Source organism: Chiloscyllium punctatum, chromosome 41 (assembly GCF_047496795.1).
Source record: "Chiloscyllium punctatum isolate Juve2018m chromosome 41, sChiPun1.3, whole genome shotgun sequence".
Classification (NCBI taxonomy): Eukaryota; Metazoa; Chordata; class Chondrichthyes; order Orectolobiformes; family Hemiscylliidae; genus Chiloscyllium; species Chiloscyllium punctatum.
Window position 1 is genome coordinate 17,443,683 of NC_092779.1, and position 247,217 is coordinate 17,690,899.

At 44.2% G+C, this 247,217-nt stretch overlaps 5 protein-coding genes across 16 annotated transcripts; 2 read left to right on the plus strand and 3 right to left on the minus strand.

Moving 5' to 3' along the window:
- Window positions 1-12,416: 12,416 nt before the first annotated feature.
- On the minus strand, window positions 12,417-24,398 carry psmg4 (proteasome (prosome, macropain) assembly chaperone 4). Of its 2 annotated transcripts, none has more exons than XM_072560456.1 (3): window positions 24,174-24,398; window positions 15,108-15,183; window positions 12,417-12,605 (listed from the first exon to the last, which is right to left on the minus strand). In XM_072560456.1, the coding sequence occupies exons 1-3, from the start codon at window positions 24,300-24,302 to the stop codon at window positions 12,484-12,486; spliced, it is 327 nt and encodes a 108-aa protein (XP_072416557.1). In that variant the 5' UTR covers window positions 24,303-24,398; the 3' UTR covers window positions 12,417-12,483. The 2 variants fall into 2 exon arrangements, with proteins under 2 accessions (XP_072416557.1, XP_072416556.1); XM_072560455.1 differs by having other exon boundaries at window positions 24,120-24,393.
- Window positions 24,399-47,369: 22,971 nt separating this feature from the next.
- Window positions 47,370-72,324, plus strand: LOC140464887 (tubulin beta-2A chain). 2 transcript variants are annotated; one of them, XM_072560464.1, is made up of 4 exons: window positions 47,370-47,520; window positions 48,175-48,283; window positions 67,549-67,659; window positions 70,084-72,324. In XM_072560464.1, the coding sequence occupies exons 1-4, from the start codon at window positions 47,464-47,466 to the stop codon at window positions 71,151-71,153; spliced, it is 1,347 nt and encodes a 448-aa protein (XP_072416565.1). In that variant the 5' UTR covers window positions 47,370-47,463; the 3' UTR covers window positions 71,154-72,324. The 2 variants fall into 2 exon arrangements, with proteins under 2 accessions (XP_072416565.1, XP_072416566.1); XM_072560465.1 differs by lacking the exons at window positions 47,370-47,520; window positions 48,175-48,283 and adding an exon at window positions 50,825-50,957.
- Window positions 72,325-75,441: 3,117 nt separating this feature from the next.
- Window positions 75,442-94,082, minus strand: bphl (biphenyl hydrolase like). Its single transcript, XM_072560474.1, has 7 exons — window positions 93,937-94,082; window positions 89,687-89,787; window positions 86,933-87,099; window positions 82,903-83,056; window positions 81,221-81,352; window positions 77,323-77,446; window positions 75,442-75,706 (listed from the first exon to the last, which is right to left on the minus strand). Exons 1-7 carry the CDS (start codon window positions 94,017-94,019, stop codon window positions 75,616-75,618), a joined length of 852 nt encoding a protein of 283 aa, XP_072416575.1. The 5' UTR covers window positions 94,020-94,082; the 3' UTR covers window positions 75,442-75,615.
- LOC140464888 (serpin B6-like) lies at window positions 93,535-150,488 on the plus strand. Of its 8 annotated transcripts, XM_072560470.1 has the most exons (8): window positions 93,855-93,911; window positions 99,729-99,776; window positions 126,878-127,047; window positions 138,820-138,957; window positions 142,481-142,598; window positions 144,729-144,871; window positions 144,972-145,127; window positions 148,986-150,487. In XM_072560470.1, exons 3-8 carry the CDS (start codon window positions 126,880-126,882, stop codon window positions 149,388-149,390), a joined length of 1,128 nt encoding a protein of 375 aa, XP_072416571.1. In that variant the 5' UTR covers window positions 93,855-93,911; window positions 99,729-99,776; window positions 126,878-126,879; the 3' UTR covers window positions 149,391-150,487. The 8 variants fall into 8 exon arrangements, with proteins under 8 accessions (XP_072416572.1, XP_072416571.1, XP_072416570.1 ...); XM_072560471.1 differs by lacking the exons at window positions 93,855-93,911; window positions 99,729-99,776 and adding an exon at window positions 93,535-93,635; XM_072560469.1 differs by lacking the exons at window positions 93,855-93,911; window positions 99,729-99,776 and adding an exon at window positions 103,403-103,555.
- On the minus strand, window positions 150,426-213,803 carry ripk1l (receptor (TNFRSF)-interacting serine-threonine kinase 1, like). Of its 3 annotated transcripts, none has more exons than XM_072560461.1 (13): window positions 213,692-213,802; window positions 189,634-189,856; window positions 185,085-185,238; window positions 182,022-182,159; window positions 180,503-180,731; window positions 178,365-178,514; window positions 176,184-176,260; window positions 173,772-173,874; window positions 168,828-169,433; window positions 163,866-163,967; window positions 158,676-158,831; window positions 156,138-156,432; window positions 150,426-153,064 (listed from the first exon to the last, which is right to left on the minus strand). In XM_072560461.1, exons 2-12 carry the CDS (start codon window positions 189,834-189,836, stop codon window positions 156,155-156,157), a joined length of 2,196 nt encoding a protein of 731 aa, XP_072416562.1. In that variant the 5' UTR covers window positions 189,837-189,856; window positions 213,692-213,802; the 3' UTR covers window positions 150,426-153,064; window positions 156,138-156,154. The 3 variants fall into 3 exon arrangements, with proteins under 3 accessions (XP_072416562.1, XP_072416561.1, XP_072416563.1); XM_072560460.1 differs by lacking the exon at window positions 150,426-153,064 and adding an exon at window positions 154,566-155,536; XM_072560462.1 differs by lacking the exon at window positions 150,426-153,064 and having other exon boundaries at window positions 156,287-156,432; window positions 158,676-158,751; window positions 213,692-213,803.
- Between the last annotated feature and the right edge of the window lie 33,414 nt (window positions 213,804-247,217).

Genomic DNA, 247,217 nt, shown 5'->3' on the forward strand with positions numbered 1-247,217 from the left:
TTTACTGCAGAGGGCTGTTTCAGCAGGGTTGTTAGATATATTCATGGCAGAGATGGATTTCTGGTCAGTAAGGGAATCTGGGGTAATGAGGGAAAAAGTAGGAAAGCAGAGTTGTGAATGATCAGATCAGCCATGATCTCACTGAATGGTGGAACAGATTTGATGGACTGAGTGGCCTGATTCTGTGCCTACACCTTATGGTCTAATGGAGAGACCAGCACCACAACATGAGAATGTCTAAAGATTAGAGGTGAGGCCTTCCTATTCAACATCTAAACAGTCTGCCCCATGGTTAGTTTCACCTCCATCTTTCAGTAATCCTGACTTTCGGAGACGTCCACATGAATGCAATTTGATTCATCTCAATTGCTGACCTTCAGAGGCAATGATGTGTTGTGGTTTCAGAGAACTGCACTCTCCCAACTGGATGACGAGTTTGTGGATTGTAGTCTCGGGCCAGGACGTGCAGGTATGGGCTAATACACCAGCGCTGGACTGACAGCCCTTTTTGGATGGATACGAACCCAAGGCATTATTTGGAAGGACAGTGGCGTGATACCTGGTACTATTGGCTAAGGTGAAGTGTCACAAGAAAGCACCATGGTTGTGTTGCTGTTTGTGAAAGCTTGCTATGTGCTAGCTGCCACCTTTCCTACCATAGCAGTGACTCTATCTATTTTTAATTGGACCTGTTCAGGAAGGGTACAGCACACATCTGGGGCAGGTTGGATTTGAGCCTGGGCCTCTTGGTCCAGAGCTAGGGACATTACTACCGTGCCACGAGTCCCCACCAGTGGCTCTATTTAAAGAAAGTACTTCACTGATTATAAAGTGCTTGGGAATGTCTTAATTACCTGATCACCTGACTACAGGCAGTGGGTGGGTTGTTGATAACGTCTGCTTTGAAGAAGTGTGATCTGTGTTAATCTGCCAACTGATCGGTGAGGATTTCATACACCTTTTTTCTCCCCATTTAGTTTGTGAAATAAAAGAAACTTTGGTCACTTGATGCGAATCTTAAAAGAAATCTAATCCCAGAATTGTCATTGCATGTAAAATTGACCAAAAATTCCAAAATGGGACAAATTATAAGAATAGTGTGCTCACTTAGTTAAGAGTAGTGGAATTCAATCTGTAAAGTTGTGGTAAAACCCAATCCCAAATACCATCCAATTAACTTTATTTCTATCACTGACCTTGTATTACATATGTGAAGAAGTCTGGGCTTTTCACTATTTTGTATTTTTGAGGTGACACCTTAATGAAAAGGGAAACTAAAGAAGGAAACTGACTCCCGGTTTCAGTTTCTATGGAACCTAAAACTGAAACTGAGATTGGAAACAGAAATGTCTGGGCAGATGGAAACTGGTTGAAGTGATGCAGAGGCTCAGTGGTACAGTCCAGGCTGAAATAGATAGAGCCAAGTGCTGAAACTGTAACTTACTGTTTACTCCATTTACTTGAAGATAACATTGACAGACCAAGGCCATTGAGACCCAGTAGAGGAAGTTCTGCCACTTTTCGTGTAGACTGTGCTGTGGAAATTGGGTTGGTTATGCCTTGCTGTTGGCTTGGGATCAGGCTAGCTGTTAGGAAGAGAGGAGCTGAAATCCTTTGAAGAAAATAAAATTTTGGAGGTTTTAGTAATCGAATTTGATGACCAATATACTGGGTGGATTGTCAAAGCAATTGGAAAGCTCTGACTTAAATTGTACCTGCGACTTAACGCATTACGTGAGGGCTGCAATTTGTTGTTGCTTCAAGTTTAACTTGTGTCGATTCTAAATATTTGAATATAAATTATTAAAGACTGTACTTACAGTTTACTTTAATGTTGGGGCAGTGGCCCAGTGGTTAGCACTGCTGCCTCACAGCACCAGGGACCTACGTTCAATTCCAGCCTCGGGCGACTATCTGTGTGGAGTTTGCACATTCTCCCTGTGTCTGCGTGGATTTCCTCCTATAGTCCACAGATGTGCAAGTTAGGTGCAATGCCTCTGCTAAATTGCCCATAGTTTCCAGAGATGTGTTGGTTCGGTGGATTAGCCATGGGATAGGCAGGGTTACAGGGATAGCGTAGGGGTTTGGGCATGGGTCTGGGTGGGATGCTCTTTGGAGGGTTGTTGTGGACTGGATGGGGCTGAATGACCTTCTTTCACACTGTAGGGATTCTATGATATTACGTATTAAAAATCATTCTGTTTTTAAACTGTGGAACCTTGTGGCTTCATTCTTTTAATAAGTAACTGGAATTGCAATTACTAGAGCAGTAACTGTATAAACAATCAGCAAACAGCTCCTAACCATGATTAACCACACCGTTTAAGGATCCATTTGTAACACTTTAAATATTTGCAAAACATAATTCTGTCACGTCACTTTGCTGCTGTAGTATCTTTATGTAACTCAGAGAGCAGTGGGAAATGGCTGAAGAGGAGGCAAATTAAAAGGAGGGAAGTAGGTAAATAAACGATCGCAAGCATGAGAAAGTATCGATGTGTAACCAGGTGGTGTAAACATTAGTAAGAGAAATGGGAAGCTTACCCAATTCAGTCACACTTCTGACAATCCTTGATCCTTTAGTTAGTTGGTTTCTCAGGAAAATAACGTGCTAAGCAGCTTTCCAATCGAAATTTGTGGAAAATTGCATACATGCCAACAACACACACAACTGCCTTCTTCCATTTTCACATAAGTGTGGCCATGAAAACATTCTCGATAAACAGACAATAGTTGCTTAGTATAGCTTCTTATTCTGTCAAGGTGCGCAAGAGATTCAGGCTGTTTCAGTCACAGAAACCACATCCAATTTAACTTTGCGTTTGTGGCAATATTTCACTTTATCAATGAGCAATTTGCTTAAGGCAGAAGTAACACACTTGGCACACATATGTTCCAATCTGTGCCTTATGGTTAAATTTAACTGATAGGTATCCAAAAGCACAATGGGTTGGTATTTCATGCTCCTCCCCTTCTCTGTTTGGAGGGGACAGCACTTAGGCTTTTGTGATGGGGGCAAGTGGGAACCCCACCACATTTCACTGCCACTTCTTGTCACTGACTTGACTGGAATGAAAATGGAGAATGCCCCTTGGATGGCCTTCCCATCCCTTTGCCAACTGCCACTCTTAAGTAGACAACCAAAGGGCATTCATATTAACCCAGCAGTAGGAGCTCTTGTCGGTGCAGTGGTAATGTCCCTACCTCTGAGACAAAAGTCCCAGAAGTGTGTCACAAGATGTTGCCTCCATGATATTCCCCTCAATGCTTTGAGATCACAGTTTTGAGTTGCTAACAGCATAGCACCCTCTTCTTCAAATCATGGGATTGTTAATCTAAAGCCTTAAAGGCGAGCTCATTTAATAAAGTCATAGAGATGTACTGCACGGAAACAGACCCTTCAATCCAACTCGTCCATGCTGACCAGATATCCCAACCTGATTTAGTCCCACCTGCCAGCACCCAGCCCATATCCCTCTAAACCCTTCCTATTCATATACCCATCCAGATGCCTTTTAAATGTTGCAATTGTACCAGCCTCCACCACGTCCTCTGGCAGCACATTCCATACACGTACCACCCTCTGTGTGAAAAAGTTGCCCCTTAGGTCTCTCTCATATCTTTCCCCTCTCACCCTAAACCTATGCCCTCTAGTTCTGACCTCCCTCACCCTAGGAGAGAGATTTTGTCTATTTACCCTATCCATGCCCCTCATGAATTTATAAACCTCTATAAGGTCACCCCTCAGCCTCTGATGCTCCAGGGAAAACTGCCCCAGCCTATTCAACCTCTCCCTGCAGCTCAAACCCTCTAACTTTGGCAACATCCTTGTAACTCTTGTGGCAAATACAGAAAGGACAACAACTTCCGTTGCTAAAACATAAACAAAATGCTCGAAATCTAAATTTTAAAAATTGAAAACGCCGTAAACACTGAGCAAGACCCAGTGGAGACAGAAACAGTTCAGGCCAGTGTCTTTTCATCAGAATGGGGAAAGATCTGAAGATGTGACAAATTTTAAACAAGTATAAAGAATTGGAAAAGGGAGATGGGGAAAGCAGGGGTGATTACACATCAACTTTAATGAAAGTGAAAGATAAAGAAATAAGAGATGTGTCGAGAGACAGTGTGAATAGCAACAGCATAATTATCACCAGCAGCTGATGTGCAAAACCAATAACAAATGATTACAGAAGCAGAGGTACTGATAGTATTGAACTCAATGACAAGTGTTGAAGGCTGTGAAAGGTGAGGTGCTTGTTGTGTGAGAAATCCTCAACACAATGCACTTTGTTTGAGACTATCTGTACTATTGCTCACAATGGGCTGGGTTTCCTGTCACCAGCCTCTTTCAGGTTAGAGATCGATTTGGCCTGGAGTGGTAAATGAAAAGCACTCTCTAATCTAACGTGAAGAGGACCTTGTCTTAAACAAAGTGTAGTTTATTGCAGTGATGAATAAGTCCCACCCATGTAATGGATATTGTCTCACAGACTTTACAGAGGGTCTGAATGATGGTCTTATTTCTTCAACATCCTAAACTGTCTCTGCATGAACAGGACTCTCAAAGCTGTGCCTGAACAAATACTCAGACCTCCAACCACTGCCAGTCTAAGCTACTGCAATAGAATCTGGAAAGATCCTCATGTTTCTTTTATGAGCAGTCAAATGAAATCTGCATCCACTGCTCACTGTGTTCTATCCAACATCCTTACGACACATCACCCTCTTGTATGAGGCTGTCAGCACTATTACTGACCATGGGGTAAATCTACAGTCACCATTCTCTTTCAAGACAGGGATCTACAGGGTCTACTTGATCTGTGTGGTCAAGGGAAAGCATTCGCTAGATTAATGAGAAAGCGCGCTTAAACCAGACATAGTTGATTGCAAGTTAATAACTGGTTGTTCTAGACATTGTTATGGAGTCTATCAAGAGGACCTGGATGCTAAGTCTTATTCCTTAGAGATCCTCCTCCCACAAATACACATGACATCATCACAGTGGGTGGTCCTTAAGGCACTCCTCGTCATTAACCCTTCCTGACCCTTACATCCTTGTTGCTCAAGTACATTGAACACCAGTGGAAATGTGTCAGATACCAAGGATTGCTTGGTCATATTGAAGTCTGAGCAGAAAATTAGAATAGGTAGTGTCAGACGTTTTGGGTCACACTTGCAGACGGGATGGAAATGTTTTGCAAAGCAATCTGTGTTTGGGACTGGGATATCATAGCAATTACAGAAACATGGCTAAGGGATGGACAGGACTGGCAGTTTAATGTTCCAGGATACAAATGCTATACGAAGGATAGAAAGGGGAGGGCAAGAGACAAGGGGGAGTGGCATTTTTGATTAGGGATAGCATTATGGCTGTATTTAAGGACGATATTCCTGGGAATACGTCCAGGAAAGTTGTTTGGGTGGAACTGAGAAACAGGAAAGGAATGATCAACTTATTGGGATTATATTATAAATCCCCTAATAGTCAGCGGGAAATTGAGAAACAAATTTTAAGGAGATTATAGTTATCTGTAAGAATAATAGGGTGGTTATGGTAGGGGATTTTAACTTTCCAAACATAGACAGGGACTGTCATAGTGTTAAGGGTTTAGATGGAGAGGAATTTGTTAAGTGTGTACAAGAAAATTTTCTGATTCAGTATGTGGATGTACCTACTAGAAAAGGTGCAAAACTTGACCTACTCTTGGGAAATAAGGCAGGGCAGGTGACTGAGGTGTCAGTGGGGGAGCACTTTGGGGCCAGCGACCATAATTCCATTAGTTTCAAAATAGTGCTGGAAACTGATAGACTGGATCTAAAAGTTGAAGTTCTAAATTGGGGGAAGGCCAATTTTGACAGTATGAGGCAAGAACTTTCAAAAGTTGATTGGGGGAAGATGTTCACAACTAAAGGGACAGCTGGAAAATGGGAAGCCTTCAGAAAGGAGATGAGAGTCCAGAGAGAGTATGTGAGGGTGAATGGAAAGGCTGGTAGGTGTAGAGAATGTTGTAGACTAAAAAAATTAAGGGTTTGGTTAAGAAAAAGAAGGAAGCATATGTAAGGTATAGACAGTAGACATCGAGTGAATCCTTAGAAGAGTATAAAGGCAGTAGGTGTATACTTAAGAGAGAAATCAGGAGAGCAAAAAGGGGACATGAGATAGCATTAGTAAGTAGGGTTAAGGAGAATCCAAAGGAATTTTATAAATACATTAAGGATAAAAGGGTAACGAGGGAGAGAATAGGACCCCTCAAAGATCAGCAAGGCAGTCTATGTGTGGAACCACAGGAGATGGGGGAGATACCAAATGAGTATTTTGCATCAGTATTTACTGTGAAGAAGGGCATGGAAGATGTAGAATATGAGGAAATAGATGGTGACATCTTAAAAAATGACTATATTACAGAGGAGAAAGTGCTGGGTGTCTTAAAACGCATAAAAGTGGATAAATCCCCAGGATCTGATCAGGTGTACCCTAGAGCTCTATAGGAAGCTAGGGAAGTGATTGCTGGGCCTCTTACTGAGATATTTGTATCGTCGATAGTCACAGGTGAGGTGCCGGACGACTGGAGGTTGGCTAACGTGGTGCCATTATTTAAGAAAGGTGGTAAGGAAAAGCTAGGGAACTATAGACCAGTGAACCTGACACTGGTGGTGGGCAAGTTGTTGTATGACTCTATATGTTGAAAGAAGTACAAGGGAATCACAGGGTTTTTGAGATTTCTGTGAGAAGAAAGGAGATATAAGGAATGTGTTGCATTTCCTTTGCTTGTCGAGGAACATGTCATAGGAAAGGGCGGGATTGATCACAAAGGGACTGGAAGGGTCCCTTTGGATTCAGATAGGAGATGGGAAGGTTTAATGGAGGCCTCACGCTGGAGATGTTAGTAATAACAGAGGATAATCTGTTGAATTGGAGGTCGGTGGGTTGGAAGTTGAGAACAAGGGAAAATGCATGTGGTTCTAGCAGAACTGCAAGTGGAAATGGATCAGGCTCAATAAAGGGACCTGTGAAGGAAGCAGGAAGAGTTAGAAGGTGGTTCTGTCAGATCAGCTGTGACTGAAAAGGCAATACTGGACGGATGGACAAGGAATACTTTCAGGACACAAGGTTTGATGAAGTGTGGTTGTGGATTCTGATTGACAACCGAATCCCAAAGATGGAGACAGAGGAGACAAGGAGGGAGGGAAAGGTCAGTATTAGGGCATGGGAAGGCAAAGGACGAATAGAAAGTGGAAGTGAATTTTTGGATTTGCTGCTAGAGCAGTAAATGGCCACAACACAGTCATAACTGTACCAGAGGAAAAGGCTGACAGACGGGAACTTGAGTAGGACTAGGATGAGGAATAACCACAAATTCCACACTGAGGCAGACGGAACCATATTGGTTCCCATAGAAACACCTCTTATTTGGAGGAAGTCAACAGGGTTAAAGAAGAAAGTTGTTCAATGTGTTTGAAGATTCAAATTTGATATGCCTTGTGTGAAAGATTTTGAAAATTAAAAAAAAAATCATTTTTGGAAAAGAATTACAAATGCCTATTTTCTGGTACAAAGTTAAAAAAGTCACACAACACCAGGCTATAGTCCAACAGGTTTACTTGGAAGCACTCGCTTTTGGAGCACTGCTCCTTTGTCAGGTGGTTGTGGAGTGTTGAAGGAGCAGCGCTCCGAAAGCTAGTGCTTCCAAATAAACATGTTGGACTATAACCTAGCATTATGTGATATTTACCTTTGTACACACCACTCCAACACTGGCAATTCCAAACCATAGTTTCTGGTATTATGTGAGTGTAACTGTCTCATTTATTGAGAGTCTAACGTACCCAGGTGCAGGATAAGATCTAGTTTTATTGTGAGATACTTACACTCCAATTTATGAGCTTGCAATTTATTGTGATGAAGTCTGAATTGGTGTATTTTGGACACTGAAAGAATGGAACAGTGTAAACAAAAGGGTGCTAATTTGAACATAATGCCAGAATTGAGAGACCTGGTGGCTCTAATGCACAAATCTTTCTTCAAAGGCTATATGGTTGAAAGAGAAGGATTTTTAAAAAAAACACTTTTGAAAAATTATCAGAGGCATGTGAGAGAAAGGCAAGGACATTAAGTTAAACAGGAATGTGTATTTACTCTCAAGTCTAGCCTGAGCTCTCACAAGACAATATTGTGCATCTGAGATGTAACATTCCTAGCTATTAGGTACAACGTAATAAATCTTTACTGTTTATCAGGACCAAGCCAATATTCTGCCTTCGGGATTCATGCCCCACTTCGGATCAGTCCCATGGATGAACACCAATATGAACAATGGGTGGCTGGGAATCTACCCAAAGCATCCCAGTTCGTTCAGATGAACATGACCCCGATACGAGGAACCTCATTTATGTGGAGTGATTGGAACAGTTGAGATTGTTTTCGAGAGCAGAACAAAGCAGGTTTAGGGGAAATTTAATAGAGAGGTTCAAATTCAAAGGAATTTTTGACACTGCTCAGTGAGTATAACCAAAGGACATACATAAGACGATTGGCCAAATAAACAGTGGGAAGCTGAGGAACGGTTATCTAAAGTGTTCTGTTGAAAAGTTGGTGGAAACAGATTCAATAAAAACTTTCAGAAGGAGACTGGATTTATTTTATTCAATCGTGGGATGTGAGCATCACTGGCTGGGCCAACATTTATTGCCCATCCCTAGTTGCACTTAAGGTGGTGGTGAGCTGCCTTCTTGAACTGCTGCAGTCCACATGCTACAGGTTGACTTACTTATACCCTTAGGGAGCGAATTCCAGGATTTTGACCCAGCAACACTGAAGAAACAATGGTATATTCCCAACTCAGGATGGTGCATGGCTTGGAGGTGGTAATGTTACCATGTACTTGCTCACCTTGTCTTTCCAGATGGGCGTAGTCATGGGTTTGGAAAGTGCTGTCTAATGATCTTTGGTGAATTTCTGCTGTGCAATTTGTAGATTGTACACACTGCTGCTACTCAGTGTCAGAGGTGGAGGGAGTGGATGTGGTGCCAAGCAGGCTGCTTTGTCCTGGATGGCATCAAGCTTCTTGAGTGGTGTTGGAGCTGCACCCATCCAGGCAAGTGGGGAGTATTCCATCACACTCCTGACTTGTAACTTGGGGATGGTGGTCAGGCTCCGCGGAATCAGGAGGAGAGTTACTCATTGCAGGATGCTTAGCCTCTCACCTGCTCTTGTAGCCTCAGTATTTACATGACTGGTCCGATTCAGTTTTTGTTCAACATTAACCCCTCCAGGATGTTGACAGCATGCAATTCAGTGATGGTAACCTTACTGGATAGCAAGGGGTGATAATTAGATTGTCTCTTATTGGAGATGGTCATTGTCTGGCGTTTATGTAGAATGAATGTTACTTGCCACTTTTCAGCTCAAGCCTGGGTATTGTACAGGTCGTGTTGCATCTGAACAGGGACTGCTTCAGTATCTGAGGAGTCACGGATGGTGCTGAACATCGTACAATCATTGGCAGATTGCTGACTTTATGATGAAAGGAAGGTTGTTGATGAAGCAACTGAAGATCATCGGACCAAAGACCCTGAGGAACTCGAGTTCTTGTAATGCAGCGGTAGTGTCCTCACCTTTGACACAGAAGACCCAGATTCAAGTCCCACCTGCTCCAGCAATGTGTCTTTACATCGCTGAACAATTGGAAATTATCTACCCTGAGGAAATCCTGGAGCTGAGATGACTGACATCACCAAAAGAACTATCTTCCCTTGTTCCTGGTAGACTCCTTGAAAAGGGAAGGGCTGCAGAGTACTATGAGAATTAGCATGAAACTGACTGGATACATTTTTCAAAGGGCCAGCACAAACACAATGGGAAGAATGGTTTCTTTATGAAATGAAGGCTCCATGGTTGCTGTGTTTTCTACCTAGCTCTGTATGTATCGCCCAACCTACAGCATCACCGTCCTCTCCACAATGTACCACGGTATGGGGCTGAAGATTACAGACATGGAGAGGGACGATACAATGGAGAAAGTGTGTAAGCAAGGACGATAATTTATAAAACAAGACATTGCTTGACCAAAGGCCCTGTTGTGGACAACAAGCACTGGGCAACTATATGTTCAGAATATCAACAAAATCACATTGCTCCCACTGCATTTCCCCAAGGGAAATATTTCTTTTTTAAAATCAACTAGGTTACACATAATCCATTCAAAGGTAAAAATCATCTTTGCATCTTGAGTGTGAAGGATTCATTAGCTGATAAAAGAAAGTCAAGGTGGCCTGTTATAATAGGGGTGGAGGCCACATTCCACAGAGATCCAAATGCACATTATTGAAGCACATACAAGTCACAGTCACCCTCCAGCTGCTCATACACTAACTCCACATCTTGTCCAAACCTGGTGGAAGTGGCCAGTCAGTGCAAAGGGGAAGTGAGGACAGCAAGTGTGTTGTTCAGAACAGAGAATAGAAACTGCATGGATTTCCACTTTCCATCCAGACAGATATCATCCCAACCTCAGCTCTCAAACTATTTGCTTTCCGCACGGGTCAAAAGGACAGTTCAAACCTCGGGGAGCTCTGGAGCACACCCAATCTGGTTTTAAACTAATTCCTGTTCAAAGTGACATGTATCAGCCAGCCACCATGGAGAAGAGAAACCACCAGGTGGTCAGTCTGTGAATTTAGATATCACCTAATTGTTATACCACAGGCTGTGCTCAGTTGTACTTGGCTCTGGATTTCACATGGATACAGGGCCACCCCGTGTCCTCAAGTCTGGTTCCCATGGTTTTAATTACCCATGGTTTACCACAGCCCGAACATATTATAGGGAACATTCCAGAACCAGGGATCAGGAGGCTGCCGGGAAGGTACGTTTCCCATTGAAATGAACGGGTTCACACCTATCCATGGTTTCGGGATTCCCGGGTAGGTCTTGGAATATATCCCCTGCGGGTACAGGGAGAGACTACTGTAATTAGTTACTTGGCACAAAACTGTATGGTCTCTAATTACTGTAAGTGATCAATATACTGATCTATTCATTAACATTTGCTATTTTAAATAAAAAAACCTTAATCTCTATTTCAAACAAGTCAGCACTTCCTTTCAAAGCTAAAACGTGTTGTTGTAAACAGGAGCCTCAGTGTTGCTTTGAGGAATTGTACATTTGCACAGTTTGAAAATAATATCTGCATTATCCTTTCCATCTGCCGCCATTTAGCAACTCTCCTTTTTGAAAAAACATTCAAGAATCTCCACCTACACTGGGCCCACAAATTTGAAGCCCCTTTGCACAATTTGGGCCTCACATATATCAGGGCACTCAGTGGATCGATCATTATTTCCTGTCCATTACTATCAAAAAAGGTAAGAAAATGACAAGCCACCAGCCTTGAAATCATGCACTTCGTGCCTACCTTAAGCCAACAGTGCAACTGTCGGAACAAAAGTGCTGGAAGCTATTTGACCAACGCTAGCTCTTCAGCTGGAATTATTTATTCTTATCCAACAGTTCATTCCAGTTTCTGTACACATTGTGAAAACTTCAGTGTAGATCATGGAGCACACCTGTGACCCCCCAGCCAAGTATTTCTCCTTTCTCCCCCCCCACCCCTCAACACCATCCCCCTCCCACCCCCAATAAGCGCATACGCTATTAACCTAGTGGCCCCTCCATCTACACGGTTTTCACGTCAGAGTCATAAAGATGTATAGCACGGAAACCGACCCTTCGTTCCAACTCATCAATGCTGACCAGATAGCCTAACCTAATCTCTTCCCATTTGCCAGCACATATCCCTCTAAACCATTCCTGTTTCACTGCTGTGTCAGTTGATAGGTTTCTTTCTCTCTCTCCCTCACTGACCATGTGCTCACTGCCTTTTGTCTGCCTTTCTCCCTTTTAAAAATGCCGTTATTTTGGCTATCTTTCCCCCAAAGTTCCAAAACAATGCAACACAGTGTATAAAACAGTAATTGCTGCTCCTGGAATTCAAGGAAATCACCTCCAACACCTAAAACACCTCAAAAAAGGAACAGCTCTTACAGCCACAATTTTTCCAGCCCTCCATCTTGGATTACCCAGAATCCCAAGTCTTGATTCTTGGTTCAGAAAAAGTCAAAAACGCGCGGAAATCAGCAGCATAGCAACTGGCGTTGGACCCTCTGAAACCCGGGGTCCATACAGACTGGGAAAGTCGCTGCTTTGTTCTTCAGCACATGCACCGTTGGCTCATTTTAGCTGGCATGGCAGCACGATGCCATCTGAATGCCGACCAGCTCACACATAAACCCTTCACTGGAGACACAAACATAAAGGCAGAGTCCAGCATTAAGCTGGCTAAGGTCACCAAACCTACACACAACCCTCACTTCAGCATCCGACCCTCAATTTAAAGAACAAGCGACAAGAAAAATGGCATTTATAACATTTTATTAAACAATTCAACCCAAAATTCCTTTAAAAAAAAATTAAATGGACAACTAAAACTTGTCTGGATGAGCTTTCATTTCTTCTTTGATTCGGTTTTCCACCTGCAGTGAGAGACTGGCGTTGGTGCTGGGCAGATTGTAGCTGATGAAAACCTGTTTTCCTGTCTTCTTCGCTGCATGGCACATTCAAAAGGAACAAATGGGAGTCCAGTTAAAACCTGATGTGCAACACGGATTTTCAGTACATTTCAACGGCACATGACCTAAGAAGTTCTTACGAGGAAAGGCTGAGGGAACTGAGTCTGTTTTCGTTGGAGAGAAGAAGGTTGAGAGGTGACTTAATTAAGATGTATAAGATAATCAGAGGATTAGATAGGATGGACAGTGAGAGCCTTTTTCCTCAGATGAAGGCTAACATGAGAGGACATAGATTTAGGGCAGATATCGGGTTAGTTGCTTTATGCAGAGATTAGTAGGGGTGTAGAACAGCCTGCCTGCAACAATCGTAGATTTGCCAACGTTAAGGGCATTTAAATGGGTATTAGACATACATGTGGATAATAGTGGAACGGTGTAGATTAGATGGGCATCAGATTAATTTCACATGTCGGCGCAACATCGAGGGCCGGAGCTGTAACGTTCTATGTTCTATATGTAACTGGGATGCTTGTTCCTCATCCAGAAACAATCTTGATGTACAAACCATCAGTAAAACACCGCACTGCACATTTATTGCGAATTGGAAGCCAACTGACAGCATCTCTACTTATCGCAAATCTAATCAAGGGGTGCTTTCTGCTCTTCCCCTAATATTACTGCTCTGGAAAAGCAACCCCTTATTGCAGATTTACTGCTTAATTAGTACCTCCATCACCCACAAAGCCTCTTCAGTCTGTATACAGCCCTCACTAATAAAGCCTACCTTCTCAATGCAACACATGCTGTGAAGGCAGGATCTTGGTCTGTCTTTTACAGTCTATGAAGATCATCTACAGGATCAGCTAAGTAAGTGGGCACTCTCATAATGGTTTTTAAAATGGAATTCACTCCTTTAAAATAAGTGACACATTAACATTGAAAAGGAAACGAAGTGGCTGTAAAACATTAAGGCAACTTTAATAATCCACCAAAGTATTAAAGTGATATAAATGACATATTTTAACCTGACTTTTAAAAACAATATATATGAAATTAAAGGATTAGGAGCATCCCACAAATTAATCGGTTGCCGTCATTCTCTCTTCTTCACATGACCCCAGTTCCAACAGTTCCCTGGATTTTAAAAAAAAAATGAGCAGAGCATTGGGGAAATTCACTCTCTAATTTCCCCAAATTCCTAACCAAAATGGTCTCATCTCTATCTCAGTCACCATGGGATTACTCTTCAACTGGTTCAAGGAGGATAAAGAGAAAGACGGGCTCTTTACAAATTGAGAAATCTAGATAAAGAACCAGGGCTTATCGAGATCTCAAGCTTGGCTCGAACAGCTTGAAGAGGGAATCAAACATCGAGTGTGATAGAGAGTCACACTTGGCTGGAGTGCTGCTCCAACAACACACAAACTCCAGCAATTGCTTGGCTGGAACCACACCTACCACTTTTAACATTCAATCCCTCCACCAATGACATTCAGTAGCAGCAGTGTGTACCATCTACAAGCTGGCAGTACAGCAACTCACCAAGGCTCCTTCAAGAGCACATTCCAAATCCAGAAGCTCTTCATCTAGAAGGACAAGGGTAGATTACTTACATTACGGAAACAGGCCCTTTGGCCCACCGAAGCACAACCCACCCAGACCCATTCCCCTACATTTACCCCTGCCCCTAATACTACAGGCAATTTAACATGGCTAATTCACCTAACCTGCACATTTTTGGAATGTGGGAGAAAACCGGAGCACCCGGAGGAAACCCACGCAGACACAGGGAGAGTGTGCAAACTCCACACAGTCAGTCGCCTGAGGCAGGAATTGAACCCGGGTCTCTGGCGCTGTGAGGCAGCAATGCTAACCACTGTGCCATATAAGGGAACACCACCACCTGTAAGTTGCTCTCCAAATTGTGCTCTCCAAATCCTGATTCCTGATGAAGGGCTTATGCCTGAAACATTGACTCTCCTGCTCCTCAGATGCTGCCTGACCTGCTGTGCTTTTCCAGCACCATACTCTTGACTCTGTTCTCCAGCATCTGCAATCCTCACTTTCTCCTACTGTCCTGACTCGGAAATATATCCCAGTTCCTTCAGTGTTGGTAGGTCAAAATCTTGGAACTCCCTTTCTAACAACATTATGGGGTCTGCTAAAGCACATGGACTGAGGATTGACTTTGATGGTATTGTCAAAATGGAGAAGGACAAGAAACAGTAGGAGAGAAAAGAGTGGGTGGTTGGGAGCTAATGGCATGAACTGATTATCTTTTGGATGTCAAGCTATAATCCTATCCTGGACAAGGAGGCGCAAGAAAATGTCTGATAAAACTCTAAAATGTATAGTCTTACAACACAGACTGAAGCTTTAAATCACACAAACTGGCATCTAGGCATTGGACCAAGACGTTTTACTTTAATGGGATTGGGTGGGTGTGGCAGAACAGGAATGATGACTGCATAAAGGGAATAAGAAAAACAAAATGAAAACAAGTCACAATATTTTTGTCGATTAAGAAACATTCTTACCTAGTCTTTGTGCCACAGAGTTTGGAGTGGTATCAGAGGAATCTCCAAGGATTAATGTGGACACTGGCATTGGGTCCTGCAAATCAACATTTCCATATTTAGATACTGCATTTTAAGACTTTTAATGTTTAAAATAGCCACATGTGTGTTGTTGCTTCTTCAGCATTTGTTTGTGGGCATCGCTGGCTAGGCCAGTATTTATTATCCATCCCTAACTGCCCTCAATAAGGTGGTAGTGAACCAACAACCTGGACCACTGTGGGCCACGTGGACTAGTGACACACAGAGTCATAGAGTCATGGAGATGTACAGCATGGAAACATTTAGCCCAACCCGTCCACGCCGACCAGATATCCCAACCCAATCTAGTCCCACCTGCCAGCACCCGGCCCAGATTTCTTTACCTGGAGTGTGCAAGCACAAGATGGAGCTGAAGTACTATCCTCACGGAACATTCTGCAATCTAGATTAGATTGGATTAGATTACTTACAGTGTGGAAACAGGCCCTTCGGCCCAACAAGTCCACACCGCACCCGCCGAAGTGCAACCCACCCATACCCCTACATCTACCCCTTACCTAACACTACGGGCAATTTAGCACGGCCAATTCACCTGACCTGCACATCTTTGGACTGTGGGAGGAAACCGGAGCACCCGGAGGAAACCCACGCAGACATGGGGAGAATGTGCAAACTCCACACAGAGAGTCGCCTGAGGCGGGAATTGAACCCGGGTCTCTGGCGCTGTGAGGCAGCAGTGCTAACCACTATTTGCACATTCTCCAGTAACACAGACAGCAAATAACTTGTGTGATAGTAATCAAATCCAACTTGCCCCAAAATCAGAACCATTTTCTCATCAAGGGACAGATTTATCTGGGATCTGGGATTGATGGAGAGCTGTTCACTTTTTACCCACTGAAAACTACCTCAGCTGTAGAAAGCTGGGCAGATCAACACAGAGATGCGAACTATCAGTGTCAATCAGGATTCTAACACACATAATGTATGGTGGATATCCATAAGCCAGCGATTGTTTTAAAAAAAATCAGTAAGACTTTCAATTATCCCCCTCCCTTATTGTGGTTTAATCCCTTCAGAAGTTATGTTTTCTTCAACCATACAATTTAACTGCGCTGTGATTAATAAGTTTTGATGTAGGTCAGGAAAAACTAACTTTATAATTGCTGAGTGCCATTTATGTGATCAAATGGTCACATTTTCAGTTAATCTTTAAAATAATCTTCTTCCAAAATTCCAAATACTTCAGCTTCTACTTTCACCTCATGTGCACGTCCACATCAGGAGTTTGCTCAGTGTGAAAACATCGTTAAAAAATGACTTTTTCGTTTGTGGTTTTTTTGCAGCAGTGGCTGGGTATTTGGTAAAAATCCTTTCATGTGATTGAGCAGCTAGCAAACCCAGTTCATAACAGCACAGTGATCAGAAATAGTATCATTGCATCACAAGAGGTGAAGTTCCCACCTAAGAGATCACTCGATGTTTTCAGCAACATTTAACCCTGTGGGTCAGTGACAAGTGTTGGCAGCTCATTCCATACACGTACCACCATCTGCGTGAAAAAGTTGCCCCTTAGTTCCCATTTAAATTTCCTCCCTCTCATCCTAAACCTATGCCCGCTAGTTCTGGACTCCCCCACCCTAGGGAAAAGACTTTGTCTATTTATCCTATCCATGCCCCTCCCTGATTTTGTAAACCTCTATAAGGTCATCCCTCAGCCTCTGATGCTCCAGGTAAAAACAACCCCAGCCTATTCAGCCTCTCCCTATAGCTCAAACCCTCCAACTCTGGCACCATCTTTGTAAATCTTTTCTGAACCCTTTCAAGTTTCACAACATCCTTCCGATAGGATTGAGACCAGAATTGCAAACAATATTCCAAAAGTGGCCAAACCAATGCTCTGTACAGCTGTAATATGACCTCCCAACTCCTGTACTCAATGCTCTGAGCAATAAAGGAAAGGGTGCCAAATGCCTACTTCACTATCCTATATACCTCCAACCCGACTTCCAAGGAACTCTGACCCTGCACTCCAAGATCTCTTTGTTCAGCAACACTCCTCAGAGGAAGTGTTGGAGGGTGGTACAATTACAACATTTAAAATACACCTGGATAGGTATATGAATAGGAAGGGTTTAGATGGATATAGGCCAAGTGCTGGCAAATTGGACTAGATTAGATTAGGATATCTGGTTGGCATGGACGAGTTGGACTGAAGGGTTTGTTTCCATGTTGTACATCTCTGTGACTAAGTGCTCTTTGCTTTACTGCTGACTGCGAAGTCCAGTGGAGGGAATTTTAATTCCCGTACAGACTCACGTAAAAGTAGAACATTTGACGCTCATTTTAGGCAAAAAGTTAAGGACTCACTGAAATAGTTCCACTGAGGCCAGTATCCCATTCACCAAGTCACTCTGTATTTACACTTGTATAGTACATGACACTGACCCAGCTCGCTCAGAGTCGGGTCTGAGCAGAATCTCTGACCCCCCCTGTTCATTTTTTTTTCTATTCTGACCCAGCTCCCTCAGAGGCAGCTCTCAGAGTGAAGACTCTCCTGTTCATATCTGTCAGCCAGGGCTCCCTGATTGAGGCTGTTAATCTGGTCCAATCGGGGAGCTCATATTCTATGAGATCCATCTGGCTGGCCTTGTTGCCATTGTCTTTTACACATACAATGTTTGCAAGGGGTAATTTTCAATTAAAAGACATCATGGGCCTCCTGGCCCACAGACAGGGACAGACAATCAGTGTGCCACAAAAATCCCATGTCCTTCCGCACCCAATATTTCCAGCAACATCCCTTTGAAAAACAAAAACAGGTTTGAGTCTGGTTAGTTTCCAAGTCCAGGTGAGTTTATATTTTCAGACTGATATGGGTGTGGGCAAGTACTGAAGTACCCAATTAATTATTCGTCAATGTAAGTGAGAAGTGAAGGATTCTGTTTCGTCAAATGTCAGCCAAAAGCTGGTGTTTAAGTCTTACTCTTGTCCATCCAGTGGATCAGTGTGGAGTGTGTGTGAGTGGAGAGAGAGCGAGAGCGAGAGATGTGAAAAAGTTCAGAAAAGATTTATAAGGATGTTGCCAGGGTTGGAGGGTTTGAGTTACAGGGAGAGGCTGAATAAGCTGGGACTGTTTTTCCTGGAACATCAGAGGTGGAGAGGTGACTTTATAAGGTCATGAGGGGCATGGATAGGGTAAATAGACAAGGTCTTTTCCCTGGGCTGGGGCAGTCCAGAACTAGAGGGCATAGGTTTAGGGTGAGAGGGGAAAGATTTAAGAGAGACCTAAGAGGCAACTTTTTCATGCAGAAGGTGGTACGTGCATGGAATGAGCTGCCAGAGGAAGTGGTGGAGGCTGGTACAATGACAACACTTAAAAGGCATCTGGATGGGTATATGAATAGAAAGGATTTAGAGGGATATGGGCCAAGTGCTGGCAAATGGGACAAGATTAATTTAGGATATCTGGTTGGCATGGACTAGTTGGACCGAACAGTCTATTTCTGTGCTGTGCGTCTCTGTGACTCTAGTGATCGTGGAAATGAAGAAGATCGATATGAGAGGGAAAAGAACTTCATTGGCCAAGAAATCTTGTTTTTAAAAGTAGGAGAAAAGATGTGAAGTTTCTGGTTTTGCTGTACTTCCCCTGGAAGCCATGTCTGACACTGTCATTGGATGCTGGGAATGGAAGGTGTTGTACTCCATAACAAAATATCCATTACCTGAATTAACATGTACTTAATGCATTTCCACTGATTTGTGGATCAGTAAAGGAACACCTTATGGAATATTAGTTAAACACTATTTTAACCAGTCTTGCAAACCTCTGGGAGTTCTTTTAAAATAAAATGAAGCAACTTGACAATGTTATATCCATTGTTGGTATATTTTTAGTTACAGAATAAACAGGTTGAAAAATAAGAAATGTCATTAGAATTTAGAAGAATGAAGGGGATCTTATAGAAACATATAAAATTATGAACAGACGACAAAAGCAGGGAGGCTGTTTCCACTGGCAGGTGAAACTAGAACAAGGGAGCAGAGTCTCCAAATAAGAGGGAGCAGATTTAGGACTGAGCTGAGGAGGAACTTCTTCACCCAAAGGGTTATGAACCTGTGGAATTCCCTGCCCAGTGAAGTAGTTGTGACTACCTCGTTGAATGTTATTAAGGTAAAAGATAGATAGATGTTTGAGCAGTAAAGGAATTAAGGATTATGGTGAGCGGGCGGGTAAGTGGAGTCAAGCCCGTGAAAAGATCAGCCATGATCTTACTGAATGACAGAGAAGGCTCAACAGGGTCAGATGTTCTAGTCCTTACGTTCTTATGTCACACAATACAAGCAGCTCAGGAACAGTTTATGGAATTGTTTCCTTCCTTGACAGAGGAGTGAATACATTATTCCTTCACACTAGGCAGAGTGTCTGCAAGTTAACGTATTATTTGTTCCATTTCTTTGTCTCTGGAGTAGGTCTTCGCCTGCCTGTCCCCACACCAGATAAAACAATCAGTTTGTTAGCTTCAGGCTAAATGCCATTGTCATGGAGCCCAAAAGCAGTCCCTGATTAACAATCTTGGAATTTTTTCTTCTCTCCATCAGAAAATTACTGTGTGGGGAAATCCTAAACAAATGGGGAAAAGTGTATTGTTTGTAGGTGACAGCTCGCTGAGGGATTAGTACCAAAATTGCCAGCTACTATCTATAAAAAGCAACTGCGTCTAATGTACTTGAGAACAACCGTTCTACTGAACCTTTCAAGCCATTGTGCCTTTAGTATCGTATACTTCAGAACACTCTTCATCAAAATGTTTCCCACCCTACCCCCTTAATTCTTCTGGTGTTGAATGCAAAACTGAATGCACATTCTCCGATGCTGTAACCGAAGTGGAGAAACTTGTGATGATACAGTGAAACTTACAACTGAAATGATTCCATTTCCAATTGAGAATCAGGCTCGTGCAGCACTGACTGTGATACATCACTTGCAAAGTAATTCATTTGTGGGATGTGGGCGTCGCTGGCTGGCCAGCATTTATTGCCCATCCTTAGTTGCCCTTGAAGAGACTTGGTAGTAAATGGGACAACTGAATGGCTTACTGGGCCATTTCAGAGAGCAAATGAGAGTCAACCACATTGCGCCTTGAGGAAACCAATGCAGGCAAACTCCACCCGAACAGTCAGCCTGTCACTGAGAGTACCACTTGAGATCAGGAAAATCAGTAAGTATCTTTTCCAAGAGGATACTATTACCAGGGAGATCAAAATTGAAATTTAATGAATGAACCTTTCATTAGTAACTATCAACTTTTTGACAGTTTTTGGAGATGGATGACTTGAATAATGAAAATTAGATGTCAGATTAACTTTCTTCCTATTGTCATAAAAAGCACTATCCTCTCAATCATTAGAGCCCTGCTATTTTGTACCTTCAACTCAGTATGATGGAGGTCAGTAACACCATTTAATATCAAATTATACATTCTTTATAATGTTCACCAGAATCATGGCATTAAATCACTTTTGCAATTAGAACTTTGCTCTCATCATTCATTTCCACCCTAAGACCATAATTTCTAATTTTATTTCTAATGTCTCAAACTTGATTGAGTTTTTTGGGAGAAGTTACAAAGATGATTGATGAGGGCAGAGCAGTAGATGTGATCTATATGGACTTCAGTAAGGCGTTCGACAAGTAAGGCGTTCAGTAAGGCATGGGAGACTGATTAGCAAGGTTAGATCTCATGGAATACAGGGAAAAGTAACTGTGTGGATACAGAACTGGCTCAAAGGTAGAAGACAGAGGGTGGTGGTGGAGGGTTGTTTTTCAGACTGGAGGCCTGTGACCAGTGGAGTGCCACAAGGATCGGTGCTGGGTCTCTACTTTTGTCATTTACATAAATGATTTGGATGCGAGCATAAGAGGTACAGTTAGTAAGTTTGCAGATGACACCAAAATTGGAGGTGTAGTGTAATCAGAGTGTTACCTCAGATTACAACAGAATCTGGACCAGATGGGCCAATGGGCTGAGAAGTGGCAGATGGAGTTTAATTCAGATAAATGTGAGGTGCAGCATTTTGGGAAAGCAAATCTTAGCAGGACTTATACACTTAATGGTAAGGTCCTAGGGAGTGTTGCTGAACAAAGAGACCTTGGAGTGCAGGTTCATAGCTCCTTGAAAGTGGAGTCACAGGTAGATAGGATAGTGAAGAAGGCATTTGGTATGGGTTTGGTCAGAGTATTGAGTACAGGAGTTGGGAGGTCATGTTGCGGCTATACAGGACATTCGTTAGGCCACTGTTGGAATATTGCGTGCAATTCTGATCTCCTTCCTATCGGAAAGACGTTGTGAAACTTGAAAGGGTTCAGAAGAGATTTACAAGGATGTTGCCAAGGTTGGAGGATTTGAGCTATAGGGTGAGGCTGAACAGGCTGGGGCAGTTTTCCCTGGAGCATCAGAGGCTGAGGGATGACCTTATACAGGTTTACAAAATTATGAGGGGCATGGATAGGATAAATAGACAAAGGCTTTTCCCTGGGATCAGGGAGTCCAGAACTAGAGGGCATAGGTTTAGGGTGAGAGGGGAAAGATATAAAAGAGACCTAAGAGGCAACGTTTTCACACAGAGGGTGGTACGTGTACGGAATGAGCTGCCATAGGAAGTGGTGGCGGCTGGAACAATTGCAACATTTAAGAGGCATTTGGATGGGTATAATAATAGGAAGGGTTTAGAGGGATATGGGCCGGGTGCTGGCAGGTGGGACTAGATTGGGTTGCGATATCTGGTCGGCATGGACAGGTTGGACCGAAGGATCTGTTTCCATGCTGTACATCTCTATGACTAATTTCCTCAGAACAATTTTTAAATTCACTAAATTTTGTGTTTTCAAATCCCTACAGGTGTCCAAACCTCCTCCCTTATCTCTAACGGGTTCCAACCCTAGAATCTTTTTAACAAAATGCACTCCCCCAATTCTTGCTTCTTGTACATCCCCTAATTTTCATCATCCCTGCCGTTGTTCCTTCCAAGCTGCTGCAGGCCGAAGGTCCTTAAGATGTCTTTGACTACCCATCTTTGGGGCACTGAGATTTGGTGCCAAACTGTATTTGGTGGATCTCGTGGAATTTACTAGCAAAAGGGTTAGCACTGCTGCCTCACAGCGCCAGAGACCCGGGTTCAATTCCCGCCTCAGGCGACTGACTGTGTGGAGTTTGCACGTTCTCCCCGTGTCTGCGTGGGTTTCCTCCGGGTGCTCCGGTTTCCTCCCACACTCCAAAGATATGCAGGTCAGGTGAATTGGCCATGCTAAATTGCCCGTAGTGTTAGGTAAGGGGTAGATGTAGATGTCGATGTATGGGTGTGTTACGCTTCGGCGGGGCGGTGTGGACTTGATGGGCCGAAGGGCCTGTTTCCACACTGTAAGTAATCTAATCTAATCTAATCTACCCTCTAGTTTTGGACTCCCCTATTGTTCTTCAATCTCATTCTCCAGCAACTTTTTCACTTGTTTACAGGAGATACAGGCAATTGGTACATTGTGAAGTTTCCTAGTCATTGAGTTTCAATCAAGTTGTTTCTCACTCTTCTAAACTCCAGTGGGTACAAGCCTAGTCTGTGGGACATTTCCTCATTGAATGCATTAGTGAAATAAACCTTCTTTAAACAATATTGATGTCCTTTGTTAAATAAGAGACAAATACTGGATGTAGTGCTCCAGATGGAGATTCACCAATGTCCTGTGTAAATGAAGCATTATCTCCATATGTCTGTATTTGAGTAGCTTTCCTAATCATTTGCTAAACCTGCACATTAAGCTTTTGCAATTCATACACTGGGACACATAGATCCCTCTGCATTTCAATATTTGGATTATTTTATTTTCCTTGCCATAATGGACAATTTCACATTTTCTCAATCTTATACCCCATTTGTCAGGTCTGTGCCTATTCAATTAACCGATCTGTATCCCTTTGTAGCGTCCTTAGGCCCTTTTCACAACTATCCTTGTGTTATCAACAAATTAGCAAGCATACCTTTATCCTGTTACCCAGGTTAGCTGTACAAGTTGTGAACAGTTGAGACCCCAGAACTGATCCATGTGGTACACCACTTGGTACATTTTATCAGCCAGAAGAAAAAACCTACTTAAGGCAAGTCTCTGTTTCCTGTTAGCTAGCCAAACTTCTTTGCAAGAAAGAAAAAGTTCTCTGGACTGGAAATATTAACTCTTTTCTCTCCACAGATGCTGCCAGACCTGCTGACTTTCATCAGCAATTTCTGTTTTTGTTTCAGATTTTCAGCATCCTCAGTTCTTTATTTCATTCTATAGATGTCAATAAAGTTATTCCCGACACCAGAACCTTTTTTTTGTAATCACCTTTGATGTGGCATCTTACTAACTGCCCACTGAAAATCTAAGGACAGTATATCCATCAGTTCCCCAATATCCATATTATTTGACTCGTCAAAAAGATGCTATTTAAAAAAAAAACACAAAATGGGTTGAAATGATTTCCTATTCACAAACCATGTTGAGTCTGTCTGATTATCTTTAATATTTCTAAATGTCCTGCATTATCAAAAGTCTTTGACTTAGCCCCATGACAGATGTGAAGTTAACAGCCCTATAATTTCCTGCTTTCTAACGCCTTCTCTTTTTGAATAAAGAGAGTTTTCCACTTTCCAATTTCATGGGAACCTATGAATTTTGAAAAAATTACACCAGCTATCTATTAATTCTTTTGAAGCCCCTATCAGGGTCTGGCGCATGTTTCTGTAAATGAACGTCTCCCCCCCCCCCCCCAAATCCTGCAAAGCACAATCACTGAGAGTTTTCATTCTGACCACTCGGGGGAGTTCCAGAAACAGTCATCCCTGTGGTTGCTCCTGTAATCTCCTCGAACGAAATTCAATATCAGCACCAAACGTTTTGTCGGGGGGGGGGGGGGGGGAGGATTAAGGGAACAATACGGGGACCGTGTTACTTACAAACTTGGTGCACATGGCTACAGCAAGGTTGGAGAGGGTAGGGGTGCTCCCTACCCATAAGAAGAAGCTGTCCTTCATGCGGAGGACGTGAAAATGCACCATCTGCTCCGACAGCTTCTCGCTGAAGTTGTGCACGGACAGAGTCTGCTGGGTAGCAGCCCCAGCCTCTCCCGCAGCCTGCATCCTCTCAGCCGGCCTGGCTTCACAGGCACAAGCGGCTGAGCGCTCCCCGGGACTGACTCTCCTGTCAATCACCCGAACGGGGAGTCCCCCCCCTCTCCCTCTCTCTCTCTCTCTACAGCAGAAGCAGCCCTTCCTGGTCCGCCTCTTGTTGTTGCTGACTCACAGCTCAGAACTTTAATCTCAGCAATCACTGCTGCAGCCAGAGGGCGATGCAAGTTCAGGGTTGGAACTGCAGATAAATCCAGCTATTTTTGCAGCAACCTCTCTCAGGGACACAACTGTTACACAAGTTAAAAAATCACACAACACCAGGTTATAGTCCGCTAGGTTTATTGGAAGCACTAGCTTTTGCAGCGCTGAACTACCTGATGAAGGAGATGTGCTCTGAAAGATAGTGCTTCCAAACAAACCTGGTGAACTATAACCTGGTGTTGTGTGATTTTTAACTTTGTCCACCCCAGTCCAACGCCGGCGTCTCCACATCATTGTTACACAGATACAGTCAATTCAGCACTTCGTCCTACACCAGCACTTCCAGAAACGTGGACTTCTCCACCTCTTGATGCTGCCTGGCTTCCTATGTTCTTCCAGCCTCCTGCTTGTCTACCGCTAAAAAGAAACTGGAGCAGACTATGACCGGAGGCAGAGCCTCAAAGTGAACAGACTCTTTAGAATTGAAAAGGAATTTCTTCAGCCGAGGGCTGTGTATCTGTGGAACTCATTGCCACAGGGTCATTGAGTGTATTTAATACAGAAACAAATAGGTCCTTGATTACTTGGGGGATCACAGCGGTGAAGGTGAGAGAATGGAGGTGAGAAATATCAAGGTAAAAACAAGGACTGCAGGTGCTGGAAACCAGAGTCCAGATTAGAGTGATGCTGGAAAAGCACAACAGGTCAGGCAGCATCCAAGGAGCAGGAGCCATGATTTGATACCCTTACTTCTTTTGCACTTTATTCTCAATCTGTGCCGCTCTTGTTCTTGTCCCGTTTACACTAACAGCTTCTCACTACGTTCAGCTTGTCCATGATTTTGGAAATCTCTGTCAGATCTTCTTTTGGCTTTTTGCTTTGCAGAGAGCACAGATCCAACTTGTACAAACTAGCCTCATGATTAAAGTTTCTCATTTCTGGAACCGTTCTTGTCTATCGATTCAAGACTCCCTCCAAAGTGTTCATGACTATCCCATAATGTGGTATCCACAACTGTTCACAATACTGCGGCAGGGGCCTAATGATACAAGTTCAGCATCACTTCCTTACTCTTGTACTCTCCACCTTTATTAATAAAACTGAGGATACTACAAATGTTTGATTAAACTCCCATTAATTGTGTTCCTTTGCTTTATTTGCCTTCACCAAATGCAAATGTTTTTGCTATGAAGCTGTCTGTGTGAAACAGTCTGTATGAAGGTAGCCTCTTAACCAATTATGTCCTCAATCATATTTGTCCCTTGTATGCCCTCCAGAGGGGTAACAGTAATTAGCTCAGTCTCTGACCATGGCATCATCAACATCTACCTCCACCCTCTGATCCTCTTTCAGGTTCCCCCCCCCCATCAAAACTAGGACATAAGGAATAGCAGTTGAAGGGCATTCAGTCTCTTGACCCTGCTCTGTCAATGTGATCATGATTGATCTGGCTCTACACCACCTCACCGGCACCCACCCAACAATTGCCTTGATTTGCAGCAACAATAGAGAGGCAATGACCGAGTGGTATTGTCACAGAACTGTTAATCCAGAAACCCAGGTGATGTTCTGAGGTCCAGGGTTCAAACCCTGCAATGGCAGATGGTGGAAATTGAATTCAATAAAAATCTATTGGGAAAAGCCTATCTCGTTCACTAATGAAAGAAACTGCCATCTTGGTCTGGCCTCCATGTGAATCCAGACCCACAGTAATATGGTTGACTCTTAATTGCCCTCTGGGTAATTAAGGATGGGCAATAAATGCTGGCCTAGCCAGTGATGTCCTCATTGTGAATAGGTTTTAAAAAAGCAAAGATCTGTCTACCTCAGCCTTAAATATATTCAATAATGGAGTTCTGAGGTGGAGAATTCCAAAGATGAGTGAAGATAGTTTTCCTCAGTTCAGTCCCAAATGATTGGCTGCTTTATCCTAAATAAAACTGTGTCCCTGTATTTGTCCAGCCAGGGCAAACAACCTCCACAAACAGTGTTTACTCTCTCAAGCCCTCTCAGAATCGTGTACGTTTCAATGAGATCACCTCTCACTCTGCTGTACCCCGCAGAGCCACTGAAGATGAAGAAGTCACACTTGCTAGGTCATTGAGAAATGTGTGCACATTTGTAACAGGCAGAAAGAGGTGGGAGGGGTCCTGAAAGTGGTTGCCTTCCGGTATGAAAATGGCAAAACTGGCGAGAAAAGACAATAGAAAACCCAAGGCCTGGAATTTCTGCCCAGATGTCCGTGCCATCTGGATGGAATCAACAGAAATAGTGAGTGATGCCCCCTTGAAGCTTTTAACCAAATGTCTCTCTCTATGGTCTATAGGCATTTCTATGTCTCATTACCTTGAGTGTTGCCCTGTCAAGAAGGGGGTACTTAGTACCTCTTTAACTGATAAACACATGTATTTGGTTGAAGGTAAAGAATTTAGAAAATAAAGTGTGGCCCGCTTGTGGGAGGTCCGTACTCTGAGACCCGGAGGCCCAGGTTCGAGTCCCACCTGCTCCAGTGGTGTATAATAACATCTCCGAGCAGGTTGATTCGGAAAAATAGATTAGAAAATACATTGAAAATAATTTGTAATCAGAAAAATCTTACAGAAGCACACAACAGGTCCTCCACTATTTGAAAAGAGAAGGCAGCCCTTAGTTAGAGGTCAGCACATTATTTCTTTGGGCTTGCTTTAGCTAGTGTCCATTTGCACATTAATAAAGCCCTTAGATCAGTACTGTATAAATACAATAAACCACAAAGTAAAATACATTTAGAAATGTCATCTCAAGGCCAGGAGGTATTATTGCAACACTCCTGAGTACATTACTTATTTTTATTCTGTCCAGTCATCATTCCATCCAAAACTCCTGCGTCAACAATTTCGATGACTTTTTCAATGATAGCTGTTTTGCAGTCCGGTGACTGCTGTAACGCATTTAGTAAGATTTTCCCATTAATTCAGCAAGCTATAACCTCATTGTGAGGAAGAGCCTTAGGCGTAGTGTTGTATCATTCTGTAGTACAATTATTGAGGTTTATTAAGTTTCTTTTCAAGAAAAAAATGCAAACTGCTGTGATTCCTTTCAAGCCTAGTTCTTGTTTAAGTTTTTTTGTGACTTTCTTGTAATTCCCGGAGGTCTTCGGTGCTTCTGTCTGATCAGAACGGAGAAATGGCCAGCAAATAATTGGGCTGAACTAAATTTGAATTAATTTTGTTGGGTAGAAGCTCTCATCCTTCACGAACAAAGTGACACTCAGCACGAAACAGATCCATTTTCACTATTTTTACATTTTAATTAAAATTGTATCCTCTGAAAATTAGTAAAATGGCAAGGAACCAAGGGCACAGTGGAGTTTTTCTATCTCTCCTCTTCCCTCTCCTATTTCTTTTCTTGTAGTTTTTCCATACCTCCTAATCCCTTCCTCCCCCTTTCCTGTACTTGGGTCCCATTAACTCCACTTCTTCCAACAAAGTGCTGCACATGCTGATCCTCTGAGTTATAACTGAAGAATACTCGCAACATGCATCAACCAGAAAGAATCTCTCTCTCTCTGCAGATGCTGACGGACCTGTTGAGTTCCATCAGCATTTTGCCTCTTCATTCTTCTTCTGCTTAGCCCAAAAGAGGAACTTCATTTTGACGTCCTATTTGGCGTGCTGACTAGTCATAGAGTCGTACAGCACGGAAACAGACCCTTCAGTCCAACGTGTCCATGCCAGCCAGATATCTTAAATCAATCTAGTCCCATTTGCCAGCATTTGGCCCATATCCCTCTCAACCCTCCCTATTTGTATACCCATCCAGATGCCTTTTAAATGTTGTAATTGTACCAGTCTCCACCACTTCCTCTGGCAGCTCATTTCATACACCAACCTCTGCATAGAAAAGTTGCCCCTTAAGTCCATTTTAAATCTTTCCTCTCTCACCTTAAACCTATGCCCTCTAGTTTTGGATGCTCCCAGCTTGGAGAAAAGACAGGACTATTCACCCTTTCCATGCTCCTCATGATTTTATAAATCATGGGCGGCATGGTGGCTCAGTGGTTAGCACTGCTGACTCATGGTACCAGGGTCCCGGGTTCAATTCCATCTTTGGGTGACTGACTATGTGGAGTTTACACATTCTCCCTGTGTCTGCATGGGTTTTCTTCAGGTGCTCTGGTTTCCTCCCGCAGGCCAAGTGAATTGGCCATGCTAGATTGTCTATGGTGTTAGGTGCATCAATCAGAGGGAAATGGGTCTGGGTGGGTTACTCTTCGGAGGGTTGGTGTGGATTTGTTGGGCCAAAGGGCCTGTTTCCACACTGAAGAAAATCTAGTCTAAATCTCTATAACACCATGTCTCAGCTTCTGATGCTCCAAGGAAAATTATACTCTGAGGTAACCTTGTTCGCTGTCCACTACACCTCCAATTTTGCTTTCATCTGCAAACCCACTAACCATACCTCCTATGTTCACATCCAAATCATTTATATAAATGACGAAAAGTAGTGGACCCAGGACCAATCCTTGTGACACACCACTGGTCACAGGCCTCCAGTCTGAAAGGAAACCCTCCACCACCACCCTCTGTCTTCTACCTTTGAGCCAGATCTGTTTCCAAATGGCTAGTTCTCCCTCTATTCCATGTGATCTAACCTTGCTAATCAGTCTCCCATGGGGAACCTTGTCAAACGCCTTACTGAAGTCCATATAGGTCACGTCCACTGCTCTGCCTTTATCAATCCTCTTCATGACTTCTTCCAAAAACTCAGTCAAGTTCTTGAGACATGATTTCCCACGCACAAAGCCATGTTGACTATCCCTAATCAATCCTTGCCTTTCCAAATACAAATAAATCCTGTCCCTCAGGATTCCCTCCAACAACTTGCCCATCACCGATGTCAGGCTCACCAGTCTATAGTTCCCTGGCTTGTCCTTACCACCCTTCTTAAACAGTAGTACCACGTTAACCAACCTCCAGTCTTCCGACACCTCACCTCACCAGCATCACTTCTCTAGCTTCCCACAGAGTTATAGGGTACATCTGATCAGTTCCTGGGGATTTATCCACTTTTATGCATTTTAAGACATCCATCACCTCCTCCTCCGTAATATGGACAGTTTTCAAGATGTAGCCATCTTTTCCCCCACATTCTGTATCTTGCATGTCCTTCTCCACAGTAAACACTGATGCAAAATACTCGTTTAGTATCTCCCTCATCTCCTGCGGTTCCACACGTAGGCTGCCTTGCTGAACTTAGATGGGCGATATTCTTTCCCTAGTTACTTTTTGTCTTTAATGCATTTATAGAATCCCTTTGGATTCTCCTTAACCTTGTTTGCCAACGCCATCTCATGTCCTCTTTCTGCCCTCCTGATTTCTCTCTTAAGTATACTCCTACTGCCTTTATACTCTTCTAAGGATTCACTCGAACTCTGCTGTCTATACCTGTCATAAGCTTCCTTCTTTTTCTTAACCAAAGCCTCAATTTCTTTAGTCATCCAGCATTCCTTACACCTACCAGCCTTGCCTTTCATCCTAAAATGCTGTCTCTGGACTCTCGTTATCTCATTTGTGAAGGCTTTCCATTTTCCAACTGCATTGGAGTTTAGAGGAATGAGACAGCACCTTGTAGAAACATTACAAAATATTGGTGGACTTGATTGGGTAGGAGTGGAGAAGTTGTTTCCCCTTGTGAGAGAGTCTAGCATCAGACGGTGTAATCTCAGAGCAAAGGATCACACATTGTAAGGCACAGATGATGATCTTTTCTCTCAAAGTGTAATGAATTTATGAATTCTTTACCACAGAGGGCTGTGGAAGCTAGTTCATAAAGTATGCTCCAACTGAAATAGACAGATATCCAATCATTAGTGGAATCAAGAGTTATGGGGATGGGGGGGATCTAAGATGGCAGTGATCTGAGAAGATCACACTGCAGAGCTTCGCATCGCAGCAGGAGCAAGACAGTCCTTTAACCCACCCAACCCAGGTCATCAGGATTTCTTGGGGCATTGGAAAGATTGTGGAGCCCCAAGAAACATTTAAAAATTAACTTACCTGTATTTTCAGCTGTCCAGAAATGCCTAAAAAGGGAGGAGGAGCATCTGAGGCCGGGCCTGCAGCTCAGCCTCGGAGCCGATTACTCTCCAGGACCTGGTGAGCCAGCTCTCGAAATCTCGCGAGATGTTGGGGAAACAGATTGAAGAGAAGCTGGCTCCAGTCTCTCTCATGCTGCAGAAGCATGAGCAGCAGCTGGGACACCTGGAGAAGAGGACGGATGAGGTGGAGCACAGGGTCAGTGGTGGAAGCTGATGCCAGTTCATTCAAGGAAGAGATCCAAGCCCTGAAGACGCAGGTTCGTAATTTGCATGACCAAGTGGATGATCTTGAAAACAGGGGCAGGAGAAAAAACATTCGGGTCATCGGTCTGCCTGAGGGTAAGGAAGGTGAGCGGCCTGCGGAATTTGTTGAAGATTGGCTTCCAAAATTCCTTGACTTGAAGACTGGCATGAGAGGATTGAAGATAAAGAGGGCTCACCGGGTCGCAGCACGGAGGTCGTGTCTGGGTCAACGCCCTCGTCCTTTCCTGGTGTGGTTCCCATCATTACCGGGATAAGGAGAGAGTCATGGAGGCTTCCAGACTCCAGGGGAAGGATCCAAAGGCCCTAATTTACGAGGGGTCTAAGATAATGTTTCTCAGGACTTTTTAGCAGCGGTGATCCAGAAACGAAAATCGTATGATGGTGTCAAGAGAAGATTGAAGGAGCTTGGGATTCAGTACTCTCTGAGATATCCGGCAGTGCTTCGGATCACCTTAGATGGATCCATGCATCTCTTTGACACATCGGAGAAGGCAAGAGACTTTGTGGACAAACTAACCTAATTTAAACAATTGTAGTATGTATAAATATTGTTGCTTGGGTATGCGTTTATCATTCTGTAAAAGAAATGTAGGAAATCCGGTTGGAGCTTTGTTTTTCCCCTTTTTTTTCCTCTATTGATAATAATTTGGTTCAAACTATGTCTGGCGGTTGTTAAGATGTACATTTTAAATTTCTAAGTTAGGACATACCAAAGGATGGGTGGGGTATTTATTACCCCTTTTTTTAATAAAAGAATGTTTTTTATTCATATTGATATTCTATGGGGTGTTTATTCTTTTTAGCTTGTGCTTGCGATGCGGCTCTAGCTGGGAGAAGTGAAGATGGTTGCGATGGTTAGATGCCTATTAATGGGCAGTTCAGGATGAGTAGTTGCCCCCTTCGGGCAGGGGGTGAGTTCCCCTACTCAGCGCTATTGGCATTTTATATGTTGGTTTGTTTTCTGACTTTTGTTGTTTTTTATTTTTAATAATTTTGTAAGTTTGTTAAATGTAGTGGTTTTAGTTTATGTAGTTTTTATATTTGGTGGATCATGCAACACTAAGGCTCAGCAATTTGTGGTTCAGGTTCCTCCTCTCTGGAATTTAAATGTAATTGCAGAAGATTATGGCTAATGATTTGTTTAAATGGTGTGCCTGGAATATCAAGGGAAGTCACTCACCAATTAAGAGGAAGAAGGTACTCTTGAGTCTTAGAAAGGAGAAGGTGGATATTGCTTTGTTACAGGAGACATATTTGGATGACAAGGAGCATCTGAAATTACAGCAGAATGGCTTTGATCGAGTTTATTTTTCATCATTTAATACCAGAAGTAGGGGAGTGGCTATATTGGTAAGGAAAAATCTCTCATTTAAATTGTTGGAATGTGTTAAAGACACATACGGGAGGTTTGTAATTCTTAAAGCCTTGATAAATGAGGAAGAATATGGCATTTTAAATGTTTATTGTCCCCCAGCTCATCCTCTTAAATTCTTGGTAGATGCTTTTTCTAAACTGATAAGTCTCAAGTCTCAGCACATCATTATAGGGGGAGATTTTAACTGCCTCATGGACCCCACAGTAGACAGGTTGCCTAAAGGTCCCTCGATACCCTCTGCACAAACTAAACAGTTATTGGGTTTGAGTGGGGAATTAGGGTTGGTGGACGTCTGGAGGTGTCTCCACCCTACAGGTAGGGATTTCACGTTTTTCTCCAATCCGTACAGATGCCACACGAGGATTGATTTTTTTCTGACCCCTGCGGTAATCCTGGATCTGGTGGCATCCTGTATGATTGATAATATTGCCATCTCTGATCATGGTCCAGTGTACCTCATGGTTAAAATTAAGGATGTTACAGTGGATTCAAGGTACTGGCGATTGGACCCCTTTATTCTCATGGACAGCAAGTTTGTGGAGTATTTCTCTAGGGAATTACGGGCATTCATAGACATCAACATAGGCTCGGTTGATAGCTCATCTGTTCTCTGGGAAACTGCCAAAGCTTATGCCAGAGGGTTAGTTATTTCATATTCCACAAGTAGGAAGCGGCAGAAGGGTGAGCAGCAACGTCTCCTTGAAGCACAGTTGAAGGCAGCCGAGAAGGCCTATTTTGACAGACCCTCATTGGTCAAATTACAGAGGATTCCGGCACTGCGGTCTGCACTAAATTCCGTGCTCACGCAGATGACAAAGAAGGAGCTGGCTTTTGCAAAGCAAAGGTTATACGAGCATGGTGACAAGCCAGGCAAATACTTAGCATACCTTGCCAGAAAGCGAAGTGCCCCACAAACCATTACAATGATTAGGGAAGGCTCTAGGAACCTAACATGTGATTCTAAAAAGATTAATGTGGCGTTCCAGAGATTCTACTCTAAGTTATATCAGTCTGAGAATTGAGAGGAGGGGCAGGCCAAAATGGAATCCTTTTTTAGAGATCTGAAGCTCCCGGGTGTAACTCCCGAGCAACAGTCCTTTCTCAATGCCTCATTATCAGAGCAAGAACTGCAGGAAGCTGTGAGGCAGCTTCAGAGTGAAAGGCGCCCGGTCCTGATGGACTTCCCAGTGAATTCTACAAGGAATTTATAAGTATTCTGTCAGGCCCGATGCTGAATATGGTTAATGATTCATACAGTCACATTTGTCTCCCACCATCTCTGATCACTTATCCTTAAAAAAGGGAAGGATCCGGAAGACTGTGCTTCATACAGGCCCGTCTCACTCTTAAAATTGTGGACTTTAAGATCCTCTCTAAGGCTCTTCTGTTAAGGCTGGAGACTGTGTTACCCTCTATTATTAAAGAGGATCAGACGGGCTTCATAAAGGGTCGCAGATCCTCCAATAATGTTAGGAGGCTGCTTAACGTAATTCAAGCATGCCAACAGAAGTCAATACAGGGATTGGTGATATCTTTAGATGCAGAGAAGGCATTTGACCGAGTTGAGTGGCCGTACCTTTTCTATACTCTCGACCGGTTTGGTCTGGGTGAAGTTTTCATAAGATGGGTAAAGGTTCTCTACAGTGTCATTACCAATGGGGTACGGTCAAGCGATTTTAATATTTCTAGGGGCAGCCAGCAGGGCTGTCCCCTTTCACCATTACTTTTTACGTTGGTGATTGAACCATTGGCAGAGGCCATTCATGGGGATCTCAATATATCAGCTCCAGAAGTGGGATCAAAATTACATAAGATCTCGCTGTATGCAGATGATGTTCTAATTTCCTTGACAAATCCAGCAGTTTCAGTGCCTTGCCTGATATGATGCATTCACGCATTTGGCACTTTTTCAGGGTATAAGATTAATTTTGCTGCCTATGGGTAGTCTTACGAAAGAGTTGGCTCTTGAGAGTGACTATAGATTCCCATTTAGGTGGTCACAGGGGGGTTTTGTGTATTTGGGCATATTCATTACTCCAGTTCTGGATTGGCTGTTCAAAGCCAATTTTACTCAATTATTTGAAAAAAATTAAACAAGATCTCCAAAGATGGGAGGCACTTCCAGTTTCATGGTTGGGTCGGATAGCGCTTATTAAGATGAATATTCTCCCTCATTTGCTATACCCTATACAGATGCTCCCCCTGATTTTCAATAAACAAACCCTCAGGAGACTGAATGGTTGGTTCAGCTCCTTTATCTGGCACCGTAAACGGCCCCTCATTAAATTAGCCAAACTGCAGTTGCCTCACAGATTGGGGGGAGTAGACCTTCCGGACATTAAAAATGACCAATGAAGCTCGCTTTTGACCTACGTGACTGATTGGGTTTGTGGGGACCCTCTTTCAATATGGCTAGATATCGAAGTCTCCCAGGCAAGGTGCCCCCTTACCAGTTTGCTGTTTTTGGACAAGGTGAGGACAGTTAGGGAATATTGCCGTAACCCAATAGTCATCAATACTGTTAAAGCACGGAGGGCAATTCAGCAGAGGGAAAGTAATATTGGCAAAACATCTTTGTTTACACCTTTAGTGGGTATGCTGAGTTGTCAACCAGGTATGATAGATTCAGGATTTAAACGTTGGGCAGCTAGGGGTATGTCTTGCATGGGTGATTTATTTGAGGGAGATATGACATCCTTCGATCAGTTAGTACAGAAGTACAAGTTACCCAATAGAGACCTCTTTCGTTTTTTTCAAGTTAGGGATTTTATTCAAAAAAGGACCACACTTTTGACTGATCCCTACAAATCTGACATAGAAAGAGGGGTACTAAGGGCTAAGAGTACGCTCTCTGTCAGTATTCTATATCACCAATTAGGGGGTGCTACCTCAGATGAGTCTGATCGACTCTGCAAGATGTGGGAAAGAGAGCTGGATGTTGAAGTTTCTTCAGAGCCATGGGAGGATATTTGGGAGAATGCAAGGAAGGTATCAATTTGCAGTAGGACCCATGCTTTACAGTTGAAGATTCGCCACAGGGTCCACTTAGCCCCAGACTGTTTGTCAAAATTTAAACCAGCGGTATCTTCAGCATGCCCCAAGTGCAAGGTCTGCACGGGTACTCTTACCCATTGTCTTGGTCTTGTGACAGGCTTCAAACATATTGGAGTGCTGTGGTGGGTGCAATGGAGAGGATTTTAGGTGTAGGGGTGGAGAAGGACCCTATTTCGTTCCTTTTGGGCCTACTCATTGTATTTCCTGCAGAGTCGCATAAGGCAAAACTTTTCAATATTCTTACATTCTGTTCAAGGAAGAATATCTTGCTAGGTTGGATATCAGAAAACCCCCCAGGCCTGTCGGGTTGGCGGAAGATTGTTATGGAGCATATTCCTCTGGATTTTCTCACAAATATGGTACACCACAAAACTGAGAATTTTTACAAGACATGGCAACCCTTGTGAAATACCTGGACACAGATTTATCTGCCACACTAACAAGGGCTTCTATATAGCCGTAACGCTTGTGTTTCATGAGTCCAATATCCAGGGAGGAGGAACTGTGAATGTATGAGTGTTTTGTTTTCCTGGGCTGAGTTATTATTTATTTGTTTGTTGTTAGGTATTTATTTAGTTAGTTAAATATCTAGTTTAGGTTTTTTTTTTAACTTTATACTTCTCTATATATGTTTATACGTTCGTGTAGGAGGGTGGGTTGTGGAATTTTTTTTAATTATTTGGGTTTAGTTTTGTACTATTTTTGTACTATTTTGAATTGCATTGTTTTGTATTTGTTGTAATATTTAAAATACTATTTTTCTTAATAAAAATATATTAAAAAAAGACTTATGGGGATGAGGCAGGAAAGTGGAGTCGAGAGTTATCAGATCAGCTATGATCCAATTGAATGACAGTGTTGACCCAATGGGCCAAATGGCCGACTTCTGCAGTTATAGCTTAGGGTCTTATATTATGATATGGTCGTATGTGATTTGTATATTCTTAATCTCATTTTCTTTAAATGTTGCCATTTTGAACTAGTGGCATTGGTCTATGTTTATGAAGGGGTTTAATGATTAACTTATCAATACTTCTGGAGCCAAAGTATCTTGAAACCAGTATGACACAGTTAGCTTTTGAAAGGTCAATAGGTATTTATTTGCACTGGGAGACTTTAATGAGTGAATAGTATAATTATTGAAGAGCATTAGCTTGCTTTCGGTTAGTAGGATCAGGATTTTTGTTTTGCTTCAGCGAAATACCCAGAACTTGAAAAGCTTTTGGTCTCAGGCTACATAAGTCCTGATTGAATTGGATGTAAGAAACAGCTTTTCGTAGAGAAAGGAATTAGTTCAGTAACATTAGCATATATGTTACGACAGTGCAAGAGTTTTAGTTTGAAAGTTCCAGTCCAGAAGTAATTGGTTAGAAGCTTGAAAAGATTATTCAAAGTAGAGAAAATCTCAACTCAATTTTGTGAATACTCAACGAAGAGGCTATCAGATTCTCAAGACAGAATTGAAAGCAACAGTTAAATCAAACGTCTAGATGTGATAGAGAGGGAAATTCTCTTTGGTATTGTACAGGGATGCTGCTTGGGATAGATAGAATATTGTATTTTTATTTCAGTTTTTTTCAATTTGTGTTACAGAATGGTTTATTCTATTTTCTTTTATTTGAGTAATTTATGTCTCATTGCTAAAATCAGATGTGCAGCATTTCGTGAAAGACCAACTTGTTCAATAAAAAATGCAACCAAGTCAGATTTTAGTTTCTGATCTGACTTGTTGAGTGATAATATCATCGGTGATCATAACAATATATACAACAGAGAATTGATTTCTTGTTAAGACAGATGTCTTAATGTTTATTTGCTGTGCTTACATGGCAACAAGAAAAACATTTACACATATTCAGGTTTATGCACTTACTGTTGTGTATGCACATGACTGGCTGACTGAAGACACATCACCAACTCCATGATATAGCCATGCTGCGGGTACCTTTATACCAGAATGTCACATGTTGTAACATCATTGTTTTAAAGATGCAAGACTGTCTGGTCTGCAATTTGTGGCAATGTTCAACATTCCCCCACTTGACTTTTAAAGAATGGGAGCCCTTACTTGAGAGATATACAAGGATGCATAGAGATACCTTGCTTCTATACATCAGATAATACCTAGGTGGATGTATGTGTATATTTATACAGTTATCACAACTTGATAGTGTAGCTTAACTCTGAGGTATGCTATGTGTCATCATGGATGTGTGTGTGTCCTAGATGTGTGATCCTGCACCCACACCTCCCTCCTCACCTCTATCCAAGACCCCAAAGGGAACCTTCCACATCCATCAAAGTTTCACCTGCACATCCACCAATGTCATTTATTGTATCTGTTGCTCCCAATGCGGTCTCCTTTACATTGGGGAGACTGGACACCTTCTCACAGAGCGCTTTAGGGAACATCTCTAGGACACCCGCACCAATCAACCCCACCATCCAATGGCCCAACATTTCAACTCCCCCTCCCACTCTGCTGAGGATATGCAGGTCCTGGGCCTCCTCCACCAATGCTCCCTCACCACCCAACGCCTGGAGGAAGAATGCCTCATCTTCTGCCTCGGAACACTTCAACCCCAGGGCATCAATGTGGACTTTACCAGTCTCCTCATTCCCCTCCCTCCACCTTACCCCAGTTCCAACCTTCTAACTCAGCACCGCCCCCATGACCTGTCCTACCTGCCAATCTCCCTTCCCACCTATCTTCTCCACCCTCCTCTCTCACCTTCATCCCCACCTCCACCCACCTATTGCACTCTTGGCTACCTTCTCCCCCTACCCCCACCCCCCTCGCATTTATCTCTCCACCCTAGAGGCTCCCTGCCTTCATTCCTGATGAAGGGCTTTTGCTTGAAACATCAATTTTCCTGTTCCTCGGATGCTGCCTGACCTGCTGTGCTTTTCCAGCACCACTCTAATCTAGACTCTGATCTCCAGCATCTGCAGTCCTCACTTTTGCCTAGATGTGTGGTTATCTGCCATGATATCTTCAGCATTCAAGTCATCATCCTGTGTGATGTGTGTTTGGTGCAGTTCAGATATCTTGTCTATTTCTTTTCAGGACTTGACCATTACTTATTTCAATGTCATATGACCTAGGCTGGCTACAATGACTCATGTATTTCCATGAACCAATGCATTCACATGAAAATCTTGAACTCTTAAGCAATGATCTGGCTAAGTTCAGGATAAGTACGTCCGTGCTGATTGACCATTTTTCAGGCTCGGTTGATTAGCCACAATAAATGTAGGGTTAGGGTCTGGGTGGGATGTCATTTTAAGGGTTGGTACAGACTCAGTAGGCTGAACAGGCTTTTTCCATAATGAGGGAGTCTATGATATGGCGAGTTCATTCAATTTCTCGTCAGTGGTAACCCCCAGCATGTTGATAGTGGTGCATTCAATGATTTTAGCACCATTGAATATCAAGGGGCAATTGTTAGATTCTTTCTTACTTGAGCTGGTTAATGGTTGGCATTTGCATGGTGGGAGTGTTACTTGCCACTTTTCAGCCCATGCCCAGACATTGACCAGATCTGGTTGCAGTTAGACATGGACTGAGGAGTCACAAAAGGTGCTGAAAATTTGCAACGATCAGTGGACATCCCCAATTCTGACCTTATGATGGAGGGAAGGTCATTGATGAATTGCTGAAGCTGCTTGAGCTGAGTGAGACAGATGTCTTGAAGATATTTTGACAACTCTTAACTGTTTACAATATTAGTCTGGTTCTGTGTTTGCTGATGTTACCATTCATTATATACCCATAACTGACTGAATGAATGAAGACTTCCATATCGACCCCATGACCAAGAGTGACTGAGAGCAAGGTAAATACCATGTGGTGAGATGCAATGTCATGTCACTGTCCTAAAGATACAGGCCTGTTTGGTCGGGAATTTATATAAATTATATAATCTGGAATAATACAGCAGAAGAGGTGGATCTTTTCCAGGTCTCCTTTGGTTATGTATGAAGGGATGCACAAAACATGTACACACACACATACACCATTTTACACTTTCTGCTTTTGCCATATACTGTACTCCTCTCTATTTCCCCAAGGTACTTCTAAAACCTTTTGGCCACCTGACCTAATATCTCTTGATGTGATTCAATGCTTCAATGGGATGTTAAAGGCGCCACACAGGTGTAGGTCAAGTGCAAACCAGAAAATTACGTTTCTGTTTTCGATTTGGATGTGCTCGATCCGTTAATTATTTTGAATAATTCTGCAAGGGTTTGAGGACAATTGAAAAGAGGTTTCTGGGAAACCAGTGCATTTTAATGGGACTGTGGTTTGTCGACTAGTCGATTTGTACTTGATTTTTTTTTGTCCTCATGTTTCTAAATTTGGTGAAATGGCTTTATGGGTGCACTATTGACTTAAATCCCCAGTTTGGGGCTAGTTACAGATTGTCTTTGTTCGGTGTTAGTTGGCGGCAGTAATTTGGATTTCGGGCTGATGGCGCTGTTGTAAATGTGAATGTCAATTTCTGACAGTTCTGTGGCCAAAAACTAACACTCACTAACTCTGGGAAAGCTCAGCCGGAGGGCCGCCCAGAAACCAGTGAATGTGGAACAATTAATTTTGGTTCGTGCGTGTTTCGGTTAGATAAGTGTATATTTGCAGCAAATGTTAATGTAATATGCAATGTCTTCATTAAATGCAGAGGCCATAGTGTACTTTGGCGATGAATGAAACAAGCCACACTGGAAGTGCATTGCAATGGGGAAAACAAATATAAAACAACCCCCTGAGGGGCTTAAATCTTTGTCTACGCTGCCCATTAATTGCTTTCATTTCGATCCATTCTGCTCTTCTTAACACTGTCTCCTTATTCTCATCATGAAGTCAGCCATTTATAATAAGCTTTGTTATAGTGCGTTTATTTTGGGAACAGTATTGACAAATCCTAAAGATTGAAACACACCCACGAGTTGAGGAGATGATGGTATTGTTGCTAGCCTATTGAGACGAGACCCAAAAAATGTTATAGGGAAAATAAAAACTGAAAGAACTGCGGGTGCTGTAAATCAGAAACAAAAACAGAAAATGCAGGAAAAGCTCAGCAGGTCTGGCAGCAACTGTGGAGAGAAATCAGAGTTAATGTTTCAGGTCACAGAGTCATAGGGATGTACAGCACGGAAACAGACCCTTCAGTCCAACTTATCCATGCCAACCAGATATCCTAACCTAATCTAGTCCCACTTGCCAGCACTTGGCCCATATCCCTATAAACCCTTTCTATTCATGTTCTATCCTCTGGCAGCTCATTCCATACACGTACCAACCTCTGTGCGAAAAAGTTGCCCCTTAGGTCAACTTTTCAAATTTAAAAGGGACCTAAGGGGAAATTTTTTTCTTGCAGAGGGTGGTGTGTGTGTGTGTGGAATGAGCTGCCAGAGGAAGTGGTGGAGGCTGGTATAATTATAACATTTAAAAGGCATTTGGATGGGTATATGTATAGGAAGGGTTTGGAGGGATATGGACCAAATGCTGGCAAATGGGACTAGATTAGGTTAGGATATCTGGTTGACATGGATGAGTTGGACTGAAGAGTCTGTTTCCGTGCTGTACATCCCTATGACTGTATGAGTACAGGCCCAATCTTGTCAACCTCTCTTCATAAGAATATTCCTCCACAATTGGGATCAGCTAAGTGAACCTTTTCTTCAAGGCAATTACATTCTTCCTGAAATGGAGAGACCAAAACGGTTCACAGCATTCCAGATTTGGTTCAACTGGTATCCTGTATATGTTTAGTAAGCCATCCATATTTTATGCTTCTTTCCTTTTGAAGTAAGGGCTGACATTCTATTTGCCTTCCCTATTACCCACTGAACTTGGACGATAGCTTTTTGTGTTTTATATCTGAGGACTCCCACTTCTGTACTGCGGTTTTTCAGCGTTTCCCCTTTTAAATAATATTCAGCTCTTCTACTCTTCCTGCCAAAGTGCGTAGCCTCACATTTTCTCATATTATATTGCATCTACCAAGTTTTTGCTTACTTTCTCAATCTGTGTATATCCCTCTGTATATTATTTGTGTCATTCTCACCACTTGTCTTCCTACGTATTTTTGTGTTTCCAAAAACTTACAATAGTACATTCACTTTTGTCACTCATTCATATTCATTGCAAATAATTGTGGACCCAGCACTGAAGCCCAAGGCACTTCAGTAGTTACAGGTTGCTATCCTGAAAATATCCTCTTTACCCCAACTTTCTGAATCCTATTAGTTAGCCAATCCTTTATCCATGCCGATAAACTCCTGCCAACACCATCTGCTCTTATCTTATTAAATAGCCTGATGTGCAATACTTTTATTAAAATCCACATATATTACATTGACCTACCTTAACTATGATTGCTCTCTCACGTTTTATATATTTAAAGTTCTTATGGCCTGTTTTATGCTCCTTGCTAGTTTGCTTTCATAGTTTTTTTTCCACATTTCTTTTGGTCATCTTTGTTGGCTTTGAAAACTTTCCCAAACTTCTGATTTATCACTAATCTTTTCCATATTGTATGTTTTGTTTTTCTTTCTATTAGATACTAACTTCCCTGGTTAATCATGGTCAGTTCATCCCTTTTCTAGAACCCTTCTTAGAGTCATAGAGATGTTCGGCATGGGAACAAACCTTTCGGTCCAACTCATCCATGCCACTAGATATCCTAAGCTAATCTAGTCCCATTTGCCAGCACTTGGCCAATATCTCTCTAAATCCTTCCTATTAATATAGCTTCTATCCATGCTAATATATTACCCGTAACACCATCCTCCTTTATTTTATGCAGCAGTCGTTTGTGTGGTACCTTGTTGAATGCCTTCTGGAAATCCAGATACGCCACATCCACCAATTCCTCATTGTCTAATGTCCTCAAAGAATTTCAGTAAATCAGTTAAACATGATCTGCTTTTCATGAACCCATGCTGCATCTGTCTGATGGGACAATTTCTTTCCAGATGTCTCACTACTTCTTCCTTGAAGCAGTTACCACACTACAAATGTTGCGTTAACATGCCTATAGTCATCCACCTTTTGTCTAACTCCTTTTTTAAACAATGGTGTCACATTTGCTGGTTTTCAATCTGGCAGAACCATCCCAGAGTCCAGTGAATTTTGGTAAATTACCGTGAATGCATTTGTTATTTCCACCGCCAAAGAGTGAACGGAGACAGGTTCAGTTGAGGCATTCAAAACGGAACTGGGTTGTTGTCTGAAAAGGGAGAACATGCAGGAGGACATGGCCACGTGAGTTGATCCTTCATTGCCGTATTATCCTGGCCTCACCCTGCTCAATGGGCAAAAAGCTCCAATGGCTGATGAACATCAGCTCAAACTGGTGCCCGAGCAGATGTTCGCTGTAGTCAGGATTGTTTGGCAAGTGCTGCCCTAATGCAGAATCAAAACTGGCAGAGAGCACAATGAAAGCAAAATGTAGTGGATGCTCGGGGAGGAGGGGTGGTAGAGAGTTGTGTTTCTGTGGGGGGGGGGGATGAGCCTGAGAAAGCTGCTTCCTTCTCCCTGAGAGGGACTAAGGGGGACAGATTGACAACTCAAGCCATTGTCAGTGGGGAAGGTGGACACCTTCTTCTTCACTGGGAATATCTTTACTGTGAGCAATGAATGATTTACTTAAATGTTTGGCATCAACTGTCTTTTCTAGTAGACTCCTTTCCCAGTCCACTCCAACCAACTCTACCCTCATTCTTGTGCAATATATGGACTGCATTATTGAAAACTACAAATGCATTACCTTCCATACATCACAATTAGAATTGGGTAAAAATAGTCACGGATGGGTTGGACCGAAGGGTCTGTTTCCATGCTGTACATCTCTATGACTCTATATGCACAAATTGCCTTTGGACGAAATTGTATAGTATTTGACATAATTCCATAGAGAAACAGTTAACAATTTGAGTCCAGGGTGACTATTGTTTAGGGAGATAAAAATATGATGGGTTTAAGCTGTTGAAAAATGGGATAGGGCACCTGGAGTAAAAAGAGAAGCTCAGAAAAAGACTGGAGAGTGAGAGATTTGATCTCTATTCTCCTTTGTCCTCTAACCTTTCACTGACCTTCCTTTTTGTTCCAAATGCCCTCATTCCCCCCGCCCCTATTTTTAACAGCATAAAACTCAACACTTTTCAACCTTTCTTTTCAGTTCCAAAGAAGAATCAGATTGAACCAAAATGTCAACCTGTTTCTTGCTCCACAGATGTTGCCAAGCTATTGAGTTCCTCCAGCACTTTCTGTTTTTATTTCAGATCACCAGATCTGCAGCGTTTTGTTTATATTAAAAGTAATTTGTGTTCTTGCTCAGTGGTAGCACATCACCTCTGGGTTCTGAGTTCAAGTCTCACTCCAAAGATCTGAACACAAAAATCTAGACTAAATATAGCCATGGTTCTATTAGTAGCACTCTCACTGCTGAATTACAAGGTTCAGGGTTCAAATCCAACACCAAGACGTCAGGGCAAAATCAATGACAACACACCAGTGCATTACTGAGGAGGTGTTGCACTGTTGTAGATGCTGTATTGTGGCTGAGATGTTAGACTGAGAGCCCCCAACCTCCAGACAGGTGAGTATAAAAAATCCCATGTGACTATTTCATAGGGTCATAGAGTCATACAGCATGGAAACAGATCCTTTGGTCCAACCTGTCCATGCTGACCATAATCCCAAACTAGTCCACCCGCCTGTGATTGGACAATATTCATGTACTTATGTAAATGCTTTTTAAATGTCCTAACTGTATCTCCATACACCACTTTCTCTGGAAGTTCATTCTACACATGAACCACTCTCTGTGTAACCAAATTGCCCTTCATGTTTTATTAAAATCTTTATCCTCTCACCTTAAAAATATGTCTCTTATCTTGAAATCCCCCACCCTGGGGAAAAGACTCCTGCCATACACTTTATCTATACCTCTCATGACTTTATAAAACTCCATAAGGTCACCACTAAAAGAAGAGTAGGCAAATTAATCCCTGACATTCTGGTCAATCTTCATCCCTCAATCCTCATGGCAAAAACCGGATTATCTGGTTTTATTTCATGACTGTTTGCTGTGCACAAGTTGGGTTCCTACATTAAAATGGTCACCACATTTCATTGGCTGTATAGCATTTTGAGATCTCCAGAGGTTGTTAGAAGTGCAATGTAAATGAAAGACTTTATTATTTATTAATTATAGTCATGAAATTGTTTTCCTTAGATCAGATGATACTTAAGAAAAATGGAATAGAAATATTGAAAATTACTAAAAAGAAGTACACTTTCCACTGGTGGAATGTCTGAAACCTGACAGGACAGAAAATGGCAGAAGCACCAGAGAGACGCTGGTAGGAATCTTGCTGATGCAGTGCATTACTGTCAGCTGGAACGCACTACAGGCCATTCTGTTATAGAAGCAAAGAGGTTCTTCTGCAGCTGTACAGGGCCCTGGTGAGACCACACCTGGAGTACTGTGTGCAGTTCTGGTCTCCAAATTTGAGGAAAGACATTCTGGCTATTGAGGGAGTGCAGCGTAGGTTCACGAGGTCAATTCCTGGAATGGTGGGACTACTTCACGCTGAAAGACTGGAGCGACTGGGCTTGTATACCCTTGAGTTTAGAAGACTGAGAGGGGATCTGATTGAGACGTATAAGATTATTAAAAGATTGGACACTCTGGAGGCAGGAAACACGTTTCCGCTGATGGGTGAGTGCCGAACCAGAGGACACAGCTTAAAAATACAGGGTAGGCCATTTAGGACAGAGATGAGGAGAAACTTCTTCATCCAGAGAGTGGTGGCTGTGTGGAATGCTCTGCCCCAGAGGGAGTGGAGGCTCAGTCTCTGGATTCATTTAAGAAAGAGTTGGATAGAGTTCTTAAGGAGAGTAGAATCAAGGGTTATGTAGATAAGGCAGGAACAGGATATTGATTAAGGATGATCAGCCATGATCATATTGAATGGTGGTGCAGGCTTGAAGGGCAGAATGGCCTACTCCTGCACCTATTGTCTATTGTCTATTGTAACACCTGCTTAGTTAACATGAATTCACTGTAACACTATTGAAGAACGGGGGGCGCTGTTTCTAAAGTGTGAACGTTTAAAGCATATACAGAGGAAACTCAATTATCTGGCATTCAATTATCCGAATATTGGATTATCCGGCAAGATTGCAAGGTCCTGATGCTTAGCTAAATTATGTCAGCCGGCATTCGCTTATCTAGAATTCCATTAACCAACCGAAATACTCCTCGCCCATGTCCTTCGGATAATTGAGGTTCCCCTATATTGGTTATAACGGGATTCCGGCCCCATTAGTTTTGATGGTGCTGCTATTATGCGATTTTCATAGAACACAGGATTGCACAGGAACAGAACTACTGCGTTATAGCAGAACTGACTGTATCTAAAAAGATGGTGGAAGCATATCTTCTGTGGTGCAGTGGTAGTGTCCCTACCCCTGGACTGGGAAGCCTAGGTTCAAGTCCCACCTGCTCCAGAGGTGTATAATAATGTCTTTAAATAGGCAGAAGTACATGCAATAGCAGAAAGATACCTTGCCAAAAGAAAGCATGAGAGAAGTAGGATTCAATAGCAAACTATTTTAGAAGGCTAAGGAAGACAGCTGAGGTAATGGGCACAAGTGAACAAACTTCCAAAACGCTGCTGATGGAATTTGAATTCAATTAATGAAATTTGGAACATAAGGCTAGTCTTGGTAACATTATCATTAATCATTGTAAAAATCCATCTCGTTCACTAGTGTCCTTCAGAAAACGAAATCTGCTGTCCTTGCCTGGTCTGTCCTAGATTCACTACAATGTGGTTGAGTCTTAACTGTCCTCTGCAATGGCGTAGCAACCCACTCGGTTCCAGGGGAATTAGGGATGGACAATAGTTGCTGATCTTGTCAAGTGCTATGAAATAGTTATAACTGTGAGGTGTTGCATTTTGGTAAGGCACATCAGGGCAGGACTTACACACTTAATGGTAGAATCCTTTGGAGTGTTGCCAAACAAAGAGACCGAGGTATGCAAGTTCAAAGTTCCTTGAAGGTGGGGTCCCAGGTGGACAGGATGGTAATGAAGTTGTTTGGAATGCTTGCCTTTATTGGTCAGTGCATTGAGTAAAGAAGTTGAGATTTCATATTGCAGCTGTACAGGATATTGGTTAGGCCACTTTTGGAATACTGCATTCAATTCTGGTCTCTCTGCTATAGGAAAGATGTTGTTAAACTTGAGAGGGAGCAGAAAAGATCTACAAGGATGTTGCCAGGGTTAGAGGGTTTGAGCTAGAAGGAGAGGCTGAATATGCTGGGGCTATTTTCCCTGGAGCATCGGAGGTTGAGGGGTGACCTTATAGGCAGGATAGGATATGGATAGGATAAATAGTCAACATCTTTTCCCCAGGGCAGGGGAGTCTAAAATTAGAGGGCGTAGGTTTAAAGTGAGAGGGGAAAGATTTAAAATGGCCCCAAGGGGGCAACATTTTCTTGTGGAGGGTGATGCATGTATGGAATGAGCTGCCAAAGGTGGAGACTGGTACAATTACAACATTTAAAAGGCATCTGAATGGGTATATGAATAGGAAGGGTTTAGAGGGATATGGGCCAAATGCTGGCAAAAGCGACGAGATTAGGTTAGGATATCTGGTTGACATGGATGAGTTGGACTAAAGGTCTGTTTCCATGCTGTACATCTCTATGACTCTTTGATTCTTCAAGCCCCGTACTTGGGTGAGTCTGCAGATCAAGCATTAGACTTAACAGCCATCTCAGAACCCACTGAACCACAGAGAAAGTAAGACTTCTTTAAATCTGAGGGAGTTTGCTTAAGATGGAGAGGAAGATTTGAAAGAGCTGGCACAGACACGGTGGGCTGAATGGCCTGGTTCTGTGTTCTCATTCTGGAACATAACAACAGCTGCCAGAGCTGGCGACTGGAGTGAAGAATCTGGGTGCAGTGGTTGGTGTTGGCGAGGGAGCTCAGCGTTAGCATGGGGTTTGCGGCAGTGCCCTGTCACATGGCGGGGTGAGACTCCGCCTTCAGCCCCGGTTCCTCCAATCCCGCTTTCCTGGGGATTTTGGGGAGGGTAAGGAATTGTAGCCTCTTTGTTGCTGACAGGAGAACGGGGTCGAGGGAAGGTCTGGAAGCGGCTGAACACAAGGAAGTGTCAAAATGCGTGAGATTGTGCACATTCAAGCTGGACAATGTGGAAACCAGATCGGGGCCAAGGTAGTCACATCAACAAAGACCAATCTAGATTTATTTTTTAAAAAACATATATTTAGATCCGTTTATCAGTTGTATACCACTGCAGTATAAATGCTGGGGAGTCTGAATGGAAATGACTGCTCAGATGGCAAAACAGTGTCTTCCGATAGAAAATAAATAATGTTAATCGTATTGTGAAATTTAAATATAGTCTTGGTCAGTGGCAGAGAGAAAAAGAAGATCCGGTCCTTTTATTACAAATGAACGCTGGCTTAATGGGGGAAATGCAAAGTGTTTCCTTGCAAACTGCCAGTCGCTGCAGTAATGTTATTGCACAGACCCGCTCCAGGCAATTGCAAAGATTCCAAATTTGTTGAAAAGGGAACCTCCTATATTTGTAGCATGGGGCGTGTGCAATGGAAACAGACCTTCTTTGTGATTTGAATTGTAAGGAAGATTGTTCCTGCCTTGAGAGGGAGGTGGGGGAAATGCAGAATAGCTGCCTGGGGTTTTGATTTTGGATTAGTGGTGCTGGAAGAGCACAGCAGAGAGAGAGAGTTTGCTCAGTGGCTCAATGCAGTCCATGTGCTTAACGCTGCTTGATGCTGTGGCTGTCCGCTCCTGGCCTCACTCTTCTCCCCTCCCAGCACTAACCATTGCTTTTTGTCTTTCAAGTTTTGGGAGGTGATTAGCGACGAACATGGCATCGACCCCACTGGCACCTACCAGGGAAATGACGGCTTGCAACTGGAGAGAATAAATGTCTACTACAATGAAGCGGCAGGTACCTAAACAGCAGCCTGTATCTGCCACCTCTTGCCCTTTTCATTTTCAATCAGTGTTGTTTTGGTTGTGGGGGGAGGGAGGGATGGCGGTTAGACTCGTTTCTGTCCGGCTCTGAGCCTCCCCTCCAGCTCCCATTCATTATTCACAACCTCCTCTTGGGTTCTGTGCCCGACAAATCAATGCATTCCCCCCCCCCCCCCCCCCATCGTGTGTTTTCTGCAAAGTGTGGGCGTCTGTGCCTCTCTCAGCGCGCTTCAGGCTTAAAGTCCTGCATCTGTGATTTTCATTGTGACAGTCATCCCATTGGGTATCAAGCCCTCTCCCAAAGTCATGAGTATTTGCCCCATAAAGGCACACTGATTATATTGCTAAACTTTCAGCACAGTGGTTACTGGGAGCAGTGATTGATTTAAAGAACAGATTTTACAAACTTAAACCAAAATGGAGCTAAGGCATCCCAGTGGGATTGTCAGATTTCTGCCCATCTGTTATCTGGCGGAGATGTTCTAGTTTTATACTAATGAGGTTTACAGCCTTTTTTGGGAGGGGGTGGGGTGAGTGGCTGTGTTGTTTTGAGCAGGTGCAGCAGGCCATGACAATGTATCCTCTGCACAGAAAATGCTAGAGAACCCACTGCAGTAAAAAAGTACAAAATAAATTTCAAAATTGGAAATCCAAAAAGTGCAGTAACATCCCCATCATCTGATCGTGACCTTGACTGCCAATGTATCTGCACATCACCTTGTGCAAACGTATCTGGTCATGGTGTTACACCTTGGACATGAAAATGTGGGTCAACCATTAGTATTTTCATGTGTAACAAATCATATCAGTTAATCCATTTATACTGTAGAATCCTCCCAAGATCTTGCTGCAGAGCCACATTCAACATTGTAGACCTGCGCAGCTCCTCTGTGTCACATACTTGGAGCTAGTTTCACATTTTTTGTTGTGGTTCTGTTCGCCGAGCTGGGAATTTGTGTTGCAGACGTTTTGTCCCCTGTCTAGGTGACATCCTCAGTGCTTGGGAGCCTCCTGTGAAGCGCTTCTGTGATCTTTCCTCTGGCATTTATAGTGATTTGTATCTGCCACTTCCGGTTGTCAGTTCCAGCTGTCCGCTGCAGTGGTCGGTATATTGGGTCCAGGTCGATGTGCTTATTGATTGAATCTGTGGATGAGTGCCATGCCTCTAGGAATTCCCTGGCTGTTCTCTGTTTGGCTTGTCCTATAATAGTAGTGTTGTCCCAGTCGAACTCATGTTGCTTGTCATCTGAGTGTGTGGCTACTAAGGATAACTGGTCATGTCGTTTCGTGGCTAGTTGGTGTTCATGGATGCAGACTGTTAGCTGTCTTCCTGTTTGTCCTATGTAGTGTTTTGTGCAGTCCTTGCATGGGATTTTGTACACTACATTGGTTTTGCTCATGCTGGGTATCGGGTCCTTTGTCCCGATACCCAGCATGAGCAAAATGACGAAGGACCCGATACCCAGCATGAGCAAAACCAACATAGTGTACAAAATCCCATGCAAGGACTGCACAAAACACTACATAGGACAAACAGGAAGACAGCTAACGATCCGCATCCATGAACACCAACTAGCCACAAAACAACACAACCAGCTATCCTTAGTAGCCACACACTCAGATGACAAGCAACATGAATTCGACTGGGACAACACTACTATTATAGGACAAGCCAAACAGAAAACAGCCAGGGAATTCCTGGAGGCATGGCACTCATCCACAGATTCAATCAATAAGCACATCGACCTGGACCCAATATACCGGCCACTGCAGCGGACAGCTGGAACTGACAACCGGAAGCGGCAGATACAAATCACTATAAATGCCGGAGGAAACAACACAGAAGTGCTTCACAGGAGGCTCCCAAGCACTGAGGATGTCACCTAGACAGGGGACAAAACGTCTGCAACACAAATTCCCAGCTCGGCGAACAGAACCACAACAACGAGCACCTGAGCTACACATCTTCTCCCAAACTAGTTTCACATTTGTTAATAGTTTTTCAAAAACATTTCTTGTTGACACATTGGACTTCGAGTGGCAACCTCCAACTTGACCCACCATTAATGTATGAACCTTGGTAGTGGGTCTTGACATTCTGAAGGAACATTTCCCTTTCCTGGGCATTACAGACAATGGGAGCATCACTGTCACCATGTTCTCTCTGACCTGTTTAAGCAACCGTTCATTGGGTGGGGGAAAGGAATGATGACTTGATTTGATATCATGCAGTGAGACTTAAGAAAAGAAGCTGCAATTTTAAAAAAAAGGAAAATAAATCACCCAAAGCAAAGGTTTTCTGACTGGCACATGCACATTGTTGGAAAGAGAAGAGGGAGAGATGAACGTCCATTATCTTTTGGAACTAGCCTGTTTGATGTAACTGCCTAAAAATGCTTTTTCTCAACAATGAAATGAACTGCCTGTATATTGAATAACCGCTGCACCATTATTGTAGAATGCTAACAATATTTTTATGCAGAAAACCTCTGCATTTTCTTTTTGCAAAGAAAAAGAAAGAAAGACTTGCGTCTATACAGCGCTTTCACGCCATCAGAACATCCGAAAGCGCTGTACAACCAATGAAGTAATGCTGATGGTTTGCGGGGGAAAAGCGAAGTAATATGTTCCGGGACTGCCTGTACCCGGTAAATGAGATGATAATTCCAGTATTCTCCGGATATTATAAATGTTATTTCAATATTATTTGATTTCACTGTTCTGTAATTATGATGCTATTACCTTTATTACATTTTCACAATTTTATTCAAGTCTATGAGACATTGGGGAAATCTTTTCACTGTGTAAGTATTTACCTCCATCTCGAACCCATGCTGTATTAATGTAAAAGCAGAATATGCAGATGCTGAATATCTGAAATAAAAGGTGGAGAATGATGGAGAAACTCAGCAAATTTCACAACATCAGTGGCGAGAAAAACAGAATTAATGTTTCAGTCCAATACCAGTCTGCTTCTGAAGAAGAATCATATTGGACTCAGAACATCAACTCAGTTCCTCTCTCCATAGATGCTGTCAGACCTACTGAGTTCTCCAGCCTTTTCTGTTTTTTTAATTACCCGTGCTGTGTTGTCTTGGTAACACACCGGTGATAACTTGCTGTGGGAACAGGAGTAGGCCATTCAATGTTCCGCCATTCAATGAGATCATAGCTGATCTGTGGCCTAACTCCACAAACCTGCCTTTGGCCCATCTCTCTGGAATACCTTTACTCAACAAAATATATATCTATCTCAGATTCAAAATTAGCATCTGATGCTGCATCCTTTGCCACTTGTGAAAGAGAGTTCCAAATGGGAGTCCAAAACTAGCAGGCTGTTTCTGTCTGTATATCTCTGTGACTCTGTGACTTCAAACAGATCACCCACTAACTTGCTAATTCTCGAGAAAACTGGCTTAATTTGTATGAAATTTGTATGAAATTTTCTCATAACTTAACCACCAATTCTTGTAAACCTACGTAGGTACCATTCTCGTAAACCTACGTTGCACTCCCTCCCAGGCCATTGTATCCTTCCTAAGGTGTGGTGCCCAGATCTACACACAGTACTCCACGTGGGGACTAATCAGGGTTTTGTACAACTGCAGCATAACGTTTGCGTCCTTATTCTCCAATCCTCAAAATGTAAAGTCCTGAGCTGCTCAGTTCTACCATGCAAACACCATATATTTCAGCTCATAAGTCAATTTTTGAAGTCTTGGAAAACGCACTGCACCCCCATCCTCCTACAAAAACAACTGTGGGGCGTTGATTGATAAATGTTAACCATGTGTGTGGGTGTAGGTGCTCACCATTTGAAAGTGTCATGAGCATCGCATTTCAAAACACAGCCTTTTTTTATAACTACATAAACAGTTGTGCCCAGTTATAAGGAACCTGTAAGTAAAGCATGCATTTGTGGGGTGAAAAATTGAGGCTGATTACTAATGTGCATTTATTGGAGTGGGGGAGGTTTGACTTCTATGCAAAACATGACTTTAAAAGTTGAAAAAAAACTGGGTCATTTTATATACTAGGTCAACTTAGATGTAAAAAATTATGGTGTTTTTAAAAAAAAACTATTACATAAGCTGCAAATTTATATTAGGTCAAATAAGCCATGAGCAAAGTGGGCTGGACTGAAAGTTTAAAAAGGCTTGTCTGTGAAGAGAGGTTTCAGCAGAGGTTCCTCCTTTGTGTTGTCAACCATTCTGGCACCTGATTTTGGAAAAATAACTAAAACAGATCTTAATCTTTGCTGAGGTCTTACAAAAATACCATGCCCTCCTTAGCTTTGTGAGACTGACAACAGTTAAGGATGAACCTGATTTCATCCTGAACGCTGCTCATTTTCATCCAGGAACATGCACACGCTTTTTGCTTTGTAATCTGCTTTTAGTTGTGGACATGAATACTAATGACTATCATGAGCCATGGAGAGAGATGGCAGTGTGGGTGGATTCTGAGAGGATAACTAATACTTGCTGTGACAAAGTACAAGGTAAGGATACTGGTGTTTTGAATCGACTTGTTGAGGTGAATTGTCCAGTAAACTAGCAATAACTTCAATCTACTGATGAGAAACTGTGGTGAAAATACTTGAGGATGTGAGAGCTGAATTTTAAGTTGGTAGTGGGGGAGGGGGCATGGTTTTCCAAGCATCGTTGAGGTGTGTTTAGAGATGGGATGGTGTATTTAAAGGGTTGGGAATTCCAGATGAAGTAAGATATTCCTAAGTAACTGCACATAGGTTGTTAGGTTATTTAAGCAACAGTTTAGATAGAATTAATTAACAAAACAAAAGAGGAAAAGCATATAACTCATGACAGGTGAGAACTGGTTTACTGCTTCCTGAGGATGTAGAGATGGATGGTGCAGTGTGTTTTAATCTCTGCACCTAGTAATGTTCTGCTGAGTAGCCTGTATTGCTTACATAAGTAGTTAAGCCCAGCAATGAAATGTTAAGAAATTCTTCCTTTCTCCATCCTCCCCATCTGAGAATTGGGCACCTGCCTAACGAGGACTAACCCCTGCCTCTGAACACCCCATGGTATGCTTTATTCCAATGTTTACCCTATGCCAATCATGTGTGGGCACCCTACCAACCAATGAGTTTAAGACGGATACTCAAAATGTCAGGGTGCTCCTCTCATCACCTCAACCCGCTCCCCCACATCACTTTGGGACGACATTGAACTTTTAGCTTACCTTGCATTGCAAGCCAAGTATTGGCCTTTACCAGACTTTTGTGCTGGTAGGACAGTGTCTTGTAGGAGAAAGTGAGGACTGCAGATGCTGGAGATCAGAGCTGAAAATGTGTTGCTGGAAAAGCGCAGCAGGTCAGGCAGCATCCAAGGAACAGGAGATTCGACGTTTCGGGCATCACCCCTTCTTCAGGAGAAGAAGGGCTGATGCCCGAAACGTCGATTCTCCTGTTCCTTGGATGCTGCCTGACCTGCTGCGCTTTTCGAGCAACACATTTTCAGGACAGTGTCTTGTAGCCTTTTATCAAGTTAGGAATGTCAACATGAAAACCTCAATCAGGAAACCTTGACATATCTAATTGTCCAGACAGAGAAAGAAAGCCATTTCCCTCCTGCGGCAGCCTAATGCTATGCTCGCAAGTTCTATAAGAATTCCACATTTAGTCCAAAAGGTGCTATATATTAAAGGTCTCGTTTCTGACATGGAGGATCAGCAAAATCGCTAAAAGTCCTCTCAGGCCACCTCCCTAATGTGTCCCTCTGTCTCCGTACTTTTTTGTATTGGAGGTGGATTCAGAATGCAGAAGCAATCCACCTGTTAGACCTCGGCAGCCAGTTTGGATAATTGTGGTGGTCATTAACGAGTTCCTGCTGCAATGCACGACCCTCAATGTTTGTCTGGAGGAGGGTGGGAGGGAGAGAGCAAGCGAGCTCAGGGCACCATGGCATTCAAGCGTAGCAATCATTTTGAAGGAGAAGATTGGCAATGCTGAGGATGTCAGTGGGTGAAACGCTGCCATAGTTTATTGCCATAAGTGATTTGTGCCAGTCAGCCGTGCAGCACCTCTGACATATGCCTGCCCTCTCCTCCTGCATCCACCTCAACAGCATTCCAGTGGGTGTATCCCTCAACTTGGTCATTCGGCCACATCCTCAGTCAACCCACTGCACCTGACTGGATACAGCATCCAAAGGTGACTCTTAACATCCCTTTTCTGGGAAGGTCATGCTCAATATCCCATTATACAAACATCTGATTAGCAAATCATAAGTTCAGCTATGTCCAGTCCTCCATTTTGTTGGCTTTGATCCAAAGGGAAGTCGGGTGGGGTGTTTAGCAAGTGGTTCCACATCAACCCCAGAATCCCTTGTATACATTGCACTTATAATATTGGAGTATTAATCAACTCATCACTGTACATGATCTTTTTCTATACAGCCAGAGTAGGAATAAAGGATAATGGGCAAGATTTGAAAGTTTGAGGCTGATTTAATAGAGTCATAGAGATGTACAGCATGGAAACAGACCCTTCGGTCCAACCTGTCCATGCTGACCAGATATCCCAACCCAATCTAGTCCCACCTGCTAGCACCCAGCCCATATCCCTCCAAACCCTTCCTATTCATATACCCATCCAAATGCCTTTTAAATGTTGCAATTGTACCAGCCTCCACCACATCCTCTGACAGCTCATTCCATACACGTACCACCCTCTGTGTGAAAAAGTTGCCCCTTAGGTCTCTTTTTGATATCTCTCCCCTCTCACCCTAAACCTATGCCCTCTAGTTCTGGACTCCCTGATCCCAGGGAAAAGCCTTTGTCTATTTATCCTATCCATGCCCCTCATAATTTTGAAAATCTCTATAAGGTCACCCCTTAGCCTCCGACGCTCCAGGGAAAACAGCCCCAGCCATTTCGGCCTCTCCCTGTAGCTCAGATCTTCCAACCCTGGCAACATCCTTGTAAATCTTTTCTAAACCCTTTCAAGTTTCACAACATCTTTCCGATAGGAAGGAGACCAGAATTGCATGCAATATTCCAACAGTGGCCTAATGAATGTCCTGTACAGCCGCAACTAGACCTCCCAACTCCTGTACTCAATACTCTGACCAATAAAGGAAAGCATACCAAACGCCGCCTTCACTATCCTGTCTACCTGCGACTCCACTTTCAAGGAGCAATGAACCTGCACTCCAAGGTCTCTTTGTTCAGCAACACTGCCTAGGACCTTACCATTAAGTATGAAAGTCCTGCTAAGATGTGCTTTCCCAAAATGCAGCACCTCACATTTATCTGAACTAAACTCCATCTGCCACTTCTCAGCCCATTGGCCCATCTGGTCCAGATCCTGTTGTAATCTGAGGTAACCTTCTTCGCTGTTCACTACACCTCCAATTTTGGTGTCATCTGCAAACTTACTAACTGTACCTCTTATCCAAATCATTTATGTAAATGACAAAAAGTAGAGGGCCCAGCACTGATCCTTGTGGCACTCCATTGGTCACAAGCCTCCAGTCTGAAAAACAACCCTCCATCACCACCCTCTGTCTTCTACCTTCGAGCCAGTTCTGTATCCAAATGGCTAGTTTTCCCTGTATTCCATGAGATCTAACCTTGCTAATCAGTCTCCCATGGGGAACCTTGTCGAACACCTTACTGAAGTCCATTTAGATCACATCTACTGCTCTGCCCTCATCAATCTTCTTTGTTACTTCTTCAAAAAACTCAATCAAGTTTGTGAGACATGATTTCCCATGCACAAAGCCATGTTGACTATCCCTAATCAGTCCTTGCCTTCCCAAATACATGTACATCCTGTCCCTCAGGATTCAAACCAACAACTTGCCCACCACTGAGGTCAGGCTCACCAGTCTATAGTTCCCTGGCTTGTCTTTACTGCCCTTCTTAAACAGGAGTACCACGTTTGCCAACCTCCAGTCTTCCGGGACCTCACCTGTGACTATCGATGATACAAATATCTCAGCAAGAGGCCCAGCAATCACTTCTCTAGCTTCCCACAGAGTTCTTGGGTACACCTGAGCAGGTTCTGGGGATTTATCCACCTCTAACCATTTCAACACATCCAGCACTTCCTCCTCTGTAATCTGGACATTTTGCAAGATGTCACCATCTATTTCCCGACAGTCTATATCTTCCATATCCTTTTCCACAGTAAATAATGATGCAAAATATTCATTTAGTATTTCCCCCATTTTTTGTGGCCCCACACAAAGGCCGCCTTGCTGATCTTTGAGGGGCTCTATTCTCTCCCTAGTTACCCTTTTGTTCTTAATATATTTGTAAAAACCTTTTGGATTCTCCTTAATTCTATTTGCCAAAGCTATCTCATGTAGGAGAAAGTGAGGACAGCAGATGTTGGAGACCAGAGTTGAGAAGTGTGGTGCTGGAAAAACACAGCAGGCCAGGCAGCATCCGAGGAGCAGGAGAATCGACGTTTTGGGTATAAGTTTCCTGAAGAACAACTTATGCCCGAAGCGTCGATTCTTCTGCTCCTTGGATGCAGCCTGGCCTGCTGTGTTTTTCCAGCACCACACTTCTCAAAGCTGTCTCATGTCCCCGTTTTGGCCTCCTGATTTCCCTCTTAAGTATACTCCTACGTTCTTTATACTCTTCTAAGGATTCACTCGATCTATCCTGTCTATACCTGACATATGCTTCCTTCTTTTTCTTAACCAAACGCTCAATTTCTTTAGTCATCCAGCATTCCCTATACTACCAGCCTTCCCTTTCACCCTGACAGGAATTTACTTTCTCTGGATTCTTGTTATCTCATTTCTGAAGGATTCCCATTTTCCAGCCGTCCCTTTACCTGCGAACATCTGCCTCCAATCAGCTTTCCAAAGTTCTTGCCTAATACTGGCCTTTCTCCAATTTAGAAATTCAACTTTTAGATCTGGTCTATCCTTTTCCATCACTATTTTAAAACAAGTAGAATTATGGTCACTGGCCCCAAAGTGCTCCCCCACTGCCACCTCAGTCACCTGCCCTGCCTTATTTCCCAAGAGTAGGTCAGGTTTTGCACCTTCTCTAGTCGGTACATCCACATACTGAATCAGAAAATTGTCTTGTACACACTTAAGAAATTCCTCTCCATCTAAACCTTTAACACTATGGCAGTCCCAGTCGATGTTTGGAAAGTTAAAATCCCCTACCATAACTACCCTATTATTCTTACAGATAGCTGAGATCTCCTTATAAGTTTGTTTCTCAATTTCCCTCTGACTATTGGGGGAGGTCTATAATACAATCCCAATAATGTGATCATCCCTTTCTTATTTCTCAGTTCCACCCAAATTAATTCCCTGGATGTATTTCCAGGAATATCCTCCCTCAGCACAGCTGTAATGCTATCCCTTATCAAAAATGCCAGCCTCCCTCCTCTCTTGCCTCCCTTTCTATTCTTCCTGTAGCATTTGTATCCTGGAACATTAAGCTGCCAGTCCTGCCCATCCCTGAGCCATGTTTCTGTAATTGCTATGATATCCCATTCCCATGTTCCTAACCATGCCCTGAGTTCATCTGCCTTCCCTGTTAGGCCCCTTGCATTGAAATAAATGCAGTTTAATTTATTAGTCCTACCATGTCCCTGCCTGCCCTGACTGTTTGACTCACTTCTGTTCTCAGCTGTACCCATCTCAGACCGGTCTCTTTCCTTACTATCTCCCTGGGATCCCCCCGCCCCCTTAATAGTTTAAATCCCCCCAAGCAGCTCTAGCAAATTTCTCTGCCAGTATATTAGTCCCCTTCCAATTTAGGTGCAATCTGTCCTTCTTGTACAGGTCACTTCTACCCCAAAAGAGATTCCAATGATCCAAAAATGTGAATCCTTCTCCCATACACCAGCTCCTCAGCCATGCGTTCACCTGCTCTATCCACCTATTCCTGCCCTCACTAGCTCGTAACACTGGGAGTAATCCAGATATTACTACCCTTGAGGACCTCCTTTTTAAATTTCTGCCTAACTCTCTGTAATCTCCCTTCAGAATCTCAACCTTTTCCCTTCCAATGTCATTGGTTCCAATGTGGACAATGACCTCCTGCTGGCCCCTCTCGCCCGTGAGAACATTCCGCGCCCTGTCTGAGACATCCTTGATCCTGGCACCAGGGAAACAACACACCATTCTGCATTGTTTAGGAATTGGGTGTGATGATCTGTAGGCACCTTCGAGTCTTTATTTACAATTTTGCTCTGGGAGCTAAGAACTTAATAAAAGACCTGATGTGGCTAATTGATTAATCACAGCAGTTCCATCTTCACAAAATGCAACTTATATGGACTGACAACTGCTTATAGCTGATGCAGTCTGCCAGGTCCTGCTGTGACCTTGAGTTTGAGTAGGTTCAGAAATCTTAATTAGAGAGAACCTGACATGCAGACAGAAAGTAAGCCACAGCAATGTTGCAGTGCAAAATGAGGTCATTCAGCCTCTGAGCATTGCCAGTCTCCCACCTTTTCCCTTTTACCATGTACTGAAAATGTGTTGCTGGAAAAGCGCAGCAGGTCAGGCAGCATCCGAGGAACAGGAGAATCGACGTTTCGGGCATAAGCCCTTCTTTGCCCGAAACGTCGATTCTCCTGCTCTTTGGATGCTACCTGACCTGCTGAGCTTTTCCAGCAACACATTTTCAGCTCTGATCTCCAGCATCTGCTGTCCTCCCTTTCTCCTTTTACCATGTACATTGGTTCTACCATCCAATCATGCAATATCCTCTCGAGTGCATCAATTCAAACTGCCTCCACCACATCTCCAGCCTGTCTACTCCCCACCCTATCCACACCTTGTGTGAAAAGATTTTTTTGCCCCTCAAAACATTTTTTAAAAAATTTGCCTTCTGTCTCTCAATCTATTTACAAATGGGAGCAATTACTACCCATTCCGTCCAGACGACTTATGGTTTTGAAAACTTCCATCAAATCTCCTCTCTTTCTTCTCCTGTCTGAGGAAAACAGTGCCGACTTCTCCAGTCGATCATGATAACTGAGGCGACCCATTCCTTCAACCGTTCTAGTAAACCCCTACCCCACACTCTCCAATGTATTCACATCCTTCCAGTGATGTGGCTCCCAAAGCTATGTGCAGTACTCCATCGAGTCATAGAGCTGTACAGCACAGAAACAGACCCTTCAGTCCAACTTGTACATGCTGTCCAAATATCCTAAATTAATCTAGTCCCATTTGCTAGCATTTGGCCTATATCCCTCTAAACCCTTGCTATTCATATACCCATTCAGATGCCTTTTAAATGTTGTAATTGTACCAGCCTCCATCACTTTCTCTGGCATTTTATTCCATGTACCCACCACCTTCTGTGTGAAAAAGCTGCCCCTTAGGTCCCTTTTAAATTGTTCCCCTCTCACCATAAACATACGCCTCCTAATTTTGGACTCCCCTACCCCAGGGAAAAGACCTTGTCTATTTACCTTATCCATGCCTCTCATGATTTTATAAATCTCTATAAACCGCATCCTCCGACGCTCCAGGGAAAACAGCCCCAGCCGATTCAGCCTCTCCCTGTAGCTCAAACCCTCCAACCCTGGCAACAACCTTGTAAATCTTTGGTGAACCCTTTCAAATTTCACATCTGTCGAATAGCAAGGAGACCAGAATTGCACGTAGTATTTGAAAAGTGGCCTGTACAGCACCAACATGATCTCCTAACTCCTATACCCAATGCTCTGTCCAATAAAGGCAAGTATGCTAAACACCTTTTTTTCACTGTCCTGTCTGCCTGAGACTCCACTTTCAAGGAGCTGTGAACCTGCACTCCAAGGGTCTCTTAGTTCAGCAACACTCCCCAGGGCCTTACCATTAAGTGTAAAAGTCCTGTCCTGATTTGCCTCCCCGCCCCAAACTCCATTGTCCTATTCATGAAGCCTGGAATACTGTCCTTGGATGCTGCCTGAACTGCTGTGCTCTTCCAGCACCACTAATCCAGAATCCTTTATTAACAGCTCTCTACCTATTCTGCTATCTTTACTGAAGCCAAACGCCAACTCGAGGACACCTCTTCCTACCGCCCCCTCGACCATTACCCCACCCCCCATCACCAAACCATCATCTCCCAGACCATACAGAACCTCATCACCTCAGGAGATCTCCCACCCACAGCTTCCAACCTCATAGTCCGGGAACCCCGCACTGCCTGGTTCTACCTCCTTCCCAAGATCCACAAGCCTGACCACCCTGGCCGACCCATTGTCTCAGCATGCTCCTGCCCCACTGAACTCATTTCTACCTACCTCGACACTGACCTATCCTCCCTAGTCCAGCAACTCCCCACGTACATTCGAGACACGACTCACACCCTCCACTTCCTCCAAGACTTCCGTTTTCCTGGCCCCCAACGCCTCATCTTCACCATGGATATCCAATCCCTCTATACCTCCATCCGCCATGACCAGGCCTCCACGCCCTCTGTTTCTTCCCCTCCCGGTGTCCCCAACAGTACCCTTCCACTGACACTCTCATTCGTCTGGCCGAACTGGTCCTCACCCTTAACAATTTCTCCTCTGAATCCTCCCACTTCCTCCAGACCAAAGGAGTAGCCATGGGCACACGAATGGGCCCCAGCTATGCCTGTCTCTTTGTTGGCTACGTAGAACAGTCCATCTTCCGTAATTACACCGGCACCACTCCCCACCTCTTCCTCCGCTACATTGATGACTGCTTTGGTGCCACCTCGTGCACCCACGAGGAAGTTGAGCAATTCATCAACGTCACCAACACATTCCACCCTGATCTTAAATTTACCTGGACCATCTCTGACACCACCCTCCCCTTCCTGGACCTCTCCATCTCCATTAATGACAACCAACTTGACACCGACATTTTTTTACAAACCCACCGACTCCCACAGCTACCTGGATGACACCTCTTCCCACCCTACCTCCTGCAAAAATGCCATCCCATATTACCAATTCCTCCGCCTCCGCTGTATCTGCTCCCAGGAGGACCAGTTCCACCACAGAACACACCAGATGGCCTCCTTCTTTAGAGATCGCAATTTCCCTTCCCACGTGATTAAAGATGCCCTCCAACGCATCTTGTCCACGTCCCGCACCTCCGCCCTCAGACCCCACCCCCTCAACCGTAACAAGGACAGAACGCCCCTGGTGCTCACCTTCCACCCTACCAACCTTCGTATAAACCAAATCATCCACCGACATTTCCGCCACCTCCAAAAAGACCCCACCACCAGGGATATATTTCCCTCCCCACCCCTTTCCGCCTTCCGCAAAGACCGTTCCCTCCGTGACTACCTGGTCAGGTTCACGCCCCCCTACAACCCACCTTCCCATCCTGGCACCTTCCCCTGCACTGCAGGAATTGGAAAACCTGTGCCCACACCTCCTCCCTCACCTCCATCCAAAGGCCCCAAAGGGGCCTTCCACATCCATCAAAGTTTTACCTGCACATCCACCAATATAATTTATTGCATCCGTTGCTCCCGATGCGGTCTTCTCTACATTGGGGAGACTGGACGCCTCCTAGCAGAGCGCTTTAGGGAACATATCCGGGACACCCGCACCAATCAACCACACCACCCTGTGGCCCAACAATTCAACTCCCCCTCCCACTCTGCTGAGGACATGGAGGTCCTGGGCCTCCTTCACCGCCGTTCCCTCACCACCAGACGCCTGGAGGAAGAACGCCTCATCTTCCGCCTCGGAACACTTCAACCCCAGGGCATCAATGTAGACTTCAACAGTTTCCTCATTTCCCCTTCCCCCACCTCACCCCAGTTCCAAACTTCCAGCTCAGCACTGTCCCCATGACTTGTCCGACCTGCCTATCTTCTTTTCCACCTATCCACTCCATCCTCTTTCTCCCCCCCCGACCTATCACCTTCATCCCCTCCCCCACTCACCTATTGTACTCTATGCTACTTTCTCCCCACCCCCACCGTCCTCTCATTTATCTCTCCACGCTTCAGGCTCTCTGCCTGTATTCCTGATGAAGGGCTTTTGCCCGAAACGTCGATTTTACTGCTCCTCGGATGCTGCCTGAACTGCTGTGCTTTTCCAGCACCACTCTAACCCTGACTTATACATACTCCCAGATATTCTCCGGTTTCTGTTCCTGCACACCTTTTGTAGTTGTTCTGTCTTTCTTCATATTGTTTGAACCAAAGTGTATCCCTCCACATTTCTTTGCATTGAACATCATCTGCCACCTATCTACCCACGTACATTTCAGTGATTATGATTGAGTGATTGGCATTTTTTTATTGAATGCTTAATCTTTTTACTTATTGCAGTGGAGGAATGAGTTGTTTTTATTTTGGGTAACATGGCTTTGGTGGGTTGACACATCAAATATCACACCTTTGTTTTGGGGCTTTAAAATCCAATTGTTAGTGGAGAAGATGTACATTAAAATAGAGCAATTACAGAATTATAGGAGTAATTTTTAACCCCCAGCGAGAAAAGTTAAAATGACATATCTTTGAAATGGGGGGATTTTATTGGTGAATCATCAACGCCTTTGATAGCTGGAGATGAGATTATTCCAATGCTGCAATAATCTAAGAATACATGGAAGTACATGTACAAGTCATTAAAGATGGCAGCATAGGTAGAGAGAGACAAAAAAACTGCGGATGCTGGAATCCAGCTGGAATCCAAAGTCGAACACAGCAAGCCAGGCAGCATCAAGAGGTGGAGAAAGTGAGGACTGCAGATGCTGGAGATCTGAGCTGAAAAATGTGTTGCTGGAAAAGCGCAGCAGGTCAGGCAGCATCCAAGGAGCAGGAGAATCGACGTTTTGGGCATAAGTCCCGAAACGTCAATCCTCCTGCTCCTTGGATGCTGCCTGACCTGCTGCGCTTTTCCAGCAACACATTTTTCAGCAGCATCAGGAGGTGGAGATGTCAATGCTTTGGGTATGACCCTTCTTCAGGAATGGAGGTGGGGTTTGTTCACCTATCACTGCCTCACCATTCCGCCCTTCTCCTCACCCAAACCCACCCCCCTCTCTTTATATACAAGTCCCCTATCCCCACATCCAGTCCTAAAGAAGGGTTATACCCGAAACGTTGACTTCTGCACCTTCTGATTCTATCTGGCTCGTTGTGTTCTTCCAGCCTCCTGCTTGTCTACTTAGAATAGGTGGAGAGAGCTGTTAATAAAGCATACAACATTCTAGGCTTCATGAATAAGAGCATAGAGTACAAGAGCAGGGAGTTTATGGCAAACTTATATAAAACTCTGGTTAGATTTCAGCTGGAGTACTGTGTATAGCTCTACACCAGGTTATAGTCCAACAGGTTTAATTGGAATCCCACTAGCTTTCGGAGCGACGCTCCTTCATCAGGTGATTGTCATCGCTTCGAAAGCTAGTGTGCTTCCAATTAAACCTGTTGAACTATAACCTGGTGTTGTGTGATTTTTAACTTTGTACACCTCAGTCCAACACCGGCATCTCGAAATCATGTATAGCTCTGGGTGCCACACCATTGGGAGAATTTGAATGACCGTTCTGAAGGAGGGTCACTGCACCCGAGACATTAAGTCTTTCTTTTCACAGATGCTGCCAGACTGGCTCTTCTTTCCAGCAATTTCTGTTTTTGTTTCTGATTTCTGGCATCCGCTGTTTTCTCACATTTTTGTTCCAGTGCTTTCCTGGCCACCATTTAGAAGCTCAAACATGTCCAGCCCTCTGCAGCTCTATTCCATCTTGCAGTAAATCCTGTTTACCTATCACCACCATTCTTGCTGATTTACATTGGCTCCTGGTCCAGTGACATTTAGATTTTAAAAAATTCTCTCCCTTGTTTTCAAATCCCTCCATGACCTCGCACCTCTGTACTTTCCTGCAGCCCTACAACTCTCCGTGATCTCTGCGCTGTCCAAGTCTGGCTCCTTTGGTATCCTCAATTTCCAGTGCTCCATCATTGGTGGCCCTGCCTTCAGCAACAGATTGTATTCTGATGTTCTCTCCCTAAACTTCTCCTCCCTTAAGACACACTTTGGAATCTATGTCTCAAACCAAGTTGGTCACCTGACCTATTACTACCAAGAAACCTCACAAATAGAATGGGAAAGGTTTGGAGGGATATGGGCCAGGAGCAGGCAGGTGGGACTAGTTTAGTTTGGGATTGTGTTTGGCACGGACCATTTCCTTGCTGTATGACATTAAATAAGTTGCAAATGAAGACCATATCGCCTTTTTGGTCTATACTACTAATCCATAAGATCACAGCTGATCTGATTTTAACTTCAATTCCAAATTCCTTCTCCCTCAGAAACCTTTCACCCCTTTGTTTTTCAAGAGTCTATCTACCGCTACCTTAAAGAATATTCAAACATTATGCTTTCATCATTCATTGAGGAATGGAATTCCAAAGATTGTCAACCCTTTGGTAGAGAAAGGTTTCCTTATTTCTGTCTTCATTGGGTGACTCTTTATTGATAAACAGTGACCCCTGGTTCTAGAATCTCCCAGCAGAAAGAATATCCTTTCCACATCTGCCCTGTTAGTTTCAAACAAGTCACCTCTAACTCTTTGAAGCTCCAGCAGATATAAGCCGAGCAAGTCCAGCATTTCCTCATAAGACAACTCACCAAGTCCATCTATTAGCCTAATAGACCTTCTTTGAACCACTCAAATGCACTTAAGTAGGGAGACCAATGTGTACGTACTACAGATGTGGTCTCACCAGTGACCTGGGTAACTGAAGCTAGTGGCTAATTGTCAAACATTGTTTGATGATGCTACTGTGAATGGCTCACCACAACTGGATAGCTGTGTGAATGCACACTGTTGTTATGCGTACAGATTTATCACGGTCTCGTTTGGTCAAACAACATTTTATTTTCACTCCTTTCGTTGTCCGTCACTGGGACATTCTGAGTAGTAGGAAAAGGGGGAGCAAAATTTCGCTCTAATGGAAACATAAAGTAACTAATCAGAAATGAGTGACTCATGACACACCTTATGCTTGGTTTTCTCTCCATCTTTGTCCTGGACAGTCAGCAGGGTAGATACCACAATTTTTTTGACAAGACTATCAACTTGGTGCCTCTGCCAATGTTGTATGATTCCCCTCAGAATCATGAGTGCTGGGGTAGCTCTTCATTGTATTTTGTCAGTAAATGTGGAATTAATTTTGTTAAGATGAGTTTTGATAATTATTATGAAATTTGTCTTTCTGGGGATGCTTTTTCAATTAGAATTGCTCTACTTACACTTTGTTGGACTCTAATTTTCTAATGGCCACCAACCCTGACAAACTAGTTGCTTTGGAAAAATGGCCTTGCCCAAATTGGAATGAGCCTGGCTTATAGTAAGTTGTTGTCAGATGCTCACTGTAGACAAGTCTCCACTGTGTTATAACACTGTGTATTCATCACAGAATACTTCCAAACTGGATGTCATCCTGAAACATCATGCCGATACATAATTAGTTAATCAACTTGTATGTAAGGCAGTGAACGTTTTGTTAATGAAATGGAGGAATAAAACCATTAGATTCAGAAATATGATAATGTGAGGATGTAATTGTTATATTTTGATATTGTACATCTGGCTTTAAAGAGGTGATCAGTATTTCAGAGAATTTTGTTCTTTTTAAGTAAAATACTTTTAACTTTAGTAAGTTGCAGAAGTAGTTTAAGATGCCACAGCATTCTTTTGCAACCTTGATTAAAGCTCTCAACCTTCAAATATTTACGAGTGTAAGAAGAATTTTACAAACAAATGACTAATCGCAAGGCAGGCATTGGTTTCCATCAAAGGGAATAGGAGCAAGGCTAGTCCATTCAGCTCTTCAAGCCTACTCCTCCATTCATGGCTGATCATCTAACTCCGTATCCTGTTCCTTGTTTTCTCCCTGTACCCTGTGATCCCTACTGCCCAAAGAACTATATCTAACTCCTTCTTGAAAACATTCAATGTTTTGGCCTCAAAGACTCTCTGTGGCAGAGGATTCCACAGGCTCACCTTCCTCAGTTGATGAAATGTCTCCTTGTCTCCAGTTGGGGCCCATCTTGTATCCTTAGCCAGTGACCCTTGGTCCTTGTTTCCCAGTCATCAGGAGCATCCTTCCTGCATTTGCCCTGTCCGATCCTGTTGGCATTGTGTGTAGGTTTCTATGAAATCACACCTCATTCTTCCGAACTCTAGTCATAATCAACCTGGTGTCTCTTCATACATCATTCCTGCCATCTTAGGAATCAATGTGGTAAACCTTTGTTGAACTCCCTCCATAGCCAGAACATTCTTCCCTCCCTTAATGCGCAGATTGATCTAGATTATCTCTGATGTTAGCACTAAGAGCTCTGTCCCTTAACCATTACAATCATGGAGCTCTGAAGAAAAACAGGAAGCTGTTTAAATTGATTTCCCTTTGGCGTGACTGAAGAGTTAAAGTGTTACTTTCTGAAAAGTACACATTTGGAGACAAAAACTCTCTAAATAGTTGAATTAGGGGAAGATTCTGTCGTGGTTTCATTATTATGAATGTGTTCATCTTTGGCTTTTCTTTGTGAAGCTGGAAGACACTGCACATGAACTGGTTTGGTCCCAAAGCAGTTCGAACTGATTGAAATCTCAATTGTATCTGTGTGAAAGCTAAGCAAATTCTTTTTCAATTTTAGGGAATTTTCTGAGCTCTGACTTATTCCTGGCAGTTCTTATTGATCTATTTGTTCCTGTTACAGGGAAGTAGGGCCATAGATTTTATTAGTCCACCTCAGGATTACTGCATTTCAGAGGGCTCTACTGAAATAATTCCTTGGTAATACAAAAATTAAACACTGGTAAAAGGAAACATGAAATTGAGGCTTTTTTCTCTCACACTGATTAGTACTGACATGCAAGAAAATGGAAGGAACCAGTAATTTATACAAATGAGAATTGTTGATTGAACTACAGCCAAAGCAATTAGCAGTAACCAATCAGCATACTTTTTACATGGTGTACAAATTGCTTATTCTAAAACTTTGGTTTTCTTATGTTTCAGCTCTGATGAGTACAGGATGAAACGCTTCAATTTCACGTCTCCTCTTTGAAAGTAAAATTGTTAAGAAAAAGAATCCCACAGCTTGTAAAGAGACTTAACAACCGCTGATCTTTGCTTAACAGAGGCAATTTATTTTGTCCTGTTGCTCACCCATTATTTTTACCCGTTGTTGGAAGGTTGAATAGAGTGCAATGACATCCTTTTGTCACAGATGGTTTGTGCGTTGGCCTGTTGGTACGCTGTAACTCTGTCACTTTGTTCCTCCCACAGGTAGCAAGTATGTACCCCGTGCCATTCTGGTGGACCTGGAACCGGGCACCATGGACTCTGTCAGATCGGGGCCCTTTGGTCAGATTTTTCGACCTGACAATTTTGTATTTGGTATGAATTATTTTATAGTTGTAGCTAAAACATTTCTGCAAATATTCTTAAAATATTCTGAACAGCAATTTTAACAAAGAGTTCTTCATTGCTTAAAACAAAATAAAACTGACACAAAGTTAACTTTTAACAATGCTTGAGGTGATACGACTCTCACTGCAGGGTTTGACTGAAACAATTGCTTTCATTGTTCTTTCATCTCTTCCTTGTACCACCACTTCCCCATTTCTTTCTCCTCCCTCCTCCCTCCTCCTCCTCCTCACTCTCGTGCTTCCCCCCTTGTTCATTTTGCTTTGGGGGAGTGGTGACAAAACACTGTTTACTGCAATGAAAGTGAAATTAAATAGTCTCATTGCAAAGTATTGCTGCCTTCATTGAGGGAGCAATTCACTGTGGCTGGTGTAGTGTGCTTTATCATTGAAATCCATTTTCAGTCCAATCCAACTGGGTAAGAATGTCCCTCTCCTCACTCACTGGTCAGTCTGGGTAAGAATGTCCCACTCCTTACTCACTGGTCAGTCTGGGTAAGAATGTCTCTCTCGTCTCTCACTGGTCAGTCTGGGTAAGAATGTCCCTCTCGTCACTCACTCGTCAATCTGGGTAAGAATGTCCCTCTCGTCACTCACTCGTCAATCTGGGTAAATATGTCCCTCTCGTCACTCACTCGTCAGTCTGGGTAAGGATGTCCCTCTCCTCACTCACTCGTCAGTCTGGGTAAGAGTGTCCCTCTCCTCATTCACTCGTCAGTCTGGGTAAGAATGTCCTTCTCCTCGTTCACTGGTCAGTCTGGGTAAGAATGTCCCTCTCCTCACTCACTGGTCAGTCTGGGTAAGAATGTCCCTCTCCTCACTCACTCGTCAGTCTGGGTAAGAGTGTCCCTCTCCTCATTCACTCATCAGTCTGGGTAAGGATGTCCCTCTCCTCACTCACTGGTCAGTCTGGGTAAGAATGTCCCTCTCACTCACTGGTCAGTCTGGGTAAGAATGTTCACTCATTGGTGCCAAGGTTTTTTTTTGAGTAGCTTGAATTTCTTAATCAAATCTAACTGAACAGTGTTAAAGGTGGCTGTTGTAGTGAATGGAAAGTCTAACAATTGCAGTGCGAGAAGGAATTACCCTGATAAACCTCAGGTTAAGGTGTGACTATGGAAAGTCTGTGATACATTTTGGTAATGGCACCAGATACTTTCAGAAGTCTCCAATACATGGAAAGAATTGGAAGTTGTAAACACTAGCTAAAAAAGAGGCTTCCATAATCCAGAAGATTGTCGAAGAATTGGAGGTGGGGGGGGCGGGGTGTAGATCATGATAGATTGTCACGGTCACTCTCTTGCACAATTCCCATATCCCTTGCTTCCTTTTGAATACAAAAGAATTTATTAATCTCAGCCTTATCCACACTCTGACCAAGCAATTCCCAAGATTCCCACCAAGTCACTCACCGACTCGAGTTGGAACTATATTGTTGTTTTGTTCATTGTTGCTGGGCTAGAATCCTGGAGCTTCCTTCCCAGCAGCACTGTGGGCAGTAATGTCACCCATCAAGAGAACATTCCGGCCCCTGGCTACCTTCAGTGGTGTGAAAGATGGAGGAACACTGATTCATCAGCTTTGGGGGTCTGGGTGGGCATTGGGTGATAATCAGCAGTGGGTTTTCTTATTGAACTTTGTCCTGATACTATTTGGCTTCATGTTGCCCCCAGCCCCTCTCTCCAGCTTCCCCATGGTAGATCTGCCTTGTCTTTGCAACAGGGCATACATAGCAATGGTAGTGTAGTGTGGAATATTGCCTGAAATATATAATTCTGTCTGTGTGACTGATCCATGGGAGTATTCTTTGTGAGGTCCTTGACTGCTGTGGGTTCTTGGAACTTGATATAACTATAAACAGAGTGAGATTTGATATTGCACAAGCAAACCAGTTAAATCATTTATTAATTTATTAAATCACGACTCTGTGCTCTCTGGTGCTTTTTCTTACAGCTCAGGGGTTGTTCTGTATAGTTGTTCTGGATGGAAACAGATAAGGACCTCCTCATGTGGTTCCATCATGCTTGGTTTTAAAGTGCTCCCTGGGATGGTTTGTAAATCAGAGGCGCTACACAAATACAGGTGACAGGTGTCCCCCGCTATCCGAAAGTAGAGCGTTCCAATGAAACATTTTGTAAGCTGAAATGGCGTAAGGCAAAGAAGCATTAATTTATGTGGGAAAAATGTTGCCTTCTTTTTCTGAATGTGAAAATCCTCTTTCGGTTAGCGAAAACAGGTATTAATTTAGGTCTTTCATAAAAGCAAAGTGGCATATAGCAAACTTTCGAAAAGCAAGGGATACCTGTATTGCCGTTAAAGGGGTGTGCGCTTAAAAGGCCTTCCTCCGAAATAGTACGGACTTTTCAAAACCATTGCTTTTTGTGTTGTTCTCTAGGCCAGAGTGGTGCAGGGAACAACTGGGCAAAAGGCCACTACACAGAAGGAGCTGAACTGGTTGACTCAGTGCTGGACGTGATCCGTAAGGAAGCTGAGGGCTGTGACTGTCTGCAGGGTTTCCAGCTCACCCACTCATTGGGAGGGGGGACTGGCTCTGGCATGGGTACCCTCCTCATCAGCAAGATCAGAGAGGAGTACCCCGACCGGATCATGAACACCTTCAGTGTCGTGCCGTCGCCCAAGGTGTCTGACACCGTGGTCGAACCATACAACGCCACACTGTCCGTGCACCAGCTGGTCGAGAACACGGACGAGACCTACTCCATTGACAATGAAGCGCTTTATGACATCTGCTTCCGCACCCTGAAGCTCACCACCCCGACCTACGGTGATCTCAACCACTTGGTGTCGGCCACCATGAGTGGGGTGACCACCTGCCTGCGGTTCCCCGGCCAACTCAATGTGGACCTCCGCAAGCTGGCGGTCAACATGGTGCCCTTCCCGCGCCTGCACTTCTTCATGCCGGGCTTCGCCCCCCTGACCAGCCGTGGCTGCCAGCAGTACCGTGCCCTCACCGTACCCGAGCTCACCCAGCAGATGTTCGACGCCAAGAACATGATGGCGGCCTGCGACCCGCGCCACGGCCGCTACCTGACGGTGGCCGCCATCTTCCGCGGCAAGATGTCCATGAAGGAGGTGGACGAGCAGATGCTGAACATCCAGAATAAGAACAGCAGCTACTTCGTGGAGTGGATCCCCAACAACGTGAAGACGGCTGTCTGCGACATCCCGCCCCGGGGACTCAAGATGTCCGCCACCTTCATCGGGAACAGCACCGCCATCCAGGAGCTCTTCAAGCGGATCTCCGAGCAGTTCACCGCCATGTTCCGCCGCAAGGCCTTCCTGCACTGGTACACGGGCGAAGGTATGGATGAAATGGAGTTTACCGAGGCAGAGAGCAATATGAATGATCTGGTCTCAGAGTACCAACAGTATCAGGACGCCACTGCTGATGAACAGGGTGAATTTGAAGAGGAGGAGGAAGAGGAGGGTGCAGTTGATGCTTAACGTCCTTGTCATTCCCCCCCGTCCTCTCCTCCTCGAGAGCTGGCAGTGTTGTAGTTCTGTTCTTCCTTTGACCTCCTTACGAAACAAATTGTGGGTTTTAATTTGTAAATCTCCACCCTCTGTCCCACTTAGCGTTTTAGTGTCAAGTGACGCTGTGGCAACCACGATTGTAAATAGTGTCCCATTCCTGTGATGCAGACGCTTTACCTTTTCCTAATCGCTGAATTGATTTTGAAAGCATTTATGTCGAATAAAGTTCATGTTTATTATTCTTCGTGACCTGAAGCGAATGAAATTTCAAAACTGCCGCCTTTTGTTTTGTGTTGAAGTATCTCAGCTGATACGTTACAGCATTCAGACCGGCAGCATGCCCAGAAGTTTGAAACAAAGAACTGTGGATGCTGGAAATCTGAAACAGAAACTGAAAGTGCTAGAGAAACGCAGCAGGTCTGGTAGCAGCTGGAGAGAGAGAAAAGCAAAGTTAGCGTTTTGAGTCCACTGACAGAACTGAAGATGTTAATTCTGCTTTCTCTTCACAGATGCTGCCAGACCTACTGTGTTTGTCCAGCAATTTCTGTTCTTGCTCCCGTAATTTGAATTTTGTTCATTTCAATGTTGAACATTTGATTTTTTTTGTGACTCTCCCTTAAAATCAGTTTAAGTCACATGTATCAAGATTAAGTGGCTTAAAAGAGCTTCCTGTGATAGGATGTACCAAGATGCTGTTGGACACACTCCTGCCCAATCGTCTGGGGTTTTGTGCTGCGTTTGCACGGACAGACGTGTGTGTCTCTGGCTGGGCCAATGTTTGCTGACCATCCATGATTGCCCTTGAGAAGGTGGTGAGCTGCCAACTTGAACCACTATCATCTGTGTGGCATGGGTACATCAAGGGCACTGTGAGGAAGAGGATTAAGGTAGCATAGGAATAACATTTTAACAGACCGTGGCACAGACCTCCCAAATGTTGGTCAAACCTATTGGTCAAAATGGGTTAAGAAAAGCTTAGGAGAATAGTTTGATATCCGTTAATATATTCAGATTCTGCCTGAAACATACAAGTTGTCTACACTGTTGATTTACATAGTGACCGCATTTTATAAATAATCCATTGGTTGCAAACCACTTTGGGATGCATGGAGAACTAATAAAATGTTATTTAAAATGCAAATTCTTAGTGATGTTTCGTTGGGTTTACTGCTTATCTCATTTCTGGCTCATTTCCTCTCACTCATCAATCACTTCCAATAGCTTCTTTTCCTGTTCCCACACCCTCTGTGTGGCTCACTGGTGGATCATTAGCTGCTTCCTGTTTCTCAGCTACATCGGAGAGTAGACTGTCAGGTTCCACACACACTATGTCACCACCACCACCTCTCTTGACTCCTTCCCCCCCCCCCCCCACACCCACCCAATCTTTAAACTGTTCATCCGACATCCAGTACTGAATACATGGAAACTTCCTTCAGTTAAATACATAGCAAGACTGAAGCCTTGTCTTTGGTGCCCACTCCCTAGCCACTGACATCCCTCGGCTTGGCAATATTTTTGAAATTTAGCTAGTCTGCATCTTAACTTGATGCAAATTTCCTTTCCATGGTCACACTCCCATTTGCTGCCTTTCATTGACTTCTGATCACACAACATCTTGATATTAATATCCTCTTTGGTGTTTGCAAATCTCAATGGTCTTCCTCACTCCTTGTCTCTCTTTCTCCCCATCTTTCTCCCTAACTTCCTCCCGAGACTCTGAGCTATCTGCACTTTTCTAACCCTGGCTTCTTGTGCACCCCATTTCTGGAAAAAAAATTACTTCATTTAGTGGGTATGACTCTAGTTGCTTCAGTGTCAGGAATGGATTAGACTCCCTAAACCTCTGTGTCGCTCTCTATCAGTTGCCTCTGTTCCCGGTTCCCATGAAGCCTCAGCTGCAAGTCTCACAGACCCCTAACAGAAAGCCAAAACCCGTTTGGCCATAACTTACATTCAAGTAGCACCTTTAAACATTGTAAAACGTCCCAAGGTGTTTCATAGCAGCCACTGCTCGGTGTGTGTTTGTGAGGGGGTTGAGTCCTCAAGTCCAGAGCTGTAATATGGACTTTGTCTTAAATTCTCTATTTACATTTTTTTCTCTTTATCATGTTATTGTGGAAGGACTGTTATTTTGAACTTTTTATCTCTTTATTTTTCTAACCTTGATTTTGTACTTTTGAAGATCTGTAATGCTGGACTCTTTATTCCTTTATCTTCTGAACTTTTTCCCAAGAATTTGTCCTCAAGAATATGTACCTGGGTACCTAAGATGGCACCATAAGTGGTGACTTGTAAACTTGTCACTGTACTCCTGTGAGTATGTGACTATCGAGCTAATTCCATCCATGGACTCCATTTACACTCTTGTTGCTGTGGAAAGGCTGCCAACATCATCATAGACACTCCATCTGGCAGTGCTCTCCTACAACACCTTTTGTCAGGCAGAAGATACAGAGGCTTGAACAGCAGATTCAAGAACAGTTTTTTCCCTGCCTCTATTAGACTGATGAATGGATTCTCTAGCTTCATATAATGTTGATCTTGATTTGCGACCCTCCTGTAACCTGGGTGCCTCACTCTGTCTAAGCACCCTATGATCCGTATGTCTGTGCTTGCTATGATCTGTCTGTACTGTTCGCAAACAAAGCTTTTCACTGTACTTCAGTACACATGACTACAATAAGTCAAAGGACACAGAAAACAAAGAGTTCTAACTATTAGATCGTGTTTGCTGCCCAGTCACATGACAGTGATACTGGGGCAGGTGACCGAATGTTTGGTCAAAGAGAGAGGTCTGACGGAGCATCTGGGAGGAGGGGGAGTTAAAAAGGGAGTATCAAAAGCTGGGATGCTGAGCAGCTAAAGACAGTATCACAGAAGTGTTACAGTGGAGAAGAGGCCATTTGTCCCCTCATGAATGCACCAGATCTGCCAATGAGGGTCTGTTTCTGTGCTGTATGAATCTGTTGTTCTAATGATGTGCGTATATGTGTTTTTCCCATAACCCTCTTACGTTGGATGATTATTTAAATAGAATGCCTCAGTACTCGGCTGCAAATAGTGGAGCAAAGAGAACTGGGAAATGCAGGGATCTTGGATGGTTGTGGATCAAGCAGGGGTTACAGAGAGGATGAAAACTAAAATCAAGGTAGTGTCAACTCAGAATAGTACCTATAGTAGAATTTAAATCCATATCCCCAACACGGAGGAGTTAATAATTTTCATTCATACTCAGGATGCTTCCCGTGAATAAAAATCACATTTGGCTGTGTATATTTGCCATTGCTTTGCAGAATTTGTCCACAGTAGCATCGATGCATTAACCAGAGAGACATCCCAGGGAAAGTGGGATACGTCAAGAATAATTGGGGAAGGCAAGTGAGAGCTGGTCTTGAAGGATGCCCTGGAAGGGATCACATCAGGAAGGGAAGGGCTGAGACATTCAAAATTGGAAGGGCTGGGAACTTTTACTACCATGGTCAGAGTCCAAAACGCACAGTACAGGCTGCACTGTACAGCAGAGGTCCATAATAGCTTGTGTTTATATTGCCCCTTTTGCAACCACAGTGCATCGCAAAGTGCCATACACAAATGAAATGTTTCTGTCAGTCTGATCACTTTGTGGGAAACACAGCAACCCCCTGTAGTCAGCAGTGAGCTAAGTGACATGATACCACCTCGGGTGTCAGTGCCAGTTTGCTCAGACAATAGGAATGACTGCAACAGGACAGTGGGGAAAAGCCCTTCCAAAGCAATGGCCTTTTACATCCACCTGTATAACATTTAAAAGACGTTTGGACAGGTGCATGAATAGGAAGGGCTTAGAGAGATATGGCCCCATTGTAGACAAATGGGACGAGAATAATATGGGGAACCATGGACAAGTTGTTATGAAGGGTCTGTTTCTGTGCTGTATGATTCTGTTGTTCTAATGATGTGCATATATGCATAAAACAGGGCTAACCAAATTGAGGGGAGACCCCCCCCAGTAGAGTCGTGAGGTGGTATGTTTGAGTCCCTAGCTCTGAGACAGCAATGGCTGCTCCCCACTGTTACCGTAGATCTTCTACAGCTCCCACCCCTACCCCCGGCCCAATCCCATGCTCCATACTCTCGCATCTGACCAAGGGACTGTGCCTGTATTCAAGCCTGGAAGTGGGGTTACATTTAGGGGGATAATGTTCAGGACACACCAATACTGAAGTTGCACAATTTACACTGGGAAAGTCAATAATTGACCACCTTGAAGACTAAATGGCAAAACTGATTTTTAATGTGTATTTATTTAAATAGTGGTCTGTACAATTGCACAAATTATATCTGCCTTTAGTTCAAGAGCGCTCTGTGTGTTAGACAGACCCCATTTGCTTTTCTTGGCTGTGTATCAGTTTCAGAGGTGTGATGGTGCATAAACGCACAACTGTCATTCTCATGATATTAAAAACTCTTCCACAAGACTGTTAAATTCCTTAGCAAACCGCAAATGCAAGTTGTGTTTGCCTTTTGCCATCAGGTGCAGTCTGTAGACCAAGAAGTAAAGAAACACAAGTTAGAAACGCTGAATGTGAAAGGAGGTCCTGTAAACTTTGGATTATAAAAGGTAATTATATAAAAGTCCCAAATTCCTCATAAATACTCCTTGCAGGTATGTCTCTAACAATGAACAATGAACAATAATTGGCGTAATTGCCCCATATAATCTCTCCTTTTCTCAATTACACGAGTAAAATAAATATTAACACTGTGTAAATGTATGGGACAAGTAGTGACTATATTGCACTATTCGATAAGTAATACTCAAAATCTTATACAGCAAGTTACTATTGAATCTGCTACCACCAGCTTCTCAAGCAATATATTCCATACCTTAGCAACTCAATGCAGAGAAAAGGTATTCTAATCTACCCATTTTCTGTTGCTAATTAACATAAATCTGCATCCACTGGTTAAGACCACACAACCGTAAGATATAGGAGCAGAATTAGGCCATTTGGCTCATCAAGTCTGTTCCACCATTCGATCATGGCTGATACATTTCTCAACCTTATTCTCCTGCCTTTTCTGCATAACCCTTAATCCCTTTGCCAAACCAGAACCTATCTATTTCTGTCTTAAATACACTTAATGACTTGGCTTCCACAGTTTACTGTGGCAATAAGTTTCACAGATTCACCACCCTCTGGCTGAGAAAAATGCCTCTTCATCTCAGTTCTAAAGTGTAGGCCATTCATTCTGAGGCCTAGGGTCCTAGTCACTCCTATAAGTGGAAATATCTTCTCCATATCCACACCAGCCCGGTCTCTCAGCATTCTGTAAGTTCCAATCAGATCCCCCTCATCCTTTTAAACTCCATTGAGTACACCCCTCAACCAAGCCCTTGTCTCCAGGATCATGCTTGTAAATCTCCTCTGGACCCCCTCAAAGGTCAACACAATCTTTCTTAGAGATGGGCCAGAAATTGCTCATAATATTCCAAATACTGCCTGACTTCAGCCTTACACAGTTTCAGCAGAACATCTCTGCTCTTGTGTTGTAGCGCTTTAGAAATGAATACTAACATTGCATTTACCTTCCTAACTGCCAACTGAATGTGCATGTTAACTTTAAGAGAAGCCTGAAAAACTCTCTAGTTAATGGGAGTGCTTTCTCTGTATTTCTTCTATCAAAACCTCGCCATGATCTTGCTCCTCATTGTTCATGGTAACACTGAATGCCAGAAGGGGGTGCTGTTTCAGGTCTGCTTGGGCATTTTCCACTCAATATGATACAAACTGGGAAGGACAGTCAAAGCCTTTGTCTTCCTTCAAACTGTGAGACTAGCTGCCATTTTCTCCCCAGGATTATCATCTGTAATAGAACCCATCGCATTTTCAATTCCTCTGCAAATAGAATGAGTCCTGTTCAGTTTTAATGTACATTTGTGTGCTCTTGATACCGAATAAACAGTAATGATAACCTGTAATTTGTTCCAAGTGCGAAAAGAGAGTAAAGTTAAATACTTCTGAATTACATCCTATGTTTGTCCCATGCAGACTGCAAACAGAGCAAGTTTCCTGTTACTGTACCACTCTTGCCGATTTTCTATGAAGCATTCCCACTTTCTTTTCAATCAACAATACACCAAACATTCCCTCACCTGGAGCCTTTGATGTGCTTGTGCAGGTAGTCTGGATGAGATCGTGGCACCATTGGGTCTTTCTCTCCATGAATGATGAGTGTAGGGCATTTGATTTGTGGAATAAGATCTTTACAAATATTGCCTACAATCGAAACACATAGGAACCAAGGGGACATTTGTCGGATGACAAGTCAGAATTTGTTTAAAAAAAAGTACTCATGCTGTACAGGTTCCAGTGCATTCAAAATGAATCAAAATATCACATCTTTTCATCTTGTTCTACATTTGCTTTATCCTCGACAAAGCTGTAATAATAAAATCAGGGAAATACAGAGCAAGAACACTTAGCAAATGCTGACTCTTTAGGGTGAGATCCTGTTCTTCCCACATAGACCTACAAGCCTATTATGTAACTGCCCATTCATTGCTCTGGATTTCAAACAATCTCTTCCTCTACAAAAGGTGAAAATGTTTCAATGGCTCATCAGGTCACTCAGGACCTGAATGAGAAAGATGTACAAGGCTGAAACTAATTCAAACAGTGATAGACCAGTTAATGGCACATATGGAAAAGCGTGCTGCGAATTGCAAATCTTCACAGCTTGCCAAGGTAATTGGATCATTCCTATATTTGCCTCACACAATCACAGAATTATTAGAGCACAGATGAAGGCCATTCAGCCCATCGTGACTGCAGAGGGCTCTCTGAATCCATTTGCTTCATTCCCTTCCACGTCCAGCAGGAGACATCTTAATCAGGGAAGTCATCTCTTAGAGTCATAAGTAGAGTCAGAGTGATGTACAGCGTGGAAACAGACCCTTCAGTCCAACTCGTTCATGCTGACCACATATCCTAACCTAATCTAGACCCATTTTACAGCATTTGCCCCATATCCTTCTAAACCCTTCCTATTCTTATACCCAAGCCAGATGCCTTTTAAATGTTGTAATTGTACCAGCCTCCACCACTTCCTCTGGCAGCTCATTCCATACACGCACCATCCTCTGTGTTAAAAAGTTGCCCCTTCAGTCCCTTTTAAATTTTTCCCCTCTCACCCTAAACCTATGGCCTCTATTTCTGGACTCCCCCACCCCTGGGAAAATACCCTGTCTATTTATTCTATCCATGCCCCTCATGATTTTATAAACCTCTATAAGGTCACCCCATAGCCTCTATGCTCCAGGGAAAACAGCCCCAGCCTATTCAGCCTCTCCCTATAGCTCAAATCCTCCAAGCCTGGCAACATCCTTGTAAATCTTTTCTGAACACTTTCAAGTTTCACAACATCCTTCCCATAAGAGGGAGACCAGAATTATTCCCTTCTAAACAAATTCTTCCCCAGTTCCTTGTCCTTTTACTATCCCGGTGTCCTTGGGGATTATTGAAAATTCCTTTACCACAAATTGAGTTCTTACACCTTTTTGTAACAATATCTGATCTTCTACCTCACATTTATTTTTATGGTTAATTTGCAAATTTGACAATTAAACTCACCACAGATACTTAATTATGATAATTATCCATTCATTTTAGTAACAATTATTAACGCAAGGCCGATCAATTATCCTGCCCAGAAAATGAACAATTTAAAACTGCAGATTCTCAGTCCTACAGGTGAAAAATTGTTCTTGGACATTTCAAAAATCTTAAATGTCGATTTAGTTTACTTTTCAAAAATCTACTTTTACTCTTGCCTGTCATTTTTCTCCCTTTCTTTCTGTATCCAACTACTTTAGCTCCAGGCAGGATAAGAAAGTGTAGGCCTCCCCAACCAGTCAACTAGAATGAGGGGTCTCTCAATCCACATTAATTTGTGCACCACTGAGGAACTGCACCTGGAGTAAAAATGTGGCCTCTGAGGGTCAATAACTACCTTTTTATCCACTCCCTGCCTTCCCCCCACCAGAGACCTGACTGGAATGACCCATCACTGTCCCAGCGCACACCTCCATGAGGATAGCAACCCCTACTGCTCACACATACACCGCCCCGCCCCGCCCCCATACCCACCCACTTGGTCTCCCCGGCACGCACACACATAAACATTTGTGGGTTGAATTTGTACTTACAGAATTACATTTTATTTTGCTCAAAAACTGCATTAAAACTGCAGAATATAACTTTAAAAAAGTTCTGGGATTTACATATGAAGGAACCAAAACTAACATGATCATTCTGATAGATTCAAATCACACAACACCAGGTTATAGTCCAACAGGTTTATTTGGAAGCATTAACTTTCGGAGCACTGCTCCTTCATCAGGTGGTTGTGGAGGATAAGATCGTAAGACACAGAATTTATAGCAAAAGTTTACAGTGTGATGTAACTGAAATTATATCTTGAAAAAGACCTGGATTGTTTGTTAAGTCTCCCATCTTTTAGAATAACCATGTTGGTTTCAGTTCTTTCATATGTAAATCCCAGAACATTTTAAAAATTACATTCTCAAGTGAACTTTAACAATAGGTTCTGGATTAGTGGTGCTGGAAGAGCACAGCAGTTCAGGCAGCATCCAAGGAGCTTCGAAATCAACGTTTCGGGCAAAAGCCCTTCATCAGGAATAAAGGCAGTGAGCCTGAAGCGTGGAGAGATAAGCTAGAGAAGGGTGGGGAGAAAGTAGCATAGAGTACAATGGGTGAGTGGGGGAGGGGATGAAGGTGATAGGTCCAGGAGGAGAGGGTGGAGTGGATAGGTAGAAAAGGAGATAGGCAGGTAGGACAAGTCCGGACAAGTCATTGGGACAGTTACTGAGCTGGAAGTTTAGAACTAGGGTGAGGTAAGGGAAGGGGAAATGAGGAAACTGTTGAAGTCCACATTGATGCCCTGGGGTTGAAGTGTTCCGAGGCGGAACCATGTCGTGTCTTCCACTTTAACAATAGGTGCCATGTCGGTCCAGATAATGCAATGTAGGTGTGAGGTGTGAGACTGTCTGCCCCAACGTTCAGACTGATTCTAATCTAAAAAAGGGATTTACAGAATCTCACATGGATTCATGCAGTTTTTGAGCAAAATAAAAATGTAATTCTGCATGTAAAATTCACCACAATTTATGTGTGTGAGTGTGCATGCATGTGGTTGTGTGTGTGGCAGTGGGGTATAAGTGTCTGCGAGAGACCGTGTGTGTATGTGTATGAGTGTAAGTGTAATAGGGTGAGAAGGCGTGCATACACGTGTGAGTGTAGGAGTGCACCTGCGAGCATAGAGAGAGCTTGTGTATGAGAGAGGGTCTGTGCGAGTATACAGGTCTGTAGGAGTGTGTGTGTGTGTGTGTGTGTGTGTGTGTAGTGCAGTGGGGTCACCTGTACTGTGACAGGAACCCAAGGTCCTGGTTGAAGCCATCCCCATGAGTACCAAACTTGGCACCTCCAAATCATTCTAGATGATAGAAGACTTAAGCTAAATTTGTTTAATATGACATTCCATGACAGTGCAATCTGTGCCTTATGATTCCGCTCCACACCCACCTGACGAAGAAGCAGCACTTTGAAAGCTAGTGCTTCCAAATAAACCTGTTGGACTATAACCTGGTGTTGTGTGATTTTTAACTTTATCAATCCCTACCGTGGCATGAATAAGTTCTGAAAGTGCCATCTTTGATAGGCCTTTGGCTCCAGGCGGGGGAGTGTCCTGCTTTAGACTCACCATTCTGTCAGAAAGGTAGATGGGGCAGCCGGCCAATCAGTTGCTTGGTAGCCAGAAGATTCCTCAGGCTCTCTTCCCTCCCAGAAACTCTCCTGCGTTCAGACTTAAATCCCTAACTTTCCCTCCACAGGCACCGCCTGGCCTGCTAAGCAGTTCCAGGGCTTTCTGCATTTATTTCAGATTTCCAGCATCTGCAGTCTCCACAACTTTTGCAATTGATATATGAGTGTTTTCTGATCTGACAAATTCCTCATTTCCCACACTGATCTCACCGTTTCTTTCTTTCTCAGTTTGAATCATGCCATCTATCCAGGCAGCCCAGGTCTTGGCAAAATACTCTGCCCCGTACATCTCCACCATGGGCTTCCTCATGTTCTCACTCCACCTCGAGACATCTCGAACAGCTAGAAACAAACAGGGCAGGTGAGAGTTAATGTGCTGACTGCAGAGGTTACAACACGACCACAAAGTAACAGGGAAATCTGAGGCAATTCCGCCAGGTTCCCCGTTAGAAAATCAGGGAAATCCCCAGAGAAAGTTATAGTGGTAACAATATCACAGAATCACATGGCATAGAAAAGTTTGCATCAGCTGTCCAAGTGCACATAGGGCCTCAGTGCCTTTCTCCTGCCTTTACCCCACACTGCTGCATATTATTAAAATGGAAACAATTATCCATTTCCCTCTTGAATGTATGAATTGAACTTACCTCCTCCACACTACCAGACCCCCACCATTGTTCTAAGAATTTGTTTTTCTCACATCACATTAAATCTTGGTCATTTTACAGGCAGGAACAGTTTCTCCCTATCTATTCTATCCAACCTGATGATTTCGAAATGTTCTATCTGATCCCATCTTAGCCATCTTCTCTCCAAGAATTTTTAAACATAACAAAGTACTTAGAGCACTTATAGAGTGAGGCAGCTGGGACCCAGTGGTTGGTTAAGAGGGAAGACCGCTGCATTCTGTAAATGAATCACGAGGGTGGAATCTGGAGGGATATTTCACCATCCGGCTCCTGCTCCAATTATCAAAAAGCTTCTGCCCTTTAATATCATTATGGCTGGAGAACGTTTCTTGGGATAACTCCCATGGAGTTTTATGGTCAAACTACTCAGAGAACAAACCTAATACCCAACATTCCCACACAATGAGGAAAAAAAGTCTTCGCAGTTACTAAGCTGAGGCAATGGTATTTTATACAAGTCTTATAACAGTGGCCTGAATACCACACATTTATGTCTAGATTAGAGTGGTGCTGGAAAAAACAGCAGGTTAGGCAGCATGTGAGGAGCAGGAAAATCGATGCTTCGGGCAAAAGCCCTTCATCAGGAGGGCTGATGAAGAGCTGCCTGACCTGCTGTGCTTTTCCACTCCAATCTAGACTCTGATCTCCAGCATCTGCAGTCCTCACTTTTGCCGACTGCACATTTATGACTGAGGGCTAAGTGTAACTTTATGATGAAAAGCAATGCAATGGTACGTACTCAACATTTATAAATTTATCTGGCTTCATACTGGACAGCCGTGGAAAGTTTGGGGAACAGAGCGAGTGGTTAGGGAAAGCAAGACTTGGATTTTACCCCTTAGTCCACCCAGTTCCTGGTCTCACCTGCATTGAGAACATGCTCAACAAAAAGGAAAAAGGTCAAACACATCAGATCAGCTGAGGTTCAGTGGACAGCAGTCTCACCTCAGAGTCCCAATTCTCACTTCAGGGTTCGCACACAAAATAAATCCAGGCTGACACTCCAGTATAGCACGGAGGGAGTGCTGCACTCATTGAAGACCCCTACTTTAGATGAGATGTTAAACCAAGGCCTGGTCTGTCCCCTTCACTTGGGTGTTGTAAACTGCCCATGAGTGCTACCCGACCTGCTCAGTATTTCTTGCAACTTTTAGTTTTTGTTTCAGTTTTCCAGAACCCACACCAGTTTGCTGTCGCACTTACCGTTGTAAAGTTTTATGTCTTCTTGAGTTACAGAAGCATTTGCACCCCATACGACCAATTTGTGAACGAGGCCTGGATATTTTGAGGCAGCAATTAGAGCGGTTATTCCACCGTCACTCCAACCCAGGAGGGAAAAGTTCTTGAAGTGCAGTGCCTGGAAGAATGACCTGATTTATGATACAGTCTTTATGGTACAGTCAGCCTGTTGAGCATCACTGGATCTCTGTACTGCAACCCAGTCAGTCTCCTCCCCTTGCTCTTTACTCCAGACCTAGGTAGATATATTTCAGTGAGTGCCCCTTCAATTTCCTTTTGAAATCATTGATTGTCTCCAATTTGACTTTTAGACTGTTTTATCCGATGCAGGAGACTTACATTATCTCTTGCAACATGAAAAACTGGGTGTCGATATTGAAGAATCCAACAGACGTCTATTGCAACTGACTATTATATGCAAACATTACATTCACAGGCACATCAGTGTCTGGGCTAATAACAAGTTAATGGGATACATCAGAGAAGCATGTTTACAGTAGCATTCAAGTGATTAGAGTTCAGACAGAGTACGGGATGTGGATATCCCAAACAGGAAAACCGTGCTTGACAAATATACTGGAATGTTTTGAGGATGTAATTAGTAGAGTTGATAAGGGGGAGCCTGGACTTTCACATGGCTTTCGATAAGGACCCACATAAGAGATTAACATGTAACATTAAACCACATGGGATTTGGGGTAGTGTACTGACATGGATAAAGAACTGCTTGGCAGGCAGGAAACAAAGTTTAGGAATAAAGGAGTGCTTTTCAGAGTAGCAGACATTAATGGGATACTGCAGGGATTATCACTTGGACCTCAACTATTCACAATATATATTAATGATTTAGATTAGGGAACTTTGTGGGCGGCAAGGTGGTTCAGTGGTTAGCACTGCTGCCTCATAATGGCAGGGACCCAGGTTCTATTCCCGCCTTGGGCGACTATCTGTGTGGAGTTTGCACATTCTGCCCGTGTCTGCGTGGGTTTCCTCTGGGTGCTCCAGTTTCCTCCCACAATCCAAAGATGTGCAGGTCAGGTGAATTGGCCATGCTAAATTACCCATAGTGTTAGGTGCATTCATCAGAGGGGAAATAGGTCTGGGTGGGTTACTCTTTGGAGGGTCGGTGTGGAGGTATGGGCCAAATGGCCTATTTCCACACTGTAGAGAATCTAATCTAAATATAAAATTTCCAAGTTTGCAGATGACCCAAAGCTGGGCGGGAGGGTGATCTCCAAGTATGTTCCAGATGCTTCATTGTGATTTGGACAAGTTGAGTGAGTGATCAGATGAAATGTAATGTAGATAAATGTGAGGTCATCCACTCTGCTAGCAAAATCAGGAAGGCAGATTATTCTCTGAATGGAAATAGATCGGGCAACGAGACTTGGGCATCCTGACACCCGTCACTGAGAGTGAGCAGGGTGCGTAGATACAGAAGAGGGACTCTTCCTCAAATCCTACACAGAGGCAGACATGGTGCAGGCCCATGCAGGTACCATGCCCATGGTTTGCAGTAAGCATGCAGGTGATGAAAAAAGCAAATGGCCTTCATAGTGAGAGAATTCAAGTAGAGGTTCAAAATGGATGTCTTGCTGCAATTATACAGGGTATTGTTGAGACCAGACCTGGAGTACTGTGAGCAGCTTTGGTCTCCCTTATCTGAGGAAGAATGTTCTGGCTATGGAGGGAGTGCAACAAAGGTTTTCAAGACTGATTCCAGGGATGTCAGGACTGACGTAGGAAGAGAGACTGGATCGCTTAGGATTTTTTTCACTGGAGGTTAGAAGAATTGTCTCATAGGAACCTTACAAAGTTCTAACAGGTCTAGACAGGGTAAACACAGGAAGGCACTCCTAATGACTGGGGATTCCAGAACCAAGGGGCCACAGTCTAATGATGTGGGTTAGATTATTTACTGGCTGCTCACGTAACAGTAGAACGCCTCAGGGTTTTCCTTAATCCTACCTGCTAAAGCTTTTTCATGCCCCTTTCTAATTCTCCTAAATCCATTCTTCAGTTCCTTCCTGGCCACCTTGTAACCCTCTGGAGTCCTGTCTGATCCTTGCCTCCTCTACCTTAAGTAAGCTTTCTTCTTCCTCTTGACTAGATGTTCTACATCCCTTGTCACTGAAGGTTCTTTCACCCAACTATCCCTTCCTCACCTCAGTGGAACAAACCTGTCCAGCACTATCAGCAAGTGCTTCCTTAACAACCTCCACATGTCTGTTGTGCATTTCCCTGAGAACATCTGTCGCCAATTTAGGTGCCCCAGTTCCTGCTTAATAGCATTGTAATTCCCCCTCACCCAACTAAATATTTTTCCATACTGACAGCTCCTATCCTTCGCCATGAGTATGGTAAAGGCCATGGAATTGTCATCACTATCCCCGAAATGCTCTCCAACTGAGAGATCTGACACCTGGCATGGTTTGTTGTCAAGCACCAAATCCAATATGGCCTCCCCTCTAGTCGGCCTACCTACATATTGCATCAGGAACTCTTCCTGGACACGCCTGACAAAAACTGCTCCATTGAAACTATTTGAACTCAGTAGATTCCAATCAATATTAGGGAAGTTAAAGTCACCCATGACAACAACCTTGTTACTTCTGCACTTTTCCACAATCTGCCTCCCAAACTGCTCCTCCATGTCTCTGTTGCTACTGGGGGGTCTGCAGAAAACTCCCAATAAAGTGACTGTTCCTTTCCTATTTCTGACTTCCACCCATGCCATGTCGACAAACCCTTTTCGATGATCTCCCTTTCTGGAGGTGTGCTACTATCCGTGATTAGCATTGCCACTCCTGCACCTCTTTTACCTTCTCCCCCCACCCCACCAATCCTTTTTGAAACATCTAAACTCTCGAACATCCAACAACCATTCCTGCCCCTGTGATATCCAAGTCTCCGTAATGGCCACAACATCATACTTCCGAGTACTGATCCATGTTCTGAGTTTTTCACCCTTATTCCTGATGCTTCTTGCATTAAAATAGACACACTTCAACCCATCACACTGATTGCCTATCCCACCTCACAGACTCTCTGCACACTGCATTTGCCTGTTCACCATCTGCCCCATCATCTGATCCATAGCTCAGGTTTCCACCCCCTTACCAATCTAGTTTAAACTCTCCCGAAGAGCTCGAGCAAACCTCCCGCCAAGGTGCAACCTGACCTCCTTGTACAGGTCCCACCTTCCCCAGAAGGTATCTCAATGGTCCACACATCTGAATCCATCCCTCCTATACCAGCCCTGAAGCCAGGTGTTCATCTGCATCGTTCTCTATTCCTAGCCTCACTACCACTTGGCACTCACAGTAATCCTGAGATTACCACTCTGCTCGTCCTGCTTTCTAGTTTCCAACCTAACTCCCTAAATTCTCTTTTCAAGTCCTCTTCCCTTTCCCTACCGGTGTGTACCACGCTGCCCTCCCTCCCCCTTGAGAATCCTGTAGACTCGATCCAAGACATCCCTGACTCTGGCACCTGGGAGGCAACACACCATCAGACTCACTGTCCGCCCATATCCTGTCGTAAGTCAAAAGATTTTGTTGCTAAGAATACAAAACCATTCTAATACATTCTTTGAAATGAGCCTCAATTTTATAATTTGGAGATGCTGGTGTTGGACTGGGGTGTACAATGTTAAAAAAATCACATATCACCAGCTACCGCTTCCCAACAAACCCGTTGGATTATAACCTATGTTGTGTGATTTTTAACTCAATTTTATAAGCAATTATTTTTCATATTTTTTTTCTGATTTATCTTGTTATTTTAATTTTATGTTGACCCTTTAGATTAAACATGGCTGAGTAGACACAAGGCAAAAGCTGTGGAGAAAGCTGTTTGGTCTCACTTCACGAATGTTAACAGGGTTACTGATTCCACCGAAAATTCAAAGCTAGCTCTTTTCAGGTGAGGCTAACTATGTGGTTGCAGAAACTGCAGCAGTGGAAGTTTTGGGATATATTTTCTCCGTGCTCACCTGCATTAAATCCACAGCATCCCTTGCATCCGTGTGAAAAAAATCCAAAGGGAACTCTCGCTGTGGAGGGATGGAGCGCCCGTAGCCCCGCGGGTCCCAGGCAACAACCGTGAAACGTTCCTTGTTCAGAGACTCAAGCTGAGGCCCAAAGTCAGTCTGACTGCTTCCTGTGAGAGAGACAGAGGGAGAGAACGGGTTGGACCGAAGGGTCTGTTTTCATTCTGTACATCTCTATGACTCTATAAGGTCTGCCCGTTCCTTACTAATTCCACGGAGAGTGGCAGGGTTTTTTCGACGGATGTTTGGGAGATGGAAACCTAGTCAGAAAACAACAAATGCTGGAGATCGCAGTGGGTCAGGCAGCATCCATGGGGAGAGCGCAAGAGTCATCCAGACTCGAAACATTAGCTCACTCTCTCTCCATGGATGCTGCCTGACCTGCCGGGATCACCAGCATTTATTGTTTTCAGATTTCAGCATCTGCAGTAATTTGCTCCGATGTTACGGAAACCTAGTCTGCTGTCCAGCCAGCAGCCAGTAGGTACCCCGTTGTACAAACATTGACACTAAGTATGTAAGGAAGGAGGCTATTCTGCCTATTGCACTTGTACTAGCTCTTTGACAGAGCTATCAAATCATAGGAACAGGGCTGGAGTAGGCCATTCAGCCCCATAAGGCCATGCCACCATTCAGCCAGATGAAGGCTGATCTGATTATAGTTTCCAATCCACATTTCCACCCCCCTCTTGATAATCTTTCACCTCCTTGCTTGACAAAAATCTATTTACCTTTGCCTTAAACACATCCAAGACTGCCAGTGGATGTGGCTGAGGCGGGTACATTAACAACATTTAAATGACATTTGGACAAATACGGATATAGGAAAGGTTCAGAAGGATATGGGCTGAGTGCAGGGAATGGGTTGAGTGTGGACAGACGTTTTGGTCGGCATGGGCCTGTCTCCATGCTGGAGGTCTCTATGACTCTGCCTCCATCACCTACCTCTTCAGGAACAGGATTCCAAAGATGCATGACCCTAAAAGAAAACATTTTGCCTCCTCGCTCTTTTTAGTAGGTGACCTCCACTCCACCTCCCCCCCCCAACTATCCAAGTTCTAAATTCTCCCATAAAGCAGACAACTTCTTAACATCTAGTCTGTCAGGATCTTGCATATTTCAAACAAGTCACCTCTTCCTCTTCTAAGCTCCAGCTAATCCAAGCCTGAATTGCCCAACCTTTTCTCATAGGACAATATGTCCACTCCAGGTATTAGTCTGATAAACATTCCCTCAGCTGCTTTCAACACATTTACTTTGTTCCTCAAATAATGTGGCCAATACTGAGCACTGTTCTCCAGGAGTGTCTCACCAGTCCCCTTTACAACTGAAGCACCACTTCCCTACTTCTGTATTCAATTCCCCTCATGATAAATTCTAATTTCTATTGGCTTTCCCAAGTCTACACAACACTCCCTCTTTCACTGCAGCCTTTCTGCTTATTATCCAACTCTCTTTTGAATATTTCCATTGAATCTGCTTCTATCTTCTTTCAGGCAGGGCCTTCCTGACCACATCAGTCCCCAGGGTAAAAACAAACATTTTCTCAGATCACCTCTGTCTTCTTTACCCAATCCCTTTAAATCTGCGTCCCTTGCTTATTTACCCTTCTGCTGCTGGAAACAGTATATTTTTCTAATTTACTCTACCAAAAGCCATCAAGATTTTGAATGCTTCTGTTAAACTTTCTCCTAATCTTCTCTCCTTTAAGACAAACAAACCCAGTTTCTCCAGGCTTTTCACAAAACTAAAGCCCTTATCCCTTGCACCATTCTCATAAACATCTCACTATCCTCTCCAAGCCCTTCACAGCCTTCTTAAAGTGTACTGCCAGAAAGGAACACCATCTTCCAGGTGAGGTCAAAACACCGTCTTATCTTCCTTCATAAAAACTGAAAGAACTGTGGATGCTAGAAATCAGAAGCAAAAACAGAAATTGCTGGAAAAGCTCGGCAGGTCTGGCAAGCATCTGTGGAGAGAAAGCAGAGATAACATTTCAAGTCCAGTGACCCTTCCTCAGAACTTCAGTTAACTTAATGAAACGTTAACTCTGATTTCTCTCCACAGATGCTGCCAGACCTGCCGAGCTTTTCCAGTCCCAACTTCTGTACTCAGTGCACTGACCAATAAAGGCAAGCGTACCAAATGTCTTCATGAAAGGGCTAATGTATCAGCTAGGCCCTGTGTTTACTGATATCAATACACATTACACACACATAACTAACTACATTTACTCAATTACACGCAGAGAGTGACCACCAAGTTGGGTATCTTTCTGGAATGTCACAATGCTGTGATGTCATGTAACTGCCTTAGAGGGATATGCCTGTGTGATCTGGAATCTGTGTCATAATACAACAGACAGCCAACTCTGAACTGAAAAGTTAAAATGCAAAGTTGAATTATTAATAGGCGCTCTGAATTTCTGAAAACTCCAGACCATAACCCATTCTAACAAGTACTAAAATTGCAAACATTATTCTAAAATAAGACACATGTTAATAATGTTACATAAATGCAAGTGAGTGTTGTTGTTGAAGCATCATTATAGACTTTCTAATAGTGTGCCATAAGTAGAAGAATCATTAGATTTGAAATAGCTTCAACTAACCTGACCAATTTAAGCGTAACTTCTATTAAATTGTAACCCTGCAGTGTGTAAAATCAAATCAATAGGTGATCACTATGTAAACGTACCCAGTGCTCCAGGGAGCAGCAGGAGAGCATGATTCCCCTTCCCTGTTTGTTGATAGTGGAGGTGGACCCCATTAATTTCCTTCTTTGCAGAGATGATTGTGCTGGAATAAAAATAAATTTAAAATCAGTATGTTCCATTTTGCACATTTTAAAAACAACTCATGCATTTTTAAAAATTCATTCATGGGTGTCCTCTGAACTGACTCCAATGCAACTACATCCCTGCTCAAGTAAGAGAATCAAAAGTGTTCATAATACTCCAGGTGTGGTCTCACTAATGCCTTTTAGAGTTGCAAAACTTCCCTGGTCTTGGTCAGGAGTAAATATCGGATAATAGAGTAGGGGAATGGATTTAGTGGGTTACTCTTCGGAGGGTCGGTGTGGACTTGTTGGGCCGAAGGGCCTGTTTCCATACTGTAGGGATTCTAAATAAAAAAGAAATTAAACAATTCTCAATGGACAGATTGAGTTGTAAAAGGCCAGGAGGAGTACAGATGGAGGCTGAGTGTTGGAGGTGGGAGAAGGGGTCTGTGGGACAGGGAGAGGAGTCTTGTCCAAAGAAATGGGCACAGAAGTGAAGGTGACGGATGTAGAGCCGCACCATAAATTCATTGAGGTGAGAGTGCAAAGGGATCAAACTAAGACCTTTGTGGAGTACAGAACATTTAGCATCACTGTGGAAGGTGAGATGGGATAGCAAATACCCATGAAGAGGTGGGATTGTGAGAAGGCACAGTGACAGAGGGAAGGTGAGGGGAGGAAGGTTCCAGAGGGCCTTGGATATCTCTGAGTTGTTGCTACTTGCAGTCCTTAGTGCATGAAAGGGAGAGAAAAAGTTTCTTGTTAGAATGTCGTACGAGCTGGAGGATGAAGCAGAACTGGGGGGCTGGCCAGTTCTGAGCCTGTGTGAAATGCTGCTGATGGAGAGAGAGGTTGAGCGAATGCATACAAGAACATAAGAACGAAGAGCAGGAGTAGGCCATCTGGCCCTTCGAACCTGCTCCACCTTTCAATAAGATCATGGCTGGTCTTTTCGTGGCTTCAGCTCCACTCTCTCTCCCACCCTCTCACCATCACCTGCAATTGCTTTACTGTTCAAAATATTATCGATCTTAGCTTTAAAATTCAATGAGGAAACCGCAACTACTTCTCTGGGCAGGGAATTCCATGAATTAACAACCCTCTGGGTGAAGAAGTTCCTTCTTAATTCAGCCCTAAATCTGTTCCACCCAATTTTGAGGCTATGCCCTTGTGTCCTAGTTTCACCTACCAGTGGAAACATCCTCTCTACTTCTATTCTATCTACTCCCTTCATAATTTTATATATTTCTATAAGAGCGCCCCTCATTCTTGTAAATTCTAATGAATATAATCCCAGTCTATTCAAGTCTTTCCTCATAATCCAAACCCTCAACTCCAGAATCAAGCTAGTGAACCTCCTCTGCACCCCCTCTAGTGCCAGTTCATCCTTTCTCAAGTAAGGAGACCAAAACTGCCCACAGTACTCCAGGTATGGCCTCACCAGCACCTTGTATAGCTGGATCATAATATCTCTGCTTTTAAACTCAATCCCTTTAGCAATGAAAGACAATTTTCCACTTGCCTTCTTAAGTAGCTGTTGTACCTGCAGACCAACTTTCTGTGATTCATGCACAAGGGCACCCAGGTCCCTCTGCACAGCAGCAACTTTGTACCATTCAAGTAACAGCTCTTTTTACTGTTACCCCTACCAAAATGGTGGCACAGAGTGTGGATCCCAGGATGTGATGAGAAGAGCTGTCGGAGGAACGTTGTACATCATGGAGCTACCTGTGACCCTGGGTGGATTCAAAACTCAAAGGATAAAACTCTCAGCTGGAATGTTATGTGGAGTGAGTCTGAGCCAGAGGCAGTCACTGAGGAATGGAATGGACCCAAAAGGTGAACCCTGCTTTCTCTCTCCACAGATGCCGCCAGACCTGCTGAGTTTCTCCAACAATTTCTGTTTTTGTTTCAGATTTCCAGTTTGACGGTTCTTTGTTTTATTTGAAGGAGTCTTGTGGGCTGCAGCGTCATGGAAATAGGGTTAAGGAAGTGGGGGCTCCTCACCACCAGGAGGTGAGTTCGGAGGGGAACTGAGGGGGATTTAGGAAGAAACAAGGGTGGGGGAGTGGTGAGCAATCTTGAGTGGAAAAGATGAAAAGTAATGAATCTAGTATGTTCTTTTTGTCTGCCAATTCTCCTCCAAAACTAAGATGTTGGTATTGTACTGTGTTGGCTTAGGAAGATGAGCAACAAATCAGAACATAAGGAAGAGAGACTGGACAAGTTATGAGGCAGTTAGAAACGTACCAATGATCCTAGAAGCATGAGCCAGGGCTCCAGAATTCAGATTAATCAATTCAGATTACTCACTTCCTGTAAATTAGTGACTCTGCTAATTGTCATTACTAAACGGTGACTCATTGTGGGCATCCCGGTAAGTTTGCTGCTGGGTTCAATAGAAAATTCCAGTTTCAGTTGATTCACACTTCAAAACACTCAAATCATCTTTAACCCCAAGAAATGTTGAAGACTACAAATACTATTAGCGGCAAACACGCACATAATCTCTAACTTCATTTCTCTTGTTGTTTTAATATGTAAAGTCACCAATAGTCCCAGAGGAGCATTGAACTGCTCTCTCATTAGTCAGTGGAGCAGGAGGCTGGAAGAACACAGCAAGCCAGGTAGCATCAGGAGGGGGAGAAGTCAATGTTTCGGGTGTAATCCTTCTCACTTCTGAAGAAAGATTACATCCAAAACATTGAATTTTCTACCTCCTGATGCTGCCTGGCTTTCTGTGTTCTTCCAGCCTCCTGCTTGGTTGCCTTGGATTCCAGCATCTGCAGGGGTTTTGTTTTTGTTTCTCGTTAGACAGAGACAACTGGTGGTGGTTTAACCTGAGGGTGACCCTGCCTCCAGTGAGGGGTGCTGTTGAGAAGGTGGGACCTTCCCGGTAACCTCAGGGGGTGAGGAAATTGAACTCCCACTCCTCACTTATCACTCCTGTAGATACAGGTACACACACTTCCCACTTATCATCTCTCTCTAGACATCCTCCTCACTCATCATCCATATACTCTCCTCACTTATGTATGTGCATATATCTCTCACACGTATTTCCCTTTATACGTGCACCAGTATAACAGGTTCATTCACTTCTCGTCAGCTCCTCATCTGCATCCCCGAGGAATCTGCACTTCTAACATTCCTGACTTCTTGTGACAGGGGGCCCATACAGACGGTTTTTTTTGGGCTCTGCTGATGCCTCAGCCAAATATATGTATATATACAAGATTGAAAAATGCACAGGATTGTAAAGGACAAGGATAAAGTCGAATCTGTGTTTGTAAATATGGACATATGTATGGCATGATCCAATGTACAGACCATCAAATCATTTATGAATAAAGTATATTTTTGAAATTAAAAAAAATCCTGACTTCTTGTGAATCCCAGATATGAATCTCTCCCACCATTGGTGTCTGTGCTTACAAATTCCCCCCCAAATCTCCCCCAGCACCACTCCACCTCAGGTCAAACTTCGACTTTTGGTTGCCTCTTGACCTGAGTTTGTTTCGCGAGGCTGCGCTCGGTGTTGCAATTGCTCTTTGGGCGGCGCTTTTCGAGGTGCCACACAAATAAAGGCAGTTGTTGTTGTTGCAATGGGCTCTCTTTCCGGCATCAAGCAACCCGCCTTTGTCAAACAAACTGTCCCCAACCCCAAGGGCTGGAGCTGCACACCGCTGGGCAGCTTCGAGCTTATTCACCGTTAAAGCATTTATCTAATCTGGCAGAAATCCAGCCACTGATTCACTTCCCGGTCACGGAAAACTCTGCAGGCACTGCACTTTGGGAAAGTCAGGCAAGATTGATCATAATGCTATGTGCTACGTTAAACTGAAAGAGCAATGAATGGTCTTTTAAGGTAAAAACAATGACTGCAGATGCTGGATGCTGCCTGAACTGCTGTGCTCTTCCAGCACCACTAATCTAGAAAATGGTCTTTTAAGGTTAACGCACACATACACACAGGGGGATTCCGCAGGATGTGGTCAGCTCATACTGCGAATGCAGAAAACAAGCCACCAAGCGCTAGATTAACCCCTACAGTCCCCCCCTAAGTATTAAGTGTAGCTCCAGAAAACTGGGTTGGCGTTGACTCGGGGAGCGAAATGACTCAGTTCCTGAAACTGCAGAAATGGTCGGTATTTCGCTTTGATGTTTACCTGCACATGAGGGAACCCCAGCCTTTGCAGAGTGGGGCTGGGACCAGAACTTTGTACAAAGGTCGGCGACAAAACTGCAGCATGTTCCCCACAGGCACAGCCCACCTCCCCGGGTTTCTGGTGAAAGTCTGGCCGGAAATTACAGCGACAGCCTGTGGAGAACAAGTTACAGACGAGAGAAGGCACTTCAATAGAGAATTGAATCCTTTCAGAACAGATGATATAAAACCAGAGGATGCTGACGGTCTGCAACAAAAGCAGACATTGTTGGAGAAACCCAGAAATCAAAATTAATGTGTTAGGTCCAGAAAGAGGAACACTGGATTCTAAACTTCCCCAATCCGCTGAGTTTTGTTGTCCAGCAGTTTCTGTCATTGTACCAGACTTCCAGAATCTACGAAATCAAGAGGGGCATAGAGAGGGTTAATAGACAAGGTATTTTCCCTGGGGTGGGGGAGTCCAGAACTAGAGGGCAAAGGTTTAGGGTGAGAGGGGAAAGATATAAAAGGGACCTAAGGGGCAAAGTTTCCATGCAGAGGGTGGTGCATGTGTGGACTGAGCTGCCAGAGGAAGTGGTGCAGGCTAGTACAAGGTAAAAACAATGACTGCAGATGCTGGAAAAGTACAGCAGTTCAGGCAGCATCCGAGGAGCAGGAGAATCGACATTTCGGGCAAAAGCCCTTCATCAGGAATACAGGCAGAGAGCCTGAAGGGTGGAGAGATAAATGAGAGGAGGGTGGGGGTGGGAAGAAAGTAGCATAGAGTACAATAGGTGAGTGGGGGAGGGGATGAAGGTGATAGGTCAGGGAGGGAGGGCCGAGCGGAGTCTGTTTCAGGGCCTGGTAGAAGAGCTTCAGAGCAGAGGAAATGACCTGGGAGTTGCAGTAGGAGAGGGACTCCCTGAGATTCTTATAGTGAGAGGAGGAAAACTTCTTCAAGGCAGGCATCCACTCACAAAGGTTCCCTTCTCTCTCTACAAGAATCTCAGGGAGTCCCTCTCCCACTGCCACTCCCAGGTCATTTCCTCTGCTTTTCCAGCTATCCACTCCATCCTCCCTCCCTGACCTATCACCTTCATCCCCTCCCCCACTCACCTATTGTACTCTAAGCTACTTTCTCCCCATCCCCACCCTCCTCTCATTTATCTCTCCACCCTTCAGGCTCTCTGCCTGTATTCCTGATGAAGGGCTTTTGCCCGAAATGTCGATTTCCCTGCTCCTTGGATGCTGTCTGAACTGCTGTGCTTTTCCAGCACCACTAATCCAGAATGGAGGCTGGTACAATTATACCATTTAATTGGATGGATATAGGAATGGTTTCGAGGGATATGGGCCAAGTGCTGGTAGGTGGGACTAGATTAGGTTAGGATATCTGGTCAGCATGGACGAGTTGGACCAAAGGGACTGTTTCCATGCTGTATATCTCTCTGGCTCTATTTGCAGTTCTTTATTTTCATTGCTCCCTGTACTAACTCCTTCCAGCAAAGTAATTGAGCAGGCTTGCTGTGTTCCTCTTGCTGGTCTACTTTGGATTCCATAATCTGCACTTTTTTTTCTCTTAACTTCTTAGAGTAAGCCAATTAGTCCCTAACACCTAACACTTTCCCTACTTACAAGAAAAAAAACCCTTGTTGCAACACTTTTTGTTGGTAATTGAAATAAGGGATGAAAGAGATTGCTTGCCTACACACTGGGAAGGATGGGTGTGGTGATGAGCACTCTTGTGACTGCATTTAAATAATAAAGCTCTTCCTACTGATGCCACTGTTGTATTGATTTTAAGACTAGATTAGATCTGTACGTGTAGATCACAGCATGCAGGCAGAGAAGGCAAATGATATATTCATCATTATAGCAATAGGAGCTGAAAGATGTGTTGCTGGAAAAGTGCAGCAGGTCAGGCAGCATCCAAGGAGCAGGAGAATCGACGTTTCGGGCATAAGCCCTTCTTCAGGAATGAGGAGGGTGTGCCAAGCAGGCTAAGATAAAAGGTAGGGAAGAGGGACTTTGGGGAGGGGTGTTGGGAATGCGATAGGTGGAAGGAGGTTAAGGTGAGGGTGATAGGCCGGAGAGGGGGTGGGGCCGGAGAGGTCGGGAAAAAGATTGCAGGTCAAGAAGGCGCTGCTGAGTCCGAGGGTTGGGACTAAGATAAGGTGGGGGGAGGGGAAATGAGAAAGCTGGAGAAATCTGCATTCATCCCGTGTGGTTGGAGGGTTCTGAGGCGGAAGATGAGGCGCTCTTCCTCCAGGCGTCGTGTTGCCATGGTCTGGTCATCATTTACTGTATCCGCTACACCCGAATATGGCCCCCTCTACATTGGGGAATGTTTCAGAGAACACCTCTGGGACACTCGCACCAACCAACCCAACCGCCCCGTGGCTGAACACTTTAACTCCCTCTCCCACTCCGCCAAGGACATGCAGGTCCTTGGCCTCCTCCATTGCCAGACCATGGAAACACGACGCCTGGAGGAAGAGCGCCTCATCTTCCGCCTAGGAACCCTCCAACCACAAGGGATGAATCAAAGTTTGTGAGAAAATTTGTAGCTTGGGTGCTCATTGTTGTGGTTCTGTTCGCCGAGCTGGGAACTTGTGTTGGAGACGTTTTGTCCCCTGTCTAGGTGACATCCTCAGTGCTTGGGAGCCTCCTGTGAAGCGCTTCTGTGATCTTTCCTCCGGCATTTGTAGTGGTTTGTCTCTGCCGCTTCCGGTTGTCAGTTCCAGCTGTCCATTGCAGTGGTCGGTATATTGGGTCCAGGTCGATGTGCTTATTGATTGAATCTGTGGATGAGTGCCATGCCTCTAGGAATTCCCTGGCTGTTCTCTGTTTTGGCTTGTCCTATAATAGGAGTGTTGTCCCAGTTGAATTTATGTTGCTTGTCATCTGCGTGTGTGGCTACTAAGGATAACTGGTCGTGTCGTTTCGTGGCTAGTTGGTGTTCATGGATGCAGATCGTTAGCTGTCTTCCTGTTTGTCCTATGTAGTGTTTTGTGCAGTCCTTGCATGGGATTTTGTACACTACGAAAGCAACCACCCCAACACACACAAAAGAAGTTGCATCAAGACACTGTTCAAAAGGGCCACAACACACTGCAGCACACCAGAACTGCAGAAAGAGGAAGAAGAACTCCTATACAATGTATTCGCCAAAAACGGATACCCCCGCAATTTCATGAACAGATGCCTAAGGGAAAGACAACGTAACGAGGACATGCCACAACCCAAAGGACTAGCCACGTTACCATACATCAAGAGCATTTCCGAACTGACAGCCAGACTACGATGACCACTAGGATTCATAACAGCACACAAACCAACAGCCACTCTCAGACAACAACTCACCAGAACAAAGGACCCGATACCCAGCATGAGCAAAACCAATGTAGTGTACAAAATCCCATGCAAGGACTGCACAAAACACTATATAGGACAAACAGGAAGACAGCTAATGATCCGCATCCATGAACACCAACTAGCCACGAAACGACACGACCAGCTATCCTTAGTAGCCACACACGCAGATGACAAGCAACATGAATTCGACTGGGACAACACTACTATTATAGGACAAGCCAAACAGAGAACAGCCAGGGAATTCCTGGAGGCATGGCACTCATCCACAGACTCAATCAATAAGCACATCGAACTGGACCCAATATACCGGCCACTGCAGCGGACAGCTGGAACTGACAACCGGAAGCAGCAGATTCAAACCACTATAAATGGCGGAGGAAAGATCACAGAAGCGCTTCACAGGAGGCTCCTAAGCACTGAGGATGTCACCTAGACAGGGGACGAAATGTCAGCAACACAAATTCCCAGCTCGGTGAACAGAACCACAACCACAAGGGATGAATGCAGATGTCTCCGGCTTTCTCATTTCATCTCTCCCTACTTTATCTCAGTTCCAACCCTCGGACTCAGCACCGCCTTCTTGATTTCTCCACCCCCACCCCCTCTCCGGCCTATCATCCTCACCTTAACCTCCTTCCATTTATGGCATTCCCAACGCCCCTCCCCCAAGTCCCTCCTCCCTACCTTTTATCTTAGCCTGCTTGGCACACCCTCCTCATTCCTGAAGAAGGGCTTATGCCCTAAAACGTCGATTCTCCTGCTCCTTGGATGCTGCCTGACCTGCTGCGCTTTTCCAGCAACACATTTTTCAGCTCTGATCTCCAGCATCTGCAGTCCTCACTTTCTCCTAGTTATAGCAACAGGAGTTGAGTACAGGAGCAGAGATGTTGCTGCAATTCCACAGGACCCTAGTGAGATTATACCCGAAATATTGTGTGCAGTCCTGATCTCCTTATCTGAGGAAGAACATGCTTGCCGACAAAAACTGATTCCTGGGGTGGCAGGACTGATGTATGAGTGGAGATTGAATCAATAGGGATTATGTTTGCTGGTGTTCAGAAGAATGAAAAGCCCAGTTCTGAGGACAGGTCACTGAACCCGAAACGTTCACTCTGATTTCTCGGCACAGATGCTGCCAGACCTGCTGAGCTTTTCCAACAATTTCTGTACACTTGTTTCGGAAAAATGATGTCGGATCTCATAGAAACGTATACAATTCTAACAGGTCCTTACAGGGTAGATTCAGAAAGGATGTTCCCAGTGATTGAGAAATCCAGAACACAGGGTCACAGTCTAAAGGATATGGGGTAAACCATTTCGGATTGAGACGAGGGGAAATTTCTTCACCCAGAAAGTGGTGAGGTTGTGGAATTCACTATCACAGAAAGCAGTATTTGGTTTTAAAAAGGAAGTGGATGTCGCGCTTGAGACTAAAGGGGAATCAAAGGATGTGGGGGAGAAAGCAGGAACAGTTTGATGAGTCAGATGATCAGCCAGGATCATAATGACTGGTGGTATCAGATCAAGGACCAAATGGCCAATTCCTGTTCCTATTTTCTGTGTTTCCATGAGACATAGGTGCAGAAATTAGGCCATTCTGCCCATCATCTCTGCTCTGCCATTCAATCATGGCGGACAGGTTTTTCAAACCCAATTTCCTGCTTTTTCCCCAATAACCTTTGACCCCTTGGCAATCAAGAACTTATCGATCTCTGTTTTTAAATATACTCAATGACCTTTGTTTCTTTGTGACATTCCAGTAATTATACTGATCTAGTCATGTTGTATATCTACCAAGGTGTTATCTGAATGTATAGAATGTATTGTGGGATTGTGTTCAAATAATGACTGAAATCAGTAACTGGTGAAAATAGTCTCTTTATTCAGTCACCGCAGTAGCACAAATTCAAGGCAGCAATAGAATCCTGAAATACAGTTCTTGCAGTAGCCTCTTTACACACAGTTCTTACATATATTACACTTCCATAACTATGGTATAACAATGTTTTATCTATAGTACACATGAGATGGCCTAAACATTTGCTAAGTATTAGCTGTTACTTTAGGTGGGATTAATTAAGAACTCTCTCCGGACTGCTTGAGTAATTAAGAGTTATTAGTCCTTGTCTTTTAAGTTAGTAAATGTTAGTAAAAATACTAGGCCTATATACTCTAAATAAGTTAGAAATTATACCTGTACTTAATAAAGGAATAAAGGATATTAAACTGATTACCACAGCTGTGGTATTTTATGGTTTCATTCATTAATGCAATTTCACCTAAGCGCTATTTTGTCAGTTAAGGTGATTGTGGCCCTGATAAAAGGTATTCAACAAGTACGTACTAATTGGGGAAAACGTTTGGTGTTCTGCAATCTATTCAGGTCTGAGAGAAGGTGGGTAAGGACTGATTAATGTTATCATCTTTCTGTACTTTCAGGTAGGTCATGGAGACACGATGGTGGGGATGGTGTTCTTCTGAATATAGGTCAGTAATCTTGGATACTTATTCAGAGGTAGCTTTTGATATAAGTAGGTCTGATAAAGGTTGAAGGTATGAAGGAGCAGTAATAGGTTTGGAAGTATTGCTTTAATTTTAGTTTATCTGGTAATAGTAAAATGTACTCAAAACTGCAGTTTTATGAATGAATGAATGAAACCATATTGTACCGGGGAGTTATGAATGAATGAAACGGAACACAGTGTTTGCTTGTGAGTGGGTTAGTACAGGAGTTATGAATAAATAAATGTAAAGTGCTTGTGAGTGGGTTAGTGAAGAGGTTTATAACATAATATCTCACAATATGCATCTTTTTATTAATTTTATTAATTTATCAGAAAATGGGGATGATGTGTTAATGCAAAGATTCTAGACCATACAGATCTGCACCTTTCAGATATCTCGATATGTGGCACTCCATTATAAGGTATCAACCTCTATTCAGTCACTCTCTCTGTGTAATGGAGTCAGTTACCTAAAGATATGTGTAACATACAGTAACCTCAGGAAGCATTGAACCCAGACATTGTATATGTGATATCATGGCCTCGTAAGTAGTGTTGAAATAAACTTTAAGACCTCTAACTAAGGAAGAACCTGAATTTTCTGTGATAAATGTTTTCCCGTGATAACATATACATACAAAATCATAAACATCACCAACCATCATTTGCAGAATTACAGCAACCAATTGCTCTGTTTTGGTGTTTGGTAGTGGGGGAGGAGTTTCAGAATGCAAACAATGGGAACTGAATTTTACTGGATGTTGTTATAACATTATGAGCAGTATAGGTTGTGCTACTATAAGGGCCAGTGTCTGTCTCCAACTATCTCGCCCAGTTCAACAGCCAACTATGGTAACCAGTCACAAGAGAAAATATTGCAGATGTTGAACTGAAAATGCTGATAAGGATGTGGAGATTTTTTCATTTCATTTGAGAAAACAGCAAAACAACTTAAGTGGCCAAAGGGAAACTGGACACTGCCCATTGTAGAGCGCATGAAATTGATGCTTCCGTGTCAGGATTATGAAACTGTATAAAAGGGTTTTCTAGGTAGTTATGAGTTAGTTCCTGAAGCATAAGTTCCAAAGCCTAAGGAAACAGCTTAGGCAAATCTAAAATAAATTTGAAAGGGTAAAATAAGGTAATTTTTTCAGGTGAATACAGGCAAAAGGAGTAAGTAGATCTCAGACACACACACACTCTTTCATACTCACACACCCACGCAGACCCTCCCTCACACACAAGCTCTCTCTAAAATGCACACAGATACACCACCCACACGCACACCAACACACGCACCCTCTTACACATACCCCATTACACTCTTTCACACACACACACACTATCACATGCACACTCAATCTGTCACTCCTACATGCATGCGCATATAGGGGTGAATTTGTTTTTGTAGAATTACATTTTATTTTGCTCAAAACTGCATGAATCCATGTAAAACTCTGTAAAACTATACAGAGGGTTTGTCAGTCTGACATAGCATTGGGTCACAGACAGACTTCACACCTATTGTTTAAAAAGATGAGCTAATTTGAGAATGTAATTTAAAAGAAGTTCTGGGGTTTACATATCAAAGATCAGAAACCAGCATATCCCATTATAATATCCCATTATAAATTTTAATCCAAGATTGTTTACTGTATCACACTCCACAACACTGGACTCCTTTGGCTCTCAATTCTGTGAGCATAATCTTAACCTCCACAACCACCTGACGAAGGAGCGGTGCTCAGAAAGCTAGTGCTTCCAAATAAACCTGTTGGACTATAACCTGGTGTCGTGTGATTTTTAACTTTGTCCACCCCAGTCCAACACCGGCACCTCCAAGTCTCAGAGAGACGGTGGTTAGCACTGTTGCCTCACAGCGCCAGAGACCCGGGTTCAATTCCCGCCTCAGGCAACTATCTGTGTGGAGTTTGCACATTCTCCCCGTGTCTGCGTGGGTTTCCTCCGGGTGCTCCGGTTTCCTCCCACACTCCAAAGATGTGCAGGTCAGGTGAATTGGCCATGCTAAATTGCCCGTAGTGTTAGGTAAGGGGTAGATGCAGGGGTATGGGTGGGTGCGCTTCGGCAGGGCGGTGTGGACTTGTTGGGCCGAAGGGCCTGTTTCCACACTGTAAGTAATCTAATCTAAAAAAAAGATCATTCACTTAGAAGAGTTTAAAAACTGACTACATTTTTAAATTTTAACTCACATTGAAGACAAAAGAGTTGCATGTCTGTATTCTTTTTCCACCTCTGGGTTACTGTGAAACTATTTTCCTTTGTCTGTTTTAATCATGACGTGAGGTGTCGGTATTGGACTGGGGTGGACAAGGTCAGAAGTCACACAACACCAGGTTATAATCCAACAGATTTATTTGAAATCACAAACGTTAGGAGCGCTGCTCCTTCTTCAGTGAAGTGTCACTATTACTTATGAGTCAATGCTAATTACAAGGCTACAATATTACATACACATATTGTCTGGGTTCTGTGGTTACTGTATGTTACACACACCTTTCGACTGACTGAATGAAGGTGGATACCTTTATAATAGAGTGCCACATATCAAAACGTTCTGCAATGGTCTGAGAGGTGCAGACCTGTATCTCTACAGTAACACATATTGTCCCTTCACCTGATGAAGGAGCAGCACTCCAAAAGCATGTGATTTCAAATAAGCCTGTTGGACTATAACCTGGTATTGTGTGGCTTAGATTACTTACAGTGTGGAAACAGGCCCTTCGGCCCAACAAATCCACACCGCCCCGCCGAAGCGCAACCCACCCATACCCCTACATTTACCCCTTACCTAACACTATGGGTAATTTAGCATGGCCAATTCACCTGATCTTTGGACTATGGGAGGAAACCAGAGCACCCGGAGGAAACCCATGCAGACACAGGGAGAATGTGCAAACTCCACACAGACAGTCACCTGAGGCAGGAATTGAACCCTGGTCTCTGGCGCTGTGAGGCAGCAGTGCTAACCACTGTGCCACCTCTGAGACTTTGTCTTAATTATGATTGAGTATGTGCAAATTTGGGATTTTGAACAGTGCAGGTGAAGTTTTGTTTTCACTGTTGCTGTTAAAGTTAAGCTGCCTTATTGAGCCACTGCAAACTACGTGCCATAGGATGACCCACACTGCTACTCCTCTTCCTAACCTGGGGCGGGGTTGTAACTGTGTGAATGAACTACGACTGGATTTTTGGTCAAGAAACTCAATCTGCTTGTCTGAAACCCAGTCAAAAAGTGTGCTGCTGGAAAAGCACAGCCGGTCAGGCAGCATCGGGGGTGCGGGAGAGTCAAAGTTCTTGTGCTCACGTCGACTCTGCTGCTCCTTGGATGCTGCCTGACCGGCTGTGCTTTTCCAGCAGCACATTTTTTTTTTGACTCTGATCTCAAGCATCTGCAGTCCTCACTTTCTTCCCCTTGTTTGAAACCTCGGAAGAGAAGGCCAATTCAACCCGTCAATGCTGTTCCATCATCACCCGCCTTTGAACTGTGCCTTGAATCCATATCCCTCAGTATCACAGTCCAACGAAAATAATACCATAAAGAAAATAACATTAGGGCCACTGCAGAAATATTTATGTTACTTGGACAGTGGTCCCTTGGGCGTGTGAAAAGGGCTTTGGTTCTTCAGTTCCGAGTTGCACTTTCGATTTGCTTATACACTTATTTAGTCATTTTGATTTCGGAGATGCCTCTTTCAACACGCGACCTTCTACTCTGAGATAAATCAGCACCGCCGGATTACGGTATGTCTACTCCTTCTCTGGTTAATGTCAAAAAATCACACACCAGGTTATTGTCCAACAGGGTTAACTGGAAGCACACACTTTGGTGTTGTGTGATTTTTAACTTTGTACACCCCAGTCCCAACACCGGCACCTCCAAATCCTGGTCAATGTCCTCTGTATCGTCAGTGCAGTAGAGCTCTGAGGTTATCTCATTGTCATTTTGAGACAGACATGTTCCGTTGCTTCAGTTTAGTTCACATTGTTTGTCCCGAATTAACTCACCGGAACCATGTTTTACAGGAGACAAAAGGTAGGAGAGGAAGCAGAGTTTAAGTGGTTTTTCAGAAGCTGTGGTTGTTAGTTTGTTTTTTTGGGGGTGTTGTGGAAAGGGCTGCCGCGCTATCTCATCCTGCACTTCACTGTGGATTCCAAAGTGCAGATCGTCGGAGTCTTTTTTTTAAACTTCCCTTCTCCTGTGACTGTCAAAGTCCTGTGCTAATTGCACACCTTTCAATGCTGAGCGTTTCCAAACTGATGTACTTGGCCCCGAGCCAAGCCTCAATACTGAAGTGTTGCTTTCACTGAAACTGTGAAAGGTCAGCTGCCTTTTTTTCAGCCACTGCCAACCATGTGCTCTAGGTTGACCCTCAGTGCTACTCACCTTCCAAAGCAGATGGAAAAGACTCCGCCTCCAAGTTCCCTTCCAAGCCCCACACCATCCTGATGTGGAACTAAACTGTTGGGAAGTCGAAATCCTCTTCCCTCCTCCCTATCAGCACAGATAAGAGAAGAAAAACTGTAAACATTGCATATAACACATCTCTATGCTACTTTCTCCCCACCCCCACCCCCTCCTCTCATTTATCTCTCCACCCTTCAGGCTCTCTGCCTGTATTCCTGATGAAAGGCTTTTGCCCGAAATGTCGATTTTCCTGCTCCTTGGATGCTGCCTGAACTGTTGTGCTTTTCCAGCACCACTCTAATCTAGACTCTGGTTTTCAGCATCTGCAGTCATTGTTTATACCCAAAACACATACTGGTTTGACCCATCTTGTATACTTCAAAAAATGAAGCTTCAATGATTTTTTTTGTACTTTTCTCTCCCCCTCTTGGCAGCTCAACTCCCGGTAAATGTTGCCTTAGCCGGTGATGTCCGTATCCCATAAAAGAATGAGAATTAGCTTCCACCGCCTGCTATGTCCTCACACCATCCTTGCCTCTCTCCTCCCCTCACTCAATCCCATTTTCCTGTAAGATAGTCACTTCCTGGCTGTCAGGAAATGAACAAGGGGTGGGTTTCCTGCTTGGGTGTGGCTCAGCGAGGGCAGGGGTCTCAGAGCAAACAGACAAGCCCACAAAAACTCTGACTGTGTGTCCAGCCTCAGTCGCAGACAATCTCCATCTCCCTTTCAGCAACAACTTAAAAACCCCTGGGGGTTGAGATTGGCAGTGGCAGCTGTTTCTAAATTCACTACTTCCATATCATGGGTGTTTCCCACTGGCTGTATCTGTGCCTGGACAGAGCTTTGCAAGTCGGCTGGTGCATTCGCCGAATCCAAAGCAAACGCTGGAAAGCTACAGGAAAGCTGAACTAAAAATGGGAAATTTTTGAAATGCTGAACAGGTCAGGCACTGACATGTAGATGGAAGAAGAGAGTTAGGGTTCCAGGTTGAGGACCCTTTATCAAAGTTGGAAGTTATTTAAGATGAATCGTTTCTAAGCAAATATAGAGTTTGACGGGAAGGACAGGGTAGATGTAAGAGTGTGGGGCAGGACTGAATTATAGGTAGAAGGGATGAAGGCAAGGGCACAGGAAGTGACAATCAGATACAGACAAAGCCACAGAATCATAGAGATGTACAGCATGGAAACAGACCCTTCGGTCCAACTCATCAATGCTGACCAGATATCCCAACCCAATCTAGTCCCACCTGCCAACACTGGGTCCATATCCCTCTAAACCCTTTCTATTCATATCCCCATCCAAATGTCATTTAAATGTTGCAATTGTACCAGCCTCCACCACTTCCTCTGGCAGCTCATTCCATACACGTACCACCCTCTGCGTGAAAAAGTTGCCCCTTAAGTCTCTTTTATATCTTTCCCCTCTCACCCTAAACCTATGCCCTCTAGTTCTGGACTCCCTGACCCCAGGGAAAAGACTTTGTCTATTTACCCTATCCATGCCCATCATGATTTTATAAACCTCTATAAGGTCACCCCGTAGCCTCTGACGCTCCAAGGAAAACAGCCCCAGCCTGTTTAACCTCTCCTAATAACTCAAACTCTCCAAATCTGGCAACATCCCTGTAAATCTTTTCTGAACTCTTTCAAGACGTTGAAAGTGAGGGCTGCAGATGTCGGAGATCAGAGTCGAAGAGTGTGGTGCTGGAAAAGCACAGCAGATTAGGCAGCATCTGAGGAGCAGGAGAATCGACGTTTCATAAGCCATCATCAGGACAGAGACACACATGCTAAGAAGGTGTTAAATGTCCAACAGAAAATGTGAATGGTTAAGATTTAAGGTTGTTCAAATGAAGCTGGAAGGATTATAGATCTTTGCTTCCTGAACCTTTTCCTGTTGTGACCCTATATTGAAGCTTGTAAATTGTCATGACTTCTTCATCAGAAGCAGCAACACAGTGACCTGTGAGAGGGCTCAGGGAGAGAGAGAGACCTGAGAGATATAGTTTAACCTGGATAAGTGTGAGGTTGCCCATTTTGGTCAAAGGAATAGAAAGACATTTATTATCTAAACGGAGAGAAACTTTAGAGTTGCTTTAGTGCAGAGAGATCTGGGTGACAGTGTGCATGAATCACAGAAACCTGTTATGTAGGTAAAGCTGGTAATAAGGAATGGAAATGGAAGTTGTGAATTTATTGTTAACGGAATTGAGTATAAAAGTAGGGAAATGCTGACATAACTGTATAATGCATCAATGAGATGGCACCTGGAGTATTGTGGACAATTTTAATCCCCTTTCTTGAGGCAGGATGTAGTTGCATTGGAGGCAGTTCAGATCAGATTCACTAGGCCGATTCCAGAGATGAGGGTTCTGTCCTATGAAGAGAGATTGAGCAGCTTAGGCCTATACTCTCTGGAGTTTGGAAGAATGACAGGAGATTTGATTGAGGTTTATAAAGGACCCCTGAAAGGAATTGACAACAGTAATGTGCAGAAAGGATGTTACCTCAGGTGGGACAATCTAGGAAAATGCAAGTTCATGGTTCTTGTGCAAAGGGGCTTCAAAACAGTGATGAGAAGTTACCTCTCGCAAAGGGTCGTGTCTAGGGTGTGGTGGATCCCAGGACATGGAGTATATCTAAGGAGGAGATAGGTTTTTAATTCATAATGGGTTGAAGGTTTATGGAGAGTGGAGGTCGAGATGAGATCAGTCACGGTCATATTGGATGGCAACGTGGGCTGAATGGCCCTCTTCTGGCTCCTAGTTCTTATAGGAGTTGGTGGAGGTGTGGAGGCAGGAATTTTGAGGCCTTTTAGAGAGGGAGTGCAGCTATTATAAGTTGGTCAGACCCCCCCCCCCCCCCCGCCCCCCCATGTTAGCCATTGTGGCCCCAGAGCTTGCTACCCTGAAATTTCAGCTTGTGCCCCCACTTGGGGTTCTGGAGACCCATTTTGGGGAGTCCTGCTGCAGAGGGAGGTCTCAATGCAGTGGGTCACGTTGCTATGTTGGAGCGCTTGTTTCAAGGCCCACTGCGGGTTCTGAAAAACAAGGAAGGCACTTACATAATGCCTACTTCTCCAACCAAGATTCTCGTCCACCCTCTGACGACCCCTTCTCCTGCCTCCAACACACCCCATCCACCTGGACACTCCGTGCTGGCCTCTTACCCGCCCTCGATCTCTTCATAGCCAACTGCTGCCGTGACATTGACCGCCTCAACCTCTCCACCCCTCTCACCCACTCCAACCTCTCACCCTCGAAACGTGCAGCCCTCCACTCCCTCTGTTCCAACCCCAACCTCACTATCAAACCAGCAGACAAGGGAGGCCCGGTAGTGGTTTGGCGCACCACCTTTACACCGCTGAGGCTAAGCGCCAGCTCGCAGACACCTCCTCCTACTGCCCCCTTGACCATGACCCCACCTCCCACCACCAAACCATCATCTCCAAGACCATCCATAACCTCATCACCTCAGGGGATCTCCCATCCACCGCCTCCAACCTCATAGTCCCACGACCCCGCACCGCCCGTTTCTACCTCCTGCCCAAAATCCACAAACCTGACTGCCCCGGCCGACCCATTGTCTCAGCCTGCTCCTGCCCCACCGAACTCATCTCTGCATACCTCGACACGGTCCTGTCCCCTTAATCCAAGAACTCCCTACCTACGTTCGGGACACCACCCACCCCCTCCACCTCCTCCATGATTTTCGCTTCCCCGGTCCCCAATGCCTCATCTTCACCATGGACATCCAGTCCCTGTACACCTCCATCCCCCATCACGAAGGACTTAAAGCCCTCTGCTTCTTCCTTTCCCGCTGTACCAACCAGTACCCTTCCACTGACAGCCTCCTTCGACTGACTGAACTGGTCCTCACTCTGAACAACTTTTCTTTCCAATCCTCCCACTTCCTCCAAACCAAAGGAGTAGCCATGGGCACCCGCATGGGCCCCAGCTATGCCTGCCTCTTCGTAGGATATGTGGAACAGTCCATCTTCCGCAGCTATAGTGGCTACACCCCCCACCTTTTCCTCCGCTACATTGATGACTGTATCGGCGCTGCCCCGTGCTCCCACGAGGAGGTTGAACAGTTCATCCACTTTACTAACACTTTCCACCCCAACCTCAAATTCACCTGGACCGTCTCAGACTCCTCCCTCCCCTTCCTAGACCTTTCCATTTCTATCTTGGGTGACCGAATCGACATGGACATTTACTATAAACCGACCGACTCCCACAGCTACCTAGACTACACCTCCTCCCACCCTGCCCCCTCTAAAAATGCCATCCCATATTCCCAATTCCTTCGTCTCCGCCGCATCTGCTCCCAGGAGGACCAGTTCCAAAACCGTACCACCCAGATGACCTCCTTCTTCAAGGACCGCAATTTCCCCCCAGACGTAGTCGACGATGCCCTCCACTGCATCTCTTACACTTCCCGCTCCTCCGTCCTTGAGTCCTGCCCCTCCAACCGCCACCAGGACAGAGCCCCACTGGTCCTCACCTACCACCCCACCAACCTCCATGTCCAGTGTACCATCCTTCGTCATTTCCACCACCTCCAAACGGACCCCACCACCAGGGACATATTTCCCTCCCCTCCCCTCCCCTATCAGCCTTCCAAAAAGACCTCTCCCTCCGTGACTCCCTCGTCAGGTCCACACCCCTCACCAACCCAACCTCCACTCCCGGCACCTTCCCCTGCAACCGCAAGAAATGCAAAACTTGCGCCCACACCTCCCCCCTTACGTCCCTCCAAGGCCCCAAGGGACACTTCCATATCCGCCACAAATTCACCTGCACCTCCACACACATCATCTATTGCATCCGCTGCACCCGATGTGGCCTCCTCTATATTGGGGAGACAGGCCGCCTACTTGTGGAACGTTTCAGAGAACACCTCTGGGACACCCACACCAACCAACCCAACCACCCCGTGGCTCAACATTTCAACTCCCCCTCCCACTTCACCAAGGACATGCAGGTCCTTGGACTCCTCCATCGCCAGACCATGGCAACACGACGGTTGGAGGAAAAGCGCCTCATCTTCCGCCTGGGAACCCTCCAGCCACAAGGGATGAACTCAGATTTCTCCAGTTTCCTCATTTCCCCTCCCCCCACCTTGTCTCAGTCAAATCCCTCGAACTCAGCACCGCCTTCCTAACCTGCAATCTTCTTCTGACCTCTCCGCCCCCACCCCACTCCGGCCTATCACCCTCACCTTGACCTCCCTCCACCTATCGCATTCCTAACGCCCCTCCCCTAAGTCCCTCCTCCCTACCTTTTATCTTAGCCTGCTGGACACACTTTCCTCATTCCTGAAGAAGGGCTGATGCCCGAAACGTCGATTCCCCTGTTCCTTGGATGCTGCCTGACCTGCTGCGCTTTTCCAGCAACACATTTTCAGCACTTACATAATGTGGCCAACCACGCTAATTATCAAGCCTGTGTTTGTTGGTAGCACATATATACGCACAGAGTATGCACTGCTTCATACGTGAGTGTAGCCCGGTACTAGCACATGCATGTTTAAACAGGGCTTTGGCACCAATTCTAAAAATGTTGGTGATTGTGAGAAACAAATCTCACTCACTTCAATAATTTCAGTCCGAGACAAGATCTGAATCAGTAGTGTCATTTATTTTACCCTTGCAAGAGGGTGCAATGTCCACTGTCCACAAGGCAGGGACACACACACACTGAATTCAACTAGTACATGATATTTATGTAATTTGGTTCCTTTTTTTTATCCCATTGCTCCTCCCCGTTTACATCTTCCACTTCTCTAAGACCGGCACCCATTACTCTTGTTTATCTCTTGCCTTATCCGGCCTTGTCTGTGACAAAATGCTTATTTCTGGCCTCACAAGGCTGTTTGACCTCATCCTGCTGTAGGTCATTGTTAGGTATATCCTTTCTTCATCATTATCTACTCCCTTCATCTGTATTCCCCAACCATACTGATCCTTATGATCTTTTAATTGGGGTTTGTTCCTGTGTTTCTGTAAAAGTGGGAAATAGATGCTTATAACTACTGCTTGTGGAAGCATATCTGGCTTAACCTACATTCTCACAGCACCTTATCTATTTGTCTGTAACATCTACCATTGTTTTGCAGTCACGTTTCACTCTTGCATACAATTTTAGCTAATACAAAAACAATTATGAATTTACTCCACATAGTTTGCATTCTTGTTGACTCAGCTCTTAGTTGAAACAATTACACACTGGTGTGAGTTCATTTACCTTACATAAGTAATTATAATTGCAGAAGTAACACTACTTTACCTATATCCCAAAAATTCCCCTTTTTCTTTAATTACCATTGGTTACCTTCTGCATTTTTCTCTTAAGCATCGCCCCCAAGATTCGCAAGCATCATTCCGGAGATTTCATCCACCTTGGTCTCACTCATCCCCTCATTATTTAGTCGATAAAGTTCCTCTGCCTGATTCCCCTTTAGGGGCATCTGTTTCATTAAGGCTGTCTCAATCAGTCTTTGCAAGAGGGTGCGATACAACAGCCAATGGCCACCAATACCCTGACTACTACTATCAGGGAAGTAAGGATGGAAACCACCACCCCCTTCCATTTTACAAACCATGATTCAAGCCATCCTGTGAGAGATGTGTCCACTCCTGAATTCTCAGCCAGTTCCTCTGCTAAGGTAGTCAATCCTCTTAAGGCCCGAGTAATTGAATCAGACGCAGTGTTATTAGGAATCAAGGTACAACAGCTTCTTCCTAACATCACACACATACACCCTTTTTCTGCTAAAATCATATCAAGGGCCATTCTGTTTTCCCATGCCATCCTATTTGTTGCATCAAGCTGTTCTGATATTCCTTTAACCGCATCTCTTGTATAATTTATAAATCACTGTTGATTAAACAAAATGTAATTTATCCAATCGACATTTTTATTAATTGTTACCCACCAGAAGAGAGCTGACTCAAAGCCTGCTGCAATTTGGTTGCGAACCTTGAACCCGCTAGGGACTCCTATAGAGTCTAGATAAATCCTGTCATTGAAAGAAGTGTCTAACAGTAATCTCTTACCCCTTCCCTTTTTCCCTACTATCTTTTTCTTATCAAATGCCAAGGGTAAATGGAATTGCCAATTGTACAATTGCACATATCCCTTTCCAATCTGGAGGTAGGGTGGGTCTCAGTATTTTGCCTCCACAGTACCAACCACAGATCCGCTCGGGGAACCTTTAGTGTTGAGTAGTTACCTCCCTTGTCCGTTTCGGTAACATTCTTAATCTCTGTACACAATTTCAGCTCCCCCAAATCTCTAGACCGATTTGTACCTCGTCTACGCACACACAACGTGTAATTTCCAACTGCGGCTGAAAACGTAGTGGGGGGGGTGCTTTTAAATCTTTCTTCTCCAAGGGAGGGAACATCAGAGATAGGGGGGTACAATTCCTCTCATTCCATGCAGTCTCATCCTGATACAGGGCTATCATACATTTCATGCCCTTCCTGTCTCGCTTCCACCCGAGTGGAAAGGGAACCACCTGGGCCACTGGCCGACTGGAGGCACATGCATAGCAATTGCTCTTGTTCAGACTTTTTACAGTATACTTTACCCATTCAACCCAGGCATTTGCATCCCCGTACCCAGTTTCTATTTCAATGGTCTGTTTCAAGTCCTTTACCTCTATAATTTTTACTACTTTAGGGTCATCGGGAGGGGTCAAAGGTTGTACCTTATTATCCAGTAGTTCTACCCGTTTTCCCTGTCCTACACTAATTCGAAAACAACAGCCCGAGAAATCCTTCCCGTTTACTTTCATTTCTATCCCAAATGTTTCATCTAATTGTATCTCATAGGTGCCCCCCCAGAATTGCTTCGTGCCATGTGGCTTTCTTTATCGTTAGGTATATTGGGTTACACTTTTTATCAGGACAATCGCGAGCTGGTTGGAAGGGGGCCTGGTGTACTGTGACGAGACCATTATACCAAGTACCATCCCCAAGGCCATCCCCATAGGACTTAAGATGTATCTCTGAGCTGCGGTACTGTCTCTGATTATCTACATCCCCACAATTTACTAAGGTGCATGCATCAGCATGTATTACTTGTGGATTATCAGACTCAGGAACCATTAATAATACATATGAAAATGATATTTGACAAAATCCCAATACTAAGAGGGATAGCATCATAACTCTAAGCATTCCCAGTATTCTAAAAATCATGCTGAAGCACAAAAAGACTTAATATACAATCCTACAGAAATAATCCCGTGTTTGCGTCGCCGCTGTATAATCAGTTACTCAAAGTCTCTTTAGTCTGAGTTTCAGCGGTTCTTGCATTGATTCGGCTGTCCAGACTTCTTCCTCAACTGGAGATTCCACTGGCCCTTTGATCCGAGTGTCGTGAGTCCAGCCTTTCTCCGCCGTCCTTGTTGCCGTTTCGGTCAAAAGAGCCTGATACGGTCCTTCCCAATCCGGCTGCAATTTAGTCCCTGTCCATGATTTTACTAAGACCCGATCTCCCGGTCGAATCGGATGAACAGTGAATTCAAGGGGTGGAGTCAGTGCCAATAAACCCTGTTTCCTGAGGAAAGAGAAAGAGGAGGACAAGCCCAGTATATACTTCTTTAAGAACAAATCTTTAGTTCCTGGGATTGGCAGTGGCCAGAGATAGGAACTTCCCGAGAACCTGGGACAGTAGGTATGAGGGAATAAATCACCGCTTCCTGTGGATTCAGAGCTGCTTTTCTCGTTACCTCATCAGCCAGTAATGTAGCTTTCCATTCTTTACTTAACAATGAATTAATGCGGTCATGTTTTAAATTAACCATGAATCAATATGACAGGTCACTGAGACTGCGTGAAGGGATCCTGTCAATTAATATTGATTCAGGCTAACACAATCGATTTATTGTAAATATTAATTATTAATTATATATTATATAAATATAAAAAGCATTATCTGTAATTCAGGGTGGAAATGCAACAAAGGACCAAAACATTTTTAAAACTGTAATTGCGCAGTTCTATTTGTTTACCAATCACTTGTGCTTTCTCATTCTGTTTCTGTAATTGTTTTGCTCGAGCACATTCATTTTTAAGAACCTCAACAGATTTCATAGCACCATTTGCAGTTACTTCAGTCCCAATTTGGTGGCAGTATTTTGTCATGAGCGCAAAACTGATTCTTCGTGCCTCTCATCACAAAACTGTCACCATAATCCAATTAACTCTTTCGCTCCCCCTGCCTTGGGCTTAAATTTTAAGGATGACCTTGCTGCCCCTGTATCGACTAGGAAAACTATGTCCTCTTTATAAAGTCCCACCTCTAAATTTATCAAGGGTTCCTGGTGGGTCCCCGGGGGCAGGAACTCCCGACACCTCTACTTTTCATCAAGGTTCCTAAACGGTACTGTCTTCACTTCCTTTTTCGAATCTGGACACTCTCTCTTAAAGTGACCCGTCCTTTCACAGTAATAACATCCTGCCTGTGGGGATTTCCACTTCGATCCTTGTTCCTGTCCACCAGACCCCTTAACATCTCCTCCCTGACCATTCCGGTTTCTTTCTCCTTTTAGTTTTGTCCTTTTCTTTATTATCTCACCAACCGTGGGCTAGCATTATTTTTGCCTTTTGTTTCCACTTCTCATGTTACGTTGCCTGATCAATTGTTGACCCAATTTAACCAAATGAACAGCCTTAGGGCCACCCATTGGCCGTTCTTCATCACCCAATGTTTTATTTAGACCTTGAGAATTTTTTTTAAGAAATATTGCAATATTTCTTGCTCCCCATAACTTCAAATACCAATACATCAATTTATGCTTGACTAACTTTAAAGCCTGTTCCTAACTTGTAAATATATTTATTTATTTACATTCATTTATTCAGTATTCAATATTTAAAATGTAAAATGCATACAGTTCCCAATCCACTATTTGAAATCCACTATAATTACCCAGTTTTAGTCCCTTAATTTAAATCCAAAATTAGTTTTCTTAAGTAGTCCTGACCAATCATTGCTCAATTACAATGCTATAGGTCGTGAAATAATCGGAGCTACCTTAAAAGAATTTGTCTGTTCAAGTTTAAAAAAAACTTCTAATGCATGAACAACGGCCGAATCCAAGGTCACAGATATTAACCATCGAATTTTGTTTTTACTACAATCTAATGTTGAACTGAAACTTCAACTGTCCTCCATAAATCACTTTTATGTAAAGATAAAAGAGATTAGTTAGAAACTGATAGTAAGGCAGTCATGCCCTGTAAAAAGAACTGGAGTTATCATTTTTTTCATAATCTCGATAGAATCCTTAACCTTTAAAGAAATCATGTTAAGTTTCCATAATAAAAATCAGATTCAAAACAGTCCCGGAACTCAAGCTCCAGGGAATAAAGCGCAAACATTCAATCACCAACAAACAAATGAGCATTCAAACCAAATCACAAAGGGTTAAACTTTCTACCAGCTGTACAGCTCTTTTCGTTCTCTCTCTCTCACACACCATATCTCACAGACACTTTCTGAGCTTCCCGCAACAACACCTCTGGGTGCTCCTTGCTTCAGCCCTCTATCTTTTGAATACTTTTCTGGATGTCTGGCCATGATTTAGTTACAAAGTGTACCCTCAGTAGCCCTTCAACCACTAGCCCATCCGACTTGAAGCATAATCTGATTCCTCCTGACTGTAAGGCTGTTTTTCATTGACATATAAATTCAAATATTTACAAACCCAGTCTTCCTCCGACCTGTACTTTGGCCAGAAGACGGCGGGACAAAGAATGGATTCCTTAGTCCATACAAAGCAACAATATTTAATCATTTTTTTCCCTTGTACAAGTATTATTTTTCCAATTCTACAACATCCTGCCCAACGGACTTTCTGGAGGGATGTTGTCAGGGACCCCGCCTCCATTTCCATTGCCTTTTTCTTCTTTTGTTCCCTCGGAGGCTTTTTCCTTACCCACGGCACAGCCCATATTGAGTTCCTTCGTTAGTCCCTTATTAATTACTAAAACTCAATCCCGGGCACCAAGGCAGTACTTAAAAGTCAATTTTCTTACCCTGGTCTGTGCACAGAGTTGCCTGGCCCCTTTTTGCCGTATTTTCTATCGACCTCCTCTCACTGTCTGATTCAGATGTCTCTCTTGTGGGATTCGTACCAGTCGCCCAAGGGAGCGGATCAAACTGGGACACGAGACCGCTCCTCAATTGGGAACGGGACGCGTCTTCCCAGTGTCCAGGGCCAGCCACTCCCCCCGACGATGGAAGAACATCCCGGACAGTGATCAAATAAACACAACAGCTAACTAACTTGAGGGAGTGAGGCCTGGGACTTGGTGTGGTTGAGTGAGAGAGGGGAGCAATGTTGGAGGAGAGAGGGGGAGAGAGGAGTCACAGAGTCATACAGCATGATAATAAACCCTTCAGTCCAACCAGTCCTTGACAACATCATCCCAAATTAAACTGATCCCATCTGCCTGCGTCAGGCCCATATCCCTCCAAACCTTTCCTATATTTGTACCTATTTAAGTGTCTTTTAAACATTGTAACTGTGTCCTCAGGAAGTTCATTCTAAACCATCCTCTGTGTTACAAAATTTGCCCCCCCCCCCCCCACGTCTTTTTTAAATCTCTCTTCTCTCACCTTAAAAATATGGCCCCTAGTCTTTAAATCTCCCATCCTAGGGAAAACGCACGAATCATTAACGCTATCTATGCCTGTCATGATTTGGAGATGCCGGTGTTGGACTGGGGTGTACAAAGTTAAAAATCACACAACACCAGGTTATAGTCCAACAGGTTTAATTAGAAGCACACTAGCTTTCGGAGTGACACTGATGAAGGAGCATCATAAGGAGCGTTATGCCTGTCATGATTGTATAAACCTCTACAAGGTCACCTCTCAAACTCCTACACTCCAGTGAGAAAAGTCCCAGCATTTCCACTTTAATTTTATGTCTCAAATTCCTGGCAACAGCCTAATAAATCCTTTCTGAACCCACTCCAGTTTAATAATATTCTTCCTATAACAGAGTGATCAGAATTGCACAGGGGCTTTAATGGGAGAGAGGGAGACTGTGAATGGAGAGAGGGCCTGTGCTGAGTCGGAGGGGCATCTGTGATCGGACGGGGTCTGCGACGGGGGGGGGGAGCTGCAGTGGGGGAGGTGGGGCTGCGATGGGGAATGTGGGGCTGCGATGGGGAGGAGGGGCTTTGGGGAGGAGGGAGAGGTAGGGGTGTGATGGGTAGCAGGAGTGTTTGTGATGGAGGGGTCTGCGATGGGGGAGGGGTGCTAAGATGGGGAAAGGGGCTGTGATAGGGAAAGGAGTGACTCTGGGGGAGGGGGGTGGTGATGGGGAGGGGGGTCTGTGATGGGGAGGGGGTCTGTGATGGGGAAGGGGCTGCGATTGGGGAGGGGTGCTTCAATGGGGAAGGGGGGTGTATGATGGGGAGCGGGTTATGTGATGGGATGGGGATGGGGCAGAGGGGCTACTATGGGGAGGAGTTGCTGCGATGGGTTAGGTTTTATGATGGGGCAGGTGGTCTGTGATACAGAAGGGGGCTTTTGATGGGGGAGGGAGGCTGTGATGTGGAGGGTGTGGTGATGGGTTGGGGGCTGTGATGGGTGAGGGGGGTTTGGATGGGGTTGGGGCAGGATTGTGGTTGGGAGGAGATGGCTTGTGCCTGGGCTTGCCCGAGGGTCAGCGGTCAGCGATGGAGGAGGTTAGCCGTGAGGAGAAGAAGATTCGGTGGTAGAGGAGGAACACTCCTGTGAACACTCCTATTCCTCCTTGACCCACAAGCTGGACTGAGAAAGGTGCTTTACCTTGGGAGCAGATTGCACGCTCCTCCCTTTCACTTCAGTGTTGCCTGAGCCCCTGATAAAACCATGGAACCTAACTAATTTTGTATGTATGTGTGAGCGAGAGAGTGTGAGTGAGAGAGAGAGAGGTCTGTGTGTGTGTTTGTGTGTATGTGTGTGTGTGTGTGTGTGTGTGTGTGTGTGTGTGTGTGTGTATGGCTACCTATATACTGAACTATGTTTAACTCTGTGCACATCCACATTATTTATAATATATAGAAAATGTTGCTTCAAGAACTTTAAGAAAGCATTTCACAACTGGCGAGGAACATTTAAAGGTTTTTTTCAATGCAACTACAAGTAGCTTCCATGAACAAAATTTGGTGTTTAGTAAGGGGAGGTCACATTATTGTGCATTGTGCTGGGCTATCTGAATGATAAAGCTGATTTGATTGTTTTCCTGAGACTCCTGATTTATAGTTAGTTGACCTTGACAGGTCTCACTCTATTAGCATTGTCTAAAGCAGTCGTGCTTAAGTGTAGATCTGATCTGGTTTTCCCCAATTATTGCTATTTGCCTGTGGAGTATTAGACCAAGATTGCTGTAAGATTTCTCGAGTCGGTTTCTCTGTTGTTTTTGATGTGATTTGGTGCAGCTTATCTTTTCATTTGAAATGCCCCATGGGAATTCATTTCTTGCCTTCAATAGCATGTATGGTGAACCAATAACTGTATGTTGTTCTTTATTCAGGTGTGGGATGTGGGCGTCGCTGGCTGGCTAGCATTTATTGCCTAGGAGAAAGTGAGGACTGCAGATGCTGGGGATCAAAGCTTAAAAATGTGTTGCTGGAAAAGCGCAGCAGGTCAGGCAGCATCAAAGGAGAAGGAGAATCAACGTTTCGGGCATAATTGCCTGTCCATTGTTGGTGCTGGTGAACTACCTTCTTGAACTGCTGCAGTCAATGTGGTACAGGTTGACCCAGGATGTTGTTAGGGAGGGAATTCCAGGATGTTGACCTAGCAACAGTGAAGGAATGACTGATGTATTTCCAACTCCTCAACTTCCTGCATCTCTCCCCTTGAACCCCACCCCTCCAACTGCAACAAGGATAGGGTCCCAAGGTCCTTACTTTCCACCCTACTAATCTTGGGATACTGCGCATTATCCTTTCCTCCTCCACATTCATGCCCGAAATGTAGATTCTCCTTCTCCTCAGATGCTGCCTGACCTGCTGCGCTTTTCCAGCGCCACACTTTTCGACTCTGATCTCCAGTATCGGTAGCTCTCACTTTCTCCATACTTCCAAGTCAGGGCAGTGAATGGATTGGAGGGGAACTTGCAGGTGGCAGTGCTCCCATGGACCCTTTTCCTTGTAGGTGGAAGCGGTCATGGGTTTGTCTGAGGATCTTTGGCGAATTTCTGCAGTACATATTGTAGATATTACACACTGCTGAGCGTCAGTGGTGGAGGGAGTGGATGTTCGTGGATGTGGAGCTCATCAAGTTAGCTGAATGACCTCATGCTTCTTGAGTACTGTTGGAGCTGCACTCCTCCAGGCAAGTGGGGAATATTCCATCACACTCCTGACTTGTGCCTTGTAGGTTTTGGGGAGTCAGGAGGTGAGTTGCTCGCCATTGTATTCCTCACTCAAGACCTGCTCTTGTAGCCGCTGCGTTACTGTGGCAAATCCAATTGAGTTTCTGGTCAGTGGTAACTCCCAGGATGCTATTAGTGGGAGGTTCAGTGATGATAACACCTTTGAACATCAAGGGGGCGTTGGTTGGATTGTCTCTGATCAGGGATGGTCATTTCCTGGTATGTGGATGATGGAAATCTTACTTGCTGCTTGTCAGCATAAGCCTGGATGTTGTCCTGATCTTGTTTTTGGAAGTTATCTTTATTTTCTGAAGAGCTGGAACCTCAGCATTCATTCTTGCGAGTGACCTGTGGCTTGAAATCAGAACTGAAAATTGTGATCTACAATCCAAGTTCACCCAATAACATTCCCCGTGTGGTTGTGTGAGTCACTTTGATAAAAAGAAAAGGGGTGTACACTTGCTGTGACACAGGGATTAGACCTCACAGAGTTGGAGCACCAGGCATTTGTAACCTCGGGTCTTACTTTGTTGTTGAGGATGATGAACAGAGTCCACTGTGGCACTGGATAATTATTTGAGCAAGGCACCAGCAGCTGCAGAAAGGAATGTCCCACCATCTTGAAGAAAAGCCTAAAGCCAGAGACCTTTGTGGTTGTCCTACACAGTCTCGACAGCCACGTCACTGATGATGCCATCAAATAGAAGGCTTGACAGAGGATAACTTTGCCTCGCTCCTCTTTTCAGAGAGACAAGTATGTTTTAAGGGTTTCAGGGCGTCCACCCTGTTTATATCTGCTCTGAGGGATGCAGGATTAACAGTACAGGAGGAGGCTATGGTAAGAAGCTCCCAATATGGACACAGTGTGACCTTATGTTGTAGGATGTGCTTTTTACGAGATGCTCACATGAGTTGGTCATCCTGAATTATAACAATCAGCTTTAGCAGGGACTCATTGAAAGGCCAAAGTTCAGAACCAACAACATTTTAACAATTATTCATCCATTTTTATTGCAATGAAAATAAGCCTCTTTGTCCAAAACACCATGAGTGTCCTTAATGCACAATAAGTTTCCAGGATGTACAAAGAGATGCCAATATGCGTAAGCCGTGCTGATCCAATGGCTGCTCTCGGGTTTGTGAATGTGGATCAGTGGGAGCGGATGAAAATGGTCCAGCCAGGCTTCAGTCCCCCCCCCCAACTACACACACACACACACACACACACACACACACATGCACACACACACACACACACACACACCCGACAACTGGGGTTCCGTGGCTTTTTGCTCAGAAATAATATGGCAAGGTCTTCGGTGGCACCAGACTTGCCAAGAAGTGGTTCAAAAGGCAGTGTATGCTGATTGTCCCCAAAATCCCACCAACTGGATCCACACATTCTAGCACTGGTACCTTACTGTGTTCGGGACTCCGTGCTCTACGGCCTGTTCCCTGGGACACACACCGAGACGAACATCAACTGTGCCTGGAGGATCATCAACTCGGTGAAGGACGCTCTCTGGGCGGTCCGAAACCTGTTGATCTTCCAGCTGAAGGAGTTGACCCCGACAGTGTTGCAGACTGGCACATTCCAAGGTCCAGGACTACGTGTTGAGGGACGCACTGAAGCTTGGGGCAGCTGCCGCCAAGGCGCGATGGGGAAAGACCACCGTGTAAGATCGGCCTGCCTAAAGAAGAACAGGGGGCCCACGCAGTCATTTGGGCTCCGCTGACGCCTCAGCACAAAATGTAATCGTACAGACCTGTAAATAGGAATGATTACTCTGTTTCGGTATGGAAACAAATGGAATGTTTACATATGTATGGCATGTCCAACTGGGTAAAAACAATGACTGCAGATGCTGGAAACCAGATTTTGGATTAGTGGTGCTGGAAGAGCACAGCAGTTCAGTCAGCATCTGAGGAGCAGCAAAATTGATGTTTCGGGCAAAAGCCCTTCAGGAATAAAGGCAGAGAGCCTGAAGCGTGGAGAGTTAAGCTAGACGAGGGTGGGGGTGGGGAGAAAGTAGCATGGAGTACAATGGGTGAGTGGGGGAGGAGATGAAGGTGATAGGTCAAGGAGGAGAGGGTGGAGTGGATAGGTGGAAAAGAAGTTAGGCAGGTAGGACATGTCATGGGGACAGTGCTGAGCTGGAAGTTTGGAACTAGGGTGAGGGGGGGGGAAGGGGAAATGAGGAAACTGTTGAAGTCCACATTGATGCCCTGGGGTTGAAGTGTTCCGAGGCGGAAGACGAGGCGTTCTTCCTCCAGGCGTCTGGTGGTGAGGGAGTGGCGGTGAAGGAGGCCCAGGACCTCCATGTCCTCGGCAGAGTGGGAGGGGGAGTTGAAATGATGGGCCACGGGGCAGTGTGGTTGATTGGTGCGGGTGTCCTGGAGATGTTCCCTAAAGCGCTCTGCTGGGAGGTGTCCAGTCTCCTCAATGTAGAGGTGACCGCATCGGGAGCAACAGATGCAATAAATTATATTAGTGGATGTGCAGCTAAAACTTCGATGGATGTGGAAGGCTCCTTTAGGGCCTGGGATGGAGGTGAGGGAGGAGGTGTGGGCGCAGGTTTTGCAGTTCCTGCGGTGGCAGGGGAAGGTACCAAGATGGGAGGGTAGGTTGTAGGGGGGCATGGACCTGACCAGGTAGTCACGGAGGGAACGGTCTTTGTGGAAGGCGGAAAGGGGTGGGGAGGGAAATATATCCCTGGTAGTGGGGTCTGTTTGGAGGTGGCGGAAATGTCGGCAGATGATTTGGTTTATGCGAAGGTTGGTAGGGTGGAAAGTGAGCACCAAGGGGGCTTCTGTCCTTGTTACGGTTGGAGGGGTGGGGTCTGAGGGCGGAGGTGCGGGATGTGGACGAGATGCATTGGAGGACATCTTTAACCACGTAGGAAGGGAAATTGCGGTCTCTAAAGAATGAGGCCATCTGGTGTGTTCTGTGGTGGGACTGGTCCTCCTGGGAGCAGATCCGGCGGAGGTGGAGGAATTGGGAATATGGGATGGCATTTTTGCAAGAGGTAGGGTGGGAAGAGGTGTAATCCAGGTAGCTGTGGGAGTCGGTGGGTTTGTAAAAAATGTCAGTGTCAAGTCGGTCGTCACTAATGGAGATGGAGAGGTCCAGGAAGGGGAGTGAGGTGTCAGAGATGGTCCAGGTAAATTTAAGGTCAGGGTGGAATGTGTTGGTGAAGTTGATGAATTGCTCAACCTGCTCATGGGAGCATGAGATGGCACCAATGCAGTCATCAATGTAGTTGAGGAAGAGGTGTGGAGTGGTGCCGGTGTAATTACGGAAGATTGACTGTTCTACTTAGCCAACAAAGAGACAGGCATAGCTGGGGCCCATACGTGTGCCCATGGCTACCCCTTTGGTCTGGAGGAAGTGGGAGGATTAGAAGGAGCAATTGTTAAGGGTGAGGACCAGTTCGGCCAAATGAATGAGAGTGTCGGTGGAAGGGTACTGTTGGGGACGTCTGGAGAGGAAAAAATGGAGGGCTTGGAGGCCCTGGTCATGGCGGATGGAGGTGTAGAGGGATTGGATATCCATGGTGAAGATGAGGCATTGGGGGCTGGGGAAACAGAAGTCTTGGAGGAGGTGGAGGGCGTGGGTGGTGTCTTGAACGTATGTGGGGACTTCCTGGACTAGGGGGGGATCGGACAGTGTTGAGATAGGTAGAGATGAGTTCAGTGGGGCAGGAGCATGCTGAGACAATGGGTTGGCCAGGGTGGTCAGGCTTGTGGATCTTGGGAAGGAGGTAGAACCGGGCAGTGCGGGGTTCCAGGACTATGAAGTTGGAAGCTGTACAGATTATCAAAGTATTTTATGAATAAAGTATATTTTTGAAATTAAAAAAAAGTGTTCGTGAGGAAGCAGTTTCAGAGCTGAGTAAACACAGAGACATGTTTCAGAATAGTCTGCTACCTAACTAATATCGTCCAACATTGAGCGAGTGCATCTGTGGCTGGGAACTTGTCAGTTGTGACCGAGATGTTGCTGGGCCGACTCAGCTAAGGCGGTGACACAGTTATGTGGGCAATGTGATGAACTGACAAGGAAAAGCCACTTCAGATTGCATAACCACAAACATATCTCTAGATAGGTCGTAACCTGCAAGGACAGCTTCACTTGTTAACCAAAATAATTTGCTATTTTTGCAACTTTTTGGTCCAAGTACTGTCATCTTTACAATGTCATGTACCTTCTTGGCTATCTCATGTAGATTCACTGCCACCAATCCTTCCTCTTGGTGAGAGTCTGGGTGACCATGTGGGGAAGGATATCCATGCTTTTTTTTAGGTTGAATGTAAATTGATGAACAGGAAATAGGTGTATCACATGTTAATAAGTCACTAGTTAGAGTATACCTGTGAATCATGATGTTTTCTTGCGTTATGTCGGTTCAATTTAAGAGTTTGACTTTAGTCACATGCATTAACACTCAGAATAATGACTGACTCACACACGAACAATTCATAAGACACTCTGAGAACCAGTTTGTTTCTCCGAAGAACACTTGTTTCATCTCAATGGGCAGAGCTCATCTTGTGATGTCAGTTAACCCTTTCAAGTGCTAATAGCCTTAGGCAGCATTATCCTTTCTCTGCTGTAGAAGCCATACTCTCTTCCTCCACCTCCTTTAATCTCTTTCCACTTTGAAATCAAGGTTTTAAGGAGCAAGTGAGTTCGAGCTCTGTTGGCACTTTGGGGTAGGAGAAGGGTGCTCTGAAATTTGGTCTTGGTGTCATTAATGTTAAGGAGAGGTGAGTGGTTGACAATCTGCTGTAACTCGATGGGCAGCTGTAGAAACTAGTCTTGAGTTGCTTGCCTTGCTGACCATGTCCTGACAGCAGCCCTAGGCATTGTGGGATGGTGAGCGGGTACGATTGATGTATCGGTGGAGTTGCGTGGAGAATTCCTGGCAGCATGGTAATTACTTTTTGGGTCCTTTGTAAAAACGCCTTTTGGCTGCCATCTGAGAACCCAAGTGGGCACCGAAAGTTCACCGAGCCAGAATTGAATCAGATGCCTGCCTGGGGTCTCTGAAACCGTTTTAAGCCACTGCCCCACAGCGTCGACAACACAAAATGGGAACATAGAGTCATACAGCACAGAAACAGACCCTTTGGTTCATCTCATCCACCCCAGCCTGCTTTCCCAAACTAAACTAGTCCCATTTGCCTGCGTTTGGCCCATATCCCTCTAAACCTTTCCTATTCATGTACCTGTCCAAATGTCTTTTAAATGTTGTTACGGTACTTAATCCACCACTTCCTCTGGTTGTTCATTCCATGTACGAACCACCCTCGGTGTAAAAACGTTGCCCCTTGGGTACCTTTTAATTCTTTCTCCTCTCACCTTAACCTGTGCCGTCTAGTTCTGAACTTCCCCACTTGAGGGAAGAGATCATTGCTATTCAACTTATCTTTGCCCCTCATGATTTTATACACCTTTATAAGGTTCGAGAAGGTTCTCAACCTTCTACTCTCCAGGGAAAAATGTCCCAGCCTATCCAGTCTCTCCTTATAACTCAAATGCCCCAGACCCAGTAACATCCTGGTAAATCTTTTCTGCACCTTTTTCCAATTTGATAAGATCTTTCCTGTATCAGGGCAGCCAGAACTGTACACAGTACTCCAAAAGTAGCTTCACCAACATCCTGTACAACCTCAACATCACATGCCAACTCTGATACCCGATGGTCTGAGCAATGAAGGCAAGTGAGCAGAACACCTTCTTGTCTACCTGTGGTACCACTTTCAAGGAACCATGTACCTGAGCCATTAGGTCTCTCTGTTTGACAGCACTCCCCAGGGCCATACCATTAACAGTGTAAGCCCTGTTGTTGTCCAATGGCATTTGGGCCCCCTCTGGGACAGGGGGGTATGGGTTCCAACATTAGCCACTGCTGCTGTGCCCATTTGGTGCCGTACAACCAGAGACAGGTGCCAGTTTTTCTGTTTTCAACTGTGTCTCAACCTCATTATCACCCAGCCCCTCAACACTAGAAATGAAACAGAGCCAGAAGAGTTGTGCTGACTATAAACATCAAGACAGCATTCAAAAATAACGATGGGAAACCACCAACGAACACCAGATGTTTATATCAATAAAATGCAAGTTGATGTCACAAAGGATTTCAGCTCTCTCAGTATTTCCATTAACATCTAGAAAGCCACAAAGACCGTAACATGAAGCTTGTAACTAGCTTGAAAAAAAATTAGAACAACGAAAGGTTAAATAAGACATAGGTTCTACGTGCAAATGTGCTGTCTTCCACTTGGTTGTGAAACCTGCCAGGTAAGGGTGCTTTTCATACCAAGCGTCTTTGAAGGAGATTCTACGGCGTACACCAGTGTTACCTTACACCCTACACTGAGGTAGGAGAGTGCTCAGAACTGGCTTAGGTTCCATGGCTTGTTCCTGAATTTGGTCATTGCAGCTCATTCATCACACCGTGTTGGATGACCGACAAAGAGCCGAACTGGAGTCAGACTATAAGGAGAGATCTGCAGCTGGTAACAGATACTGGAGGACATTGTCAGTGCAGAAGGGAATGCTTTGTCTGTCTCCTACATCTCTAAATCTCATAGCTGGCAAATCTAACTGACTAAGTCATGGAACTGCACACTTTCCCAGTCTTACTTCTTTCTAAAAACTTAAAATTCTTGCAATCTGAACTTTTTTGCCAACAAATAATTATTTTTCTTCTGTTTCAACCCTGGAGCCTGTGCTTATGGCCTCATCTTGATTTCTTACTACATATTTAAAAGTTGGAAATGGACAGTAAGTTTCAACAATGGCCATTGTGCTACTCTGGTAATCATTTCTCGAGAGCCAATTTCATTCTATTTATTTAATCCTTCCTTTTATTGATTTACAGGATGTAGGTGCTGCTGGCAGGAGCAGCGTTTAATGCACATTCCGAAAAGCTTATAGGGAGGGTGTTCCAGGATTGTGACCCCGATTGACAGTGATGGATAGACAGCATAGTTCCGAGTCAGGATGGTGTGTGGATTGGATGGGAACTTGGAGGTGCTGGTCTGCCCATGCTTGTGCTCGTGGAGGTTGTGGGTTCAGAAGGTGCTATTGAATGATTGCAGCAACTTACCACCAATGAGCTTTGTAGATGGTACACCCTGCAGCCAAGGTGTGCTGATGGTGAAGGGCATGAAGGTTTAAGGTGGTGGATATAATGCCAGTCACGCCAATGGCTTTGTCCTGGAGGGTATCGATGATATTGTCACATAGGTCAAGTGGGTGTCTGCTCTGCCAGGTTACCATCTAAGAGACAGGCTTGAAAGCTACTCCTAAAGTGACTCTAATGTTTGTTTCAAATATTGCAGGTTCCGAGGGTGGGAATTTACTGAACGCTGAATACCCCTTATCGAAAGGTTAGCTGCCTGCCCGGCCAGTAGCCAGAATCCTCATGGGCATGTTACACCGCTGGCAGCGTTTAATGGTCTAAGGTCAAAACCTCCACCCCCATCAGGAGAGCAGATCCCACCCCCATTGGGACTGGCTGGCACTCCACTGTGTAGACATGGCATTGCCAGGGTCAACTGGCAGTCTGTGTGTGGGATTACAGCCAGTCCTGAAGGTGGGGAAATGACCAAGCCCTCTCGGTTCCGAATATCATCTGGGAATGGAGGACAGAGCCCCACAGTGGAAGAGAGGTGGTTGGTGGCTGGAGCTGGGTGTGTGAGGCCAGGGTGATACAGCATTAAAGTTAGCAATATACATAGAAGAGGCCCTTCGTCCCATCAAACAAGCTATCTCACCCCACTTCCCAGCATGAATGTTTTGACATTTCAAGTGCTCATGCATGACCCATGACCTTGGGGTTCGATGGAGGCGGGGGGTGGGGGAGGGTACCACTACTAACCTACAAAGGAGTTCACCCTCCACTTCTTATCCTGGCAGATGCCCACACAGTGAACGCTGCCATCTACCTCCCTTCGCCGGCCTGGCTCAAACTGAAGTGGAATGAAGCCTTTGGATTAATTGGACTGTGAAGGCTGGGCAGACTCCGCCCCCCGCCCCCCCCCCCCCCCCCCAATGTAAGCTGACAGCTCCCTTCCAATGTACAATGAGAAGCAATTCAGAGAGCAGGCAGAAAAGTCATGGGAAGGCCATGGATAGTGTTTCATAGACCCCTGACCCTACCTTCATCACTGCCATTGGGCTGCTGTAAAGTTTGAGTGAGCATAGATGTGCTGACCAGTTTGACATAAATTATTATTTTCTCTTCCTTTTCTAGTGATGGATGTTCTGACCGCTGCAAACAATTGCTTTGCGCTTGACCTCTGCCTGAAGCTCTGTGAAGAGAAGAGAACTGAGAATGTCTTTTTTTCTCCATTAAGTATATCAACGGCTCTGGCGATGGTGTTCCTTGGTGCTAAAGGCAGCACGAACCAGCAGATGGCTAAGGTACGTGTAATGAATGGCCTTTGCTGGTCCAGATAACTCACACAGTTCAATGTCTGACAACATTGTCCCTTTATCTATCCATCTCTATCTCTGTTTCTCATGCATTCCCTCCCAGTACCTCCTTATGATCTGTGTGTACAGAATGGATAGGTACTGCAGGGGAATCAGTTGCAATCAGTTTCAATGTGTAAGTGGAACAGGAATTTCCCTAACCCCCAAATGGCCTGGGTTTTTTTTAGATCTTTCCTCAGGAGATCCCATGGGCTGGGGAAGAGGTTTCTGTTTATTCTTTACGGCGTGTGCTCTTGGTTAAAGGTCAACATTTATTCCCCATTCCTAACTTCTCTTGACCTGAGTGACTTGCTTAGGGCCATTTCAGAGTGTAGTTAAGAGTCAACACATTGCTGTGGATCTAGCATCTAACATAAGCCAGTCCAAGGAAGGGCACTGGAGAACCAGAATTTTGTCATCGTCCCTTCCAATTTTATATTTATTAATTGAATTTAAATTCCACTGGCTGCCGAGTTAGGATTTGAACCCCAGAGTGTCAATCTAGGCCTCTGCGCTATTAGTCCAGTGATTTTAACACTATGCCACCATTCCCTCATGTGAGCTGCAATGTATACAAGATATGAAGATATGTTATAAAACAATCTGGAAGGCCATGGGATGTTATACTTGTCTGGCCTTGGGTATTTGGACAGCATGGTGGCTTAGTGGTTAGCACTGCTGCATCACAGTACCAGTGACCTGGGTTCGATTCCATCCTTGGAAAATCGTGCTTGTGTTCTATGCTGTCCCCGTGTCTGCATGGGTTTCCTCTAGGTGCTCCAGTTTCCTCCTGCAGTTCAGGGATGTGCGGGATAGGTGGATTAGCCATGAGAAATGCAGGGTCCCAGGGATAGGGCAAGGGGTTGAGTTTGGGTGGGATGATCTTCAGAGGATTGGTGTGGACTTGGTGGGCCAAATGGCCTGCTTCCGCACTGTTGGGATTCTACTGTTCATAAGTAAAGTTTCCATTTCTGTCTGGAAGTTTTAAAAAAAAGCAGAAGCAGCATTAGGTGGAACAATGATCAATTGATTTGTTGCAGAATTAGGATATACATGCTAAAATAAAGAGGAACAATCTGACCTTGGTCTAGTTAAATCCTGCTTCCTTCTGGAGATTCACTGACGAGACTGTGACAAGTTTCCATTGTTATATTATCATCACTATTACTATTAACCCTAAGATATTTGTAAAAAGCTGAGAAAATCTTTCATAAGAGTGTATTACACGGCCAAATATTTGGCTTTATCTGGGCCATTCACTTCAGTATCAAGATCTGGTTAAAATGTACCACTAATGGCCTCTCTGTTTTATTAAAGTCATTACGAAAACATTCTTGATACGTAGCACGTCTTCATATTGAGAATTATCATTTTGGTTGGAAACAAAGATTCATTTGTGAAAAGGAGAATGAGTAAATTTAATGGTCTCCTCAATTCTGAATTCACATGTTTGAAACAGAAATTATTGTGGCTTTGTGTTGTGCCCACTTTGCTGCAGAGAACTGAAAGGGAGCTTTGGTGTAATGATCCTCTTTTACTGAAGGACCCCTTCCTCAAATGAATTAGTAATCAACCACCATTCCCCCCCCCCGCCTCCCCACCCCTGCCCCACCCCACCCCTCCCCCAGGCCTTAAATCATAGTATTATCGTCAATATGAAAGTGCTTTGTTTAAAAGGGGCTTTTCAGAATACACGCACTTCCTGAGGAATAACCGTCACGTGCAACTTCTCACCACATTGTGAGGTGCTTGGGGATTTGAAAACCCCACTCTGTTGAAAGAGGCTGAGAACAATGCGTAACAGCCTTGTAAGGGAATTGGTGGCCAGTTTTCCCACCCACAGAGTTTTTATTTCCAACTGACTTGGAAAAATATTGTCAAGACTTTTAATTTCAAACCGAGCACGAGACCAGAGAACAAATCATGGAGTTTTTACAGCACAGAGAGATCCTTCGGCCCATTGTGCCTGTAACTGCCCCATTTTATAGCACTTGGCCCGTTTGTATGGCAGTTCAAAGGTTATGACTGTTCCTGCTTCCACCATGCTGTGAGTTCCAGGTACCACCCTCTGAGTGAAAAATATTATTCCTCAAATCCCCTCGAAACCTCCTGCCCTTAAATCCATGCCCCCTGGTTATTGATTCATCTTCTAAGGGATGAATCCTATTTATGCCACAATAATCTTATAGATGGCAATCAGATTTCCCTCTCCGTATTCTCTGCTCTAAGGAAAACAACCCCAGTCTATCCAATCTCTCTTCATAGCAGACTCCCTCCAGTTCAGACAACAGCCTCTCTACTGTGATCATGTCCTTCCTCTATTGTGGTGTGGTGTGTTACAACTCCGATAAACGCTGGGAATACTGGGGGAGTTGCCTTTACAGTTTGAGGGTTGGGACAGGGCTTAATTAACTGAATTGGGTAGATGGTGTTAGTGAAATGCAGAATTAAGCCAACTGCATATGTTCAGTCTCCAGAGAGGGCTGCCTCCTCATATAGCCCCATGCTTCCAGAGTAGCCCACATGCTATATATAACCCATTATCCCTCTCTTTTTCTTCCCCCAATGAAGAGAGATACCTATGGTCCCTTGTGATCTGACTAATTGCTTGTCCTTGTACTCCTGTATTCCATTCCCTCTTGCCCAAATTTAACCCTCTCCCCATCGCAGTCTCAAGTTCACGGTGACCATTTGCAATTCTGGCATCAGACAGACTGTCAATGGTGGACAGAAGTGGTCTTCTGGCCCATCCATCCTGTACCAATTTACTCAGTAATGCTTTGGGAGTAATGCTTCCCATATGAAAGTCTTTAAATGAATGCACTGTGCATGTTTTGTCAAGCCACAGTGTTGCAGTTAGGAGATATGGTGGTGTAGGATGTAGTAGCACTAGGGAATTGTCAGAAGCTATCGTGCAGAAGGAGAGGTGTCAGGATCAAGAAAGGTGATGTGGCAGCCCTGGAAAACAAGATGAGGGCTGCAATTTGGGTAGAATTTGCTGCTTCGTTTGTTTTGATATGCATTCCAGGTCAGTCAGGTAAGTGAGCTAAGTGAGTCTGCAAAAAGTGCTTCAACAATTTGCATGGTGACTGTCAACAATGTGAATGATTGATTAATCTCCCTCGACATTCCCATTTACGTGGTTAGTGTGAAGTTGTCTTGCTGGTTTTTCCGTGAGGTTTTTTTTGTCATTTTCCATGGGATTTTTGTGATTCAACTTTATCAAATGTTATAATCATGAAAACTCAAACCTTTTCTAGTCTATTTGGGAACCGCCTCGTGAAATGAAGCAGCAAGATTTATTCAGAACACCAGCACAATATGAGCTCAATCCAAGTGCCTTTTTATGTTGACCCAACTCCATATCAGTATTCTCATTAATGCTGGGAGGTTATTAGAGATCTACATCACAGAAAAAAAAGACCCCTTGGCCAACCGAAAACAATCACCTAATCCCATTTTGAACACTTGGCCCATAGCCTTGTATGCCTTGGCAAAACGTTTGCACATCTAAACACTTAAATGTTATGAGGGTTTCTGTCCATACCACCCTGACAGGCAGTGAGATCCACCCTCCAGGTGATAAAGTTTTTTTCCTTGCATCTCCTCTAAACCTTCTGCCCCTTCCCTTAAATCAATGCCCCGGTCACTGATCCCTTCATTAAGGGGGAAAGTATCTTCCTGTCTACCCTATCTGTGTCTCTCATAATTTTATACATCTCAATCATGTCCCCTCTCAATCTCCTCTGATCTAAGCACAACAACTCTCTCCGTAATTGAAACTTTCCAGCCCAGGTAACATCCTGGTGAATCTCCTCTGCACCCTCTCCACGGCTATCACATCCCTCTTATAACATGGATTCCAGAACTGCACACAGTACTCCAGCTGTGGCCAAACTAATGTTGTATGCAGTTCCAGCAATAGCTCCCTGCTCTTAAATTCTATGTGTCAACTAATAAAGACAGGTATATCATTATCATAATCCTTTTTAACCTCTTCTCCAACTTTAACAGATCAGTGGGCATGCTAACCAAGTTCCCACTGATCACTGGTGCTTCCCAGGGCCCTATTGTTCACCATGTATTCCCTCGCCTTGTTTGTCCTGCTCAAGTGCATCACCTCACATTTATCCGAATGGAAATCCATTCACAGCTGATCAGCCAATCTGACCAGCCTGTCTACAACCTCTTGTAATCTAAAACTATCCTCCTCACTATGTACCAACAATTTATGTACAGTCAGTGAACTTGCTGATCAACCTTTCTGTATTCAACATCAAAAACAGAACTTGCTGGTGAAACTCAGCAGGTCTGGCAGCATCTGTGGACAGAGAAACAGAGTTAATGTTTCGAGTGCAGTGATTCAGAATGCTGCTTTCTTCCCACATATGCTGCCAGAGCTGCTGGTTTTCAGCAACAATTTCTGTCTTTGTTAAGACAAAGATATTTAGCATCCACAGTTTTATTCCTTCTATATTCAAGTCTAAATATTTTATATAAACTGAGACAGCAAGGGCCCCAACACTGACCCTTGTGGGACTCCACTAGACACATACATCCAGTCAGAAAAACACTGGTGAACCATCACCTTCTGCTTCCGACCAATCGGCCAATTGTGGATCCAATTTGCCAAATTTCCTTGGATCCCATGGGCTCTTACCTTTGTTATCGGTCTCCCATTTGTGATCTTAATAAAAGTCTTACTGAAGTCCAATTAGAAGACATCAAAAGCATTGCCCTCATCTCCACACCTGGTCACATCTTTAAAAAATTCAATTTTTGGTTGGTCAGACATGACCTCCCCTTTATCAAAACCATGCTGACTGTCCTGGACTAATCTCTGCCTCTCCATGTGCAGATTAAGTCTGTCCCTCCACGCTGTTTCCAGTAGGTTTCTTCATGGAGAGTGGAAGCACCAGGAACTCATTCCATATTCTTCATGAAAAAGTCAGGTATAGACAGCTGGGATCAAGTGAATCCCTTGAGTACGAGGGCAGTAGGAATATACTTAAGAGGGAAATCAGGAGGACAAAAAGGGGACATGAGATAGCTTTGGCAGATAAGGTTAAGGAAAATCCAAATCGATTCTATAAATATATTAAGGGCAAAAGAGTAACTAGGGAGACTACATGGCCGCTTAAAGATCACAAGGCCACCTACGTGCGGAACCACATGAGATGGGCAAGATCTTAAACAAATACTTTGCATCAGTATTTACTGTGGAGAATGACTTGGGACCGAGGGAACTCAAGGAATTAAATAGTCATGTCTGGTAAAGAGTTGACAGTACAGAAGAGGTGGTGGTGGAGGTTTTAAAAATTGTGAAGGCAGCTAATTACCCAGGACCTGATCAAGTGTATCCCACGACATTTGGGAAGCTAGGGAAGAGATTGCGAGGCCCCTAGCAGATACTTATATAATTGATAGTCACTGGTGAGGGGCCAGAAGACTGGAGAGTGGCTAATGCTGTGCTACATTGGTGAGATTTACATCAACGGTGAGTAGGTTGCTGGAGGGGATTCTGAGAGATAGGATCTACATGCATTTGGAGAGAGAAGGATTGATTAGGGATAATCACCATGGCTTTGTGTGTGAGAAGTTGTGTCTCACAAACTTGATTAAGTTTTTTGAAGGGGTGACAAACAAGATAAATGAAGACAGACGTGGACTTCAACAGATCTTCGATATGGTAGACGGGTTAGTTTGGTTAAATCACATGGGATCCAGGAAGGGCTAGCCAATTGGTTACAAAATTGGCTTGATGGTAGGAAACAGAGGGTGGTGGTAGTGGCTTATTGTTTAGACTGGAGAACTATGACCAGCGGTACGCCACAAGGATCAGTGCTGTGTCCACTGTTTGGAGATGCCAATGTTGGACTGGGGTGTACAAAGTTAAAAATCACACAACACCAGGTTATAGTCCAACAGGTTTAAGTGGAAGCACACTAGCTTTCGGAGTGACGCTCCTTCATCAGGTGATAGTGGAGGGCTCGATCGTAACACAGAATTTATAGCAAAAATTTGCAGTGTGATGTAACTGAAATTATACATTGAAACATGTCTGTTAAGCCTTTCATCTATTAGAGTACAGTGATAGTTTCACTTCTTTCATGTGTAAATCACAAAACCTTTTTTTAAAAGTTGCATTCTCGGGTTAGCTGTTAACAATGGTGATAGCTCGACAATATGTTGAAGGTGTTGGCCCCCTGTGTTCTCTGTCTATGACCTGATGTTTAGATTGATTCTAATCTAAAAAGGAGATAACAGAGTTTTACACAAATTCATGCAGTTTTTGAGCTTAGAGTTCTACATGAATGTTTGCAGTTTTGAGCAAAGTGCAATGTAACTCTGCAAGTACAAATTCACCACACAAAATATATGTGTGCATGTGGGTCTTTGTGTGTGTGTGTGGGTCTGTCTGTCTGGGGTGGGGGTAGTGAGTGTGAGAAAGTTGTGTGTGTGTGTGTAGTGAGTGTAGAGTGTCTTAGGTCTGTGACGGGGTGCGTGTGCGAGTGTGTGTGTCTATAAGGGTGTGTGTGGGTGTCTGTGTGCGCGTCTGTGTGTACCTGTGTCCGTGTATATGTGAGAGTGTGTGTGTGTGTGTAGGAATATCTGTGTGTGTGTGTAGTGCAATGGTGATCACCTGTAATGTGACATGAACCCAAGGTCCCGGTTGAGGCCCTCCCTATGGGTACCAAACTTAGCTATCAGCCTCTGCCCGGCCACTTTCCTCTGCTGCCTGTCCCGAAGTCCGCCTTGGAGGATGGTCACCCGAAGGTCCGAGGCTGAATGTCCTGGACTACTGAAGTGTTCCCCGACTGGGAGGGAACCCTCCTGTCTGTTGATTGTTGTGCGGTGCCCATTCATCCGTTGTCATAGCCTTTGCTCGGTTTCCCCAATGTACCATGCCTCCGGACATCCTTGTCTGCAACGTATAAGATAGACAACGTTGGCTGAGTCACACGAGTACCTGCCATGTACAAGGTGGGAGGTGTTCCAACGCGTAATAGTGGTATCTATGTCCACAATCTGACACGTCTTGCAGTGTCCACCGTGACAGGGTTGTATGGAGTTGTCCTGAGAGCCGGGCAGTTTCCTACGAACAATGATCTTAAACAGATCATTGTTCATAGCAAACTGCCCGGCTATCAGATTGTGGACATAGATACCACTATTACGCGTGGGAACACCTCCCACCTTGTACATGGCAGGTACTCATGTGACTCAGCCAATGTTGTCTATCTTATACGTTGCAGACAAGGATGCCCGGAGGCATGGTACATTGGGGAAACCGAGCAAAGGCTACGACAACGGATGAATGGGCACTGCCCAACAATCAACAGACAGGAGGGTTCCCTCCCAGTTGGGGAACACTTCAGTGGTCCAGGACATTCAGCCTCGGACCTTCGGGTGACCATCCTCCAAGGTGGACTTCGGGACAGGCAGCAGAGGAAAGTGGCCGGGCAGAGGCTGATAGCTAAGTTTGGTACCCATAGGGAGGTCCTCAACCGGGACCTTGGGTTCATGTCACATTACAGGTGATCACCATTGCACTACACACACACACAGATATTCCTACACACACACACTCTCACATACACACAGACACAGGTACACACAGACATGCACTCAGACACCCACACACACCCTTATAGACACACACACTCCCACTCACACATGCACCCCGTCACAGACTTAAGACACTCTGCACTCATTACACACACACACACACACACACACACACAAAACTTTCTCACACTCACAACCCCAACCCCAGACAGACATAGACAGACAGACACACACACAGAGACAAAGACCCACATGCACACATATATTTTGTGAGGTGAATTTGTACTTGCAGAGTTACATTGCACTTTGCTCAAAAACTGCATACATTCATGTAGAACTCTGAGCTCAAAAACTGCATGAATTTATGTAAAACTCTGTTATCTCACTTTTTAGATTAGAATCAATCTAAACATCAGGTCATAGACAGAGAACACAGGGGGCTAACACCTTCAACATAGTGTCTAGCTATCACCATTGTTAACAGCTAACCCGAGAATGCAATTTTAAAAAAGGGCTTTGTGATTTACACATGAAAGAAGTGAAACTATCACTGTATTCTAACAGATGAAAGGCTTAACAGACAATCAATTCTTCAATGTATAATTTCAGTTACATCACACTGCAAATTTTTTCTATAAATTCTGTGTTACGATCGAGCCCTCCACTATCACCTGATGAAGGAGCGTCGCTCCGAAAGCTAGTGTGTTTTCAATTAAACCTGTTGGACTATAACCTGGTGTTGTGTGATTTTTAACTGGGTCCACTGTTGCTTGTGACTTATGTAAACGATTTAGGTCAGAATATAGAAGGCTTGGTTAGTAAGTTTGTGGAAGAATTGGTGGTTTAGTGGACAGTGAAGAAGGTTACCTCTGTGTACAACGGGATCTTGGTCAACTGGGCCAGTGGGCCGAGGAGTGGCTGATGGGGTTTAATTTGGATAAATACAAGGTGTTGCATTTTGGTAAGGCAAACCAGGACAGGACTGAGATAGTTAATGGTAGGGCCCTGGGGAGTGTTGTCAAACAGAGACAACTAGTGGTGCAACTATGTAGTTCCTTGAAAGTAGCATCACAGGCGGCTGCTTAAGGCATTTGGCTCACTTGCCTTCATCAGTCATGAGTACAGGAGTTGGGCCATCATGTTATGACTGTACATCACATTGGTAAGGCTACATTTAGAATATGAGAATGTGGTGCTGGAAAAGCACGGCAGGTCAGGCAGTATCCGAGGAACAGGAGAATCGCGTTTTGGGCAAAAACCCTACTTCCTGATGAAGGGCTTTTGCCTGAAACATCAATATTCCTGCTCCTCGGATGCTGCCTGACCTGCTGTGCTTTTCCAGCGCCACACTCTCGACTCTAATCTCCAGCATCTGCAATCCTCACTTCCGTCACATTTAGAGTACTGCATACACTTCTGGTTGCCCAGGAAACCAGAATTAAACTGGAAACGGTATTAAAACGATTTAAAACAATGTTATGGTTTGAGTTAAAAGGAGAGGCTGGGTAGGCTGGGACTTTTTTCCATGGAGTGTAGGAGGTTAAGGGGTGACTGTATAGGAGCTTATAAAATCCTGAGGAGCATAGATAAGGTGAATAGCCAAATTCTTTTCCCCAAGTTAGCGGAGTCCAACACTTTTAAGATAAGAGAGGTAAGATTTAAAAGGAACCTGAGAGGCAACTTTTTCACACAGAGGGTGGTGCTTATATGGAATGAGCTGCCAAAGGAAATGGTTGAGGTGAATACAATTACCACATTTAAAAGGCATTTGGACAGTTACATGGATAGGAAAGGTTGATAGGAATATGGGCCAATTGCAGGCAAATGGGACTAGTTCAGTTTAAGAAACCTGGTCAGCATGGATTAGATGGGCCAAAGAGTGTAGTATGTTGTGGCTTTGGAGGGATTGCAAGGAAGGTTTACTCAACTGATTTCCGCAATGGAGAAAGTGAGGACTGTAGATGTCAGAGACCAGAGTTGAAGATATGGTACTGGAAAAGCACAGCTGGTTAGGCAGCATCCAAGCAGCAGGAATATCTTCCGCCTTGAGGTGCTCCAACTACATGGGATCAATGTGGATTTCACCAGTTTCCTCACCTCCCCTCCCCTCCCCCCACCTTATCCCAGATCCGACCTTCCAAATTGGCACCACCCTCTTGAACCATTGTACCAGTCCATCTTCCTTCCCACCTATCTGCTCCCCCCTCGTCTCTGACCTGCCCCCATCACACCCCTGCCTTCATCTCTGACATTCCCAGCTACCTTCTGCCCAGCTCCACCCCTGCCTCCCATTTATCTCTCAGACCTCTTGGGCCACAAGCCTCATTCCTGATGAAGAGCTTAAACTCGAAATGTTGGCTCTCCTGCTCCTCGGATGCTGCCTGACCAGCTGTGCTTTCCCAGATCCACACTCTTTGACTCTGAATTCCGAGATGGCAGGGCTGGCGCATAAAGCCAGACTGGATCAGTTATGAATATATTCAGAGGAGTTTTGAAGAATAAGAGGGGGGGGGATTCTGATAAAAACCAATAAAGTTCTAACAGCATTAGACAGGGGAAACACAGGAAGGATGTTGCCAATGACCAGGGGTCAAAATTCGAGGATACGGGGAGGAGAAATGTCTTCACCCAGAGAGTGGCGAACCTAAGAAATTCTCTGCCACAGAAAATGGCTAAGCCCCAAATATGGAATGTTTTCAGGAAGGACTTAGATACAGACCTTGGAATGAAAGGGTATGGGCTAAAAGCAGCAACAGCAGACAGAGTTTGATGATCAGCCTGGAATGGTTTTGCAATCTCAAAAGGTTGAATGGCCTATTCGAGCTCCTGATTTCTAAGCTTCCACCATTTTCCCTGGTGTCACACCACCTCCTCCGAAAACAGTGCCTTCTGCTGAGGGAATTCCTAGAACCTCGGGAGTCCTGGAGCTCTTGCCCGAATGTGAACTCAGAGAGTGTCCTTTGGCTGGGGGCTCAGCTATGGGGAGAAAGGGCATAATTGCCACGATTGCCCTCATCTGAGAGGGCTGGAGGTCATTGGTTAGGGACGAGCATATATCCAACATATTATACTTCCAAATGTTCCTAGCCCACAGCTCGTCAATCTCGTTATATCAGTTATTCCAGAATCAGGTGAACTCAGTTCATTTGGCACAGGATTGCATGTGCTCAGTTGGCTTTGTATGATTTAATAATGTAACACCACATTATGGATGTGAACACAGAACCATCAGAGATATGACAACATATCATACGATGAGATTTGGCTGAAGTTTTAATGAAGGTAAAAACAATGACTGCAGATGCTGAAAACCAAATACTGGATTAGTGGTGCTGGAAAAGCACAGCAGTTCAGGCAGCATCCAACGAGCAGCGAAATCGATGTTTCGGGCAAAAGCCCTTCACAGCTGCCTGAACTGCTGTGCTCTTCCAGCACCACTAATCCAGTATGAAGTTTTAATGATTTTCATCGCTCCAATATTGGTGAAATTCCTTACCTAAAACTCTTAGTCCTATTTGAGGTGCTCTTTCAAATCTATCTCTTTAATGGTGTTCACATCTCCTTGCCTGGTGTCTAGGTACCAAATTTTATCTGGTTCCACTCCCGTGATCAGGATGTTTTACATTGTTGACACCACTTTTACAAGTGTAGGATGTCGTTATTCAGTTTCTGAAGGTGAAATCTGAATGTTCAACCTATTTTTCTAATCTGTTCAGAGAGATTTTATTGTACACCTCTGGAGCAGGTATGACTTGAACCCAAGCCTCCTGACTCAGAGGTATGGACACTAGCACTGTGTAATAAGAGCCCTCCCTCTAAGTGCACAATGGAAACAGTACTCAATCTACAATAACTTCAAGAACTGTGGATGCTGGAGATGTGAAATGGAGACAGAAATTGCTGGCAGGTCTAGCGGTATCTAGAGGGAGCTAGCAGAGTTAGCGTTTCAGGTCCAATGACTCTTCAGCAGATGCTGCCAGACCTGCTGAGCTTCTCCAGCAATTCCTGTCTCAATTTTACAATGTCAGTATGGGGACGTTTCATCTCTGTTAAACAACAAAAGCAACATCACATTTTTGGAAGTTTATGAAATGCAGGAATGGAAGCATTCTACGTTTTAGAAATGATAGTTATGCATGTTCTTGTTTGTAGGTGCTGCATTTTGGTGATGTTGGAGATGTTCACGCTGGATTCCTGAAATTGCAGGCGGATATGAAGAATCTCGGCGGTGCTTGTCTTCTGAAGGTGGCAAATGGCCTGTACAGAGATAAAAGCATCAACTTGCACCATGTAAGATGCAGTAGGCGACCATTAGATCAGAAAGGGATGGTTTTCAATTCTTAGATTAGATTAGATTACATTACAGTGTAGAAACAGGCCCTTCGGCCCAACAAGTCCACACCGACCCACCAAAGCGCAACCCACCCATACCCTTACATTTACCCCTTACCTAACACTACGGGCAATTTAGCATGGCCAATTCACCTGACCTGCACATCTTTGGACTGTGGGAGGAAACCGGAGCACCCGGAGGAAACCCACACAGACACAGGGAGAATGTGCAAACTCCACACAGTCAGTCGCCTGAGGTGGGAATTGAACCCGGGTCTCAGGCGCTGTGAGGTAGCAGGGCTAACCACTGTGTCACCGTGCTGCCCACTAAATCTCATTCCGTTAAATCTCATTTTGAGAGATTCAGGAAAGACGTTAAATCGAGACCAGGGTGGATGCTTTTGGGGAGTTATCCCACTGTGCTGGCCATTATTTATCTCTCCGTCAATGTCATAAAAACAGATTATCAGATCATTTTCACATTCTTATTCATAGCAGCTTGCTTTATGCAAATTCATAGAGTCCCTCATGTGAAAGCAGGCCATTTGATCCATCGAGTCCATACCAACCCTCTGAAAGCATCCCATCCAGAACCAACCGCCATCACCCTATCCCCGTAACTCTGCATTTCCAATGGTTAATGCACATAGCCTGTCAGCAGCCAACACAAACTGCTGCCAATGCAGGGAGCACAAAGCTAACCCCTGTGGGGCTGCATTGTGCACCACTTCCTGGGGGTGGTGGGGGTGACTGGGTGGCAGAGGGTCACTGCAACCGCAAAAATGCAAAACTTGTGCCCACACCTCCCCTCTCACTTTCCTCCAAGGCCTCAAGGGATCCTTCCATATCCGTCACAAATTCACCTGCACCTCCACACACACATCATTTACTGCATCCGCTGCATCCGATGTGGCCTCCTCTACATTGGGGAGACAGGCCGCCTACTTGCAGAACGTTCAGAGAACACCTCTGGGACACCCGCACCAACCAACCCAACCGCCCCGTGGCTGAACACTTCAACTCTCCCTCCCACTCCGCCAAGGACATGCAGGTCCTTGGCCTCCTCCATCGCCAGACCATGGCAATACAACACCTGGATGAAGAGCGCTTCATCTTCCGCCTAGGAACCCTCCAACCACAAGGGATGGATGCAGATTTCTCCAGCTTCCTCATTTCCCCTCCCCCCACCTTATCTCAGTCCCAACCCTCGGACTCAGCACTGCCTTCTTGACCTGCAATCTTCTTCCCGACCTCTCCGCCCCCACCCCCTCTCCGGCCTATCACCCTCACCTTAACCTCCTTCCACCTATGGCATTCCCAACGCCCCTCCCCCAAGTCCCTCCTCCTTACCTGCAGCTGGTGTTGGCATCATGAAATCTAGCCAATGGAGTGAGGAACTCACTATTGTTCGTTTAAACATGGACTGTACCTGGCACCAAGTCCCTCCTCCTTATCATAGCCTGCTTGGCACACCCTCCTCATTCCTGAAGAAGGGCTTATGCCCGAAACGTCGATTCTCCTGCTCCTTGGATGCTGCCTGACCTGCTGCACTTTTCCAGCAACACATTTTTCAGCTCTGATCTCCAGCATCTGCAGTCCTCACTTTCTCAAAGGTATTCAGTGCCTGATTCAGACTCTGACTCTGGAAGCTGCTGAGAGCCAACCTTGATGTCAGTTGAATGTGGGCTGAGCCTTTAAGAGAGAGGATGTCATTGGGCTGCATGTATCCAGAGTTCGCAATTCTGCCTGGCTGCTGTGGGTCTGTGAGCTGCGCACCCAGGGGGTCAGCTGGTTTATTGTGAACTCTGCTTCATAACTTGGAACATGTTTTACAATTTTAAATGAACCAACTCGGAGTGATCAATCTCTGAGGATCGATCGCTTCGTACAAGGTGACTCCCATACCTGCGGAATAGTTTACTGCAACCCGAATATATTACAGGGATCCTTCCAGAACCAGGGGGCTGCTGGGAAGGTAAATTTCCCACTTAAATGAACAGGTTCACACCTCTCCACGGTGTCAGGCTTCCACAGTTGGTCTTGGAACACTATCCCTCACGAGTACTGGAGGGGGACTACTGTAGACCATTATCATTAACATGACTTTGACACATTTCCCCCCCCCACCTCCCGAACCCCTGGGTCCTATTCTCTCTCCCTCCCTGTCGCAACCAACATGGCCTGGAATCTAGTAATGATCCACCCATCCTTGGTGGGTGTTATACCAGTAGAGGCCAGCACCTCCTGGGAGGCGCTGAAGTACAGCAGATCCCATCCACTCCAATTGGCCAACAGCTGGTGTTGGCATCATAAAATCTAGCCAATGGAGTAAGGAACTCACTCTTGTTCGTTTAAACATGGACTGTACCTGGCACAAAGCTGCAGCTTCAATAAACCTTTTCAACCAAATGGGTTTAACAAGTTTCAGTGTTCAAATCTGCCTAATTTGTTTAAGGATGGCGATCAGAGCAGCAAAATTCATTTCCAGTCAGGTGCCCCCTCCCAAACTTCAGTTTTGTGCATAAAATATAATGAGCAGGGATGTGTGTCATGAAAGAGAAGGGGGGGGGGGGGGTGAAGGTGGAGGGGGGGGGGGTGAAGGAGGAGGGGGGGGATGGGGGGAGGGAGGAGGGGGGGGATGGGGGGGAGGGAGGAGGGGGGGGATGGGGGGGAGGGGGGGGTGATGGGGGGGAGGAGGGGGGGGATGGGGGGGGATGGGGGGGATGGGGGGGAGGGGGGGAGGAGGGGGGGGATGGGGGGGAGGGAGGGAGGAGGGGGGGGATGGGGGGAGGGAGGAGGGGGGGGGATGGGGGGGATGGGGGGGAGGGGGGAGGGAGGAGGGGGGGGATGGGGGGGAGGGGGGGGATGGGGGGGAGGGGGGGGTGATGGGGGGGAGGAGGGGGGGATGGGGGGGAGGGGGGGGGATGGGGGGGAGGAGGGGGGGGGAGGGAGGAGGGGGGGGGAGGGAGGGAGGAGGTGGGGAGACATGGTTAGGGTTGGGGGAAGGGAAGATGAGTGTAGTACAGGGATGGGGATAGAATGGGGTGAGAGAGCTAGGTTGGTGATGGCATAGGGAAGTGGATGTGGTGGGGGTGGCATGAGAGGGCTGGAATGGCAAAGGTTGGGGATGAAAGGAAAAATCGTTGCAATAAAAATCTCATTTTATTGCAAATGTTTTGCAAATCCCTACTGGCACAACTTAAAATCTTGGCACAACTTAAAATCTACAGTTACTGCATTAGTCTATAAGGTCACAAATATATCCAGCAATCCTTTTCTAAGTGAGTTGAGTCTGGTGCAAGCATATTTAATTATAATTCATATGGAATGTCAAAATGTAAAGTAAGGCTGTTTATCTTATCCTGGGCACATGCTCACAGGATCCTGACACCGAACCTAGATACGGTGTTGCATGTTTTCAGCTTTTCTTCAGTCTGTTTGCTGACTCCTCCTCTCTGTCCATTGTGTGTTGGTTTTACAGGAGTATCTCGAATCCATGTCAAAGTTCTTTCAGGCAGAACTCACTGCTGTTGATTTTGCTGAACAATCAGAGGAGGCCAGAATCCACATCAATGCCTGGGTGGAGCGGCAGACAGAGGGTAAACTGTCTATTTATTATATTCAGTCAGTAAAGTTAATGAGTGTGTCAGTGTATCAATGGACAGTGACTAAACAGTCCTCAAATCTTCCAGTCAATTGCATTATGGATTTATCATTTATTTCCTCTGAAGAAAAGGATTATATACACTTTGGCAGAAAGTATACAACGGTCACGTTGGAAACAGAAGACAGAAATTTAAGTGGAGTTTTGTTCAGGTCCACACTGGTGTGGTATGGTGTCTGGGAGGAAAAGGATTTGGAGAAAGAGTGGGTGAAGCCCCACAGAGTGATGCTTGAGTCAAGAACCCACCATTGTCTCACCCACAAGCAGGCTTGACCCAGCTGGGTTTGCAGTCTGACTGTCGGGTAGTTCCGACCCAGCTTTCTGGATTGACCGCAGTATATTTCTGCAGCTGTCTGTAACTCTCGAGGGTCCCCCAGGTGAAAGCAGAGCAGTATGAGCTCCCCCCCTCCATGGCCTTCTGTGAAGCTGGTAGACGGGCAGGCAGTGGAGCTTCAGCCCTGGCTAAATGAGAGGCTGGAAACCCTTCTGAGAGATTGCTTTCGCTGTTTGTGTTTTTAATTCATTCACTGGATGTGGGTATTACTGGCAAGGCCACCCCTCTCTGCATTGGTTCCCTTCTTGAATCATTGCAGTTTATTGGGTGGAGTACCGTTAACAAGGGAGTTCCACAATGTTGACCCAGTGACAGTAAGGGACAGCAATATATTTCCAAGTCACGACTGTCAGTAGGTTGGATGGTGTATCTGCTGCCCTTGTCCTTCCAGGTGGAAGTGGTCATGAGTTTGGAAGGTGCTGCCAAAGGATCCTGGGGCTGAGTTCCTGCAGTGCAGCTTGGAGCTGGTACATACTGCTGCTGCTAAGTGCTGGTGAGGGAGGGAGTGAACGTTGAAGGTGTTTGGTGATGGCCAACCCCTTGAAACCCGTCATTGGTCTAGGATGTCAATTGCCTCAGGTCACACTACCCGGCTTTACAGCAGCAGCTTTGCACTGCACTTCTGACAGGGACCAGGAGAAGCACCTCTGGTTGGATGGGTTTGTACCGGCCTGAAGGAAGTTGGGGGGGTGGGTGGATGCTGGGGAGCTGTGATTCCCAGCTCAGAGAGAGAGAGGCTCAGCTAGGAGTCCTGAGCCAGATCGCATTGCAGCTGTGCATTTCCACGTTCCACCTCCTGGAACATATCTGCTTTCCCTTCCATTTCTGAAACTACAGCAACTGAAACACAGTTCAGCCAGTCTGACTAGAAATGCTACCAGTCTGACAGACTCAGCCTATCAGCCTGCCCAGTTTCTCCACACGGGACACTAACTCAGGTTGAACAGAAAGCCACTTCGGTTACAAAGGGGCTCCTAAACCCACTGTCAAGTCCCAGTCATGTTCATTCAATTGCAGTTGTGTTCTAAGTATCAGGGGTGAGTACAGCTGCAGTGGAATCCAATAATTTCGATAGACAGATCACTGACCAAAGTCATACAGGTCAATGAGGCCTTGAAAGAAGTAAACAAAGCATAGGGATGCGTTTTAAGAAGCAGAGAATGGAAAGATAAGGCAGTCAGGTTAAACATGGTTAGACCACACTGTGGAGTACTGTCAACTGTTCTGATCTCTCATCTCAAGTAGGAACCAGAGGCAATGGAGGAGATGCTGAAAAGGCTGTGAGAATGATAGCATAACAGAGAGGCTGCGTTCACCATGAGATAGAAAATTATATTTTTCTTTTTAAAAAAGGAGATAGAGCCGTGATTTGTTTGAGGCATCCAAGATTAGATATGATTAACATAGACACAGTGTTTCCGTTTGTGAATGAGATCAGAGTGGGTCTATAAAAGAGTTATTAAGCAATAGGGAATTCAGGAGAATCTTCTTTATCAGGAGGGTGTTTAGAACGTACAACTCGCTGCTACAAAGAATAATAGAGACAAACAGTGTAAGGTAGAGAAATACACGAGAAGTAGAAAGCCAGGGTTTGATGGAGGCACAGAAGTAGGCTCATGTAAACCACGAGTACTGACATAGACGCAATGGGCTGAATGTCCAGTTTCTGTGCCACAAAAACTTTTCAAACATACTTTGAAGATAATATATGTTTACATTATTTAATTTTAGGTAAGATCCAGGACTTGTTAGCTCAAGGCACACTTGATGCAAATTCGAAGCTAGTACTTGTGAATGCCATCTACTTTAAAGGCAATTGGGAGAAGAAATTTGATGAAGATAATACCAAGGAAATGCCATTCAGTGTCACCGAGGTACTGTCCTCTGACAGAAAAGTATTCTGGCAAAGTTTTGAATTTATTATTGTTAATTACTAATGGGAGTCTTTTTTTTAAAAAAAAATCATTTTGTCAGAATGAATCTAAACTAGTGAAAATGATGTGTCAGACGGGAATATTTAACACAGCATACATTGAGGAGGTTGCAACGAATATCCTGGAGCTGCCTTACCTTCAGGAGGAACTGAGTATGATCATCCTGTTACCTGATGAAATCAGCGGATTAGAAAAGGTAATAGTTTTCAATTCATTCCTGGGATGTGAGGCCCCAATATCTATTGCCTGTTCCTAATTATAATCTAAGATGGCATGGGAATGTGACAACATTGTTCATTTTTCACTGTACCTAGGTACAAGTGACAATATTAAGTAAATCTAAATTACCCTGGTGGTGATGAGCTGCTGTAACACAGGTCCGCCCACTGTGGCTTCCAGGACTGTTTAAGCCATTGACAATGGTGAGACAGAGACAAAGTTCCAATTCAGGATGGCATGTATGTCTTGGAAAGGCAGTTACAGAGGTTAGTCTCCCCCTGTGCCCTTGTCCTTCTGGCAGGTTTGGAAGGTGCTACTGGAGGAGCCTTGGAGAGTCTTAACTGTGGCAAAGTCAAAATAAGGGCAAGAGCGAGTGAGTGTTTGTGAGTGTGTGTGTGTGTGTGCATATGAGAGTGTGTGAGCGTGCATTTGATATCTTCCTACGTTTTTGTGGTTTGTTGTGAAGTTGTATGAAAAATAAGAGCATTTTGACTGACAAAATGAAGGAAGAAACCAATAACGTAGAAACATTTTCTTCATCTCCCGCCGTGCCTTTTCTTGAGGTAAAGTGTGAGCACACATCCTCATTGGCAGGCGGGGGGAGCCAATAAAACTCTAAGCACAGGACTTTGTGGCATAGTTGTAGCCCAGAGACTCAGATTCAAGTGCCACTTCTCCAAATGTGTGTAGTAACATCTCTGAACAGATTGCTTCAAAAATCACAAATTCTCAGCATTTATTCTCATCGCATTAGACACAACCTTGTCTTATTCTCAAACAAGAGGAAGGAAGGAATAAATTCCAATGTCACCTGACTGATTCTGTCGCAATCCCTCATATTTTACAGGGTAATGTTTCTTGTGTGACTGTAACTTAAACAGATCCCTGTAATATAAGCATTTCTGCTGGAGGGTTATTGTCACATTTCAGCTCAGAGTGCACAAGGAATGGAGGGAATGTTTTTAAATGTAAGGAAGGCCAGTGTTTCCACAGAGTGGAGTTAAAATCATAAGAATCCCTACAGTGTGTAGGCAGGCCATTTGGCCCATCGAGTCCTCACTAGCCCTCTGAAGAGCATCCCACCCACATTCACCCGATTCCTGCGTTTCTCATAGCTAACCCCCCCCAGCCTATAATCCCTGGACACTATGGGCAATTTACCTAACCTGCAGAAGTTTGGATTGTGGGAGGATGTCAGAGCACCTGCAGACACTGGGAGAATGTGCACATTTCACAGGCAGACAGTTGCCCGAGAGTAGGATTGAACCCAGGTCCCCGGTGCTGTGAGGAAGGAGGGCTAACCACTGATCTACTGTGCCACGCTAATCCTGTAAAAGGCCACATTATTTGTAATTGTGAGTGAGGTACTGGAAAAGCACAGCGGGTCAGACAGCATCCGAGAAGCAAGAAAATTGACATTTCGGGCAAAAGGCCTTCTTCAGGAATGAGGCTGGGAGCCTCGGGGGTAGAAGTTAAATGGGAAGGGGATAGGGCTGGGGGGGGGAAGGTAGCTGAGAGTGCAGGAGGTGGATGGAGGTGGGGGTAATGGTCTAGATTAGAGTGGTGCTGGAAAAGCACAGCAGGTCAGGCAGCATCTGAGGACCAGGAAAATCGATGTTTTGGGCAAAAGCCTTCATCAGGAATAGAGGCAGGGTGCCAGTTTCCAGCATCTGCAGTCCTTATTTTTACCCTGTGGGGGTAAAGATGATAGGTCGGAGGGGAGAGTGGAGCGGATAGGTCAGAAGGAAGATGGAGAGGTAGGACAGGTCATGAGGGCAATGCTGAGCTGGAAGGTTGGAACTGGGGGGAGGGGAAATGAAGAAACAGGTGAAATCCACTTTGATGCCATGGGGTTGGAGGGTCCCGAGGCGGAAGATGAGGTGTTCTTCATCCAGCCGTCGGGTGGTAAGAGAGTGATGATGGAGGAGGCCAGAACCTGCATGTTCTCAGCGGAGTGGGAGGGGGAGTTGAAGATTTCGGCCATGGGATGGTGGGGTTGGTTGGTGCGGCTGTCCTAGAGATGTTCTCTGAAGCGCTCTGCGAGTAGGCATCCAGTCTCCCCAATGTAAAGGAGACTGCATCGGGAGCAACGGATACAATAAATGATGTGTATGAAAGTGCAGGTGAAACTTTGATGGATGTGGAAGGCTCCTTTGGGGCCTTGGACAGAGGTGAGGGGGAAGGTGTGGGTGCAGTTTTGCAATTCTTGCAGTGGCAGGGGAAGGTGGGTTGTTGGGGGCGTGGACCTGATGATGGGAATAGGGTGGGGAGGGAAATATATCTCTGCTGGTGGGGTCTGTTTGTAGGTGGCGAAAATGGCGGATGATGATGTGATGTATATGGAGGTTGATGGGCTGGAAATTGAGGACCAGGGCGGTTCTGTCGTTGTTGCGGTTAGAGGGATGGGGTTCGAGGGTGGAGGTGTGGGAAGTGGATGAGATGCACTGGAGGGCATCATCAACCAAGTGGGAGGGGAAATTGCAGTCTTTCAAGAAGGAGACCATCTATGGGCGGCACGGTGGCTTAGTGGTTAGCACTGCTGCCTCACAGCATCCTGGTCCTGGGTTTGATTGTGTGGAGTTTGCACATTCTCCCCGTGTCTGCGTGGGTTTCCTCCTCGTACTCCGGTTTCAGCCCACAATCCAAAGATGTGCAGGTCAGGTGAATTGGCCATGCTAAATTGCCCATAGTGTTAGGTGTGTTAGTCAGGGGTAAATATAGGGTAGGGGAATGGGTTTGGGTGGGTTTCTCTTCAGAGGGGCGGTATGGACTTGTTGGGCCGAAGGGCCTGTTTCCACACTGTAGAGAATCTAATCTATTGTGTTCTGTTTTGGAATTGTTTCTCCTGGGAACAGATGTTACGGAGGCAGAGGAATTGGGAATAAGGGATGGCATTTTTACAGGAGGCAGGGTGGGAGGAGGTGTAGTCCATGTGGCTGTGGGAGTCAGTGGTTTGTGGAAAATATCAGTGCTGAGTTGGTCACTATTGGATGGAGATGGAGAGGTCCAGGAAGGGGAGGGAGGCGTCAGAGATGGTTCAGGTGAATTTAAGGTCGGGGTGGAATGTGTTGGTGAAGTTGATGAACTGTTCAACCTCCTTGTGGGAGCATGAAGTGGCGCCAATGCAGTCATCAGTGTAGCAGAGGAAGAGGTGGCGAATGGTGCCAATGTAGCTGCGGAAGATAGACTATTCCAAGTAGCTGACAAAGAGGTAGGCATAGCTGGGGCCCATGGCTACCCTTGTCATCTGGAGCATTGATGACTGCATTGGTGCCACCTCGTGCTCCCATGAGGAAGTTCGACAGTTCATCAACTTCACTAACATATTCCACTCTGACATATTCATCTGCACCATCTCAGACACCTCCCTCTCCTTCCTGGACTTCAATCTCCAAAGGTGACTGACTCAACACTGATATTTTCTACAAACCCAACGACTCCCACATCTGTCTGGACTACACCTCCTCCCACCCTGCCTCCTGTAAAAATGCTATCCCTTATTCCCAATTCCTCTGCCTCTGCTGCATCTGCTCCCAGGAGGACCAGTTCCACCGCAGAAGACATCAGATGGCCTCCTCCTTCAAAGACCGCAATTTCCCCTTCCACATGGTTGATGATGCCTTCCAGCGCATCTCTTCCACCTCCCGCACCTCTACCCTCGAACCCCACACCTCCAAACACAAAAAGGAAAGAAACCTCCTGATGCTCACCTTGCACCCCACCAACTTCCATATATAATCGCATTATTCTCCGCCACCTACAAACGGACCCCACCAGCAGAAATATATTTCCCTTGCCTTATTTCTAATCGCGCCGATTTGTTTTCTGTTTCTAGCTGCTGAAGAGTTTGACGTATGACAATCTATCGAAATGGACCAACAAGGAAAACCTGGATTCTTCAGAAACACTTGTCCACCTGCCCAGATTCAAGCTGGAAGGAAGCTATGACCTGAGGGCCACGCTTTCTGCCATGGGAATGCCGGAGGCCTTCGATGGGACGAGCGCCGATTTCTCGGGAATGACAGGGACATGTGCCCTGTCTTTGTCCAATGTCGTTCACAAGTCCTTTGTGGAAGTGAAAGAAGAAGGGAGTGAAGCGGCAGCCAGCACAGAGGCCACCATGTCGTTTCGATGTTTCAGCTCTGTTGATGAATTTATAGCAGATCATCCTTTCCTCTTTTACATCAGGCACAATAAAACTCAAAGCATCTTATTTTTGGGCCAGTTCTCATCGCCATAACCAGAACTTTTACATGGCCCCCTAGTAAACATCCAATACTCAAAACTACTTGCTGTAATTATCCATGCACCGAAGTCTGTGTTAATATCAAATCTTGTATCATTTGTAAACAAGTTCATTTACAGTGGCTGGTAAATGTTATTTCAGTTTGGTATTAAATTGCACATAATCTTACTCAGCTTGTTTGATAGGAGTTGGGACATCATGATGCAGCCTATAAGGGTGGCAGAGGCAGAAATATTCATAACCTTTCGAAGTGTTTAGACGTGCTGTTACAATGCCAAAGCATACAAAGCTATGGAGATTAGTGAGGATGGCAGATGCTGGAAAATCAGATTCGATAAAATGTGGAGCTGGAAAAAGAACAGCAAGTCAAGCAGCATCAGAGAAGCAGGAGAGTCGATGTTTCAGGTCAGAGAAAGCACAGCAGGTCAAGCAGCATCAGAGAAGCAGGAGAGTCGATGTTTCAGTCAGGACCCGTCATCTGCTTGACCTGCTGTACAAAGCAATGGGCTAAGTGCTGGAAAATGGAATTAGAATAGTCAGGTGGTCCAAACCCAATGGGCCAAAGGGCCTTTTTCTGTGGTTTACCTTTATAAAATCATGAGTATCGATCAGATTAGTGTAGTCTTTTCTCTAGGATGGGGGATTTCAAGACTAGGGGGCATATTTTTAAGGTGAGAGGAGAGAGGTTTAAAAAAGACATGAGGGGCAATTTTTTTTTCCCACAGAGTGGTTCGCATGTGGAATGAACTTCCCGAGGAAGTGGTGGATGTGGGTACACTTACGACTTTTAAAAGACATTTGGATAAGTACATGAAGAGGAAAGGTTTGCAGGGATATTGGCCAGATGGGACTAGTTTAGTTTGGGATTGTGTTCTGCATGGACTGGTTGGATCAAAGGATGTGTTTCCATGCTGTATGGCTCTATGATGATTGTGACCAACAAAATAACCATCTGCACAAAACGAGTGTAAAACTTTAACCCATCCAAACTAGAACAACAGAGAGAAACTCTTCAAAGCTGTCTTCATGTTAGAATGATAAGTAATGTATGTTTTTACTGTGTAAATCAATTAATTTTATCAAGTAATAAAATATCACATTAAAATGTTTAAGTATTTCAAACAATTACATTTTGAACAAAACCATCTAGAATTCAGTGACTGTTAAAAGAAATTCCAATGACTTGATTAATAGTATATATACATAATACACAATAATATCAGTTCATGTGGTTACCACAAGAAATAGGAGCAGGGTGTACCAATCAATCAATCAATCAGTCTCTCAGTCTTACTGCACCATTCCATAGGATCATGGCTGATCTTCAAGGTCAGCTCTCCCAACCCAACCCTTGATTCAGTTAGAATCCAGAATTCTACAGATCTCAGTCTTGAATGCACTCAATAGTTGATCATTCAAAGTTCTATGGGGGTGAACAATTTCAGACATTAACATTTCAATTCTCACTCAGTGGCCACTGCCTTATCAGTAAGCTATTCCTCCTGGTTCTGGAGCCAGGGGGATTGATCTCTCTCTGCCCTTTCAGAATGTTGCGCGTTTCAAAGTGATCACCTCTCAAAGCACCACATTCAAGAAAGAGTGTACAAGCCCATTCAATTTAATTTCTCCTCCACCTCTTCCCAAGAAGCAGATTAATGAATTTTCATTGCTCTGCTCCTGAAAGGAAAGGATATTACTTGGGTGGGAAAGTCTGAATTGTGCACAATATGCACCAAAACACTATGTAACTGCAGCAAGACTTGTCACTGAGCTGCATGAGATATTCGGTCAGATGATGAAAAGTTTGATCAAAGAGGTTTATTTCAAGAGGTCTTTTAGAGGAGGGAAAGGAAGCAGTGGGGTTCAGGGCAAAAGTTCAAGTGCTTAAGCCAACATTGGAGCCATTAACACTGGGGAATTGTCAAGGGGCCAGATGTGGGAGATTAGATCCTGGAGGAGATTAGAGAGAGATACAGAAGGGGACAGCAACATGGAGGGATTTGAAAACTAGGTTGAGAGTTATAAAACCAAGTTGCTGTTTAGTAGAAACCCATGTAGGTGAGTGAGACCAGGGCTGAACAGTACTTGGTACAAGTTTAGACACAGGCTGCAGACTTTTGAAAGGGCTCAGGTTTATTTAAGCGAGAATGCTGGAGACCAGCCAAGAATGTGTTGGAAATACAAGAAAGACATGGAACTTCCTAACAGTAATTAATTTCTTTTTTGAAAAATGTGTGGGGGAGGAAGAACTAGAAAGCAAGATAGCCTTTTGGCCTGGCTATCCCACACAATAATCTTTAAACTGCTACGTGCAGGTTTCCTGCTAACACGCAATCTTTTCCTTTCATAAGTGGGACAGAATGAGAGACATACCCATTGCGTCAGTTATGAAAGGGAAAGGAGACAGCACACTTGTAGCTAGAAGTGCTTTGTCTAGCTATTGATAAAATAGCTATGTTCCATTACTAAATTCACAGGGATCATCTGTCAAGGGTCTATAAAAGGGAAATATTCCTCAAGACCTAAACCCTGTTGATGCACCAGTAAAGCGCCGATTGTCCGATAACAGACATGGATGAACAATGCAGGATTCTCCAGTGCACTGAAGCAGAAATTATAGCCATGACCTTATGGAATGGCAGAGGAATTGAAAGACCCACTTCTGCTCCTTTTTTTTTATGCTTTAATAATCTGGTTCTGATGACAATTTAGATTACTTTTCAAAAAAATCTGTGAAACCGGGAGCAGGACTAACCCCAACTCCTTTTCCCCCCAGTTCCCAGGTCTAAGCCTGAGGACTGCTGCTGCCAATGAAGCCTATAGCTTAGACCTCAATCCTGGAGAGGTGGGGTGGGGGGGGGGGGGGTCAAGATGCTTGTCGTCTGGCCTATCTGTGTAGGCTGAGGGAAGAGGCTGTGCTCAAAGTCAGGCCCACACTAACTTCAAACGCCAATAAGTACCGAACATTGATGAACAGCCCAGATTAGATTACTTACAGTGTGGAAACAGGCCCTTCGGCCCAACAAGTCCACACCGCCCCGCCGAAGCGCAACCAACTCATACCCCTACATCTACCCCTAACCTAACACTATGGGCAATTTAGCATGGCCAATTCACCTGACCTGCACATCTTTGGAGTGTGGGAGGAAACCGGAGCACCCGGAGGAAACCCACGCAGACACGGGGAGAACGTGCAAACTCCACACAGTCAGTCGCCTGAGGCGGGAATTGAACCCGGGTCTCTGGCGCTGTGAGGCAGCAGTGCTAACCACTGTGCCACCGTGCCACCCACCAGAATCTGCTCTGCCCATGATGAGTCAGAGTGTCACCTCCCCATATTTTCATGGGTCAGGTCACTGCTCAAATACAAAATGACATTCACATTCTTGATATACACTTCCACCTCTATACAATAGATCAAACTATTCACTATTTCTCCATATCAAAGCCAAACACTGTAACAGTTCAGGATCCAAAGAGCTATTCAAAGCTCCATACCTTCAAGGGTTTTGACACTGAAACAGCAAGGCAAGTCTTAATGTATTCCATGACCATACCAGCAGCCATCCCGCAATAAGCACTTATATAACACCCTGAAAGTAGTAAAAATGTCTGAAGGCACTTCACAGGATTTTCGAACATGGGTGGGAGGATTTTTGTTGATTGTCCTAAAGGAGGAAAGAGAAGCAGAGAAGGAATTCTATAGCGTGGGGCCTCCAATGATACGACAGTTAAAATTAGGGATGCTCAAGTTTTTAGAATCGAGTGAGCAGATCTTTTGGAGGGTGGTGGGACTGGAGAAATTTACAGAGAAAATGAGGGATGAGGCCACGGTATAATTTCAAAGTAAATACAATCTCCTCACAACCTGCATTCAAATAAGAAATTGATGTTACTTAACGTCACTGTCGATACCATTATTGTGTTCCTGTTGTTGCTCTGTCTCATATATATATATATATATATATATATAAGAGAGAGAGAGTGTGTCATATAGCACAGAACAGCTGTTCAGCTCATCGGGTCTACACCAATTTGTCTACATTAATCCCATATTCCAGCACTTGCCCCATAGCCTTGATTATTCTCAAGTGCTCTTCCAGGAACTTCTTAAAAGCTGTGAGGTTTCCTGCCTTTACTACCCTCATGGGCAGTGCATTCCAGATCCTCACCACCATCTGGGTGAAAACATTTTCCCTCAAATCCCCACTAAATCTCCTGCCCTTCACCTTAAAATTATGGTCCTGCTTTCTATCCATCCTGTCCATGCCCCTCATTAACTTACACACCCCAGTCAGGTCCACTGTCAACCTTCTCTGCCCTGAGTAAACAACCTGAGCCTATCCAGCCTACCTTCATATCTGACCTGCCCCATCCCAGGCAACATTGTGGTGAATCTCCTCTGCGTCCCCTCCAGTGCAATCCCAACCTTGATGACCAGAACTGCACACAGTGCTCCAGCTGTGGCCTAAACAAAGTCCTGTGCAGCTCCAACAGAACTTCCCTGCTCTTATAATCTATGCCACGACTAATAAAGGCAAGTGTCCTGTATCTCTTCTGAAACAATTACAGACAGACTATCCTTTATCTGAAGTTCCAAAATCCGAAAAGCTCTGAAATCCAAAAGGTTTTTTTGTGAAGTTTTTTTTCTCATTAACAAGGTTGCTTGGCATGCAAACAGTTAAGCACAGCAGGTCAGGCAGCACCCAAGGAGCAGGAGAATCGACGTTTCGGGCATGAGCCCTTCTTCAGGAATGAGGAAAGTGCGCCAAGCGGGCTAAGATAAAAAGGTAGGGAGGAGGGACTTGGGGAAGGGGCATTGGAAATGCGTTAGGTGGAAGGAGGTTAAGGTGAGGGTGATAAGGTGAGGGTGATAGGCCGGAGTGGGGGTGGGGGCAGAGAGGTCAGGAAGAAGATTGCAGGTTAGGAAGGTGGTGCTGAGTTCGAGGGTTGGGACTGAGACAAGGTGGGGGGAGGGGAAATGAGGAAACTGGAGAAATCGGAGTTCATCCCTTGTGGTTGGAGGGTTCTTAGGCGGAAGATGAGGCGCTCTTCCTCCAGCCGGTCGTGTTGCTATCCCCAAGTCCCTCCTCCCTACCTTTTATCTTATTAGCCTGCTTGGCACACTTTCCTCATTCCTGAAGAAGGGCTCATGCCTGAAACGTCGATTCTCCTGTTCCTTGGATGCTGCCTGACCCTGCTGCACTTTTCCAGCAACACATTTTCAGCTCTGATCTCCAGCATCTGCAGTCCTCACTTTCTCCATGCAAACAGTTAACCCAGGTCGACACCACTTGATGTGTGTGACTCAGATGTGACATGGGGGGCGTGGCCCAACACCGGCAGGCCTCAATACTCTCTCAAGGCCTGTTTTAATTAGTAAGTCTGCTCCTCTGTTAAGATTTTTAAAATATTTCACCATCAAACGGTCACTTATTCTGAAATTCAAAAAATTCCAAATTCTGAAAAACAGCTGGTCCTGACAATTTTGGATAAAGGATTGTCTACCTGTATTTCCCTGTCCTGCTGCCTTCAGGGATATGTGGACAAGTATCCCAAGATTCCTCTGAGCTTCCTATTATCTTGCCATTCATTGAGTACTCCCTTGTCTTGTTCCTTCTTCCAAAGTGCAGCACCTCACACCTCTCAGGGTTCGATTCCATCTGCCATTGATCTGCCCACCCGACCCAACTGGTCTAGTTCTTCCTGTAACGTTCTTCCTCACAGTCAACATCCGGCCAATCTTCATGTCATCCACAAATTTACAAACACTCCCCCCCCACCCTCCCTCAGATTGTCCTCTTATTTGTTTATATATACAAATCGTGAACAACATGGGACTCAGCACTGACCCTGTGGTACATCACAGGATGCCAGCCTTCAATCATACATACAGCCATCTATTATCCCCCCTCTGTGGTGATAGGTGAAACAATGACGAGGGAGCCGGGCAGCGAGAAGGGCCACAAGAAGGGGCAATGTGAAAGTGAAGCTACATTTGGCTCGATGATCTTATGAAGACATCTTTGAGGATCAGTGTCTTCATTTCAAAGGCACAACATCATTAAGAATGTGTCCAAAGGAACAAGGCCTTAAACTGAGGCTTGCGACAAAATGCCACCAAACTTCATTACTGACATCTGCAGAGGAGAGGGAAGGCGAGCAAAATATGTCAAAAATGTTTAAGCAGCTTGAGAACAGAAATGCATATTAGATTTATGAACGATATAAAAATACACACACGAGCAATCATTCTTCCGTGCAAATCAAAAAAGGTCCCAAATCATTGGGCTTGACCACAAGACCTCAGTCTCTGCAACAGTGGAGCAGTATGGGATGGTTCTACCAACGTCAATCCGTAATCACAGACTGGGCAAAAGCAAAGACTGAGATTTCACAAATGAGGTGTTTCTTAACTAGAAACCAGTGAGAGTCAGCGAAGGCAGGGGTGTTAAATGAAGGGGCATCGATGCACATTTAGACAGCAGAGGGTTGGATTGATTTTGAGTTCACGGAGGGTCGGAAGTTGAAGGCTGGTCAGAAGAATGTTGGGATTGGAAAAGTCTGGAGATGACAAAGGTATTGGCAAGTTGCGAGTGAGCTGAGAGAGGATAGGAATCAATGAATGTTTCAGAGGTGGAAACAGGTCGTCTCAGTGATAGTGAGGTATGTGACCAGAAACTCATTTCGGCGTCAAATATGACACCAAAGAGTCAGGTCCAGCTTCAAACAGATCCTTACCTTCAAATGGAATAAACTTAGACGCAGTTCTGCAAACTGCGAATCAGGTCATATCTGTGACATGAAGAAAGGGCTTGGGCAATCTTGCCAAGGTTGGCACCTTTGGATCCTTCTTTCATTTGCCACTTGTGTAGCATTTTGTAAACTTTCTCCTTCAATCCGTCCCTTTCATAATCATGATCAATCTCGTCGATTTCGGACTCTCTGAAGCCCAGCTTACGAGCACAGTGTTTCCAATCTTTGCCCAACTCTCCCCGCAGCAGGTCCAGGTGAGATTCTTGAACTGGAGTATTGTCTGAGAATGGAGGAGAGAGAAAAAAAAGCAAAATCAGTGCCACGTTCTTCAATGGCACTCAATAAAAGAGAAGCAAAACTGTAGGAAAAAAAACATTTACATTGCACTAAGAGTGGTGGAAGAGCATGTATTTTTACAGAAGCATCACAGAAAGCATTCTATCTGGATGCATCAGGCCTGGTACAGCAATGCTCTGCCCAGGATGATAAGAAACTACATAGAGTTGTGAACACAGCCCAGTCCATCACACAAGCCAACATTCTAACCATTCACTTATGTTCCCACCTCTAATGCCAGGGGTCAAAACATGTCTCCTCACCCTAATCCCAGTACCTAACACTGCCACCTGCCACCCGCTCCCCGCCACAATTTGACCTCCCCACAGATGCTGCAGAGTTTTTCCAGCACTGCAACTTTTTGCTGTTGGTGAGGAACTAGATCTCCATGAGAAGGAGGGACATTTGAGTGAAATAAATCTGCCAGACTCCAGTGACAGGGATTGTGTGTGTGTGCATGCGTGCGTGCGTGCGAATGTATTTGTGTTTTCTATGTCATTTATCTCTCTTCATTACTCCTATCTTTCTTTGCCTCCCTTTGGAACATATCTCCATGGGAAGGAGAGCAGGGGAGCAGGGGGAGGCATTACTCAGTATGCAGTCAAAGCCTAGATGGGCTGTCCATAACTCTGATAAGAGACACAGTCAGGAACACACATTATAGATTATCATCACCCATGCATTGCGGAGTTGTTTTGATATTTGTTATATTCAGTGCAATTTTAAGTCTCATCAGGATGAGTTGGACAGACCGGGCTTGTTTCCACTGGTGGTTAGAAGAGTGAGAGGTGACCTGATTGGCACGTGTAAGATTCTAACTGGTGTTGACCAGGTGACATGGAAAGGATATTTGCTCTTGTGTAGGAGGTCAGACCTAGGGGCCACTGTTTTAAAATTACAAGTCACCTTTTTGTGACAGAGAGAAGGAGAATGGTTCTTCCCTTTGGAGGGTAATACAATGTTGGAACTCTCTGCCTCAGAAAGCAGCAGAGGCTGGAATTAATAGTTTTAAGAGAGAGGTGAATCGATTTTTGTTAGGCATGGGGTAAAAGATTTAGCAGAGGAAGAAGGGAATGTGGAATTCCAAACACAGGCAGATCTTATTGAATATCAGAATAGGACAGGCGAATGGGCTACAATTGCGCCTACTGTGTACATTTGCAAGCAAGGTTTCTTCAGTTGTGGTGTCGGTAGAGAAGCAGAAATCAGCACATGGTGAATTATTGGAGATGAATTATTGGAGAAAAGACTCAGTAACTGGGAATGGGGCAGTGAGATGTTGAGAATATGGGTTTTACACAAGATATAAAAACACATGCGCAAGCAATCAATCTACCCTCCAAATCCAAAAAAAAATCCCAGCTCCTTGGGCTTGACCACTCGACCTCAGTCTCTGCACCAGGGCTGATTCAGAAGGTTGTACCAATGGAGATATGTTCCAATGGGAGGCAAAGAAAGATCGGATTAAGGAAAAGAGATAAATGATATAGAAAACAAAAATACAGAAGTTTAATCATGTTTCTTTTAATATAGTTCCAAGAATGATTCTCCCAGCTTAACAAAAGTATGTTTTCAGACAAAGTGAAAAGTCACATGACACCAGGTTATAGACGAGCAGGTTTATTTAAAATCACAAGCTTTTCGAGTGCTGCTGTTTCATCACCTGACAAAGGGGCAGTGCTCTGAAAGCTTGTGACTTTAAATAAACCTGTTGGACTATAACCTGGTGTTGTGTGACTTTTGACTTTGTCCATCCCAGTCTAATATCAGCACCTCCACGTTATGTTTTCAGGGGGAGAGGGGCTTTGTGGCAGTAGTTAAGATTATTACATCACTAAAATGTCAGTGAAAGACCAAGAACTCATTTTTTGTTCTGGAGTGTTCAGTGAGAATCCGATGATTCTCATGTGCAGCAATTTCACACCTTTGGTTTATCTGAATGCTGTGTCGCTTGGTGAAATTCTGGTACGGAGGAGCTTTTGAATGAACAAGGCATTTTGGACGGAATTTCCCAAATTTTCATGTTAACCTGTGCATTTGTGCATTCCATAGGTGTCTTCTCAGTTAGTTCCAGTACTGAGCTGTTACTACCTCAAATGTGCACCAATGTTGACTGAACTGCACTTCCTTTCTCTGCAACAATTGGCAGCGAATTGATTTACCTGCAAGCACAAAATTCTGACTTACCAACAATATTCAATTGCTGAGCACTTTGCATCTGCCTGGAAACTTTGGAGCCATTCTTTTTTTTTGTGTTGAAAACCTGTTTTCCAATATTCATAGTGTTATTGTTGCCAATCTGAACTCCCCTAGCCTCGCCTGTGGAGATGTTCGTTGTGCCTTCTTAAAGGAAGAAATGACATTTGATAAGAACATACAATCCCTCTTTAGGAATACACAGTTAAGCAAGAAACTTAATATAAACTAAAAGAACTGTGAATGCTGGAAATCAGAAACAAAAGCAGAAACAGAAATTGCTAGAAAAGCTCAACAGGACTGACAGCATCTGTGAAGTGAAATCAGAGTTAATGTTTCAGCTCTGATGATACTTCATCAGTTCTGAGGAAGGGTCACTGGACCCGAAACATTAACTCTGATTTCTCTTCACAGATGTTGCCAGACCTGCTGAGCTTTTCCAGCAAATTCCATTACTGAAGCAAGAAACTTACTTGTCTTTGCAGTTGTTTTAGATTAAAGTGGACAATGTGACCAGGAGTTTATCTCCTGATGTAGTTAAGCACAGACTTGAATGGGGAGTGGGTGATATGAACATAGAACATAGAACAATACAGCACAGAACAGGCCCTTCGGCCCACGATGTTGTGCCGAACTTCTAACCTAGATTAAGCACCCATCCATGTACCTATCCAAATGCCGCTTAAAGGTCGCCAATGATTCTGACTCTACCACTCCCACGGGCAGCGCATTCCATGCCCCCACCACTCTTTGGGTAAAGAACCCACCCCTGACATCTCCCCTATACCTTCCACCCTTTACCTTAAATTTATGCCCCCTTGTAACACTCTGTTGTACCCGGGGAAAAAGTTTCTGACTGTCTATCTATTCCTCTGATCATCTTATAATGAGTGAATGACTGTGGCTTGTTTAATCTCCAGGGCAATTTTCCTGCAGGCAGAGTGCCCACCTCCAAGTGGAATCATTTCATAGGAATTGAAGTGGCACAGTGGCTCAGTGATTAGCACTGCTGCCTCACAGCGCCATAGACCTGGGTTCAATTCCACCTCGGGTGACTGTCTGTGTGGAGTTTGCACATTCTCCCTGTGTCTGTGTAGGTTTCTGCTGGGTACCTTGGTTTCCTCCCACAGTCCAAAGATGTTCAGATTAGGTGGATTGACCATGCTAAATTGTCCATAGTGTCCAGGGATGTGCAGGTTAGGTGGTTTGGCCATGGGAAATGCAGGGTTACAGGTTTACGGGGGGGATGGTCTTTGGAGAGTCGGTGCAAACTCAATGACACCTTTTGCCCGGTAGTAAAGGCCCGGTAGTAGGGATAGTAAAGGACAATTGCTTGAAAATGATTAATTCTCCAATCACTGTGTTCCCAAGGCATCGGGAACGAGGCCAGCAGTACCTCAGGCAACCTTTGCACCCCAGCTCCAAATTGTCTGGCTTCCCCTCTACAATAGTGACCTAACAGGAGAATTCAGAGGGTTTTTATAAATACATTAGGGACGAAAGAGTAACAAGGGAGAGAATAGGGCTCCTCAAAGATCAGCAAGACAGCCTTTGTGTGTAGCTGCAGAAGATGGGGAGATACTAATCGGGTATTTTGCACCAGTGTTTACTTTGGAGAAGGACATGGAAGATTTAGAATGTAGGGAAATAGACGGTGACATCTTGAAAAATGTCCACATTACCAAGGAGGAAGTGCTGGATGTCTTGAAACGCATAAAAATAGATATATCCTCAGGACCTGATCAGATGTTGATTGAGTTCTTTGAAGAAGTAACAAAGTGGATTGATGAGGGCAGTGCGGTAGATGTGATCTATATGGACTTCACTAAGGCATTTGACAAGGTTCCCCATGGGAGACTGGTTTGCAAGGTTAGATCTCATTGAATACAGAGAGAACTAGCCATTTGGATACAGAACTGGCTCAAAGGTAGAAGACAGAGGGTGGTGGTGGAGGGTTGGATTTCAGGCTGGAGGCCTGTGACCAGTGGAGTGTCACAAGGGTCGGTGCTGGGTCCTCTACTTTTCGTTATTTATATAAATGATTTGGATGTGTGCATAAGATGTATAGTTACTAAATTTGCTGATGACACCAAAATTGGTGGAGTGGGCAGCAAAGAATGTTACCTCAGATTACAATGGGATCTTGATCAGATGGGTCAATGGGTGAGAAGTGACAGATGGAGTTTAATTTAGATAAATGTGAGGTGCTGCATTTTGGGAAAGCAAATCTTAGCAGGACTTATACACTTAATGGTAAGGTCCTAGGGAATGTTGCTGAACAAAGTGACCTTGGCGTGCAGGTACATAGCTCCTTGAAAGTGGAGTCGCAGGTAGATAGGACAGTGAAGAAAGCATTTGGTATGCTTTCCTTTATTAGTCAGAGTATTGAGTACAGGAGTTGGAAGATCATGTTGCAGCTGTACAGAACATTGGTAAGGCCACTGTTGGAATATTGCATGCAATTCTGGTCTCCTTCCTATTGGAATGATGTTGTGAAACTTGAAAGGGTTCAGAAACAATTTGCAAGGATGTTGCCAGGGTTGGAGGATTTGAGCTATAGGGAGAGTTTGAGTAGGTTTGGGCTGTTTTCCCTGGAGCGTCGGAGGCTGAGGGGTGACATTATTGAGGTTTACAAAATCATGAGGGGCATGGATAGGATAAACAGACAAAGTCTTTTTCCTGGGGTGGGTGGAGTGGGGGAGTCCAGAATTAGAGGGTTTATGGTGAGAGGGGAAAGCTATAAAAGAGACGTAAGGGGCAACATTTTCACGCAGAGGGTGGTACGTGTATGGAATGAGCTGCCAGATGATGTGGTGGAGGTTAGCACAATTGCAACAGTTAAGAGGCATTTGGATAGGTATATGAATAGGAAGGATTTGGAGGGATATGGGCCAGGTGCTGACAGGTGGGACTAGATTAGGTTGGGATATCTGGTCGGCATGGACAGTTTGGACCGAAGGGTTTGTTTCCATGTTGTACATCTCTATGACTCTATGACTGCTAAGTCTTTGAGAAGTAAGGTCAAGATAGAGATTCTCTCTGAATGAGAAGGCAGCTTGCTGCTCCTTCAGTACTGGGAGGCTTCCTATTGTTTCCAAGAAAGAGACATGTATGGGTTCTTAAGGCTATCGGGATCAAAGGGTTTGGGGCAAAGCCTGAACAGTATATTACTGAGTTGGATCATCAGCCATGATTATATCACATGATCAGGCTTGACAGGCCGAACGGCCTCCTCTTGCTCCTATTTTCTATGTTTCGATGGTGCTCCACCTTTGAGAGCCAGTCTCATGTCCCAATGCGTACAGTGAGCCTTTAACTTAGGTCAATAATTGGCCAAACTAGAACAAATTACTGTTGAGCAATGGTTCCCAAAAGGTTTTAAAGGGCACGATGTTAAATACATAGACACCTTGTGGTTCTAGTGGCACAGTGACAGTGTTCCTACCTCTAAGCCAGAAGACGCAGGGTTCAACTCCCACCTGCGCCAGAGGTGTGTCTCTGAACAGGCTGATTAGAAAATATCTATATATTACAATTTTATGAAACATGCACAGAAAAAACTGGAGAAACTCAGTAACATCTGTGGATAAAGGAACAGAGTTAATGATTCAAGTCTGGTATGACTCTGAAACTCCGAAGAAGATCCATACAAGATTCGAGGCGTTAACTCTGTTTCTTTCTCCGCAGATGCTGCCGGACCTGTTAGTTTTTATTAATCTTTTCTCCTCTGACAATGTTAAATATAGAAGCAAGTCCCAGCTCCCTCAGAATGGGATCATGCCCAGTTTTGTGTGCTCATAACCTCATTCTGTTTCCTTCTCTATTGGCTCCCCTTTTGAGTTGACCAGCCAGGGACCTTGCTGCTAAGACGTGAATGTTCATTGTTAAGGACATTGTTCTGGAATGCACTGCCTCGGTCCACTCCGTGCCTCCTTCTCGTTTCCAATGGCTCAGATCTGGGAACTTGCCCAACTGAGCTAAACCAATCTGTCCAGACTATGTGGCACCACATGGTGGCACTCTTGTGTCATGACATTATTACAAACAAAATGTGCATTTTTATAAACCCTTTAATGTAATAACATCCTAGACACTTCACAGGGTGGGGGGGGCACTGTGAAACCAGAAATGGCACCTTGGAAATAGTAAGGCAGATGACCCAATATAAACTGTCACAAAAATCAGTTTTAAGAAGTGTCTTAAAAGAGGAAAGTGAAGGTTGAGAGAAGGAGGGGTTCGGGAGGGAATTCCAGAACTTTGCACCCTGATTTCTGAGCAATTGAAATAAGGAGAGGATAGAATTAAAGGAATGGGTATTTCAATATTGTTGGGCTGGAGGAATACACTGAGATAGAGGGTGGCAAGGCCACGGAGTGATTTGAAAACAAGAGTGTGCATTGTAAAATTAAGGCATTGTTTAACCGGCCTCCATTTCCGTAAAATGATACCAATCCTGAAATTCCATGATCATTCCAGCATAAGCCTAGTCTTAGACTTCCACCATCTAATGCTTCTCTTCAATCACCGTATGACGTGCAGCAGGGATATTGGAGGGATTGATTTTCCACCTTCTCTAGTTGCTCAGTCTCCACTGAGTTTTTTTAAAGATTAGATTTCTTACAGCATGGAAACAGGCCCTTCGGCCCAACAAGTCCACACCGACCCTCCGAAGAGTAACCCACCCAGTCTCATTTCCCTCTGACTAATGTACCTAATACTATGGGCAATTTAACATAGCCAATTCATCTAACCTGCACATCTTTGGACTGTGGGAGAAAACTGGAGCACCCAGAGGAAACCCACGCAGACACAGGGAGAACATGCAAACTCCACACAGACAGTTGCCCGAGACTGGAATCGAACCTAGGACCCTGGTGCTGTGAGGAGCAGTGCTAACCACTGAGCCACCGTGCTAATTTTACAGCTAACTCTTGGATCATGTTGTCTAACAGCCCTCAAAATATAGTTCACTCCTTAACACTCTGTACAGCAGCACACGCATACACACGCACAAAAAAGGCATGGTCAGCTCTGAGCTAAATTTTACAGATCGTCCAGCGGCTTTCCACATTCTGCCATGGCAAACAATTCTGGTTCTTACATTGAACATAGAATGTGTTTGTCATTAACTCAGCTCCCTGTGTCAGGTGGTAATGACTACTATCTGAATCAAAGCCTTACCTTGGCCAAAATAACTGATCTTGTTGGTTTCTGTCCGCGCCAGCTGATTTGGAAGATTGTGAAGAACATTCCCAATGTAGTTACTGGATTCACTCTCATTTCCTGAACATGAAACAAAAACAGCAACAGATTCTGAATAACTTGGGAGACCGTCAGCTTGTAAATACACCATTATTTTGGTTATGAGGAAGAATGCGCCCAAACGTTACAGTAAATGTTACCGGTAATCAGGGAATAAAATATTTAACACCCAAGCTTTTGACATCAATACCATCAAATGTTTAAATGTGTTGTTTGGATAGTTCACTGATAAAGCAGGGCACTAAACTAAGGTTAGCCATTCTTAACTCAGACTAACTTACCCAAGTATTCCAATTTTCACTTCATAAAAAGGAGCCTGCCACATAATTAGACACGCAGGAGGCTGGAAGAACACAACAAGTCAGGCAGCAGCAGGAGGTGGCGAAGTCAATGTTTCGGGTTAAAAATCACACAACACCAGGTTATAGTCCAACAGGTTTAATTGGAAGCACTTGCTTTTGGAGCGCTGCTCCTTCATCAGGTAGTTGTGGAGGACACAATTGTAAGACACTGAATTTAAAAGTTTACAGTGTGATGTCACTGAAATTATACATTGAAAAATACCTTGATTGTCTGTTGAGTCTTTCATCTGTTCGAATACCATGATGGTTTTGTGATTTACACATAAAAGAAGTGAAACTTTTTTTTTGAAAAGTTGCATTCTCAGGTTAACTGTAACAATTGGTGTTAGCGAGACAACATATTGTCTAGTTATGTGATTTACACATGAAAGAAGTGAAACTATCATGGTATTCGAACAGATGAAAGACTCAACGGATAATCAAGGTATTTTTCAATGAATAATTTCAGTGACATCACACTGTAAACTTTTGCTATAAATTCTGTGCCTTACAATTGTGTCCTCCACAACCACCTGATGAAGGAACGTCGCTCCGAAAGCTAGTGTGCTTCCAATTAAACCTGTTGGACTATAGCCTGGTGTTGTGTAATTTTTAACTTTGTACACCCCAGTCCAACACCAGCATCTCCAAATCAATGTTTTGGATGTAACCCTTCTTCACGTTGACTTCTCTTGATGCTGCCTGACTTGTTGTGTTCCAGCCTGCTGCTTGTCTACCTTGGATTCCAACATCTGCAGTTTTGTTTTAGTCTCAAACATAACTTCTCAATGGCAATTAGGGAGGGGCAATTAATGTTACCTGAGCCAGTGAAGACAACATGCCCAGACTTCTTTGTAATAAAATAAAACTGGATTAGGAAATGGCCAGAGGGCACCTTAAGTCCATTCTACCATTCAGTAAGATCATGACTGATGGCCCACATCAAATTCACTTCCTGCCCAGTTCCTCACTCTCTCCATTCCCTTTGTGCCCAACCCCAGATACTGATCCGCAGCAACACGTACCAAATGGACTGCTCAGTCTGTCGGCATCTTTCAACTGTTTATGCCAACAAGTTCTATCTAGCAGATCTCCCTGGCATAACCACACAGCTATCCTGAGCCAGCAGAAACGAGAGGAGCAGGTGCTACAGTGAAAATAGGGGTGTTAAATGGTTACAAAGGTTACATGAAAAGCAAGAAAAAGAACCCACGTACAGTGTTTTATGGGTATAAAAAAATTGACTTTGTACAGTAATTTTTATCAGGAATGCCCGAAAATAATTTATACACAAATCACTTTACATGCGCAAATGACCGGTGTTCTGTAAGCAAATAGAACAGCCATGTGTACACAGGAAGATGCCGTAAATGATATAAATGGCCAAATAAAGTGTTTGCTGTGGCGAAAACATTGGCCTGGATTATATGAGAACTCATTTGCTACACATACTGTCAAAGTCTTTCTATTTGCCCAAAGAATGGTGGAGATTGACAGCTCCAGCAAATTCACAAACTTGTGGAAATGGGACTTGAAACAAATAGTGCTCCCCAAAAGGAAATACATCTTAATACAAGGAGCAGGGATTCTGGGTTGTCTAAAGGTTGTGAAAGGTGCAATATAAATACCCTTTGATGCTGATTAACCAGCGGCCTCACTCCCACCATGTGTTTTGAGTACATGTAATTTCATTCTTGCAGGTGTTTCTTGAGCAAACAATTGAGTTATAACCACTGAAAAATGAAAGAGGGTTGCCAAACATATTTCAATCTCGGATGGGGTTGACAGTATATAAAAGAGTTGGGATTTCATGTAATGGATTTAACAGTCTAACATATCAGTAACAGTGATATTACAGTTTGACTATAATTTAAAGCTCTGTCTCTCCAGTATGTATTTCCACGACCTTTCATTTTAAACTAATGGTGACACAAGTTGTTTTTTTTTTGAAAAACTGCTCATTGGATGTCTGTTTTCTAGCTGGCTAGTTTTTGCTGGCCATCATTAGTTGCTTGGAGGAAATGGTGGCAAGCTGCCTATTTGAAATGCTGCATGTGGTGGAGGTACACCCACAATACTGTCAGGGAGCAAGTTTCTGGATTTTGACCCTGTGACAACCAAGAAACGGTGATAACTCTCCAGGGCAGCATGGTTTGTGGCTTGGAGGGGAACCTGTAGCCAGTGTTCCCATGAATCTGCTGCCCCTATCTTTCTAGGTGGAGGTGGTCACAGCTTTGGAAGGTGCTGACAAAGGTAAGTTGGAGCAGTGCATTATATAAGATGGTTGCACCACTGCCACTGCACGTTGATGGTGGAGGGAGTGAATGCCGAAGGTGGTGGATGAGGTACCAATCAGGCTGGGTGCACCTGGCTGGTATTGAGCTTCTTCAGTGTTGTTGGAGCTGCCCTCATCCAGGCAAGTGGGGAGTATTCCAACACACTCCTGACTTGTACCTTGTAGATGATGGACAGGTTTTGGGTAGGGTCAGGAGGTGAGCTACATGGTGCTGTACTCCTAGTCTCTGATCTGCTCTTGTAGCCCCTGTATTTATAGTGACTCGTCCAGTTCACTCCAATCCTCTGGAGCTTCTTTTGAGGGAGAATTAAGAACGTAGGAAACAGCTGCAGGCCTGTGAATCCCCCACTCCAAGGATATTGATACTGGGGGAAATCACCAATTGTTTTCCATGCATTCCGTTTTACACAGGAATTTTTAACTTGGTAAGGTTTGTTTTGGAATAAATTTGAGAACTGACATTGCATCATACTTCATTTGTGCTGTTGCACTTTTAAAGTTATGAAGATACTCTCTTGAAGAAAAGGGCTGAGGGGTGACTTATTTGAGATCTTCAAAGTTACGAAAGGCTTTGAGTGAATACAGAGAGAATCGCTCCTCTTGAGGGAAGAGCATAATTAGACGCCATCAATGTAAGATAGTCACCAACAAATCCAATAGAAACCTCAGAATAAACTAGAGAAAGTGTTGTGGCATGGAACCTGCTATCACAGGGCACGGTTGAAGTGGTCACGTTTAAGGGGCTGTTGCTCAGGAATATCAGGGCAAAGGGATTAGAGTCGCAGTGATGTACAGCATGGAAACAGACCCTTCAGTCTAATTCATCCAAGCTATCCAGATATCCTAAATAGATCTAGACTCATTTGCTTGCATTTGGCCCATATCCCTCTAAACCCTTCCGATCCATATATCCACACAGATGCCTTTTAAATGTTATAATTGTACCAGCCTCCAACACTTCCTCTGGCAGCTCATTCCATACCCACACCACCCTCTGCACAAAATAAACTGTCCCTTTGATCTCCTTTAAATCTTTCCGTTCTCACCTTAAACCTGTGCTCTTTATTTTGGACTTTCCTACCCTAGGGAAAAGCCCTGGTCTATTTACCCTATTCATGCCCCTCATGATTTTATAAGGTCACCCCTCAGCCTGAGACAGGGAAAACAGCCCCAGCCTGTTCAGCCTCTCCCTTCAGCTCAAACCCTCCAACCCTGGCAACATTCTCGTAAATCTTTTCTGACACCTTTCAAGTTTCGCAACATTCTTCCAACAGCAGGGAGACCAGAATTGAACACAGTATTCCAAAAGCGGCCTAACCAATGTGCTGTACAGTCGCAGTATGAAATCCCAACTTCTATACTCAATGCACTGACCAATAAAGGCAAGCATACCAAATTCTATCTACCTGCGATTTCATATTCAAGGACCTATGCACCTGCAGCCCGAGGTCTCTCGGCAGCACTCCCCAGGATTTCCCCATTAAGTGTATCAGTCCTGTCCTGATTTGCCTTTCCAAACGCAGTACCTCACCTTTATCTAAATTAAACTCCATCTGGCACTCCTTGGTCCATCAGCCCATCTGATCAAGGTCCCGTTGTGCACTGAGGTAACCCTCTTCACTTTCCACTACACCATGAATTTTGGTGTCATCAGCAAATGTATTAACTATGCCTCCTATATTCACATCCAAGTAATTTATATAAATGATGGCTGTTACAATAATGAGAAAAGACAGAGGGTGGTTTGAGTGGAGCGTGAACTCTGGCATGGACTGGTTGGGTTGTATGGCCTGCTTCTGTGCCATATAGCTCATGAAATGAGACTACTGAAGACCCAGCAGCACTACTGCAGACTCTCTGTCCAGGTTCAACAAATATCAGTAACCATTTAATTCCATACACACGCAATCCCAGAGTTGCAGACGGGTTCTGTTCTGGGGTCTGCTTGCAAGTCAAACTGTATGCAAGTGGGAACACAATGCAGAGCAATATAAAGTAGGCATTTGTAAGTACTGGAAATGTTCATAAGTCAGATCTTTAAAATTAAACCCCTATAAGGGATCGTGCTTCTAAGTACAAATGTTCAAAGTCGAATGTTTGTAGATCAGGGCCCATTGTATTTTGAACAGATTGACACATTGCTCTGACCCAGTGAGAGACTTTTGACAGGCAGGATAACAAATTAAAAACATACTTAAAAAAAAAGGCAACTCCCAAAAGCAAACCGAACCAACAGTAGGTTACCTGTATGCTGATGTGGAAACCAGATACCAGGTTTTCCAGTTTGTGGGATACCAGTCTCGGTGACAGGAATATGGGCTGGAGTTCTGTACAGAGACGCCCCCTGTCCTGTAGGAATTCCTGACGGACTTATTTTACTTGCGTCTCGCCAACTGGTTTCTTCCTTGATAGGTTTTGAATAGTTCAAATAGGTTCCCAAGTTGTCCCCCATTTTGAGGAGCTGCTGAGAAAGGTTTGAGACTTGGGAACCATACAAGTCTACAGACTGCCCTGCACTGGACATGCCTGCCAGATAATGAGAGGGAGGCATGAGAGGAAACTGGTTGGTGAAATCCGGCTCATTGGAAACTCTTTTGCTTCTTTCCAAAAAGATCTTTTCAATCTTATGCGGAGAAACGGAAGCGTCCAGGCGACTGCCTGTCATGTGGTAATTCAATTCCTCATCTAGTTTTCTTCTGACCTGCAAGTCGTCATCGTCATTTTCCTGCCAAATACCGCTGTCAGGGTCATTCACAGCAGGCTTGCTTAACTTACAAGGTGTAAACTCTGTCTCTCGAGTGTCGCTGCTTGCAGGGATACCTTGTGAGCTGTGCAAGGAATTTGGCTCGTCTGTAAAGTTTAAAAATAGATTGTTAATACTTCTGCAGTTTTGTTTTCCTTGAGAGAAAGGCGAAATGTCATAGAGTCAAAGGGACCTACGGCACAGAAAAAGATCCTTCGGCCCATCTGGTCTGCACCCGTCAAAAATAACTGCCTAATCTACTCCCATTTTCCTGTGCGCCCTGGCATTGCAAATGCACATCTAAATACAGCTTAAATGTTAGGATGGTTTCAAGCCTCTACCTCCCTCACAGGTGGTCTGTTCCAGATTCCCATCATCCTCTGAGTGAAAGATTTTCTTTCCTCACATCTCCTCTCAACCTCCTTCCCCTTTCCTTAAATCTATTCCCCCCCCAGTCACTGTTCCCCCAACCAAAGGTGATAGTTGAGGGGTGTTTTTCTCACTGGAAGTCAGGGTCCACTGGGGTTAAACAGAGGTCAAAGTTGGGCCCTAAGCTGTTTGTGGTTTATATGAATGACTTCGACTCGAATGTAGGAGGGTTGATCAATAAGTTTGCGGATATGGGAAATTGGTGAGGTGGTAAATACATGGCAACCCCCGTATCCGTGGAATAATTTTCCACGGTTTCAGTTACCCGCAGCCGGAACACAATCTAGGGAACATTCCAGAATCAGGGATACCGCTGGGAAGGGATGTTTCCCATTGAAATCAATGGGTTCACTCCTACCTGCAGTTTCGGACTTCTGCAGTAGGCCCTGGAATGTATCCCCCTTGGGTACTGGGGGAACCACTGTAGTCAGGAAGACAGACTACAAGAGGATATGGGTGGCCCGGTCAGATGGGCTGACCAGTGGCAGGTGAAATTCAATCCAGATAAATGAGAGGTGATGCACCTGGTCAGGACAAACAAGGCAGGGCAGAGGGAACTTGGTTATATGAACACTGGTCACTCAAGGTATCAGGACAGATGGTTAAAATGGTGAAGGAGGCATATGGGATACTCACCTTTATTAGTCGAGGCACGGAATTTGAGAGCAGGGTCGTTATCCTGAAACTCTATAAAAGCTAGTTAGGCCACAGCTGGAGGATTGTGTACAGTCCACATTATAGGGAGGATGCAACAGAAATGGGGAGGGGGCAGAGGAGATTTCCCAGGTTATTGCCTGAGCGGAAGTTTCAGTTATGAAGAGAGATTGGACAGACTAGGATTGCTTTCCTAACAGCAGAGAAGACTGAAGGGTTTGTGGGGGTGGGGGGGAACAAGATTGAAATGTATAAAATTTTATGAGGGGCACAGACAGGCCAAATAGCTAGAAACTTTTATCCTTGATAGAGGGATCACTGTACTGGGGGCATAGGTTTCAGTTGAGGGGCAGAAGGTTGGAGGAAATTTGAAGACTTTTTTTTCACCCGGAAGGTGATGGGAATCTGGAACTCACTGTCTGTCAGGGTGGTAAAGGCAGAAACCTTCATAACATTTAAGACGTTTTTAGATGTGCGCTTGCCAGGCACACAAGGCTGTGGGCCAAGTGCTGGCAAGTAGTTAAAGTAAATCACACAATACCAATTTATAGTCCAACAGGTTTATTTGGAAGTACTAGCTTTTGGAGCGCTGCTCCTTTGAGACATATAAGATAATCAGAGGGTTAGATAGGGTGGACAGTGAGAGCCTTTTTCCTCAGATGGTGATGGCTAGCATGAAAGGAAATAACTTTAAATTGAGGGATGTTTAGATATAGGACAGATGTCAGAGGTAGTTTCTTTACTCAGAGTAGTAGGGGCATGGAATGGCCTGCCTGCAATAGTAGTAGACTCGCCAACTTTAAGGGCATTTAAATGGGCATTGGCTAAACATATGGATGAAAATGGAATAGTGTAGGTTAGATGGGCTTCAGATTGGTTTCACAGGTCGGCCCAACATCTAGGGCCGAAGGGCCTGTACTGCGCTGTAATGTTCTATGTGCTAGTCCAAATGCCACTAGCTACCTGATAAAGGAGTTGTGCTCTGAAAGCTAATACTGCCAAATAAACCTGTTGGACTATAATCTGGTGTTGTGTGATTTTTAACTTTGTCTACCTCAGTCCAACACCGGTACCTCCACGTCATGGACAATAGTTAGATGCTGTAATTGTTTTCGACCAGCGCAGATGTGATGGGCCAAGAGGCCTTTTTCTGTAGATCCCTATGACATTATGGGAAGTGATCAAAGGTTCTGCAGTGGTTCAACTGTGATGATGATGAGTGGGTCCTGCAGTGATGATCCCAATTAAAATACCGGGACTGTACTGGAGTTACTGACTACAGCCAGTGTAACAGTAGGAGCACTGTCTCAGCGTCACTCACTCTGATGTGGAAGTCAGAATGGTCAGAGACCTTACTCCTGATCATTATTCAGTGGCTGTGCTGGAAACATAGATATGGGCAGACAACAAGGGAGGGACCCGCTATCACTCACTTAGGAACAGTCCTGCTGGAGTTGTGGGTTCAAGTCCCATGTTGGAGACATTATCCCAGGAGTCAATACGCTCCACGTGGAATAAGGAAAGTGTTTCAATGTCAAGATGATGTCCTTCAGCTGAGACTTCAAACTGTCTACTGTCTCTGGTGGGTTCACTACCCCCGTGGCACTACTCTTAGAGATTAGCAGAATAGTCCAGCTCATGTCCTGGCCAATATTTACATAAAGTCATCATCATCCCAGAGGATCATAGGGCTGCTCTCTCTCATTACACAGAGACGACTGATGGTGATTTAACCTGAGGGTCACTACACCTCAGGCCGGGGGCGAGGGTGAGAAGTGGGGGGGACCTTCACGGTCACCTCAGCTGGTGTGAAAACTGAACTTGCGCTGTTGGCATCACTCTGCATGACAAATCAGCCAACCAACCAACTGAGCTAACTGACAACACCTACCCTTATACAGATTTCAATGAAGGATCTGATTGACTAGCTGTCATCACATAGCTCTCTGAGTGAGAGGTTTCTCAAATTATAACAGAGGCTACAATTCAAAGGTATTTTGTTGTATGGAAAGCAGTTTGGGGCCAACTTAGAGTCATAGGTTCCTACAGCACGGAGACAGGCCCTTTGGCCCAAACTGGTCCCTGCAGAGCAAAATGTCCCCATGTTGACCCCATTTCCCTGCACTTGACCCATATCCTTCTAAACCCTTCCTATCCATGTATTTGTTTAAATGCCTTTTAAATGTTATTAATGTACCTACCTCAATCACTTCCGCTGGCAGCTCATTCCATATGTGTGCCAACCTCCATGTAAAAATGTTGCCCCTCAGGTTCCCTTTCATTCTTTCCCCTGTAGCCTTAAACTGGGGCCCTCTAGTCCTTGACTCCCCAACCCAGGGAAAAAGACTGAGTGCATTCACACTTTTCATGCCTCCCATGATCTTATACCTCTCAATAAGGTCCCTTCTCAGTCTCCTAAGCTCTAAATAAAAAAGTTCCGGCTTGTCCAGCCTCTCCCGATAACTCAGACCCTTGAGTCCTAGCAACATCCTTGTAAATATCTTATGCACTCTTTCCAGTTTAATAACATCCTTCCTAGAACAAGGTGAGCAAAACTGAACACAATACTCCAAGTGATGCTTCACCAACATCCTGTACAACTGCAATTTAACTTCCCAACTTCTATCCTCAATGCCCTCACTGATGAAGGTCAATGTGCCAAAAGCCTTCTTCACTGTTCTGTCTACTTGTGACTCCACTTTCAGAGAATCGTACCGTGAACTTCAAGATCCCTCTGTTCCCCTACACTCCTTAAGGCTCTACCATTGACTATGAAACTCCTACATTGATTTGACTTTCCAAAATGCAAGACCTCACACTTGTCTACATTAAACTCCATTTGCCATTTCTCGGCCCACTTCCCCAGCTGACCAAGGTCCTGCTGCAATTTCTGAGAACCTTCCTCACTGTCCATGATACCGCCTATTTTAGTGTCATCAGCAAACTTACTAATCATACCTTGTACTTTCTTATCCAAATCATTGGTATAGATAACAAACAGCAATGGGCCCAGCACCAACCAAAGTTGAGTTTGTGAAAGGCCAGATATTGATGCAAGTCTGCCTTTCTTTATCACGCTCCACTGCCATTCATTATATGGACTCACACAAGGTATCTGCATGGGTGAAACTAATGCAGCACCTTCAGGAGATGGACAGGAGAGGGAAACAGGAGCAGGCCAACATGGTTATACAGAGGAACTGAGTAACTTTCTTTATCTGGTGCCTAACATCAAAATGTCACAACAAACAGTTAACCTTAGATTCAGCGTAAAATTCTTCAAAAGTGAATTAATACACACAAATTAACATTGCGTCTTGTTCACACCTTAAAATAATTTGGCTACTGCACAAAAGAATTACCTTCCGTTGGAGTTTCTGGCATTTCACCAACGCAATCCACTTGCAAAGACTGCATCCTTTTCACGAGCTGCCTTGGAGCCGTTGGTTTCTTCAGCGATAATACCTGACGTGGTTAAGAGAGAGGCAAAAGGCGACATGAATTCCATGTAAAGGCCATGGAATCAGCTACATAACTACCTCCCAGAACCTGACTGTGGGTTATTGATTGTAAGTAGCTCAGCTTTGAGGAGAAATTCATGATACATTCTACAAAGCAACATTCACTGCCCTTGAGAAGTAACTGACAATATAAAGGCATTTCAGAATATCTCAACAATTCTAATGAATATGAAAAGTGTCTTATCAGTACAAAGATATCCTTATTTCTCTTTTTCCTAATGAACATCCTGAGTTTACCATGTCTGCTAATTATTCTCAGTAATTGTACCAACAATCAGTTCCCATTACATTTTGCAAGTGTAGCACAGTTTCATGAAATTGAACATTTACTTTTATGGGACTTTACTCCGTACTTGGGACATTGCAAAGGACTTCACATCCCACAGGCATGGTGATGGCCTAGTGACATTACCACCAGAATTTTAATCCAGAGATTCAGGTAATCCTCTGGGGACCAGTTTGAATCTTACCATGGAAACTTAATTCAATAAAAACAACCTGGAATTAAGAAACTAATGACAATCATGAAACTATTGTTGATTGTCAGAAAGACCCATCCGGTTCACCTAGGTCACTTCGAGAAGGAAAATGCCATCCTTATCTGGTTCGGCCTATGTGTGCCTCCAGACCCACAGCAATGTGGTTGACTCTTAACTGCCCTCTGGGCAATAAATGCTGGTGCTGCCACATTGCATGAATGAACAATTTCTTTCTCAGGTGGTCACCATTATGTCAGCAAAGATGGCATTCGTACAGGAAGGAGTCACAAACAGCAATCTTTTCAAAAATAAACACCGTGGAAGGTGCTGCAAGACTGCATCCATTGCTCAGGTTAGTTGTTCTGAGAAGGTAATAGCGGGCCTGCTTCACTCAGTAGCTGGTGGTTTTACTCAGTTACTCCGACAACAATTATGTCGCTTTAAGTAATGGGGTCCATGAATTTGATCCAGACTTAAGCCTCTCACAGGATAACTTGTGATTTGGAGGGGTACATGTGATGTTTCCAAGAGATTGCAGTCCTTGCCCCCTGTGTCGAGGAGTTTGGCAGACTGGGAGATGCAGTTAGAGTAAGTTCCACTCCAAGCCACTCACTCTCCTGAGTTGGAAATGTCACTGAAACAAAATTGACCTGGAATTCCCTCCCTAATGGTGTGGTGGTCCTATGTACATGGGCTGCAGTGGTTCAAGATGGCAGCTGACTATCACCTTCTCAAGGAAACTGGAGACGGGTCATAAATTCTAGCCCAACCAGCAACTCCCATATCCCATAAAAACAAATAAAGAGTTTTATCAATATTTCCTTGATGAATCCAATCTTAACGTTGTTAAGTGAATCCCAACGGCCTTAAAAATACATGGTCCAAATGTTTTAACTCTGTCTTCAACCATTTCATCTCCTATTTATAAACTGACACTGCGTGTCATCTACAAATCTGTACTACCTCCACCCTAACCATTAATACTCTTCTGTATTAGTCTCAAATTCTTACATTTCCAAAACTGTTCGGCTCAGTTTCTTTCTGACTTTCGCAAATTAACCCCTTCAATTTTCTAAAATGTTAAATCTCTAAAACTATTAAGTTTGCCAGTTCCTCCATAAAACACTTTCGCCAAAATCTCCTTTGACCAGTTTATCAACTGATTTTCCGTAGCATTATTATTTTAACACTTTACCAGGCTTTTGCATCATGATAATATCAGTAGACTGTCAATCCCCAAACCATGAATTCACATCCTTGAAGGAATTTAAATTCAAATGAGTGAATAAAATTCAGAATGTACAGCCAGTCTCACTAAGGGTGACTATGCACCATAGAAACATTGCTGATTGCATTTGAAAAGCCTGTGTTTCAGGGGAAGGAAATCTGCCAACCTTACCTAGTCTGACCTATGTGTGTATTGAGACAGACAGTAATGTACTCTGAAATTGCCCAGAAGCTGTTCAGTTCATGGGCAATTTGGGATGGGTACTAAAGGCTGGCTTTGCCAGTAACACCTATGTCCTATGAGAATATATATAGAAAAATTATACATCAATGTAAAGTTCCAAATTCTGATTAAAGCTAGCTGGTAACGATCAGTGCATTACTAACACCTTAGCTGCGATTGGCAGATTAACACAAAAATGTCTTTTCATCTTCACTTTGGAAAAGATAAACATTATTAGGACTCTTTCTTAAAAAAATAGACATCAAATTTACATTGCAAAATTAATGCTGCATATTTGATCACATTTTTTGGAATAATACGCACTCTTAATTTTGTCAAATCTGGATCAATATCTTGAAGTAGATTTCCTTCATAGAATGGTCGGAATTGCAAGTCACAACCTGAAAGAGAGGAAGTTGTTATACGCAAGCAATTATTTTTCAGCAATGTTACACAAAAGATTAGAATGAAAGCATTGGTTTTGTGCTTTTACAAAAATAGGGGTTTCTCCCAAATAGCACTTGGTCAGGATGTGGGTTGTTATGATAAATGGAACCTCCTTTTTACTGGAATCTCAACATTAGTCAAGTCTGAGCTTCAGAAGGATATTTCACCAACATTTTGCAAAACTATTTTAACCTTTGCTCTGTGAGGGGGGTAATGTAGAAGAGGGACAGACTTTTTTGGGGGAGAGTTGGTCAGATGATGTAATATACCCGATATTGAACTGAGTGCACATTTTAAAATTTGTATAAGTGTCCCTTTCATTGATTTTTTTTTAAGAAAATGTAAAAAACAACAAAGAGAGCCCAAAATTTAAACTACTCCTATTGACAGAGGCTTTTAAAAGTTCAAACCCAAATTACTACAACTTTAGTCAGGCCATGAAATACAATAAGCAGATGCAGATTCCAGGCAGATAGGATATGATCCAGAAAATACTCAGTTGACATTTTATCAAAGAAGAACAGTTATAGACCAGAAGAGCTAGGAGCGGAAGAAAGGTCCTTCAGCCCATCAAGTCTTAGCCCGCCAACTGAGATCAAGGCTAATCTGATAATCCTCGACTCCACTTTCCTGCCTTCCTCAAACCCTTAATTTCCTCATGAATTAAAAATCGGTCTATCTCAGCCTTGAATAACTGAGGTTTCATTTCCATCGCTAGAGTGAGATTTTAACTGTGTCCCCAGGACAGTAACTCGGGTAATTGAGTTATTAATCCTTTGTCATTGCCACTACACCACCATCTCCAACTTAGAGGTACCACCACCACCTTCTTTTGATAGTACAAGTTATCCTGAAGAAACCATGTGACTCAGACAACATCTACTGCTTGTTATCTTTCACCTGCTTTAAAAGAACTGATGATTCAAACCAAACTTTACCTTCTCAAGTGTTAGTTGGATTGAAAAACATGTCTGATGCAAAACTAGAATGCATATCTAGCCTTGACTGTTGTTGCTCCATCCTCTGGCTGGGCTGTTATTCAATCCTCTTGTAAAAGTAAAGATACTCAGTCCATTTATGGGAATTACTGACACCACTGGATCAATGCACTAGCATCAAGGCCATGGTCATTGAAACCAACTCCACCTGATCAGCCACATGCTTAGAATGACCACGTTCTGACTGCCAAAGCAAATCTTCTTCACCCAGCTCAAGGAAGGCACTTGACTGAGAGGAGGATAAAGGGAGTGTTTCAAAGACTCCCCGAACGCTTCCCTCAAGAACTATAACATAGATGTCAACTCGTGAGAAACCCTTGTTCAGATGAACTTGACTTGGAGGAAGCTATTGTAGGAAGGGACTCAACTCTTTGAGAACATCCAGTAGCAAGAGGAAGTTGAGAAAAGGAACCAGTGAAAGGAATGCCAATGATCTCAAGGTCAAGGCCAAATTCCACCCCTGCCAAATGTGTGGTCAGCAATACAGCTCTAGGTTTCGACTCGTCAGCCACACAGAACACAGGACCTGAGACAGAGAATTTCTTAGGTGGACAATCATACTCATTAGTGAGTATTTGCCAATAATGACGGATCTATGACAAATCCTAATGGGTGACACCATCAAATGCTACACATCCAAATCCAGTGCTGTGTTTGAAATACGCCTTAAATTGATTGAAGGCTTTAGCGTTTATATTTTACTTGTGCAATACATAAAGCTCTTTAATCAAAAGGCTGGGCAGTCAGTCACTTCTGGATCATCAGTCACAGATTGGTAGAAGGAGAGCCAGGGTGAAAGCAATGCTGAAGTCACCTCAGTCCCAGAGGGCTGCTTTCTCATGGGAGAGAAACACGACTGTTTACCTGAGGGTCACCACATCTCAGGCGAGGCTGTGAAGGCAGGACCTTCACGGTGACCTCAGCCAGTTCGGGTAATGAACCCGTGCCATTGGCATCACTCTGCGTTGCTGACCAGCCACCCTGCCAACTGAGCTAACTGTCTTCCAAAGTCTGCGGAGGGTCTCCTCAGAAACAGTCAGAGCTCAAGGGAACTGCTCACCTACAAAAGTCAGCCTCTTCTCGGGCTCATTTTCCCAACACTGCTTCATTAAAGAAACAACGCATTCGGGGCTGTCAACAGGAATATCATTCATATCGGGCCGTTCTCCATGGAGAACCAGCTGGCAAACCTGCGAGCTGTTCAGTGCATCTGCAGAGATAGATGAAGAAAAACATATCATACACAATGGAATTAGAAGGTGGGTATTTTTAGAAACAGTAGGCCAGCAAATGGTTGTCAAACAAAATCAGACGAAAATTTGCTTTTGGGTTGGTGGGTTCAGGCTGGACCCCATGAAAGTGACAGTTGTGCTCACATTCAACTTTACAATCACCTGGACAGTCACACCAATGAATAAAGGTGCCAAGCTTCTGACGGTGGGAAATCACTTTCACGTTGCTTTGATTTTCATTACTTGAGAGATTCAGAGTTAAAATTATACAATAGTGACAGCCCAGGAGGCCGTTAGGTTAATGCTGACTCTCTATAAGAACAACTCCGTTAGTCTCACTCCATTGACTTTTCCCCATGACCCTCCAAATTTTTCTCTTTAGGTCTTTATCCAAGTTCCAACTGTCCAGATACAACACTGAGCAAAATTATGGCAGGATTTCCAAATGTAAAAATCTTTATTACTTCCCCCACTTCGAGTCATAGGCAGAAAGGTATACAGTTGAGAGACATGCCCTTTGGCCCAATGTGTCCATGCTGTCCAGTTTTCACTATTAAACTAGCCCCATTTGCCTGATTTGGGTCCATAACTTATCCCATCCATGTACCTGTCCAAATGTTTCTTAAATTACAAAATGTCCTCATCTCCACCATGACCTCTGACATTCCCTTCCAAACATTCACTGCCCTCTGTCTGAAAAGGTTGCTCCCCTGGACCCTTTTGTATCTCTCCTCTCTCACCTTGAACCCATGTCCTAAAGCACTTAGAGTCATAGAGATGTACAGCATAGAAACAGACCTTTCGGTCCAACCCGTCCATGCCGACCAGATAACCCAACCCAATCTAGTCCCACCTGCCAGCACCTGGTCCATATCCCTCCAAACCCTTCCTATTTATATACCCATCAAAATCTTTTAAATGTTGCAATTGTACTAGCCTCCACCACATCCTCTGGCAGCTCATTCCATACACATACCATCCTCTGCGTGAAAAAGTTGCCCCTTAGGTCCCTTTTATATCTTTCCCATCTCACTCTAAACCTATGCCCTCTAGTTCTGGACTCCCCCACCCCAGGGAAAAGACTTTGTCTATTTATCCTATCTATGCCCCTCATAATTTTGTAAACCTCTATAAAGTCACCCCTCAGCCTCCGACGCTCCAGAGAAAACAGCCCCAGCCTGTTCAGCCTCTGCCAAGAGCTCAGATCCTCCAATCCTGGCAACATCCTTGTAAATCTTTTCTGAACCCTTTCAAGTTTCACAACATCTTTCCAATAGGAATGAGACCAGAATTGCACGCAATATTCCAACAGTGGCCTAACAAATGTCCTGTACAGCCGCAACGTGACGTCACAACACAGAAACAAACCCTTCGGTCCAACCAGATATCCTAACCTAACCTAGTCCCATTTGGCCCATATCCCTCTAAACCCTTCTTATTCATATACCCATGCAGAAGCCTTTTAAATGTTGTTATTGTACCAGCCTCTACCACTCACTCTGGCAGCTCATTTGAAAATGCAACACCCTCTGTGTGAAAAAGTTGTCCCTTAGGTCCCTTTTAAATATTCCTTAGTTCTGGACTCTCCCACCCCAGGGAAAAGACTTTGTCTATTCATCCTATCCATGTCCCTCATGATTTTACAAACCTTTATATGGTCACCCCTCAGCCTCCGAAGCTCCAGGGACAGCACCCCAAGCCTATTCGGCCTCTCGCTATAGTTCAAATATTTTCTGAATCCTTTCTCTTGATCAGTGAAGACTTTATACAGGCACACCAAGGCTACACTGGCCACAATTGATGCAGTACCACACAAATATTTCTTTTGCATTTCTCATTTCTAAATATTGATCAGATACAGCTTTCCTTTAGCAATTATGTTGAGAAAGACACAAGCAATAATGTCTAAAGAATGCGACGCTGACAGATAGTCTGCAAGATGCACTATTCAGAATGGCCAACGTACTTTCATATGGCTCTTTGTTGGTTAGGATCACCCAAACTACAATGGCAAAACTGTACACGTCAGACTTGTCCGTGGCCTTGGTATTCAGGGAACGCAGATGTTCTGGTGCTAGGTAGGACAGCGTGCCTGCGTTGTTCTGCAACTTTGAGCCCATCTGGCTCCTTCTCCTTTGCTCTTCAGTGGTCAGTCGACTCCAGGTTTTAAAAATTGCCACCCCTAGGTCTGCTATCTAGAGGCAGAAGATAAAGGACAAATCACTGGTTGAGAAAGGGTTAAATAAACCGCAATGCAGAACTGCAGACAAACCATACTTCAACATTTCCTGATCTTTAAAACCCCCGTAACCATGGGAATCAAAACTGGTATTTCTGGATGAATGCTTAGACTGGCGAACCTTATCCATCCCACATGGATAGAAAGCAGAGGACAACTGGGGCTACAACACTGCAGTATCGACTACTGGCCCACACTTCCTTCACTTGTGGTGATTCCTGCTTAGGAACACAGTGTTTGCACGGCATTCCTCTGGGCTAAAGAGGCCTCCAATCAGTATTTTTTAAAGCAGACATTCATTACAAATTGGATGAAAAGGAAGTCAGGGACCTGTCATCTGTCTGTCAATATCTGTATTGCCACTAACCAGCTTAAAAAGAAACACAGTCAGAGGGTCATACAGCACGGACACAGACCCTTCAGTCCAACCAGTCCATACCAAACATAATCCCAAACTAAACCAGTCCCACCTGCCTGATCCTGGCTCTTTTCCCTCCAAAGCTTTTCTATTCATGTACTTATCCAAAATGGCCTTTTAAGTGTAATTGTACACATATCCACCACTTCCTCAGGAGGTTCATTCCACATGCGAATCACCCTCTGTGTAAAATATTTGCCCCTCGTCCTTTTTAAAATCTCTCTCCTCTCACGTTAAAAGTGTGCCCCCTAGTCATGATATCCTCCATCTTAGGAAAAAGACACCTACCATTAACTCTATCTATACCTCTCATTGTTTTATAAACTTCTAGAAGGTCACCACTCAGCCTCCTATGCTCCAGTGAAAAGACCTTCCAGCCTATCCAGCCTTTCTTCGTCAGGTCTTTCTTATTAATGTCATGACTTCAAACAGTTGTAAATGTTTGCTTTCTGTCTTGGCCTTATCAGTAGTGCTCCATCAGTGAATAAGTAGGAGTGTAAATTTCTGGAGGCTCTTCACTATAAGTTATTGAGGCTTTGCACATAACAGCTGAGCTATCAGAAATGCATGGTGAACTCTCTCCACATCACCTTCCCCAGCAATCACAGAATGTGTAACACTGTCCAAGGCCTCAAACATACTTTCCATGTGAAGCATGGTTAACCCTCACTTCTGGATTATTCACGTAGTAACATCATCACTGAGCTACCACATTCAAGGCCTCCTTTCAACACATGAATTAGCTCAACCCTCAAAAGTTAGGTTGGAGATCAAAACAGTAAATAGTAGTTTTGCAACATTGAAAGGCAAATGACTACTCTATTTTACCTTGATATGATAATCTGTGTCCACCAAGATATTTTCAGGTTTTAAATCTTTATGAACAATACGCATTTCATGCAAATAAGACATTCCTTCAATGATTTCCAGGATTACTCTTCCTTTCACGGATAATGGGATAGGTACCTGGAATCAAAGTAAACGGAAGGCAAATGAAAGAAAACCATTGGCTCCTCCACATGGTAAAACACTGACGACAGAACCCAATAAGGTCGCTGCAAAGTCCACTCCGGGTCTTTGATTATCCTGGTTTCCAATCCCGTGAAACATGGAAGGCATTTTGGGTCTCATTGTGACATTTATGTAAGTTTTAATTTAAGCCTTAAGAATGTGGTTCATGAAAAAAGCAAATGCATTTTGCAAAGGTTTTGAGAGGAAATGTCAATGGAACTTTGTTTTGAGTTAATTTTAATTTTAAATCTTAATTTTCAGTATACTATTAGTTCAAAATAACAGAGGGAGCTTTATCTATATTAAGCCTGTGCTGCCCCTGTCATAGGACTATTTGATGAGGACAGCATAGATAGAACTTTACTTTCCATCTACTTTTAGTTTAAAAGAGTAGAGAGAGCCTTAGATGGAGTTTGAAAGAGTCGAGAAAACTTGTACTTTCAGTTTAAAAAAGCAGATGGAGCTTCACTCTGTGTCTCACCCTGAACTGTCCCTGTCCTGGGATTGTTTGCAGGGGACAGTTTCAAGAAAGTGTTATTTTCAGGTTCGTTTCAGCTGAAAAGAGTAACTTCAGTTTAAAAGAGTAGAGAGAGCTTTACTCTGTATCTAACCCCATCAGCCCTGGGAGTGATTTTTTAACAAATTCATTCATGGGATGAGGGTGTCACTGTCCATAATTTATTGCCTAACTACTAATTGCCCACAGGACGGTTAAGAGTTAACCACATTGCTACAGGTCTGGAGTCAACATGGAGGCCAGACCAGGTCAGAATGGCAGTTGCCTTCCCTAAAGGACATTATTTAACCAGATGGGATTTTCCTGACAATTGGCAAGCAGCAAAGAGTAATGGTCACCATTAGACTCCTAATTCCAGATTTTTATTGAATTCAAATTCCACCATCTATCACGGTAAGATCCAAACCCACGCCCCCAGAACATTATCTGCGTCTTTGGACCAACAGTCGAGTGATAATACCACTAGGCCATCACCTCTCCAAAAAAACAGTGAAGGGGACAGTGTCAGTGTCAAGGGAGGTTTACTTGCATTTGTCTTCATTTTAAAAGAGTAGGACAGTAAGACATGGCCAGTAAGACACTGAACTGTGACTCAAAGTATCCTGACAGTGAAGAATTGTCGACACTGTAGCCCAAGGTATCTCCATTGTTGAAGTGTTGAACACCCAGAGGAATTCTGTAAATGGGACCATCTCTGTAACATGCGAGGAGACTGCTTGGTGGGGAGTGATTCTTTCAAGTGTTTAATATGGCCAGTTACTGAATCATTTATAGGAAAGCATTTCTGCCAATGGTGCGGAGACACACAGGCCAGGCGAAAGGTATCAGGTTCAGCCTCTGATCTATGCTCCCTCCAGTTGAGGAGGTAATGTCAAATACCTCAGTGCCCCTGGATTTGTGCAGGTACAATGCTGAGGCTTATGAAATAGCATCAGCCAAGATGAAAAGTTCATTCCATCTCCACCTACGACCTTCAGTGAGCAAACAAAGAGTTAATCCCATAGGTCCATAAGCACTCACAAAGCTTTTGTTAGGGAATGAACACTAACATTGCACAAAATCTTCAGTGCCGACTGATAGCACCTTCACCACACGGCTTCTTACAGAAGCTTAAGCAATCCTCACTTTTAACAGAAAATCCAAGAGTAGCAAGGATGGTTGTGGACACAGTGGACTGTCCCCAGTCCCATCGCACCTGCTCCAGTCCCAGGGAAAAAAAAAGGCAGCAGACAAAATCCCCAGCTACCACTAACTGAGAAACTGAACATAATAAACCCAGGGCACCTGGGTTTAAGGAACGTGTTCATACCTGCATTAACTAAACACACTTGTTCAAGAAATAAGCACCATCAGCGCTCAAAGAGAATGCACTGGCTAATGCCGACTTTAATAGCTCAAATGAATAATAAGCTCCCTTGCAATGACAGACAGAGACAGAGAGAGTCAGAGACAGAGAAATAAATTGAATATATGCATGCAGCATAATTATATAGAATGGAATAAGAATATTAAGTTATAGTGATGCTACAAGTTTCTTTGGACTGAGTAGCTTGCTGGTCTACTTCAGAAGATTAACAATCAATCAATCAGCTACATTTGCGATGGGTCGGCCAAACTAGGTAAGGATGGCAAACATCAGTAAACCTGATGGGTTTTACAGCATCGATATTTTCATGGCCACCAGTTCCACATTTTTAAAATTAATTTAATTCAATTTAAATTCCATCAGCTAAAGTGGGGAGATTGGAGGGCTTCGGTTCACTAAACTTAGGGCTCTTGTGGTGTAATAATAGTGTCCCAGGTGTAATAGTAGAGACAAGAGACCCAGGTTCAAGTCCTACCTGGTCCAGAGGAGTGGCACAACATCCTTAAACAGGTTCATGGAGCAAAAAGCTCACGCGAGGTTCAAAGTTCATTAGTGACACTTACAACACACTTATCACCTCTCAATGAACGCATTAGCTCACTAAACTAATGAACTCATTAGTTAAGACATCAATTTAGACTTTATATACTGAAACAATGTTCTTCTGTTCTAAGTTCATCTGCAGCTATCCTTTAAAACCTGGGTGCCAATTTTCGACAAATCTATGCTCTAACCTGGGTTTATACAAACAGACCACTTGCCTTCACGTACACTCTACTGACACACTGCATGATACAATAGTTGAATTTATATAGCAAAGAACATTCAGACAAGATGTCCTGCTTAATGTCAAGTTGTAATTCTAGCTGAATATCTCTGTTCGTTATAACATTGCTGTACTGTACATTTTACATGCACTGTTTGGAGCTCATGAGCTGTGGTCCCACACACTGCAACCAATCAGTGTGAGAAACTATTGCACACTTTTGACACTTACACTTTGTAAAAGCTGCAGCAGGTTCCCATTCTCCATGAATTCCATAACAAGTGAGTAATTGCCATCTTCCAAAATAACTCCAATCAACTTTATGATACGATCATGATTCAACTCGTTCATCATTTTCCCTTCCTTGAGGAGGGAAGTATTGTAGCTGAAAAATGGAAAAAGTGGTGAAGCTTCTATTGGATTAATTGGGTGGTTTCACTTTCAGCTTTTTAACATGCTGCAGAACTATCGGAACTGTTTCCAAATTCCTTCGTAACATCTTAAAGTGACACAACTTAAAAGTAATGTTTCAACCTTTAATAATCAAAATGTGAGGATGTGTTTGATACCAACAGGACCTGGGAAAGAGGGGTATATCAGGGCTTAGTTCCCATGGACCCGGGGCTCTATGGATTCTGGGAGAGACAGAAAGGACTGCAGCTGCTGGAAGACGGAGTCAAAAAGTGTGGTGCTGAGAAAGTACAGCTGGTCAGGCAGCATCCGAGGAGCAGGACAGTCTACATTTCAAGCATAAGGTCTTCATCAGGAATATTGGACATGAAGAGCTTATGCTCGCAATGTCGACTCTCCTGCTCCTTGGATGCTGCCTGACCAGCTGTGCTTTTCTATCATTCTGCTGTGTTCAGGACCAAGAGGGTTGGCTCTCTATAGCTGACCTTCTTTTGACTGTGGGCTGGGCCAGAGCCTGAGGTTCCAGCCAGGGACAGCATCCATGCCTATTGCTTCTGCCATCAGCCTATATTCTGGAAAGAACTGTCAGTTCGCAATAGCCCAGTTTACACCATCATCCACTGGCAAAATATTCGGCCTCAAGAATGAAGTATGTGGAACGGTCAATGTACACATCACGTCAGTGGCTGTGGCTCAGTTGAAGTACAACTCCCACTAAATCACAACATTCTGAGTTCAACTCCCAACCCACAAAAAAAATCTGTGCTGACTACTCCAGTGAAGCATCGAATGTGGCGTGCTGGAAAAGCACAGCCAGTCAGGCAGCATCCAAGGAGCAGGAGAATCAACATTTCAGGAATAAGCCCTTCATCAGGAATGAGGCTTGTGGGCCAAGGGGGCTGAGAGATAAATGGGAGGGGGGTGGGGTTGGGGCAAAGGTAGCTGGGAATGCAATATGCAGAAGAAATTTGGGGAGAAGGTGATAGGTCAGAGAGGAGGGTGGAGCAGATAGATGGGAAAGACAGGTCAAGAGGGTGGTGCCGAGTTGGAGGCTTGGGACTGGGATAAGGTGAGGGGTAGGGGAAAATGAGGAAGCTGGTGAAATCCACATTAATCCAGTGTGGTTGCAGGGCCCTAAGGCGGAAGAGATGGCCTTCTTCCTCCAGGCATCGGGTGGTTAGGGTTTGGCAATGGAGGAGGTTCAGGACCTGCATGTCCTTGATGGAGGGGGAGGGGTAGTTGAAGCATTTAGCCACAGGGCAGTGGGTTGGTTGATATAGGGTGTCCCAGAGATGTTCTCTGAAACAATCCACAAGTTGTCGTCCTGTGTCCCTGATGTAGAGCAAACCGCATAGGGTGCAACAGATACCTTAGATAACATTTGTGGAGACACAGGTAAATTTCTGTCAGATATGGAAGGATCCTTTGGATGGAGGTGAGAGGGGTGGTATGGGCGCAGGTTTTGCACTTCCAGCGGTGGCAAGGGAAGGTGCTGCGAGTGGGGTGAGGGCTGGTGGGGGTGTAGATCTGACAAGGGAGGCATGGAGGAAATGGTCTCTCTGGAACGCTGATAGGGGTGGGGAAGTAAATATATCCCTAGTGGTGGGGTCTATTTGTAGGTGGCAGAAGTGGCATAGGATGATAAAATGTATATGGAGGCTGGTGGGGTGGAAGGTGAGAACCGGGGGTTCTGTCCTTGTTACGCTGTGAAGGGTGGGGTTCAAGGGTGGTGGTGCAGGAAGTGGAGGAGATTCTCTGGATGGCATTCTCTCGACCATGTAGGAAGGGAAATTGCGGTCTTTGAAGGAGGCCATCTGGGATTTTCCAAGGTGGAATTGGTCATCCTGGGAACAGACGCAGCAGAGGCAGAGGAATTGGGATAAAAGGGATGGTGCTTTTACAGGAGGCATGGTAGTAGGAAATGTAGCCCAGGTAGCTGGTGGGAGTCCCTGAGTTTGCAGTAGATGTCCATGGTTAGTCGGTCACCGGAGATGAAGATTGAGAGGAAGAGGAGGGATTTGTCTGAGATGGTTCAGGTGAATTTAAGATCAGGGTGAAAGGTGTTGGTAAAGTTGATGAACTGTTCAACCTCCTTATGGGAGCACGAGGTCGTGCCGATACAGTCATCGATGTAGCGGAGGAAAAGGTGGGGGATGCTACCAGTGTAGCTGCAGAAGATGGACTGTTCCATGTACCCGAAACAGAGGCAGGCATAGCTTGGGCCCATGTGGGTGCCCATGGCTACCCCTTTGGTTTGGAGGAAGTGGGAGGATTGGAAGGAGAAGTTGTTGAGGGTGAGGACCAGTTCAGCCAGGTGGATGTGGGTGTCGGTGGAAGGGTACTAGAAAAAATGGAGGGTTTGGAGGCCTTTGTCGTAGATGATAGACGTGTACAGGGACTGGATGTCTGTGGTGAAGATAAGGTGAAGGGAGCCGGGGAAATGAAAATCATGGAGAAAGTGATGGGCGTGTCCTGAACATAGGAGAGGTGTTCCTGGGCTAAGGGGGCCAGGATGGTGTCAGGTATACAGAGATAAAATCAGTAGGACAGGAGCAGGCTGAGACAATGGGTCAACTGGGGAAGTCAGATTTGTGAATTTTCGGTAGGAGGTAGAATCCGGTGGTGCGGGGTTCATGGACAATGACGTTAGAGGCTGTGGATGGGAGATCCCCAGTGGTGATGAGGTTGTGGATTGTCTGGGAGATGAGGTTGTGGTCATGGGGGCAGTAGGAGGAGGTGTCTGCGAGTTGATGCCTGGCTTCAGTGGTGTAGAGGTTAGTGCGCCAAACTACCACAGCGCCTCCACCCCCCCTTGTCTGCTGGTTTGATGTGATGTTGGGGTTGGAGCAGCGGGGGAGGGGAGGGCTGCGTGTTGTGAGGGCAAGAGATTGGAGTGGATGTGGGGGTGGACAGGTTGAGGTGGTCAATGTCACGCCTCATTAAAGAGGTCAAGGGCTGGTAACAGACCAGCACGGGGTATCTAGGTGGATAGGGTGTGTTGAAGGCGAGAGAAGGGGATCTCGGTGGGTGGGCAGGTGGGAGTCTTGATTGAAAAAGTGGGCCCGGAGGCAGAGGTGGCCGAAGAAATGTTCAATATTGCAACGCAAGTCGAACTCATTCTAAGAGGGATGAAGGTGAGGCCTTTGCTGAGGACTGAACATTCATCCTCAGTGAGGGGGAGGTCTGGGGGAATAGTGAAAACCGGCAGGGCTGGGAGCTAGGATCTGGGTTGGTTTTCAGCAGTGTAGAGGTCAGTGTGCCAAACTACCACAGTGCCCCCTCCTTGTCTGCTGGTTTGATGGGGACGTTAGGATTAGATTTTCAGCAGTGTAGAGGTTGGTACTCCAGTGAAGCACAGAGGGAGCACTGTCGCAGCACAGAAAGACAGTGATTTGCTACACTTCAAGTCTGATACAACTCATCCTCAGAAGTCTGATGGCCCAGGGTCTTACTAGACTCTCTAACATTCACTGTTTCTCTCTCCATGCTGAGCTTCTCCGGCATTTTCTGTTTTTATCCATTATTTTTGGATCTTATGTTCTCATTCTGGGCAGGCCTAAGAAATCCTGACCCAATATCTGAGGAGCAGAGGGGTGTCTAAGAGGTAGCCTGCATGCACCTCTTTGCAACAGTGAGCTAGAGAGTGATTGGCCCAGGTTTGGGGGATGCAAAATAGCCCTCTCTCTATATATATTATTCACACTTTTGGATGTGTTCTATCTGCGTCAGGAAACTCTTCTCTTAAAAAGTTCCTGTTTTACACAAGTTTCACTATTTGCCTGGATGGGTGCAGCTCAAGAAGTTTGACACCATCCAGGATGGAGCAACCTACTTGATTGGCACCACATTCACAAGCACCCACTCTCTCCACCACTGACACTCAGTAGCAGCAGCGTGCACCATCTGTAAGGTGCACTGTAGAAATCCACCAACGACGCTTAGACAGCATCCATGACCACTTTTATCTAAAAGGACAAAGGCAGCAGATACGTGGGAACATTAGCACCTGTAAGTTCCCCTCCAACCACTCGGCATCCTGATTTGGAAATATATCCCCATTTCTTCACTGCTGCCGGGTCAAAATCCCGGAACTCCCTGTCTAACTGCATTGTGGATGGACTGCATTGCATATGGACTGCAGCGGTTCAAGAAAGAAACTCACCACCAATTCTCCAGGGCAATTAGGGATGGGCCATAAACGCTGCTTCGCCAGCGATATCCACATGTCATAAATGAATTTTAAAAACTGTGCTTTTCAAGCAGAGCAGAATTAATTTTGAGTATTTTCAAACAAGCATGACACCATAACAATTGAAAGTACTTTAAGGATAATGCATTTTATTTAGTTGTGTGTTCAGGTTATACTTACTCTGTGCGTTGTGGTCCTGTGTACACTGTCTTTAAAACAACGAGTCCGTGATTCTTCCTGTAACATAATGACACCATTCCAAATCCTCCACTATCCAGGGGCTGCTTCTCAATCAGCTCATTGGAGTCGATGTGGATGTTATTGAGGGACATGACTGCTCTTTCTGAGCTTTCGTTCACTGCACTAACCCAGCTTTTGCTCATAACTAGCAATTTCTTTGTACCTGTTGCAAAAGAGAGAAGGGAGAGAGAGAAAGAAAAGCTAGATCAGGACTATTGCCAACTAAAGATTATTTTACTCACTACTCAAATTAGCATTTAAAACCATCTAAAGACATTATTCAAAGACAATATTCAAAAATAGCTTTTTTTCCCACACCATCCTTTCCTCAACAAACTGTAATATTGCTGAGAAGTCTGAGGTATTGCTGAAGTTTTTTGTCTTGCACTCATTATAATAAATGCAAGAAGATGTTCTACCTACCATACAGTAAGGAAGGACGGGTGTGAATTTCAGCACTGGTGAGATGACAGGTACATAGACCATACTTCTCAATAAATTACATAGCATTTGTTGTTCATAACAGGCTGAAAATAGGGTATACGGCCTCAGCCTGAACTTGCAAAATATCTACCATTCAAAGTAATTTCAGGAACAGACAGCACTTCTAAACAACCACAAGTGTGCAAATCCACACTATCAACTTTGAGCTCATAACATTCATTTATACTCACAAAGGGTCACATACATTCAAACAAAGGGACCTACTCTCTGCGAACAAATGGAATACCTTCATGCCTTGGCTTTTTTGAATTACCGCAGTATACTGTGGGGCCTGTTGTTTTCTCCATGATAACAAAAGTTGAGTTACCAATCAACCGGCACCCTTTCCTGCTGTCGTATAAATTGCTGTGACTGCTTAAGATTTGACATTTGATTTATTCGGCCTAATGAGTGCAAAATGAAAAGCTTTAGCAACATGCAGCTTTGCAACAATATTCAAATACTGTACACCTGAGCAATGTTTGTAAACCGTACTATATTACACAGCATCCAAGAAATCTCCATCCTTTCAGATTGTTTCACTTTGATGGAATGTAATTCGAAGATTACAACACATTGAATGCTCCTGGGACTGTAAGTGGGAAGCTACCACCACCTCAGCCAGCTGCAGGTTCAGCGGGCTGAGGGCTCAACAGCGCCTCTGCTCATTGTGGTCAGATCTGAGATTACAGTTCCAGGGAGAGGGCACCCCAGTGGTTCTGCAGGCTCATTCAAACAGAAGTATGTGGTGCCATGGGACTGGGACGAGGTTGGCAGGACCTGATTTGGCAGAGGGAGATTCCATGGAGAGTAGGTGGCACATTCTTACCTTGGGGGCAACTATTTAACAATGCTCTCTCCTCCACACCCCTGTAAGTTACCTCACCATCATTTTCAGAGTGCTCATTAAGGAGCAATTTGCTGGAAGATGCTACAGTTCAGCTGGTCTTACCCACGCGAGTGAGCCACTGCATCAACACACCACATCGCTGGAAAGGCCAATATACTAAGGAGACAGTAGGTGGTCCTCAATTGCTCACTTAAATGGTTCAGCAGGCTGTCTGGAAATGGTCCTATACTCCTGCTGCTTTCAATATGGCAATGGTATCAGGAAGGACCCAGTGATAATGACAGCTCACTATCCAATTCTGTTTGTTATATCTCCTGTTAGTTCTTAAATACTAATATTTATTCCTATATGGAATATGGAACTATTTGGACAATCTGGATTCAAAACATTTTGAAGGGACACGCGATTTCCGAAATGTGTTTCAGCAGCAATTACTGAACTCAAATGGTTAATGCAGTCTGTTAGCCACCTGCAGTTTTGGTTGGAAATCTTTGGAAGTCAAACAAATGAAGGGAGAAAGCCAAAAAAAATGGGTTTGATGGCAGATTGATTTGGGATGTGCTCGCAACAGTCTCTGAACTAAAGCTGCTGTTTCAGTGCACACCTAGGATATCAGTTAAAGGAACAGACCAACAATCGGGCAGCAAAATATCAAGATCTCCTGAAACAGAAGAAATCCTATGTGAGGAAAGCTCTGTCTCAGCAAAGCATCTTCTGGGAACTCAAGGAAGTTCCAGTAATCAGAAACTTTAACTTCCTCTAATTGTGAAAGCTGAACTGTTACTTCTAACTGACTCACTGAACTGATGTCTGCTCCTGAAATTCTCCTATTATCAGCACTGCAATCTCAATGACAAGAAAACAACTATAACCAGAGACATCTTTTCATTTTTATAATCCTTTCAGCTCGTATCATTGCTGTCCCAGAGTGTTTTTCTCATATGCTTTTTCTTTTTTTAAAAACCTAAGGCATTCTGAGGATTATATTGTCCTGCCTGTCCTTTGATTCACTGCCATTTGTGATTAAGGGGATATAGATTAATTCGGAGTAGGTGCTTAGTTAATGGTTAGTTTTTTTCCACTTAGTCTAAGAATAAGTTTGTTTATAATAAAAAAAAGCTTTTTTTTAGTTAATTGAAGGAACCTGGTGAAAATCCCTGGACAAAGGGAAATAATTTGACCATTTTTTGATGATTAAATAAAACATTTATATTTTTTGGGATGTTCTTGGGGTTTAATAGAGGAGTAACATTGCTTTGAAGTGGGTCACTGCGTGATAAAGGTCCAGTAAAGTCACCACAATCCCAGAGGACCATAGGGCTACTCTGTCATTACAGAAAGCCAGCTGGTGCTAGCTTACCCTGAGGGTCACCATGCCTCAGGGGAGGGTAGAGGTTGAGAAGGTCAGTGCTTTATGGAAGCCTCAGACTTTTTGTTTCCAATTCATTTCAATATAGTACAGGAACAGACCTTTCGGCCCACCAAGCCTGCGCTGATTCTAATCCTTATTTAGACCCATTACATACTGCCCATGTGTGGTTTCTATCCCTCTGTTCACCTCCCATTCATGTGTCAATCAAGATATGCCTTAAATGTTGTTAACGTGCCTGCTTCCACCACCTTCACTGGCAGTGTGTCCCAGAACACCCACCACCCTCTGGGTGAAACATTTTCCCCACACCTCTCCCCTAAACTTTCCCCCTCTCACCATGAACCTGTGCCCTCTTCTGGTTAACCTTTCCACCATGGGAAAAGGCCTCTGACTCTCCACCCTATCTAAAATTCTATCAATTTTGTAGATCTCTTTCCAGTCACCCCTCAGCCTCCATCTTTCCAGTGAAAGCAACCTCTCCTCGTAAGTAAAACCCTCCAGACCAGGCAACATCCTGGTAACTTTCTCCTCACCCTCTACCTCCTTCTGATATTGTAGCGGACAGAACTGCATGCAATATTCCAAATGTGGCCTAACTAAGGTTTTGTACAGCTGTAACATAACTTGTCAACTTTTATATTCGATGCCCTGACCAATGAAGGTGAGTGTGCTGTATGGCTTCTTGATCTTATCCACCTATGTTGCCACTTTCAGAGACTTGTGGACCTGTACACCTAGATCCCTCTAATATGCCCCTTTGACATCACAAACCAGCAGTCCCAGCCAACTGAGCTAATTGATCCACTCACTCTGTGTTAAAGGCACCATGTCAATTCAAGTTGTTGTTCTGGCATTAGGGTGTCCATGTAGCATTCCAAACACAAAGCCCACTTGGAACCCGGGGGGGGGGGGGGGGGGGGGGGGGGGGGGGGGTGCGGGGGAGGCTGCACCTGTTATACACGGAAGGGTCCAGAAGGTAAAAAAAACAATTTAAAAAATGATGGGGAGAGCAGAAAAAATGCAAAGGTGACACGAACTGAAGTGAATCATCAGGATGTAAACACACTGCTCAAGAGTGTGGTAGATTCTATTCCTTTGAAGTGAACCAGTGACGATTTAGGCATCCCCTCGAGGGTTACTGTAACAAATAAATTTAAAACATCGCACCACCCTCTGTGTGAAAAGGTTGCCCCTTTAGGTCCCTTTTAAATCTTTTCCCTCTCATCTTAAACCTATGCCTTCTAATTTTGAAGTCTCCAACCCGAGGTAAAAGATCTTGGCTATTCACCCTATCCATTCCCCTTGTGATTTTATAAACTTCTAAAAGGTCATCCCTCAGCCTCTGGACACTCCAGGAAAACAGCCCTAGCCTATTCAGCCTCTCCCTGTAGCTCAAACCCTCCAATACTGACAGCATGCTTATAAATCTTTTCTGAACCCTTTCAAGTTTAATGACATCCTTCTGAATGCAGGGAGATCAAAATTGAACACAGTATTCTAAAAGTGGCCTAACCAATGTCCTGTACAGCTGCAATAGTGATAGCTTGTTGGTGAATTAGCTTTCCATTCCTAGTTTACCCACTGTGTGGTTGTGTGTGATAAGCGCCTGTGATTTTAACAATTTGTTCCAGGTCTTGACCAAGACATGTTGATGAAACCATGAGGATAGCTTTCCACTGCTGTATAGTACATGCTGACAGGAACCTCGGTGCATGTACATCAACAACCACAAAGTGCTCTGCGTGGAAACTGGAGGCCGTAGAAATGACCAAGTGTAAATCTGTGGTCGACAAATGCAATACACGGCCTCATTCACTTTGCCTATCACTACGCTATTTTTATAGCAGTTTCAAGATCCTGACTACACAGAACAGAAACTAAAACACCCAGCAAGCAACTTTCTTCTCTCCTGTCTCCACATGTTCCAGCCCGGTCTTTGGAGTCTCTTGAAACAAGTTCGTAGAACCTATGTAGCACCAGTTTCATTCTTAGCCCACCACCTGAATGGATATAGGTTTCACAGGATCACAGACATGCAACGGTGCAGAACAAGACCATTCAGCCCATTGTGTTTTCGCCAGCTCATTGAGGATTTTAACCTATTAACAGTCCCCTGCTTTTGCCCCACCACCCTGCGTTGGTTTCTATTTATTTCTATTTATGTTCTTGAATGTCACCATTAAAATAACAGCAATAATATTTTAAAAGTGTCACTAATAATAATCACATAACTAGAGGATCCAGAGGAGATTTACAAGCATGGTGCCAGGAATGGAAAATTTCAGCAATGGACAATGGTTTGAATAGACTGCGCCTTCCTTCGGGCCAAAGGGGAGTGAAGGGCAATTTTGTTGAGTTGGACAGAAGTAAGAGGGTCTTAGATGGAAGGATGTATACCTTTCACAAAGAGGTCAATGAGGAGACAGGTGCGCATGGGGCTGTGGTGGTGTGGGTGGATTTGGAGTATTAGGCAGAAGGTTTAAAGGGTAAATTGAGGAGTTTTGTTTTTCACCAAGAGAACAATGGGAGTATAAAACTAAGAGTGGTGGGGGCAGAAACCATCGATATACCTGAAATGTATTCCAATCTGGACTTGACATGCCGTGCTCTATAATGCTACAAACCAACAGCAGGAAAGCTGGATTGGGGTAGGGCATGTCAACCTTTCCGTATCTACCGTTTCAAATCCTCTAAAAATCACGTATGTTTGAATAACATCTTTCATTCTTCTAAACTTCAAGTACAGATCCAAACTATTTAACCTCTCCCCAGAAGGCAATCCCTTGTTACCTGGTTCACTTGGCAGATACCTTCTCTGGACTGCCTCCAGTGCCAGGACTGGGGGCTCCAGCTATATTCTGACTACTGTGTTGTGTAGTTGTAGTAAAATCTCCCTACTTTTATACTCCACTCTCGTTGAAATAAAGGTGAACATCCCATTTGCCTTGCTTACGACCCACTGAATTTGGATGTTAACTTTTGTGATTCATACATGAGGACTCCCAAATACTTCTCTTCTATAGCTTTCTACAATCTTTCCACATTTAAATAATATTTAGTCCCCTATTCTTCCTGCCAAAGTGCATGACCTCATATTTCCCCACATGATGTTTCATCTGCCAAGATTTTACCCATTCACATAACCTGCCTGGCATGCTCACTAGTTACCTTACCACTATTTTTTGTGTCATCCTCAATCTTGGATCTTGTATATTCACCTGGCTCTTACAAGTCATTAACATATATTGTAAATATTTGTGGGCACAGCACTGATCCCTCTGATACTCCACAAGAGTTTGCCATCCCAAAACTTGCCCCTTTATCCCAACTCTGGCTTCTATTAGTTCGCCAATCATCTATCCAAGCTAATATATCACCTCCAACACTATAGAGTTTCATCTTATTAAGTAGTCTAATGTGTGGCACCTTACGAAACACCTTCTGAAAATCCAAATACTTACATCCACTGCCCCCTCCCCTTTATATATCCTGCTTGTTACCTCCTCAAAGAATTCAAGTACATTTGTCAGACATGATTTCGCCTCCAAGAGGCCATGCTGACTCTGTTTGCTTATATTATGCATTTCAAAAACTTTGAGGAAACATTTCTTCCCAATCTCATGGTAGCTGAAATATCTCCCTGAGTTGAGCCATGATGAGACTCTAACCCAAACTTCATGAACATTGTGCTCCTCCCTCACTTATCTGTTGTGCCTGCAAGTGCTCCACCTCCCTCCCCTCACTCCCTCTTATCTGCTACAATTGCATCCCTGCTCTATCAGCCAAATGTAAGTGCTACACCATTGGTGAACCTGCCTCCAGCTGTCTGTTATACCCTGAAGTCCTCAATTCCTTAACTACTTCTACTTCTCTTACCTCCTTTAAACACACTCCTCAAAACTTAAAATGCTTGGGCCCAGCTTTTGATTATTGACCTTAATATGTCTTTATGTGGCCCTCAGTGTCAAGGTTTTGTTTGATCAAGATCCTGCCAACTACCTTGAGGGAATGTTTGAGTATTAACAAACACGTCACTGATGAACTGTGAGCAGATTGTCCTGTTCCCTCTGCCTATCCCAGCTCCACAAAGCAGAACAGAGCCAAGGACTTGGTACAATAGCACTGGGACAATTTTTAGCTTCTGCCCACCTCTATACCTGGCCCCCTTTGGGAACTCAAATCCGGCCCTTAATGTCCAACGTACAGTGTGGCAGTGGAGAGGTGGTTTATGGGTTAGTGAAATGATGGAGAAGTAGAACATCTGGATAGGTACATGAATAGGAAGAGTTTAGAGGGATATGGGCCAAATGTTGGCAAACGGGAATAGATCTGTTTATGATATCTGGTCGGTGTGAATGAGTTGGACCAGAGGGTCTGTTTCTGTGCTCTATAACTCTGACTCTAACTGGATGTTGTCTATATGCATGTGGAACCTAATCCCAGGCAGGACTTTGGCAATGAGGGCCATTGGCTACTCTACCATGAGTAGGTGGGTATAGAAACAGATCATCAGTAGAAATGTTCTAACTATGACTGGATACATAACAAGGGAAGCAAGCAGGTCATCTTAAACTTGTTACAGCTAGTTGAAGGAGGAGGAGACCAGACATCAAGCTTGTCTCAGTTTTAGATTGATTCACAATGCAAGAAAAAGATGACAATTGCAGAGCTCCTAATGCTACAACCCAGCACCGGTCAATAAGTGATGTTTAGAAGCTTTGGGTTCACATCCCAGTTGCCCCAGAGAGGTGGCATGACATGTCTGATTAAAATAGCTATAATTAATCCACCTGTTTGGACATGTCCTGACGCACCTCTGGAGTCAGTGGGTCTTGAACCTGGACTTTCTGGACCCAAGGTAGGGACACTGCGCCACAAGATACAGTTTTAGATATTTTAACCAACCTGTTCAGGGATGGTATGACATGTTGTACCAATCAACTGTGTACTCAACATAGAGTTGTCCAATTTCAAATCACCTTCATTGCCATCCCTTAATTCCCTTTCCAGCCCCTCCTCCACCCTCTAATTGAGGGTGCATTAGAGGTTTGGATTAGGAATTGGCTGGCTGGAAGGAGACAGAGGGTAGTAGTTGATGGAATAGGTTCATCTTGGAGCGCAGTTACTAGCGGTGTTCCACAAGGATCTGTTTTGGGACCATTGCTGTTTGTCATTTTTATAAATGACCTGGAGGAGGGGCTTGAAGGCTGGGTGAGCAAGTTTGCGGATGACACGAAAGTCGGTGGAGTTGTGGACAGTGAAGAAGGATGTGGCAGGTTACAGTGGGATATAGATAAGTTGCAGAGCTGGGCAGTAAGGTGGCAAATGGAATTCAATGTAGCTAAGTGTGAAGTCATTCACTTTGGTAGGAGTAACAAGAAGATGGATTACTGGGCTAATGGTAGACTACTTGGTAGTGTGGATGAGCAGAGGGATCTTGGTGTCCATGTACAAAGATCTTTGAAAGTTGCCACCCAGGTAAATAGTGCTGTGAAGAAGGCATATGGTGTACTGGGCTTTATTGGTAGAGGAATTGAGTTCCGGAGTCCTGAGGTCATGTTGCAGTTGTATAAGACTCTGATGCGGCCGCATCTGGAGTATTGTGTGCAGTTTTGGTCGCCATACTATAGGAAGGATGTGGAGGCATTGGAACAAGTGCAGAGGAGGTTTACCAGGATGTTGCCTGGCATGGTAGGAAGATCGTATGAGGAAAGGCTGAGGCACTTGGGGCTTTTCTCATTGGAGAAAAGAAGGTTTAGGGGAGATTTGATAGAGGTGTACAAGGTGATTAGGGGTTTAGATAGGGTTGACAGTGAGAACCTTTTTCCGCTAATGAAGTCAGCTGTTACTAGGGGACACAGCTTTAAATTAAGGGGTGATAGGTATAGGACAGATGTTAGGGGTAGAATTTTTACTCAGCGGGTTGAGAGTTCATGAAATGCCCTGCCAGTAGCAGTGGTGGACTCTCCCTCTTTATGGGCATTTAAGCGGGCATTGGACAAGCATATGGAGGATAGTGGGCTAGTGAAAGTTAGGTAGGCTTCGGTCGGCGCAACATCGAGGGCCGAAGGGCCTGTACTGCGCTGTATTTTTCTATGTTCTATGTTCCATTCCACCGACCAACCCTTCTTTCCACCTAGGAAAAAGTGAGGACTGCTGTTGAAGAGCTTATGTTCGAAACATCAACTCTCCTGCTCCTTGGATGCTGTCTGACTGGCTGTGCTTTTCCAGCACCACACTTTTTGACCCTTCCTTCCAGCTACAACTGGATTCATTATTCCCATCCACCAATCAGGTCATACCCACCACCCGAGTTCACTTATCATTACCTCACCATTCCGCCTCTCTCTCCACCCAAAACCCTTGCCCCATCCCTCCACCACCTAATCTGTAGCTACCCTTACCCCCATCTTCATTCCTAAAGAAGGGTTATACCCAAAACATTGACTTCTCCTCCTGAAGCGACCTGACTTGCTGTGTTCTTCCAGCCTTCTGCTTGTCTACTTTGGATTCCAGCATTTCCAGTTTTCTTCCCTATGACACACTTCGAGAACAAGTGGGACTTGAACCACCTGCCCCGAGACAGTGCTTTATACTTTCTTTCTGTATTTTACAAGGACAGGTCAGCAAGGGCACTCTAACCCCCACATGGCCAACTCTCTCTCTAAAGGCTTTGAGTGTGTTGGTGGGCACTGCTTGCTATTTGTCTAAGGACATCTGGGCACAAACGTAATGACAGTGTGTGTGCTTTGCCATGGCAAAGGTTACACTAAACAAGGAGAGATGATGCACCTTGGTCACAGTCACAAGGGATAGTATTTTTAATCAATTTTGTTCAGGTCATTTTGGACATGTCACAGAGATGATAACTCTTTGAGAAATGGAAGCATGTTGTGGGAGAGATGGCCAGGGAGTTGCAGGCAAGGTGGGTGACACCATATTCACAGATTTTGGGAAAAGGGAAGCTTGCAGTCTGAGTAGGTGTGTGCAAGAACATAGCAGTGGAAGGGGAGCTTTCTTGAGGACTGATGATGGTAAGTGATGGAGAAAGTCCCTGCAGTATCAACACTGTCGAAGAACATTGATCAGAACTGCATCAACTGAAGTATTCGCCTCACAGGGAACAAAGGAAATTAAGAGGAAGTGCTCCTGGCGTTAGGAACAGCCCACTAAAATGGAATGGACAGTGTAACCTTGGACACACCTCAGACGACAAGAGGGTAAATAAAAGAGCAACAGGCTTAGAACATGAAAGTATGCCTGGAGGCAAATCAAGGATGAAAATTGAAATGTATTCTTTCAGCTTGTAATAAAGATGACTGACATACTTTGAGGGAGCTCTTTCCAAAGTTTCAAAAACAACAATGATGCCAGCAAAATCAGGGAAGTGAAACCACAATCTGGAAAATCACAAACAGGAGACAAAGTGCAGAGCAGACACACACAGCACAGACATACACAATAAGACACAAGAGCAGAAGTATGTCATTGATGTCTGCTGTGCCATTCAATGTGATCACAGCTGATCTGATAATCTACAACTTCACTTATCTGTCTTGCTCCCATAATCTTTGAGTCACTTACTGATTAAAAATAGGGTAAAAACAATGACTGCAGATGCTGGAAACCAGATTCTGGATTAGTGGTGCTGGAAGAGCACAGCAGTTCAGGCAGCATCCAAGGAGCTTCGAAATCGACGTTTCGGGCAAAAGCCCTTCATCAGGAATAAAAGCAGTGAGCCTGAAGCGTGGAGAGATAAGCTAGAGGAGGGTGGGGGTGGGGAGAAAGTAGCATAGAGTACAATGGGTGAATAGGGGAGGGGATGAAGGTGATAGGTCAGGGAGGAGAGGGTGGAGTGGATAGGTGGAAAAGGAGATAGGCAGGTAGGACATGTCCGGACAAATCATGGGGACAGTGCTGAGCTGGAAGTTTAGAACTAGGGTGAGGTGGGGGAAGGGGAAATGAGGAAACTGTTGAAGCCCACATTGATAGGGTTGAAGTGTTCTGAGGTGGAAGATGAGGCGTTCTTCCTCCAGGCGTCTGGTGGTGAGGGAACGGCGGTGAAGGAGGCCCAGGACCTCCATGTCCTCGGCAGAGTGGGAGGGGGAGTTGAAATGTTGAGCCACGGGGCAGTGTGGTTGATTAGTGCAGGTGTCCCAGAGATGTTCCCTAAAGCACTCTGCTAGGAGGCGCCCGGTCTCCCCAATGTAGAGGAGACCGCATCGGGAGCAACGGATACAATAAATGATATTAGTGGATGCGCAAGTAAAACTTTGATGGATGTGGAAGGCTCCTTTAGGGCCTTGGATAGAGGTGAGGGAGGAGGTGTGGGCGCAGGTTTTACAGTTCCTGCGGTGGCAGGAAAGTGCCAGGTTGGGAGGGTGGGTTGTAGGGGGATGTGGCTCTGACCAGGTAGTCGCGGAGGGGGTGGTCTTTGCAGAAGGTGGAAAGGGGTGGGGAGGGAAATATATCCCTGGTAGTGGGGTCTGTTTGGAGGTGGTGGAAATGTCGGAGGATGATTTGGTTTATGTGAAGGTTAGTAGGGTGGAAGGTGAGCACCAGGGGCGTTCTGTCCTTGTTACGGTTGGAGGGGTGGGGTCTGAGGGCGGAGGTGCGAGATGTAGACGAGATGCGTTGGAGGGCATCTTTAACCACGTGGGAAGGGAAATTGCGGTCTCTTAAGAAGGAGGCCATCTGGTGTGTTCTGTGGTGGAACTGGTCCTCCTGGGAGCAGATCCGGCGAAGGCTGAGGAATTGGGAATACGGGATGGCATTTTTGCAAGAGGTAGGGTGAGAAGAGGTGTAATCCAGGTAGCTGTGGGAGTTGGTGGGTTTGTAAAAATTGTCAGTGTCAAGTCGGTTGTCATTAATGGAGATGGAGAGGTCCAGGAAGGGGAGGGAGGTGTCAGAGATGGTCCAGGTAAATTTAAGGTCAGGGTGGAATGTGTTGGTGAAGTTGATGAATCGCTCACCCTCCTTGCGGGAGCACGAGGTGGCGCCAATGCAGTCATCAATGTAGCGGAGGAAGAGGTGGGGAGTGGTGCCGGTGTAATTACGGAAGATCAACTGCTCTATGTAGCCAACAACTAAAAATGATTAAAAATGTCTACTTCAGCTTTGAATATACTTAATGGGCCAGCCTTGACAGCCCTCTGTGGTAAAGAATTCTACTAATTCACAACACTCAGAAGAAATTATTTCTCATCTCTGTCTTAAATGGACAATCCTTAACTCTGAGCTGATGTTCTCTCCTCCTGGACTTTCCCACAAGGAGAAACAACTTCCATCCATCAAAAAACTGAACATTAGGGGTCTGGCTTACTGAAGGAGGATTATCTCAACACTGGAATTGGGAAGCTGAGATCAATGAACTGACTTTCCAGTTTTTGTTTACCTCTGCCAATAATCTACATTCGCTGTTTGTCTGTCTGTGCTAACTATAATGTGGAATTTAAAAGGGGTTTACAGTTTTAGTTAGTGGTGTTACATGCAAATATTTTCTGTCTGTTTACTGGTAGCTTTAGTGTAATTACTTACACTACATAATAATTTTTGTTTAGTACAACAACCTGGTCTGCACATTCCATCAACGTGGTCTGAAAATCAGACACATTGGGGTCCTGTGAGAACTTACAAAAAAATCTTTAAGTTTTGGCAGGACTTCAGGAAAAGTGGGGCTTGGTTTGAGCAACCCATATGGGCTTTAACACACTCTAGTCATCTTTTTGTTGGCTTTTAAACATTCCCCCTCTGCTGGTTTGTATGTTTTCTCTTTCAATCTGAACTGCCTTTGACTTCCTTGGTAAACTACAGTCAATTAATCCTCTTCCTGGAGACGTTGATCCTCACTAGGATATACATTCACTGAGTCATGAACTATTTATTTAAGGAGGGGCTGTGGGGTCAGTTAGCTGGACGGCTGGTTTGTGATGCAGAGTAATACCAATAGCACTAGCTGGGGTCACCATGAAGGACTCTCCTCAATCTCAATCTTCGTCTGCAGCATGGGGACTGTCAGGTTAAAGCGCCGCCAATTGTCTCTCTAATGAGTGAAGAGCCTTACGCTTCTTAATTATCCACAATTGTTCCTCAATCATCATTTCTGTTAAACTCCTTTCCCAGTTCATTGCAGTCAGCTCTGTCATCATCCTTACATAATTATCCTTATTTAAGCTTAGTTTAGTCACTTTTAATTCAAGTTTCTCACTCTCAAACCAAATGCTAAATTCTACCATGTTATTGTCACTGTTCCCTAGGGGATCTTTAACTCTGAGATAATTTATTAAAATTGCCTCCTTTTCTGATCCAAAATAGCTTGACCCTGGTTGGATCCACAACTTTTGCTGCAGGAAACTGTACACATACTCCACAAGTTCTTCCTCATTGCTACCTCTGTCAATCTTATTATCCCAATCTAACTGAAGATTAAAGCTACTCACGATTCATGTATTGCCTTTTTTAACATGCCCTTATTATCTCCTGATTTATACTTTGTCCTAAGAACAGGTGCTGTTAGAGAAGGCTTACAGACTACTCAGAACTGTTATGGCACAAAAAGAGGTCATTTGGCCCATTACATCTACTCTGGCTCTTCAAATGAGCATCATTATCTAGTAGGTAAAAACAAGGACTGCAGATGCTGGAAACCAGAGTCTAGATTAGAGTGGTGCTAGAAAAGCACAGCAGGTCAGACAGCATCTGAGGAGCAGGAAAATCGACGTTTAGGGCAAAAGCCCTCCATCAGGAATAGAGGCAGGGTGCCTGCAGAGTGGAGAGATAAATGAGAGGGGGGTGGGGGTGGGGAGAAAGTAGCACAGAGTACAATAGGTGAATGGAGGTGATAAGTCAGAGAGGAGGACGGAGTGGATAGCATTATTCAGTGCCATTCCCCTGCTTTCTTCCCTTTTCATCACATATTATTTCAACCTAAACAAGCAGCTCCGAGGACCTGGGTTCAATTCCCGCCTCAGGTGACTGTTTGTGTGGAGTTAGCACATTCCCCCTCCGTCTCTGCCGGCTTGCTCTGGTTTCCACCCACAATCCAAAGATGTGTAGATCAGGTGAATTGGCCATGCTAAGTCGCCCATAGCGTTAGATGCATTAGTCAGGGGTAAATATAGAGTGGCGGAATGGGTCTGGGTGGGTTACTCTTCGGAGGATCGGTGTTGGGTTCAAGATCCTGTTTATGGGTGGCACAGTGGCTCAATGGTTAGCACTGCTGCCTCACAGCACCAGGGTCCCAGGTTCAATTCTAGCCTCGGGTGACTGTCTGTGTGGAGTTTGCACATTCTCCCTGTGTCTGCGTGGGTTTTCTCCTGGTGCTCCGGTTTCCTCCCACAGTTCAAAGATGTGCAGGTCAGGTGAATTGGCCATGCTAAATTGCCCATAGTGCTAGGTGCATCATTCAGAAGGGAATGGGTCTAGGTGGGTTACTCTTTGGAGGGTTGGTGTGGACTGGTTGGGCCGAAGGGCCTGTTTCCACACTGTAGGGAACCTAATCTAATTGCTCAATATCCTTTTGAATGTCTCAATCAAATCTGCCTTCTCAACACTCCCAGGCAGTGCTGCCATATTCCAACCCCTTGAGGAGTGAAAAAGATTTCTCTCAATTCACATTTGTTCCTTTTGAAAAATCACTTTAAACCTACGTTCTTGTTCCTTTTACTCCCACAGCTGTCTTCTTCACCTTGTTATTCTAACCTTCACACATAAGCATTCTCCATCATCCAATATCCTTGTTCACACACAGGTAAGCTTTGAACTCAAGCTTGTTGAACATCATTTTTGGGCTACATGAGCTCAATCTGCTCAACATGGGCAGCACGATGGCTCAGTGGTTAGCCCTGCTGCCTCACAGCTGCTGCTGCCTCACAGCACGGGTTCAGTTCCTGCATTGGGTGACTGTCTGTGTGGAGTTTGCACATTCTCCCCGTGTCTATGTGGGTTTCCTCCGGATGCTCCTGTTTCCCCTCATAATCCAAAGATGTGCAGGTCAGGTGAATTGGCAGTGCTAAATTGTCCATAGTGTTAGGTGTGTTAGGGGTAAATATAGGGTAGGGGAATGGGTCTGGATGGGTCACTCTTTGGACGGTCAGTGTGGACTTGTTGGGCCGAAGAGCCTGTTCCTATACTGTAGGGAATCTAATCTAAAAAAAAACGTTCACCTCCAGACCGGTCTCCCTTCAACCTCAGTAAAACTGGGAGATTCAGTTGCCACTTTGAATTAAAAGGAAGCTGACAGCAATTTTCCAATTGACCTTCACCTTCCTATGGGTGGTGAGGGGTCTATACCCTCTGCCTGGAGGCAGCCTTCAGGTGATAGGCCAGGGGATCAGCACCCATAAAGGCCCTCTCTGTCATGAAAGGACCTCACGCCCAGCCGCAAGTTTGCATTAAAATTGGAGAAAGGGTTCTTTCATTTTGATACAGCTCCTCCTTCACTTAGCCTCTATAGCAACCTACTGCTTCTTCCAAGAAATTAGGGGTCAGTTGGCTGGACAGCTGGTTTGCGTTGCAGACTGACACCAAAAGCATGGATTCAATTCTTGCACTGGCTAAGGTTATCAGGAAGGACTCTCCTTCCCGACCTCTCCTCTCACCTGAGGCATGGTGACCCTCAGGTTAAACCACCAATTGGCTCTCTCTCTAATGAGAGCGCAGCACTATGGTGTGGGAAGACTATGGCTTCATTGGCCTTCCAACTTCTAACGTGTGCCTGACTGGACAGCAAGCCTGCCTTTCAGCAATTAATTGGTTGCCTTGGGAAAAATATCCCAGAGATTTTGGCTCCATTTTGGCTCAATAACAGAGGTCAGGACCCTCCAGGATGTATTATACCCCTGTGTTCAATTCTGTATTTTCATCATCTTCAAATTGCATTCTCACTCCAGTCATGTTCAACTTCTATTATTTTAACCTTTGAACACACACCTTATTCACTCTCCAGGTTTTGAGAGGCAAATCCTGAGCTTTACATTCCAATTGCTGCTGCCAAACTGAAGCCCCTCCAACAGCTAGGGTTTCCAGGATTTTAAGTCCGAACAAAGTTTTGCAAGATTTAAGCACACAGTGTTACTGCAGTAATTAGTTAGGTTGGAGGAAACCCAAGAATACCTAACAAGGGAATAAGTCATACTGAAGTATCCCAAATTTATAGTAAAACGAAGCTTCAGATAAATCATTGATTAACTCATTGACCATTTTCTGAAATGAAGAATCAAGAATGGCCCTGAACTACTTCGTTTTGTTCACTCTCGATTCTGAAAGATCCACATTCTTGGTCCCATCATCTTGTATTGTCACAAGCTGCATTGGTTTGTTTGAACAATTGCACAGCAGCTTTATGAATTGTTTTGCACCGTTAGTGATGACAGGAGAATCATGCAATAATATCGAGTGATGGACAACTCTATACCTCTCCCTGGCAACAGTCTGAGATTAAATTGATCTGTTGGCAATATTGGTTGATCCAGAGATAAGCTTCAGACCCAGTTTTTGGTGCTAACACTATCCTGCAATGTTTTTCAACTTTATTCTGATCTCAGCTCATCGGCTTCTGAGAATCTCATTTGTGCCTTTGTTACCTCTAAACGGGATAATCCATTGCCCTCCTGACTGGTCTCCCACCTAATCCCTCAGCCACCTGAAGTCATCACATTTACTGCTGTATCCTTACTCACGCCAAATTCTGTTAGCTGATCGCACGTTCACTGACCTACATAGGCTCAGGAAGGACACGGGGAGAATGTGCAAACTCCACACAGATAGTCACCCAATGCAGGAACTGAACCCGTGGTGTGAGGCAGCAGCAGCTGTGATGCATCAGGGCTAACCACCGAGCCATCGTGCTGCCCATGTTGAGCAGATTGGGCTCATGTAGCCCAAAAATGGTGTTCAACAAGCTTGATGTCTTAATTTTAAAATTCTCATCCTTGTTTTGCCCCTTCCTGGCTTTTCCCCTCCTCATCTTTATTATCTCCTCCAGTCTTACAATCCTATGAGCTATGGGCGGTATGGTGGCTCAGTGGTTAGCTCTGCTGCCTCACAGCACCAGAAACACAGGTTCGATTCCAGCCTTGGGTGGCAGTGTGGAGTTTGTATATTCTCTCTGTGTCTGCATGGGTTTCCTGCCACTGTGCAAAGATACGCATGATAGAGGAACTAGCTATGGGAAATGCAGGGTTACAGGGTCAGGTAGTGGGTCTGCGTGGGAAGTACTTCAGAGAGTCATTGCAGACCTGATGGTCCAAATGGCCTCCTTCCACACTGTAAAAATCCTAAGAGCTTCCCTCCATTCCTGGCCTTTTGTGTATCCCCAATTTAATTACTCTCCATGGTAGTCATTCCTTCAGCTCTGGAACTCTCTCCATAAATACTCCCATCTCTCTTGGCTTCACTTTCATCCTTTCAAGACTCTTCTCTCTCTGCCGAAGCTTCTCGTCATCTGAACTTATCTGGTTTGGGTCACACTTTGAATCATTGAATCACACAGTACAGTGAAGACCCTTCAGCCTATTGGGTCTGCGCTGACAAAAACAATTGTAAATCTGCACTTTCCAGCAATTGGTTCATTGCTTTGAACGTTACGACATTTCAAGTGCTCATTCAAGCCGCTTTTTAAAGGTTGTGAGGTTTCTAAAACTTACTTCATGCATTTTATCACATTCAAGACACTGAATAACTATGTTGTTGCTAAACCATTGGTTAAATAAAACAAACTTATGTGGTAACTGTTATTTCCTTCTCTGGAGCAAAATTTCCTCTTGTCTTAAAACAAAATCCAGGCAGCCCCCAGGTTGCAAATGGATTCCGTTCTGGAGTTCATTTGCAAGTCGATTTGTATGCAAGTCCAAACATGATGCAGGACAATATAAAGGAATGGTTTATATGTCAGGTCTTTAAAATTATACCCCTGTAATAGATTGTGTTAACAAGTGTAGGTATTTGTAAATCGGGTGTTCATAAATGGGGGACCCCCTGTACAGCAGATTCTGGAAACCGGACTGGAAACACACAACCAGAAGAATTAGCTGCAACTGCAGAGAAATAAAAACAATGGGTTGAATCTTATTTTTCTTTTTGAGCAGATTGTGTCAGATTTTGTAGAGGGATTCCTGCTATGATGCCTAGAGTTGATCTCTCACAAAACACACCTCATTATCTATCTACCCACCCCAGTGGCACCCTCACATCTGACTCTAGTCCCATCTTACCATGCACCATTCCCAGAACAACCTTCCACTCATCAGACATCTGCCCAAAGACCAGCATCCCTTGCACCATCTTTAAAAGGCCTCTACACACAATCCTGTATTGCCTCTCACCAGCAACATCATGGCACAATAACCACAAGGCCAGACCACCCACAACGCAGTCAGTATGGCTGATGTTCTCTTACATATACAACCCATTTCTCTCACTTTAATTGCTGTCTAAACAATAGGCCATGCAGTTTATCTGCTCTTAGATGTATCCTGTCTGAGAACACTGCTTCCACCCACCTACTTCCTCACATCACCAACTAGTACTCTTTCCCCAAATCCCAGTGATTGCCCAAGTTTTACCATTATGCCGTAAGGAAAAATCACAGCTAGGTAATGTTTGGACAAAACAAAACATGAGCTTTAACTGACAGTCAGCAAAAGGGAACACAAATGAACAGTGGCTGTTGTTCACCCTAACTGAATGAACAAAATGTTTATCTCTTGACCTCGACAATCCATGATCATTTCCTGTACCTAGTTTGTGTCTACAGGAACCATGTGTCAAATAGGTGCTGTCTGCCTTCTAGGGCAGAATGTAGTGAGCCCTGTCATTCATAGGGAGGACCTCCTCTTTTATCCCCCTTCTCCTTGGATGACTACTCCAGTTCCCCTGGCCCCTTAGTGTCTATCACATCACCTCATACAGAGCCTATTTTATATCATATTACAGGAGGTAAGTGACTTCACTGGAGAGGATTTCCCAGGATGTGGACTAGGCTGGAGAGGTTTAGACATGAAGAAAGATTGGATAGACTGGGGTAGCAGAGCAGACTGGGAGGGGACATTACTGAGATACATAAAATTATGATAGGCACAGACAGGAAGATACTTGGTGGAGGACAATCAATGACTAGGGGCATAGATTTAATGTAAGGGGAAAGAGGTTTAGCGGGGATGTGAGGAAAAGTATTTTCACCCAGAGGATGATGGGAATCTGGAACTCACTGCTTGAAAAGGGAGAAATCCTCAGAACATTGAAGCAGTATCTGGATGTATGTCTTGGCATTGCAAGTATACAAGGGCTGTGGGCCACGTGCTGAAAAATAATATTAGAATAGTTAAGTGGCTGTTTTTGACCAGCACAGACTCGATGGGTTGAAGGGCCGTTTTCTGTGTTGTTGAACCTCTATGACTTTATATCTGACCATTTTGTTTTCAGGCTGAACCAGACTTTTGGCATTTTTCAATGTTTACAATTCTCAGCGGAGAAACTCATTGCCACCTCCCCTCCCCTTCACCCAACCTTCCTGCTGGTAATAAGCCTAATTTCATTGCCACCTTCAGGATCCACTTTTCCAATGGTTTCCTGAACAGCTGTCACCATCTGAGAGGTTCTACTTCAGATGATGAAGTTACATCTGTTGTTGTTGTTGACTCGCCCTGACAGAGGAAATAATTTCACTCCATCTACTTTATCAAACTACTTAATCATTTTAAACATTTGGATTACCATCTGCTATACTCAAGGTATTATAAGCCAAGCCCCCAAGCTAGCTGTCCTTCTAATGTAATTCTAATTAATCCTTTTAAGACTTAAAGAAAGTTAGATCAGAGTGTTTACTACAGTGGGGCATCAGGGAGCCCGAGCAAAATTACACTTGATGGAACTGGGAGAATATTCCACTAATTGGTATCATATTTGACACAAAGGAAGATGGTTGTGATTGTTGGAGGTTAGTCATCTCAGGTCCAGGACATCTTTGCAGGATGTGATTTCTGGTGATCTGCATTGCACACTCTCTCTGGCCAGCATTTTCTTCCTGTGGGTTAGTGCCTGGAATGAATGCAGACGCAGGCACTGTGGTCCTGGTTTCAGCAGCCATCAGGTCAAGTAGGGGTGTCCCATCCACAAACCAGACAGCTGTCCCACAGAAATGTCATACTGGGAGATGCACTAATTGCTTTAATATGAGACATTGTCCCGTTTTCCAAACGAGCATGCCTTAGAGAGCTTAGTGATTGGATTGGCCACATTTAAAGTGGCAAAATGGGATGTGAGAAAAATACAGTTTCACATTGCATGTGGTTTGGGGCTGGAATTCACTGATTGGCAGTGTGGTGCAGGCAGGTTCACTCGAGGCATTTGAATATAAACAATTTGCAAGCGTACAAGCAAGAAAGCAGGACAATGATGCTAAGTGTAACAAGCTCATTTGGAGAGCCAGTGAAGAGACAGTGGCAAGGTGGTTCAGTGGTGAGCCCTGCTGCTCCACAGCACTAGGGACCCAGGTTTGATTCCAACCTCGGACGACTGTCTGTGTGGAGTTTGCACACTCTCTCCATAGCTGGGCGGGTTTCCGCTGGGTGCTCTGGTTTCCGTTCACAATCCAAAGATGTGTAGTTTAATGAATTGGCCATGCTAAATTGCCCAAAGTGTTCAGGGATGTGTAGGGTAGATGTAGTAGTCAGGGGTAAATATAGGATAATAGGGTAGGGTAATGGGTCTGGGTGGGCTACTCTTCAAAGAGTCGATGTGGACTTGTTGGTTCGAAGGGCCTATTTCCCCACTGTTGGGATTCTATTTTAATAAAAGGGCTGAATGGCCTCCTCCTTATGCTGTAACACTTCAGTGATTCTGTGATGCAATTTAAGTAGCAATTTGCACAGTCACAGTATAAATTTCCAACTTAAAACAATCCCCACAATCACTCTGCTCATTCTTAGTTCCGGGCCTCTCATCATTTACAATTTCATTTTTAGTTCATTCATAGGATGTGGGGGTCACTGGCTGAATTTATTGCTCGTTCCTGGCCGTCCTGGAAAAGGTGACAGTGAGCTGCCTTCCTAAACGACTGCAAACCACGTGCCGTAGCGAACAATGCCATTAGGTAGGCAGTTCCATTAAATGACCCGGTGAAACAGAAGAAAAAGCAATGCATTTCCAGTCAGGATGGTGGGGAACTCATAGGTACTGATGTCCCCATGTATCCTTCTAGTGGTGCTGGGTTTGGAAAATCTTTCTCAGGTGACTTAAGATTTTCTGCAGCATTGCTTTTAGATGCTACACACTCCAAACTGCTACCACAGGTCAGTGGTGGAGGGAGTGACTGTTTTGGATGTGGTATCAATCAATTGGGCTGCTTTGTCCTGGACGATACCAAGCTTCCTGGAACTGCTAGTCACGCGGGGAGCATTTCATTACACTCCTAACTTGTGCTTTGTAGACGGTGAACAGACTTTGAGGAGTTAAGTGGTGAATTGCTCACAGGAATCCTAACCTCTAACTTGTTCTTGTTACCACAGTATTTGTATGGCTAGTCCAGTTGAAGTTCTGAACAACGTTCACAGAATCATAGAATCCCTACAGTATGGAAACAGGCCATTTGGCCCAACAAGTCCACACTGACCCTCTGAAGAGTAACCCACCCAGACCCATTCCCTCTACCCTATATTTAACTTAACTAATGCACCTAACCTACACATTTCTGAATACTATGGACAATTTAGCATAGCCACCTAACCCGTACATCTTTGGACTGTGGGAGGAAACTGAGCACCTGGAGGAAACCCACGCAGACATGGGGAGAATGTGCAAACTCCACACAGACATTCGCCTGAGGCTGGATTTGAACCCGGGTCCCTAGCACTGTCAGGCAGCAGTGCTAAGCACTGAGCCACAGAATGTCGATATTACGGGATTCAGTGAAGGTAATGTCATTCACTGTAAAACGGCAATTGTTACATTCTTTCTTGTTGGAGATGATCATTGCTTGGCATTTCAATGGCACAAAGGTTACTTGACACTTGTCAGCTCAAGCCTGACTATTGTTCAGATCTTGCTGCATTTGAACAGGAGTAGAAAAAAGTGGCGCTGGAAAAGCACAGCAGGTCAGGCAGCATCTGAGGAGCTGGGCAGTTAATGTTTTGGATTTGAACACTGACTACTTTGGTATCTGAGGCATTGCAAATAGTGCAGAACATTGTACAATCATCAGCAAATACCCCCACCTCCAAGCTTATGATGGAGACAGGTTGGACCTAGAACACTTGCCTGATGAACTCCTGCAGAGACATCCTGGAGCTGAGATGATTGACCTCTAACCATCTTCCTTTGTGCAAAAGTATAATACCAACCGGTGGAGAAAACTCTGCCCAATTCTACCAAGCCTAGTTTTGCTTGGGCTTTTTCGTGCCACACAGTAGAAAGGCACGCTGATTTATGGCCTCACACTTCCACAAAGGGCAGCAACTTGGACAGTTTAACAATGCTTCAGTACTTTCGCTAGAAGATAAAGCTAGACCATGTGCTTAGGTTTCAAGAATGGAGCTCAAAGTCACAATCTTATCTTATTACATAACAGGAAATCAGGAGTAAGCCATTTACCACCAGGCCTGCTCTGACTGATACAATTGTGGCCGTCACTTTATTGCCTGCTGCCAATACTTTATCAATCAAAAATCTGTCCAGTTTCAGGTTTGTGTATATTCAATGACTCAGCCGCCAAAGTTTCCTGGAGAGGAAGAAGGTATTGTATTGAATGGCACAGTAGGTTCAAAGGGCGGAATGGTCTACTACTCTGCTTTGTATTCGCCTGTACCCGTGTTTTTGTTTTCACCACTGTTTACCTATTATTTACTTATCTGTGCTACTTAACTCTGATCTATCTGTATTGCTCGCAAGACAAATCTTTTCACTGTGCCTCAGTACACGTGACAATAAATTCAATTGGTTTCTATGATTCAATGTTCCATCCCAGAAATCCACTGAGTGAATTTCTCTGAACTGCTTCAAACATAAACTTCTTAATGGAGAATGTTGAAAATTCCACACAGTACTCTCTGCCTCCTTAGTAAAGCTGAGACTAAAGCTATTGATTTTACTGTGAAGTGATTGAACATTTGAATATATACGTTTAGTCAACCAGGTGAGATCACATATCTCAACTTTGGTGACAGTTCAGAGGAAATGAATGGATTAAACAGTAGGTAAGCTACCAGGTAAGGCCAACGTTGAGATGATTAAAATCAAAGTAAAAAGTACTCCCGCCGTCAGTGAAGTCATGATGTGAAGGTGCCGATGTTGGATTGATGCAGACAAATTTAAAAATCACACAACACCAGGTTATAGTCCAACAGGTTTATTTGGAAGCACTAGCCTTTCAGAGCACTGCTCCTTCGTCAGGTAGCTAGTTAGAGAGACTTTTGATTGACAAAGTATAAAGTGCAGGCAATAAAGTGAGGGCCACAGTTATATCAGCCAAAGGGATGAAGGAGCAGTGCTCTGAAAGCTAGTACTTCCAAATAAACCTGTTGGACTATAACCTGGTGTTGTGTGATTTTCAACTTCATCAATGAAGTGACCAAAAAAAAAGGCACAGTTAGATGGCTACAAGAGTGACTGAAACAGCTCATCTCCAGCCTCTTTGGAGTTTGGTTTCAGCACACAGGAAATGGAAAGAAGTTTTATTTGGGGGTGCATAGCAGTTGTTTGGGGAGGAGGGGGAGATGTTGATTGGAGAATGGAAGGATTATGTTGGGAGGGGAATGGGGCATGTGTGTTCAGGAGGGGGGGGAATGTAATGGGCAGGTGGGGTGAACTATGTTTGGGAGGATGAGGAAAAGTAGTATTTATGGGAGGTGGGTTGTGTTCAGGAGTTGTTTTTTGGGGGGGGGGGGGGGGGGGGTGGTTGTGATCTGGAGTGGGTCGGGAGAGGTGTGATGGGGGTCCTGATTCCCCAACATCTCATGAGCTGTAAAACAGAAACTGTCTCGATTCTCCCTTGCGCAGTGAATCGCCATTACCTTCCACCCGGAAAGGCAAGTTCGGCGCCACATTGCCAAGTGCTGGAGCCGGCAGGAGGGGCCGAATAGCCGGGGGGGTGCAATGAAGGAGGGGGTTCCTATAGGGAAATCACCGCGGTTCTCGGTATCGCTCTGTCAGCCCAACCCTGGCCCAGCGCAGCCCCGGGCGGAGTGAAAGTTTGGAGCCTCCTGAACCCTCTCTCTCTCTCCCCCTGACCCTCCTGCCCTTCCCTCTGCCTGGGGAATGGGCTCTCTCGGGTCTCTCCAGCCTCTTCCAGGTGTCCTTACCTGTCCCAGGGAGACCAGCTCCATTGCTCTATCCGCGTTGTTCCTTCCTGCCCACGTCTTCTTCCGTGTTGAACAAGAAACTTGGTGCTCCGCCTATTCGGGAAATGCCCTGACACAAGATCAAGCTGCAGCTTCATGTCGAGCCGTTATTATGTTGGTCAAAAAAAAATCACACAACACCAGGTCATCGTGCATTTTAGGTTTGTCTGAAAACACCAGCTTTCGGAGCGCTGCTTCATCAGGTGCCAGTGAGGCTGGAAGACTTTAGACGCAGAATTTATAAGGAAAAGATCAAAAGGGTCATACAACTCATGCGATAGAATTGAAGACGCAGAAGATGGCTCTTAGACCTTTAATCAGTTAGAACGGAGGTCCAGGTTTCGATTGATTAATATGCAAATCTCAGAATTTCTTTCCAGTCATTGCCCTGAGAGAATGTAAGGTGTTATCAATATAAAGGCCTCTGGCCAGACAATGTATTTTAGGCGTCAGGTGTTGTTTGGAGTCTGCCTGTGTTTTTTATTTCCAAAGTAGGAGTTTATTAAATGCCACATTGACTGACTGTCTACAAATTGTGTACCTTTTGAACAAAATAGGTTATTATCATGGTCATTGTGTGTGTGCTGTGTATCTCCAACTTAGCTGTTGGTATTTGAGACCAGAAATTCTTCTTCACCCAGAGAGTAGTGGACATAAAGAGTCATAGAGATGTACAGCATGAAAACAGACCCTTCGGTCCCACCCGTCCATGCCGGCTAGATATCCCAACCCAATCTAGTCCCAACTGCCAGCACCTGGCCCATATCCCTCCAAACCCTTCCTATTCATATACCCATCCAAATACCTCTTAAATGTTGCAATTGTACCAGCCTCCACCACATCCTTTGGCAGCTCATTCCATACACGTACCACCCTCTGTGTGAAAAAAATTGCATATCCTTCGCTGCATTAGAGCCAGTCTCAATACCAGAAACTTGGCTTTTCGTGCTATGTTCCCCTGAGAATCCATCACCCCGTACATTTTCCAAAACACCATACCTGTTTGAAATGGGTATATCCACAAAAGACTCCTGCACTAGCTGCCTACCTCTCTTACCATTCCTGGAGTTAACCCATCTATGTGACTGTATCTGAGACTTTCCCCCCTTCCAAAACTGCTATCCATCACATACTGTTGCTGTTGCAAATTCCTCATCGCTTCTATCTGTCTCTCCAATCGATCTGTTCGATCTGATAAGATTCGCATCCAACAGCATTTATGGCAGATATAATCGCAGTAACCCTTAAACTCTCTTTAAACTCCCACATCTGACAAGAAGTACATATCACCGCAAAGGCCATTTTTGCTCCTTCACAATCTACAGACCCAGAAAGTAACATCGTCTTATCCTCTACAAACACTGCCCCAGGTTAAATTAATAGCTATGGCTTATATTTTAAGTTTAATCAAGAGACTTATCTCCAAAAACATATAATCAAGAAAGAATCCACCATTCTCACTACTGCAGCCTCTCTCTTGGGCAGACTTAAACAACAAATAACTTATCTGACTCTGTGCTGTGAACTTCGCCCAACAGTTTCTCCAAGATTAGTTGTGAATTTCACTGTTTGTTAATTTTCCCAGATGCACTCCGATGTCCAGCGATACACAAAATCAAACAGCAAAGGCGGAAACTGTGCAGGTTTTTTTTGCTCTCTCTCCTGCACTGTCTTCACCATGTGCTTCCTTTGTCTGCTCTTCTCCCTTTTAAAACTGCTGTTGTTTTGACTTTTTTTTTCCAAAGTTCCAAAACAATGCAACAGCATATAAAACAGTAATTGCTGCTCCTGGAATTAGAGGAAATCACCTCCAACACCTAAAATACCTCGAAAAAAGGAGCAGCTCTTAAGGCCAGAAATTTTTCCTGTCCTCCATCTTGAATTACCCAGAAGGCAGTGGAGGCCAAGTCTCTGGATACTTTCAAGGAAGAGATGGATAGAGCTCTTAAAGATAATGAAAACAAGCGTTATGGGGATAAGGCAGGAACAGGATACTGATTGAGGATGATCAGCCATGATCAGAATGAATGGTGGTGCTGGCTCGAAGGGCCTACTTGTTCACGTATTGTCTATTGAAATCTAGAAATGTGCATTTCATTGTTAACTCTGTTGTCTCCCATTTCTGCAGACGACTTCAATGTGTGGAAACAAGTTTTCTTTGGCCAGGAAATGCTGACCCTTTGAAGTTAGCAGTTCCAGTAAAAGCAGATATTATCAATTTTAGATCAAATTGTGCGATGACAATGTTTAACTCTCCTTTATTGTACCATGTTGTTTAAAAACTCTTAAACTTCTGATACTACTTCCCTCTACTGAGTGAGGTTCAACTATACTATTACTGAGACCTGCCATTATAATTAAAAGTTGCTCCTTGCTTGTGGTGCACCCAGCATTCTGTAAAGGAGGTTGTGACCCTGAAATTCCTTTTGGCGCCTGAAAGAACCTTAGTGGATGGAGGACAGTCATCAGCAGAGGAACAAACTTCATTAGATTCTGAACCCTCCCTGGGGGTTACCAGTGAACATTGCATGGTGTAGAAATCTACCTGTGATCAGGAGCGATCTGGATGGAGTATTGATGTGGCGGTGCCAATGTTGGACTGGGGTGGACCTAGTTGGAAATCACACAACACCAGTTTATAGTCCAACATGTTTATTTGGAAGTACAAGCTTTCAGAACGCTGCTCCTTTGTCAGGTAGCTAGCAATCTCGGTTTGTTCAACATATTGCAGCAGTGTATTATGACACTACAATCTTTTGCTATAAATTCTGTGTCCTATGATCTTACTCCATTAGCTACCTCACGAAGAAGTAGCAATCCGAAAGCTTGTACTTCCAAATAAACCTGTTGGACTGTAATCTGGTATTGTGTATTTTAAATGGATGGAGTAGCTAGGGAGAAACTATTCCCACTATTGAGAAGATAAGAAATAAGAGGGCATTGATTTAAAGCAATTGGTAAAAGATGCAAAAACTCCATGAGTTTTTTCACACAACAAACCATTAAGTTCTGGAACATCTGTGTGTGCTGCAAGCAAGCTCAATTGAAGCATTCAACAGGGAATTATTCAGTTCATAGTGGGCCGAAGGGCCGTTCCTGTGCTGTACAGTTCTATCTGAAAAGGGAGAGTGTCAGGATTACAGGGAGAAGGTGGGAAAAAGGTGCTGAGTGAATTGTTCTTTCAGAGTTGGTGCAGACAGACCTGTCTGAATAGTTCCCTATGCTCTGACAATTCTCTAATTCTGTGAGTCAAAGGTACCGTTCCTGATGACAATAAGTTCCTCTGTCCCCATCTCCGTTCCCAGGTCATTTCCCCAACAATGGGATGCTGGACTGGGCAGGGCAGAGCCTATAACAACCTATTGCTGGAGGCTGACAGTCTGCCTCCAGGTCCCCAAAGATGGTGGGGAACAGTGCAGTTGCCTGGAGGCAGACGAAGAAGGTAGTAATCCATGCAGATTTAGAGACCTTCCTTCCTAGCTTCAGTCACAGCCACTAACTGCCCTGTGGAGAGCTTTTCCCCATTCCCTCCAATAATATAATAATATAAAGCTTTTATATTTTAGAATTTGAAACTATATTGATCTAAAATGTTAAGTCTGTTGCTGTTGCTGTACAAACTGCCTGACCAGCTGAGTATTTCCAACATTTTTTGTTATATTTCATATTTCTGGGGGTATCTTATTTATTTACCAAAACCAATATTGATTCAAAGTGTCTGTGCTGAATTGGGAGACTAATGTTGTATGAGGACAAATCTCTTCGGCATATGATAGCTGAAGTAAAATTTGCTTTCATTGTCCCTCACAGAAATCTAGAATTAATTTGTTAGTCTTCAGTGCTTCTGGCAGACTGGATTATCAATATAATTACAGCAGGGTGGAGAAGTAATCTTGTTTGTGTAACATCTAATGTTTAATTAACAGAAAAGGGACCATTTGCACATGGCATTCCTTTATTTATTTTTCAGGGTCCTGTAATTGTCTGGGTTTTCACTTGAGGAATCTATTTTGCAGGCTCTTCCTGTCATGTGTTTGCCTCTCTGAGGGGATTCCTACTGCCTCTGAATGAGGTTTTAAATTGACCATCTGAATGGGTCAATACGCTATTAGCTCTAGGTTTGTTACTGAGAAGTTCAAAGTGAAATCTATATCTTCACTTGTGCCAAGTTCAAACAGAATGTTGAACTTACATCAACTGGTAGCATGGGGTGGGGAAACAGGGTTGGGACAATACAATAAGCGCAAATATCACATGGTGCTAAATAATGGATGAAGTGTTTGGTCCTGGGACAGCACTAACTTCAGTTCATGATAGGTATCTTCAAATACACTTGATAGCATTTTGAATTAACTCCAGTCACCTTATTTGAAGTTCAACTGCTCACTCAAGGACTGAGAGACAGTCCAATCTGCAGAGGTCTCTTATCAATTGACAGATTTTCCACCCAATGAATGGCCAGATCACTGTGTTGTTTGCTGAAATGTTTTGACTTGATGAACTTTTGATTTGGAACAATGAAGAGACAGAGTTGAGGGGTGGTTGTGTGGGGTGAGTGAGTACTGGGGCAGCTATGTTTCTGCAAAGAGATGTGGTTAAGTCATTAAGACTAATCTGACAAAAGGACATTGACCTGAAACATTAATTCTGTTCATCTCTCCATAGATCCTGTCAAATCTGCTGAGCATTTCCAGCATTTTCGCTTTTTGCTTTGGATTCCCAGGGTTTGCAAGCTTCTGCTCTTGTATTTGTGTTGAACTCCGTAAATTGACTCATCAAATCATTTTTTAAAAAGTTATTCACAGGATGTGGGGATTGTTGGCATTTATTGCCTATCGCTGGTTGGCCTTGAGAAGGTGGTGATGAGCTGCTTTCTTAAGTCGTTGCTGAGCAACCACAATGCATTTAGAGAGGGAGTTCCAGGATTTTGACCCAGAGACACTGAAGAAAAATATCACTGTTTTCAAGTCTGAATGGTGAGTGCCTTGGAGGGGAACTTGGAGATTGTGGTGTTTCCATGTATTGGCTGCTCTTGTCTTTGTGGATGCCAGTGGTTTTGGGTTTGGAAAATGTGGTCTAATGAGTTTGGTGAATTTCTGCAGTGCATCTTGTTGATTGTACACATTGTGACTACTCAGCGTCGGTAGTGGATGTTTGTGGATGTGATGCCAATCAAGCCGACTGCTTTATCCTGGCTGGTACCAAGCTTCTTGAGTTAGGTTGGAGATGCACTCATCCAGGCAAGTGGAGAGTATTCCATCACATTCCTGACTTATGCTTTATATATAGTGGACAGGCTTTGGTTAGTTACTCGCTGCAATATTGCTAGCCTTTGACATGCTCTTGCAGTCACTGTATTTATATGGTTAGCATCATGTGGTTTCTGGTAAGCCCCAGGATGATGATAATGAGGGATTCAGTAATGTTGGTGTCAGTGAATGTCAAAGGCAATAGTTAGATTCTGTCTTATGGAAAATGGTCATTGCTTGGCATTTGTATGGTGCAAATATTACTTGACACTTTTCAGCTTAAGCCTAGATATTGTTCAGGTCATACTGCACTTGAACATGGACTGCTTCAGTATCTGAGGAGTCGTGAATGGTGCTGAACATTGTACAATCTGCAAACAACTCCACTTGTGACCTTATGGTGGAGGGAAGGTCATTGATGAAGCAGCTGAAGATGATTGGACAAAGGACACTAACCTGAGGGACTCCTGCAGAGATGTCCTGGAGGTGAGGTGACTGATCTACAACCACCATAACCTCTTTTATGCCAACCATGACTCGAACCAGAAGACTGTTTTCCCTCTGACTCCCATTGACTCCAGTTTTGCTCAGGCTCCTTGATGCTGCGTTCAATCAATTGTTGCCCTGACGTCAAGGGCAGTTACTCTCACCACATTTCTGAGATTTGGCTCTTCTGCCCATGTTTACACAAAACTGTAATGAGGTCAGGAGCTGAGTGGCCCTGGTGGAACCCAAACTGGCATCACTGAGCAGGTGCTGTTGGTTGCACTGTTGATGACACCTTCCATCACTTTATTTATTAAAAATAGACTGATGAGGCAATAATTAGCTGGGTTGGATTTGTCCTGCTTTTTGTGCACAGGAATACCTCTGTAGTTTTCCACATCATTGAGTAGATAGCAGTGCTGTAACTGTACTGGAACAGCTAAGCTAGGGGAGCGGCAAGCTCTGAAGCATAAGTCTAGTCCCTAGAATGTTGTCAAGGCCCTGTAGTATCCAGTGTCACCAATGTGTTGATATCATGTGGAATTAACCAAATTGACTGAAGATGTGTGATGCTGCAGACCAGTGGAGGAGGTCGAGATGGATCATCTACTCGGTAGTTGTGGCTAAAGGCTGTTTTCTCTTTTACACTGTCCCATTATTGAGGATGTATTCATTAAAACACAGAAAGAGGTCATGTAACCCATTTGGTGAAATTCTCTCAGTCCCTGAATGACGTGGGCAATGGCAACGTGGTTAGAAATATGTGGCGAACACAAAAACACGGAGATTCTCAACATCGAGAAACTAGTTCAGATTTTGTGCATAGGTTCCAATGGCTAATTGAGAAGCTCCCTAGTGCAATGTGAGAGGCCTATTTGCACACATTAACATCTCACTGTTGCCTAATCTTGGCTCATTTGTTATGCACTTTGTTATTTTTCCCAAGTGGCAGAGAGAAACTGGATGGTGACAATCCTGACCAAAACATCAGAGCAGGTACCTCATGGCTGCGGTTCGCTGTTGTCAGGATTGAGGCCTTGAGAATTCAAGAATTCCCCAACATCGCAAGGCATACTCCATGGGAAGGGACCGCATGCATCCCAAATCCAAGTGTCACAAAGCTGGTCCTTTTCTCAAGGGTACTGTGTCCTTGGTTTTCTCAGAGGGGTTGTAAACAGGCCGGGTTCTGAGACAGCTGGGTTTGGTACAGAGGTGAAAGGTCTTTTTGTCTATAAGTAAATGGATGAGTCTTTAGACCAAAGCTTTTTTGTTTGTAGAAGTAACCTGTATAAGTCAAGGGGGCGTGGCCAGCTCTCTAGCTGAATAGTTCAGTCCAGAACTAGTTAGGGAGTTCAGCTGTGGGCTGTGTGGGAACAGGCTGCTCAACACTCTCTCCTTTAGCCCTTCCAACTTCAACCTGTAAGCTTTTATCTCATTTTTGCTGTGGTTAAGAGGGTTTGTTTATTGGGACTGTTGTGTATATTCAGAACAGCATAATAAAGTCTAGTTTGGATAGCCCAAGTTCTGTAGGTGTTCTTTATTCTGTTTTTTGTGTTTTATTTCATAATTTTGTTAATAAATTTTTGTCTGTTTTAAAACCTGGTAGTCAACCTAGCTAACTTACTCCGGGTAATTTTCATTGTACACTTCCCGAAACGGTGGCACGGTGGCACAGTGGTTAGCACTGCTGCCTCACAGCGCCAGAGACCCGGGTTCAATTCCCGCCTCAAGCGACTCTCTGTGTGGAGTTTGCACATTCTCCCCGTGTCTGCGTGGGTTTCCTCCGGGTGCTCCGGTTTCCTCCCACACTCCAAAGATGTGCAGGTCAGGTGAATTGGCCATGCTAAATTGCCCGTAGTGTTAGGTAAGGGGTAGATGTAGGGGTATGGGTGGGTTGCGCTTCGGCGGGGCGGTGTGGACTTGTTGGGCCGAAGGGCCTGTTTCCACACTGTAAGTAATCTAATCTAATCTAATCTAAAAATTGCAAAGTTATTGTCTGGGTTGGCTGCTTCAGAATGTTTTGAGTGGTCTAGCCTAGTCCATAACAGACGGGGGGCTCGTTCGGGATTTTAAACAGTGAGTGGTAGGTGCTAGTGTCTCTATTTTGGGTGTTGGTTTGGTTGGGTAGACAAAGCTTGGGATAGTAATGGCTCTTTCAGTCGCCAAAAGTTTTCTGGAAGTGGATGTGGTGAACTTAGTAGTTTTGCAAAAGGTGGTTAAGGCCAAGCTGCAGGAATTAGCAGACAAGCTGGGATTGGAGCTGCCTCCTTCTGTGAGGAAAGGAGAGATAATTACAGCAGTAAATCAGCACTTAAACTTGCTGCAAACACCATCAAGATTCATAGAGATGGCAAGAATTCAATTGCAAATGAAGCAGCTTGAGTTAGAGGTGAGAGATAAGGAAAGGGCAGAACTGAAAAGGGCAGAACTGAAAAGGTTTGAGTTACGATTAAAAACAGAAGAGAGGGAAAAAGAGCAGCAGAAGAAGGAAAAAAAAGAGAGCATTTGAACTTCAGAAGTTGACACTTAAGAAGGGAAGTCAGCTAAACAGGCTGGAGATAAAGGCTGAAGGTAACCATAGAGAGGAAGTAATGCTAACTCATGTGGAAGAGCAGAGAGTTAAAACAGTGAGGTTAGCAGCTGAAGTGGCTGATAATTATGAGCTGGTTCATAAAATACGGGTTGACTTCCAGAATCAATTTCAGTCCGTGAGAGATAGAAACTGGGGCAAAGAGAAATCCTCATTGGAAAGGCAGAAGTAGATCTCAGTGAAGATCATAAAGATAACTTATCATAGGGTAAAAAAGAAACCCTTGAGGGGGACAAAGAAGTTAAAAAGCTCTGGTGTTTTCATTGTAATAAAGTGGGCGGACGAAATCACAGTGCTGGTGGGCTAGGAGAAAGCCAGACGTAGGAAATCTGGACAAGCCTGGGAGTTTTGTTAGATTAGTAACAAAATGCACAAGCGAAGTTAGACAACTGCCTCAGAGTGAACAAGATGATCAGAGGTTGGTTATGGAAGAAGTGCCAGATCTGCTTAAAACATATACCTGCAAAGGTAAAGTTTATTCACATAGGCCAGGAGTAGCAGGTAAAGGGGTTATAGTATGATGGGACACAGGATCCTCTCAGTCTGTGATGCTGAAGGATGAGGAGGTATGTACTCCTGAGGGACTATTGTCAGAAAAGGTACTGGTAACAGGAAATCACAGTGAGACAAAAAGTATACAATTATGTAAAGTGAGGCTAGTGTGTCCAGAGAAGAGTGGAGAATTTATGGTAGGAGTAATGGACAGACTCTCAGCTCCAGGAATACAATTTGTCCTTGCAAATGATATAGCTGACTCACTGGTAGGCATGCTGCCTACTCTATTTAAAAAGCCAGTGGAGACTCAAGAAACTGAAGACATGCAGGGCGTTTATCAAATGATCCTCCCAGATTGTGTGGTCACAGAATCATAGAGGCACAAGCTGAAGCAGGAGAGACCAAAAGATAAGGAATATGGAAATAGTTTTATCAGAGACTTCTTTTGATCAGATAAGTGGGACAGAGCAGGAGCAAATAGGTAAACATGCAAATATCTTTAGCTCTGCTAAGCTGATTGAGTTACAGCAGAAAGATGAGTTATATCAAAAGACATATGCAGAAAAGAGGAGTGAATGCATCTCTGTGTGTTATTACTCAACGAATGATGTCTTAATGAGGGAATGGAGGCCCATCACACATTCAAGCAGATGAGGAATGGGCAGAAGTTCATCAGATTGTTTTGCCAGTAGGGTATAGAAAGGAGGTGCTGTGAGTGGCGCATGATCTACCACTTGGAGGTCATTTAGGGGTAAAGAAAAAACAGGCTAAAATACAAAGACATTTTTACTGGCCCGGACTACACAAGGATGAAGTCGAACTTTACCAGATGTGTCACACATGTCAGCTAATCAGAAAACCACAGGCAGTAATAAAATCTGCATCTTTAGTATCTATTCCAGCATTTGAGGAACCTTTCATAAGAGTTGATTGTGTAGGTTCCCTACCTCAAACTAAAAGTGGGAATAAATATTTATTAACAATAATTCATATATCGACAAGATTTCCAGAGGCAGTCCCATTCCATAATAATACAGCTAAAAGGGTTGTAGTCCTGACCATAAGCCCTCAACGTGGTCTTTAGTGTTTGATGCCACCTCTTCAGTTGCACACTGCGATTCACAATGGTATGCAGTAAGTTTGAATTGCTTTATTCCCAAACTATCCATAATCTCGTTGATCTGACTGGATCTCTAATGATAGTCCTTATCTAGGAAAAGAAATTTGATTAATCCTTCTACAACCCTTTTAGCTGTAATATTGCAGGATGCGACTGCCTCTGGAAATCTTGTCGATTTAGTGGACCTTATCAAATAGAGATAAAATTAGGTGAGGTGAACTACTTGATAAGGATTCCAGACAGGAAGTAATCTTACAGAGTGTGTCATGTGAATATGCTCGAAAGGTATTTTGATAGGGAAGGAAAGCAAGAGGAGAAGGTGTTAATCATTACAGCACAGAAGGAAGAACCAAGTTCAGAGAATTTTGAATCGGAAATTCCTCAAATCAAATTGGACAACGAGGAAGTTGTCAAAAACTGAGATAAATTATTGAGTTACCTTCCACAAGAAAATCAAAATGAGCTGAAAGAGTTATTACTACTACATGGGGAGATATGCGGAAATAAACTGGGAGGTATTCACCTAATTGTGCATGATGTAGATGTAGGAGATGTTGTTCTGATTAAGCAACATCCTTACAGGCACAACCCCCTAAAGCTTCAGAAGGAGATAGAATGCATGCTCCAATATGGCATAATCGAAGTGAGTTACAGTGACTGGAGCTCACCCATAGTCAAGGTGCCAAAGCCAGATGGTACCCAATGGTTATGTGTGGACTATCGTAAAGTCAACACTGTTTCAAAGACTGATGCATATCTAATTTCGCGGTTGGAAGACTGTGTCGAAAAGATGGGATAAGCAACTTACATTTCTAAGTTGGACTTGCTCAGAGGATACTGGCAGCTACCTATGTTAGAGAGAACAAAGGCAATTTCAGCTTTCATAACGCCAAATGAACTGTACCACTTCAAAGTCATGCCATTTGATATGAAAAATGCTCCAGCCACATTTCAGAGGCTGACTTAATAAGGTCATTGCCAGGTTACCCAATTGTGTTGTTTACATTGATGACCTGGTGATTTTTAGTCACTCATAGAAGGAACATTTACAGCATTTATCGGGCTTGTTCGATCGATTTCAGAAGGCATCTTTGGTGGTAAGCCTGGCTAAAAGTGAATTTGCCAAAGCCCAAGTCACCTCCTTGGGTCATGTTATTGGGCATGGACAAATGGCCCCACGGGATGTGAAAGTGAAAGTAATTGTGGAATTTCCCACACCTTCAACGAAAACAACAGTACTACAGTTCCTAAGATTAATTGTTTTTTGCCGAATGTTTGTGCTGAACTTTAGCAGTGTGGCTGCTCCACTCAACGAACTGTCAAAAAAGAGCAAGAAGTTTCACTGGACAGTGGACTGTCAAAAGACATTTGACAGCCTAAAAACTCTGTTAACCACTGCCCCAGTCTTAGTCACACTTGATTACATGAAGCCTTTCAAGGTGGCTATTGATTCGAGTGATGTGGGTGTCGGTGCGGTGCTCCTGCAGGAGAATGACGAGGGAATAGAAAGACACATTGGGTATTTTTCCAGGAAGTTAAACATTCATTAACAAAAATAGTCAATGGTGGAGAAAGAGACTTTGAGCTTGGTGTTGGCATTACAATGTTTCAGTATTTATATTACCAGCAATGCATCTGAGACAATCACATACACTGATCACAACCCATTGACGTTTGTGGAAAAATTCAAGTACAAAGCCTCACAGCGCCAGAGACCTGGGTTCAATTCCCACCTCGGGCAACTGTCTGTGTGGAGTTTGCACATTCTCCCCATGTCTGCGTGGGTTTCCTCCAGGTGTTCTGGTTTCTTCCCACAGTCCAAAAATGTGCAGGTTAGGTGAATTGGCCATGCTAAATTGCCCGTAGTGTTAGGTGAAGGGGTAAATGTAGGGGAATGGGTCTGGGTGGGTTGCTCTTCGGAGGGTCGGTGTGGACTTGTTGGGCCGAAGGGCCTGTTTCCACACTGTAAGTAATCTAACCTAAAAAAATGCCAGACTGTTTAGATGGAGCTTGTTGTTGCAGCCATTCAATTTGACAATTATACATGTGGCAGGTCGTGAAAATGTGATTGCCGATGTGTTATTGAGGCTCGAATGAGATACGGAAGCATTTGGTGGCGGGTGTACACGACCTGAATTCGAATGTGGTTGGACATGTTTGCATGTGCATAGTTAGTATAATGTACGTGTGTGTTTTAGACTACTAACCAGTTTGTTTTGAAGGGTTTTAAAAATGAAGCCATCTTTTGATAATGATAGTTCATTTTTTTTAGTGGGGAGGTATCACAAAGCTGGTCTTTTTTTTTGAAAAGCTGGTCCTTTTCTCAAGGATACTGTGACCTTAGTTTTCTCAGAGGGGTTGGAAACAGACCAGGTTCCGAAACAGCTGGGTTTGGTACAGAGGTGAAAGGTCTTTTTGTCTATAAGTAAACAGATGAGTCTTTTGGCCAAAGCTTTTATGTTTGTAGAAGTAACCTGTATTAGTCAATGGGGCATGGCCAGCTCTCTAGCTGAATATGTCAGTCCAGAACCTAGTTAGAGAGAGTTCAGCTGTGGGCTGTGTGGGAACAGGCTGCTAGACACTCTCTCCTTCTGCCCTGCCAACTTCAATCGGTCAGCTTTTGTTTCATTTTTGCTGTGGTTAAGGGAGTTTGTTTATTGGGACTGTTGTGCATATTCAGAACAGCATAATTAAGTCTAGTTTGTATAGTCCTGTAGGTGTTTTTTATTCTGCTCTTGTGTTTCATTCCGTAATTTTGTGAATAAATTTTTGTCTGCTTTAAAACCTGGTAATCAACCGAGCCAACTTACTCCAGGGTAATTTTCATTGCAATTTGTTTCAGGAAGTGTACAAAGTTATGGTCTGGGCTGCCTGCTTCAGAATATTTTGAGTGCTCTGGCCTAGTCCATGACACAAGGAGACTGGCATCAGCAAAGCACCAGTCTCTTCGTATCATCATGTCAAATCTCTGACTCATTTCGGATAGTTCTGCACTTCATTACTGCACTTTGGAACTCACAGACACCTTTCACTGCAATGCTGCTGCTGAGCCACTTTGTGCACAGGGACTGGTATCTGAACAGGGTGCAGCTAAGGGTTCTCAGCTTGTTTTCTTTGTGTCCACTCACTTTGTGCCTTTCTGTATGCTCACAGCATCTTTGCCTTGCCTTGCCATGCCATTTTGCACATTGCTGCCTCACCCAGGACTTACAAGGCTCATGACGCATCTGTCTTGTCTTGCTTTTCAATGCAGGCAGCTGGTCATGGTTGCCAACTGTGATCAGTTGAGGTGTGGTCATGTCACTATTTGGAATTTGCTCCATCAATGTTGCACCTGCCCCATATGCCAGCAGCTTAAAGAGAATAAAGACAAAAAAAAAGGAGCAGGAGGATGCCATTCAATTATTCAAGCCTAGTCAGCCATTCAATGTGATTATGGCTGTTCATCCCTGTTCCTACTTTCTCCCCCTACCCTTTGATCCCTTTAGCCCTAAGAACTAGATCTAACTCCTTGAAAACATTCAATGTTTTGGACTGAACCCCTTTCTGATGCAGAGAATTCCACAGGCTCACCATCTCTGGGTGAAAACATTTCTCTTCATCTCAATCCAAAGTGACCTATCCCTCAGTGAGCAAACCTACACCTAGAATGAATAAGAATCGTATGAGAATCTGAGAAAGAGTGAACAAAATGAGCATGACAGGGAGGGCAAGGAAGAAAGGAACATGAAGCTTTGGGGAGTCACTAGATTACCAGGCTGATCCAGCAACTCTGTGAAGTGCTATCTTCCATCCTCTTCCAAATTTCAAATGTGCAATGGAAATGAAACATAGCCACCACCACACCCAGAGTGGGTGAACTAGGTTGTTTTTGTTATATCTTGGAGGGAGTAGGCTCTATTTGTGAACAATCTGCACAAACCAAATGTTCACATATCACAGAAGGTCTGGTGTAGTCATCTTCCCTGGTGACCCTGGTAGTAGAGGATGGCCTTCCTGACCACTGCTCCTTTGACCTGCTCCTCCAGACCTGCGTCAGCAAATTAGGGTGACAGCCATCCCTGGGGAAATTCCTCCCACAATGCTACTGTGCAGGGTTACTTCTGGCTTGGAGCATGGTGCATAGAGTTAGAACTGGGAGTTAGAACTGATACCGGTTTCCGGAAGCAGTGAGCACTTGCGCTGCTGTTGATTACAAGATTGTACCTCAGCTGTCACAATGGATAATTCTCAAGTTATTAATCAGATTATTATTAAGCAGATAATTATCCAGTTTGCATTTGAAAGCCATGATTGAATCTGCTTCCATCAAGGTGTCAGGCAGTTCCTTTCAGTTTCTAACTACTTGTTGTGTAACCTACTTGCTCCTTTTGCCAATATCTGAAATAGATGTTCTCTGGTTCTCAATCCCTCTGCCAAGAGGAATTGTTTAACCCTATCTGCTCCATCTGCCTCTGCTCTGATTTCGATGAAAACACAGTACTTTAGATACTGGAGAATAAAAGTTACTGGAGAAACCCAACAGATCTGGCAACCTCTATAAAGAGAATAACACAGTTTCAAGTAAAATTCTCCTTCTCCATTACAAACACACATTGTCTCCATTGCATCTGCTCTGATGATGCCACCTTCCACAGGAATTTGTCTGACATGTCTTCCTTTTACTGAGGAGTACCCCCACACCCAACCACTGTGGTTGACTGGACCATCAGCCATGTCTGACCCAGTTCCCACATTTCTGTCCTCATGCCTTCTCCTGCCTGCCAGAATGACAGTAGGGTTCCCCTTGTCCTCATTTCCCACCACACTGGTCTGCATTTTCAGAGGATCATCCTCTGCCTTTCCACCATCTGCAACAGGATGCCCTCACCATATTTATCAACTCCCACCCACCCTGTCAGATTCCACAGAGACCATTCACTCTGTGACACTCTGGTCAACTCTTCCATCATTCCCACCACTAATTCTCACGCCCATGACACCTTTCTATGCAACTGCATGTGGTGTAACAGTTGCCCATTCATCTCCTCTCTCCTTACTGTCCAAGGCCTCAAATACACTTTCCCAGATGAAGCAGCAACTTACTTGTGCTTCTTGCAATCTAGTCTATTGTATTCACTACCAAGAATGCTAGCTACTGTGCATTGACGAGATCAAACGCAGACCAGGTGACCGACCACATTGTGGACCAGCTCCACAATATCTATAAGAATGACCCTGGCCTTTCAGTTGCCTGCCATTTCAATATGGCAGGAGAAAGTGAGGACTGCAGACGCTGGAGATCAGAGTCAAGAGTGTGATGCTGAAAAAGCACAGCAGGTCAGGCAGTTTCGAGGAGTAGGAGAATCAACGTTTTGGGCATAAGCCCTTCATCAGCCCACATTCCTATGAATGGCTTATGCCCAAAACATAGATTCTCCTGCTCCTCGGATGCTGCCTGACCTGCTGTGCTTTTCCAGCACCACACTCCCGATTTCAGTATGGCATCCAGCTCTCATGCTTGCGTTTTTGTCCCAGGTCTGCTGTAGCGTTCCAGTGAAGCCCAATGCAAACTGAATGAATACCACTTAATTTTTCCACTTCAGTGCTTTACAGCCCCCAGGACTCAACATTGATCTCTACGACTTCAAATCACAAACTCCACCCTCCATAATCAATTACCTCTCCATTTTCCCCAAACCACCATTAACTTGCTTGTTTGCTCTGAGCAGTATTACCTTATTTTCTGCTATTAATACCTACCATTAAAACTTACTCTTCTTCCATATATCTTTTGTACTGCCCCTATGCTAGTTGCTCTGAGGCACATTTCACAACTGTTTCATTACTCCTTCTGTCCCTAAGTTTCTGTGGCATGAAAAGCAATCATTTTCCAGACCTTTCAGTTGCAAAGATCAGTCATATTGTACTCAAGTTATGGTTTCTCTCACTACAAATGCCGCCAGAATAGCTGATTTTCTCCATCAAGTTGTTTTTACCTCAGGACTTTGAACTGAAATGAATTGTTGGCTCATGGATGAGGTCAGGCAGGTCACATGACTAATTTGCAGACTGTGATGGCTACCAGTCAGCTGCTGGCAAAAGCTAAGCCAGACTGGGAGCTCGATCGATGGGGTTAACAAGCAATGATGGTCACCCCTTTTCAAACACTTTCAGGGTTGGCAGGGCAAGGGCGAGCAAATAGTGGCCACTAGCTGTGAGCTCCTGGGTTAGATAATAAAATATAGCAGAATTAGGCCATTCAACCCATTGAATCTGCTATACTATTCAATCAGGGTTGATATTCTCAACCCCAATTTCCTTCCTTCACACCCCTCCCCCCCAACCCCATAACCCTTGATTCCCTTACTATTTAAGAACCTATCTATCAATCATAAATACACTCAAAGACTTGGTCTCCACAGCTGCCTTCAGCAACAAGTTCCATAGATTAACCACCCTCTGGCTAAAGAAATTTCTCCTCATCTCAATTTAAAAGAGTCATCCCTTCATTCTGAGCCTGTACTCTTGGGTCCTAGTCTTTCTGACTAGTGGAAACGTCTCTCTATCCATGCTATCCAGGCCTGTCTGTATTCTGTATGTTTCAATCAGATCCTCCTAAACTCTGTCAAGTACCTTCTAAACTCTGTCAAGTACAGACCAGAGTCCTCAACCACTTCGCATATGACAAGTCCTTCATCTCTGGGATCATTCTTGTAACATCCTCTGGACCCTCTCCAATGCCAGCACGTCCTTCCTTAAATATGGCACCCGAAACTGCTTACAACATTCCAAATGTAATCATATTATAGCTTTATCCAGCCTCAGCAGCACATTTCTGCTCTTGCATTATAGCCCTCTTAAAATGAATGCAAACATGGCATTTGCCTTCCTATCTGGCAAATGAACCTGCATGTTAACCTTGAGAATCCTGAACAAGTACTCCCAAATCTTTTTGTGCTTCAGATTTCAGAAGCCATTCCCGATAAGAAAATAAACTACACCTCTATTCTTATCAAAGTGCACAATCTCACACTTGCCCATATTGTATTCCATCTGCCACTTGTCCTTCTGCACCTCCCCTCTTTCTTAATACTACCTGACCCTCCATTATCTTTGTATCATCTGCAAACTTAACAATGATGCCCTCAGTTACTTCAACCATATCGTTATTGTATAATGTGATTAACTGTGGTCCCATCACAGAGCCCTGCAGAACTCCACTAGTCACTGGCTATCATCTTGAAAAAGACCCCTTAGTCCTCACTCTCTGCCTTCTGCCAGTCAGCCAATCCTCTAACCATGCCAGTACCTTGCTTCTAACACTATGGGCTCTTGTCTTATTTAGCAGCCTCCTGTGTGGCACCTTATCAAAGGCCTCCAGGAAATCCAAATAAATCACTTCCACTGGCTTTCCTTTGTCTCACTTGCTCATTAACTGCTCAAAGAATTTTAACAAATTTGTCAGGCATGACTAAGCTATGCTGACTCCACCCTATTTTACCATATACTTCCAAGTACTCTACAATCTCATACTTAAAAATGGATCCTAAAATCTTACCAACTAAAGTTAGGCTAACCAGCCTATAGTTTCCTGTCTACTGCTTCTCTTCCCTTCTTAAGCAGTGTATTACATTAGCCATTTTCAAGTTCTTTGGGATCCTCCCTGACTCCAGTGATTCCTCAAAGATCACCATCAATGCCTCCATCATCTCCTCAGCTATCTCCTTTAGATCGCTGGGTGCAGTCCAGTTAGTCCAGCTGATTTATCCACCTTCAGACCTTTCAGCTTCTCTGGTCACTACACGCACCTTTGCCCTGACTCTCTTGAAGTTCTGGTATGCCAGTGGTGTCTTCCACTGTGAAAACTGATGCAGAGTCCCTATTCAGTTCACCTGCCATTTCTTTGTTCGTCATTATTACTTCTCCAGCTTCACTTTCCAACAGTCCAATATCTACTTGTGCCTCCCTCTTACCTTTTATATATCTACGAGAACCTCTTGCAATCTACTTTTAAGTTACTAACTTGCTTACTCTCATATTTCAAATTCTCACCTCATCGTTTTCTTACTTGTCCTCTGCTGGTTTTTAAAGCCTTCCCAATTCTCTAGCTTTCCACTGATCTTCAGTACATGTCTGCTTTTCCTTTTGCTTTTATGCTGTCCCTGACTTCCCTTGTCGACCATGGTTGCCACATCCTTCCCTTAGTATGTTTCTTCTTCCTTGGGATGAATTTCAGCTGTGCATCACAAATTACTCCCAGCAATTCCTGCCCATTGTTACTCCACTGTCTTCCCTGCGAGGCTCCCCCATTCCAATTAACACTGGCCAGCTCTTCCCTAATGTCTTTGTAGTTACCTTTAGTCATTTATAAAACTGTTATATCTGATTCAAGCTACTCCCTCTTAAACCACAGAATGAATTCTATTATATAATGGTCATTGCCCCCAAGGAATTCCTTCACTTTAAGCTCTCTAATCAAGTCTGCCCCATTACATTTAGTAATCTAGAACTGCCTGTTCTCTGGTGGGCTCTACAACAAGCTGCTCCAAAATAAAATTGCAGACATTCCACAAATTCCTGTTCTAGGGATCCGTTACCAACCTATTTTTCCCAGTGCCCTGCAGATTGAAGTCCACCATGATTAAAGGTAACAGTGTCTTTCTATCACCTGATTTATTTTCCTCTTCACATCTTGACTACTGCTAGATTAATAGTAGACAACAGGGAAGAGTGGGCCAGGGAAGGTTATGGAAGCAAATGGCAGTGGTCAAAATGAGAGGTCAAGGTCTATCTGATGGACGATGGTTTATGGGGGAGGGTAGAGCTCAGTATTTAATGTGGAACAGGATCATTCTCAAATAAAAAATACAGTGGGAGTTTCTGAAGAACCAACTCCGTCAAGGTTTGTACAGCCCAAAATAGGGTGTTGGTTCATAATTCTGCAATTGTATAACTGATATTGGTGTGTTCCCTGTGGCAGTTCTCAAAAAGCAGGGTACTGAATGCACCTACCAGGCCATACTTGCAAAGCTCAAAACACAGTTTTAGATGTTAAATGTACAATTGGACAGCATGTGCTACATAATCCTGAATGTGTGAATAATTATGCTGTCAACCCATTTGGGATCATCAGTTGGGCTTGCAGTATGGTACTAAAAGTAATATAAATTAAATCCCTGGGCCCGGTACTTTACAGATAGAAAGAACATGTGTACGCACAGTGCCTGTTTCAAGACGAAAAGTAAGTGACAGCTTTTCTCTGGCTTATTACTCAAGGCAAGTTCTTGACCAGTGTTAAGCTGCCTTTTTAAAAAAAGGCCAAAGTTAGTAATTAGCTGTCAGTCATCATTAACTAATGCATTATCCAACGTGGTGTCTCTACCAATCAGACTCCATTTGGCAAACAATCAGAACTCTCCTCTCAATGTTGCTTTCTCTTTACACTGGTATTTCTTGCAGACTGTCCTGATGATTAAAAGCTGTAAGAAGAAAAAAAAACCCAGAGATTCCAAGCATCTTCTCAGTCTAGGGACTGGCTTTGAGTTGGCTGGTCTGAGCCCACAAACTGTGTGTGATTTGGTGACGGGATATCAGCTGCTGCCCAGTTATTTCAATCTGCAAGGCTACAAAGCTTTAGTGCTTAAAGTTTACATTATTTAGTGTGATGAATGATCATTGGTTTCTCTACTTTTTACAATCCAGCCAGCTGCAAATTGATTCTGTTGAGTGGAGATTTTTTTTCAGATGCCAAACATGTTTCTCACCCAAGTGGGTAAGTGACCTGCCAGTTTGAAGAGTAACTTGCCCCCACTGACCACAAATTCTCATTCAATTGTGCAAGGTTTCTGTGACATCATTTTTGCTGATAACATTTAGAATATGTCCACCTCAGATCAGCAACCTGACTTCTTGACTCCAGTGAATTAATTTTTTATTCATTCATGCGATGTGAGTATCTCTGACTAAGCCAGCAATTATTGCTCATCACTAGTTGCCCCACAGGGCAATCAAGAGTCACCCAGGAGTGCTGTAGGTCTGGAGTAGACCAGGTAAGGATGGCAGTTTTTCCCATAAGGGCATTAGTGAAGCAGATGGGTTTTTCAAACAATAAACAATGAATCAATGGCCAGCATTAGACTATTAGTTCAAAATTTCTTTTCAAATTGAATTCAGTTTCCACCATAGCAGGATTCAGATCCATGTTTCAGAATATTACCTGGATCTCTGGATTAATAGTCTGGCAATAATACCATTACACCATCGTCTTCCCAATGTATATGTAAGTTGCTGATTTCCTTTCATTGTAGCAGATTATTTTAGACAACATCAAAATTAAAAAAGCTAAATTATAATATTCATTTGAGGTTTAATCAGCTGGCATCTTGTCTTGTGAAGAAAGCTTGGCCCAGTCCACATCAGCCATTGGACTCCAGCAGATTGCCGTTAACAATCAGGGAGCATCATCAAACTCACAGAATGTTTTTCCAAAGTTTTTGTGCATATATTCATTAATTACTGAACTTGTCACCAATGTTACTTAAAATAATACTTTCACAAGACCTTCATACATTATCTCAAATGAACTTAGGCACCTGTTTGAGTTCCAGTTTTGACTAAATGATTAGAAACTCATCAAAATGACAGGATCCAAAAACATCTTTTGCTTTTCATAGAAATTAAATGTACAATCATCACCTTTATTGGTAACTACTGCACATGTACTTGTGATTATATTGACACTAATCTGATTTAATGCATCATATTTGAGCTTGAAGGGTTAATGTCTGCTCAGATCACTCAGAATTTTGAGATATCTATTTTTTAAAATACATTTTTTATTGAAAAAAGATTTAAAGTTTTTTACAAAACCAGTACAAAATAGTGTGACAACTTTATAATATAATAACAATGAAAGAAAACAAACTACAACTCTACTCCACAAACTACTGAACACGATAAAAAAAGCAAAACGAAAACCTCTTCAAAAACAATTCAATAAATAACCAGACAAAATAAAATTAAACCAAGTTATAGCAAGGTAATTTAAATTATATTTACACAATTAATACACTCAGCGCAATCTCACCAAAGCTCCCCACTGCTGGGAGCAATAGTAAGCAAACCCGTATTTGTTCAGGATTCTTCCCCCCCAGGAACCCTCAGACTGACAGCACAACCTGGGGCGGCATGGTGGCACAGTGGTTAGCACTGCTGCCTCACATCACCAGAGTCCCAGTATTGATTCCAGCCTCAGGCAACTGTCTGTATGGAGTTTGCACATTCTCCCCGTGTCTGCGTGGGTTTCCTCCAGGTGCTCCGGTTTCCTCCCACAGTCTAAAGATGTGCAGGTCAGGTGAATTGGCCATTCTAAATTGCGCATAGTGTTAGGTGCATTAGTCAGAGGGGAATGGTTCTAGGTGGGTTACTCTTCGGAGGGTCGTTGTGGACTTGTTGGGCCAAAGAGCCTGTTTCCACACTGTAGGGAATCTAATCTAAACCTTCAAGGCTATTCAAAAACCCTGAATAGTATAGCCAGTAAGTCTGATTGCCATGTTCTGTAAAACAATTCTGTTTTCTGTTGCACCATACTTGTAAGAAAGTGCAGGGGGATGTGTTCCATGACTAACCTATGTCAGCTCAAGAGTCCCCGGGGGATTCTCCAACACCCAGCTCATTAGAATGTTCTTCCTTGCACAGAATGAAAGAATATTAAACAATTTCTTCCCATGCGTACCCAAAGAGGGAAGATTTGGAAGACCCAAAAGGAGGGACACCGGAACCAACTTAACCTCACTTCCCAAAACACTCGCTATGGCATTCCAATACCTGTGGAGCTTGTGGCATGACCACAAGCAATGAGTAAGAGTGCCAACCTCCATTTTACAATTGGGGCATATTGGGGGCACTCCGGTCTTAAATTTCGCAAGCCATCCTGGTGCAGAGTCCTATGAAGTACCTTCACAGTTGAATAGCCTGGGTCCTATTACAAAATGAGATCTTCCTAACATTTTCTCACATATCCTCCCACATCTCTGACGAGATTTCCACCCCAATTCTTGAGTCCAGGTTTTGCATTGCCATTCAATGTCCTTCAAAACATTACTTCCTAACAAGTGGTTAAAAAGTGCTAACCAAGAGGGCACTCATAGACTGGAGCACTCTCCTCTCCATGTCCAACTTGTAGGGGTTGACCATCAATGTAAGTCTTTTTTTGTACGTAGTCTTTAACCTGGAAGTAACAAAAGAGATCTCTCCTAGGTAGCTTGAACTTCTGACTCAGCTGTTCAAAGGAACTTCCCGTCAAATAGATCTTCCAAACAGGAGGCTCTAGATTCCCAGAACTTAAAGCCAGAGTCCATCGACCCTGGCTGGAATTCTAACATTCCCACTATGGGAGTGAAGGGGGAGGTTTTTTTGTAAATTGCCCTCACCCTGCCGCATCATTCTCCATGCTTTAACTGTGTTTAGGACAATCGGGTTTTTACAGTGATCCATAACAATTCTCATCTTGTCCATAAACAACAAGTTAATGAGAGGGCATTTTGTCTAGGAGACCTCAATGTCCAACCAGATTGATCACGGATCCTGACAGTCCCATTCAGCCACATAGGACAGTAAAGAGCTCAATTGGCATTTCTTAAAGTTCGGAAAATCTAGACCCCGCCTCTCCTGCAGAAGCTGCAATTTATCCAGCTTAATAAGAGGCCGCCTATGATGCCAGATAAAGATCCAAGCCAACTGTAAAACCTGCAGAGTGCTTGCTTTGGCAGCACCGAAGAGAGCATTCTCATAGGTTATAATAAGCGAGGAAGAACATTCATTTTGACCAGAGGTATTCTGCCCAACCAAGATATCAGAAGATCTTCCCAGCACCAAAGGTCCTGCCTTAACTTCCCTAGCAACTGCACATAGTTGGCTCTATTCAATTGATCAAAGACTGGGGTAATAAAAATACCTAAATAAAGCAAACCTCCCTGTGACCACCGGAAGGGGAAATGGGTTCCATTCCCAAAATTGGATATACTAGTAAGGCCTCCCCCCACAGGCCTGGCCTCTAATTTCATGCAATTAATTTTATATCCTGAAAACAAACCAAATAGATTAATCACTTGTATTAAGCAGGGCACAGATGTCATTGGCTCAGTTAAAAAGAGAAGCACAGAGGGTGATTTTATGCCTACCTCCGGCAGTTATATTGGGAGCCAGCGGCTCATTCACCAACGTAAATAATAGTGGCGAGAGAGGGCACCCTGGACAGCAGCCTCTGCCGACACTAAAACTATCTGAACTTATACCATTAGTTGCTTCTTTCGGATCACTATACAGCACTGCCACCCATTTAGCAAAAACCTCTCCAAGACCAAACCGTTCCATGTCATAAAACAGGTACGGCCACTCCACCCAATCAAATGCTTTGTCTGCATCCAGGGAGACTACCAAACCCGGGATCGACCTTTGGTGACATATTTGGAGCATATTTAGTACTCTTCTAATATTGTTGGTAGACCTACGACCCTTATTAAAACCTGCCTGGTCCTCCTTTATAATAAAAGGCAAAACCCTCTCCAGTCTTAATGCCAGCATTGTCAATAGGATTTTAAAATCCACATTCAGTAACGATATGGGCTTATATGAGGTGCAATCCTCTGGGGCTTTTCCTTTCTTAAGAACAAGAGAAATATTTGCTTCTTCAGAGAAGATGGGAGGCAGTCCTGATTAAATGAGTAATTGTACATATCCAAGAGTGGTTCGGCCAACTTGTCTATAAACTCTTTATAAAACTCACTTTGAGATCTGTCTGGTCTGGGTGCTTTACCAGTCTGGAGCAGCCTCACCGCCTCTTGTACTTCCTGAATTGTCAGGAGGGCACTCAGAAAGGATGCCTGCTCTGAGGTTACACCCGGAAGGTCTTATTTTCATCATTCTGTCCTCAAAGCCCTCTAACCGGTAAAGTGCAAAATAAAAATTTCTAAATGCTGCGTGTACCAGCACTTGCTCTGATGAACATAATAGATTGGGGGCATTCTTCTTTCTGGCCAAGTACGCTAGATGTCTACCCGATTTATCACCATACTCAAATAACCTCTGTTTCGCAAAAGAGATTTCCCTCTTTGCTGTTTGGGTGAGTATAGCATTCAAAGTAGCTCTGAGGGCTGTAATCAGCTGCAATTTAGTTACAGAGGGTCTGACAAAGTATGCTAGCTCAGCTGCCTTCAGGCGAGCCTCGAGCAAACGCTGCTGTTCTCCCCTCTCTTGCTTTCGGGTCACAGTCAGAACTAATCCAACCCCGTGCCTAGGCCTTGGCAGTCTCCCACAGCACCGATGGATTGCTGGCCATACCTAAATTAATATCCCAAAAGATTTTAAACTCCAGCACAAAGTACTCTATAAACTTGCTATCTTTCAGGAGGAAAGGGTCCATGCTCCAGTGCCGGGAGCCAGTCCTGCCACCATCGGCCTTGACCTCCATGTACACTGCCCTATGATTAGGGACGGTTATGTTCCCTATTCTGCAAGACAACACCAAGTTCAAAAAGGTTGGTAGGACAAAAACAAATGTCAATTCCAGTATAGCACTTATGTGGATTAGAAAAAAAAAGGTAAAATCCCTAGCTTCGGGGTGAAGACATCTCCACACATCCACTAGCCCCAACTTCTTGTTCAGGTCCACCAACTGCCTGGATTGCGGAGACATACCTGCAAGACCATGAGGCATCCTGTCCACCTCGGGGTCAATAATACGATTAAAGTCTCCCCCTATACTTATATGACGCGCCCAAGGGCCAATCTAGAAGGCGTATCCATTAAGAATTTAAGGTGGGGGCAATATACATTCAGAATCCCATATTCCTCTCCATGTATTAAGGCTTTAAGAATCATGAATCACCCACACACATTCTTAATTTGGCCTAGCATTGAAATGGGAGATTCTTTCAGATGAGAATAGCAACTCCTCTACTTTTCAAATTAAAGGAGGAGGCTGAATCCTTTCTGTTGCAACTTCAAATGCTCCTTTACCAGTTAAGTGCATTTCTTGTAACAATGCTACATTGACCCTCTCTTTTCTAAGGCTTGATAGTATCTTTTTTCTCTTAATTGGTGAATGACTCCCCTTAACATTCCAGGTGCATCATTTAAATGAATGGTTAGCCATGATCATCTGAAACCACCCCCCCCACGAGGAAGAACCCCACTCACAGCGCGCCGAGTGAAAACCATAAGCAGTTCGTATAAAGTTTAAAATGCACCTTCAGAAACTACTAAATCAAAATTTTTAACAGCTACTTTGACAACATAGCAACATAAAAGACAAATTTTGATTAGATTAGATTAAATTCCCTACATTGTGGAAACAGGCCCTTCAGTCCAACAAGTCCACACCGACCCTCTGAAGAGTAACCCACCCAGTTCCATTTCCCTCTGACTAATGCATCTAACACTTTGGGCAATTTAGCATGGCTAATCTACCTAACCTGCACATCTTTGGACTGTGGGAGGAACCCGGAGAGCCCAGAGGAAACCCACGCAGACATGGGGAGAATTTGCAAACTCCACACAGACAGTTGCTCAAGGCTGGGATCAAACCTGGGACCCTGGTGATGTGAGGCAACGGTGCTAACCACTGAACCAAATGAAAGGAGACTGTCACCTTTGTCCACAGGGGGCGCTCATACCACCCATTAGCTCCATCATGACTCCTTCTAGCTGAAGCCATGCCCCTGCTCTAGACAACACAAAGTAAGAAAAAAACCCCAACATCTTATAACACGAAAGTTAAAAGTGGGCTCTCACCCTGTCCCCTACATACTGAAATCCGAGGCACTCCTGGTAGGACAAAAAATGTATGACCTCTCCCCACCTTCACCCCCCCCCCCGCCAAATCCCAAACTAGAAAGGAAGGACAAAAGGAAATAATAAGAACAGAAAACCAGGAAAACAAAAGATGACGGTAAGGGAGGGAGAAGGGAGAGGAGACAAAAAAAGGGGCAATAATTATGACCCTGACATATATTAAGAAAAAACCCAAGACCATCCCCCAACAACCAGGTAAACCAGGCAAATTACAGAGTAAAAAATAAAATAAATAATTGTCCATATAATTCAAGCCAGCCAGTCTATTTTAAAACATCCAAAAAGTCCTTCACCTTTTCCGGTGATTCAAAATTGAACATGGGCCCTCCATGGCTGAAATAGAGTATGACTGGATATCTAACAGAATACTGGATATTCAAGTCCCTCAGTGGCCTTTTTACCACATCAAAGGCCTTCCTCTTATGAATCTAAACTGGAGAGAAGTCCTGGAAAAGCATAATTTGTGATGCTTTATATATCAGAGCCTGAGGATCCTTTCCCAGTGCTCTAGAGGCTTCCAGCATCATTTGTTTATCTCTATAGTGCTGGAATCGCACTAGAACCGGGCGGGGCGCTGGCCTGCGCACTGTGACCCGGTGGGCCCACTTGACCTGCACTCGGCCCACCTTGGCTTCCAGTCTCAGAAACTATGGGAGCCATTGCTCCAAGAAGCTGATGAGCTGGCCTTCTTCCTCCTGTTCAGGAAACCCCAGCAACTGGATGTTCTGCCAATGACCTTGATTTTTCAAGGTCATCAACCTGGTTCTCCAAGGCCCGCACTCTGTGTTCCATGGCCTGATCCCGACCTGTCAAGGATTCCGCCGCGCTCTCAGAAGTCACGGCCCGTTGCTCCCCCTCCCCGACACGCTGCCTGAGGTACTGGATCTTCTGGTCACACCTCTGCAGCATGACCTAGATCGATTCAAGCCTGGCCCGGGTCTCCTCCATTGACGAATTGATCTTCTCTCAGAGTTTCACGAACTCTGAGATCAGGCTATGCGCCACAGGCGAGTCCCCTGGGGTGGTCGTGGAGGCCGACGCTGCGGCCAGGGGTGTGTCCGTTGTTTGGGGTGGGGTGGAGGGTCCCTGCCTGATGCGATCCCCGTGCTCCCTTCCCCTTAGTCATTTTCTTAACTGTTCCAAACTAGTACTAAATAGTTCTAAGGGTTGAGAAGTAGTTTTTTCAAGCCCATGAAGCAGGAAGTGGGGGTTGGGGGATGCAGTGCCCCACTTTGTCTGGGTTCTGGTGCACAGCTCAGTGAAGCAGACCAATTGGGTCACCGTCATCTCGAATCCCCCCGAAATATCTATTTTAAATCACCCACCTTTTAAGCCTTACTTCCATTCTGGCTTTGTAAGAATCTACATGCTTTCACATCACTGTGCAATTACTTGCAATAACTTTAGTTTTAACAAGAATTACTCCAGCAAGCCTTCAATCAAGAGGTGGTAATCAAACTGGAAACAATTGCAGATAACCAACTGGAAGCAGAACCTAACGGGGAAGACAGTAGAGCAAAAATGGCAGGAGTTTGTGGGTATAATTGAGGACACAGTACAGAGGTTCATCCCCAAGAAAAGGTAGATTATCCGGGGAGGGATTAGACAGCCATGGCTGACAAAGGGAGTCAGGAAAAGTATCAAAGAAAAAGAGAGATCCTATAAAGTGGCCAAGAGCACTGGGAAATCAGAAGATTGCGAAGGCTACAAAAACAAACAGAGGATAACAAAGAGAGAAATATGAAGGTAGGCTAGCCAGTAATATTAGAAATGATAGTAAAAGTTTCTTTCAATACATAAGAAACAAACGACAGGCAAAAGTAGACATTGGGCCACTTCAAACGGAAGCTGGAAGCCTCGTGATGGGAGATAAGGAAATGGCTGGAGAACTTAATAAGTACTTTGCGTCAGTCTTCACAGTGGAAGACATGAGTAATATCCCAACAATTAAAGGGAGTGAGGGGGCTGAGTTGAGTATGGTTGCCATGACAAAAGAGATAGTGCTAGAAAAGCTAAAAGGTCTTAAAATTGACAAATCTCCTGGCCCCGATGGGCTACATCCTCGAGTTCTGAGGGAGGTGGCTGAGGAAATAGCGGAGGCGTTGGTTGAGATCTTTCAAAAGTCACTGGAGTCAGGGAAAGTCCCGGATGATTGGAAGATTGCTGTTGTAACCCCCTTGTTCAAGAAAGGATCAAGACAAAGGATGGAAAATTATAGGCCAATTAGCCAAACTCGGTTGTTGGTAAAATTCTAGAATCCATCGTTAAGGATGAGGTTTCTAAATTCTTGGAAGAGCAGGGTCGGATTAGAACAAGTCAACATGGATTTAGTAAGGGAAGGTCGTGCCTGACAAACCTGTTAGAATTCTTTGAAGAGGTGACACGTAGGTTAGACCAGGGAAACCCAGTGGATGTGGTCAATCTAGACTTCCAAAAGGCCTTTGATAAGGTGCCACACGGGAGGATGCTGAGTAAGGTGAGGGCCTATGGTGTTCGAGGTGAGCTACTGGCATGGATTGAGGATTGGCTGTTTGACAGAAGGCAGAGAGTTGTGATAAAAAGGTTCTTTTTCGGAATGGCAGCCGGTGACGAGTGGTGTCCCGCAGAGTTCAGTGTTGGGGCCGCAGCTGTTCACGTTATATATTAATGATCTGGACGAAGGGACTGGGGGCATTCTAGCAAAGTTTGCCGATGATACAAAGTGAGGTGGACAGGCAGGTAGTACTGAGGAAGTGGGGAGGCTGCAGAAGGATCTAGACAGTTTGGGAGAGTGGTCCAGGAAATGGCTGATGAAATTCAATGTGAGCAAATGCGAGGTCTTGCACTTTGGAAACAGGAATACAAGCATGGACTACTTTCGAAGCGGTGAGAAAATTCATAAAGCCAAAGTACAAAGGGATCTGGGAGTACTCGTCGAGGATTCTCTAAAGGTAAACATCCAGGTTGAATCCGTGATTAAGAAAGCGAATGCAATGTTGTCATTTATCTCAAGACGGTTGGAATATAAAAGCACCATTGTGCTACTGAGCCTTTATCAAGCTCTGGTTAGGCCCCATTTGGAGTACTGTGACCAGTTTTGGGCCCCACACCTCAGGAGGGACATACTGGCACTGGAGTGTGTCCAGCAGAGATTCACACGGATGATCTCTGGAATGGTAGCTCTAACATACGAGGAACGGCTGAGGATCCTGGGATTGTATTCATTGGCGTTTAGAAGGTTAAGGGGAGATCTAATAGAAACTTACAAGATAAAACATGGCTTGGAAAGGGTGGATGCTAAAAAATTGTTTCCGTTAGGCGAGGAGACTAGGACCCGTGGGCACAGCCTTAGAATTAGAGGGGGTAAATTCAGAACAGAAATGCGGAGACATTTCTTCAGCCAGAGAGTAGTGGGCCTGTGGAATTCATTGCCGCAGAGTGTAGTGGAGGCCGGGACGCTAAATGTCTTCAAGGCCGAGATTGATAAATTCTCGATGTAACAAGGAATTAAGGGCTACGGGGAGAATGCTGGTAAGTGGAGTTGAAATGCCCATCAGCCATGATTAAATGGCGGAGTGGTCTCGATGGGCCGAATGGCCTTACTTCCACTCCTATGTCTTATGGTCTTATAACTACATCTTCCACAGGAATGTTAAACAGCTGTCCTGGGAGGAGTCAATATTTGAAGCTGTAAACCTCTCAACTTATGTTAAATTCTTTCCACAAATTTCTGTTGAGCATTCTTTAGGAGCCGAGTGAGCAGTAATAGTTTGTGGTCTTTGCGGAATCTCCTTTTCAACTAAAACATGGGGCCTGGTTTTAACTGCTGGTAAACGCCAACTCAGTGAATTAAAAGTCGCACACTCTTTATTGTTTCATTTCACTGGAAATGAAACTGAAACTGACATTGTCAGCCTTCTGACAGAAACAGACTTCATGGGCAAAAGCTATGAATTGATGGTCTGGATTATGCTATAATAAGTCAAGGAATTGTAGTTTAGTGCTCTTACAGGTTAATCTGGCTACAATGTCTGCAGCTAAATGTTGAAATCCAGAGGTTTACTCGGAGATCCCATCCTCTTCTACAGTGGGCTGAAGTAATCCTTTCCAATAGGACTCTCTAATAGGCAGATTTAAGGAACTGCAAGGTCCTGCAGGGATTTGAAGACAGGGATGCGAATTTTAAAATTGAGACAACATATCCGGTGAGTAGAGAGGGGGATGGTCCAACCTTTTTGACCAGGGTTACCAGGAATTGCCAGAAAGAACAGTGCCCTTATTGTGTGGAGTTAGAGACAAGAATTTCTGAAAGGGGTTTGCAAGCACAACGTACTTATTTAAACTGGGAGAATTGGGAGGGAAGCAGTGTTATTGTAAATGGAGGACCAAACAGGCTGATGAGGATTAAGGAGTGTGGAAGGCAGATACCTGTAAAGGTTTTTTTTTTAAAAGAGGGAGAACAGTGATGCTGTTGAAGATTAATGCCACTGTAAGGTGGGGCAAGTTGCTGGACAGTAAAGAAGGTCTGTGCGAGAGGAGAGTGTTTGAAGGGCCAATACTGTTCCCCACCACGATTAAAGGACAAGGCTTTGTAAAGCAAGAAATGGGGGAGGAAGAACAATCACTCTGAACTGGAGGGGTGAGTGTAACTTGAACAGTGGTACGTGGGGCAGGAGAATTTAATTGAAATGTTAGCCTGGAGTGGATCACCTAAATAGAATTCTTTTTAAATCCTGTCAATTATGTTTAAATTAACTTGAATAACCCATTTTTAATTACATATCATTCCCAGCACTAATGGATCTCTAGCAATAGGTTGTTGGGAGAGGGCAGGATTTGGAAAAAACATATAAAATTACTATCTGGCCTACAGTTCCAGCCAGATTTGAACCTTAAAGTAGAAAATATACTCCTTTTCTGCCAATGGTAGATTATTGGTGGTGGAGCAAAGTAGTGTTAAATCAGGAAGAAAATTAATTCCTATGCTGAGCTAAAATTACTCCTTTATAAAACTAAAAAATTTGCGATACTCGACAGTGGGGAAAAAATACAATTCAAAGCATGTGTATATTGGCTTGTATCCCTATCTCTGAACGGTACGCTCTGGGTTCAAGTCACACTTGCTCCAAGGGTGATATGACTGAGCTGATTGATTAAAAATATCTAGGAAATTACTGTGAAATGTACAAACACCACATCTAGGTGGCGCAAGGAGCATGCATGTACAAAGAGAAAGCTGACATTGTTTTTAAGTGACAGAAATGGTATAGGAATAGAAAGCAACACAACACCAATCCAGTGGTCAGCTCCTCTCTTTATGTTTCAGCAGTATTTCTAGAACCTAGGGAACCTACTTTTCCAAGCTTCACTGTGTGCACTAATGTTTGAATTTGAGCGGTGAAAACTTCTGAATGCAGGGCAACAAACAGTTGTGCTTAAAAAGACTACAGCTCTCATCTGGCACCATGGGCTGAAACAGAGTTAAACTGACGATGAGGATTGAGAGTGGGAAAGGGAAGGGAGAGAGTAAGTGGAGGAGAGAGTGAGTGGGGGAAAGAGAGTGCAGATAGATCATGGTGTCTATCGCAGCCAACTGATGTAATTAACCCAATTTGCGCACGTGCGTTGATTGTTTTAATTATAAACTGGGCATTCAGGCCAGTCACTCAGATTTGGAAAAAAGGCTTTTTGTGGCACAGTGATAATGTCCCTATCTTTGAGTCAGGAGGCCCAGGTTCCACCTGCTTCGGTGGTGTGTACGTCTCTGAACAGGTTGATTAGGAAATATCTACTGATAGGAAATAGCTTTTTGTACAGAACCGGAGTATTACCGAAAACATTTTTTTTGAAACCTTTTGTCTTGCACTCATCAGGACAATTCACAAGATTGCCAATTTAAGGGGAAAATTGACAGTTATGTTGTATGAAAGCATACTGCTGATAGTTGGTAAATGGATTGGACAGTACATTCACTCATTCTCTTTATCCACAGCACATTAATTCTTTGAAGACTTCCAATATATTGGTTAAACATTTTCACAAAATAATGTTAATCTTGCCTGATTTTCCTGAACTGCTTTAACTGCCCTGCTATAATATCTTTAATAATGGCTTCTAACATCTTTGCTTTTACCAAATTTAAGTGTAATGGCCTAAAGTTTTGCTGTTTTGTTTTTCTGGTTTTTGAAATGAAGACTTCACATTTGTCAATTTCCAATCTGAACTAACTGGTGGCAAGGTGGTTCAGTGGTTAGCACTGCTGCTTCACAGCGCCAGGGACTCAGGCTTGATTCCAGCCTCGGGTGACAGTGTCTCCCCATGTCTGCGTAGGTTTCTGCTGGATGCTCTGGTTTCCTCTCACAATGTAAGGATGTGCAGGTTATGTTGGTTGGCCATGCTAAATTGCCCTGAAGGTGGATTAGCCATGGTAAATACAAGATTATTAAGACTGATATTAGTCCTGGTGCGCAAGTAAGTATTTGCTGATAATCCACTGTCACTAGGGTGGTGGTATGGCAAGATGGGCTGGGAATTAAGTTGTACAATGGGTTTGACTTTGGGGGAAGTGGAATAGGTGAACTCAGAAGTTTGGAAAGGAGGACTGAGGAGAGGATTTTGGATGTAGGTTTGCTCGCTGAGCTGGAAGGTTCATTTCCAGATGTTTCGTCACCCTACTAGGTAACATCTTCAGTGGGCCTCAGGTGAAGCACTGCTGAAAATTCCTGCTTTCTATTTATATGTTTGGGCTTCTTTGGGTTGGTGATGTAATTCCTGTAGTGAAGTCGTTTCCTGTTCTTTTTCTCAGGGGAGTTGTAGATGGGGTCTAACTTGATGTGTTTGTTGATAGAGTTCCTGTTGGAATGCTATGCTTTTAGGAATTCTCATGAGTGTCTTTGTTTGGCTTGTCCTAGAATGGATGTGTTGTCCCAGTCAAAGTGGTGCCCTTCCTCATCCATGTGTGAGGATACTGGCGAGAGATGGTCATGTCTTTTTGTGGCTAGTTGGTGTTCATGTATCCTGGTGGCTAGTTTTCTGCCTGTTTGTCCAGTGTAGTGTTTGTTACAGTCCTTGCACAGTTTTGTTTTTGTAGCTCAACCTGAGCTACAAATCTTCTCAAAACTCACTATGAGGAGAGGAAGAGAGGTTGGTCATTTAAGGGAAGAGGAAAGTGGCAAAAAAGAGGAAGAAAGAGTAGCAGGGTGGGGAAAATTAGTAAGGTAGATGGGTTGAAGAAGTATGATTGGAGAACGTGGGTGAGGGGTAAGCGAGTTAAAGGATGGTGGGAGAGAGGAAGAGTATAGGTGAGTTTTAGGGCATAGCAAAGGAAAAGCATCAGTTTAAGGTGAGGGGCTGAAAGATTTAAAAGGAATCTGAGGGGCAACCTTTTTCCTCAAAAGGGTGGAGTGTGTATGGAACAAGTTGCCAGAGCAAGTGATGGAGGCTGGTACAATTACAACATTTAATTTGCATCTAGGTGGGTACATGAATAGGGACAGTTCAGAGAGATATGGACCAAATGCTGAAAAATGGGACTAGATCGGTTTTGGATAGCTGATTGGCATGATGTATGGGAATGAACAGTCTGTTTCTGTGCTGTATACCTCTATGACCCTAAGTGTGGAATGAACCTAGATGGGAAATGAGTAACAGAAGGAGTTGGAGGTAAAAGGCAAGGTCTTAGGAGGAAAGGGTGGAAGTAGGGTAGGTATGGAGGGAGGGGGTTGGGAAAGGTGA

Bases quoted from the DNA above. Each gene is read 5' to 3' on its own strand.
- ripk1l (XM_072560461.1), bottom strand. From the start codon at position 189,836: ATGAGCAAAAGCTGGGTTAGTGCAGTGAACGAAAGCTCAGAAAGAGCA. The intron at 176,261-178,364 runs GTGAGCAGTTCC...CCTCTCTTTCAG, and splicing joins GAAGAGGCTGACTTTTGTAG to GTTGTGACTTGCAATTCCGA. The intron at 158,832-163,865 runs GTAAGGCTTTGA...TCTTCCTTTAAG, and splicing joins GATCAGTTATTTTGGCCAAG to AAGGCACAACGAACATCTCC.
- bphl (XM_072560474.1), bottom strand. From the start codon at position 94,019: ATGCTGCAGTTTTGTCGCCGACCTTTGTACAAAGTTCTGGTCCCAGCC. The intron at 81,353-82,902 runs GTAAGTGCGACA...GTTTGTTTCTAG, and splicing joins AGACATAAAACTTTACAACG to CTGTTCGAGATGTCTCGAGG. The intron at 75,707-77,322 runs GTGAGGGAATGT...CTTGGTCTACAG, and splicing joins AAGCACATCAAAGGCTCCAG to ACTGCACCTGATGGCAAAAG.
- psmg4 (XM_072560455.1), bottom strand. From the start codon at position 24,302: ATGCAGGCTGCGGGAGAGGCTGGGGCTGCTACCCAGCAGACTCTGTCC. The intron at 15,184-24,119 runs GTAAGTAACACG...GTTGATTTGCAG, and splicing joins TAGCCATGTGCACCAAGTTT to GACCCAATGCCAGTGTCCAC. The intron at 12,606-15,107 runs GTAAGAATGTTT...TGTGCCATGCAG, and splicing joins CTCTGTGGCACAAAGACTAG to CGAAGAAGACAGGAAAACAG.
- LOC140464888 (XM_072560467.1), top strand. The intron at 138,958-142,480 runs GTAAGATGCAGT...TTGGTTTTACAG, and splicing joins AAAGCATCAACTTGCACCAT to GAGTATCTCGAATCCATGTC. The intron at 142,599-144,728 runs GTAAACTGTCTA...ATTTAATTTTAG, and splicing joins GGTGGAGCGGCAGACAGAGG to GTAAGATCCAGGACTTGTTA.
- LOC140464887 (XM_072560464.1), top strand. From the start codon at position 47,464: ATGCGTGAGATTGTGCACATTCAAGCTGGACAATGTGGAAACCAGATC. The intron at 47,521-48,174 runs GTAGTCACATCA...TTGTCTTTCAAG, and splicing joins GAAACCAGATCGGGGCCAAG to TTTTGGGAGGTGATTAGCGA. The intron at 48,284-67,548 runs GTACCTAAACAG...TTCCTCCCACAG, and splicing joins CTACTACAATGAAGCGGCAG to GTAGCAAGTATGTACCCCGT.